Source organism: Cyanistes caeruleus, chromosome 1, assembly GCF_971803275.1.
Source record: "Cyanistes caeruleus chromosome 1, bCyaCae1.hap1.1, whole genome shotgun sequence".
NCBI lineage: Eukaryota > Metazoa > Chordata > Aves > Passeriformes > Paridae > Cyanistes > Cyanistes caeruleus.
The window spans coordinates 86,684,229-86,972,586 of NC_141701.1; the positions used below are offsets into that span (position 1 = coordinate 86,684,229).

The window sequence follows — 288,358 nt, forward strand, 5'->3', positions numbered from 1 at the left end:
TTGGGCAGGGACTTCTGCGACAAGTGCACTGCAGAGAAAGAGGAAGAATGATCAGCAAAGGCCGTGGTATAGACTGGAGTTATCAGAAAAATATTAACCCTGTAGAAAGTGGTCAGATCCTACTATTGCTTCTATGAACCCTTAGCCTGATTATTGCCATGTGGTACACTGTATTATTTCTTCCCAGTAGCTCTTGGAAAGCCCTTTATATATTCATGAATAGACATTAAAAAATAAAAAAAAGTAAGCCACTTTCTAGCCAACTTGATACATTCCAAAGGGCCAGGGCTCAACATGCCTGGAAATGTGAGTGCTTTGAAGATGCCTGAAGGTGAGCATGCTTGTGTGTGTGTGTAATGCATGTGTGTGGAGACCTTGAGGGCATTCTGGTTGATGGTGCCCAAGCATCTAAATGGAATTACTTGGAAGACCTTCAAAGGAAATACAAGTGCAGGGAAAGAGTTTTTGCAATGAAGAGGTGGCAAGAGGGAAGCACTGGTCCTTGGGTTTCTGGTGCTCTTGCCTTCACACCTCAATGCCTGTTTTTTGAGTTGTTTGGGATCTCAATAATGTACTCCAGTCTACTGAGTCAAACAGAGCTAGGCTCAGACCTCAAAACTATTACAGATCTTACCATCAAACTTCCATGGGACCAGTTTAACATTCAGGCTACAGGCTATGTAATGTACTTTGCCACAAAGTTGATTCATTTTCACATCAACAACCTGTATATGTGCTAATATTTCAAAAATCGGTGGCTCGGTTTAAAGGGAAAACTGTAGGCAATGCTTTAGGATCATTATCAGCTGAAGTGATTGACTCAGAGGTAGTAGGAAACCAACAAGGCTGTGCAAAACAAGCTTTTAACGAGGTAGAGTTGTGGCTAATTTTGAGTGAGAGGCATCAAAATACCACTGTATGTGCTTCTAGGGTGCTAAAAATTGTATTATTGTCTTGTTCCACATCACTCTGGGCCATTCTGGATCAGCCTCCAGTGTAGTGAGATGCCTAAGATGACTTACAAAAGTGTTGAGAGAGGAAACAGGTGAAAAGTGTTTTCAAGGCTGATGCAGTAGTAAAAATGTTGGTCTCTGGTGAAATGAGAAAACCTGGCTGGAGTATGGAGATGTTGATTTACTGTGCTTGTCACACAGAAATACTCAATTGATGTTCTTCTCAAGAGAAATTTCTGAGTCAGAGATGACACAGCAGTGGTGTGTTCAGCGTTTGCACTAGCATCAAAGTAAATTTATCAAAGACCCAGGACATAAGCATCCAACTTGGGCTAATTAAAAGTAGATCTCACTGTTGCAATCAAATACTATGTTTTAGTCAATAAAGAGCACAAAGCCAAACCAAGACCTGATGTAAGCCAGTCCAACCCTGACACCGCAGCTGCTTTAGATATTACTTTAACCTGCCTTTACAGCACAAAAAAAACATAGCTAATATTGATTCTTTTAAAAGCTGGCACATTATCAATGGTCCTGTATGTGTTCTGGTAAGACATGTCTCTTCCTGGGAGGGACCATGTGCTTTCACTGAAGTCAGCAGGAGCCAAGCACTTTTTACTCAGCACCTTTGAAAACCAGCCCTGTATCTCACTGCAAAGCAACCCTCACCGAAGGCAACCATCTGGGATGATTGCTGCTGGAGATGTTACATATGGAATAATTCCCATATCTATTTCTATGTTACATACATGACTTATAATAACCTTGAGTAATAATACCATGTTTCTGATTTATATCTATTTTTAAACCTATAGCCCATGTTGGCCTTTGAGGGGAAAAAATGTGACTTTTGGACCATCATATGATTTTTAATTTGACACCAAGTAAGAATTAGCTCATGCTCTGAAAGTTTGTTTATTCTTATAATTTTTCCCATTTTTTGTTTTTCTGCAAGTGCAAATTTTTATTGTTTTTTTAAAAAAGACAACAATGGTTGCTTTGAGGATCACTTTCTGGCGTTTGTGGCTCAGCATTGGTCCATGGCTTTTATAAATACTTGCAAATAGTATGAACCCATCCCAGTTGTAAAAAAGGACACAAAACAGAGAACAGACTTGCACAAGGATGTCCAAAAATCAGATGCAGAGCTACTTCATCCTGAATCTCCTTCCAGCTCTATCTTGTTGACATCATTGCCTCCCTTGGAAAATGACTGATCTTCAGAAATGTTTCCCCCCTTCTCTGGCTTCAGGAATGAGTTAATTCCTATGGAGCTATGGTCCTTGTTCAGGTTCTCTGATTTTATTCCCATTATTCCCCTTGATTCTGCAGTTAAGTTTTGGAAATCTCCTAAAGTAAATATATAAGACAACAAGAGAAGCAACAACCAGACATCTGAAGATCTACCTGATCTTCTCTGTGTTAATTTTTATATTTTCTGGTGTATTCTAGGAAGAGCTCCTGGAGCTGACTTCATTGCCCATGTCCTTTACCAGGAACTTATTAGGGTGGATCGCAATAGTAAATAGACCTACTGTAACTCAGCCAGATGTCAACAACACAGCTCAAAATTAATAAAGCACGAAAAATAAAAAAGGAGGAGGAAAAACACCCTTCTCTTATCTGGTGTTTCCTCAGGTGTATTATTTTATTTTCAAGGGATGGAGAGGTGAAGAAAAAAGTCAAAACTGTCTCCCCTTACTGAGGACTGTGATGGGACCAAGCATGGGATACTCCCACTCTCAAGCTGCTAGCACAGACAGCCTGCCCCAAGCATCTGTTGCCACAGATGTTTCAAAAGAGGGGATCCCACCACATGTGCAATGACCACAGATACCCTGAATCTTGGCCAGGAGTTTTGCCTTCCCCCCTTCAGCTCTATGACATCCCCTGCTTTTGCTCTTTTGTGGGCTCTGCGATGTGTCTCCAGTTTCTGCCCTAAATTCAGCCAAGCCAAGGAAGCACAGAAAGGGCTGGGATAAGGGGTAAAGGAGCACCTTGACCCAAGCTTGTCCTGCTCTTCCCACCCACTGGCTCTTCAAGCCCTACTCAGAAAGCAGGTTTACTCTTCCTTCACAGGCATTCTGCTGTATACCATGATTGCATCTTTCTGTAACATACAGGCTGGTGGGAAACCCAAAGTTGCCTGGAAAACTGAGATGCTCAGTTAACAGCCGGCTTTTGAGAGGAATCGTACTCCCTGCCACATTTAATGGATTCAGTGTGGGACCCTCATTAGCCTCTCCCACACCAATGAGTTGGCTACCCCTGCACCCACTGTGCCAGCAATCCATCTTCCAGAGCCACAAATAGCTGATAGCTCATCCCAAAGAGACCCACCAGCCCACCACCAGAGGAGTGCATTGCCAATGAAGGCACACACAGACAAAATAGTGATGGCCTTAAATCCATTACATTTTCCCACACTCCTGCAGGAATGACACTAGGATCCAACAGGCAGGGGCTGCATTCCTTTCTGCCCAACCTCACCATCCATCCTGGCCAAGGGAGACACTATTCCTGTGGAAAAAACTGTGTAATTGGTCTATACAGTGGTGATGACCACCCTGCAAAGGGGCTGACTTAGTAGCAGTCATTTATTCCTCTTTCTGAGCACTTGGCTTTGTCACCTGCAATTTGTCTTCTACATAGACCCAGGACTAGTAGGGTAAGGCACATGCCTAGAAAAGAAAAATTCCCAGAGCGTTCAGTGCTTGGACCTGTCTGGCCAGAGCTACCAATTGTGGACAAAGCAGACAGAACTGGGGGTAATGCAATGCTAAAATCTTGGAAAGCTTTAGCCTGAAGCTGTGGCCCACCATCATTATTAGTTTTAATTCATGCTTTGTTTCTAAGCATCTGTTTTCTAGGCACATGTTTTGTGCAAAAGAGACCCATAGGCTGAACAAGCTGTTGTGGATGAAAAGCACCCAAGAAGGGCTGTGAGCCATAAAGTCCCCTTCCTGCTGCAGGAGGAGATATTTGACCACTGCTTGTTTGAGCAGTTATATAAAAGAACCAAGATCCACTTGGTGACAGGAATTATAGAAATATAAAGAAAGTGGCATAATCAGTTTGCCTGCCGGCATGTCTGTGTTGTTCTAGATACAGCCTCTTCTGCCTCTCTCCGTCAACATTGTCCCTGGTTGTATTTGTTTCCTGCTACTCAATTTCTTAATACATAAAAATCATATGTAGAGTTTTTTTACTATCTTAAATTTCTACATCCCCTGTCTGAAGTCTTCTCTTTCTTCCCCTTTTCCTCAAAATGGTGGCTTTTGCCATTTGTTTAACCTCACACTTTCAATTGTAACCACAGTTGGATACAAGTTAATTCGCCGTTTGATGATGGCACTTCCCCAATGCTGAGTCTCTGAATGCAGAGGTATTTTTTTTTCTTAGGCACCAGTAATGCTGATGAGGTCAACAGAGCTTTGGGAATAGGTTTTATTGCTTAAAAGCTTTTCCAGAACTAGCTGATTGGAGCACAAAGTATTGCTTTATATTGCAAAAACTGCGGCTACCTAACTTAAACCAGTTGAAAGGCAGAAAATAAGTCATCAGCATGTTGCAGTGGGGTTTATAATGGCTCTGTGCAAAGCTTTTCTTAGTAAAGGGAAATGTCTTCTTACAAACTAAACTGTTTAGGCAGCAGAGGCTTTGGAACATCATCTTTATAACAGTCCCTAAATTAGCTCAAGTTGTTTGTTCTATAAAGGACAACAAACCCAACAAACTTTTAAGCAAACAGCAGGGCAAACTTTTCCAGCTGCAAAGGGGATTTGGAGGCAGCGTGCATCACTAGCGAAGTACACAGCATTTGGTTAAAAAGAGACAAGTTCCCAAAGCATGCATCTTGGTACAAGCACAGATACAGCTAGATCAGCATAAAGATACTTCTAGGGATCACACAGGGTTAGTGTGCCACTCTCAAGGGAGCACCACCAATTCCTGCTGAGACAAAACCAGACCTGGGGGAGACTAGAGAATTTTTTCCTTTACGTTGGATTACCAAGCATTCCTACCATTACTTCTGAAGGGGCACTTTTGTGCCTCCTGTTGGAGAGAGCAGTGGTGATGTGAGAACTTTTGTACCAGCACACCTCCACAGAGAAATCCTGAATGCTTCAACGCTCTCAGATCGCATTGCCCAGGCAGATCTTTGCCGTGCAGCTGTCACAGCTCTTGACCATCCTTCACATTTTCTGACCAGTAGCACGTTTTTGAAAAAATGGTTTACAGTGTTTTAGTTCATGTCACAGTGATCTAAGAGCACACATTGGATCAGCTCAGTTTTGTCTGAGTTGACTGAAGACTGAGGAGTGATTGAATTGAAGAGTGCAACAAAAGGCTCTCTAAGGGCTCACAGCCCTTCAGACCAGAGATGGAAAGTCTAATATAAGTCCTCCAAAATACAGCATAGCTATTTGGAACTCAGTGCCAGCAGCTTCACTCTTACTTCACAAACTTACTAATGCAAATATAGCTGAAGAACATTAAAATTGAGTTACAGCTCACTAGATTTACCCCTTACTTTGTGGGTTCTTTTCTATGCAGCTGTCTGAAGTTCACAGCAGCATTTCACTATTATTCTGGAGGTTATTTCCAAGCAGAAGAATTTTGTAATCAGATAAAACAACCTGAAGGGCACCATACAACCACAGAGATTCTGAGACATATTTACTTTGAAGAAAAGCAGCATGCAGATAACATTTAAGCACATCTCATAATCCTATGAATCTACATAGTGATGAAAAAGATCAGTTGGTTTTCAAATGTTAATGCCCTACTTACTGTTCACACACTGCTGTAGAAAGATGATCCGTGGTCTTTTCAAGGGCAGTCACACTTCTGTGACAGAATAAAGGTATTTCATGAAACAGTGCATGCAAAAGCACAAAATGTGTACAACCTTTATGGTACAGATCTTGCAACAAGGGCAGGTTTTGAATCTGTTTCAGCCACAGTTGAGTCCAGGTTTAACCTAATGAGCCTGGGTCCCAAGAAACCCACATTCTCCATGCACAGGTAGGCCAGTCACTCGTTAGCAGTGTCTTTTCAAAACTGCTGTGTTTAAATGTCACTTAAAGTGACATAATGTTGGGAGAAGTTCAGAGGAGAGAAAGAAGACTGGTTACAAGGATGGAAGAGTTTCCATGCACAAGATGGCTGAGGAAGGACTCCTAAATCTGAAGAAGATGTGATGTGTATGAAATGCAGTTCTATGAAGTCTGCGAGTCTATAGGTGGCATGCTGGAGAGGGAAGAAGGTGTTTCTGATTCTCCCAGTACCAGAGATACAGGAAGTCAAAGGGGGTCAGTGGGAGAATGAGATTCAAAATCAACACGAGCTGTTTGATTGTATCTGTTGATAGCATACCTGGGAATTGCCTTGGTAGATGCCAACATCTAACAAAGTTCTCAAAGATCACAAAAGAAAGAGCCACCAAAGCAACTAAACAGAGATTCTATGTTGCATTTTGCCCAACCAGGTTATTCCTGTTGCAAAAGCAAAATACTTGCATCTGCAACAGCACTCATTGCTACTATGGATGTTTCCCTCTCCTTCCATTAGGGTTGTCATGATGCATTTGGATTGCTCGAAGTTACAGGAAAATGTATTAAAATTAATACGTAAATTAAACTCTATGAACACACTAGGAAAGAAAACAGACACTTCAAACTTGCACAAACTAGTCTAACATGCCAATTCACTGTTTCATCACTTAATTCATGATGTTTCCAACTCACGGTTCTCTTATTCGTAATTCACAGCTCACCCAGCAATGAACAAAATAGTTACCTAGTAGACAGTGAGAGTGCTCATTCTTCCTCCCCCATCACTTTGTGGGTGTCCCGTTTCACACCTGGAGGCAAAAAAAGTCTCAGCAGTCTGCCTGCTGTTGGATCCACTTGAAAAGATTTTTGGGTAAGCTGATGTATTTATAACTTCCAGCTTGGAAGCTTGATCTACATAATTTCCGTAAGTTAGTGGATTCTGAGGAAACGGTCACACAATCAACAGCCAGGATTATGGCTGCAGGAGATGGCAAGCTGCAGGTGATAGCAGCTGCACAATGACCTCCTCCCCTCCCCATCAATCACATCCTGCCTATGTGTTGTGGCTTTAAGTGCTGCTTCCAGCACACGTCAGGGCCTTGTGTCCACTCTGTGGTGGCCAAAACCTGAGCTGGAGCTGCCTGAGTGTCTTCAAGGGGTTCCTTTGATTCCCAGACTAATCCTGTGAAGACCAGACAGGCACAACCCTGTTTGAGCTGGGCTGCAGGTGACTTATGGAAAAGGCTAAGCCAAACTTGGTCCTCCTCACAGGGCACACTCATCTCTCCCTTACTCATCCAGCTATCATGCCAGCTCCAATATACAAGACAATTCCTCTCCTTCCATCGACACTTACAGTATACTTTAGACGTTCCTCTTTCATAACAGGGATATTAACTATGGTTTTACCACTTCCTCTGATCTGGTTGTCTTCTGTTGCCTTCCTCTGTTGTGCCATCACTGAAATTCAGAAGTTAGCACCAGCAGCCACAGCCTTCTCCTTGGGAAAAAAAAGGACAAATATGAAAGCAATATGCTGAGAAAATGGCACAGCAGGAAGGAAAGTGCCCAGGAGGAAAAAGGGGCAGGGAGCCAGGTGTGTCATGGATTTGGGAGTGTTTATTGATTAGTTTCGGTTCAAACCAATTATCACTGATAATACCAGTCACTAGAAAAGTCAATGCTCAGTCACATTCTCTCATTTTGGTGCACAAATCAGATGCTGCCGTTGCTTGTGAAAAGTCACAAAGTCACAAAGCTTGGTGATAACCTAGCAGCACAGGTCCTGGGGCTTGTCAAGCTTTTAACCTGTAAGAGCAATTATCTAATGCCCTGGTATCTACTACTGGCTTTCTTTTAGTTTTCACTCTGTTTTATCCAATTGCACAGTGAAATGCTTGTTGTTATTATGTCCCTTTTGTAACTAGTAGAGAGCAAGAGCAGGTAGTTATTCCTTGTAGAATGAACTGTTTATGACCTCAAAATAAAATGCAGCATGAAGGTTCACTAGGATGGGATGGTAACAGGGGCCTTGACAGTGCAGGTGAAGGATGACGTGGGAGGTCTCAGGCTACAGATAGCTCACCAGTAGTAAATAACTGGTTGTCAAAGAGTGCAATATTAGGAGGTAGGTAAGAAAAATTCTAGATGTAAAAAAAGGAGACCAAACAAGTCTGAGTACCCAACACATGTAAAATACATCACACAGCAAATTAGGATCTACTGTGGAGCTGAATCAATAAAAAAAGAACAAGATGTGGAGCGTACAAGAAGTCTGTAAAAATGACCTCTGATGTACCATAGGGTGACAAGGAAGAAATTTTCTGCTGTGCTTATCCCAGCAAAGAGGAAGATAAACTCTCCCCAGTAAATCAAACTCTACTTTGTGGAGGACCTGGGACACTGGTGACTTGCTGTCACACACGCTCCCACCCAGACTGGAGACATGACAGGGGCAGAGAAGAGGTACATAAAAAAAAGCAGAGAAAGTGGAGTATGCTATAAAGTTTATGTGTACCAGTTTTACCTAATATAATTTGCACTATAAATGTTAGTATCATTGTAATAAAGATACAAGAACATAATTCCATCCCAGTTATTTCAGCTACTAATAATTCTCTGATTAAATTACCTTTAACAAGACTAACAATATATTCTTCCCAAGTCTGTGTAAGATGTGTTTCCTTTTGATCATAGCAACATTTGGAATGTGACAAGTTGATGGCAGTTGGAGCAACCTGCCCCACAGCTTGGATGTAACAAGTTGGTAACAAATGAGGTGTGTTTCAGGAGTGACTTTAGTTTGTATTTAGCATCCCTGAGCTGCTGGACTGTGAGAGCTGTGGAAGCAGAGGTTTGGTTCTGGACTATTTCCTCTGCAGTGCATCTCTGAGCTGGGATGGTTGAGGACCCAAGTTCAGCCCACTCAAAAAAGACAATGAAGAATTTGAACTCTAAAACTCTCTTCAGGTTCAGAACTCCTCCCGGTCTGAGGTTGCCAATATGTCTTCATTATTTATTGTTCACACCCTATGTGTACATAAAGTGCAAGCACAGCCCTCCCTGCTTCTCCAGTCAAGTTTTACCTGTGTTTCATGTGACAGCCCATGCACAGGCTGGCAAGTGGCTGAAATCCTAGAGGCCATCCTCATTTTGTCCTTAGGTTTCTGTGAGCATCTCGGTGCACAGTGAGCAGGCTGGTGGTGCCAAGGGCTGCTGACATCCCTGGTCTCTGTTCCCAGCCATCACTGAGCTTCAATATACCCCTCTATAAACTTGAAATAAAAATACTTCCTGTCTCTTGGCAAAGGTCATTCAGCTTAATGTGCGCTAGTAAAATGACTTGAAAGATTTAGCTGACAGAAGCACTCCTTAAAAATGTGACATAGGTAAGGTTTCATTAGGGGCAAATTGGTTCCTTAATGGTCTCTGACAAGTTAAAGCAAATTCCAGGGATTCTTTTTCCTGGCAGTAGCAATGTAAATCATCACCTTCTCCAATTCATTAGGTAGCCAGTTGTTGAAACAGAAGGAAAACCAAAGGAAAATTACCCTGTTTTTTTTTTTTTTATTTAAATAAATATAAGTTTTTCTCCTTAGCACCAAAAAAGATACTGTTATCAGCATGGCTCAGAAGTGCATTTTTTAATTTTTACAATGAAGATGCAGCAACTGATGTCTACAGTGCTGCTATGTAGAAGTAATTGATCAAAAAACAGAACACAACACACAAGTGCAATCAGACACGCTTTATTTTGAATTCTTATAACACTGTATTTGTAAAATGTCTGGAATAAAAAGCAGGTTTATATGCAAGAGCAGAAAATAGATATTTTTATTAGAAGATGTAGACCTTTGTAAGACTTCTTAATTTCCTAACAGAGATTGTCATGTTGCACTGACAACAAATTGTTCAGTCTCTTCTACCCCACAGGACTTGTATGGGAGACTTTGACATTGCAAAGTTTCTAATGTGGTCACATAAGATGTATATAATGAATGCAAAGGCAGAAAAACTGGATTTTCATCCAGCAAAGTAGAGTAACAGCATACCAACTGCATATGGGGTCTGATGAGGGTATGAAGTGAATACGTGTGAGTGCCTGCACATATGAAAGAGTAGGAGAAAAAGCATAGGGAAGCTGCAAGACAAAACAAGGGGCTGAGAATATTCTGGGGATAAAACATCCTGAGAGATGCTTCCAGCGAAGTGAGCTCTCCATGAAGGAGAACATTATTAATTGGAAGACAAAGCAGACCCTTTAGCTAGAAATACCTGTTTCTATTGCAGCCTGAATGATCTGCCATAACGTTGTGTAATTCAGTCTAAGAATTTATAACACTGGGTTCTTTATTTTTTTCCTTCCCTCTTCAGTGAAATACCAGGCCTTAATTAAAACTAAAGTTCAGATTACTCTGGCGAATGGAGTTTTCAAATTCCCTTGCAGCACTAGTGCAAAAGACCATAAATACAAGTGAACTACAGGAATAATATGACCTAGAATTGCCTTTAATTACATATATCTAATTTTAAATCATTCAGCATCCAGGTGCTTTTTAATGGTCTCCCCAGTCATACCAATTAGTTTCCTTTATCAATTTTTTTCAGCGAAAGGATGACCAAAATAACAATAAGCAGATTTAAACCTCTCCATCAGCCATGCCCTCCATGATATTTCAAAATACAGCTAAATGAGAGAAGAAGGTGCCTTGGTTCATGGTTTCTGAATCTGGACACTCAGCTCACCATACACATGCCTCAAAGCATCAGAATTCAGGCTTGCAATCATCTTTCGTAAGCCTGGTCGCATTGGGATAAATTTTACTTCCCAGGTCAATGTAGAGTTCATCGGGATTCTCCTGAATAAAAAAAAGAAACATTTCAATATTGCAGTCAGTGAGCCAGTGCTCTCAACCTGACACACAACTGGAGAAACTGAAGGTAGATAGTATAACATGGCTCAAATTTTTTATGTTTCACTCATTCTCATAAGCGTCATATAAATTACTCTCTCCATCTTCTATTCCTCTCATAACTGACCCTGTTAAAGCCTTTTCTAGCCTTTCCTCCAGGCTAATTTTAAATTTCCAGAATGAATCCATTTTCTTCTGCCTCCTGTCATTTCCTCTCATGATCACTTTCAGAATGACCTTCTTTATAGCTAACACATTTTTTTCTGCTTTATAATTCCATTTTTCCTGTTTATTATAGCCTATAGACTGGTGGTGATTCCTTAAATGGTTAAATAAGTCCAAGTGTCCAGGTCATTTCCCTGCAAACCCTATGAGATGTTGAACCCCTCTGTCACTTCTACCCTGAACCACCCTGCCACAGGGGTGGATAGCATCAGCAGATCTCCTCAGTGGCCCCTTCAGATGACTTCTTCATGCCCATACAAACAGGTCAAAATATTCTTGGGAGTCCTGCTGTTGTTGGTTACTCTTCTACATTTTGTATGACTCTTGATAACTCATATATAAAACAACAGTATTCTGCACTGTTCTTGATTTTCAATTTTTTTTGATAAAATTAAGATGCATGGAAAGCCTCAGGTATTGGGTTTCTGTGTTTCCTCAGTGCTTTCACAAGCTTCTGTGTGCAGATTTTGAAGCCTGATATTTATTGATTGATTGATTATGTTTGGTGGATGCTGAGATACAACTGCTCCAAAGGAAGCAATGGACAAAGTAGTGTAGTGGGGATCTATTTATGAAAATGAATGATTTTTTTCCTCAGCATTAAAAAAGAGTGTTCCAAGTTCACTGTTCTTATCTCATATGGTGTCCTGAAAACAACTGAACAAAGTGAGAGCAAAGCAAGCCTTAGTTCAGTCATTGTTTCAGATTCTCATCTGGTAGGATTTGGTTCTCAGGTGCCATGTCCTGTGCCAGGGTCAGGACAGAAATGTCTGCCCAGGCTTAGCACAAGCTGTCACTAGACAAGAAACCTTAATTAGCTCTAAATGAGCTAGCCTGGAATCCTCCCACCTGAGTATTTGTTTCAGTGCAAGTCTGCCCCTGGTAAAATGAGGTATTCCAGCTCCTTAGAGGGTAGCTCTACATGGCACTGCATTGCATTTCGCATATACATATAGAGGTACCCTGGGGTATGTACCCACTTTTAGGGAAAAAAAAAAGCAGAGAAAGATCATGTTTTTGATGTGAGCATGTGCAGACTGCTACCAGCAAGTATTTTCCCTCTTTTTATCTTTGTTATTAATGAGAGAGACTCTGTTCCCCATAGCTGGTTGGCTTGCATCCACCAGATGCCCACTGAAATGGAATCATGACAAACCAGTGACTTCAATTGCCGAAGAAAGTAAAATACCTTTTACAGTTTAGGGGAAGTATCTGCAAGAGATTATCTGAATGGAGAGTGAAGTTATTATATAAGTCTGCTGTGCAGACTACACTTCTTGAGCAGCTGTGGGGGGCCATATTCTCTGAGGATGAAGGTTTTTGGGCCACAGCTTCACAGTGCTCCAGTGAGAGAGGGCAGCACTACCATCACTACCATCTTTGTTTTATAGTGCTATCATCTCAGTACGTGTGTGTGTGTGTGTGTGTGTGTGTGTGTCTGTGTGCACCTGCAGGACGAGAACAACTGTGCTGTGAAACCAAACCTGCCCTTTCCTGTCTCTCTACTGTCCTGTTTTTAAAACAAGTTGCTTCTCACTACAAATGCTAATACTAGCTTAGCTTTGACATATAGAAACACCCAAAATTACTTACCTGCTGGTGTGAAAGTATGCTTGGCTATAATCCTTTTTAGCACTATCCATCACTGCCTGTTTAATTCTCATTTGTCATGCAAAGACTATGCCCTGTGTAAGAATTGCTGCTGCCAAAGGCTTTTCCATAACTCATGCTCCTCATCTGTCTGAGGCTAATAGCTAAATATCAATATCTTTATCTATATATAGACTTTATGAATGGTCAAGACTGAAGCCCCCAGGCCACTACATTACCAGAATAATGTTGTATCAGCTGGGTCACACATGACCTGTTTTGTGGAGCCTCTTAAGTTATACAGAAAAGCTACATGAAAAGTACACAGAGGCCAAAAACCTTATCCCAACATAGAACCCTAAACTATCCCACATGTAACAGTCCCTAGTAAATAGGGAAGTGTTGGAAGGGTGGGGAAAGCCTAGAATGTGTTTAATTCTCTTTGCAAATGGAGCAAACCACCCTGATCTGGTTTCCCTGGGAGAGAAGTCAGTGATGAATGATTCTTCATAATATGCTGAGCCATCACCACACTGGAGCCATTTATCACTTTGAATGCATGGAGACAAATGTGACTGTTATTTAAATAAACTACAACTGCCCCTTGCTCTGTCCTCTGTGTGTATCACCTGCATCCTACGTTCATCTCAGAGAAGTTAAATCTTAAAATGACTAAGCTGATCCACTTCCATTTTCAATGCTGCCAAGGGCATTACTGAAAAGGGGAAAACATGGTGACTCTAAGGAAAATGACGTGTGTTCCATGAGTCATTTTTCTCCCCTAACTCTTGTGCCTTTGATGCACCTGATCATTTCTGCATCCTTAAAGGTGAGGGCACTCCACAGCAGCTTTTGGATAGAAAAGGATGTAGAACAGGGGAGGCTGGCACAGCTGTGCAACTGTGAGGGCTATTGCCACAACTTGTGTAACTCTTGTGGACCGTGCTGAGTCATGCTCAGCAGCACCTGTGACATACCATGTGCACAAAGCAAACACAGTATGTTGCCCTTTCATGGTTATTTTTCAATCAGCTCCACTCTGGAGATTGGTTTTGATCTTTTTATCCCGCTCCCAGGTGCAGTCAGGCTCAGACCTCCCCTGCCGGCTGCAGAGGATGCTGACAATTTATGCAGCTGCTGAAGCACAGGCAATTTTTCAAACTCCTTTTACACACACCTGGGGACCATCAGCTCAGGTAATGATAGATACTAAGCCCAGATAGATAGATGCCCAGGACTAAGCAATAGCCTCAAAATTTTCCAAGTTTCTCCATTATATACCCTTGGCTAATGCTAAGCTCGTAACACTGAACTCAAATGGAAAGAGGATTTACAACTTGCTTAGCGTAGGGTTATCATGGTGTCAGTGTAAGGTGTGACTCTGAAAATAGTGGAGGTGGCTTTCCTTTTCCTTAGGTCTGGGAGCACCCTGTGCTGGGAACATGCCTGTGTGCCAGGGCAGCCCTGTGCAGTGGAGCTCCTGGGGGGAGCTGTGTGCTCACATACACGCTGCAGCTATGTCAGCAGGCTCTGCAAACAGCACACATTTTTGTGTCTTGACATGAGCTTGAAAAGATCATCTGAGGTACCTGAACGTCTTGTATAATCATGATTAACATGAGCAGAGAAAAGCCCTTTCCGAAAAACAGCGCAGGGGTCTATTTGCACATGCTGAGTGAGCGGCAGTAAACACTTCAAGTGCAGGATAAATCTTCCTCTCTGTGATAGCGACTTGTAGGTGCTATTGTCAAGTGCTAAAAATAATGTAATACAGTGAAAAAGTGAACCTGGGCTGCACTAGCTACTACCCACAAGCACTAACAATTCCTCCAACCCTGGGACTGAACAGATGAAATGCTCTCGCAATCTCTTTGGGTAGCCCAACTTCTACTGACTGTTGAGACCTATAGCTCCCCTGTGTATTGGATTTTAAAGTACAGAGAGAGTGTTTGAATTAAATTACTCAGCACAGCATTAGTTAAGTGTCTCTTGTGAGCTCCCTACTGTGAGCAAGCAGGGGACAAACTCCCAGCTGGTTGTTCTTTCTTCCTTACCCAAACTGCTTTTTTATTGTTCTCAGCACGCCAGGTCCCTCAAGGCGGAGCGTGACGTTCTCCAGGTTTTGTTTCAGAGGATTGGTGAATTCCACAATCACAGATGCTTCCTTACCAGCTACCAGCTCGCCTTTGGTCTGCAAGACAAGGAAAGGTCAATGCACCAGAAACCAGGAATAACAGATATACAGTAGTGGCAAGGTAGAAGAACACAGCACACAGCAAAACAGCACGAGGCAAAGGAAGCCTAATGAGAAGAAAATTGCTGGATGGCACATTTTTCCACCCATTGTATTTTTCCCTCAAACCACATGGCAGATCAAGAGGCAGACCCTCATTTCCATAGGAAACAAGAAATCTGCAAGTACAGTTCTGGATCTGAGAGCCTAACTGAGGGACAGTACAGCTGATGGGGCTTCTCTCCCAGACTCTGCCCCACTCCTCAGGCTCCCCACCAGCACTGAAGTGATCTGCTCAGGACATAAGCTCTAGAAGAGAATGGCAGGTCTTACTACATTGAATTGGAAACACCAGACTATGTGGTTTCACCCTCAAAATGGTCATGCCCATCTTCCCCTTGCTTTTGCATTCTCTTCTCGTGCTCTGAAGGGTTTCTAACGTTGAATATGTGCTCTGTGAAGGCCTGAAGGCCAGTTTTCCTCCAAACACTGTGCAAGCAAAAGAGCAATACATTTTGGACTGGAAAATAGTAAACTTCCAAACAAATGTGTTTTTAAACAACTGCTACATGCATGGGGATTTGGGGTTCCTTATTCCCCCGGAAATTCAGCATTTCTCACAGAATATCTGTACTTGTTTTGCTTGGGCAAGGGTTTTCAACTTATGGCTGGCAGATCTTCCAGCCCACTTCATGGGGCATCAACTGATTTAAAGGGCCTTGAGAAAGGTAACCAAGAGAAACAAGTATCCTGTCAATAAATTTAAAGTGGTGTTTTAAGGAAGCATGACATTTGCAAAAAGCTGCATAGACTCTGGTCTAAGGGATTACTCCATGCCAAAAAACAATAAAATGACTGGAGTACAGGAGATACAGCTAAGCTCTCAATGGCATTTGGCTATCTGAATGTGCCAAAGGACATCACTGGCATTTTCAGAACTCTTGGCTCAATTAGAGATCCTATACTTCTTATTTCAATTGGCCATTTAAGATCACTGGGTGTGATTCAAAATCATCCTGAAGTCCCACACTTGCAGCTGAGACCCTGATATGTGTTTGCTGGTCTAATTTTAGTAACCCGATCTCAAGCTTAGAATATGATGTAATTTCCTCAATTGTTGAGTTTGACAATCTCCTTAGACCAATAGAGAAAGATCAAAGGTGCATCTGAAGACATCATGGGAGACACATTTTTTCATTCTTCTCACTTTCACATTAAGAAATTTGGTCTGCCAGTCAAGTTCACTAAACAAACTTGACAAGAAAATGAAACAGATAAACTCCAAACAGAAAACAGAAATCATTACAGAATCAAAATAGAAAATCTCAAGTTTCTTTAGAACGCAATAAATCAAAATTTCCTCTATCAATACATGCTCACACACATGCTCACATCCCTCCCCCCTTTTAAAAAAATCCAGCTTTTAAAATTTCAGTGTATTTTCATACATCACAAAGAAGGAGAAAAGAGAGAAACTTAGTTTTACGTGAAAACATGGATTTTGGACAACAGCCTAGTCTATATGTTAAAAATCCTTTCTTCAGAAGAACGGGGAGGATAAACTATTTTGAACATCTGAGGTGATGTAGATGATGTTGTTTTTAAGTATTGAATTGAAATAATTCTTTACTTTTAAAATTTGGTTATTGAAGACAGGTATTTGAAGTAGAGTTTATTTGTTCTCCTCTCTGGAGGACAACTTTTACCTCCTCTCTGGAATGCTCAATAAACCAAAAATATTTTGTTTGGAAAGATAATTATCTGATCAGAACACCATGGTATTTCTAAAGACCACGAAACAGAGTATAATTTTTAGCAAACTTTGCTGTAGCCTTGATCCACATATCTAAAAAAGCTTCTTTTTTGCATAAGGCTGCAGTTGATACATAAATTATTATATGAAAACCTGAGCACTGGTTGAAATAAATATATAGAGGGGAAAAGTTGTATAAATTTAGATTTCTTTCAAGGTCCTGAATTTTACAGAGCTGTATTCATGCTTATATAAAGCTTCCTGAACACGTGTCCTGATTTTTTTTCCTAGTATTAGGAAAAAAGCAGATCCAAATTTCATAATTCAAAGCAGATGAAGACTTGGTGCTTTTGAAAACAACGCAATTTATTCGAATGCTTGGTTATGAATAGAGAAGTTTAAATCCCAGTTTAAGTGGCTCATTAAGTTAATTCCAAATAAGTTAAAATAGCTTGTCTTTGCCATTCAGCATGGACTTGTAGTATCACAAGCATTTCTTTTCTCCATTTTCATAGGTACCACATCCTTGTCTGCAGAAATGCTTCAACTTTCAGGGAACACCAGTGACAATACATTCAGAGTGGCAGCAAAGCACTGAAATCCCAAGACATTGTCCTGAATCAATGCTGCTCATTCAAGTTTGGAGAAACTTTCCACAGTACCTGCAGAAGCTCCTCCAGAAAAATCATTTCAATAGCAGTGTTCTTCATTCTTCAGCAAGAGGCCCCTGTGCTGTGTTGCTTTAAATGTAATAGACTTCTGAAGTGGTTAAAGAACTTGAGTGACGTGAGTGAGTAATCTCTCTTACCCTGTGAGCTTCTTCTGCTTTCTCAGATGTTTTCACCTCTTTCCCCCTCTGAGATAATTTCAGGTCTTCACTACCAGTGCTGCTGTCAGCCTCTCTCTTCAACGTAGGGACACTCCATATATACAGGTACTATATAATGTACCTACACACCCTCACACACTCCAGACAGCCACTGCTCTGTAAGGTCCATGTCAGATGCTCTAATGTGCATAAACACACACACACTCCTCCACCCCACAAGTCAATGCAACACCCTTGTAGAGAATACATCCCTTCCACCACAACCTTGAGCTACCTTGATCCGCAGGGTGGGAATTTCCAGCATTATCGCCTTCTGCACGGCCAGAATCTTCCCCGTTTCATTGATCCGCGCAGTCACAAAGAAATGAAAGGAGGCTTGCTCCAGCAGGTCACTCATGTACTCACTTGATTTGATCACAATGTCAAAAGAGCTGGCTGAGGAGAGACACAGGAAAGAAAAAAGGCATCTGAAGCAATCTAATCACCAGCTGCTCCTCCCATCATGGCCAGTGCCAATTACATGAGTGCCTTGGAAAAGAGGTGGCTTATGAGCCATAGAATGGCTTTGATTTTTTTTCCCCCAAACTAACTTAATTTCTTTACTACACCATTTCCCCTCTAATTTTTCCCTCTTTCCATTTAGGCTGTGAGCTTCCAGAGGCAAGGGCTGGGTTTGTGCACAGCCCCTGCCCAGTACCCTCATCAAGGTCCAAGTCACTGTTGATGGTTTCTGGTGCTACCAGAAAATAAATGAGAAGGAAGGATGGAAATACATATCTACTGGGAACAAAAGTCTAAACCAGCTTTTGAGTGACATTCCTGTAAATGTTTGCTCTTTCAATTTACTCCTGTTCTTTCTTTGCCTCTCTTCCTGGCACAGGGGTGCCACGAGAGCATCAGCTGGGGGCTGTAAGCATGTGCAGGCTACAAGGGAGATCACCTACTCTCCAGAACATGGCTGGATATCCGCCTTTCTTCTACACTGGACTTGCCTGCAAAATTTAGTAAGAATGTTTTCCTGCCACCACCATCCCCTCCAGAGGGCTTTCACGTGATTTCTGACAATAATTATTGGAGGGAACAAGTCCCTGTAGGCTAGACAGTTGACAAGCAGGGAATCATTAATTTTAACTATATTGAACTGCAATTCCCAGACCAACAATGGTGTGAGAATGTGATGCAGAGAATCAGACCTGCTAACTAACTGACCAGGCAAAATATATAGACCTGGAGCTCTTCTCTCTATAAACATTCATTATAACCCTGGTAAACACATCAAGATCTCCCATCTGTTACCTATGATGATTACTGTTATCTGTTATTTGTATTGTATTTGTGACATGACATACTCTGTAAACACTGAGATAATTGAACATGGGTAAATGACATTCACCCCTTTTCGCTCTTTTGATCCACTCACATCAAAACCAGTTCCTTGATTTGGTTTCAAAGCTATTCCCTTGGTGGCCACCTGACCTGGATTTACTAGGCCAGCCTTAAATTTACTTGATGTGCTCCTCCTGCTCCCTCCCTCTCACTCTATCTTGTGCAAAAGAATTTCCCATAATACCTTTAACTGTAAATTATGAATCAGGCAAGGTATTTCTCATCTGAGAAGTAAATAAGTAAATAAATTAGTTATAAACCTGGAGAAATTTACTTTACAATGGAAGAAAAGACAAACTTTTCTGTTTAAATTTAATCATTGCAGGGGAAAAAAAGAAGAATAGAGTTCCATTGCCTTAGCACTGGTTTTTCTGATAAGTTGTCAGTACCACTTACTGTAACTGGGAAAGCCAAGGGAGACACAACACTGAGTTGCCTTACAAGTTTTTCAAAAAAACAGAGAAAACTAAATATAACTCAGTATGTGCAAGAGCACCTTTGAAGGCACTGGAAGGTTTAAGCTATTCAAATCCTCAAAGATGTTTTCAACCCACACAATTTCTTTAATCATTATTCTGAGAATTATTCATTCATTTCCTGTTTGAAAACTTAGTTTGCCTCATGCTTTCAGTATTTTGGGCAGGAACAATGCCTTTAACACATCTGTTTAGCCTTGTAATTTTTTGTTGCACATATACATACACACATATTTACACACACACTTCTTGCCCTGAACAAAGCCTACAAATCCTGCTTGGGTGCCTTGGAAGGTACCTTCCCATTACATCCCTGACAGATTGTTCTCATGCACTTGCAGATAATCACACTACCTTCCTTCACACTGCCCACCTGCTCAGACACTATTTCTGATTCCACATGTACTTCTTCCCAAGGAAAAGGTGAAAGAATTCATGCTCAGATTTCATGTATCACCTTCAGAAATTCAGAAATGGTGTAATTTCTGAGGAGTTTTTTGTCCAGCTGCAGAACAGAGTGCCCCACTCTGTTGATGACCGTAGCTCAGATGTAAGCAAATTCCCACCTTGAAAAGTGGGAATAACTTTAAAAATCTCTCATTGGACAGAAGCAGTGACAGGGACATACTCTTGGTACACATACATAAAAATCCATGTTCTGTTCTTTCAGGTGCCTCTCCCCAGTCGGCACTCTCTCACCATTGCTCAATTCAGAGTTTTCAGCACTAGATCAAGAAGCCTTTTTCTTAGCTTTTACTTAACTTAGAAAAAAATGAATTATTGTTTAAACATCTATCCATTTAATTTCTTGCAGAGAGGGGCCAGGTGATCCTCAAAGCACTGCAGAAGCTGTATTTTAGGTAGTAATACCCTACACAGACCTTTGGTACAAGAGCAGACATAAACAAGTCCTGGAACCATTCACATATCACAGCCAGAAAATGTAGCAGGCACTTCTCCTACAAGATGACTGAATTGTCCCCCATCAAAGAAGCAGCACAGAATTTAGACCAAGACTATTGAAACTGATTTTTTTTACTGTAGCTATTCAACTCTCCAAAAGTTTTGCAGTATTTCAGATTATTTAGTAACTGATATAAGTCACTACAAACCCTCACTCTGTGTTTTGAGTGCATGTATTGGAACAACCTAATGTGCATTTCCAGGCCCCTTGCAAATGATCCACAGTTAGAAAGAATCAGCAAGCAGCTCTCAAGTCCTTTGGTGTCCCTGCCCAGCTGACAAATGTTCCTGCTCTATCATGGCACATTCTCATTACATATAAACTTTTTAGATCACTGTAAATACGAAATCCTGAACTGCACAGTCCTCCAAAGACAGATATTCACTTGAATCTGCTCAGAACTTGTCAGCTTCTACCAGGTAAGACAGAAAATGCACCTTTTTGTCTCTGTACATGACACCCTGTGGAACCAGAACTTCCCCTTCACTTGCTGAAATGCTGCTAGGAAAATTAAGGAATTCAAAGGAAAAACAATACCTTGCAGCTTAATACCTGTACTCCTTTGATTTCTTTTGTACTGAAGAAGAAAAATTAATTCCCAGACATGAAGCTTGGTGTAAAAGAGCATTATGCAGGAAGAAACAGCCTGAAGAAAACAGCCTCAACTTTAAATGAAGGGCCTGGTATCCAGCCCAGGGTAGGGAGTGGATCCTTCTGATACCCAATAGAATATCCTAGCCCTAGCTACTAGAATTGGCTCTATCCATGGTGACAGTAAATAACAGAAAACAGTTAATTTTCTAGCAGTTAATAACACAGAAAACAGCTGCGCAAGGCTTACATGAAGAGGGTTCCAGTTTTACACTGAAAGAGTGCTTCTTGAATTCACTTTTTGTGACTCCTGTATAGAACACTGTGTTGCCTGAAAGGTAGGTAGTTGCAGTGTAGGAGTTGCGACTTTTGTTCCTGAAAGTGATAGTGACTTTAAAGTCATGGCCAAGGACTGCCTTTTGTGCCTGGAAGTCCATGTCAACATCTGTCTGTGGCTGGTACGTGGTATCTTGGATACTTTGCTTTTTAACACCATACATCACAGCAGTCTCAAGAGCCAGTCTCTCCTCGTCTGAGCCTAGGAATGAATGAAAACCAGATTTAGAAAAGAAACAGAAGTGCAGCGTTAGCCCACCTACCAGTCATAAGTGTGTGCCTTCCACAGTTTGTAGTAGCTGAAATGAATGGATGATGACAGTGAACCCTCCTGGGGTGACACTGGCAGTGGGAGAACTTCACAGCTACCAAGGGAGCTGGTGTTAAAGCCATACCAGACAAACTGATGTAGCTGAATTCCTATCAATACAGCTTCATTGGTTTGCTCTCTGTGAACATCTCGCCTGAGTAAGAAATGTCTGAACATCCGTACAGAAAGCCTTGAATTGTTTTGAATGATTTGAGTTGCTCCATGACTAGCCTTTATTTTTACTACAACTTACTTAATCAAAAGCATTTTACAGTAGCAAAGTTTGTGTTTTGTTTATGCCTTATGATCAAAACACCTACAGTGTTTTTGAGATGGAGTTACATATACAGAATTCCAGAGGGCACTTTGGCAGCTTTTAATGAAGCTCCCTCAGTGGACAGATTGTCCAGGGCCTGACTGACATAAGTCTACATCCATATGGTTCCAGCTCATTCCAGTTTACCTTCTCGGAACTTGTACTCCTCAGTAATGTCCATCATTCCATCACCTCCAACTTCCTTGGTCACAATCAGCTGCCCAATACGAGTTGTGTCAACGTTTTCTACCACTTGAGTTCCATTTTTCTCCAGTCTTGTGTAAAAAATGTCACCATTCACCTATGGAATTGAATGAAAGAAGATTGAGATATATGGAGGTAGAGAGAGGAAGTCAGCCTGTCTCCCCCAAAATAATGACACATTGACTTATGTCCCACTAATTACTCATATCGACATTTCATGTTTAAAATCATGTCATATGCTGAGATGCATTTCACTATTCACAGCTCCAGAATGACAGAGAGTGTAAAGTTTACAAGGCTACAGAGAGGTCATTCAAATTTGGGGTGCACTACTACACATTTTTTGTACCAAGTAAATATTTAGAAATAAAGAGGTGAATGTTTAGTAGCTAAAATATCTTCATTCTTTTCTGTCCTATGCCATTCACAATTCAATTAGAGAGGAACTTGTTCTGAAGCATTTCAATTCTGGACATGCCTCCTCTGGTGATGCAAGAGGTTAAAACTCTAGACCAGGCCCTCTATCTCCTTATTGAGATATTTCCCTCTCAGATCTGTCATTCAAATCACCCATGTGAGATCTCCATGACCCGCAGCAGCCAAAAGGAATGTGGTGAGCAAAGAGAATGAGCGGCTAGAGCTAGTAACACATTCACCACTAGCTAGTGGTGAGCTAGTGACCCATTCAGCATAGCTGAATCTTGGAAGGAAAAATGACCACAACCTGAAGTTTCGATGAAGTCAGAGGAGATTTTTCTTATTATTACACTGGGGAGCAGAGATGAGAGAAATCTCTGTCATTCATTAGTGCCATATCACACCTGCTGGCATGTCAAAATATAATGATGAGATTGTTCTGTGACGTGAACTGTACATGAAGTAACTTCTCAATCCATAAATTGAAGTGGAGCCCTATCTTCTGTCTCACTGATATCATTCATTGCAGTAAAAATTTTCACATATATACCTCAGCATAGACAAAAGGAGCATCAAATTGGAAACAAACGTGACCATGTTTAATGGCTTGAACTGAGGCTGGACCACACCTGTACATACCTATGGAGAGAAGAGAGACAAAGTGAGAGACTAAATAAATTAAAAGCATGCAAAAATATTATGTTTTCTCAAAAAAAAAAGAATTCTTGGGGTTTGACAAAATCTCCTAATAGGTTACAGGAACTCCTGACCAAGAAACAAAAAGCTTAATTTTGTTACCAGCCCTGCAGATAACACAGACTCGAGTCTGAAACAGCCTGGTGGTTTGGTACCTTTAATGGCACTATAACATCCACTGCAAGTCTCAAGTGCTTGAAATACAGTTACAGCTGGTTTTGGTTAAAACAGATAATTTTGAGACAACTCAGGTACACCACAGGCTGACAAAGATCTCACTAAAAATTTAAGAAGATTGTATTTTAAGGGCTGGGAAATTAAGGACTGGAAAGAAAGCAATGACTCTTGCCTCTCCTTCCTACTGCCTGATCATGTAGCTTAGTTAGGGCTGCATAAAGTAAAGGAGAACCAATTTGATCAGGTGCCTGTATAGGTACTCCAAAACATGAGAAGCCATCTTTGGCAACAGGATCACATCTCTTGTGGATCAAGCAGGACTTTACTCATGCAGGATTTGGTGTCTCAGGGCATCATGAGCAGTGTTATAATAAGGATAGATTTATTTTAGAGTTCAAAACAAATCAGGAGAAGGCCCTAAGGTGAGGGTGGTTATTTGGGTCAAGAAGTTGTCACTGGCCATACGATGCCAGGTGGCACTGGCTCAGCTATCATCAACTCATTGTTTGAAACAGAGCTCCCAAACATTAGAAAGTGAGCTAAGGAGGACTTCAAGAAGTATTACCATCACTGGTTTCTTGAGGTGTCCCATCAACAACCTGCCATCCTCCAAAACCAATGGGAAGGTCAGGTCTGGTCATCCAAGCTTCATTCCAGCAATGATAATTCCTTTGACAAGAGATGGGGCCAGTATATTAAATTCTTGGAAAGAAACACACAGACCAAAACAAATCCTCTGTATTTATGTCCTGGCATTGCTTCAATAACACCATTTGCCAATTCAGGGATAAAAAAGTTTACTCTTCTAAGAGAACAGATTTTTAAGTCTATAAGTTTGGTACCTATCTGTTAAAACCCGAAAGCCACAATCCTTCATTGTAGTTTCTTGACTGAAAGTCAAGAAGCTTTTTGGATTTTTCTAATGTGTTCTGAGTGTAACTGTCTCAGAAAATATGCCAGTGTTTGGAGATTGTTGGGGTATGTGAAAAGCTACACAAACAAGAATCCCTTTCCAGCCAGACACCTCCACTTCAATCTGCCTGCTAAAGCAAACTTTGAATCTTCAAGCCAATGAAACATGGTCTGCTTTATAGTTATTCAGACTGAAGCTTTGGCATCTCTTGTGAAGAGATTTGGGATCAACTTTGCAATGTACAATGTGCAGTTTTGTTTTCGTGGCTCAAAACAAGCATGCTTTGCTGGCTTCCACGTTGATTGAGAAAAAGACCCTGCATTGCCTTTCTAAAACTATCTTCCCTGGGGATTCTTTGTAAGTTGTCCCCCATGTGTCATGCCAATGCATGGTGTCAGAGCTCCTAAAGCATACTTTTCATAAAACCCCCCTACAACCACTGTGGGGCAACTTACATCTTTAGGGACTAGGACAGTGACCCAAAAAATAAAATTCTGAGAGTAGTTCATCTAGGCTCTCAGGGTTAAAATGCTCTCACCTGGCTGGATGCTCAGGAGAATTAAAAAAACAGCACAGCACCATCACAGTCTGCCCTGGGCGTTTCAAAGATGAGAAGAAAAGATGGGCAGGTGTTGTAACTTCCTGCAATGCTACTGACACTCAAGGGAGAGTACCAGCAAGAAAAAAAGATAATCTGGAAAGAGGGTCTTTCAGTAAAGCCTGAAAAGTGTTTGAATATCATTACTGCAAAAAATAAAAGAAGGAAAGAGTAGAGAAAGGGGCAATTTTGCTTGCAAATTATACATATCCTACAGCAGATCTGAATAAAATTACATCTGTGTAGCTGCTGATATAGCCTCTAGTACACGCAATAATATTAGCAACCAAAACCAAAATGGGGATTGTTAAACTCTGACCATATTAATAATAGGTGAAAACTAGCTATGAAGCAGTCAGAAGGATCTGAAGCTTGTCTAACAAGACATTTCAAAGTGGAAATGAAAGCTTGGATCAGGGTAAAACTTGTCAGTTAGGAGAGTTAATGAAGCAGCACTACAGAAAAAGGAATTATTCAAGGAAAATGACGCACACTCAGAGAATTTTTTATGCTGCTGAGGGTAGTCAGTGCTGAATCATGCTCACGGAACTTTGCTGAGGGCTACCCGAGAATGGGGACACACTTCATGGAAGGTGGGTATTTGCAAACTGCTATGCCAACATATGAGAAAGACAATCCCTGCCCTGAAGCCTTCACTGGTTCACCTTGAATCAAAGTCAGATGTGTCACTGGCTTTACATTCTGCGAAAGAAGAACCTGAAGAGCAGGCAAAAGGAAAAGATGATAAAAAGAAGCTGGGAGAGGGGGTAACAGGGTGGAAAATGGCAGATCTACTTCAGTTCTTTAATCAGGTAACAAAGTTTTTCTATATTTTGTCCTGTATTTGTCTTAGGGACAGGACCTTTCTTTCTGGTTTCTATTGGTGTAGTGCTGGACACAACAGGATGGCAATTTCTTTAGGTCTGCTGCCATGCAAATAACAAATACACATAAGGATATAAAATCTGAGTGGACAGAAAGACACTGCTTATAGAGCAGTGAGCATTAAGGGAAGGAGGATGAGGGAAAAATTTGCCTTTCCAACGGTAGCAGAAACTTCCCTATACAAGTGAGCATAGCTGAGGAGCTGATTCCGTGGCCTTAATTTGTTGAACTGATTCTATAATTCTTGTATTCTGCAGCAAGCCTGAGACATTAAAGAAAGCAAGATTGGCAATAGAGATCAATGTAGTGACCATTAAATATTTACACAGATAATTACGGATAGACTAAACAAAGCAATGGGGAAATTAATAAAAAATGACCAGGTGGGTTTTATGCCTGGAAGACAATTCAAGAACGGTAGTTTGTATTGCTTATGGGACAGGCACATGCTGGAAGCAGCTGCTGCCCTTTTATGAGCTAACAAGTTCAGGCATTGAGGTCGACAGGGACTGCTAGGGTCAGCCACTGACAATATTGTTGAAAAATTAGAGCCAAGTGATCTGGGAGTAAACAGGAGAGCAGAGGTCTCAGAAGGGCATTCTCCACAGCCCGTGTCTCCTGGACATGGATGAACTCCCATGGGATTGGGTGACATCAAGCAAATTTCTGCTGAGATGCTGCTGGTGATCTGCTTGGACCTCACAGTAGGAGTGAGTCTTGATTCCCATCCAAGACAGATATTCTTTAAGTGTCTTTATATCATCATTAAGAAAGACAAGGAGAACAGACAGTACTGATGGTCCCAAATCCGGCCAGATTTATAAAAATAACTTTGTGCAAAGTCTGTGTAATTTTGTATATGTGTTTTGTTAGTGGTGGTGTTCTTTCCTATCCTGAGGGAGAAGACAATCTTTAATAAAAATAAATAAATGTCAGATAACATTCAGAGGGAGCCCCACACTCAGAGATTGATTGGACTAAAAATCCTGGCTCCAAGAATCCCTGAAGTCTGAGAGTATTTAAGACCTGAACACAGATCAGCTCCAGCAATACAAGGCTAGAGTACAATATAAATGATATATTAATAAAGAAAAAGAGCTTTGCTTCCAGTTTGCAAGAGATTATAAATAAAAGTGAGAAATGCATTTTAAAAAATCATTATAAATACCTTGAGCTTGTCCTCTTAAAAAAAGAAATAATAGAGACATTAAAAATAAAATCAGGGTTAAGACACAAGTCATTAGAAGTCAGCATGTGGGCTACCAAGGAGTGTTACAGAGTAATGAAAAGAAAGGACACAGAGGAGAAATGAAAAGAGGTGTATATATTAAGTCATGCCCAAAGGGTTATGTGCACCATGTACTAATAAATGCGCTGGGAGGATAAAAGGATGAACAAGGCAGTTAAAAAAGTTATTAAGTTAAGGAAAAGCAATGTAGGATGGAAGGGTGAAATGCTGGTGTAAAATTGCATATGGATTTCACTGGGACTAGGATGATTTTGGATGATCTGACCCTGTCCCAAAAGAATGCAGGAAAAAAGAGATTAAATTAAGAAGTCTTGTGAAACAGGTGGGAAAAATAGAGGTAGGGAAGTAAAAGGAAGTGTCATAAGTTGGTGGGATGTATTTCATAGATCAGGGTAGAAGAAGGAGAGAAGGAATGAGACAATGAAAATTGTAGAGCATAGCAATGATCCATTACTGGGTGTGTATAAATGGAGCACTGAGGCGCCCAGCCACTGGCTCTTGTTTCACATCTTTTATAGGCAGAGGAGGTTTCAGAAGACTTCTCCTTTACAGCTCTCTGTGCCATAAAAGGTCCAGCCCCACGAGACATGCTGAGGTCCTTCTGTCTCACAGACAACAAGCAAAACTGCCCAAGAATAACAGGAGGCAACAAGACAAATAGCAGGACCACAGCTCTGGATCACAGGAGAACGCACTTTAACATGTTTAAGGTTCTGCTTGGAAGAATCCCACTGGAGGCAGTTCTGAGTAGATGGATGCACAAGAGCTGGTTGTTTTTCAAGAGTCATCTCCTCCAGACTTAAGAATGGTCCATCCTTGAGTGCAGGAAATCAACCAAAAGTGGCACAAGTCCACAATTAAATGTAAAATAAAAAAAAAGGTGCTTGAGAAAGAGGGGAGTGTAGACAGGTGACCAGGACGAAAACAAAGTCACTGTCTGAGCATGCCGGCACAGGTATAGGAAAGCCAGAACAGAGCAAACCAAGTATGTCAAGGGATGTGAAGAGCTGCAACAAACACAAGCAGGTGTCAAAAGGAAGTCTACAGAATGTGGCTCTGCTGTTGAACACAGCAGGCAATCTGGTGACAAAGTATTAAGAGAAGGCATTCGATGTCTTCTTTACCCTGGTGTTTACTGCTATTATCTGCCCTCAGGAATCACAGCCCATGAGACCAGTGTGGAGATTTGGAATAATGAAAACTAGACAACTAACAAGATAGAGAATCATTAAACAAACTGAACACACACAAGTCCAATGGATCTGATGGAAAATATGAGGTAATCTCATAAAAAATGCTGAGGGAGCTTGCCAATGTCACTGTAAGACCACTCATATCTATCTTCAAAAGATCATGGTAATTGGAGGAAGTTCCCGTGGACTGGAGGAAATTAAATATTGTTCTATTCTTCAAGAGAGAGGAGTATCCAGGGAGAGACAGACTTGTCACTTCCCTTTGATCTCTAGGAAGGTACAGAGCAAGTTCTTCTGGAAAACATTTCCAAACATATGAAGGACTGGGTCATTGGCAGTAGTCAGCATGCATTTACAAGCAGCCAGCTGTGCCTGACAAACCTGAGAGCCTTTTCTGATGAAACAAGTGACTAAAAGGATAAAGGGGAGACCAGTGCATGGGGTTGGTCCTTTTGACTTTAGTGGCATCTCCCAGAACATTCTCACAGACAAAGCTTTGAAGTATAGACTAGACAAATGGACAGCATTTGATATATTGAAAGAAGATATATTGAAAACTGGCTGAATTGCTGGGATCAGAGGGTTGTAATCAGTAGTGAACGTCACCCCAGCTGGAGCTCAGTCATTAGTTGTGTACCCCAGGGGTCAATATCGGGTCTGACACTGTTGAACATCTTCATTAATGACCAGGATTATGAGACCCACTGTACCCTCAGCAAGTTTGCTGATAAAGAAAACTGGAAGGAATGGCTGATACAAGACTGTACACAAGGAGAAACTAGGGCAGCTGGGATTGTTTAGTCTGAAGATGGGAAGGCTGAGTAGGATCTTATCTGTGTGTATAAATTCCTGGTTAGGGAGTTAAGGGAAAGAAGACAGAGCCAGACTCTTCTCAGTAGCCCGAGGACAGGAAAACAATGGGCACATACTGAAACACAGAAAAATCTGTCTGAAGATCAGGAAGAACTTTTCTTACTGTGAAAATGGTTGAGCACTGTCACAAGTTCCCCAGAGAAGTTGTGGGTTGCTTATCCTTGGAGATACTCAAAGCCCAACTTGACACAGACCTGAGCAACCTGTTCTAGCTGGCAGTGCTTTGAGCAGGAGGGTTGGGTGACTTCCAAGGGTCCCTTCTAGTCTCAACTACTCTGTTTTGCTGTGACACAAGTGTCACATGTAAATGAACCTGCTTTCCCCTTAGATTTCCTCTTGATTATGGAAATCACATAAAAGATGTCACAGCAATAGGTTCAGTCTATTCCTCCACCACATAGTGGGTTTATTACAGTTTTAATACAAAGACTTCCAGAGATTAAGTTATTAATGAAACATACTGATGAGCTGCTATGCTAATGAGTTGGAGATATCATTGACACAAGTCTGGTATATTAACTTTGAATAGGACAAGTATCTCCTGGATATAGGAATGTAGAGGTCACATTCATTCCTTCACTCTGAGGAGGAGAGGCTTGAGGGCCAATATCCCACACAGAGCATATAATCAATATATGCTACACTTCTCCTGTCAGACAGAAGACAGAGAGAATGAAGAGCCAGTTAGAGGACTGCCTTCTTAAAAAGAATGTGTAAACTCCTCCTCTTAGCCCAGGGTGTTTTCTTTTTTATAAATCTGGTGATTGCATTTCAATATCTTTTATGATACCTTGACTTGTTTCTTTTTCACCTGAGTTGGGTTTATTTTGGAAAGCACCTCTTTGCAACAATGACTGTGTGCACACAATGTAAAACCAGTCTACAAATATGGAAACTGGGCACAAGCAGATCAAGAAGGGTGTTTTTCCATAGATATTGAGGTACCCCTTGGAGCCTGGCTCCAGAAGGATGGAAGTGCCCATCCTACCCCCTTGTTTTTATTTAGAAAAAGCTGGTCCCGAGGAGAACAAGCCCATTCCGGCTCTCCAGTGTGCTTAAATGAGCACTGTGTGGTAACATCAATATCAGGATTCCCCCAGACGTTGCTTGTTTACACAACAAAGCTTCATATTAGTCAGCCTACCAACAATTCATTCATTCTGTTTCACATAAGCCAGAAGTTTTCTTCAATGCACAGAGAAATAAACACAATACAGTCATTGCCATCATGTTTTTTTACTACTTTTATCATTGGCACATTAAAGTAATTTTCCAGGAGGACTCACCAGACAGAATCTTTTGTAAGTTTGGTGTCCACTTTTCCTTCATCATCCAAAAAGAAGTCCAAGCGTAAATTGGCATTGTTATCATGGGCAGAAGAATAGTTGGTAATGAGTCTTGCAGGTATCCCCAAGCATCTCAGAACTGTGGCAAAGACAGAAGTGTGATGAGAAGGACAAATATGATGACTGCATTCACGGGTGACAAGATGAGAGGACAGAAATATTAATAACTAGAATAAAATGGGAAAACTCAATCAAATCAACCCAAGTAATTCCTCCTATCTTTTTTTATATTACACATGCTAAATATTTCATTTGGTCCCAAAATTATGAGCATTAAAGACTAGTATTGATACAAGGGTTATAACTGAAGCAGCTGATTAACAATAGTTTTAAAGCAGCTTTGCATAGTGACCACATCACAGAATTTCAGGTCAAATCTGGGTGCAATGGGTAAGCTGCATGGCCAAATGTGATTTAAATGTGGTACAAAGATAAAGAAGTTCAAGCTTGCAAGAGATACATGATATATTAGGTGTCTTACTATCAGTGACTCAGGAGAATTATGAGACTATGCTAAAAAGAAAATGAATAGAAAATATCTCCATTTGATTGTCTTGGAGTTTTCCTGCTTGATGTCTGGTGCCAGAAGGGATCTGGAGAACAGAAAGAATAAAGAAGAAAGAATAAAGAATAAATGATTGCTATCAATGGGGAAAAGCTGCATTATTTGCAATTGAGATGACAAGGTTTGAAAATCTGAATAAAATGCATTACATAATTCATATTGCCTGCTAAGTAACAGCATTTTGGAGTCAACAGTCCCTTCCAATAGAAGACCTTAAAAGGAGAATAAAAAAAAAAAGTCCTAACTCTCACACCATCACAACAAAGCACTGATGACACTTCTTACCATTTGCTAAGTGGAAAATTTAAGAGATGTGGAAGAACTGTGGAAATGCTACAGCTATGTCCACAGTCTGCAAGAGTGCATCAGTAGGCTTCCGTGTTTGTTGTGTACCCTGGCAGATAAATAGGCATGAAGCACCTCCCCTGGCTAGGGGAACGGGTCTGTGGGGTGACACATCATCTCAGCTACTCCAGATGACATACTTTGTCTCAGCCAGAAAAAGTTCCGGGCTTTCAATTTAGCCACCAACATGGTTGTACAGAAAGCAGAGGGTGAGGGGTTTTTGGTAGTTGATGGGGTTTTATCGGGGGTTTTGTTTAAGTTTTGTTAGTTTGTTTCTTTTGGGTTTTTTTTTTAAATTATTTTATTGGGGGTTTTTTTGTTGGTTTTTTTGATTCGTTTTTGGTGGTTGTGATGGTGGTGGGGTTTTTGTGTTTTTTTGTGGTTTTTTTAAAGGGAAAAAATTTTATTAAAAATCTTATTTAAAAATAGTTTCAATGCTGCAGAGTTGAACAGCCCTGCTGCTACTGCTGGGTTTTGTATATTCATTACTGTCACTACTGTGACTCCCAATAAAGTGTAACACTGCACATTCATTTCAAGATCCTGGATGAAAAATTACCTGGATGCATCCAATACCATATGTACCTATTGATTAAACTTAATTCAAGTGCCCTCCCAGGCTTCCAGCACATGAGCCATCAGGGCTCATTGGAAATAATTTGTCTGACAATTTCAAGATTAATGACCATTTTTTGGAATGTTTTAGCATTTTTAACAGATGAGTATCTGGAGTGTACAATATAGTGACCTTGGAAAGCTGGACTGGTCACAGTGCTAAAACATTGACAGATGAGAGAGACTCAAAACCACTTCAAAACAGCCCTGGTAGTTTTGAGGTGATTGTTCGGACCTTCACCATCCCCTGTGCAGTGTCAGCAGCTGGATGTGTCAGCGGCTATCATCAGATCAGCCACTGGACAACATTTGCATTTCATAATGCTCAACAAACTTTATACTCGCAGTGTGAAGTGCCAGGCCCCTGACTTGACTCACTTAATCAGCACACCAAGCCTAGTTTTGCCCCAGATAAATACGCCTCTGCTGTATCGCCCCAGTTTCACAGTGGCCCGCAGGCAAATTATTGCATAGTGGTGATTCAGGGCAAATGTGGGGGGAAGGTGGGAGAACTGGGGGGTGTGTCTGCCTGTCTGTGATCAAGAGAAATCCAGATAAGGCAACAGAGCAGAGAAGACAAAGCGGCCCACGGAATCCACTGTGAGGAATTGCATCCACAAAAAACATCGGCATGAACTTTTCAAACCCATTGTGAGAGGCTCAACATAACCAGGCAATGTGCACTCACAGCCCAAAAAGCCAGGTGTATCCTGGGCTGCATCCAAAGCAGCGTGGCCAGCAGGCCAAGGGAGAGGTTTCTGTCACTCTGCAATGCTGAAACCCCCCCTGGAGAACTGCCTCCAGCTCTGAGGTCCCCAGCATAGGAAGGACATGGACCTGTTGGAGCAACTCCATAGGAGGCCACAAAGTGTGGTCCTGTGCATAAGCAAATGATGTTAGAAAGTGCTAGACAGTCAAAATATGGGACCAATCCAATGCTGCTTTCCCCACTGGTTTTTATGACCTGCAGCACTCTGCTTACTGCAACTGCTAGAACCCTAGTTAACCAAATGTGTTTAGACTTAACCTTGCAGTCAGTGCTAGACAATTCCTAAACTAGGCCATCATTTGTTTTCTCCATTCTTCTTGCTCATAAACGCCATACAAAATGTTAACAGTGCTCAGTTACCAGGTGCTGAGACAATGCACCTCAATTTTCCTGGGAACAATCCTCAGTAGGTGATATTTGGCTTTTCTGGAGCAGAAACACCATTGCATATCACATACTGGGTGGCAATTAATTTTTTGCGTCTAGACAACAAGCACTCTGTCTAAGAATTCTTGACAGAAGTTCAGTTGAGCTGAAGGACTCAACTTTCTTTCACACAAACTTACCCTCATGAGTCACTGAGGGCATTTCACTGAGCCAATAAATAGTTAACAGATTTGTGTGGAAGAGCAGCTGACCTGAAGGACACACCAGATGTTTATTTAAAAAACATCTATTTTAGCCATGTATTTTAAAGTATCTCTACTATTTATTCCTGAACAGCACAGAGCTAGGAGGTGTTTTAGTTAGTTTTACCCAAAAACTCTGTTAAGCAGGAGCCACATAGCAGCTTGCAGCTTTCCTCACTGATACCTACATGTGTTGAAGACACCAGCGAAGACCCAGCACTGGCCATATCGGACAGGCTGCTTAGAGCTGTAATACTCCAAGAGAATGTCCACACTTCCCGTCCAGGCTGAAGGTGGAACACCATAATCATAACTATTGGTCCAGGATCCAGCAATCACACCGTCATCATCCCTGGAGTTAATCTAAAATCAAAGGAAATGAGCATTAGAGATGTCAGAAACTGAATAATAGAAAGCTCTTTAACTCAGCAGACTGATAGGATGAGAAAGAGTGAATATAGCCAAGTTTAGGCTAGAAAGTAATACAGAAGTGTTTCATTATGAAAGTAGGGGATAAATAGGACAATCTTGCTAAGGGCCATGGATTCTCCATCACTGAACAATTCTGAACGAAGGTCAGACATTTAAAAATAAATCTGAAATTAAATCACCACACTGAGTATCGACGTTGACAGTTACTAAGTTTTATTAACATTAAACATGCTTATTGTTACATATTTTTAATAAATGCAATCAGTTATACACTGGTAAGCAAGCCTTGTATATATTAAGCTATATTCTTTCCATCATCTGTTTTCTGCTCATATCAGCCCAGAGTTTTAAATTAATTCATTCCTGATTTACAATGGATTGAGAGAAGAACCAGTCCACTGTTATTTTTAGAGTAGAAACTAATTTCTTTGGCCTGGCACACATGAAAACAAGAAGGAATTTGAATTTGCTGTGTAAGTTTTCCTCTGGTAAGATTACACAAAGCAAAGAGTTTTGCTGACTAATGGCTATACTGATAGGCATTAACGAGCAATACATCTCCTAGCTGCAATTTGAACCAAACCAGTTGAGGCTGTGCAAAAAGCTCATTCACTCTGTACCTTTTAATTATGCTAATGTGGAACAGCTACACACTAGCCAAATAAATCACAATTCTCATTTAAAAGCTTTTGGATGCATTAACTACTGTTTTATAATTAGAAAATCGACTTCCTGTGAACTCTAGGACTGAACAGAGATAAGTATTCAGAGTCATAACCAAAGGGTTAAGAGGTTGTGCCCATCTCATTGGTGTAGGAAACATGCCAAAAAAAGAATCACTTCAAGGACAGGACAACATGTTAATCTTCAGGCTCTACTCTGACTGTAATGAGTGGAAGAAGAGAGGGACTCTTCCTGCTCTGACATGCCAGAAAGCCTCAGAAGGATTCTAGCATGGGGGCATGTCCTCAGACTAGTTCAACTCTACCACATTTCAACTCGAGCAAGAATGAGGTTAAGTAATACAGGTGGAGTTTCAGCACCTCTTGCCCACTTCTTATTCAGGTCCAGATTTCAATGACCAAAGCCCCTACCCAGTTATGGCCCAATTCTGCAGATTAGCCCTAAAGTCTACTAAGTCCTGGGTTTCCAATGGTGAACTCATCCATTTCTCTAAAACCTTGAGTTGCTCAAAACCTAGCTAATATCCAAGCCCTATTTGGATTCATAAACTTTGTGCAATTCTGTCCTGAGGACTTCCACAGTCCTTACATGAGGGACTTTTACATCTACTAGTTCAGGGGTGAGGAAACAACATTTGATTCTTTCTTCTAGCCAAAGGTACAAAGCTGTATTTCTAATGTCTGGGGTGAAATATCTAACTAAAATGTTAAAAGACAAAGAGAAGTAGAAGTGTTCTCAATATTCCTTGCTGAAGCTGTTCTATATACCATGCAAGATTAAGAGGCTGGAGATCCCACTTCCATGTCTTCTAAGACAAAAAGCTCATTTTCTTAAAGCCTGGGCAAATACTATAGCAGGTGGGTTAAAGCATCATCTCCAGAAGCCATGTTTTGTCGACAGTCTATTTTAGTAGCTGGCTCAGGAGAATATCTAATTACTCTAGCTCAGTGACTAGAGTATTATTCTGGGAAGCAGAAACAACAGTTCAGACCTCTAACAAGGCAAAAGAGAGGACTCAGCCTCTGTTTTCCACAACCTGGATGAGTCTAGCACTTTGAATATTAGGGATGGGACTGCTCTTGCACCCATGGTATGATTCCTGGTGCCTGGCAACTGGAAAGAATGAAGGTCTGGATAGTCTTCTCAGTTATTTTAGGTATTTTCATTCTGAGTGGGGTATGTTTTGTGGTCCTCAGGTTACAGAGAACAGTTCCCACAGTGTTTTCATCTGGGGCCAAAGCAGCCCGCTTACATAACTGTTCTCAGCCTGATTAGGTCATCTGGGGCTTGGATCAGACACAACACACACCATTGCAGTGTTCTAAGACCCCACTGAGGTTAGAGCTGGAGTCCACATAAAGTCCCTCAGTTCCCCATCCAAAATTCCACCCATCAAGCCACTGTATTTTCCATAGCAGAAACAGCTTTCTCAATTACATTAGCTACTGGAAAATGAGCATATTGTCACATAAGGAATGTTTATGACTGGAGTGCAATGTCTAAAAGTGGCTTTCCCACCAGTGAGGCGCCATTCCCAGGAAAAGGCAGTGAGCCAACAGAAGCTGCTTGAACTTTAGTGCTGAACTTTTGTCCACAGAATGGACAATTGTCAGAATGGACAACTGATCTGTTGTGTGTTGTAGAGAGCACATCAGGACAAGAGGACCAGTTAAATCAGCCCAGCTTTGATTTATGAGTCCCTTCTGACACGTATTAGGCATCCATTACATACCACTGCTGAGGCAATACGGCAGATTTTGATTGGGTTTCCACGACCAGAGAGCTCCAGTTCTGCCTTGTCCATCAGGAACAGGCAAGCATCCAGAATGTTTTCTTCAAACTAGATAAAAAGAAAAAAAAAAAGGAACACAGGGGAAAAATTGACTCATTTTTTATTCTGGGAAGAACAGGCAAATCTATTTTTCCCTGTTGTTATAATTGTTGATCAGTTTCAAAATTAGCTGGTCACATCAGAGCTCTGTGTTTTAACAATAGAAATTTTCTTCTGGAATAATCCCCCATGTGTGGGAAAAAATAAATAAAAATGTGAGAGGCTGTGAGGGAAGAGAGTGTAATTTTCAATTCAGTCTCAGTCCAATTTCCAGAAGGTTGAAATGACAACACAGACTTTCTGACAGGACATGAAATCTTAAGTGCTAACAAATATATAATAGGAGGGTACTATAATAATAACTACAAGAAGCTTGTCTACTTGCAAAGGACTTTATGTCCTTCACAGATTCCAGACCTGCTAATTTCAGGACTTCTCTGACACAGCCGATGCATTGCTAGGAACCTGAACAATAAGTGGTTTGCCAGTGGTTATCTGAAGACACTTGTATTTCAAAGTTATTTTTAAAATATGCTTAAAAATCAACAAGCCAAAAGCTTATTATATAGATTAATCCTGGTCTACAAAATGTAGACATCAGAAATACCAAGTGACCTAAAGCAGTCTTCTTCAAAAATAGAGTGAAAAGGTACATTTTTTTCAATCTAGCATGAACAAGCACAAGAATGAATTGAGGGCAGAGGTGTCTAAATAGACCAGAAACCATTTGTCACAGAACTTGCCCTGCTATGTATTTCATTTTCCTTAGAAGAAACTGCATAGCAAAGGAAAATACCTCTGTCCCCTGGAAAATGGTAGGAGACAGGGAAATTCACAATAATAAAAGAAATACCTTCTAGATACACAAACTTATATTAACATTCAAGGCTGCGAAAGAAACTCCATGGTGTTAGTTTTTATGTTCTATGCTAGCATCCTGAAAGGTATTATTCATGCTAACAGGATTTTTGCTCTCATGCAGCTACTAGAGCTGGACTGATTTCCTAACTCTCTGCAGCCTGGCTTAAGGCTCCTAGGCAGATAAGGCCATCCTGAATTTTGCCTCCTGAAGTAAGTGAGCAAGTCTGGCAGTCTGGGGAGAGGAGAATGAAGAGTGAGGTCAGAGAGCTGAAAAGGAAGCCCCAAAGAGTAAAGACTGCTGCTGATAGAGCAGGTAAGATGGGAGGGATAGAAGTGACATCCTAGACAGCAGCTGAGCTCTGGCATAAGCCAAGAAAGGGGAAACACCATGGTCTTTCACCATCTTCAACCATTTCCTGGCCAATGGAAGTAATTTGCTTCTGCCTTGAGGGTACCACTGCCATATGGATCCTTTTCAGCAGACTTTGTCTGAGGCAGCACACCTCTCTCATTATCACCCACACTTGCACTGAATTACTTTCTCTGGAGCAGGTATTTGCTAATGATCACTTTATAGCCTGAGCAAAACTGAATTCATGGTGATTGGTAATAAGGAAATGGGGATCAGTGTTTCTCAGAGACCTATTAGTAGTATTTTGTCATTACTGGGAAGCTGAATAATTGCACATCCCAGCCCATTCCATTGGGATGTGATGCAAATAATGTTGGGTGAATGACTGTGCTGAGGAGAACCTCCTTCACAAGGAGAATCCTCACAACAGAAAATGTAAACTCTGGGCTCTCACAGCTGTCCTTCCTGGTTCAAATTCACTTTTCTTCTGGTCTGGCCCAACAATCTTTTACCAGGATCAAAATCTGCTATCTGCACTTCAATTAATCAGACCTGGGTTAGATCAATAAAAGGTTTACCCTGCAAATTAAACTTTTCTCATCTACAGTTTATGAGACACCGTCAATCTTGCCAGTATATACAGAAAGAATAAAGCAGAAATAAATAGCTACTAGAGTTGTTTCCTTCCACCTTAGCATTTACAGAGTGACATGAATGCTTGTGAAATAACTGGATTAACAGGGAAGAGAGGACAAGCTGCAAGGGCTAGCTGGCTTGCACAGTTGCAGTAGTGTAGGATGCAGAGTAGCCTTAACACTAAGTCCAGTTTTGCCCTTCTTGACTATTCAGGGATTTAAAAATATTAAATAAAACTAAATCAGTTTTCTACCCTCACTCTTGGCAAGAAAATCCTGTCTAGAGGGAAGTGGAATAGAAAAATTGCAGTTATAAGGCTGTACATGTCTGAAATATCAGAGGAACCAGAGAAGTAGTAGGCAGGGCAGCTAGGACAGGTGAGTGAACCTGATCCAGGCACAGTCCCTGTCTGTTCAATTTAAGCTCAAATGAAAATAAACCTATTTCAGGAATAAAGAACCTTGGTAAACCCACATGGGAAAAAAAGCAGATGGAAAATAAGGCACAAGAAAACACACAGATGAAGTGCATACAGATATGACTTGTGTTAGAGAGCAACACACAAAGCTGTCCTGGGCATCCTTCTGCATGCTAAACTCTTTCTAATAGATGAGCTTCCATTTAAACCAAAGTAAGAGAGGCTGTGTCACTTTTTGCACTGGTAGACTTAAGGCTGTGTTTCTCACAGTCAGTAGCAGGCAGAACTCATGTTGCCTGTGGTCTGGCCTGACCAAATGCATGTGCTGTAGAATTACATGGGCACAGTGGGTTTCCAAACTAAAGCAGGTCAATGTGTGGAAGAGAGAAATCACAATGGCAACAGAACTCTGCTCACCTGTGTTATTTGATTTTTCTCACAAAACTAAAAATCAACATGAAATGATCAATATAGCATACAACTTTGATATTTTTCTGCTAGAGAATTCCCATGTGCCTACATTTCTTCCAAAGCCAAATTTCCCCTGAATCCTCCACAGAATTTTCTGAGTGACTGACTTTTACAGTTTCTTAGGAGGGATCACAGTCATGTTACAAGGAACACCTCCATCCTCATTCATTGCAGCCATGTTTCCATTGTTCTGTTGTTTTCTCTTTCTCTGTCCATGTTTCTTGCCTTTTCCCCTCTTGTGTTGATACTTTTCATTAGACAGCAGCTTTCAGAACCATCTCCAACTAGTAACCCAGTTTTGAACTCTATGCTCCTTTTCAATTTACAACCTGAATTAAAGTTTCCAGCTGTCTTTGTCCCAAGCAAATTTTTAGCCTAAGAATGTTACCATGAACAAGTCTATCTGCATTTTTGTATATGACCATATACACTTCACCTCTCTGACTCTGTGTGGCCTTGTGCTTTTTACTTAGGTGTTGTAAAGGGCTATATATCATAAATATAAAAAGAATAATTGTATGATATATTCATAATATAGGCCTTTCTGCTAGTACTTCTACTCACTCACAGCAATGCTATTGTTCTTAACATCTAGGATTGCCAAAAATGTGTCTTTAATGGTTGGAAATGGACAGGGTAAGATCAGGAACATTCTGTCCTCCATTTCACTGAAAGTAAGGGAAGAAGAAGAATATTTCTCTTTTCCTTTGCAGATTGACATGTCTGTTAAACCCTACGGAATGATCAATTCCATTAAAGCTCTTGGCTTGGGCCTGCTGAGATGCATCTACCACACTCAGCTTTCACGTGGGCAACCAACAGCAAAAGGTGCACCACAGCACGGGGTGAAAATCAGGTCCTCTGATTTCAGCTGACAAAGGAATTTCCATTTCCAATGCACAAGAAAAAGGATTATGCAATGGCCCTAACCTCCCAGACAGAACTATTTCCTAGCAAAACCAAAAAAACAATGCAGTTTCTCAAGGGAGGCTGGTATTTGTGGCAGGAAGATGCCAGATTCCCAGAATATAAACACCTCAGGCCAAGCCAGCATAGGCCATTAATTTAGCATCTTAGGACATAAATCCAGCATCTGGTTTAAGCAGTATCTTCCACCTCCAGCTGCTTCTTCCCCTCTCTCCCTCCCCTTTACATCTGTCATGGAGTGAATCCCAAATCTAGGAACAGGGCAAGCCCAAGAAATTACCTAGGGGAGAAAAAAAAAAATCAAGGAGATGCTTATTCAGCTAGATCAGTTCTCTGTTCTGAGTCACTGCATGGCTGCACAAGTGCTTGCAGGGGGAAGGAAGGGCCTTTTTGGTCAGCTTACATGCAAGCCCAGCTTTGGCCTCAGGATCTGGTTATACATCTCTTATATCAGAGGCACCATCAGCTTATGGATTTTCTTCCCTGCTCCTCATTTATGGGTTGTTTTTGTCCCTGTCAGAAAACCAGTCAGACTCTGCAAACAACGGCACTGACGCGACCAAAGGAATGGTGCGGAGGCAGGAGTTCCCTAAGGCAGTGCTGCCGCAGGAAAAAAAGAATAAACTGTACCCTTAAATAAGGAAAAAAGAGAGATGTGAGTTCAAAGAGCTCTCCAGGGCAAGCACATTGGCAATCCATGCACCTCAAGCTTTGAGGTGGTATTTAGCTTAAGGAGGGAAAGCAAGATGTAAGGACACTTCTGTGAGACTGTGATAGGGAGGTGCCACAAAAACTGAATGGATCCATCACCACAATAGTAAGGAAATACCTTTCTAATTGTGCTGTTGTGAAAATCCAGGAGATGAGAGGAGCTTACCATGTCCAGTATCTGTCCATTGGAGCCCTTCTGAGTGACAGCTAGGGTTATAGATTTGCTATCATTTTGATTCTGCTTGGCAATGTCTTTTTCCCATTCTAACACAATAAATTAACTTTTCCATCCCATAGGGATTTTTAGGTTGGTTAGTTCTTATAAGAAGGCTGAGGTAAAATGGGAAAATAAAAAGTCTGAGACAAAGAGTAGTGGTTTTAAACTAAAAGAGGGTTGGTTTAGCTTACATATAAAGGAGTAGTTTTCTACAGTGATGGTGGTAAATTGCTGGAATAGGTTGCCCAGAGAAGCCGTGGATGGCCCATCCCTGGAACTGTTCCAGGCCAGGTTTGACAGGAATCTGAGTAGCTGGTCTAGTGGGAAGTGTCCATGTCCATGGTGGGATGATGGAACCAGATGATCTTTAAAAATCCCTTCTAACCCTAATTATTCTATGATTCTGTGTTATTGTAGGCACACCAATATCCCACTCCAACCTAGTGGAGGGTGTCTCCCCCAGACCGCAAGAAACCGTTGGAGACTGATGTTATCAAGTCCAGGCAGAAAAGGGAGAGATCCCCCCAGAATTTAAAATTTTGCCATTAAATACTAGTTTGTCATAGGAAACTTGTGACTATCTGACCCCCAAGAAGAACAGAATTATTTCCACCAAGTTGCTAAAGATAAAAAGAAAAGTCAAAAAGCAATACAACCTGTTGGCAAAAAATTAAAAAAAAAAACCAAACAAACAACTCTACTTTTCATAAATTGATTTGATCCTGAAGCAGCAATAATGCAGTAGCAGAAATACCTCTGCTCTGTGGAAACCTCAGCTAATGATTATAACTTCCAACAGGCAGCCTCTTAGTATCTGAAATATGCCCCTGAAACAAGGTCTTTAAATATCAGCTATTATAGCATTGCTTTTCTGGATTAGGCATATACCCACTTCATACAATTTTAAAATGATACTCCTTATCTTTCTGAAGGAGAAACCAATAATGCATTCCAGAGCCCACAGTCTCAACCACAGTCTGGTGTCAATTAAACTCATTTGCTGTCCTACTGGGAGCAGCCAGAGAAGATCTAAACAGCTCACCTGCCCGTAACTCCAGCTTCTTGACTTTACATCTTCGACGTTTCCATGGAATACAATACCAACATCATTCAGGACATATTCTTCTCTTTCTTTCTCATCATCCAGGTACACAGCATCCACTGCATTAGTTTACCAAAAATAAATATTAGTACAAGTGTACAATTTTAGCATATAATACATTCATCTTTGATGAAAAGTACCCCTCTTCAATCAAACAAAACATTACTTGCTTCAACACAGTACAGGAATGAGGGGGTAGTGATCCAGTTATGAATATGATACACAACCTAAAAACATGTAAGATGGAAAAGTGTTGGCAATTCTTGCCAGTTTTCTCAGGATCTGTAAAGTATGATTAAAATGTCACATCTTATCAAGAATTCTATGATTACTGTTTAAAAGTTGGACCACCATGATGCAATTCTGCATCTGTACAAACAGATCAAAGAACAATTTCAAACCTATTAATGTTAATGGAAAACAGCTCAGGTCAAGAGATCTAAAGAAAAATCTGTAGTCCATTAAAAAAATGGAATACAGTTTTTATAATGTATTAAGAGAAAGGTTTGATTGCCTTTTCTGTACAACATTAGTTATGACTGGAGTATCTCTTCCCTACATAGATTGACTCACCAGGTAATAATAAGAGAAATTCAAGTGTCTAAGTGAGAACTGGAAGCAATTGGATGAGATCTTTATATAAACATATACAAAGGGTACATCCTAGATTGGGCTTATGTCAAAAATCAAGAGTATATGCATGGGCACTTGACTTGCAAACAAGATTTACATATGTAAATAACTCATTATTAACAATCATAAGGAACCCTGAATGACATGAAACCATTCAGACATTCACAGGTAAGTATGAAGCAGGCAGTGATGCTGTGATGCTAGAGTAGCTGAAGATTTCTTTCCTGTGCCAATGCTTGTATTTTGAGACTAAAAGATACACGTTAACAATTAATAGGAATTAATTAATTCAGTTAATTAATAACAATTAAGGGAATTAATTAATTTGAGGAAATCAGTACTGTGGTTCCCAGATAGCAAATTAAAGGGAACTTCCAACAATTTGATATGAGCAAGTACAAAACTACACTGACTACTGACATTGTAGATTTCTTCAGTACCTCACTACAAATTACTAGAAGATCATTTAACTTTTAAAAGCCTATTGATTTGTTGTGTTTTGTTGAAATGCAAATCAGATTTGCATTTTCTTGTAAACCTCATCCTCAAAAGCCTCTTCATTTCTCCATGAAACTGCAATTTGCCAAAAATTAGCTAAAATCTAAGCCAAATTAAAAAAAAAAACCATCAGTGGCAAGATTCATATTGGCCTCAGCTAGGTGGAGGGCTTTGCCAATATAGACACCTGACCCTTCTGGAAGTTTTGTTTTCTCTCAAGATATTTTTATATTTCTATGTCTATATATACATAAGGGATTATGCCTAGATATCTAACATAATGACCTCCACATTGGTGTGCAAAGGATGATAGACAAGCAAGGGTTAAATACAAGAAGTCTGTATTGCATTTGGGGAGATCAATGCTTGTCATTATGCTTTTGTACAGGCTCTGATGACTAAATAGGACTTGGAGCAAGCAGAGGAACAGCAGGTTTCATGGAGTTTTACCTAAAGTAGACAGGTCTGAGACTCACTCTTGTATTTGGCAGGGTGGTATTGATCTGTCCTCTCAAGGCTGGACCATTAAGAATTTTATAAGCTTTTCACTACCCATGACCTAGTCAACCTCAACCTGCACCCATGCACATAGTGGATGATCATGGGTTTACTATATTTAGAGGCTATGAGGTGAAAGAGAGTGTTAGAGCTTGACAGTGAATGAAAAGGCTGCAGCCATTTATGCAGGCAGGGACTCTGATATTTATGAAACTGTATATAACATTATTTTTTTGTGGTCCAACAAGTTCTGTATAACATCCCACTAAAAATATGGCAGATGTTACACATCATGTAGGCTCTGTTTCACTAGGCTGGATTTTCCTGATTTGCTCATTGAACCATTATCTGCATTCTCTCACTGAGCTTTGGATTTTATTAAAGTCCATCCATACAAATAGTACAGAGAGTTCATTTAAAGAAGGAGAATTCACACCTTCTTCTGTGCAGTTACACATTCAGTGAAGTGTGTGCATATGCCTTCTTGACAGCTGTTGTTTTCTTTTGGGGATTAAAAATATCAACATTGATCTTGCTGGTATCAATTGAGATGCTTATGTTATTTTGAGACTGCATGATCTTTGCTAAATCAGATGAAAATTGATTAACTTCTCTGTCGATTATTTTAAATATTTGTGTTTTTGATAAGGTAAAAAGGTCTTTTGTGTTTTACAGGGAAGCCAGCTGCTTTGATTTCTGACAGCTTTCACTGCCCTTGAGACTGTTTAGAAGAAAATATGAGGCATTTGTGACTACTTTGATGCTAAGCATGCTCTACATAATGCAACTCCTAATTATTTTGTGCAAGTGGAGGTTCACATCTGACAAACAGAAGAATTCCACAGAAATGTGCTGGGTTTGTTTGTTCTTTTTCTCTAGCAGTTCAGAGGGGTTTTTACTCACTTCTTTTATCCTGGGAATTTACTAAGACACCAGCAATGCTACAAAGAAGCAAATTAGCTTCTATGCTACTCTGAAGCTGGTGAAAATACACTTCACCTGAAGACAGAACTGCAGGTGAGGAATCCCTTGCTAAAGACATGAGGTGTGCAGAGTAAACCTTTCTATTTGGGAAAGTGAGAGTGAAAGTGAACATGAGAGATCTCTACCCAGAATGGAGGGACCCCAACCCCAGCACATCAACCCTGTGGTGCTGGAAAAGCAATTTCTTCATGCAGAGAGTGACAGCTGAGCACAGCAGCACCAGCAGAGAGGTGGAAGTGGAAGCAGCAGGCTTGCCCTGAGCTCCCAGCCTCCCTTCAACGTGTTCCCACAGGAATCCAGGAATGTAAGGCTGAGCCTCACTGGAACCACAAAATCCCCAGGGCTCATGTTGGGAAGAGGACAGTGCTGTGACAAACCTCAAGCTTCAAGAGATAAATCAGTGTGCAGTTATCTACACAAAACACTCTACCCAGGATCAAGATCAGTGTGCTGCCTTGAATAGTGCTTGTACTTGCCTACATTAATGTAACAGAAGGATGAAGATCTGTGTGAATTTTGCCAATGTGAAATCTATGACAAAAGCAATAAAATTTAAAATCTACCTATAAAAGTAAGAAAATGTTTTCGGGCCAAATTTGGATGACTGGTAACGTGTGAGACAATTCCAGAGTCAACCATGTGTTACTAATCCTCCAACTGTATTAGAATATTTAAGCAGAAGAAATATGCAGCTGACTCAATAAAGTTGCAATATATTTAATTGCTTAAATGTAATCCACTTTGCACGAGGCTTGGGTGAGCAAAATGCACTCCTCAGCCCACAGGATCTGCATCTTACTCAGCTACAGTACGCACCTCCACCTGTGAGAGAGTCACAGAAGTCAGCACAAGGTCTTTTCCTGATTAGTACTTAATGTCCCCCAGCAGAAAGATGCAGGGACTCAGCACCTGCTTGGAAAGAGCTCACAGCTCCTTGGAAGGAGCTCACAGTATCCAGATCAAAGGAGCTCTTCTCCCCTTTCATGTAGTCTGATATTGCCAAGAGTTTAGTTAAATTCCAAGAAGTTATCCTTAACTACTTGCCATTTTTATCTTCTGTTCCAGAACTGAAGAGAGCTCTGCATGCCCAAAAGCACATCTGCTTTATCCAACTATGTCATCTGGCTGTAGAAAGGATGCTGCCTCTCCTCACAGACTTTACCTTGCTTATGAAGTAATGAAAATTTCAACTGAGTAAATGAAATCTCAATCCACTAGCTAGGTGAATTCCCAGATGTTTGGGGCTGGTGTACCTAATTTTGGAGAACCAGGCCCGGTGTCTAAAGTATTTTTGGTTATCAGTCTTATATGTAGCTAGAGGGATTAAAATATATAAAAGCATATGATGATTTTGGAAGGAAAGTACTCTGTAGCTTGACTGGTAAAGTATTCAAACTTCTTCTGAAGCAGCAGGGAAAAAAACCACACAATCCTGCCTGGGAAAATATGTCAAAACTGAACTATAGTGAGAAAAAGAGTAATAAGAAAGGGCACAAATGCCTCTGTATTAAAGAAAAGCTCATACTGACATATTGATGTTCCTCCAAAATGATGAGTCGGAAAGCTGCACCAGGCACTAGAGCCCGTACTCTGCTCCCTGCTATAACAATCCCCATTCATTCCTGGCATCAGTCTTCTCTCTTTTTAATGAGGCTTTTCACTCAGGCTTTTCTGCTTAGCTATTAACCCAGCAAACAAGTCTAGAAGATTTTCAAACTACTGTTTTCTCTGCATTTTAACTGCCTCAGTTTTTCTACCCTTTTGTCATTCCACTGAAAAATCTTTTCCAGCCAGGGAATAAAGCATGAAGAAACAGTCCTTGATTTTCTAACACAAGGAGAGGAGAGAAAGACAGGTATAGGAGCCAATTAGCCCAAACTACCTAGGAGTAAAAGAGGAACAAGAAATGAGGATATATCCAAATCCAAATGAAACAAGCAGGAAATTATAGTAGTCAGCAAGGGACAGGACCTGAAGCCATTGAGACACACCTGAAAATGTAAACTGCAGAGGAAAATGTGGTCCCCACATTGTTGCCTGCCAAGTTGCTTGCCCTGGATCTGGGGTCACACAGCATGTCCTTGCTGTCTTTTTTGCTTCCTAAGGCAGACTTTTCCCATCAGCCTTGTTGATGCCTGGCACTGGAGGCAGCTGCTACATGTCTTGTTCCCAGTGTGCTTACCCCCATGTTGTGGTTTTAATCTTTCTGGCTTTTGGACTCCTTCAGCTTAGGTGAGGGTGGGAGGGCACAGGAGAGCAAAGTGTCTGTATACCATGAATAATGGTGGATCAGTCTGCACATAGACTTGCTGGGCAAGGAGGTGTGAAGTTAGGATCAATTCTTCCTTTTTTCCCTCTGACTAACAACTCACCTCAGTTTGTGTGATCCCAACCACATCACACTTGAGTAGGCAATCCCCTACATCAGATCTTGTGTCCTAACCTGTGCAGCAACATTAGGACTGCATGCAGGCCTGGCTGGTTATCTGCTAATCATGAGGCAAACTGAGGCAATTTGAGAAGCTTTTCCTTAGGTTTACCCCTTTCCAAAGATATGCTGAGCCACTACATCACCGTGTTGGCTGTTAAAGCACCCAGGACTAAAACCAAGTAGTGCTCTACCTTTAGGGGGAGAATTGCACCTCCCTGGCTGAAGCTGTGAGTCTGATGATGCCAAAGCAAACCCTAAGAAGTTTTGTCTGCTCACAGTAGGTCATAGCTTTGGCAATGTTTCTTCTCTTTCTGTTGTACACCCTCCAGAACAAACTGTCACCACACTGCTCTGAGGTACCTCACGCTGCTTTCAGAAGTATCTCACAGTATGCCAGGGCCTTTGGCCCTGCCCTTGCCTCCTATTCCCACTTAACTAACTCCTCTTTATTCAGCATTAATCTCTATCTTCTTAAATAATGCATAAGCTAATCATTGCTTATATTCCCTCGGACTAGGGGCAAGTAATGAATCCAGCACTAATCATTCCATGTACTGACAGTAGTGCAGCTGAATAATGGGCTCTACTAGAAATGCTAAACTTACTTGTCACTTGGTAGGAGACCCCTTGTTTGGTACAGGATTATTTGATGCAAATATGTGGAAAAAAAAGGGAAGATGAAGAAAGGGTAGCAGGAGAATATTGAAGTTAGCTGGTGACCTAAATATACTGCAATGCATGTGACTTGGAGCCTTGCAAGTGGTGGAAGCAGAGACAGTGCTCCAGCCTGTCAGAATGCTGAGTCAAACCATTCTGGTCCTGCTTGCCCTCTCCTGAAAGCCAGACACAGAGTTCATTGGGTAAAATACAACCCTGACAGCATAAAGCCTGATTTCTTCCAAGGATCCTGGGAAATTTAAAAAAAAAAATAAAAAAAATTAAAATTGTTCTTCAACCCACTGTATTATAAAAAAAGGCTCATTTGCAAAATGTTTTGTTCCTCAGAGAGGGCACTGTTGCTAATTAGTCACTAATAAAGGGGAAGTTATAAGGGCAAATATCATGTAGCAGCAGGAAGGCACCACCAGTGACGCCACAGCAAGCTGACTGCACCTAACCTGTGCAGCAACAGCAGCTCCCATTGAATTCCCGCAACATTTTGACTGCAGATGTTCAGTCCCAAATGTGACAATTATTGATGTAAATAAGAGAGTATGTAAAGCCACCACATCCTGCCCCACACCAAATCCTGGAAAAAATATGCCTATAATGACTTGTTTAAGGCATGCACAGGCACACTGAAGACCCTCAGTGTTGCCTATTCAAGTCAAAGTAAACCCTTGGGGTATGTTTACTATGAGAAATGGAGCCTGAACTGGTAAACACAGGGTTGGCCTCATAAAACTGCAGAGTTTGGACAAAACAAAGGCATTGGTTTCCAGCATGAAGCCCTGCTCACACAGGCCTATTCCCCAGCCTGAAAGACTTGACTTTTGGCAGAGTTATTGTAAATTTTCCAGACCCTAACTGACATGTCTCCAACCTCCTTGGTACCATGTTCCTGTTCCTGGACCAACCCACCTAAAACCTGATGAGCCCAGCAGCACAAAGTGTAAGCCTTTGACCAGGTACTTACACTTGCACCAGGGATTGAACAAGATGTAAATGTCGGTCGCTGAATTCCTGCGTGTCCGAAGGATGCCGAAGGGAGTCAAGACAGCAACATACAAGCGAAACTTCCCAATGATACAGGTGGGGGAGGACATGATGGACAGTCGAATGGAGTTGTTTTCTCTGTGGATGATCTTGGCTCCCCACTGACCAGGTTTTAGCACATTGCCTACTAGGATTGGGATGTAGGTGCCTTTGTTTTGCTGTGGGTAGCGACCTGGAAAGAGAAGTGAAGAGGTTAACCTTGTTTTGACAGTTTTTTAATTTTCTAGCGGTCTTCTGCCATTCTGTCTTATTTTCAGTGGAGGTGGCAGGTTTTCATGGGCAAAAATAACCTACTCTCTCTGCCCCTCAAAGGGCCTGGTGACTTGACAGCACAGCCACGGAAGTATCTGCAACAGCTCCCTGCAGGAAGCCTGTGCCCACACCCCCACCCACCTCACTCCTGCAAGCTCCAGTCCCACTGGCTTGAGCACTGCCAGGAGCATAGATAGCCCTGCCTGCATGAGAAGGGGTTGTCCAGGCTTTTCTTGCTCAGCATTGTTTATCCTAGTGCAGCAAGCTGCACTCTGGCTTGCTCCTTGCCTTGGTGTCAACATCACCAGCTAGACTGCTGGTAAATCTAGGAGTTTAGGTAAGAGCCCCTCCCCACTTCAGATGCACCCACCACCCTTGTCACTAGCACACAAGTGCCCTCAGGGCTTTGGGGCTCTTCAGCAGAGCAGAACCCTGTTCTTGTCTGCACTACTGCACTGGCAAGCAGAGTCCAAGAACTCTTTTTATGAAGTCCACACAGATGGAGGAAATGCAAACGAGTCCACTTGCAGATAACCAGTGCTTGGTTCCTCCCAAGCATGCACTCCTTGGGGATGTGATGGGAACCAGTTGTGCATGCTCAGAATATAAACCAACACACTGGGGCTGAATCACCAAACTTTCTCTGCTAGAAATGGGTCCCAAAGTATGACACACCCCCAAAGTACCGCACGTGAGAGTCTGCCTCACAGTAAGACAAATCACACCCCAGAGGAGCTTATTTTACTCTGCCAACTCTAAAAGCAGCTAGACGGATAGGCTACATGTAAACACATACAGTGCCAGGATTCAAAGTTGTGTGAGGCTCCACCCCTTGAGACTGAGGTAGAGCCAAACTAAATCTGGAAGCCAACCAGAAGCACAGACAGAAGAGACACTTGTGAGAAGGATGAGTTCCTTATCTCATTCTCAAATCTACTCTTCATTTCATATTTTAGGCTGCAAGTCAGTCTCTCTCATTCAAAAATAGGGTAATGAAAAGCAATGATGGCAGACGGAGGGACAGACTTCTATATTTTTCATTCCTACTATTTAAGAACTTCAAAATTAAACTCATTTTCTTGCTTGCTTATTTTTATACTGCCGATGTAGAGATAATCGCAGATCTGAACACTGCTACAATTTGGGAAAGGACAACTCCAGCTTTGAATCTGAAACTTGCAAGCTGCCACGACATTTGTGTTTCTGAGAAATCTGGGGCTACGGTGCTTCATCCAAGAGATTATTCTGAGCACATGAATTTCCATTTTGCAGATATTCAGTGCACATAAATAGCCCACTTTGCCCTGCAGGCCAGGGATGCTGTAACCCATGAAACTCATTCAGATCAGTGAAGAACACAATGGAAGGAAAAGACCTACAGAAGAATAAAGGACTGGAATAAGAGAGCAAAATCAATAGAAAACACTAGAAGATAGAGCACTGGACACTTCAAATATAAACCATCAAAAGAAAGTCAGTGTAGAGAGAAGAGCCTATAGATGTAACAGATCTGGGAGCTGAACACATTCTTGTTCTTTGTAGTGCAACTGTGTATGACCCAGCTTGCCTCTACAGTTGATATTTTGCTTCTAGTTTTGACATAATCTTTTTCTAAAAAAAGCAGTCCACGCAAACAAAGCAGCAGAGCAAACCAAGTAGCTGAACTGATATCCCTGAAAACCGTTAACAAGTGCTACTTTTAAAAATACCTCCGAACCTCCTTCAGAAAGGTGGGAGGGGGAAAAGATTACTATTTTAACATGGGTAGGAACTGACATCTTTGTCTTTGCTGGAAGCTGAATGCTGGTGTAGGAGCCTACTGGGGACAGGAGAAGCTGTGCTCTGGCAGTGACTTTGCACCACCATGTCTGTGTATGCCACGTGTACATGGGGAGACTGCAGAATCTCTTCCCAGAAAATCTGCCTACAGGAAATAGACAGGATTTCAAAGAGGCCATGAAAACTTTTCAAGACATCCTTATGAGACCACTGCCACTGGCCCCTCAAGCAGGTTTGACAAGCCTCTGCTATTCTCCCTTTTTCTGAAAACTCAAAACCCCATTTTCCCTTCCCAACAAGCAAAGCCACAAGACACCCTAATACACCTTTTGCTCTACAAAGGAGCAAATGTAGTTGCTATTGAAGAATATGCAAGGTTCTTTCAGCCCAGAGCCCCACACAGCTGGCCCACAGAGTGAGAGGTCAGTGTATTATCTTGCTCATCCATGAGGAGAAGGTGCTCTGGGGCATCCTTGCAGATATAGCATTTTTCCAGGGACAGATGTCCTAGAAGCCAGGATACTTTGCAGGTGTTATAAATAGTAAATACAAGAGAACACTGTTTGCTTCTGACAGACAATCATGATTTGGTGCTTGCTAGTATTTCCATAAATCCCAAATGCACAAGGAAGTTTGGGAAGATGGGCAGAGCCCTCAAGATCACAGTGAGCAATTTCCAAAGTTTTCTTTGAAGAGGGGACAGGTTCCCTAATCTTCTGAAATAGAACCAAACCAAACCAAAAACCAAACAAAACAAAATGCAAATGGAAGAATTAGGGGTGCAAATGGAAGAGTAAGGTAATTGTTACTCCTGGAGTTTGTGGAGCTGAATTGTAAACACACATCTAGACATCTGACAGCATCAGCCACACTAGTCTCATACACACACATCTGTTGTCTTGATACTAGAGTGCTACAAAGCTGAGCTGCTTTGGCATTGCATGCTAAGGTTGCTGGCCAAATAATTCTTACATAAGCTCAGTAATACGTTTATCAGCTTTGTAGGGAAGTCCTATGAGGATGACTTGGCCTCTTGATCTTTATCTACATCTTGAGCACACATTTCTGACTGCAGTGGAAAAGTAGAGCCAACTTTGGCTCATAGTTGGGGTGTCTGCAATGCTGGCCCTTTCTCAGAAGGAGTAACATGCAGTGGTGATTTCATTCTCTGCCTGAGTAGCTAAGGTTCAATACTATCCAAAGACTCATTACCAAAAGCCTGTGAATGCCTGGCAGAGTGCTCTCTGAAGGGTCTCTGGTGCTAACCCAACCCACGGAGAGGCAGGAGGCAGTTTGAGTGCATGTCAGGACCGGGACATGTAGACAAGATAAACCCTTTTTATGCTGACAGGAGGGTGCTGACATTATGCCAGTAGCATTAGCTGGCTCAGGATCTCTCCGGCTCTGATTTGCTCCAGGAGTTGGCAGCCTGAACCATGCTCCACAGCCAGTTCTTTGTGGTTGCCTCACTCCTCAGTGCTCACGTTTGCTTTGGGTGTAGGAGGCTCTGGCCCTCACACGAGAATATTTCACAGCCAATTGCTCTGTGGCAGACAAAGTTGTTGTGTGACATCAGGCTGTTGGGATGTCCCTGTCTGCTCACTCTAAATGCACATGGAAATGGGAAAATACAGCCTGTAAACTCAGAAAGTCTGGAGATTCCTTCACTGGGTGAATTTTTTTTATAGGCCCCTTCAAAGATATCATGTATTGAATAGAAGCTGCTGACTGTCCTGCCTTTGAAGCAGGAGAGAACTCACAGTGCCCCCCTTTCTTAGGCCTCCAACCCTCTGCATTTCAGTGTTAGGTCCTGAGCCACAATACTGCCAGAAGACATCACTTTTTACAGAAACCTCCCTTGTACAGAACATTTAATGGCACAAACAAATCTATTTCCCCTGATGCACAGTGCACAGGCCTGCAATCCTTTGATACTTCTTTTTTATCCTTTCTTATTCCACCCTGGTTTCTGTAGCTAACCAAGCTGGGGTCCTAAAGCTTGTGGTCACTTCAATGGCAGCTCAGCTCTACTCTACACTTCTTGGGTGCTCCAGGCACCCAGGAAAAGAGGAGAAAAGTAGCTGCTGTCACTATAAAGGACTCATAAATAAAAAAAACATGCACAAAGATCTACATGGCAAAAGGCACCATGACCACAGTGTGTGTGGATGTGGGCATGCATGGGATGTCACAAATAGACACTTTACAGGGACAAAGAGCAAAGGGCAGTGTTTGTTAAAGCTTGGCAAAATCTATTTACGTAGCAGCAAAATAATGAGCTATCTAAAACAAGGAACTGTGGCCACAGACATGCATTCAAAGTGAGTTATTTTCAACATATGCCTTTCCTCCCTAGCATGTCAGCTCTGGGCCCACCAGGCACGGAGGCAAGCTGTGTTAAATTCTGGGTAAAATTGCCACACCAGAGAGGGATTTACAGCAACAGAGAGAGGGTGAGAGATAGGTACAGTGAGTTCAGCTGTCAAAATATGAGTGGTACTCCTCCAGTTATCCAATTCTGCTGCTGTCCTTTACATGTGACTAACAGGAACCAGGGCTTGCTTGGACTATTCTCCTCCTTCTCCTTCTCTATCCTGTCCCTGGAAGCTCCTGATTACATGTAGTGTAGTTTTCCCCTTGATCCCCAGTGGGCATGCACGCTCTGTGTGTGTGTGTGTGTGTGTGTGTGTGTGTGCATTAAACAGCTTCTAAATGCCATGGCTGAATTAGTGCTGTGCTGCTGGCACAGACATTGGAGGGACCAGCAGGTGCTCTTGGATAGGTCCTACACAACTGAGCTTTACTTCCAGCAGCAAGGAGGGAAAGTTTGGTAGCACAAATATTAAATATCTAGTGAGCTTCTCAAGACATTTCCTTCCTGATGGAAGTGGGATACCTCAGAAGAGAAGAAGGTGAACAAACTGCATCTCGGTAGTCTTTGTGTTTTTAGGAACCCTCCTTGGAAGATTGGCTTTTCAAGGAGTCAAGCGGTCGGTCTCCCTTTGGAGTATATATTATACACAGTAATTAACAATTTTCTTATAAGTTCACTTGTTTTATCTAGAGACACTCTTTCATATAAAGGATAAAAAATCTATTTCAACAGCATCCATGGAAGTATAATAATTGTGATATGTTGATAAATAACTTCAAGCTGGAAGTCATAGAGTGTAGCAGAGGTAAGCCTTCTGATAGCAAGCAGCCTTGGAGATGGGTGTTAGCATTTGGGATTTATGACATAAAACACAGAGTAAAACAAATTAGAAAGAAACAGGAGAGGTGCTCCAATAAAATTTCAAACAATCAAAAGAAGTAAGAAGAAGAAACAATTTTTTGTTAAAAGCAGTAGTCTCTAAATCCCTATCATCTCATCTGGGCTCCTCCCACCCTCAAATTCCACTGCCTTCGGAAGTGCTATATACAAACTTGGAAATGTAGTAAACACAAATATCTTGAAAGAAGTTTTGCTCATGGCTCCAGTAATGAATCCTCAACATCTGGCCACTCTGTCCCAGCAGTGAATGTTTCTAGTACTTTACAACTGTAAAACACACATCAGAGCCACACACCTTAGCTAGTAAAACAACTAAGAAATACAGCCAGATTTTATGTGCCACTTGATGCTGCAGCAGCAGTGCAAAAGTCTGCCTAATAAAGATTGCTTTGCATGAAATAGTGCATTCATAGACCACCTCAAGGGACTCCCTCCTCTCTGCTCCTCTGGGGCCCAGCTGGGAATTCCAGAGGGGAGCAAAAAACCATTGGGAAAAAACCCCAATGCTTTTTTTCAGAAAGTGGGGAGGTTTGTTTTTTGCTAAGAGCTGGCAAACAGGTCTCTTGTCTGCTGGGAGTCAGTCTCTAGGAAATATGTTCCACTGCTAATAAAGTATTTTTTCTGTCACAAAATGAGACTCCAGGTTTAGACCATCAGGTGTTTTTATATCTCTGCTCAATTTTTGTATTTCTTTGTGAAATGAGGATCTAATAAACTCACAGTGCTGAGTTACCTGCCAACACAATGTGTCCTCTAGACCAGTTAGTTCTCTTGATAATGCCAAAAAATTGTCACCCTGAGAATCAGACCTTTCAATATTGTTTTCATAATTTCTAGCCACTTTCCCAGGAAAGTAACTATAAACATAGGTGTTTATACATTCCATTAAAGAGAATACCTTTTGATAAATGTCTCTCACAGCCAGTGTGGTTGGGAAGGTGGTGACCTGACTATCCAATCCCTGGTCATTGTCAAAAATCTGTAAATACTAAAAAGACAAAATAAACTTTCTTCTTTCATCACACTTCAAGCTGTGTCTGTGTGAATCATTTCATGTCCGACAGTGACAAGAAATCTCCTAAAACATGAAGATCCAAAGTTTTCCAAAGAACAACTTTCACCCAGAGTCAGAACTCAACTCAACATCCCATCCCTAGTGCTGGGGGACATCTCATATTCCAGCACCTCTGTTGGCTACAGCCTGCCCTGCCCCAGAGTGGCTGAGGAGGACGGGTGACAGCAGAGGTAGCAATACTTCCCACTAAGGCAGAATTACTGCCTGACAAAACCATCAAAACCTCAATAACCCTGGAATCATTCCTGTCCCAACTCTGCTGTGAAAACAGGGAAAGGCCGTGGACGCTGTACATTATGAAGAGCTCCGGTGATTCTGGTGTGTGTATCCTGAACTGGACCTCTGACTATCTACTTGAACTCAGATATCCCTCTGACTATAAATGGGAATTTGGTGTCACCTAAATAAGCCATATGGGATCAGCTCTAACATCTTTACTCTCTTAGCTTCTTTGATGTGTTTATAACTATCCCTCTGGAACTGGCTTGGGAAGACTGTGGAAAAAGGAGCAGTAAGCCTCTGATCTCAGGCCAGAAGCCAATGATTTATAGAAGCCTGAGGAGAGCATATGGGCAGGTGCGTGGGTGCCCACACATGCACATGTGTGGAAAGGCGATATTAGCCTGGGGGACTGGAATTTATGGTCGTTCCAGAAGTGCATCAATGAATAAAACGTTCATAATAACATTTAGGGCTAGACCAATATATACAGATTTATGAAGCCATTTAAGGAAAACACAAATAGACATCAATTTATGAGGATGTGGGGAAATACATCATTAGAGTCAGGATGCACCATATAAACTCATCAACCCCTCAAGGATTTACAGCCACGTACTGGAAACTACTACTGAAATCAAGACTGAAGGCTGTATAAGCCCATCTCATCATACATCTGCTTTTCAGAGAAATCCCGGCCAGTGCAGCGGTGCCAGGGGAAACTTTGCAGCATTCACACCAAACTGGCTGTCCCAGGTGTGGGAACCATGCTCAGCCAGGCTAAACCTTGCATTGTGGAAAACAAAGAGGAGCACAAAGTATCTCCATCACTACAAAGACAGGAGTCAGGACAGATCAAGGTGGATGAAGGAGTCCATTGGCTCCTGTGGGTTCACTGAGGCTCCAAATCCAAGTGGGATTAATCCCACTGTGGGGAACAAGATGGAAGCACAGCATCAGCACTTCTCTTGTGGCTTTTACACTGCAACCCCAGACCAATAAAACGAGTATCATCCAAGTGGTGATGCTTACCTTTCCTCTTGTAAAAACCAGGAAGTAGAAAGAAATAAAGGAAATATGTGGTGACTGAGCAGCTCTCAAACCATATGTAATGTGGCAGGGCTGAGGTCCAGCACAAGAACTGGAATTACATCTAATTACTCTTTATAAGTGGATATTTTTCCATGTGTATTTTTTGGCACATTCATTGTGTTCCATACTTTGGCAGGCAACTATGGTCCTAATTTAATGAAGGATTATGTGCAAAACTGAATTATAATAATTTGCATGTTAGCATTTCAGTCAATTTCACCAGGGATGACTCTACAGAAAACAGTCTGTTAAAGTAAGAATGACTTGAGTCATAAAGAACTATCACAGAAAAATATCTGTAAAAGTGACTTTCTGACAGTGATTGAAGTGAATTATTTATATATTCACATATATATATATATCTACATATACACAAATATATTATATATATATTTACATATACATATTTTTGATTATGAAATTTAACCCATGAATTTTGTGAAAATGGTGTTTAAATGGACTGTGGATTCAAAAGGATTGTAATTAAAGATTGTTCTCTGAGTGTTTCAGATCTAGTTTCACATGACAGAAGAAGTATTTGTCCCAGGTACCCTTGATTCATTATCAATTAAAAGGATTAAGCAGTCTCTACTTGCTTTACTTGCTTCATTAATCATCCTTTTAATGATGCAAAGGAAGAAAAAATAGGAGTGAAAAAAAAAAGTGAAAGGAAAGTAAATTTTAGGGAATAACGGAAATAGAATAGTTCTGCGCACACCCACAGAATCAATCCATCACAATTGTCACATTTTTCAGGATCAAAATTAGTCTTTAATGGATAAAAATTCTGTGATGGATTAATGTCAACTCTGGGAACTTTCTCAGAGCTGGGAACTAATAACTTCTGAATAGTTTCATAGGCACTGTTGTATAAACAGCCCCCACTGCAGGCACAGCCCTGCAAAAGGAGACTTCAAGTTTTCCCAGCTCCAACTGTATTCTCTGGGAACCAAGGCCAGCCATCCTTATGGAGTAACTTTGTACCTTATGAGAATAGAACCTTGAACCACACAAAATATTCTGCAGTTCAGGACAGCCTGGTCCACATTGTTTGGGGAAACATCCATACTCTTGGAGATACTCAAAACCTATTCATAGGCAAAGACCCAGAGGTGCTGGAGAAGGTGGACCTGCTTTGACCACAGGCTAGAGATGAGAACTCCAGAGGCCACTCCAACCTAGGTTATTCTATTCAACAGTCCTGCTGCACCATTTGAAATCTACTGCTCAGGAGCACAGAGTGCTCCTTGTAAAGGTCATCTTACAGCAGCCTGCCAATATTTCTGTGTGTCCATCACTTTAATCTCCCAAACTCAGCACATTCCTAGGAGGCATACTCCTTTCAGCACAAAAAGGAGCTCAAGCTGCCCCTGCTGCAGGGCTGCTGTCTGAGACACTCCCTAGGGATAGCTTCTGCCTGACAGATTCACCTTCCCTGCCTTCAGTGCTCTTAAAGTCAGAGTCTGGTCTATGAGTGAGTGTCAGAGGAAGAAAAAAGAAAAAAGAAGAGAGTTCATCCCACTTTAAGACAGCAGGGTTAAACTCTTCTTGGAAGTGCCTGCTTCTCTCCATTGCCCACAGGCAGCCTGGGCAAGAGCTTTTGGACTGGGTTCTGCTGTTCAGGCAGTACGAGAGATGAGAACCAGCTCTTCAGGAAGAGAAACTAAAAAAAAAACTGGATGAAAATGGCCACATCTCCCTGTGACAAAAGGTTTGAGAGCACAGCACTGAGACATTCAGCAGCCAGTTGTCTTTCCTAAGTAAGAGAAATTTCCTTCCTCTTCTCAGCATTAAACATTGGCCTTGATACTAAAAGGAGAAGTAGCAAGAATCAAGTATTTAATTTCTGAATTTTTCTTCTCTGCTGTGGGCTGTTTTTGTTTTGCTTCCTGTTGCTAGCCTCTGAGAATCAAATATACAGCATTTTCACCACATGTTCACAAAGAGAAACATTTGCAAAGTGCTGAGTGTTGACCAGTTCCCAGAAGAGGAGCTTGAACACCTCCCAGTTGAATCTCTGTGAGCTAAAGTCCTTGCAACAAGAGGGCAGTGGTGGTCACAGAAGCAAAATAAAAACAGGGGAGGGCAACAGCATTGAACACTATCTTGTATCTGCAGCCAGTTGCCAGCCACCACACATGGACACTCATCCCATTTCACAGCAACAGTGAAGAAGAGGGAGGGGAATTCCACCACACACTCAGGGCTAGCTCCAAAGGAATCATTCAGAACTGTGTTTATTGCAGAGACTCCCCTGGCTCAGGCTTGTCTTAACCCCATTCCTGCCATGACTGAAGATGAGAGTATTGGATGGATGTGTTAGGAAAGAGCAACAGAGAAATAAATGAATGTGTTCTCTTAAGCAGATTGTGCAATGTCAAAAGAAGTGTTAATTTTCTTCTTCCAGTACAGAATATCTGATTAAAACAAATGCAAACTGCACCGAGTGCAATAAAAAACAAATGTTCCATTTTCCATGTCTTCTTGATACAGTTGTTTGTTTTAAACATATAAAGATTAAGGGAACAATCTTGAATTTAATTAAATCCCAAAAGAACTAATGATATTTATGCATATTACATTTTTAAAGGCACTTATGGCTGTTCAGCCAATCATTCACTGGACTGTCATAACATGCCTCCCAACCCTAATTTAAATTAGAAAGAAGAGACCCATGAAAAAAAAATGTGCAGACACTAACATTTTCACTGCACATATGTTTAAGAGATAAACGCCCATCGAGCTTTAGAAGGCAACAAATCTAATAAATGGCCACATCATCATAATTCAACAATCGAAAAGACTCAGTGTAACAAATTTCAGATCTGCACCTCACAGGGAAGTAAATTAAAACATCAATTATATCCTACTTTAAAGACTTTATGAGGGGAACATTGATGTCTTAACACAGAAACTCCCAGATCAATCTAAATGACGCTGGGTATTTCCCAGAGTTGTGCTGGAGGGATCAGAATTTGGTGGGGCCATCTTTGGAGCACAGCAGGAAACCCTTTTGCTTCTCTCCTTTTCTAGTGAGGTTATGCCCTTCCCTAGTCCCATGCCTTCAGTGACTCAACAGCTAACTTTGGACCTGGGTCTTTGATGAAGATTTCTCAGTGAGAGGAAAAGCTCTCTTTCTCTTCTGCCAATAAATCAAGAAAGTCTCTGATATTGTCCTGAGTAAGTCTCTCAGTACTGGTGAAGCCACACCTCAAATCCTGTGTTCACTTCTGGACCACTTACTACAACAAAGACATGGAGGTGCTGGAGAATGTCCAGAGAAGAGCAACAGAGCTGTTGAAGGGTCTGGAGCACAAGTCTCGTGAGGATCAGCTGAGGGAGCTGGGGACGTTTAGCCTGGAGAAAAGGCGGCTCAGGGGAGACCTTATCACTCTCTACAACTGCTTGAAAGGTGCTGTAGCAAGAAGGGGATTGGTCTCTTCTTCCAGGTGCAAGCAATAGAACAAGAGGAAATAGTCTGAAGTTGTACCAGGGGAGGTTTACACTGGATATTGGGAAAAATCTCTTCACTGAAAGGGTTGCCATGCATTGGAACAGGCTGTCTGGGGAAGTGGTGGAATCACCACCCCTACCTGGGTACATAATTTGGTAGTAAACATGGCAGTGCTAGGCTAACATGTATACTCAATGACCTCAGAGGTCATTTACAGCCTTAGTGATTCTATGCTTCTGTTTCTGGTCCAAAATTAGAGTCGTTGAACTTTATCTCTTGTTACTAAGTTATTTGCAAATGCAGGCTGAAAAGTTGCAAGATTCTTCTACCTGGTGTAACTTCACCTCTTTATGTAATCAATATTTTGCTATCTCAGATCATACAGTCACCTCTCCTGCCTCAAACAACAGACTCTTCCTCCCTACATCTCCTAAACACTAACAAAAGAGGTTTCCTGTTCCACCTACCTTTCAGCATTGCCATACAGCATTAACCAGATATAACTTTGAAAGCTCAAAAAGTACAGGTTCTTATGAAACAGAAATGCACAGATTTTGCTCCTTCTTCTCTCACATAAAATTCTGCTGGTTTTCTCAAGAAAGGATTCAAACCCTGTTTAGAAAAACATTTCCTTGCTGATGGTTAAGCCTGTTTTTATGGTTTATCAATCATAACAGGAAAAGACCCAGCCATTAAGTTCTGCTGTTTTCCTGTTTATGAGAGACAATTGCTTTGCTTATAAGACACAGCCTTTGCCAGGCACTCACCCATCAAAAACTCCAGCCAGAATTGGTCTGTCTCTGGCTTGTAGGGCCGGTTGAAGTCAATCTGGATTTGGAAAGCCTGTCCCCGACGCACTATCAGCTTGGGGTTGTAGTACTTGTCAGTGTGGTGCTCCTGCTTGTTGATCTCGTGAGGCTCCTTGAACATATAAATATCCACAACACGCAGGTAATCTGCAGAGACACGTAAATGAGCAGGAGGGGAAGGAGTCAGTGTGCTGAAATGTCATTATTGGTATCAACATCATTAGAGTCCCTGCCCTCCCCTTCTCCAGGGAAGGAACATCATGCTAGAGGAACATGCTGGATCTGTCTGGGGCTTACGTGCTCCTGGCTAAGAAAAGACTTATGGACAGACACTTCTCTGTCCACTTGCCATTTTCACAGAGGCTAAAGGGCTTCTATTGTGTGGTGGGGGCAACCACAGAAAGAGCACTAGGTGTTGGAAGTTCAGTGACCCCAAGGAGAGTGTGAACCCATGTTTCCAATGGCATCGGCTTTCTGCAAGTCTGGGTCTTGCTATCACAGGTTTACCAGAGCAATCTGTGGGACTTTGATGTTTGGGGCTTCTTGTCTCCCTTCTAGCAGCCCCCCATTTGTAAAATGCAAATTCAGAGGGGCTTTGTGACACTTAAATATGTTATTTTTCAAAATGCTACCAGTATTGAGAGCTGAAGAGCCTGAGAGGCAGTTAATGATCTTGCATTCAGCTGAGAGTTTGGATTGCCTGTGTTAGATAAGGTTTGGGTGTACTGCATGTGTTATGTCTCAGCTTCTCAGTACACCTCCACTGCTATTAGTGTCTTCTCATGAAAACTAAATATATCATCACAGCATATAATTACAGCATAGAGTTACAGGCAAGCAGTTACAGGCAAGCAGTAGGTATCTATAACATGCACAGGCAAAGCTTTGCTCCATTCAAATTCAGGCTGTCTAAAGGTTTATAGCAAACTAGAAGTTGTTTGTTCAGCAAATGACCAGTGTGGGGTGGCAGTGGGATAGCCACAGGCACTTGCAGTCACCATAAGCTACATGACTGTACCCACGCCATGAACCTGCACAATAGGAGTCTTCTCACACTGTGAGAAACCACATGAAAATGAACTGGACATTGTTCTTTTGCCTACAAGCTTAGGCAAATAATCATGAAACTTCTGCCAGGAGGAGCAGGACCATTACTGCTTACCACCAGGAAAGAGACAGCAGGGTAAAGCTAGGTTTGCAGCTCTCAGCTTGTCCTTCCAGGTGCTGACAGTTAGAAACAAGCTAATTCCTGAATTTTATACTTAGAGTGACAGAGCCAAACTCATGCCTGGCAAAAAGAGCTGCACATTTACAGCAGCTGGTGGAGCTGTGCGTACTTGTGATGGTGGCTAATTTGGCCTTCTACTAACCACACTGTGGGCAAGAATGATGTGCTCAGTGAGTGAGTTGGACATTCAAGTCACTGAGGGCTGAATGTGGCCCCTTTCACAGAAGCTCAGCACAATTGTTTAATTTGTCAGTTCTGGACAAGCAGCAGAGCACTGTAGGCAGCACCTTCCATGGATGGGAAGCATGGTGTTTCTCCTGCTCCAGCTGGGCTCTGGGCAACAGCTAATGGGAGACAGGGGAGTAAGTGCAATGGGAGTAGGTCCCACTCCTGCTTGCATCATCCCTCAGGTCCTTATCTGTGTCCTCTAGGAAACAGAAGGAAAAGAATATGCCTGAGGACACAGCATGATGAGGAACCTTTCATGGAAAAGCCCCGAATAGCTGAACCCAAAATCATCTGCCTCCTGCTAACCCTAACTTGCAGAAAGGCTAGAATACTCTGTTCAATCCTGAGTCAGGCTTAAAATCCCATGACAATGTTATTGTTATTCTCTGCTTAATTCACCAGCCTTCTGGAATAACTACTGTAAAAACCCACTGACTTTAGCACTGCTGAAGTTACAGAAATGTCTGTACGAAACATTTTCCTCAGAAATCAATCTCATTGCCCCTCTGTGAAGTAGGGCATGTCTCCACCTCCCTCATTGCAAAACTTACCAATGCTCTCTCAAAAATGCTGACAAAACTCACAATTAAATTACACGAGACAGGAATCTTCTGTACAGGGATAAAGCAGGGACAGGGGAGAATATCTCCCCTTATAGCTTTCAAACCCATCTGGCCTAAAAGCACTACATGTAAAAGCTGTGTATTTTGGGGTTCTGTGAGGAGTGAAGCTATCAATAAGAAACTGGCTCAGCTTCTCCCTCATTCCAAGGAGGCATAAAAACAGAGCTGAGGGTTTGTTTTATTTTCATCTCCTCTTTTGCAATAAAAAGCAATAGTGACCCCATCCTTCCTCTGCATGTTAGTCCCTTTAAGGAACTGCAAAGCCAATCCACCCTGGGCTTTCAGATCAGCATTTGCTTTATTTTATCACAGGACTTTGCATGGCTCCTGTCATAACACAGCCATACGCATCTGCAAAAAACATATTTCATTTTTGGTCTCAGTCTTAAAATGTACGTTAAGCTTGCCAGATGAAGATAACCTAGAGCTGAGCCTGTGCTAATTACAGTAATGGTAATTACAAAGAGCAAAACATGTGCAGGATAAAGGTATGTGACCAGCATCAGGATGTGATCCAAAGGAAAGCTCCAGGTGATGCTCATCTGTGAGGGACAGGTGGCCAATCGAGACCTCCTTTGAAGTCAGGTCCACTGGAGGGTTTGCCTGTAGCCTGTTGTTCAGTGCAAGCAGCTTTGCTGCACGAGAGGCAACAGTGTGATGCCTTCTTGAAGCTTGTGTAATGTTAAGCTCACAGGGAAATAAATGAGCACAAGGTTGAGCAGTTTTTCAAATAAAAAGAGTAGCCTTCAAACACCAGGTTTCCTCAGTCAACCAGAGAGGGAGGGCTTTGAATTACTACCAAAAATAGCGTGAGTTTCCAAATGAAGTGCCCATCACTCCGCTAGCAGGGGAAGCACAAATGCCTGGCGAGTCACCGGACTCTGCAAAGGAGGGTGGGATGACAGGGCTGTGTCCTCCCACCGAGCCCACTCACGACACACTGTGCTGAGATGAGCTGGCCAGGACGAGCAGGGGGGAGGAGGACACGGCACAGGGATGTTCCAGGGACACAAGCTTCTTGCTGCAGAAGCGCTCCGTCCCCCTCTCCTCCCGCAGGCGAGCCGGCTCCAGCAGCGGGCAGCCCACTGGCCGGGCTGGGGACGCAGCCGGCCCTGGCAGCAGCCCTGCTCGCCCCGGCTGTGATTCAGAGGAGTAGAAGTGGGTGTCAGCAGAGAGCTAGGCAAGCACAGGGTCTTACCTCATCCGAGAGTAGTAGCTAAAATAGGTCAAATGAATCACACCCTAAAAATGCCTGTTTCTCTCTGTTGGCTGTCAAGGGAAACGAGGGTGACTAGCTCAGCTGTAGACTCCTACACTGCACAGATCAAGGGCAGAATTCAGTTAAATTTAGGCATCTAAATGATGTGAGCCTGGTATGTAACTTATTATGGGCAGTTGATGGCTGGTTGCTGCAGTCAGTGGAGTGGAGAGAAGGGTCCAGACCACCATGGAACTGATTTCCAGTGATTCTCCAGACAACCTGTGCATCCACCTCCACTCACTGGATGGCTCTGTGCTGACTACAACCTGACACAGGTGAAGACTTAGGTGTTTAGATGTTTATATCAGATGTCCAAAGGCTAGAAAACACCTCCGTTGTAACAGCAGAGATAAAAGCATTTGCATGCATTTTTTCAGTGTGTTATGGAAACAAAATATGGGAACCACTGAAGAAAAATCTGGACAGCCTAGAAGTGTAGGGGTGTGCAGGAGAAGGTAAAGGTGTCACAAGCAGCTCTCTGCCAGGATGTGCTCACAGCTCTAGAGCCTCATTGCACTGCACTGCTCCTGCACTGTCCATGGACAATCATTTTATCCCTCAAGCACAACCCTGAGAGTCCTCTGGAGCAAGATCAGCTCCTGAATGTCCCATCATTGCTCCATGGGGCAATAAACCTTTAATGTGGTCTGACAGGTGACTTAAGCATCCTACCCCAAACAATATATCCAGTGACCACACTTGTATCAGCTGGTACCACAGGCTTAGATCACAGCTGATGTGCACCAAAACAGGAACGCTGCTACAGTCCTTCAGGGACCCTTCAGGTCACCCCTCAGGTCACCCCTTGCATATTTTTGCTACAAGCATTGGAGAGAACTGCACAGCAGAGCTGATCCAGCTATAGAAAAAGTGGGGTTTTTGTATATATTTATTTTTCAGCCATACCAGTCCCATAGCCAGGTTTACCCAATGGCCACACAAACCTTAAGGACATGTTGGGCCCCTGCCTCAACTCACTTGACCCGACATTCTTAAGTTTCCACTGCATTTCTGAAAAGCAGGAGGCTGCCACCCACAAGCACCACACTTCATTCAGAGCCTGATGTGAAACACATCAAAAAGCAACAGGAATCTTTCTCCTGGTACTGGTGGGCTTTAGCTACAGGCTGCATTCCTTCTAAGGTATCCCACACTCATACATCTCCAGTTTCTGTGAGCATATTGGGTTTGAAACAGTGTCTAGCTGTAACCTGCACAGCATTGCATTTGACAATTTAAACACACACACTTGCCCCAGAGCTACAGGGTTGTCAGAATAGGTTCAAGCACAATTTCTGCAGTCTTAACATGCTAGTTGGTTTGTTCAGGCATTTTTTTAAAAATAAATGCTTCTAAAAGAAATGTGTGTGTATTAAGATGGGGGTGGGGAGGGGAGGGTGATTAAGGCACATGATTAGGATTACAGAAATAATGCTTTGCAACTTGTCACTTAAAATCTCTTTGCCTGTTTCCCAATGTGTGAAATTCAGTAATTCTTGTCCACATTTATTTAGCACTCCTTCAACTCTGGATGAAAAGTCCCCTATGAGCATTAAGTAGTATTACATCCAGCTACCCTGAGCTGCCACATTCAACAAGTTCTGCTGTTCAATTAAAACAAACAAAAAATTTAACATCATTTCATTGATGAGTCATTCAGAAGTTAATCCTGTTTTCTTTTAAACCAGATCTTAGGTACTTTATATTTCAGGTTGACTCCAAAGAGCTGACACTGGGAACATACTTTGATTTGTCTATTCTCTACCATGATTTTATTTTGTTTCCCCAGCCAAATGATTAAAACATTTTTCACAGGAGAATAAATAATTATGTGGGTATTCCTTTTAGCCTCATTATTTTTTTGTGAGTGAGCTGAACATATATAGCAAAAGTTTTCCCTGCCAGACAACATTTTGCAGCAGTTGCACAGGCAGGTTAAGGCCATATAAATGAGATGGGCCTTTAAGAAAACAGACTCCTTCTGGCCCTTCACTCCAATGCTGCCACAGCCATGCCTGAAAACAGTAGGTTCTTAAAGTGACTGTGATTGTGATCAAGCTGCAAAAACCCATTCTTGCCTTTTTTTAACCAGTCCCACAGTTCAAGCTGATAACTGGTCACTCGGCTTCTTTAGTCCTCATTTTCCTTACCCATAACCCATGCTAACACTTCCATACACACAGGTGGTTTCAGTAAGTTTTGCCATGAGCAGCTAGAAAAACTGTCTGAATTGGAAAGATGTAAGGAAAAAGTGGTTTGGACTTAGTTCACAGACCTGTGCTAAGAGTATGGAAGATGCAAAAACAGATTTACAGCTTAATTTTACACTGTACCTCTAGGATTAAATCCTCTAGGTATCAATCCAAAAGCTTCCATCTCAGGAACCTCATTTTCTTCATCATTGGAGTAGTTTGGTGGGATGGCTCTTCTCCCATTCAGAGGAAGTTTATTCTCCTCGTTGATGCTCGTTGTTTCAGACATCCTGTACTAAAAACGTTGTAACAGCATGAAAGAAAGAGTGCAAGGAAAAAGCAAACATGAGCTAGCATGGCACGTGCAAGATGGGAAAAGCCAAAAGCAATGTGGGGTGCCAGCGAGCTACACATTTTTAGACTTACATAAATAAAACCTGAGAGGCAGAAAACATCAGTCTGATGATAAGTACAGCTCTCTAAGGATTAGAAGGCATTTTGTGTTCATCAAAACACATGAATAAGAGAAGAAGGAGGGGGTGGGAGAAGGAGAGGGATGTCTAACACAGAAGTATTTGCCTAGGAGAAGCAGGGCACTGAAAATATTGGGAAGTTTCAGGTAAAAGAACTGGAAAATCTTTCACTCTCTCATCCTCCATAAAAGCATTATTGAATTCAAAACAGCAAATTATATTTTCAGAAAGTGCATCACACACTACCTCTTCCTAATAAAAATGGCATTATAAGTCATACTGCAATCAAGCCAAATATTACAGCCTACAACAGTCTGTGGATGATAAGTGGAGAATTGTATTTTTGTCCCTATACACACAAACACCCAATATCTACAGGGCTAACTCCTGCACCCAGACAATCTGCTTTTGAGAAAAAAGAGGGGGAGGGGGGAAGAGAGAGGGGGGTAAAGGGGAAAAAAGGGAAAGAAAAAAGCACTTATCCACTTATTTCTCTCTCCCACTAATGTCCTTAAGGGAAATCTTAGATGTAGGCTGATCAGAGACTTCTTTTTGAGCTACTCAAAACTGCTTTCACATCTATTTCAGTGTAAGCATGTAGCAGTGAAAAAGCCATGCAACCCTTCTAAGAAAATATTAATGACTGAGAAGAAAACTTCCTCCCAAAGCCCCTGAAAACAGCAATTTAAAATGTAGCAATTATTTAATAGAAGTAAGCTCTAAAAGGAAGGGGTTTTTTTAGTTATCAAGGGTACCTTCTTTTCAAATATTCTTTTTTTTTTTTTTTCTTCTCCCTTGCAGAATTTCTGAAGTGCAATAGAAGCAATAGAAGCAGGGAAAAAGTTGAGGGCTTTTAAGTAGCCTCTGTATATCCTCCTCCTTCCTGTTGCAATAGGACAATGCTGAAAGGGTTGCCAAGCCCTCCCCACACCACCTCAGAGGATCTGCCACCACAGCTGGCATGTCTTTTCTTACCCCCTCCCTGCCTTTCTTACCCCAGCTCTTCTCACCAGGAGCATTTCAGAGTTTTTGTGCTAAGGAAACCACTTGGGCATTGAAGTTTCTGTTGTTTTTGAGACCAAGTAGGAGTGCTTATGGCACAAGAGAATATGAAATGGGAGACTGGAGGGGATTTTCTGAGGCAGATGGCCCAAAAAGCTATGCTTACCATGTTGCCAGTCTTTGATAGTGTGTCTGCCTCAGGAAGCCTGTGATGAAGCTTCAGATGCTGGTTTTCAAGAGTCCTCCCAGGCAGACACAGTGATGGTTCCCCTGCTTGGTCCTCACAGCAGTCCTTTTAGAGGACTGCAGGACACAGAACATGGAGAGCTCATTGGCAGCCCAGCTTTTTCTAGAGACCTTGTGCTGTCCAGGACAATGAAGGTGTTTTGCACCACACAGCTATATTTGTGTCAAATGACCTTCAGCTCTTGCCCATGATAAAGTGTGCATCACCTGACAGGTCTAGGGCTACACCTTGTGGGAGCTTTATAGCTTCATGTCAACTTTCTTTAGTTTCATCAAGCTCAAAGGTAACTAAAGGAGAATGTGTGACACCTCCTCTGTCAGACATAACTCCACAGGCCAGTGGAGCTGCATGGAGAAAAAGCAGTGGGCAGGGAAGAATTCAGGTCTGTGTTCTGCCAGCTGCTGAGGTAGAAACCACCTACTGAGAACTTGCATGGGCAGTGGTGAGAGCCCCTCTTATGCACATGGCACCCACCAAGGGCACTTGCCTCTGCTGCAGAGCAGATGAAGGAACAAGGAGACACATTGAAGACAACTCTAGTGTCTTCCAGGCAGCTATGACTTCCAGCCCCATAGCACCAGAGAAGTTTCAAACCTCCAACTGGCTAAACACCACTGAAATCAAGCCAGGGGGCAGAAAAGGAGAGAAGTGGGTCACATACCTGCAATGGGAAACAGCAAGTAAATCATCTGAAAGACAGGACCCCTATCCTACCTCCCTGGGGTTTTCCCAGCCACAGAAAGGTAGTTCCAGGACACATGCAGAGTGTGGGTCAGAGATCTGAGCTGGGCACCTGGGAGCAGCACGGATGCACCAGCATGGCATTGTAGGTGGGGTAAGGAGCTTGCTAGGGCTGATTGCCAAGGCACAGCATGGGGCTGCAGCAGTTTTAGGGGCAGCCTGGTTATCTGCACACAGGTATTGAACTATGCTTTCTCACAGCTGAAGGGTATGAGAAAACTGCTGAAGACTGTTTCTGGCTTGTAGCACAGAAAACCACCTGTCTGGGAGACTCCCCTTCTCCTGTCCTGCTCCACAAGGAGTGCAAGCACCCTGAGGGGACAGATCTGATCCCATCACATGCATCCTGAGGTGCAATTGCCATTGACTCACTTTTACACAGATGGGCCCTGTGGCAACCATCTGGAGGGCAAGCAGCACCCCTGGCACGCAGGAACACAATGAGCTTTCTGGGGGAGGAGGCTGGTTGCCAATTTTATTTTCTTTTTTTTTTTTTCCCTTTTTTTCCCCCCCGCTTGCATCCACATCTCTATGTGGTGTGTTGTGCTTTGTGCCTCTCTCTCCCACTTCCAGCCAGCACTTCAGTTCCCAAAATTGCAGCTGCTGCAATGATGTTACAAAAACTGATATAAATATTGCCTTGGTGCCATGCCTGCTGGAGGCCTGCAACACAAATAAGAAACACCGTCTCCCAAGGAAGTCATGTGCTTTCCCAAGTGGCTGCGGTGCTGTCAGAGCCAGGAGGAAAACTTTCCGTCAGAGCGAGGGCCGGAGCGAGCAGATGCAGCAGAACAGATCCCACTCCATCCATCGCGCCCCGACAGGCAGCGCTTGCAGATGTCTCCCCGCGCCCAGACACATCACCCGCGGGCTTTCGGCAGAAGCCACCGACCAAGCAGAAAGTGGGGAGGCCAAAATTTTTGGTGGCAGCGGCAGGAGTAGGACTTTGCATCCAGGGAGAGTAATGTTTTGCAGGCTGTGATTTATTTATTTCGTGGGGAGAGATGTAAATTCGTGCTTATGACAGCTCCAGATGGCAGGTATTTTCTCATTACCTTGACTTCTTAGCATTTGCTATCCCTTGCCTATTAGACTGTGCTGGCCTTAATTTAACTTCCGTGGATCCAAACTACTGACGTCAGGGCTGATGCAGGAGGGGTATGGAAAACACAAAACCCTGATTTTCCTGTAGGGCGTAATGTTTAATGAATGATGCACTGGGATGACCGGTGGAAGAATGCTCTCTTCTGCACAGCACCCTGTGGGGAGCTGTGAGCCCATATCCATTTCTCAGAGCAGCCTTCAGATGCTCTTGGCCTTTGCCAAAGACCTTTGCAGGCACAGGCACCCTTCCCACAGCAATAGCCTTTGGATGATGGACAGCCCATCCGCCCTAACCCCACAGAAAAGCCCTTACATGGCTGCAAAGCTTGCACCCTAAAGGGTTATCTAAAATGTACTTTCCTGTTGTTGCCAGAGCCAGGGTTGTTCTGTTCCAAGTCCTCTCATGCCAGATAAGAGTTTGTGGAGGGAGAAACACACAAGTCAGTAAAGCTTTACAGCCAGAGGAGAGGGTGTGCCAAGATCTGTCACAAGCAAACTGATCAACCAGGTGCTCACATAAATGTGTTGCTGTGCTGTGTGCCAGTGACTAGATGGGAGGGATGTTTTGCCTTCTGTAGCTACACCAAGCACACCTCAGGAGCAGCTGAGAATTGTAAAGCTCTCCAACAGGGTGGTTTCATTTCTTCTTCTTTTTTTAAACTATCACCCTCGTGCCATTTTCAGCATAGATGGATGTATGGATGCACTGGAACATTATATTACAGCATGTGCATAAGAGTACCTGCCAGGACATCATCCTCAAGAAACCAGACTCTCTCAGCTCAGGCCTTCTATACATAATAACACAACTGTGCCTCTCTCTTGTCATCTCACAGCTTTACTTAGGAACCTCCACTCTTTCTTAGACGTTCAGGTCTTGTCTTCCCCCTTCCTCTGCATCGGTACTTGTCTCCCAGGAATTCATGTTCCTCTTCCTGTGATGCTCTGTCTCACCAAGGCTGCAGGCAGAGTAGAGCAGATCCTAGAAGAAAAGAAATTAACTAATAAAAACTTATTTTTAAACAGAAGGAAATTTCAGAAATCTTCATTTGGTGTTCTTGTTGGCATATTTTGCTTTGGACTTTTTTAAAAAACAAGCCCAGTTAATATATCTGTCTGTGTGTAATAGCAGCTCTGGCTACCACACACGGAGAAATATATTTTAAGTTAATGCTGAAAACTCAGAAGGCCCAGCTCTGAAGTATGGTATGTGTACATGTCTGTATATGTGAAAGAGGGACAGAGGCAGAGAGAGATAAAATGGCAGCACTTCAGATGGTAGAACATTTGGAAGGGTATATAGGACCAGTGTTCAAAAGATATTGTAGCAAAAGTTTCTGTTGCAGGAATTAAAATACCATATACGTGTATATTCATACACATATTCTGCTAGGAAAACATGGCTTAGGAAATTTTACTCTTCTCTGGAAAATTGTTGTTCCAAACTGAAAGCCTAAATTCAAACTGTAGATCTTTACAAGCATCTACATCTGTGCTGGCCATCTTAGGCTCCCTTTATCCTCCGCACAGATCTAGTCTAGTGATTCATCTCCTCCTACAGCAGACATGTAAATAGGTCAGATGAATCATGGCCTAAAAGTGCCTGCTCCCTGTATTGACTGTAAAGGGAGCTTGGGGTGATGGGTTTTGCCATATGTGTCTACACTGCTGATGTCTGCAGTGAGGAGAGATATATCCTAGGCTAGGTATAGAAACAGAAAAACATTTTATTTTGGTTTTGAGGCCTGATTTTCAAGTGCTAAATTATTCTTTACTTTTATGGAAATACTGCTGCAAGTCACTATCAGTGATACACAGTGTATCATTCAATACATTTTGTTTTCTATCAGAATATGTGTCTGCCACTGCCAATTATATAAAATGTATTTCTTACAGTAAGTGTCAGATTACAGTAAAGTACATACAAGCTTGAGAAAACACATTAATCTTTTCATACTCATTTGTGAAGCTGGTCTGATTCTTCAAACAGAAATATAACCATACCATGTAGTAACTGCAACAAAATACAACAACAACAACAACAACAACAACAACAACAACAACAACAACAACAATAATAATAATAATAATAATAATAATTACTACTATTCTGAACATAGACCCCATGTTCCCACTCCTATTCTTATTCACATCTGCATCCAAAGAATTCTATTTGTTGGATACTAGGAGCTGCCCTAGTTTCTTATAGGAGGAGTAAGAGAGAAGCCAAGCAAGGGCAGAGACATCTGTCATAAGGGGCAATATTCACAGTCTCCAGCTAAATTTACTGGTTTATGTTTTGCTGAAGTTGAGGCCTTAAAATATGAAAGAACATCTCTCAGAAATGGGATTAGACAACTCTGCTAGCCAGCTGACCCAGAAGCTGATAAGGACACAAAGACTATGAACCTCAGATACTTATTTCAACCTCAAAGAAAAAGGGCAGGACATCCAAGCAAAGCCATAACTACCTAGAGACTTCCTGGAGTCTCTTAGACTAACTCCTAGAGAAGGAAAGCCCATTTTAGATAAAACATTTCTCTGAATATATTTTACTACAGGTGCCATAAGCCTGGGCCATGGAAAGTTTCCTCTCTAAAGCAATTGTTTCAGTCTTCTTAAGCCCACCTACCCGAATAAGCCCTTGGTTTGGGGATCAACCCTACTTGATCTGTCAGGCAATGAGACAGAGAAGAGATTGTAACTTGAAGAGCAGGGAAAACAGAGGGGAACAGAGTATGATTCCCATTCATAGACTATTTCCAGATATGCACTCCATTTGAAACAACCACTATATCCAGACACAAGCAGAATAAGCAATATATTCAGTCTGGTAGGACTTTGTCTATCATTTTTTCTATATACTCACAGGGCTGCTTGAATTTTTCCCAGTGCATCAGTCTCCTTATAGTGAAGGTTGATTCCACAGTACTGAAACTTTTTCAAGAAAATGACAATTGATTATGGTAATACAGTTAGCAAGAAGTTACCAAAACATGATTAGCTTTGATTTGCAAATTTGAGCTTTTAAGTTTAAAGCCAGCTGCAGTCCTCAGGTAGTGGGATGTCCATGGCAGAACAGGCTTGAAGATAACGTTAAAATTCCTGCAAAGACCCCACCTGACTTTAAGTAGCTGCAGCTTAGTTCTGAACCCTGGCTAGCTGCTGCAGAGCTGCAGTCCTCAGCTCCAGAGGGGCTCAGTTATCATGTACAGCATCAGATGAAAATGATGGTGTTGTGCCCAAACTACCATGGTTCCTGGACAGTATGGAATCATTTAGGACACATCAAAGGCAGAACCAACTAGCCAAGGAAAGCCCAAACCACCTACAAGCAAAAGTAAAGGGTGTGTACCCTGCATTTCTGAAGCACTTGCAGCAAAGACCTGGTACAAGACATTTGAGATGTCCCTACCTAAATCCAGTTGGACTAAGCAGGGTTTAGTAGGTCCAGGTCTACTTTGTGCACAGATTAATATCCTTGCTTTATTGCTCAGCTGAGAAGCATGTTCATGGAACACTGCATCTCAGCCAAGAAGATAGACCAGACCACAGCTCTTTTCTGTATCCAGGGGATGCTAATACACAACCCCAGCAATCCCAGCATGCTTAGTTCACAGTTGCTTCTAATTAATTTAGTAACATATGTGGACATGCAATATTTCAATCTCAATGTCTCAAATCTTTTCAACATTACTGACACACAGTGTTTCAAGTATGCTCAATTACAAGATTTCTGGGATTAAAAATCTCCTACATTTCATTACAAGATAAAACTTCCTGTTCCAGTTCAGAACAAAAATACATTTAAAAATGCCTGAATGTCTTGTAGAACAGCTTTTCTTCTTAATACAAACACAGATGTAGCGTGTAGGCCCATACACAACAAAATACTTATGCACATCTTAACTTCAGTCATGTAATTCCATCTTCAGGCATGTGCCTAAACCCTGTAATGGGCTGAACACAACCAAACCAAGGCTGTACAGAAACACTTAAACTGCCTGTTGATGTTGCATTTCTGCAACATGAAGTTGCAGTTTAACATGTTTCTACTGCAATTGCTTCTTGACCATCTCAAAGATGGTTGCCAGAGAGGGTTGTTGATTCATTTTCCAGTCCCAAGAATGACCTTTTCTCCATGTAAATGAGTTGAGTAATTGTTTATTCAAGAAAATGTGCAATCTTTTGAGAAATAGGTTCAAATGTGGATTGCAAAACATTGCAACTGGTTGGTTTGTTAATGGTGGATGTTCTGGAGGGAAAGGGAAATCAAAAGGATGAATCATTATCCAGATGAAGTTCAAAAGCAATTCAAAATTCATTTCGTAATCACAGATGTGTGCCAAATAAACCCATCCAGCACAAGCTGTAGGCTTCGATTTTTGTGAAATCTGCAAGTTCTTTTCTTTGCTATTCCCACTATAACCTTTGGAGTGTGGCTAAAAATAATAAATAAATTTAAAAGTTAGAAGAAATTATTACCTTCTAAATGCTCCATATACCTGTCTCTTTCCACAGTGTTGTGCTGCATCCACAAAAATTACTGCCAATGTGCACAGTGGAATGCAAATATTTTTCCCTTTGGGCTTGTAGTGAACTCATGGTTGGAATAAAGACAGAAGTTGGAGCATCAGGAGTGCAACTCCATGATGCACCCACAGCAAGGTCTTGGCCCCTCAGCTGAAGTGAAAACCCTGTGTTACAAATAACAGGCATGCATAGTATTTCTCTTACATGTCCAGACTCTATAAATCCTGTCAGGGCTGAACAAAGTCCAAGGTAAAACCAGTGGTCAACAGGTGCTTTCTCCATTTGAGGCTTATCCATCGTCTCCCACAGTTCCACCTCTGGTTGTGTGCCCCTAACAGATCAACCCTACAAAGTTGTAGTCATGCTGTTTAGGCTGTAAGCCTGCAAGAAGGAAAGTCAGGACCACACTCTGCAGGCAGATATCTTGTCTTTGATCCCTTGGTCTCTTTCTGGTCTCTGGCCCATCCCTCTCTCAGCTGTAATCTTCACAAATTTTTGCAGCTACCATAGGAATGGTATGATCTTTTACTCGTTTCCTTTCAAGCCCTTTTCTTCAACAGCCTTACACTGCTTTTGATTTGCTTTCGAGATATCAATGGTTGGTTACTGGAGGAGCATTTACTGCTTCACTAATAGATTGGAAACTCATCCAGAAAGCAGTAGTGCAAACAACACAGGAATTGATCTTTTATAGTAAATGATAATTTTTTTTTCAGAAAGACCCTTGGAATTCTTAATCTTCAGACTTGTAAAATATTATAGGTTGTTCAACTCATCCAAAAAGGCTGTAGTCAAGAAGTCTTCATCCAAGTCCATTGTTTGCCTGGGATTCCTCCTGAGACTCTGTAGTTCCTGTAACTTACACAAACAATTCCTTGGAGGGGTGAATGAAACATGGCATAAAAAGCATATTAAGAAACTGTAAGAAAAGTGGTGGTAAGGTTAGGTTGAAGTAGCAAATAAACTTTCCAGTAAGAGCATAAACATACTACAAAGACATCCACTGGAATACACAGATAGAAATGGGCTCTTTTAAAGTCCTGTCCCTTAAAATGGTCCACATCACCATCTTGCAGTCTGCTTTCCCACCTCTCCCTTGCAAGTCAGACAGCTAATCAATGAACAGAAAGAATATCATAACACCATTCTAGTCAAGGATAATGAGAATCAAGTAACTTGAACAAATGGGTTTAGAATGACCAATAAACTGAATTTCTTTACATTATACCACAATAAATTTTTACCAAGATCATGCATTCACTAAAAGCAAAGTTGATTTGTGGACCTCTGAAGGATAAATTTGGGACAAGTAAGCAAATTGGAATGACCTACTTGTTCAACTTTTCCCATTGGTAGGGACACTGTCTTACTAATACTTCTGTACCTGCTGACAGTCTGTGTTCAAATGTTGAATCTCTAGCTCACCGACACTACATTTTCTACTGCATTCAATGGCAAATATAATTTTATGTGCATTGGGATGTGCCCATTAGGACCATTAGGACATCCTTAAGAAATGTGGCTCAAAATAAAATACTTGATTTGTGGGTTTACAAATTATGAAAACCCTCAGAATATATAGAGAGGCCAGCGTTGCAAGTGTTATCTAATGAACATGACTCTAAGGTCGTGTTTATTCTCACAAATACCACAGCTTTTCACAAAGGCAACAGAAATATGCGTGCAAAGATTCAGCAATAACGCAAATTACGATCTAAACTCGCTGTAGCCATGATATCTTTTAGAATGAACTCCTATCAGAACTCCTCATCTTCACAGCTCTGAAGGCTGAAAACATTACACCTTCTCAAGACTTTAGCCATACCAAAAAAAGAAGTGCCATTTCACTGTAATAATGCTGTCTTAATTATGTACAATACTTAGCACTGGTTTTACACCAGATGAGTCATAGTAGAAGCTTGTGCTTTACTGTTTGACTAAATCCCACAGCACTTAGAACTCCTTGCAGTGAGTGCTTACCAGCTTGTGCTTAGCTCTCTTCTCAGCCCGTGTCTGCTGGATCCTTTGGGGAAGGTTGGTTTGAAGGGTGCTGCACTGGGATGAGCAGACACTGCGGTGGGAAATAAGGTCTCAGAGTCAGTAAGAACATGACAGAGAAATGTCTTGGAAGCTGCTCAGGTGTCTATGCTTCTCCAGTCATGTCCATTTTAATTAACTGGGATACTGAAAATGATAGAGCTGGGTTTCATTCCTTCTTTTTTAAAAGCAGTTTATCTTCTGAGTAGAAAGGTGTTCATTTTCAGTCATCTTGTGCAGTTTGTTGTAACAATTAAGATGATATCAAACAGGTAACTAAAACGCAGTTAATTATGGAATCTCTCTTCACTTATACCATCTACTGTTTTACTGCTAAAAATCATCCCACAGAAACAGATACCTATCATTTTATGAAACATTTTTACTACTGGGGTTTGCAATAAGATAGCATAGTCTGCTGGGCAATTCTTCATTTGTGCAGTTTTGGGATTTGATGAGATCAGTGAAATTTCCTGGTAAGCACAGGATCTTTTCCCAGGTCCTTCTAAATGCTGATGCCTTGGAGAATATTGGCTTTTCTCAAGTCAGTTGTTACTTTGACAGTTTCAGCTTTCTTCATCTGAAACATGAATAATATCCCCTTTGAGCCCTCATAAATGGTGCTGGAAGCTTCAAAGGAAAAATACTCTTAGATAGTTTTTTTTCGAAAAAAGTTAAAGAGCAGATGGACTTGTAGCTGAGTATACTGCAATCTTCATTCACAGTCAGCAGGAGAGGCAGGTTCCAGCCTCTTTGAATCTCTGTCTGGAAGACCACGTGGGAAATTCAATGTCAAACATTGTGAAAAATTGGTCCCATCTGCCATCCCTCCTTTACCCAATAGATGCACAGGATGCCTAAGTTCCTGGCTACCTCAGATCACTAGGATCACTGCTGAAGCCTCTCTCTATGCAAATGACAAATATTCTACCCATTAAACGCCCCTGTAATGAATGCCCTGCTATGGCAACTTCCAAGAGACTCTTGATTAATTGAAAGAAGAAAAACACTTCATGTTGAAGTAACAGCTGGTTATGGTACTTACCAGTATCAGCTGACAGTCTAAAGACATACACTTCACCAGGAAGCTTTCAATCCTACACATCATTTAAATAGAAGTTGTTTTTTTGCAAACTTGGTACCTCAAAACTGAAGTCTATTACATTTGGCTAGTTGGGTCCTTCTAGTAAACAGTCAGTGTTTTTTCAAAGCCTTACCAGAAGAAACACCAAGGAATGGTGTGCATGCCACACTATTGTGATGCATGCAAAAAGGATGCATCCAAGTGAAAGGACAAACAAATCTTTCTGCTAGCAAAAATATTTTGTTTCCATTTTAGCCAGGAATGCACTAAATAATGTATCATGCCTCAGCTACTTGAAAGGTCACCTTTTGGTCTATGAGCAGCTGCAGCAGCTGTGTTCCTTCAAGACCTTGCTCTGAGAACAGAACAAAGTGTGAGAGCTGACAACAAGCTTGGGGGATGCAGGTATGGCACAGGCTTCTGCAGCCCTCCCAGCAGCTACAGTTGAGAACCACTGCCAAATTTTCTTTCTCTCATTTTTTACTTCAATCTCAAATAACCTCCTTCCTTTCCCTCCCTTCCTAAGTAAATTAGTCATATGCAAAATATAAGAAAATTAACAGCCAACTCAGATTTTGACACCATGCAGAGACAAGTATCCATGGAGATTAGGGACCTCCTGTTCATCACTGATTTCCCATCACATTTGACAGGAAGGTACAACAAACAGAATAAACTAGTCCCCAGAAAGGCACTCTGTGAGACTGAGTTCAGCTTAGAGACTACCGAGTCTGTTACTTCAAAACTATAATGCAGCAAGCCAACTCCCAAACTATAATGCAGGCAAGACCCACAGCTGCTTTAGATATACCCCTCATATTTGAGACTTTCATCCCATAAAACTGGATGAAAGAAATTGGCAGCTTCTCGTATATTATCTCATTTTCAGGAACTCAGATATGAGTTTTGCAGCTGAGAATCACTTCAGCTTTCTAGACTGGAGTGTTGGTTATAACATACAGACCTTAGTTTGGAGACAGTGATTTTGAAGGGGAAAGGAAATCAGTGTCCATTATCATCCAGTTCAGAATCTGTCCTCCTAACAGGTAGGTCAGGGTGCTACAGAGGAGACATCCTGATCAAACCTGACTTTGACAGGATGGTAGGGGAAGCAACATGTCCTTCTGGTAGAATTTTCGCAGTTGTATTTTTCCATAGATCTAAGCCTGTTCCATTTCCTGAATGCCTAGATCAAAATTGCCTACAACCAGAATAGTTTTTGTTTCAAATTAAATCAAACAAGCAAGGAGAGAAATAACAAATACAGGGAAAAAAAACAAGAATGTAACTCACTCTAAGGGCTATCTTGCATTGATGCATAGCGTTCACTTCTAGACTACAGCCAGGGGAACACTTTATTTTTAAAGGTCACACACACAAAAACAAAATCATACCAGACATACATCTAACCATATGTATCACTCATCTTTCCTTACCCAGAAAAACAAGCAAATCTTAAAAAGAGATGTGAAAAAAATAAACACCAGCAAACCAAAACAAACCAACTAATGCACAAGCACTGAATTAAGTATTAGAATTCCAGTCCTTATGCATTCCTTAGCCCATTCAGATGTGCTTTCATGTCCTCCACTCACTCATATTTCAAGACTGCAGCAGACTTCCATGAAAACCCTCTGAGATCTGTGATTCCTGTCCTTGATCCTGGGTGATGATCAAGGACAGGAATCATTAATGCCAGCTGCTGCTGTTAGCTTTTCCCCACTTCAATGGCTCAGTGTCACCACCAACCAGCACAAAACCCATGCCATGTGGAAAGGCTCTGTGGTTGAGCAGGCTGCCAGCCTTGGAGCCACAGTGGGCATAGCAAGGTGGCAGCCATCAAAACTCAGAAAAGAAAGCAAGGGCCCATAGGGCTCTTCAAATGAGTTGGCAAGAAAAATTTTAAATTAAAAACCAAAAAAGCAGAATACTGCAGAGCAACCAAATTCACCATCAACCGCTCTTTACAAGCTGGAGGTAACATCATGAGTTTTCAGCCAGCCTGATCAAACTGAAACCTTCTGCTTGCTTGTGTGCCTCTGGCACTGGCACATGAGGGCCCTGAACAGCATATCCTGCAAGTCAGGAGAGAGCCCCATATGCTTCTGACAGCAGCCATTGGAACCATTTTCCAGCCACATTGCCATCAGGTATGGGTCATTACTGGAATTCGGTCTGCATTAACAGACTATAGAAACAATATACAAATCTAGACCCAGCAGATACTTCAAATGGGGCCAGGATACCATTGGCATCACTTAGATCATCTGGCCAAGCCCAAGCTGCACTGGCCTGCATTAAAAAAAAAGAGTAAAGAAAAGCAAGTCTGTTATCAGTATGTTTAAATTTGTTCAGTAGGAGCACACACCTCCTTTGCAAAACATCTGTGAATCTGGAAAGTAGAAAAGGCTAGACACAGACCAGTCAAGCACCATTTATTTAAAATGTGTGATGCCAAAAAGAACTGAGGATCCTTTCTAGCTAGAAATCAAGCCAGAGAGGATAGCAGCCCCCCCTGGACAGACAACAGTCCAGGATTTAATTCTGGACAGCTAAACAAGTGCTCATACTAATGGCAAGAGAATGGGAACACACAGCCTTTGCACTCTACACCTTTTCTTCCAGTGCTCAAAAGCCATGTGCTTTGGGCTTCCATGAGATGATTTTAGAGTCTTTAATGCAATATGAATGCACCAAAGAGCTTGACATCATTTCAACTCTTCTAAGTCACGTCCTTGGACTGCCTCTAAAAAAGCCATCCTATCTTCACTGACAGCGTGGGCAGCCTGGTAAGAGGAGGTTTCCATTGCAGACTCCTGCATAATGTGTTTCAAGTCAAGTAGTGACAATATTGCTCCTGCCCCCTCACCCTTCCACCCCTGTTCTTCCCCTCCTTGGCTAATAAGATGTTTTACTTTGGCAGAGCAAACTATGCCAAATAGGTACAAGCAACTACGAGACTGGAGTAAGAGTGCATCTGTATGAGCAAAACAGCCCTTTCTCAGCTTCACATTGGCTCAAGACCAAGTGAGCATCAATGTGCTCCATCCCATCTCCAGGCCACCACGGGCAGGAGACCCCAGCCCAGCAGCTGGACTGGAGTCCCCCACTGTTGCAGTGAGCACTACCCTTCACACTGTATCTGCTGGCCAATTAAGGTACAACCACAGTAATTTTTTGTCTCTTGAGCATATTTTCAGAGTTGTCCCCTTTGACTTAAGTATTTAATGGGTTGGAACCAAGTTAACACATTTGCACACCCTCCCAGACACAAAAACACACAGAGTTGCTAACATATCACTTTCCTTACAGTTCTGATAATCTGGGTAATTTATTCAGGTTGGCAAAGTTTGAGTGTTTTTCCATTTCCTCTGCAGAAGGGGAGCAATGTGATTGTTGCTGTGGTGATTCTTCCCTTAATATTTTTAGCCATAATCTGACTAAAAGTCATGACTGGCAGTGGAAAGTGTCATTTTTTTAAGGCACAATACCAAAACATTTGTGAAGAGCCTTTTATTTTTCACACTGAATATTATATATACATATATTTTTATTACATATATATATATATGTATTTTTACATATATATATATAGATATATATATTCATTGAAATTCACATTGATAAATGTAAATATGTAGACGCACCTTTATCTTAAACAGGCCTGAGTTTGGCCTTTCTTTTGTAAGCTCTGTTCTCCTCCATCCACTTGGGCTCAAGCTGCACGGTCAGAACCTTTGCTACCCTGGGTTACGTTTTCAGAAAGAGGCTAACTTACTGAAACATATCAATGCTGACATTAAGAGCAGTTACTTGTCTAATCCCCCAGGCATGGGGTTTAAAAATCTACCCCCTTCCCTGTTACTGAGGTTAATGACTTCCCTGCAGAAGGGGAGCAAAGTGATTTCATGTTTTTCCTTCATTGAAGAGGTTGCAGAGCCAGAATTCCTCTCTGTGCTGAGGGTACAGCAAATGTCAGCTCCCTACCTTCATCCATGAAGCTGTTGGCAGAGAAAACTGTGATGCACAGTGAGGAAAGGAGCACAAACCCGATGGAAACAGTGATGTTACTCTCATTTGTAGCATGGACTGTAGGCATTTATCCCTGCAGGGCTCTACCAAAGCAAGGATGGTAGCACCACCCCACCAAACCTAGAGCTCTGCTGTCACATGGCAGAGCACACAAAGAAGCTGAGTTGGAGGTCCAGCCCTCAGGTGTCCTTATGCTTGTGTCCTTCCCTTCATTCCAAATAGGAAACCTAAGAGGCCTGGGAATTAATGTCTTCTGAAAGTCACAAAAATTTCATTACACTGCTTTTCCATAACCTGTTTCACGGTGAGTGAAATGCTCAACATTGATTTAGTCCCATGGGATTAACCATGGAAAAGGATGCCATGAAGTATAGATGAAAATACAGCCAAGGGGGCAAATGGAAAGCTGCCCTCCCATTTAGCTGTGGTTTCCTGAAAATTATCATTTGGGATGAATTTTTGTTTGTCATTTAAAATCTAGGATTAATCATTCTGGAAGGCTGACAATTCTGTTTTTACACTTTGTACCTCTGGTGGGTGTTTTCCAGCATTTAAAGCAATTTCCAGATTATTATTTTTTTGAGGTGGGGAAAAAGAAGGGGCTGTTTATTTTCCAGTCAGGCCAAAAAAAATTTGACATTCCAAAAGATTATATAACTTTCATCATTGGAACTAAATATGTTTGGTGTATCTATACATATACATATCTATATATATACATGTATATTTGTATATATATGATTTGGATATTTGTTCCTGAAATGCACCAAACAGAAACCACCACAATACTTTTCTTCTACAATGGCATTGCAAATATACATGATGTGAAACCATATATTATCTTAATTTTAATGTGAAGAACTCCTAGTAGAGAAACTGCTTAATAAAGTGATTAATACATACTTAGTTACACACACACATTTACTATGAACTGCATTAAATATGACAGGATTATTATGCCCATGTCTCTTATTTCTCACTGCTCCTCTAGAAATTTCAAGACTTAGTGTTTCATCTGCAAGTTTTCAGTGAGCGCTAGAGATTCGTGCCTTCCAGAAAGGCAGCTCAATCCTCTGAGATCACTCACTGGATAGACTCTGGTAGATTCAGCAGCCTGTTGATGCAGCAGATTATGTCAGAGGTGCAAAACAACAACCAGTGCCTCACTGGTAGAATTAGGACACAGCTTTCTACCACCACTTCAGTATTTCCCCACCATCACCACCCTGAGCACTTGGACTCTGCCTTCCCACTGATGACCCTGAGGCAATGCATTGGACACAGATAACACACCTGTGGCCAGACTGCACCGGCACAATATTCTGGGGACACCCTGGATCCTCTGCAGTGGCTGAACAGTGACGCTGCACTTGTGCTCATGGGGGCAGTGCCAGCAGACCTCCCATGGCTGCAGCCAGCATGACACTGCTCCTCAGCAATTCCCTCACCAGACCACGCAGGACACGCCACACCTTGGGACATTAATCATGTGCTGGCATGGAAAGGGCAGGAAGTGAGAGCTGATCTGCCTTCACCTTGGCCCGTTTAATGCTCCGTCTCACACTGTGATGCCACCAGCACCTGAGCAATCTGCAGGTGTGCATGTTGTGTGTGTGTGTATTCTTGCCCACACTGTGCCTCGAGAATGAAAGAATTCAGAGATGACTGAATTCTGAAGAGATGGCTCTGGGGGCTGGGAATAAGCACACAGGGTCAGCTAAACCTCTTTTCTAGGTCATTTTATGAGATTTCACTACATAGACCCACTGTTATTTAAACCCAGTCCCACTGTTAGAGAAAAAGAGCCAAATAAAGCTGACTGTTGGAAAGAGCTCAGCCTGCTTAGAGCTACTTCGTCACTTTTCATTAGCTATAAATGCCAGGTCTTGTTTTCCATACTGACCCAAAGGTGCTGGATCCTGGCTCACTTTTCCTTAGCATACACCACACCTGACCTAAATGCAGTTTCATGAGACCAGACTGAACCTCCAAAGTCCTCTGCCACACTCGGCTTCATTTTTTCGCAGAGCCTTTGAATTAAGGCAACTTTCCACCACACATTAGAAGATTTCCTACCTGTTGTAAAGCAGCACTATTATGAGTGTGTACCACAACATAGCTTTTTACATGTGATTCCATACCAGGATTGCTGCCTTTTTTGCAGGGGACTGAGCTACAGCCCCTGTGGAAGCACTGAATGGTGCATTTGCAAGCAGAATGTAGGTTTCTGTGCTATTTCTGAAGCTCTGCAATTCACTTCCTGCCTTGCACGTGGACCAGGGTTTTGCTTAGATGCAAAGCTAAGATTGAGCTGTCAGTCACAATATACTTCTCCTTTTCTCCCCGTTTTAGAAAAGGGATTCATATCTGTAAAGGATGCGCTCAGTTCAAAACACTGTAGCCTTAACTACATTGGCTCTGGAGAAAAATATCAAAGAGAGATGAAGGTATGTGCCAGAATTAAGTCTGTGCTATAAAACAAGCCTAACTAATGTCTAAATTACAGTCTTGCTGAAGTACAAACAGCAGCCTCTTTTGCTGTGCAGGTAAAACCAAGCTGATTTTTTCAACAGTATATTTCCTAGCAATTTCAATGATTCTTGCTGACAGTTTAGTTTTAACGACCAAACCCTCAGACAATAACTCATGACCTAATTCTGAAGTCAAGACTTCAGTTCACAGACAATTTTCCCTGTACATCCCTCAGCAATTCTGGAGAGAAAGGATTCTAAAAGAAGCACAAAAGAGACAAGAGCAGTTAGCCAGACATTTAAACCAGATAAACCCAAGTAAGTACTAAAGAGATTCTCAGTGGCAGTTTTGGCAAACCCATGTCAAGGCAGGTAAGAAGTTGAAGAGTCTTAACTGGTTACTGCTTTGCCACCCAAAACCTGCTCACCTCCACACCATGTGAAATGAAGGAAGAAAATAATTCTCATTTAAAACCAAACAGTGTGCTCATCCCTCCTCCCTACCAAAAGATATTAAGATATTTACGTATCTTTAGTCAAAGCTGTATTATAAAAGACAGAAAGCACTCAGTTTTTAAATAAAGGAAAGAAACCCATACAAACAAACTTAAAAAGGCAGCAAGACCAGGATATTTACTGTCTCACCTGTCTACAAAGCTTAATTTTGAATTACCTCTGTGGCTTGCCTACTTAGCCTACACATTCAGATATTTAAATTATGATTAATTTTTCTAGCTCTTTAGAATATAAGCTTAATTCTAGTAATCGCAACTGCTCATGGTTATAGCTTGCTAAAGCTTATTTAAGTTTTGAGGTCCCAACTTCAAGCCTCCATCTCTGGGTATCTTTAAGGAGGGTTAGACATACCTCTGTCAGGGATGACGTTGATAAATTTGCACTTGCATTTAGAAGGAAATATGGTTTGATGATCTCTTAAGGTCATCTTTGGAACTAACTTTTCATGACAGAGTCGTATCATAACACAGCCTAATTGCACTAGTTCAAGAGAAAGTAACCCCATCACAATGGCTCTTCCAACTTCTCTTCTGTTTCTATTTTAATAAATCCTTTCCCTGTAGTGTAGTTTGGCTATAAGAAAAGTGGGAAGTATATCTTTGAGAAACTACCCCTAGGCCAGATGGACAGCTTTCCAATGACAGAGAACCATCAGCTTTATCTTTCTATTGTACCATCAGCTGTATGTGACATAAAAGCTAGGAAATTCAATACTGTGAGAAGAGAGGTAACAGAGAGTTTCTCACCAGGGTTTCACTGTCACAGACTCTGGCTTTCTCCACCAGCAGACTGCTCTGCAGGACAAATTTGATCTGGGCAGAAGACTGCATTTCTATCAAATTAGTTGCAGTACCTGAAGGTAAAGGTAACATTTGCTCCAGTACAAAATCTGTAATTGCTGTTTCCAGCCTCAGAGAGTCTTTGGACATTTGAGCCATTCCTGGAGACATGTGAGTGGTATCTGTGTTGTTGATATCTGCAATATCAGTGCTCCACATGCTGTGCCCACTTATCTACAAAAGGCTCCTGGGAACCTTCCTGTTGGGTTTGCTCCACTGTCAGAGTCTGGCCTAAAAGAATGAGAGCCTTGGCTCCCCAACATTTCTGACAGACTTTTTGAGGCAGATCCCATAAAAATTATGGAGCAGTTCACAACTCACATTTGCATATTTTTGAAGTGTAAAATGTCCCAGAAATTCCTGGTGTATTCTCCACAATTTCTACCTTCTGTGCTGTTTTTCTTTTTCTTCTTTTTTTTTTTTTTTGTATTTCCATTCACTCACCACTTCAGTAAAGATCAAAAGTCAGTATATTGTTCTGTTGTATAGATCAAATCCCTGTAGACTAATCTATGCAATGGCATACAGATCTACAGATATATTTTTGTGGAAAAAGTTAAAAAGCATTTAAATATTGTTCGGTATATTCTAACATTTTGCCTGTTCATTTTTAATTGCCTCTAGAGTGAAGCTTCATGGTTTTTATTTGAACACAAAGATTTCTTTTATGCCTGAGATTTAAATTAGTAGTGGGAAAAACAATTTCATAAAGAGGAAAGGAGAGGGGATCAACATATCACCTTCCATCAGAAAATAATACATCAAAAGTATGAGATTGCAGAGGGAGTGTGCCCTGAGCTGAGACGTCCAGTCTTCCCACCACTCAGTCATGGGATTTGGTGCAGACCCAAACCCACCAACCCCACATCAGGCTCCCGTTCAACTGCTCCCAGGGAGACTTTGGAAACCAGCACAGAAGCTTTAAACCTCCCATGCTCAAACTGAGTGTTCCTCTTTGCTTCTTTGTCAAAAAACATCTGAGAGGACTTCAGTGGCACTCCCTTACAGATCCTGTTTTCTAAGCAGGGCTGTGCAGTGTGGCAAGCCGTGGTAGCAGGCTACTGAAGCCCTTCAAGCGCCAGTGTTTGTCCCCAGAAAAGTGTCCAGGCATGAGAGCGGGAGGAGAGCACCTGGCCTGAGTGGAGCTACCAAAGTTTCAGCAAACACAGACTACACTGGAAGGGAACACTTGGTTTGTGGCCTGTCTGCCAGTAGTGGGAGAAGGAGCAGAGGCGTAAAGAAGGAGTTCCTCAGAGGAACAGAGTACAGAGGAAGAAGACCACTCAAAACCATGTGGATGTCAGGGAACCACCTGGACTCCTCTCTGTGTTTTGCAGCTGATCTCCAAATATTTAGTGGAATGCTACTCCTCGTGCAGCATCCCTACAGGGGAAACAGTAACACACAATTAGAAGTCTGTTTCATAATACTGTATTATTTACAAACACACTCACTTGAAAAGGATGAAAGCTGGTTTTAAGTGCTTTTGGTTTATATTTTAGTTCTCTAAAATTAACTCTGATAAACCTGACTGCTTCTGATGGCAAGATAAAACAGATTCAAAACCTTAATGTCTGCCTCTAAAATAAACCAAAACAAAAGTAGTCATCTGATTTCAATTCCCTCCTTTAAAATCCTCTGACTTTAATTGCCTTTGACTCCTCAAATAAAATGAAAGATTTGTTCCCCCTCATTGCCTGTACATAATCCAAGTACAGGCAGTACCGAAGACACTTCTCCAAATGCATATGACTATCTACAAAGTCTGATCTAGTGACTTCAGAAAGAGTTTTTCTAATGGTATGTGTGTGCTGTAATCTGCTAGGGGGAACAGCACATTTCTCTGCACTCTTGGTACAGCACTTCCATTACACAGCCCCAGACAGATACATGTGGTAGCACTGTGTCAAAGTCATGAATAACAGAGATATCAGAGATAGAAGTAATGGAGAGTAACAATTTCCATTTTCTGATCCTCTAGCAGATGTACTGTCAACACTGAGTTTTCCCTGGCAAGAGGAGATCCACAAGATCCTCTGCTGCTCTCCCACACACTTGTCCTTTGGAGCAGAGCATGATGGGAGGCAGCCCATAACAAACTCTCCTCCCCTTCTCCATCCAGCATAATTTTTAAAATTGGTCTGGTCTTCTTGTGCTTTATGCCAGTCTCCCTTGCAAAGGCTCGACGCCTTTCAAGAGAATCATTTGATCAAGGATTTGTCTATCTGTGCTGAGAAAACAATTGCCACAGTCCCTCAAGGAGTTCAGTTTTGATCAGGTGAGAGATACCAATGATGCTGCACTAACACACAGTCCTAACAGTCTTCCATAAAATCCCTGGTGTTGCCAGCACCATTGCCTGTTTTACACTACACCAGTTCTTAGGTACCACAACATTTCTCTGTTCGAAAATATTCTGTGATTTGTCTGGGTAAACTTTTTATGCAAGCACATGCCCCTGTCTATTGGTTTTGTTCCAGTGCAAGGTGTTAGTTTTTCCTAGCATGGCATTGGTCACACTACAAAATAAACTCACATATCCCACCCTAATGACTCAGTATTTTCATGCTTTTCAAAGTCATTGTCTCTGTAATGACATCCCTCCAAGGACCTGCTAATGGGTACTAGATTATGCATCACTTTCTAAACTGTACACCACAGTTAGGAAAAAACCCCAGACAATACAAATGAAGTGTCATTTTTGTGAATTGTATTTATAATACCTATAGAACCAACAAGTGGACTGCCAGTGTGATGTACTTGGATTCAGATGTCAACTTCTCATGGGATGAAGTACTTCCATTGAGTGCTGAAAACCATACCTGGTAACAGAAGAGCTCCTAACTGTATTCCAGTCTGACCAAGTATAAATGCTTTTCAAATGAGGGTTACCAGATTTGTCAAAGATATAAAGAAAGCCTGCATAATCCTAGAAGCTGGAACAGGGAACTTAATGGAGAATGTCAGCCTAACACCTAATGGACAATCTGTATACTATAAAGACAGAGAATGCTATGGCCCCACTGCAGAGCCTCCCATTTAACAAAACAGTTCTGGGAACTGCAGTCACATTCTCTGACTTGGCATGCCCAAACAGATTGGCACTTGACTCCCTCTAAATATTCAGAAAACTTGGGGGATCTCAATTACAACCCTCTACAATGCAAAGAAAAAAAAAAAAAAAAAAAAAAAAAAAGAAAGAAAGAAAGAAAAAAAGATACATCAAGTACATTTGGACTGGGATGAAATTTGTTTTGATAGGGAACAGATGATATTATGGTTCAGCTGCAAATAAAACCTAACTGCTCTTAACAACATCCTGCAAAGTTGCTAAGGACCTATACACAGACAGCAGGATCAATATAAGCTAAACTTGCATTTCACAGCTGAAATCAGAGCCACTTCATAGTGACAAAATAATAAAACAGCAAAAGAACAATGAGACACTCTGGCACATGTGTACATTTTCTAAAACCACATAATGAAGCTTTAGCAATGCAGAACTCAACCTCCCAGCTCAAAGTTTTATTGGCCATTATCTCACTGGATTTGGAACAGCAGTTCTGTATGCAGTAAAAGACATTCATTTTTCACAATGTTTCCCCACATAACTGACAAATTTATTACTGTTATAAAAAAGGACACTATTTTGAAATCCTCAGGGTGCTTGACTTGTAATGGTGCCAAACATGTTTCTCTTTTCATTAGCATTCAGGGAGCACTGAATATGCCCAAACCAACCTCATCTACTTTTCCCCCTCATGTTGATGCAACTGATACTAGATCTCCAGCCATCTCAGTTGTGGTCCAAGGTAATAGATTAGGACCAGAGTAATCAGATATACTGAGAGGCCATTTCCAAGTTAGACTGGAGACTGCTAGACATTCCCAGCATAGTGTCACACTGGCCTGTTTCAAAACGGTGTGGCTACCTCACAGAACAGAACAGGCAATGTTAGAAGAGACCACAGTGGGTCACCTGACAGTATTTCTCAGTTTGTAGGATGATTGCAAAAGCAGATATATTCAGAAATTGGATTAATAAAAAAAACCCAAAAACCTCACAGGTGTTATGTAAGCCTCTGGAGTGCATGAATTCTTCTGCAGGTTTGGCATACCTTCCACCTCCACAGGAGAAAAGTAAATGAAATGGCAGCACAACATGTTTTAGGTGGTGTCTGAAGAGATCACAGGCAAAAAAAAAAGGACAGTAATTAATAGGGATCAAGGTACTCAGCCAAATTTTGCTTCTCCCAGGGAGAACTCCTCTCCTCCCTTCATACTGCAACCTTGGTAAAGAAAGCAGGAACTCACAGCCCAGAAACCTCCTGCTGTCTCCCAAGACTGCTCAGCTCTTTGGTCCTCAGCCTAATGACCCAGATCTGAACACCACAATCATTCTGAAATTATCTGATATCTTGTCTCTCTCATCCATGAAGTCACTTTTGGGGCCTTATATGATACAAACTTTGTTCCCCTCAGCTGGACGTGACTAAATTTCCCTACTGGAAAGAGGCTTCTTCAGGAAGGCTGAACCCTTTACGTTCCATGACCTCATCACCCTGTCATCTGAGTCAGCACAGGGCTCTATCTCCTCTTTGCCCACAGCTCTCTCAGAAACACATCCTGGAGCTCACTACATCCAGCGATACCAGGGTGGTGGCTTTCACATAATCCCCTGCTATCCCCTTGCATCAGTTGGATCTCTGTGTCCTACAGGACAGCCAGGCTTCAGCAGTCAATGGTATCACAGCAGGTGCCACTAATTCAGTCACACCCACACATCACATCTTACATTAGAGACCCTGCAGTAAGGATTTGTCATCTTAATTTCCACTTGCCTTTTTCTCAGCCACCTTCACTGTAGCCCTCACTCTGGTTTTGCTTTCTTTGACATACTCAGACCTATCTCCAGTGGGCTCAGGTTAGATTCTTTTCCTCTCACCATGGATAGTTAGGAGTTTGATAGAGCCTAAATCAGCTCAGCTGTTTATGCTTTCTCTGCAGTAAACGGAGAGAGCTCCAGGGGGCTGTTCATCCCACTGTATTTAAGTACACCAGAAAGAGGGGGAACGCATCTCTTTACACAGAGCAGATCAGACAGCAGAAGCTTCACAACAACACAGCTACTGCAGTAGCTATGTTCAGCACAGTTCAGCACTGCAAACCTTAGAGCACAAGAACAATAGAGATCTGAAAACCAGAGAGGACTGACTAAGAGTTTCACTCCCATGGAAGCTCAGATGTCCTCTCTGTGCCATTATCACTTTCAAGCTGAGGGGTGGGGATGGTGTTTTCTGGTATTCCCAGGAGGTTGTGAAGATCTTAAGGTCATAATCAACACTGTTCTATGGGGCTGTGAAACACCATGCTCAGTGTTAGGTTATCATTTGGGTCAACAGCCACAAATGTTTCATTCAAACTTCTTTTCAGGCTCTGCATCAAGGTTAAATCTAGTTCTCGAGGATCCACATCAACCTCCATTTAAGGCAAGGAAAACAAAGGAAACTCTTCCTTTGAAACTACTAATGATTGAAGCCTTTTAATTCTTTTCCTGTTTGCCATTAATTTCTGCCCCCATGAGTCTCAGAGCTTGCTGCTTTATCTTCTAAGCCTTAGAAGCCTTGTTCTTCCCAAGGACACATTGGATTTATGAACATTTCTTTCTTTGTTCACCATGTCCTTCCTATTTTTTTTCAGAATAGGGAACTCATTACAGAATCAGTTCATTCTCTCTCCTTGCCAAGTGAACCTTGAGTATGGAAAGTGTTTTCTGTATGCAGGGAACCCTTTCTTGATAATTTTCCAAGTAATACAGAATGCCTGTTATGAAAAAGAAATCTCTGCATATTCTTACAAAAACATAACATTGATAAAAAGAGATAACTCTAGACTGATCCTCAGTTTCCATACCCAATCTTCAAAATTATTAAAGAAAATTATGTAGTATCTTCATTCAGTGAAAAGATTGTCTCCTTTGTAAATCAACAAATCCACTTTTTCTGAAGTCTGCTTTTCCCTGGCAGTCTCACACACACTTTCCTCCTTGCCTTGATTCTTCTGTCTCTGCTTATTATCATTAGGAGTCCTATTCTTACCAGGCATGAAACTGGAATCTTGAAGACTTTACTGGCCTAATCTCATTTTTCCCTTATGACTTTCCTTCGGAGTTCAACATAAGCAAAACACAGTCAAGTCAGAGGCTGTGTATCATTGCTGACAGTGAGTTCTACTTAAACACAAAAAAATCAATCTCTTCTCTAGTTCCACAAGTCTATCAGAATGGACATTTGTTCATTATAGGATATATCTTCATAACGGAGTTAAAAGTTATTTCAGGTCTCTTAATTCCCCTTGCCAATTTGTACAGGCAAACGTCATCCAAAATACTTTTTAAAATAATAGTAACAGTCCCCCAGGCAACACCCCCCTCCCACTGGGCAATCATGAAAAATAGTCTGTATAACAGACCAACTAAATGTGTGGTCAAACCATCCATGCTGGCAGGGAAAGTACTGAAATAATGAACCAACACCAGGCTGAGTTAGTATACGTGTTTGTTACCAAAATCACTCATAAAGTGAACAACAGAAAGGCACCTTGTGCACCTCACTGATGTGCTGTGGAAGGCAACAGCAAAGCAAAGGGCAGAGCCTGGTCACATGCATGGGAATAATGCATTCATTCCCATGGTCCCTAGGTCCCACTTGACCTAGAAGACTGAGGTATTTCCTACTGGAGTGTTGCCTGTGATCCACTGGGAGGGACAGACAGACAGAGATGGGACAGTCAGCAACCTCTGTGTTTAGTAGAAGACTCAAAAGAAGAACAGCTCTTAGTGAGGTCCTAATGTTCCCAGAAGTGGGAGAGAAAGTCAATCCATGGAGGAAAAAAAAAAAAAAAAAGAGAGACTAAGAAATTGATACATTTGCAATTTATCCCCTCTATCATAAGCTCAAACCTGTTTCAAGAGAAGTCAGTGACAATCAAGGATTTGGGTCCATTACAGTTTATAATTTTTAACAAATATTTGAAATATCAGCAAATGTGTAAGTTTCCAGTTCCTTTCAGCACACAAAGTCATGTGCTCTTTTACAATATAAATATTTTAGAACTGTTGACTCCTGCATCTTGTTCTTACCTTTACAGTCCTCAGAAGCTTTAACAATTGTTACCCATACTTAGTTAATTTATTTAAAATCTCATCATCTTGTCTGCACAACAAGGGCTTTTATATGGCTGAAGCCACAGACATTCCACAGGCATATCTGGGCTGCTCTTCAGAGCTTTAAGGAGAGCAAGGCACAACATAAGCAGCAGCCTACACCTGAGAGCTGTCCTCATCTTCCTGCTACACTGAGGTGTAGCAAAGCACATAATCCTCATAGAAAGAGTGTGAAAGATCCTCATATGACAAAGCCAGAAAAAGGAGATAAAAATCAGGACAAGAAGCAGAGTTCAAAGATTTCTTATTGTGTTTCCCTATTTGTATCTCCTCCTGAGTATTCTTGGACATGATGAGGAAGTGCAGGAAGGTTACTGCTTTCCTGACAAGCTGGACTCAAGCCTGGGTCCACATAATTCACAAGACCTGATACAGTCCAAAAAAATCTGCACAGTGAACAAAGTCTGGACACCTCATCTTGCACCCTCCTCCTGGAAGGAGCTCTCCTTCCAAGTCACAATATCAATATTAAATCAAAAGTTGCGAGAGAAGAATTTACGTGAGTGTGAAAGATCTGTAGACAGAAAAGTTGTGGAGGAAGTTAACAACCCTGGAAAAGAAGCAGCCTATATTAAATTAAATCTAAAAAAGGGAGCAAAAAGTATTGATCTGATCTTTACCAGAATAAAATATTAATCATAAGACCCTTCCCTTACACCAACCACAACCATTATAATGATAAAAAACCCAGGAAGATAATAAAGTCATCTCACAAAAGAAGAAAGAAAATAACCCAGGGAGATATAGAACACCATTTGTACCAAACGTGTTTTCTTAAAATATTTTGCCACAAATAAAAGCCTTAATAAAGTTTTGTTTGTTTGTTTGTTTTCCACTTACTAAAGTTTTATTTCCTTTTCTCAGGCAAATGTTTGTAAATCAGAGAGGAAAATGGCCAGTAACAATCCCTTGCAGATCTGCAGGAACCTTCTTGTTGCATATTGCAGGACTCTAGCTACTGTGTGCAAGAGATGTCCATTGGGATGGCTGGGATAATCACACAATAAATCATAGAGAATTCTACCAAATTTATCTCTCCCTCATCTTCGCCTGTGCTCTGTCTAGTCATCTGTCTCTCTGTGATCTACAGATTAACACATCCCAATTCTATGGGTAACTCCAATTAGCAGTAGGCCATGAATCAGCCTCTTCTTGTTTGCTCTGAGTGAGTTGCCTACCCTACAACCCAGGAGTCATGATTTTTTCATATTTTCTTCATCTCCCATCCTGCAAACACTGAAATAGGAGCTCTCAGACAAAGGATATGGGAAATATACAGTTTTTCTAGGAAGAAGCAAGAACTTAGTCAAAGCCCTGGAAAGTCCTGAGGTTTGCATTTAGTGACATGAGGTTATTTAATTTTTTCTGTGATTTTGGAGTTGCTTTATAATTCTAATTCTAAGAACTTCTAACTAAAGCATTTGTCTTCATGAGCAAATGAAAACAGTCCCAACATACTTTCCAAATCTGTCTAAAATAGTTCTCAGTTAGTTCTACTGAGTTCTGCTCTAGCAAAATCCACATAGCTTGTAAGCTGTACAAGTGGCACAGTCCAAAAAATGTGTATGATCCTAAGCCAAACACAGCCCATGAGTGACTGAGCCTGTTTCCATCCACACACAGGCACAGGACAAAAGTACTCCAGCATCAAGTCTCCTCCCATAAGGACTACATAAAAATGCAAGGCTGGTCACTAACACTCAGCTGCCATGTGCTGGTTTCTCTTTCAAGAATTCTCCCAAGAAATACCCATGTGATGGTGCTCAGGGTGCCTTAAGAGCTCAGGGAGCTCTGAGTAGAGCACCCAAAGAGAGACAGACACTTTCTTCACCTTATGGATACTACTATTTCACAAGTCTGTTCTGCCCATGTGAAAAAACCTCAGCTGCCGCATACCTTAATTGGAGCCATGGAGGAAAAAATAGAGGACTCAAGAGTTATGAGGTCACAGACAGACACTCTTCAGTGGCTTCTCACACAGCTGGCCTTTCAATAGGACTGCAATGCCCAGGAGAGACCTACAAATACAGTATCCAAAAGAGGATGGAAATGCTGCAGAGTATTTAGTGAGACACGAGGTCAGTAATGTCAGCATTTTTTAAGTAAAAAGGGTACTGAATGGAAGAACTTTAACCTTGCTACTCAGCCTATAAAGGAATTTAGGGAAGGATGGCAGAGTTTAAACAGTAAAAATGAAAAAAATCCCTCAGCACTTGCAGTTTGGAGAAACCAGTGGTAGCACAAACATGGGACAACTGAGAGATGCAGTTTTCTATAGCTCTTAAGGTAGATCAAATATTTTGGCTTACATTTTTCCTGAGCATTCACTTATACAAGTCCTCAGAGGCATTTCTGTGACTTTTTTTTCCCAAAAGAAAGCTGAGTAAGAATTTGGCCCAGGTGAATTTGCAATAAAGGAACCACAAAACCACAGAAGAAACTGCATTTGGAAGGATTTACAAGGATCCTTGAAACTGTTGCCAAGGTAAAAAAGAGCATTCAAATATACTTGATGAACATCAAATATATTTCCAGCTGTTGCCATTTCAGCATGATGTGGTCCAGCACTCCCAGAAGAGAAAAGTCCATGTATATTCATCCAGATCTGATTATCATACTCCAAGGGTGGGAGCTGGGCCAAATATGTCTCATAAGTAACATACTTTCTCTGACTATCCCTGCACTGGAAACATAAACTGCTTTATTTTTAAAAGAATTTTCATAAATATGAGACTGTCTTTATATCTTAAACTAGAAGTTAACTGTTTGTCAGACAGATAGATCTTGTTCTATACAGGGCTAAGGGAAACTTTCTGACAAGAGGGCATTTTCCTTCCTGCCAAATTATTTAGGAGTTCTTGTTGCTTTTCCTTAGGTCCTTTGAGGCACCATGACAACCCCAGTATGTCAAGGACAGGCAGAGGTCAGCATCAGAGTTCTTTCTTCTGGAAGGTGCTGAGTCATTTTGTTCAGAGAAGTGACATTGCTTCACTGACACCAGACCAGTAACAATAGTATTGAAATAATAACTTCATTTGGATCATCAGTTTTGAAGGGCTGAATTTTGCCTCTAAGTTGCATGGCTGCTTTTAGAGGAAGATTCTGCCTGGTGCTCTCTCCTTCTGATGCGAAGGAATCTGTGCCTCCTTGACCACATGAAGTGCTTGGTGCCATCAAATACGATGGAAGGTATCAGGGAGTAGGCTGTTTGAAAGATCAGGTTCTCCATAGATGAGCATGTCTCAAATGAAATTTTCTAGGTGAAAATTCTATTAGAACCTTCTGCTTTCTTCTTTCTACTGCAAGATTTATTGCTCAAGGGATCAACAAAATCCAGTCAGCAGACCTATTCCAAACCTGGTTAGCCACAGCAGTAACCATTGCAAAGCAGCTGAAATTTTCAGTGGAAATTTCTATCTAATTTCCAAAACCTCTGGAGGAAGCTACTGGCACATATTTATAATGTTAAGATTTGCCTTCAAATGATCTAGCTTCAGGTTTGTGAATTTTTTGCTTATGTCTTCAGATCTGGAGTTCTCACAGATCACCTTCATTAAAGGCAGGTTAGCCAGCTTGCCAAACCCAGAATTGAGAGCAGGCATCAATGATGACAGAACTCAACTGAATCTTGACCTCAGGGCACCAAATTTTTCTGGTACAGTTACAGATTTGTGAAATGCGCAGTTATGCAAAAGGTCTAAGAAGTCAGGGGAGGTTAAAGGAAAAGTCCAGAAATTTATCAACTCTGTGCCCTTGCTGAACAGGAATTGCATGCCATGTTGAACAAGAATTTTGACATTAGATAATATCTTGTGCAGCTAGGCTAGCAATTGCAACGTCTTCATCACCTATTGTGGGCTTTCTCATTTAGGATTTGGGGGAAGGAAATTGTGGCTAGGTGTGAGTGCACATTTCTGATGAAAGCAATGAGAAGACAGAGGGGATAATTTCCAAGAAAGTGAAAGAAATTGTTTATCTTTATTCACATTTAATTTTGTCTTCCAATAGCTACAGTTCTCTCTGCTTGTTTTTATTATTAGCAGACTACTGAAATATCACCACTTTGACATTCTCTTCAGAATGGAGAGGTGATGATGAATGTATTGGGCCTTTTGAATGGTTGTTATTCCAAGCTCCATTATCCATTTAGCTTTGAATATGTCTGCTTCCTGCATTTCCTTCTCACATGATTTTATAAATGTCTGCAAAATAAGTACTCTCACCTGTGTCGGAGACATATCAAGAAAGCAGTGGGTAAAGTCCAGAATGTTTCCTCAAGTTTTTGGGTATCTGAATGTCAGCTAAGAATAATAACAAAACTGGAAGTCACCTTCAAGTCGCCAAGCAGCTTAGACCCACGATTTTTTGTCCCTGTCATGGTACTCCATCACTGACAGGATGAGAAGTCCAACTCTATTCAGCTGCTGCTTTCATACGTTTGAGCATCTTGGTCTGCCTCTCCATACTTTTTCTATCCCTCCACAAGGACTCCCTCCCTGAACACTAGTTTGTTACATGAGTAGCATGATTTCTCTCACCAGTTGCAGCATTTTTCTGAATCCTCCATCAGCAGTGCCTAGCGAGCCCTAGAAGCTGCCATTCAGGCAAGGATACCTTTGAAGACTGTATCCCTTCAATTACACTATTTCAGAGCAGGCAGCGACGGTGCCCGATCATAGATCTCCCACATGCAGCGTGGTAGGTTAACTGACCTCAGCTGGTCTTTTTTTGGCTTCTAGTCAAACTCTGGCTCTTCTCATTTCAACTCTTTTGAGCTGCAACCACCTCAAAGGACACCTCGCTGGCAGAAAAGTTCTCTCCAGTTTACACCTGAAGTCTGGTTCTCTGTTTTCCATCACCATCTGAGGGCCTCTGAATCACTCTGTCTCCGCTGGAGGGTTGCAGACACGCCTGTGATTTTCCAACCGCAGGATGTTCTGTACAGAGAAATTTCAAAAGGCACGTAGAAATAAGAAAGTGCTGATTCACAGGTACTCTACAGCAGAAGTAGTGGGAGTATTTCCTCAGCACACTACTGGAAAGCCTCTCTTTCACTTCAGGATGAACATGTAATTTTAAATACCACGCTATGAGTCCATGTGTATGTCATAAATTCCTTACTGATCTCCAGGGCTGTGGCTATCTGATCCCCACTGTGCTACAAGCCACAGATTTTTCCCAGGTCTCATTAGTCTGTGGAAGTTCCTTTTTCCATCCCTGATGTCTGTGAGATCAAGCCTCAAACCAGGCTGTTTCAATAGACCCTCATCCTGAAGAGAAGGGCACTGGGGAAGCGGGCACACAGTTTTCATTGTAAAGAGCCTAATTCAGGACATTCCATGACCATACATCTAGTGTTATTGATATCTTGCTCTAAATTTGAAGTTAATGCATACAGAATGAATAAAAGCACTTAAAAAATATGAGCATTTGGCACTATCATATCTAAGCACTTCCATTCCCTCTACTTGAAAAACAATTTTTTCTTTTTCCAATAGATAAACAATATTTGGCTTCTCTTTTGAAATTCAGACAAAAGTATTAGAATTAATAGAATCCCCTGTGGAACTGATGTTGCAGTTCCTAAGAAACATGGGGTTTGGATTTCTGTTTTGTTTTGTTTTCTAATAAGATAAGGTACTACATAGGTAAGTTTTGGATAATAAGTAATTTTTTTCCAAAATAAATAGTTAATACATCAAGATTTGAGCAATTTATAATGATTGTGATGCCTTCTGAAGGCAACTGAATTTTGTATGTTAATCTCTAAGCAAAGTAACAGTAAAAACCCAAAGATAACATAAAATCCTTTTTACCTTTTCAACTGTTCAATTTCCCAGAAATACTGCCAAATTAGTGCTACCCAGTTCCTTAGAACTAGGCAAAACAAGCTTTTACAAAAATCTCAAGTATATAAAAATATTTCCTTTCACATTCTCACAAGCAGAACTTGAATAAATAAAGTGAAATAGTCCTTTTTAACAGTTCTTATTTTAATTAAGATCCTTACAATTGGCATCATTCCTTCAACTTGAAAAAAAAGCTTATTTTTCTATTTTTTATTTTCAAACATATATGTATGTATAAAGAGGAGTGAGAAGGGGAAAAAAATGCCAAGGGAAAATGTGATTTGAAAGAGTTTTCCATTTTTTTATAAGTATTTTTTTAAGAGAGAGGCAGTTTTTAACTGATTCTGTATACAAATACCTGAAGATATAGAAAGGACAAAATCTATAGTCCAACATGTCATGTGAAAGAGCATAAAATATTTTGACTTCACCCTGTCAAATGCTTTTTAAAATTCTTTGTAAGATTCCCCACGTAGGTCATTACTGAAAATGGGTCTTTAATGTAAGGTATGCTATGCCAAGCAAAAGTTCTACCCTGTATAAACAAGAATATCAAAAGCTATGGCAGACACACTGCTCAGCTTCAGCTGCAGCAGAGGGGTAAAGAGGGCTCTGACATGTGGCACTTCAGAGCTGAGAGTATGGATTGACATGAGGGAAAAGGGTGACATACCATATTAAGAAATGCATTTTAGGATAATGCCAGGAATGTGCCAAAACTAGAAGAGTGTAAGTTAAGAGAACAGAGCCACCAGGAGAGATAGCTGGTCAGAAGCCAGGTAGTGTGAGAGGTTAAGGAGAGGGATGTGGGAAGGTACCAGAGTTTTCCCCTGTGCTAGCTCCAGAAGCTCCTAAACATGACCTGACAGAGCTCAACCTTTAAGATAAGGCCTGCATCTGCTCTTGTAAGCAGAATGGCTTCTGAAAAAGGACCAATGTACCTTTTGAATCATATCAAGGTATGAAGCCTGCTGTGGCTTGGCAGCAGCTGTAGTTAGTGCTGCACAGTCACCACTCAAAATGGGTTTGAAGAGTGCAAAAGTGCCTTTGTTCTGGGTGCATACAACACCACCACTAATATATTTATTGAGCCAGTAATGGGGTGCTGCCCAAGGACACCTGACAAATGCTGCTTAAAAATTAACACTTTAGACATGAGTGTTTCCAAAGAATTCCAGAAAATCTAAGCCACCTCCTTTCAAACACCCACTTGTTTTCTTTCAGCTTTCAGAGCCAAACAACTTTTCTGCCTGTCTGAAATTCTATAAAAATGACTGTTGATCAGAAGAAGTTGGCAAAGGGCCGGGTGACCTTTTTTTAATGTATTCCAGCAAACCATCACACTAATTTTTCTCTAGCTGTGGAACACTAATATTAAGAAATGCATTCTCATATGTTGTGATGGTTGAATTTTTTGCCTCGTCTTTGAAGCCTGTTATTTTCTTCATTAACAGTCCAAGAGATGCAATTTCTTTATAGGCAACTATTTCCATTAATACAGTATCACTTGGTCAGCCAGAGACCTAGCCCTGCAAAGCTGGCCTTAACAAGCACCATTTGTATGAATAATCTGTAGTCTATTACTAACAGATCACAGTAACAAATTTACCCAGTGACTATTGCTCTAGTGTGTATTTACAAGAGATATGTGAAAGAGTACTCCAATTTGACTTATTACATAAACATATTTTCCTCATGTGAACCTCCAAGTATGATTGTTATGCCATTACAGCCAGCACTGTTCAAAAGAGATGTTTGAAGAAGCACTTCAGTGATCAGCATTGGGATTTCAGGCTGTTATTATCAAACTAAGAATTGACCTAGTGGTGCTTTCTAACCTAGTTACAACTTTCTGGAAAAATAATGAATACTTGATACAAGAAGTGGAAATCGAACGGGATACACTCAGACATTTCCAACATAAAATTGAAAAACTGCAGTAAATGTGTTTTAAATTTGTCTCCTCAGAGAAAATATCTCTACTTTAAATCAGCTCCTCTCAAAATGATTTATAACCTTCATCTTCAATGATACCAAGGTCTTTAAAAGATTTGAAACTTGGTGAATCATGGCTATTCCATGGGGTGATGCAGCATGATACTGCTTAAAGATGCACCCAAAACTCCCACAGTTTGCATTACTTGGAGATACACTGCCATGGTGGAAGAACAGCTTGAGCAGGACAGTAATTGTTTTGCTTCAGCATTGAGAAAATCCTAGGATTTTGAAGGTATGCTTTGAAATGAGTAAAGGCTCCTTGCTTCTAACTCCTTCCAAAAGCATGGCAATCCATCTTTGCATCTCTCATCCCTTGGAAGTGTACCTTGCATTCCAGTAACAGCCAGGACTCTTTACACAAGCTATTCTCATTAGAGATTACCAAGAAGCTCTTCACCACAGATTCTGCTGACCAAACTGGTCAACAAAAACTATTTCAGAGAAAAATGCCAATTCTGAAAAAAATCATCATCCTGGTTTCTCAGATAAGACTTCTTGACTACTGAAGCAGCAGTTATTTGATGATTTTCCAAGATCTCATCCCAAACACAAGAGAACAGCAGAACAGGAATGTTATCATGTGACTCCCTCATGCGTACTTTAGTCCAACAAGCCATTCTTTACCTGGGAAGCATAAGGGATGTTGGTTTCTCCTTTGCCAACATGAGAAGTATCACCATTGCAAGAGAACTGAAAAGTATCGTTGGAATGAAAAACGTGATTTTTATCCAGCCATAACATATTTAAATAGTCAATCAGTTTAATTACAGATATGCCTCAAATACAGTCAGTTTCTTATGTAAGGTTAAAGCAAAGACCTTGGAATACCTAACACGTGCCTCAGATTTCAAGAAAGTTTCATACTGAGGAAACTTTTATCTCTGACTCCTAGTAATTTGACACCTTGAGAATGAGACCTGGGTCTGTGACAGGCGTGAACCAGATGAGAGCTGGAAACAAAAGAAGGAGACCCTGATACAACTGAAGGACAGAAATCACACTTTTTATGACCTCTGTCATTTAGGCTTCATTTTAATAGGCTCTTCTTAAGCCTTTACGTTGTTGGCCAAACTTCAGTCTAACCCATGACTGAGGCTGAAATTGAGCCCTGAAAGTTCTGACTCCACTAACTAGGAATCTTCACATTATTACTGTCACTAATAGTGTCCTCCATTATGACAGCTATAAAATAATTTGCCCCCACTCAGCACTGTACCATTTTGGGAAAGAAGGCTGGGTAACCAAAACGGGAATTTGAACTTGACTTGAGGTTTACCATAATAGAGAAATTAGAAGACAGTATATGTTCCATAAAAGGAAATACCTCTCTTCATACATCTAGCATATCAACATATACCTCAGCAAAACTATGGATTCACATCAAGACCCAAACCATGTGATTAGAAAGACAGGCAGTATGCCTTTTTTTTTTTTTTTTTAATTCAGTTTTTTACTTGCAAAAATAGCGTAAAGTGTTTCTTTACAGAGAGACTGTATTGCAGAGAGACTGCAATAGTCTCACCGCTAAAAACCCCAGCACAGCAGATTAAAAGGAAAGCTGTGCAGAGGCAGCAATGTGTTGTACCACCCAGGGAGAGCTTGGGTACACATCAAATGATCCCGACCTTCAGCGTGTGGGTGTGCTGAGATTTTAAAGAGGTTCCCAGTCGAGGAGAAAGAGGAGTCTCCATTTAAGCTAAGTGCCACATTCCACATGTGTTAAGCAAGGTGAATTTCTGTATTTCAGGCAGTCTGCCTGAGATGCAGTTAAGGCATTCCAACAGATAAAATCCTCTCTGCATGCTGCATTAAAACACAGCTAGCTGAGAGACTGACCTCTGCTCTGCCCATTGTTATTGATATCAGTAGAATGCAGGACAGCAGGGAGATACAAGGTGGAAAAAAAAGGTAATGCAGGACACCAGGCACTGCTTGTTCACAGGGTAGCTGGAACAACAGTGCTGGAAGTAACTTATTACATAGAATCATAGAATATCAACCTATTTTGGCAAAAGCATGGTCTAGACAAGACAGCCTAGCACCCTTTCCAGCTGAATCTTAAATGTGGTCAATACTGGGGAATGTATCACTTTCCTGTGAAAGATAATTCCAAGGGCTGTCTGTCCTCATTGTGAAAAAATTTCCTCTTTTGTCCAGTTGGAATCTTCCAGAGAATAATTTGTACTCTTTGTGTTTTCCTTGTGACTTCTTTCAAATGGGAATATACAACTTCTTTGTAGCCACACTTGAAACACTAGAACATGGTGATGAGGTCTCCCTAAGCCTCTTTCCCCAAGGCTGAACAAATCCATCTCTCTCTCAGCCTTCCTTCATGTCAGGCTACCCAGGCCTTTGATCACCTTTGCAACCCTTCTCTGGACCCTCCCCAGCATGTGGAACACAATATTCCAGGTGCAGCCTGAGAAGTGCCATTTAGAGAGGGAAAATGACTTCTCCATCTCTGCTGGTGATGCCCTTGTTGGTGTAGCACAGCATCCTGCAGGCTTTCTCTGTTGCAGGAGCAAGACACTGATCAAGTTGAACAAGTACACACACTCAGATCAAGCTGCTTGTCCACCAGGACTCCCAGGTCCCTTACCACAGAGCTGCTCCCCAGATCATTCCCTCATTCATTTATTAGCCTCGGGTGTAAATGTTTCACAATGCTCTGGGAAGTCTGACTTTTACCGTACAGCCACAGCCATGCCAGCTTTCCTCCATGGCCTCCAGAGAGCCCCCACCTCCACCCACTGTGCAGCAGTTTGGATACAGTTTGTCTGCCTGCAAAAATGAAAGCTGATTTTCTCTTTGGTCTGGGAAGATGTGCACTGGGTGATTTTCCCAGCCTTGCTGCAGTGTGGTGTCTCAGCTGGCAGAGCAACATGTTGTCATAGGGCAGCAAGCCAGGTCTGAGAGTATCCATGTGCACCTCCCCTCCCATTTATTTTTTTGACCTTAGATCTGAGAGCCAGAAAGATGCTTGATGGGAATCTTCCCTTATCTCAGGACAGTGAGAAAGATAAGAGGAGTACGTGCTTTCAAACCTTCACTGGCATACAAGTAGGGATGTACAAGCCTATACATCTCTCAAAAGTATCAACTTCTTCTTTGTAAAACCAAACCAAATACCTTCTGAGGGCAAAATAAAGGCTAACTACTTCAGGAAGCTTAGCCAAATTGGACTGATGTTTCTGGGTAGCACAGGGTGTACTTGTGTGACTTTAAAATGAAACTGTTGATCTAAGGTAACAGAGTCTCAGGGTCATTTCCTGTAAGTATATGTATGATCCCCTAAGCAATAGTTCCACGATTAGGCAATATCAATGATTAAACCAATGCATCTGATCCAAAATACTAGAGAGAAAATATTTGTGGCCAAAACTTATCTGACACCCATAGACACTACAGGTCTGTTCAATGTCAGGCTTTTTGCACTAGTATGTCTTTGTGATCTGCCAACAGTCCTTCTCTTACCTGTGCCAGTACACACACAACTTCTGGGTTTTTCTTTACCTCAAAGGCTATAGATAGCAGCTGGTTTATTGGTAGAAAGATGTAGTTTTTCACAGGCAATGTTCAGGTGTGAATCACAAAGCTGAGCAACTTTATCACTCAGGCCTCCTCCCTGTTCCCATGGGGATGGCATGTTGAAGGGGCCTTGAAAATACAGAAGAAAGAGAGGAGGAAATTTCCCTCCCCTACTCCTGTAGCAACTCCACCAACTCCTCCATTTGTCTGAGGGATTTTCCCCTCCAACCCAGCACTCCAGCACTTTCAGCTCCATGTGCATGGAGGTCCCCACCCACCATGGAGATGAGTACTGTGCTAGCAAAAGGCTGTGTACTGCTTTCTGAAGCCACAAGCTGAGCATGGATCAGCACCTGAAAGCATCACCTCCTCCACCTGCTGCTGCAGCAGGTGACTGACACCAGGACACACTACTGTGTCACAGCTTTTGCAAGTGGGTGCAGAAAAACTGCCCAGAGAGGAAAACCCTGAACTTGGGGCACATGGAAAAATTGCACTTTTACACTCTAATAACAACGCACTAAAATCCTCCGAACTGAGGCACCTTGATGAACAGTAAATTGTTGGACTTTAACAACTCTAAAAAAGAAAAGCTATTTAAAACCTTAGTCTAAGTAGTTTTTAAGAGATGTGAAAATACAACACAGAAAAAACCCCAACCCAATTCAAAATTACATTTGTTGCTTTACATCTTCATTTAATACTTATTTGGAAACTTCCAAAAGTTTAGACTGTAATATGAATTTAAGCACCACTTAATGACTTGTCTCCAGCTGAATATATCTTCATTAGGCAAATGTGTCTTATTTTGTTCTGATTAAGCAACAGTAATTGTTCTTTGCCACTGTTATTTGAAACAACCCCTAGAATGGTCCCTAGAATGGTAAAGCAGTCATCCCAGCTAAACATATTCCCCTCAGAATGAACCCAGGAAGTTCAGACAGGGCTCCTTCTTTGAAGTCCACTAAGTGTTTCATCTGATTCTATGATTATTTATTAAAATCCCATATTGCCAATGATAACATCTTATGCCCAAATTAATGGCCAGAGATAAAGCAAAAGGAAATTCTTGAAACCTTTTATATTGTTCTTAGTGAAGACAATAGGGTAGATATTTTCAAGGCTGAGGAAGAGTTAATCCTCATAAATCCTATTAAAAGCAGTAGGCAAATCCCCAGGAGCTATTTGGAAATTTCAGCCCTGACTTGTTATCTTGCTGCTCTCACAGGGGACAAGCCACAGAGCATGAGGGATAGCTCACTGTCACAGACAGGCATTCTCACCAGCCAGGAGAACGCTGTTACTTGGCACAATGATATTACTCAACATGCAAATTAAATATGGGTAATATGCCACGGGATGAAGGCCCTGTAATAAACTGTCCACGGAAAGAAACACCCCCTGCTGTGTTTCCAGAGCATCATGTAATTTACAGTCACTGCTATGAGTTCTGCATGAGAATATTAATGACTGCATTTCTCAGCCAGAAATATTAAAATCATTATTACCATCTGAGACTGTAGATCACAGGCTGGAAAGAAAAGGGGTTAACTGAAAAGGACATTTCCTTGCTAGGAAAAAGAAACTAGGATCTTAATCCAGAATCTGTGTTACTAGCATACCCTAAAAGTAAGAACAGAAATAGCTGCTTAAGTAAGATAAACATGAGTTGACTCCTAGAACTACATTTTTTTCTTCTTTTCCTTAAGGTATATCTTTCAGATTCCCACAGGCAACTTCATCAACCTATACAAGGGGAGTTTGTGATTCTGTTCAGACATTTCTCTCAGTAAGAATAATATCACCTCACAATTCAGACCATCTTTACATGATCAGCTAGTGTGATAATGGCAATGAATTTGAGTGTTCTCAACAATAAAGTTCTGTGCCTCTACAGTGTCACAGTTGTGAAAGGTGACGATAAGATGTGCCTTCTGTGTGTCATGCAGCAACTCCATGCTGCTAATTAACTTGGCCACACACACCAAGTGTGTGAAGAAGGATACACACACAGTGAAGAAGGATAATTTACTTTAACATCTTAATTTCAGCTATGACCACACAGTCATCTTCTTAATTTCAGCTGTGACCACACAGTCATAAAATGGGAGTGCTAATCAGCCTGGCACAGCAGCAGACCTCCACTCTGGAAAAACTTTGCTATCTTGTTAAGTCAGACACCAGCTATACCATCAGAATTTGACATTTCCAACTACTTTAAAAAGAAAGGTGTTTTAAGGAGGTCTCTGTATTTTATTATGGATGCCAACACACTCATGTGGTGAGCTGGGAACCCAATAGGAAAAGGGAAATTTTAAGGTGATACAAACAAACAAACAAAAAACCCCTATGAAATAATTGTTGAATCTAAGATCTGGAACAGGGAAGTTTTATGAACATTTTCAACTGATATATCTACAAAAATACACATCAGCCATATGAAATTGAAATGGGAGGAGCATCCCTATCCCAAAGCTGTTTTACATTAGTTTGTTAATTTCTGTATTCTATCAGTAATGGACCAGACTGAGCCAAAAAATATGGGCCTCTCCTATGAAAAGATGCTAACAACTAGTCAGAGAATTCTGACCCCAGAGTAATCAGACATGAAAACAGGTATTTCTAGGAAAAGCTAGAAGTACAGAGTGAGCCTGGGGTCTTGTTTGACCAGGGTGATAAGCTGTTCTACTGAGGAAAAAACTGGTGGAAGCAGATGGCTGAGCACAGCTCAGTGAACTGCCAAGTGCATGCATGACCAAGGACAGTTTGTACAGTGTGATTCAACATGTTTTACCCAAACTATGATGGTCAAAACTGTCTCGTACAAAGATGATACTGGGATTTCCAGAATTGCAAGAAGCCACAACTAACAACATCGTACACATATTCTGAACATCAAAATCCTTTAATGGGAGAATGTGTCACGCTGTGTGGCTGACAGCAGCTTTGCAAGAGACACCCAGGCCACAAGGATAACTGAGAAAAGTTGAAGGGTACATGTACACAGGCTGGCACAGACTCAAACTTTTGACTGCCCATGCTCCGTGTTGGCTGGATTTGGAGCAGTGGGGAATTTGTGTAAATCCCAGAGTGTGGGTAGAGAAGGTGAGGCTGTTAGCCCTAATTTATATAGGCGTGACCTCAGACACTCTGCTTCATTCAACATTTTATTCTCTGACTGCAAAAAAATGCATTCAAAAAACAGGGAATGCTGTGGTCATCTGTCCTTTAACTAAATATATGGTCATAAATCATTCAGCAGTTGGAGATACTTGGTTCCTGATTCTTATGCATGTCAAAACCCTTTGTAGCATTCTTGCAAGGGCAAAGGAACTTTTCTGTTGCTGATGGCACAATAGGGACATCAAAAAGGGTCTGAGTATCAATAAAAAGTGAGTCTACAGCTTTTTAAGGTCAGACTTGATTCCTGACCTGTGGTGAAGCACTCATTTTTACTGTAGCAGTTAAAATATGAGAAAAAAAAATATAATAGGTGATGGTGGCGGTTCACAGCCATGCACTCAGAAGGCAGAGACACACTGAGGCAGAACTGTGAGCTGGGGCTCTGCAGTGGGTCAGCACATGTGCAAAAGACATACACTCAGTTTCTATATGGTCTGCAGACTCGTTGAAAGTATTTTGGCTTGTTGCTGCAATTTCTTGTTGCTCCAGACAGGAATCTTTGAAGAAGTCTGAAGTGCTCAAGTTGTTGAGGCAGGGGGTGGGTGGGTACAGCGGCCAGAACCGAAGAACCTGAAGGTAGGGTTCCATTAGCCAAGGAGTACATCCAAGCTAAAAAGCTAACAGCCCAGACTGAGAGAGGGCAGGGGAGGAGGTTTTTTTCTCTGAACTAAATAACAGAGTAGAAATCCTCAGTGACTTGCAGAAAGCCCATCTGCTTCAGTGGTAAAATCGAGATTCCCAACACTTGTAGTGGCTGAAGGCAGGAACAGGACATAATGAGCAAGAAATGAGAAAGTGTTTGAGAATTTTACCTCCAGCTGGCAGAATTTTGTGTTGCTGTTTTGAGGAGTCCTTTGTTGTTCTCCAATGGCATAAGGTACTGAACATCAAATATGTTTAAAAGGACAAAAATTCAGAAGTGCTCTACAGCTAAGGTTTATCACCCTTAATGTTCCTCTTTAAAGTGTCCCTGCAGTGCAGAAGGTGACTTTGTAAACACAGAGTTTCTGTGCGACATTCATTTTCCCTTTCACTTTCATGTCAGCTTCACTGCATTTTGCACAGCTACAATTTTAGGTAACCCTCAGCATGGCCATACCAGTGTGGCTTTAAAAAATACCACCTGGAATTATTTATTATTTTTTTTCTCAGAAGTATTTTTACCTTCTGTAGAGACCATTTCAATAGGGCAATTCCTAATTCTATATCTAGCAATTCAACTTATGTATGTATAAAAGGGCATGGACAGACAACAGTCAGCCAAGCAGAGCACAAGGCTAAAGAAACCCATCTGGAACAAATGCTTCAGGAAAAAGTAGTCTCCCCTGGTAATGACATTAACATGAACAGCCAAAGGGATATTTTGCCTAAACCTCAGGCTGTGAAATTTCATTTTGTTTTCACTCACCACTCTCATCACCTGTTTTCAAAGCCATGTGTTTGAAGTGAGTTACCTAACTCCACATCTGGGCTTACAAATAATTGGGATGAATGACAGAAGCATTTAACCCCTTCACATTTACAAAAGAATCCAGAGGGTTAGATACAACAAAAGCGGTAATGATAGACTCTTAGCAGAAATATTCAAAAGGGAGTTGAGGTACTTAATGACCATCTTTATTTTCTGTAAGTGCAGAGAATTTGCCTTAAGTAAAGCAGGCTCTTCAGAGAGCATAAGTTGAGCAATTGATATCACAGATGGTTCTTAACGTGTTGGTCCATAGCCTGAAAAATGCGGTTTGTATTTTTAAAACATGGCCGTATCTAATTAACTTGTTTAAATATTAGGCAGAATGGCAAATATGAGTTGGAAGTCACAGAAAGAATATGACAGGATGCAGACACAGGAGCCCGTGGTGGGAATGTACTACGAGCCAGCTCATACATTTTAGGATAAAAGTTAGTATTTCCCCAAACCAGAGTTTTCATTTAGCCCATTAAAAAGATACATAATACTACAAACTTCATAGGTAGATCTACAGCTGTGAGAAGGGATGAACTTGCATCAGATTTCTCACAAATAAATACATGTACAATAAATACATATGCACTGTTACATATTCACTTTTCACAGCTTAAAGTAGGAGGATGCTTTAAAAAATGCATTAAGCTTGACAGCTGGAAAAAAATTAATAATAATAAGGCTGATCTAACATTTCAGAGTACAGAAGATTTTATTTCAGCTTGAGAGAGCTATTGAACTTCTGCTGTGGAACATGAAGACCATCAATGCCAAGAAATGGAAAAGCTGGTAGACAAAAGTAGAGTGCGTTTGAAATGTTGCTAGAGTATTAAAATGTTAACTATAGTTGATCCACAGGCAAGGCTCAAATCTAGAAGTATGAGTTGTGTTGCAAGAACAGCATACTTTGTTTCAAACAGGGCTCAGTGTTATTGCTCTGTGTACTGGTAAATTAGTCATATTTCAGTATGAAAGAGTATGACAAAAAAAAAAGTTCTTGCAAAACTGAGGTTTTGTGTCTTGTCACTTACGAAATCAGAAGATTGCTCTCCCACCACTGTGAACTATGCCAGCCACATCACTCCTCATGCTTCCATGGGGTTTTACCCTCAAGGTCACAGGGGTGTTTTGCTCTATTGTGGGGCAATGCAGCCAGGTTTTGCTATTGCACAGTTAAGGACAGAACACAGAAATGTGCTGTGGCAGCGCATCACAAAAGAATTACTCATTCCCTGGGTTAAATACGAAAAGGTCTTTATCTCAGGAGTTAGGTCTACGAGGACCAAACACAGGGAAGAAGGTTATTGCCTTATTCCCCTGCAAAGCAGAGAATGTGTTTAGTAGATTTGTCTCACCCCTCATCTGCTTGTCACAAAAGTGGAGCACAAGCTAGTACCCTGCAAATCTTCTGATGTTCAAACTGGAGATAAGAGGATCAGAAGCCTGGCAGTCCAAATTCAGAGAGACAGAGCCTGAAAATGCATGCACACAGGCTTTACCTTAGGTGCTCTCATTTCCGAAGCAAAATTTTCAGTACTGCAGACACCAAACTCAAAACACACTTTGAAAACAATTCTAAATAGCAACATTACATCACTGCAGCTATTCCTGTGCTGTGAGATGCTAAAAAAGAAATGATTCAGAAATATCACTATCAAACCTGTTCATTAAAATGCCTTCTTCTTTCCTCACCATGTTGTCCCACTTGGAACTCATAAAAACAGCGAGGTTGACAGGATTAGGACGCTGCCTTGGGACATGACTATTCTGTTTGAGCAAACACCAAGCAGTGCTCCCTTTACCTCAAGCACAGATTCTTGGCATGTGTCTTAAGTACAAGTCAGCTGCTCTTCACTTCAGTATAGAGCAGGGGCAGAAGCACTGAAATGCAGCCATCCCATCTTCAAATTTCTGATCCATATCAAGACACAGGCTTCATCTTGCTACTGAGGCCTGCTGATTTCATGTGATACTGCAGCTGTACGTAGCCCAAAGATGTCTTGAACCCATCAGTCCACGTAAAGGAGGTGAGTTGTTCCTGTTTGCCTTCAGTTTCAGCACCAAAAGAAACCATGGGCAAATGCTAAAGGTATCCCATCTGACTTCTCACAAGGGTGTCCAAAACAGCGCAAGTGACCAAGTCCACTAGTGGGCTTTCAGGATTTTTCATCAGATTTGGGTCAGGGGGTGTGACTAGTTACTGAAGTTCCACAGGTAACAGCAAAATGTCACTATGTGAAAACTAAATTCTCTTCAATCATTTAATCACACCCTGACAGGGCCAGAAGAAGTGCTGCTGACTCCCAGGAATGGCCAAAGCTCAGAAACTTTGCTCCTGTTACCAGAGGCGATGGCTGTGGGTGTGCTTTGGGGGAACAGCATTCCCTAAGCTACTGATTCACTCCTCATTACCAGTCTGGATGGAGTCTGAATGGGTGAGGAAGCCACACCATTCACCAGGGAACTGTGTTCAATTGGAAAATTAGGTCTTATCTGTTTATGACTAGGAATGCAGACACTTTTTTTGGAAAGCAACTTCTGGTGGTGGGCAGACACTTTGCTGCAGTCACCTGCACGAACTGATTTAAAATAGTCCATGGGTTCCTTCCGGTGTCACTGTGATGCTTGGTGCCACGGTTTTAACAGGCCTTCAAGACACGACTTCTCTGCACGTCTGTGACACGCACACTCCAGTTCCACATATCTGTTTTCTTTCAGTTGCCATCAAACAGCCCTTCTCCACACCTCCAAAAAAATAAAAATAACAAAGCCAACCCCACTTATCTTAAATGGCAACTTCATGCAAGGTTTCAACCCAAGGTTATTTTTTTCTACCAGTTGTTTCTTTGAGAACAGATGGCGTTTGCAATGGTTGAGGATATATCCTATTTTTAAGTGTCATATGTTTTTACTCTTCTGCAGTGGACTCAGCAATCAGAGGAAAATGCCACAAGAGATGGGCTTTTTACATGATATACAAACCACGCTGTCTTATGCCACTCAGGAAATTATCTCCTATTGCAAGTGCCCAGCAGCCAGGGTGCCTGTATCCACCCTTCTGGTGCAACGTTTCCTGCCAGTAATGGATAGGGAACAACCTGCATCCGGCAGTGCCAACTCAGCAGAGCACCCAAATATTAACGCAATAAAACTGGCAGTGAGAAAATTTAAAGTTGCATACCATGTCATGATCTCTAGTACACGGTGTCCCAGGGAACAGTCCCGTCTTCCACCACAAAACTCGGTATGATGAGAATACCTCATTTGTTGCTTGATTTTCTTTTTCTGATTTTGCTTTTCTATTTTTTCTGCACATCATATTTTGACAAGGTAGCAGCTCCCCCAGAACAGGAGAAGCAATGAAAAATGGAGCCAAGATCTAGCATGCTATTTAGGTTTGTTGTTTCTTATACTGCAAATTCGTAGGATAAAGTCAGCCTGACTTTGCAAGAAACTGCAAGCTCAGTCTCCCTCTATTTTGATCCATCTGCACAAGAACCCACTCTTATAATGGAAAGCCACCTAAAAAAAAATCTGAGCTTAGGCTTTCAAAACCTGCCAAAGAGATTAGCCATGTTTTGGACTTTGCTAACATGGCTAAACAGCTTCTGGGTCAAACCTGGCTTCTACCCAGAGAGGACAGTTCATATCAATTTGCAAAGGCCTGGGTGTACCTGAAGTTAGTATTTGAAAGTAGCCACACAAACAGAGGAAAAATGCTGTTGTGAATGCTTAAAAAGCATTTTAAGGATTTAAGCACAGCCACAGTGACTCATTCACCAAGGAAACACAAAAGTTGACATCTATAAACATCTGACAAAGGCCTCTGGGATGCCACTGGTACCACAAGCACCTTCACTTTGGTTCATGCTCCTGAATAATTTCCATTTTGTTTCTCTGTCAGGCTGAGCACTGAAGCAGCAGCAGCTCAAAGGCGGTGCTGCCTAAGGCAGCTCTGGCTGCCTCCCTCTCCCACTGCCACCCCCTCGGGGCTCAGCAAGCCCTGCAAGGAGCTGCAAGGCAAAGGCTGGTGTCAGCGGCCTGAGGAAGCAATAGTCGATGGCACTGGGATGGATCCCCCTCAGGAAGACTGAAATTCAGGAGAAAGGAAAATTAAATCAATCTGGAATCAAACCTCTTGTGTGAATTCAAGCAGAAGAAGAATAAGGAAGGGGAACTTTCCACATGCATGCTTCACACCAAGTCAACAGGAGTCAGGAGTAGAGACTCACTGTATTCCACTAGTTCCAGGTATTCAACTAGGACACTGGAGACCAGTGCTTCCAATGAAACAGGAATAGGATTTGATCTTAAGAGAATTTCTCACCCACCAAACTATTTTGAAGTCAGAAGCTAGAGGACTCTCCTGGTTCCTCTTCTTCTAACAAATTGTGGGTGTCTGTTCCCTGGCTGCTGTGATACCAAGTTCTTCTCATTCTCTTTGGCCCCATGAATATGTGCTGTTTGCCAAAACCCCAAACTGATCTTCTGCTCTCCTTTCCTGTCACATGGAACAATGAGAGATTTTTAGATGCCTACAATGTTTGGAAAAACAGAATGGAAACATTTCTGAGAAATTTACTGTTTGCTTACTTCTGCATAGTTTTAAATCAACAACTTCTTGTAACAGAGAAGTCTCAGAAGGAAACAAAATAAGATGTATTCTAGAAAAAAATGAAGCTGCTTTTCCATAAATACCATAGGAAAAATAATAAAATCTCTTAGGTACCCTTCCAGCCAGTTTACTGAGTCCACTCCCTTAATGCCAAAGTTTAATGTCTCTGCCATTAGGCTGGGTCCTAAGAGTATGTCACAGAAAGTTTGAGTGAGAATGTACGAGACCTGCTGGTAGGATAAATGTCCTTCTGGTCTCATATACACTTATTTTCTTGCTATTTTTCTACAGCACTTTAAAAGCCAATCTTGCTAGACACGGATCTCCATACCAGTGCTATTTTGTAGCACATTGCTTTGAACTTATAAGGCTACTTTTCAAAGAAGGCGCTCAATCAAGTCAGTATTAAGAAATCGCAAAACCACAGAGACCAAAATCTGAACAAAACCTCCCATTTCAGGCAAGCTACAGAAGCTAGTTCCCTTCCTTCTGAAATGCCAAGAGTATGGTCCATAAGCATCAGTTCAAAGAAATAAAGCATTGCAAATTCTATCCCCAAAAAATCAGGAGATGCCTGTGAAAACCCTAATTCTTTCCCATGGATTGTATACTCCAGGATCCAGTTCAGTGTCCAGTTACACAGTGTTTTCCCACAGTTTCCAGCCTCCTACAGTGTATAGGATGAATTCAACTTTGGACACAAAGGGGGCATGTTAAAGCAGACTCTGGTCTGATAGGGCTTACAGTCACAGAAATCAGGAGATGTGTGGTGCTTCCCTTTAATGATAAACCTGGAGATAAGGTACCTATCCAAATGAAAGGTGTCATGGACTGCTTTCCTGCATACTCACACAGATCTGGAAGTTTCATAGGATAAAGCAAGAGGCCCTCTTGTTGCCCTAAATCACTTCCTGCTAGGTCATTAGGACAATGTGGAAGCAAAAAGGAAAAAAGACCTATGTGTTGAGTCCTGTATATGGGAACCTCTGGAGCTGTGACAGAAGTCCGCATGGAATTTATAGAAATGCTTCAGGTTTTGTGAAGAAACTTCTCTTGTGCAGGCCCAGAGGTCCTCACCATAAAATTGAACAGTATAGAGAGGGGCTGAAACTCAAAAGTACCCATGGTCAACATCAAAGAGGGGCACAGCTCAAACTCCTGACCTGGAAAAGAGCTGTAATTCCAACCATAAATTTGACAGAGATGGAGCACTTTCCCAAGTTGCCTTGAAAGGGTAGTCTTTGTAGTAGTGGCAATTCTGTGCCACTCTGAAAAAAAAAGATTTTACCCATCTCCAGGCACAGTTTTTCTACATCACAGAGTTGCCCAAAACTCCTTCTAATCCAGCATCCTCAATGTACTCGTGTTTCATTTTCCAGGTGTCCATTTTGGGACACTCGGTAACATCAGAATTCCTACCTCCCACTGAAGGTCAGTGTGAGCTGTGCTTTTAATGTGAACGCAAGAGAAAAAAATCAGAAGTACCTTGGTCCCCCATATCCTAGATACAGAATCAAACATCAGTGGGCACATCAGGCAGTAACAGCTGTAATATCTGCATCTCAATGGCTCACATACAAGGACACCTCACACCAGTGGAGAGCTAGCTGTGAGCAGAAATCCTCTTGTGTCTATGAACACCTTAAAAACTATGATCAGAGCACTTCCAGTCCCCTGAGGAAGGCCTGTATTCAGTGCAGGGTTCGGAGGATGTGTGTGAAGTGATGTGAAGGAGAATAAAAGGAAGTGAAAAAGCACAATCCACCCGGACTAAGGTGAGAAATCCAAAGACAGAAAACACAGTGTGACCACCTACATGAAGACTGGTTTAATGCAAACACACACACATAACAGAGGAAAAGGATGGGGGAACAAATCAGGGGTTTGGACAAATTAATTTAAACCAGGCACATCGAAACATTCAGCATTTGGTCTTAAGAAGACATATAAACATACACATGCCTATGCTGAAAACTGATTCAGACAACTCCTACCACTATCAAATAAAAAAATATATTTTTATGTTCACAAATTTTCAGCCAGGGCTACTCTAGCCTAAGCTCCTTTCCCCTGTGGACATAAGTCATACATAGTATACTTAAACAGCCCTAGGCAGTGAATTAAAAACACTGTTTTATTTACAATTCTGTAGCAAATGATTCACTGTAGATATACGTCAACCTTTCCATTAAATATTCATCATTTGGTGGTTTTCTCCTGCTGCCATAAGGCAATGCTGTGGCAGTACCAGGGCTTAGATACAGCAACAACTGCCTTAGGATTACTTAGTGTCCAACCCTGCAATAATGCAACCTATTTAGCAAGAACATAGATTTTGAAAATGACTTGATTTTCCCTTCAAGCAGCACTTTGACCTAAAATTCACCATCAGGTACCGAAGCCTCTTTGATGCTACAGTCATCTGGTTCTCTCCTGGGATTGGTCAAGTTCAGTGCGTGGATGGGCAGAGTTGTATGAAGTTCAACAAGGTGAAATACCCATTCCTGCATGTGGGTCACAACAATCCCATGCCATGCTACAGGCTTGGGGAATTAGTGGTTGGAAAGCTGCCCAAAGGAAAAGGACCTGGGGGTGCAGCTCAACAAGAAAGCCAATCCTGGCTTCCTGCCCTATGTGGCCAGGAAAAGACCAGGAAAATGTGGCCAGCAGAACCAGAGCAGTGATGATCCCTCTGTACTCAGCACTGGTGAGGCTGCACCTCGAATCCTGGGTTCAGTTTTGGGGCCCTCAGTGCAAGAATGACATTGAAGTGCTGCAGCATGTCCAGGGATAATCCCAAAATGTTTGTAGATAGTAACATATATTGCCTCAGTAACTACTGAAGTACCAGTAAGTGCACAATGCACACACATTTTATACAGTAACAATGGGAGATACTGCTTTTGTCCTTAACATGGAGCTAAATGTGTAGCTGGAAAGCCTAGAAACATTTCTGCCAAGTTTCAGATATTCTACATAGATATATTTTCCAAAGAGTATTTTGGTTGTTTTCCCTGTTGGTCTTGCTCAGTCATACACAAAACTAGGGAGTTTTATTTCAGTTGAAATATGAACAAGATCATATTTCAGGCACTTAAATACAAGTGACTGGAAGTAGTTGCCTCTGAAATCTCACCACAAATAGCCACAGAGCTCCACTGACCTGGATTTTCTCTTAGTTGATGTTATACTACATACATGGTTTATTACACAGAAGAAAATCAGGGAGCAGTTTACACTAATGTGTCTTGCTGAGCTGTTGGGACAGGTTACAAGAGGGCATGTGTTCAGCAGCCACACATCAGATGACTGACGAGAGCTCTCGGGGTCAGCCACACTGAACTAGCAATTTCCAGCTGTACAAAAATATCTGTTATAACAGATGCATAAGATGGATAAAGTCCGTGCTGGCTTTTAGAACAACAAAGGAGAAACTTTTACCTTTTATAACTACTAATTCACTTATAACTGTGTATTTGCCAGTCTCTGGTACCCTGCCACCACCTTTTGTCACTGTTAGATGACTGTTACGACATTATTTAGTGGAATCCAGGTTGAAAATGGTCAATATATTCCCCCATACAAATACTTCTATGAATGTGTTAGAAAGGGGAATGAAGGGCTTAGGAGTATCTCCATCTAAGCAAGCGCTACTTGGGATGTTTGTTCCAAGCCAGTGGGCAGCTCCTGCCCTGTGCCGCTGCATTCAGAAGTAATGGCATCCATCCTACAGCCAACTGCAAGATTATTTCTGGCTTTCCAACTCTCAAAGGAAATACTTTCCATTCTGCTCCTGAAACCAGTCAATAATGCAGTACACACAATTGCTTCTAATACAACTTCATGAAGAGCACGTATAGGCACTGGGTGAGGGTTACCAGAAAATGACCCCTTTTCAGCTGGAACACAACATTTTTTACCCAGAAAACTGTTTAGTTCTCTGCTGAGTACACTGCTGGGACTGTACTTCTGCTTCAGTAAGAATCCTTAGTGAAGAAAGAATTCATGAAATGAAATGATGCAAGTTGCATCTTTTAGAAAGCCACACTGGACTGATGTTTGTGTTGTGCAGAGGGTTCTGTATCCAGAGGTCTCCCTAATTCTAGTTTGCTGTGCAGCTCCAGCATTGTGGAATATCATGGAAGACACAACCATTTTGTAAAGGGGAGCCAAATAGTTCATAATCAAGATTTATCTGCATGGACAAAGAGGGTCAAAACCAAAAGGAGCCTGTCAGTCACAAACAACACAGAACATCAGGGTCTTGTCTCTGGGGGCCTGAACTTATAATGAAGGTGGTTTTTTTTTCTTCATGACATAAATTCTATGCACTGCAATAAAATTTACTTTACTTTTACTTTGAAACATAGCAAAAAAAAACCTGTTCAAACAACATCCTCTTCTGGAAAATATAACCACCCTGTGTTCACTGCAGAGCTGTCAGAACTCCAAACTCCATCATCACTTGCCACCATGGGAATACCAGGCACCCAATCAAAATCCAGCTGAGAAAACAGAGGAGGATGGGGAGCCAGGCTGCACCACAGACTGGTAGCAGGGACACAGCAGACACTCTACCCTTGCTCACACAGAGTACAAATCTTGCAGGATTTGAAAAAGCCACCACATTTTGTGCACGTTCACCAGGGAAAAGCATGCCCTTAAACCATGATGCAGCTCATGACAGGCAGCTCCTGCTGTTAGAAGGGAACTCGCCAGGCAGGGGCAGCCACCGCTGAAAGCAGCTGGCCCCAGTCTGCACACACTCACCCTGATCCCTGCCCTGGCTCTGCCAGCAAACCTGATTTCCCCAGGCACTGGCAGAGGCAGAGCAAGCGATGAAGACATGGCCATTTTGCTGTGCCCTTGGCAGGCTGCTGCTGCCCAAGGCAACAGCCCACATCACCTATGCTCCCAGCTGGCCCTGTTTTGAAGTCAGCTCTCTGTTATGTCTTCAAATGACTCTATTAACACCTCAAAATAAGTCATTTGGGCCCCACCTAAGGTTTGGAGAGATTTTTAACAGTTGCCTTGACTCATGGATCTGCAGACTAAACGCAAGTATCATCCAGGAACATTAAATCCCACACACAATTGTGACAACTTTGATATTATTGCTTAGAACAGTGCCCACTTGAGTCATGCTTTAATTCAGTCATTAGTATTTTCATGGAAAAAGGCATATTTCCCCCAACCCTGTTTCACAGAGGGGAAGGATTTATCGCACATAAAAATAAATTGCTATTTGCATGTCAGAAAATGGCTGCGGAAAACAGAAATACTTCAATTATTCGGAGCAGAGAATAAACAAAAGTGAATTTTTTCCAATTTTTAAAAATAAATAGGTTATCTGCAAGTGATAGCTCCATTCCCCCACCTCACAAAACAATTGCCATATCCTTTTTCTGTATGGAGTATAACTATCGAGTCTGACACATTGGTTTGATTACTGTGAGAATGAGCAAAGCAATGAGCTTTTACAGCCAAAGAGCCTTGAATTCAATCTAACCTGTAGAGAGATACTCCATCGTGTCTTTGAAAACTTGCCCAAAAAATAATTTTATTTAAAAAAAGGAGAAAAACAGTATTTCACACTTTTCACACTTTGATTTGAGAGGAAAAAGAGATATTCTCCCCTTTTAATCAGTGACCTGACTCTTCTCTTACACATTACCATGCCATCAGGGCAATTATCCTGGTAAATGTGACTTAATGCAACCTAAGACAACAGAGTGAGAAAGAAGCCCATAAATCTCACTGTTTAATTATTTACATAGCATTGCAGCCAGACATGCCTTTGGGTGGGGATGAGAGTGCTGCTCTGCAGCCTGTGTGCTCAGTTTGGGAACATGGGTCATTGTCTTGGCCTCTCTGTCTTCTCCACCACTTTTTCCCATATAAAGTGGGAGGAATAGTCCATCCTGCACCTACTGATGTTCCAGTGAAATTATTTCCCCATGGAATGAACAGGGTCCAGCCTTGACTTTATCACCACTGAGAAGAGCAACAGACTTCCCCCCCCCCCCCCCACTTCCCAGACAGAATGAGCTCACTGTGGATTTAGCTTGTTCTTTCTTATTCTGGCAGATTTTAATGAGGATGGGAAAAAATAGTGAGCACAGATAATCAAAATGGTGTTTTGTGCAGAAAGTTAGTTTGGTATAGTTTGATGGAGGGATAAAAGAGTAAACTCTGGATGGTGGAGTCTTCTGCTTCATCATCTATTTTTCTTAAGATAACAAACAGCTAGCCAAGTGAGTTAATAGATAGTGACAAGTAGTTTTCTGTGGTTTTAAAACAAAACACCAGTTACACAGAGTGTTTTCAGTTCTAGAGGCCAAAACCCATTCAATACCATTCACCTGGTAGCAAGTTGTTTGGGTGATGAGAAAACAAAGATATGGGAAAAAAGCAAAAATAAAAAGAAAAACAACACAGAAAAAAAATATAAAAAGAGAACCTAATGCGCTTTCTTCCCACCAGTGTGCTGCAAAATAGCTTAGACATTCAGTGTCCCCATAAAACAAATGGCCCTCTGAAGAACTGTAGCCTGATCTTCATCTCACCTGACCATCTTTGATTGGCAGGGCAGTAAAGGCTCGGGTCTCATAGATCAAAGCATAGGGCAGCAAGAAGGCCAGGCCATAGCTTTAATGGATACTGCCAAGAAGGTTCATTCTCATCACCATTTCTTTCCATTTGAACCCTTCTGCACTGACAGAGTGAAGACAGAGGAGATTTCAAACCAGTTACTGAAAAAAAAATCTCTTATGAAAGGCAGGAATTTCCCCCCCACTGGAGTGGCAGAGAGCACCCCATACTCCTAAACCAGCCCATTTTTCCCTTCACCTGAAATGATCCTAGTGAAAAAGCAGACACTGTGCTAGCAAAGGTTACAAGGCTGGTTCGTCCCTGTGATAGACAGAAGGAGGAACTGGTTGCACCACTGGAACATGCAAAATGACAGCAACCTAAAGCTGTATCCCAAAACAGAACATTGGGTATTTGGGGACTATTAATCTGAAGAGAACCAAGAAATTTCCCTAGATGCCCCTGCAGGAAGTTTATAGGGTCTCAGGTAAAACAGAGTTACTGTATTTAGAATGGTGAGACAAACATGCTGTTGAGCTGTGGGCACAGAGTGGGCACCCACAGTCTGGCTGTACAAACACATCTACACCTTTTACTCAGTAGATGTGAGGTTTGGAAAACTTGGCTGTAAAAAGCACAAAGTCATACCCAAGCACGCCCTGCTATTACAAGCTCCATGAAGCATTTCAAATGGAAGAACTAGTTCTGATTTGCTTTTCACAAGTAGATTGCAGCAGGTTATAGAGATGGTCTGAGAGGCCTCTGTGTCAGGCATTAGCTACTGCCACACAGCACGGCTGGTTTGTGGATCTCTCCTGTAGCCAGCGTTAGAGAACTCAAGACCCACAGCTCTATAACTCAATATGGGACTCACACCTTTCCAAAGTTCCAGAGGGGTTGTATCCAAAGGTCCAGGTCAGGATCCATCTCTAGTCCCTCATCCCCTCCTTCACACCTGTACAATGGGGGAGCAGTACAACTGTATCTAAACCAACATAAAGAGGGGTCAGAACACACAAAAAACCCCCTGCAGCATACGCAAGAAAGCTTTTTCTGGACAAGTGTAATGTAGACATATTCTTTTTAAACACACTACATCCAGCTCCAGCAGGACAAGGGCTACCAGCCCCTTGCACCCACTGAGGGTGCTGAGAGACAAAAGTCCTGCCCTTGTCGCTCACAGCCAAGCACCGGACAGCAATTATGGACTGCTGTGCCAGCACAAAATAGTAAGTACACATACAGCCACAGCTGCTGGGCTGAGTTGTGTGCAAGGCAGCTCATCGTTCATGAAAGCTTTCTCTGTCTCTACAATGCAACAGCAGGGTCTGATTTTGTCTTTGCATGTGTACACTTGTTGAACTTACAGAGAATGTGAAAACAAGAAACACAGCAAAAGGTGACTTTCTGTAAGTGGAAAGCTCTATCCAGAAACCTGGAGAGAGATTCTCATGACAACAGATCATGACTGTTTGCTTGTGCTGTTGTATTCCCACTGCATCATCATATGATCCCACCCCGCTGCATCCCAGTTGTGTGGTCACACTGTGACCAATAAAATAAGGCCTGTCAAGCCATTTCAGGTTCAGACTACCCTTATTATTCACCCCTGCGGATACTGTGCCTTTTAGATAGACGGGTGGTTTCACAGGAACTGCATGGGTTATCTTGCTATAGTGTAACCACAGTGCCAACCACAAAGAAAATATTTCCGCCCACATGAATGTTTAATACAAGCATTTTCTTCATGTAGAAGGAAGGATAGCAGGGACCCCTGTGAGACTATCTTGAACCACACCAACTACAGTAGTACCACTTCACTACAGTAAGCATTGTTCATAGCTGATATCTCTCAGAGGCAAGACTTATCAATGTAAGCTTTATAACCTCATTCGGGGTGAGTTTGCTAAAGTCAGAAATTAAATATAAAGACTCCTATTAGTGTGACCTCTCCACATCTTGGGTCAAATACCAGTGAAAAAAAAAAGCTCTCCCTATTCAGTCATAAATTATGTGCTTAATTATCCAAATGTCAAACTGTGCTTGCAAATAACTAGGAAGGTCAGATCAGAGTGAGAAAGACCTTTGAAAGCTGGTTTCAGCAGCCAGTCCTTTCCACAGCAGACGTGAGTACATCACAGTTAGAAATCACCAACATTTCTTGCAAGTTGCTTCTACAAGGGTCATGAGCAAGCAAAAGAACTGTTCTTCCTGCCCTTCCTGGAAACGTTAAGGAGCCTGGGATACCACCGTCTGTTCTATGAACTTGCAGGTAGACAGGATTTCATTTCCAGCAGTCTCCTGTGAGCATGTAACATACGGAGCAGGGGGTAATCAACTGGCTCTCATTGTGGAGAACTGTTCAGATTCCTCATGACTAACTACCTTTCACACTCAGGACAATTTCAAGGAGAATAAATCAAACAGGGTGTGGAACAGAGGATGGGTTAAGGCACTGAGTATTTTCTTTGAAGTATTAGTCACAGTAGGAAACTAATAAATCAATACTGGGTTGCAAAGGGCTCCACGCAGGGACCATGGGACAAATTATCATGGCTGCAAGAAGAGACATACTGAATGACATTCAGTAATGTTTCAAGGAAGGAAGAATTAGAGTTCAAGGGAGACTCACCCTGAATTTTACTCTTCATCGGGTTTTTTTTATTGACTGTAAACAGCCCAGGTCCATCTTTGCAGACTCAAAAGAATGCTGCAGACTTCAGCATGATTTGGATGGAGGCCAGGGTGCTTAAAGAACACATGAAACTTCAACAGACAAACACACACATTCCCTGACTTCTCATATTGGCATGATGTACCTGGAAGCAGCTCAGATGGAAACCACTGGCAAGATGCATTGGCCTTGGCAGCAGGCAGACAGCCATGGTCACCACCTAAGCCTGGGGAATCAGGACTGCTCCATACACAGGCACCCAGCACAGCTGAACCAAGGAGCATCTGGGCAAACAGTGGGGCAGAGATCAGGTGCACTGTCTGGCAGGGCTGCCAAAAAAGCCCCAGATCTTCCACACATAGACTGCACATTTGTTTTGCCAGGTATGGCAGACCTGAGCAAACACTATGAAGGCCATCAGGTAGTAAGAGGAAGGCTACAATATAAAGCTTCCCAATCCTGATCTCACTGGAAGATGCCAGCTTCCTTGGCCTGGGTAAAATCAAGCCAACAGGTTTTGCAGCAAACTGCGTTGCTTCTCCAGAAAACACAGAGGCAATTGTTTTTCCACACTGTTCTTACTCTCTTTTCCCATCTCAGGGAGGCAGCACTCCTGGTTGTTATTCTATCTGCATGAGTTTCTTCTGCTCTCTAGCAAAGTAGGTCACTGCATAATGTTCTCTACATCTCAAATCATCTGCTAATTTTCTGTATAACTCTCCTATTCTCTCCAGGCTGTTTTTTGCCCCACTGAACTCAAACCCCACCCTTTTTGAAAGCAAGAGTAGCAGCAGGCCCCAGATGTGCCAGCCCTTCAGCATTCATAAAGTAACCCTTGAGCTCTGCATGCCACCACACAGAGATGCAGAGGTTGCTTCTGCAGAGCAGAATTGGCACCCTGAACAGGACTGTGTCTGCGCCACTTCTCCTCCAGCTCGACTTATCGCCACACAGAAAGAGCAAATGAGGTCTCAGTGAACCCAAATCAAAACATCCCATTTCCCAGGTGCTTTAAGGCACCATATGATTGACTGAAGGGATTTCATTGTGGCTGAAAGGAAGAATAATATCCCTTCACCGAGGAAAAGGCACTACCTTCAATCATTTCATGTGTAAATAGTTGCTGCCTGGGCTTTCACTAAAGCTCCAAGCTCATTAGTGCTTAAATGCTAACTCATGAGAAAAGCCCAGAACACAGAAACATGGCAAGGAGACATCACAGCTTTAATCCTTCATTGGATTAGACTATTTAAATTTGATGAGACAGAAGGAAAAATAAAGGATGCACATGAAAAGACACCTGGTTATATCACCTCAGCAGTTCCGTAAGTGTCTTCTCTTGTACTATTTTCTTCCCTTTATTTTTTTAACATTTCTAGGGATCTCAAGTGAGTTCAAATGTCCTTTACTCTCACACACAAGAGGAGCTGCAAATATGTCACAAGAGTTACACCTTTGAAGAGCCAGGCACAAAAATCGGATTCTGCCGTAGCATTAAACATAAATTACCCAGCACAAACCCTGAGCTTTCACCTAGAGCTGGCACCTTGCTTTTCTTGTCTCCAAACCTGCAGGCACTGCTTGGATATGTTTTGTGAACCCCTATCATCCATTCCCCAGGAATATTAAAAAAAAAAAAACCTGACACAAAGGTTCATTTAACAATTGAACAGAGAGAAGGAACTGGGTGAGAACTGCTGGCGTCAGATATGGGCAAATGAGAAGCCAAAAGGGAAGTATTGTGCTTTGAGTGGCTGGGAGTGGTCAAAGAAAGTTGTGCAAGACTAGAAAGCAGGAAGAAACATGTGGTCTCTACATGACAATGTATTGGGAGAGGAAACAGATGATCGCCAAAGACACAAACATTTGTCAAACAGAACAACTTGAACTCCTCCTGAATTTTTTTTTTAATATATAACTTTTAATTTCCTCTCCCCACCATGAGTTGCTTTACTAGATCACTCAGTCCAAAACCAGACCCAAGTGCTTACACCTCACATTTATGTATGTGAACCTTTTCTCATAGATGTTGGGCATACGACTTTCCCTAAAGATAGGCAGTAGATATTCACTATTTGTAACCATTGCTTTTCCAATTAAACTGAATGTAAATGTTCATCTCTGAAAATTTAACCTAGAGGCTTTCATTCCACTCCCCACCAATAAAATGCATGCAGGGAAGAGGTTCTTCAGGGATGAGTACAACAGTGAGCTAAAAATTAGCAGGATTTATAACATCCTTCTTCTCTTTTTAATTAGGGAAAAATTAGAAGAAAGACACTGGAAGCAAAATCAATTTGCTGCTCTTGATCTGGCTTTTTGTTTAGTGACAATTTGACTCCTAGGACCAAATTATCTCTGGGGAAATAATTTCTCTTATTTGAAGGCAATTTCTCCAATAGACAGGATGCTTACTTTGCTTTCTTTCTTGTGTCTGTGTGCTTCCCTCCTTTTTTCTCTGAAATATCTTTAATTTCAGGGCGTTTCTCCATTGGCCCTTCAAACAAGATCTTCAAACTGAGGAGCATTTCCTCTATACAACAAAGTTTCTCTTCATACCTATAATTTTGAAGCAAATTAGAAATTACTTTATCAGCAAAACACCAGGGAAAAAGCATTTTAGATTATACAGCATTCCAATTAGAAGAGCGAGCAAGGGAGACACAGTGACTGATTTGAAGTCTATGTGACAGAAGAAGAATGACCTTTCATCAGACCCATAATTCATTATTATAGTTCCCCCCTCCCATCTGGAAGCCAGTCATATTGCTACAGATCCTGTACATCAGCACAACTATTTAAGTATTCTTAATCCAAATGATGATCGAAAAATCATCATTTATTTCTGGGTTTTTTCCTTTACCCTACAAGAGTTTAAACTTCATCTGAAGATTATGTCAAAATAAATTTTGAGGATTGTGGGTTTAGTTGAATCCAATCTGTTTGGAATTTATGTTCTCTTCTTGTTTTGTTTTCAGCCCTGGTACTCCTCTATAAGATTTGACACTGGGAACTAACTAACCAGGAAACAATTTTTGGGGTGTTTTTTTTTGGTTTTTTTGATATTTTTTTTTTTTTTTTTCCACGGGGGGTGGGCGTTGAGGATCTTAAAAGTCATGTAAGAAAGATGAAATGACCATCAAAAGTTCCCAAGGGGAAGACTGTAAATAGATCTTAATGCATCAGCTTTTTCCCACACATTCAAAACCCACATGAAAATGGGAACCCACGCAGTAAAAGCCCTTATGAGCCTGTGCACCACTTAAAAATTTAAACAGTCCTCTAATGGAAAAAGATAACCTATTAAAGACAAGAGCGCCCATTTAACAATGTAATATTCACACTGCTCTGACTGTTGCCCCTCTCTGTTTTCCTATTAAAGTCCTTTCTGCTTTTTTTTTTTTTTTGTGTAGCAACAACTGGGAAGCCTAACAAAGGTGTTGTTTCCCAGGAGATACCTCAGTTTCCTTGCTTGCTGTACTGAGGGAACTGGGAGACACACAGATGTGACTGCTAGGCCACAGGGATGGAGTGTTGACAGCCTGGCAAAAGTAACAGGAGCTGATCCACTGGCACTGCATTTCATAACTCTTCGGTCCTTTGTAATTTGCACACACTAATCCAACCTTCCACTTACAGTGTGGGCAGCTCTCTTCTTCAAATTTTTTTCTGATTGGCATCACCTCAACGTTAACCATGGACCAACCATTATAAAGAAACTTCTGGAAGGGCAAAATCCACACCTCTTTTTACCCCGAGGTAAATTCAGGGTAAATATCCTGAGGTATTTCCTGAAGGAATACAATCCACAGCAAGGGAATACACTGCTGCTAGAGAGTAGCTGCGGTAAGCGCAGCCCTCATTCTGGTGAAATGTGGCTTGAGAGACAGTGGGAACACTCATCCCAGATAAACATTCGGGAGAGGATTTCCATGTAAGCACATCCACCTTTTGTTCTGGAGGCAGGCTGAGAGGTCACATATGGTGAGTTATTGTGGCTCAAGTGATGAGTGACTCTTTTCTCCCAGGATAGAGACAAAGTTGTTTTAGTAAAAAGGTTTATGAGCTGCAGACTCAGCATGAGACAGCACAGCCAAAAGCAAGAGCAGGAGTACGGAGAACAAGAAGGAGGAGGATCTCACCCACTAAATAGATATAAGTTGTTTGTAAACTTGGACAAGACATGGAACTTCACCTTTGGCATCACATAGATGTTTTCTCCCATCACTACAAAGGCATCCAAGCAGAGTGGTGACGAAGGAAGGGTAAAAATTCTTTGGAGTACTCTGTCAGAAAAAGAGAAATGTGTATGAATAGAGTTGTCTAAACATTTTTGTGGAAGAAAATTGCAGGGTGACTACTTCAGTAAAGAGGATATTTTAATCCCTTTTTTTTTTTTTTTGTCTTTTTTAAAAAATCTGTTTACCATTAATCACAAACAAACATTTGGCACAAAGTATTGCCTTCTTAATGATTCAGTGCCTTGATTCTACCAGTGATAGGAAGTACTAAAATTCAGTGTTTACAGTCTGGCTAACAAGTTGTCAAAGAGTAGCTAGGAAAACTCCTAACCTTTCTAGGGGGGAATAGAAAAGAAAAACTGAAGGGGAGAGGGAAAAGGAAGAGAAAGGAATACATCATTATACAGCATGAAAATAGATCCAAAACCTCATTCTTTTTTAGTTCTTTGCAGGTTCCATTTCAAATAAAAGATGAGACTTTTAAAAAGCCTGAAAGAGCACAGCTTTGCACTTCTCATAAAGACTTCTAAAATACATTAACTTCTATGTGGCCCACAGCCTTTTCCTATGGGGGAGAAATGAAATGGCTGTTGTGTCAATAAACACTGCTCTCATAGGCAAAAATCTCCCCTTGTAACCAGGCACAGCTGGTTGTTTGCCCAGGAGCAGTGCCCCAGGCCTCCTCTTACCAGTGCCACTGGAGAGGCATTGACAACAAACAGCTGCTACCACCACACCAGTGAAGTCCTCAGCCCTCCAGTCTGGGAAACAGGCCTGTGAGGATAAAAATTGCATCATCCAACAGTATATGGCTCCCCATACTCAGCAATAAAAATCATCACAATAGCAGGTCAGAAACAGAGATGGGTAACCAAAAACCCTACACAGAAATTGCATTGTATGATTTCCTTCTCTCGAGGACCAAAGACAAGCTATGCACTCAAAGTGCCCATGGTGGCCTGCAGGTATTTATTATTTACAGCAGTCTCAGGAGGTCCACACTAAAAGCAGCCTGGGGAAGCAGGCTATGTTTTATCCACCACATGACCCACTTTCCAGCAGCTCTGTCAAGCACTTCTGTCACCAGCGACAGGGCTGACTAATGTTCAGTGAAGTAGGTGATGAGTTACGTGGAACTAGCTTCCAGAGGAAATTAATTTCCACTGAGAGGCTCTGGCTACTTGAACTTTGTTTCAAAAAGGCTATGCTTTATTGCAGTCTGAGTTAATGAAGAAGGGTAGCTGTCAGGCTGCTGCACTGTCGGTGTTATCTCCCAGCCACCTTTCTTGCAGCAGAAGCAGTGGAATGTGAACAACCACTGAAATGAGCTTCCATTTGCCCTCATTTTAATGTTTCCCTTCCTACTGCCACATCCACTGCTCTACTATTACCATGGGAAATAATCAAACCTACTTTTAATACAATGCTGTGCATATGGCGTCTCTGCCAAGACCATTCTCGAGCAGAGAAACAGATTGCAAAAAGTACCACATGCTCAGCCTTCTGCCTGGGAGCTTAGGTAGGAGATAACATCTATGTAATGCTCAGCACTCCTTAGGAGCACACAATCTCAAGAAAACCTTTTTTTCCTGCTTTTATTCTGACAGACCTACTACAGTGAATTTCCCTCCAGGGTTTCCATGTCTCTGCTCCATGCTTAACCTAGTCTTTTCATGCTGGAAGATTTTGGAGGCCCTCAGCTGAAACCTTAGTCCAGAGGGCAAGATAAAGATAGTATTAAGTACATCAATCTGAAGAATGTGTTCTCCATATTACATCAATACTACAAAATGTATCCTAAAATTTAGGATAAATTGCTTTGTGTACACCTGTGTACCTCAAACCCTGCATTCACGCCCAGGTAGGTTACTGCTTCTAATAGCAATTACCTCAAACATCTCAGTTACAACATCTATTGGCTCTCAACATGTTCAAAAGTATGACTTTCTACATTTCAGTCATGTGGGTTAATGTGGGGAAAATGCAAAAAGACTCTTTCACTGTGCAGTGGCTGTTATTCCACATGGTTAATCTGCACAGAAAATCAGGCACACACAGCTCTGCTCGGGATCCTTTGCATGAATATTGCTGGAAAACACTCTTTGGTGTGATCAGATCCTTCACAGTAGTTCTTCACCAAATGAGTTAAAAAACAGCACAAGAGTTAAAGCAGGTTTCACATGATGGCATTTTCTTGGGGTATTTTAAGTTGTTGTTTTTTTAAATGGAAAAAAATATTAAAGACTTGAGGAACTTGAAGGTGCTTTAGTTTACATTAGTTTATTTAGTTTACATCTCTTTGAGATGCCATGTGTTTGAAAAGAATCAGGTAAAAGCACATACAAACTATAAAAATAATTTTGAAAACTAATACTCAAAAATACCAGAAACTGAGACATGTTTAGGCATATGCCTAGTCACAGGCCAGAATAAAAGGACAAAAATCTCCCACCTGCCTTTTTGCTGGTCTAGGAAATGTGGATACAAGACTAACCACTTCTCAGTCTTTATCTGCCTTTACCTTCCTCTTTCATGGTGTTTTACATGTTTGGCTAGATACCATGAAGATGTCCCATTTACTTCATTATCTGAAAAGCTTCTCAATAGTGCAATGGCAGGGGTTTCTACAGTAAAACCCAAATGTGCAGCTGCTTTCCTTAACATTTCAAAATCCTCTTATCAGTCTTAAACTCAGGCATGTCTGGTCCATTGAAGCACATACCCAGCCTTCTCACCAGTATTCCCTAGCTCTTAGCATTCAAAATTGATCAGACTGCAGACAGTAGAAATAAAGCAGGTTTTTCAAATAATTATAAATTCTAAGAATTAATTCTATTAATTTGTCTTCAGATTTTCTTATGTTGATCATTTTTGCTTCTCAAACTTTTCTATGTGATCACCAACATCATTACCTTACTTTTTAAAATAAGACACATGAAGGTCACATGAAATAATATGATTCTAGAAGTCCATACTATATAATCAAAATAAATTTTTCATTTGTTAGCTTCACAAACTTTGTACACAATCTAGGGCAAAGAGTCTGGACTAGGCAAAGGCAGTCCTTGTTTATTGGAGGGACAAGAGGTAGCAGTGGGGTGAGAGATTGCTGCCCTCAGAAGCAGAGAAACCAGCAGGTATAAGAGTGGAACTGTGACTTCACGTTAGCAACCCATGGAGGTGCAGGGCATGAGCGGCACCTTTTGCAGCAGTGGCATGAGGTAAATAAACAATACACATGGTCCCTAAATTTCAATTGCAATGAAATTAAAAGCAAGAACCAGTTGCCTCCAAGTGAGGAACAAAAATTTGATTGTCCTCTTTGAGTCTAAATGGAACTGTGCACACTGACCTAAGCCTTGATGTCTTACAAAACACAGCAGATGCACACATAGTAAAACTCTACGACACAAAACTAACTTCAGACCTGGGGAAACCTCAGGGTAGTATTCTTCCAAGAATATATTTATGCCAAGTCATTTATTCCTGGTCTAAACTATTTTGGCTGCTAGAAAGCCAAAGGGCAGGGGAGAGCAAAACTTGTTTTATAAAACCAAGAGAAGTTTTCCTTTTCCTCTCCACTTCTAACTAGAAACATTTGACCAGTGCTCCTCAAAACAGGCTGTATTTGCTTCCAAGAAAAAAAAAATCAAGTTAGATTTTCACTGGCAGCATAAATGATCTCAGAAAACTATGTGAATGACAAAAACAAATTAAAAATGAGAAAAGACACAGAGGGCTAGAATAAAAATGCTTATGTGCTTCAGCCTTCAAAGTTTTTGCTTTCTTTCTGTGGGTACATCTCAATTTTCTCAGCATTCCACTGCAATTGCCATGAAGATGGGATCTGTTCTGTGAGAGAATGATGTCATGGTAAAAAAAGATTCCTAAGAATTTTATATCCGATGGGACAAGAGATGCTATCCTCCAGGTATAATGGGCACCAAGCTGTACTCCTGCTGCCTGCCTTGCTCATCTACGGAACAATGGTGGCAAGACAGCTCCAAAAAAACCCATGTGATTCCAGCTGGGCACTGTAACCAGATGGGATGCTACAACAAAACAGCAGCCCAGAGTAGAGGAGGAAATGAAAACCATACTGTTACCCTGGGCAGATCAGGGGGCCTTTTGTGACAGAAGGAGGTAGAAGCCCTCTGCGTGCAGGCATGTGCATAGCTATCAGAAGTGAATATGTCCTAAAAATGAATCCCCTGTCATAATGAAACAAAGCAGAAGTTCTCTTGTGTGTCTGTGTGCTTATTTCCATAATCTTAACCACATTCCTGTGCTGTGCATCAGCTCTGGTCTGCACAGTGGGGGCAGGTCACACAAATAAGATCCCTGACATTTTGCAGCTCCTTTTAAAAGTCTGCATCCATGCAGGGATCGTGACAGCTGCTGGACCGACAACCCCGAAGCAGCACGCTGCTGCAGGTTGGAGCAGCTGTGACACAGTGGGCAGTGCTGTGTGTCCCCTCTGCGACAGCCTGATGCAAAGGGACCACAGCAGGGGGGAGTCAGACTTAGAGCCAGTGCTTCAGCTTCTTTGCTGAAAGATGCCAAGTTTACAGTCATCAATTAATTTTATTCAGGGTCTCTCACCTGGGGAGGGGCAGGAGTCATCACCTCATGTCACCAGCTGGTGAGCAGGCACTGCAAATTTGTACCAACAGTCAAGAAGTGCAAAGGCAGATTCTGCTTTCCACTGCATGAGTAAAGGACATCTCTGATTTGCAAAGCAGCCTCTGCCTGTCCCTCCAATTCAAGTAGTTTGGAGGCTTTTTTCCCAAGGAGACAAATGTTTCATTTGCATTTCCCTTTCCCACGTCGGGTACTAGGAACAAATCGCTGATGGCAATCACACAGACTGTACATCACACAGCACTTCTGAAATCTCCTTTTGTGTGTTTCACAATAAAAATATTATGAAAATCCTCAGTGGCACAGGTCATCCTCCAAGTCACAGTATTTGCTAAGTGAAGAGAAACAGGCAAGGCCTAAGGTTGTGTCATCTGACTGCATGTTGGAAGCTTCCTCTGCATAGTACTTGGTAACACTCGAGTTCTTTTACGAAGTATTGAAACTGCAGCTTAAGTGAAACACATCTGCTAGCAAAGATATAAGCCATTTTTGAAAACTATATATTACTGATCTAGAATATACCACCACTGTACCCCTCCCCTTCTTTGAAAGGTGGATAAAGGAAAGGTCCAGACATCCAGATGTAGCTACATAGTGAAATCTTCATTTATCAGGTACCCATCTTCTATTGCTTGATCTGCCTCCCTCAGTCAGGACCTCATCTTCAAACACCTCCATGTCTGAAAGCCTGGATCCATCCCCAAACCTCTCTGCACCCAAATGCCTGGAGGACCCCAGCACTGCCACAGGTCTCACCCAAGGTGCTGCCTGCCCCTCTGAAAGCAGACAACAGTCACACTTTTCTCTCCCTCACAGAGGACAGGTCATATGCTGGGCAGAAGAGCTACATTCCAATGATTTGAATTCCTTGGAAGCCCAGAAGTAGCTTCTTGCCCAACTGGGGACTGGAGAGCATTAACAATAGGCACAGACTGTCATTTTCTTATTTTATATAAATGCACAGGTTTGAATCTTGCCATCTTTTCATTTGCTTTCAACTCAAAAATTATCCCACTACTTTGAAAGCTAACGGAGAAACACTGAAAGAGTGCAAATATCATACAAACCCTAACATCACTTGTGAGCAGCCAGTCGGAAAGAAATACGAATAAAAGAGATCTGGGCCTGGGAATCTGTGTCCTAGCAAGCTGTTTCCCAAAGGGCTCTTTGTATGCAAGTTTGAAAGGATGGGGCTGAAAATCAGTGTAGGCAAAGGAATCTTTTTGTCAGAATAGTCCTTCAGTTGTGGAGGATTAGGGATACACTTGTGTGACTTAATTTTCCTGAATACCATTTCACAGGAGGACAAGCACCCTGCATTTTTAAAGGAGATTTCATAGACTGTTGAGCTTAATATAATCTCCCACAAATCTTTATAGGGAGAGTTTTATTTAATACACTCTGTGATCTGTATAAACATCACCATGGTTTTAGGCTAACCAAACTCTGAGCTGATCTGGAAGTCGTGTGGGCGCTTTATTTGGTATACTAAAGTAGCACAGTTCAAAGTATGATTTTATTTGCGGTAGACTGCTAGGAATTAGAGATTAGTCATATAAGGATTTTAACAATTGTGTAGTTATGAGAGGTGGACTCAATGGCTTTTGTCTTGTAAAATGCCACCAAACTATCTTGTTACTTCAAATTACAAGATTAAGTAGTTAAATGCTTAAATCCCCAAAGAAAGACTTGAATTCCTGGGATGGGGATGGCAGGAGAAAAGCACAGAAGGAGAAAAGTCAAAAAGTATCTGCAAACAAAATTCCACACTATTCACTGTTCTTACAAGTAACTAGAAAAATGGCACTATAGCTTCCAAATGTAATTTGCTTTCATGACCCTGTGTCAGATTCATTCAGTTTACAAGTCAATTTCCTATTATTAATTGTCAGCCTTGAAAACTCCACTTGGGATCCACAAATCAAGTTGCATCTCTTCATGCCTCCTAAATCACCAGTAATGAAGATTCTGCCCTTTGTAATTTACCCATCAGTGCTTTGGAGATCCAAACTCAAATCCATCTTACTCCAGTAAGACTTACATCCAGTGCCTGCATGTGCTGGCTCTGGATTATTTCTAAGGAATCACTTCTGTTTCAACATGGAGAAGACTAAGACAGACATTTCCCAGATTGCCTCACTTTTTTTCCTCTACACCTGGCAAACAACCTCTATGGGTTTTATGCGTATTTCTGGGGTGCTCAGAATATTTGCAAAATATAGGTCTTTAAATACTGGAAAAGATAAACTAAGTGAGGGTGAGTTGTGATTATCTGTTGTGTTGCCCTAATGTATTTGTTGATGTTTTCAGTAGAACAGGCAGAGGAGAAAAACAAAAAAAGGATGGGGACAACTTGACCACTGTATAGCAGAGTTTCAGTATACCCTACATTCACTAGGTTTTATTTCATGTGCACACAGGAACACAGGTTTTTGAGACATCAAACTTCTGAACACTTTGCTACCAGTATTGACAGGGAGCACTTGTCCTATTAGAAGCCCATCCTTCTTCACTTTCTAGACCTGGCATTGATTTAATTTGTCTGATCATGCAGTTTATTTAAGTTTGTACTTTTAGGAAAGTGATAGTGCTTTAGATTAGGAAGTGTCACTTGCTAGATTCACATATGGCAATTGCATGGTGAGTTGAAAAAGAAGCAATCAAGGGCTGTGTGTGGGAGTTTCTGATTTGTGCCTTGGAATTACTGCCTCTCTGCCAGGTATAAAGGCAGAGACAGAACAAACCCTTCTAGCAAAAATATCACTATTTTTGACTTATCTCACATAACCAAGATCAGAGACCAATCATGATATCTTAGGTAACTCTAGACTCAGTGTATTAGGACCTGTGTTATTCTGCCTGCAGTCCAGTTTCTGGTAATCCTGCTGGCCTACAATGAATCTCCAGATGGGCAGAGGCAATATGAATGCATATTTACTCCCCCAAAGATCAAACCAACTCCAAAATCCATATAAGCTTAAATTTCTGTATCATATCACTTTGGAGGATGGAAAAATGCCAATGGTCCATGACTTCATCCATTCATCAAATTCTTAGGATGGTGGAGCCAGGAGAAAGAAAATCACCATGCAGACATTAAACAAATGCTATGGAAAGCTACTACCTGTTAAGAAAAGTTAGCTATATAAGACTTTAGCAAATATTAAATTTATTTTTTTTCTTTACTGAACCAAGAGTCTCCTTGCAAAACCACCTTCTCCTTAGTATACTGCTTGAAAGTGAACCACATACAGGATATTTAAATAGTTGCAGAACTAAGGCCTCATATATATTCTTACCATCTTGTCTGTCATTCATCTCATTTTTTTTCCCCCTGCTTTAATTTCCAATTTACAGGGCTCTAAAATAGCCACTGTACTTGACTAATTAGAGCAACACTTGTGTAACTTTCATCTCAGGAATTCCCAAAGCACCTGACTTAAAGAATGCAGGGGAAGTATGTCAGGGTAGGCACACCTCTGACACACTATGGCAGTTTTCATTTTCTCAGTCTTTTCAAACATGAATATGTTCTTCATAATATCAAAATCATGATGATGCTTGTCCTGTGTGATAAAACACACCTCAGCCAGTAGCATATTCTGTCTTTCTCCCTTGATATTCAAAGCTTATCTCAAGAATTTACACTGTGTAGAATGGCAGATTTGCAGTCACAGGAAGAGACATCTTAGTACCTACAACCCTAGTGGGTTGTCCAGTGATGCCACAACCACTCCTAGAAGCACAAAGGATAATAATATGTTATTCTTGCTTTGAGAGGAATAACCCAGCCTTACTTTCCCAATTTCCCTTAATCATTGATTAACAACCATCAAACGATCCATGTCCTTATTTTAACTATTTTTAAATATTTGGACTTGGGACTTGCCCATACACTGTGGAAGTGAGTTCCACTGCTTATCAGTCACTGAGAGAAGTCTTCTTCCTTGAAGACTTCCAAACCTACTCTGTCAGGGAATTTCACCAGGTATTCCAACACTGTAGCAGCCCTTAGCAATTCCTTGCTCACCTTCTCCATGCTATTCACAGCAGACCTCCATGGCAGGCCTTCACTGTCTCCTCACAGACTGGAGAATGTGACTTGCTCTCATGACATATAATCCACAACATCTATCATCCTTGCCCTTTCCTGAGCATCCTGTTTGAGATAGTGTGATCAGAACTGCGTAGATTTATGTAGGGACGTAATAATGTTAGATCTCTATTCCTTTTCTGATCATGTCTAGCCTTGTATCAGGAGGTCATGAGTAAACTGAAATGATGGGTTTTATAATACAGAGGCAGTATCTTCTGTGCCCCAGCTGAAACAGCTTTTGGTTCCAGGGGATGCAGGCTCTGATGAATGAGAGAATGCTACCAATAAAAGAAAATAAATAAATAAATAAATAATAAAATTTAGGTAGTCAGGTAGGAATTTATTTTAAAAGAGATGATAGTGAGATAATAAAACAGGAAAATGTATGCAAGCTTTCCTGACCCAGTGTTTTGGACGGGTGAAAAAAACCCGTATTTTATTTTCAAGCCATGGTTTGAAAAAACGTCACTGAGGAAACCACACCAGACATTTAGGATATGTCTATGCTGCACAATGTTAATTTACGTAGCTGTGCCCTGTGCTAATGCAGCTATATTGCTTACTGTACTTACAGCTAAATCGTTTAGGGCTCTCTCTGAAATCTCTTCACCAAATTGCATTGTACAGTGGGGAAATACTTCCTTTAGTCTTCACCACTGTAGGACACCTTGAGAAGCCAGGTATCATACTACTGTGTCCTTTACAAAAGTAGAGTAGTGGTAGTGCTACCCTTGCAGACTTAGCATATTAAACATACCTTGCAGAAAGACCCTGGCCAGGACAACCCACGTAGCTTAAATGTGCCTAGATGAACATCCCTACAAATTTCAACAGAAATGCTCTCAGGCACAAAGTCAAATCCAGGCATATGGGTCCTTTGCAGCAGTAGGGCCCAAGACCTGTAACCATCCCCACCAGCTCTATTAAAATCGACCCTTCAGCGGAACCTGTAGAAGACACTGAGCTATTGAGGTGGCAGTGCCACACACAAATGGGTGTTTCACCTTGGATACAGCACCTACCACACACTTAAATGCACCTTACTCTACACAGGCTCAAAACAGAACAGCTGGACTGTGTCTTGCTCAGTCAAAAATGTCCCTGGAAGAGGGAGACTTACTGCTTTAACTCTGATTTAGAGTTAAACCTCTTTCTGCCTGTAACAACATGACAATACAAAGTTGTGCCGAAGTTGGTACTCACTGAGGGCCAAGGTCTTTTTCCAGAGAGGAGTCCCATGCTGTTACAGCCTTGTTGCTGCTTTCACCTACAGCCCTTGGCCACACACAAGCCCATATGTACAGCCCCACTGCCTTGTGTACAGATGTCTGGTGTGCCCCCAAATCCACAGGGAACAAAAAATCCTCAGGCTGCCAAGCCCCCCACCCCGACATCACTCAGTGGTGCTTGGTGGGGGACAGACAGTTCCAAACATTTCCTTGTAGCTCTTCACTGAAACAGGCACCAAAGAATCTCAACTCCTGGACACCAGAGTAGCTATCTACAAGGGCTGGTCTGGGAGAAATGCAGTACTAAATTAGCAGTTACCCATGAAACATGCAACTGACATGATGTATTTTTGGCCTGATTCCTATCTCTCAGTACCCTTTAGTGAATTTTCTCCTCAGCTAATTTTAACCAGATTTGAAAGAAGGACTGGACTATCACAGATAATTATATTTTTATAAGTTTCAAGGATCTGACAGCTGGAGAGAGAATTAAGACCAAAATTAGTGCTTTCTATTAAGGGAAAGCAGGCAAAATTCAGCCGGTATATATTCTAGCAAGCCTGAGGCAGCCAATGAACCCGTACACGTTTGGCGGCAGAGTAGCATTGCTTGGCATTTTCTCTTGCCAGAGCTGTTAGTTTTCCAGTAGTGTATGGTTTAGGACACAAACTCTTAAGGGTCCGTGTTTAATTATTTCTGATATTGTCATAATAGTTTCTATAATTTTGTTGAGGTATTTGTAATAGCAGAGCATCAACTGAAATTAGGATGATTTGTGATGGAGTCAAAACTATCAATTATTGTAGGAAAAAAATGCAATTACAACACCACAGAAATTACTTTTATTCCTCTTGAAGAGTCTGTTGCTCAACTTTAATCTTGCCGTTACCAGAAAGTAAGATTGGGCTGTGAAATTTGTATTTATTAGAAAAGGAATTCCAAGCATGTCAGGCCAATCTTCTGTTATGTGTCAAATTAAGGGAAATAGTGTTTTGCCTCCAAATTAAAAAGAAAAACAATTCTTGAGGAATAAAAATGTCATTGTTCAAGGAAGAGTAATAAAGTATGAATGCCTTTCCTTCAGCTGACTCTCTTTGTAAATGAGCAAGAACACAGAGGTCAATAAATTGTCATTACCCGAGCTTCATAAATCCTCAGTGGTTGGATTTTACCACATAGTTTAAGTTGCAAGACTTATAAGAGGCCAAGATTCATTTGCAGTATTTATAGGCAAAGACGAGGTCTCCAAACTTGCGGTTGTTACCTGCACTGTCAACATGGAAAAAGCTGCTTGTCCTGGAAACTGCTGGTTCTAAAACACAGCTCTCTGCACATGAAACCATTAATAGGGACCTGTGGCCACTGAGTAGAATTAGGGGATTTACCTGTTCATTATCAAGATCATTTGCAAAAGACAACCTAATTTCTTACTGTCCTTTTGGCTAAAAGTTTGGTTAAAAGGGCCAGCACAGACACAAATAGCAAATATCCCTGAAACTTGAAGCATGACACAGAAAGGAAAAAGCAGGAAAGTTGATTAGAACAGGAGGTAAAATATGACCACGTATGCACAAAGTTGTACGACTCTTACAGGGAGCTACCCAAGGACTGCAGATGGGTTCCTCTCATAAGGATTCCATCCCTTCATTGAACAACATATTGAACTGTAAAGGATATATAGTAGCACAGTTTGGAAGGGGAAAAGCAGAAAAAACCCCCACAGGGTGTCTAGTGTACACTACAAAATTAAAAGACTGCTGAAAAGCACTTTCAGCCTTGTGGAAAACAAGTCTCAACTTACATGAATTGTCCTGTGACTAAAGTGTGAAGGAAATGTGTGTATTTAGGTACAATATCCTGAAGAAAATCTGCAAGTGTAGATTCAATTAACTATGAGTAAAATTTGGGCTTCTGGGTACCCTAACCACCTCAAATTTGAAGCTTGTGTTCCTTGCACACTTCATATAATTTTTACTCTTTCACTCCCTTTGAGTGAAGTAAGCTCAGTATGCCAGGCCCTGTATTACATGTTTCTCTCTGTAAGGATCCCAAAATACAAGCCATAGCTTGCCATCCTTCTCTAGCAGGACAAAGAGAGAGCCCTCTGAGGCAGTGTACAAATGTGAGAAAGCCACCATGACTGAGCTCTGAGCCAGACCAGAGGGGGACAAGGGACCATAGGAAAGCTGTTAATTAGGCACTGCTTCTACAAGGAATAGGCTGATGGAGGGCATCATTATCACAAGGAAACATGCATCACTTCAAACAAGCTGCTTCTTGTCCTTGCTTAGTTAACGAAGAAGCCATTTGAGTATGCCAGGTTAAGATTACTATTACACACTGCCACGGGAAGTCCTTGAAAGCAGCCTATGAACCTAACAACAGAGAGCATGTGATAGCATTCAGAGCACAGCTCTGACTGCTCCCATGTCTTTGTGCAGCTCTTGGTGACCTTGGATATTCTGAGCAGGGACACAGGAAGTCTATTAAGTAGGAATTATTAAATATTGATTTTATTTTTTTTCCTGGCATTGGGTGTCAAGATAAATGCCAGAAATCCATCTGTCCTGTTGAAACTGACCCAGAAAAGGTGCTTCATCAAGTTCAAGTCCATGGAAAAGGAAGCAGGGACAATGAAGCAAGAAATTTTCCATCATACCCTCATAGATCACTCATGAGAACTCAAGAAAGTGTCCTGGATATTGAGACCACAATATCTGGCAAGAAGGGACTTTGCAAGTGGTCAAGAACTTTGCTGATCCTACACTTTGCAGTTGTCTGTCTTCCCACAGAGTCTTGGCCATAATCTCTCAACCAGGAATTCCTCGGTCATACCCAGTAACCTGTGCCATCTTTCTGCTTAGCCTGCATACACTGCCATTTACCCAAGTTGCAGCTGCTTCTGCAAAGAAGACTCAAAAGTAATATGTATTTGCACCAGATCTCATCCAGAAATCCTTAACTGTCTTCACTAACAGCTTATAAAAGAGTACCCTTCAGCAACTGTATTTGTTATTCATACCAAATTAACAAAACCCCCGTGTTTCTTCCAGAGCTCAGCACTGGATTTTAAGGCCGGTGTGACTTTGTTCAGAACTGGAAGAGCTCCAGGGCTGAAGGCAAGGAGGGTGCCAGCACTAGTGATGGCATTGAAGCTCAGCTGCAACTCGAACTAGGATACAGTCTTTCTGGCACCTCCAGTGCCACCAGATCTACTTTACTAAGGGAAGGCTGGAGGACATCTTAATGACTTATTCAGGCCAGAGTCAGGTTGTTCTCTGCTGACAATGCAACATACTCCTTTGAACCAGAGCTTCAGCTTACCCGTGTTTTTCCAGAAAACTTGGAACAACTGACCTCTTTGGAAGAGTCATAGCCCAAGGGGGTTGTGAAGTTTTGTCCTTGAGGATTTAAGGACCTGACTGATTAAAATCGTTAGTAACCTGGTCTAATCTCACTGTCTATCCTACTTTCAGCAAGAGGTGGGACTACAGATTTCCCAAGTTCAGTTCCAACCTGAACTGTCCTATAATCCTGGAAAAACATAGAAGACTTGTGGATAAATAGTCTTCTGCAATGTTTTTTCTCACATAGAGTAAGAGATGACATTTTTTTCAAAACTTAACTTATAGAAAAAATCTTGATTGCCTTGTGTCTTGCTCATAGTTGCTGGTATGTAATAAACAACATTTGTTATTTAATGTTATCAAAGCATTGATCCTCATTTCAACCTCTTGAAACCTAAGCCAATGTCTCTGTTTCATTCTGAATATTGATACAGTGCTTATCTGCAGTCTGTTTAGGCCTGGTGGGCTGAAACTTTAGGGGGATAAAAGAGCAGAGAGGTCATCAACTACATCAGTTGGTTGAAAAGAGAAGAACCCTCTCTGAAAAATCCCCCTTAGCAACACTTGCCAGAGGAAGATGTTTTCCATGGGAATCTGTTGAGGAGCACAGGAAGATACCTGGAAAGCTCTTTTGCTGAAGTAAGCCTAGTTTTTTTGTGTGTCTTCATGTACATTTCAGTTTCTTCATAAAAGCAGATGTTTTCAGCCAGAGATGGGTCTAAAAGCCATTTTCACATACAGGAAGACAAAGGCAAAATCAAAGTTAATTGTGTATGGAGTGAGGGGTATCAGCCTGCAAAGCTGTGGAAAATTGATCATGGTATGGAGAGTCTTGAGGAAGTTTTGCTTCTGAAAGGGGTACAAAGATGCTTGGGAGTCTTTCTGGTGCCTTACAGAGGCAGTACGGATTGTATAAAACACTTGCTCAAACTCTTGCACAAAATCATGGAACCACAGGATAACAAGCACAAAAGAACCTCTGACAGTCATCTAATCCCACTTCCAAAGATGAGCTATCACAGTTTTTCTGAACTTCTTCCAGTGTTTGGCCATGCTACCTGTGAAAATTTTCTTCCTTACATCCAACTGTAATTTCTCACGCTGCGACTTGTTGCCTCTTGTCCTTCCTCTGCTACACCAAAATCCAAACTATATTGGATGGTTCTCACAGTCCAAGCTTCCTGAAGAGATGGACAAGCAAAGACATCAGCTGGCAGAACATACAGTAACCATGTCTGGTGACAAAAGTGACTAATGGGTGACACAGAGAGGTGCAGCATCTACTTTTTAAGTAAAAAAGTGAAATCTGCTATATTTACTCTTTCATGCAAAGTCTGAACTTACTTAACTCATGGCTGAAGTACTGTAAAATCATAGTGTGAAATACTGGGAAATGTCAGCTATGCTGCTGAGAAAACCTTCCCTGAACCAAAATTTAGACATTGCCTTAAATAGAAATTTCCATTGTAATTGCCCTCCCTTCACCAAGTTGCTCTAGAATGGCAAATCTTCTTTGTTCTCCTAGATCCTAATACAAGTTCATTAATTTGCTCTCCACTTTGGAAACTAACCAAGTGTTACTAAAAATGACCATTCAGGTACAATTTCTATCACTTGCATTTGTAGCAAGTCATGTTTTGCCCTATGACTATTCCTGTTTATTTCTGGGTTGACAGAAGTGGCAAATTCTGGCCCATAATAACTGTGTGCCTCAAAAATAGAGAATGGAAGAGAGACAGTGAGAAGAGATTAGAGTACCATGTATGCTCAGTAACCACCCACACATGCCTGCACCCCCACAGAGACAAAGTCTCACTCTACAAAAAGTTATTAATTGTATTTTAAAGATCGACAGGTTAATTGAGCTGTTTTGGAAAAACTGACTACAGAATCAGTTTCATTCTGTCATTACATTTTGTCAAATTAAAAATCCAAGTACATTCTTTTAAAATCTACTAGGAAGCCTAATAAAGACTATGATGGAGTCTAGGACACCCTCACATTCTTTTCCACACTGCCTGCTTTCATTGCATATCATGAATATTGGCATCGAGCTCCCATACATCTAACTTCCAGACATTACCCTCCTTTTACAAGCTGGCTTTCACTGAGTACTTTGTATTGAAGGGTATGAGCCTGAAAAAAACATGAAGAGATAAGTCAAGTTTAAAGAGAATAAAACACAAACAAAAAACCTTCCAAAACATACTCATAAAAAGTAGAAATGAAGCACAAAGGAGTTTAAAAGAGTCAAAAAGATTTCTTTTCCCAGACATATTAGTGAAGTGCCTGGAAGAATGGTGATTAAAGTTTGCAGTCACAAAAAGTACATCCCACCTAACCCTATTTTTTCAGTAAATGCCTTCACTGTGTTTGGGCCCTTTTGAGGGGGAAGGAACCAAAGGACAACTATGACATTGTACCTAGGAGAACCAGACATCTCTGGGGGCTCTTCCAAAACATGCAATAATAGAAGGCATACTGTATATGTATACCTACACAGGCAGATATGAATAGCACAGTGGTGGGTTGTCCCTGCTCTACAGACTTCCAGTCTCTACAGACTTCACAAAATCTTAAAAAGAAAAGAGAAAAAAAAAATTAAAGCAAAAAATCCTACAGATCATTAAAATTAAAGTTAGTTCTAGGTAGTTTGGTGCTGTGGGCTAGTTTATATACCAAGAGTACATAGTACACAGACCTCTTTGAATAGACAGTGTCACCAGCACAAAACTTGCTCAGTCTCAAAAATTTCCCACCTCTGTTCTGCACAGTGTATGTCAAGAGCTTCACACAAAGCAGAGCACTCAGGTTTGCAGGACCTGGCTGCTGGAGAGCAGCATTGGGTGGCCTGTTGCATAGGCACTGTGCCAGGCAAACTGCAATATTGACATATTAACATCAATATTGATATATTAAGATTGACAAGCTGAGATGAAAAAGTGAAAAGATGAGGAGTCTCATTTTTCACTCAGAGGAATTTTGGAGCTTGGTTCCAAACTACCAACTTTTCTCCTCTGCATATGTCAAGATGACCTCCTACTTCCCACACAGATACCAAATTTTGTCTATTCACAACTTCTCTCCTTCACTCTACCTCAGAAGCAGCAGGAAACTATCCAGCATTAAATAAAGAGCAGGCAGATTTTGCAGCCCATCCCTGGGGTCTGGGCACCAGAGAGCGGTTTCTGAGTGTAAAGGGATGGAGACAGCTTTCAGGTACACATGGCCTCCTTTCCCCCTGCTGTATCTGACATGGTCACAATAACCTTTGTTCCTTCAGGCCCCAGAGTTGCCACCAACAGCACCAAAGGAAAGGGCTGAAGAAGCATGGATAGTTACAGGGCCCTGTTGACTGGATTATTTTCTCACTAGTGAAACACTAGTGCTCCACAACCCTGGTTATCAGTGTGAGACTTCAATCACCATGAAAGCCACACAGTCCAGAAAATCCAGGAGTGCAATACTGTTTGACACTGGTGTAAGCACCACCATTACAGAGGACGCCCTCCCACTGGTTTTTCCTCAGTCAGCAGGTGAGGAGGGAGGCACTGCCACTAGCACATCTGTATCATGCAGCTGGGACATTCTGCTGCCACTCCACCATCAAGAGAGCAACATCCTCCCTCTCAGCTGCAGGGTAAACTACCTTTACAGACCTTGCTGTCAGCCTTGGTACTCTATCCCAGACTCTGATTTTTTCAGTGGGTTCAGCAATGAAACACCTAATGATGCCGGTGCCTGAATCATCTTTGGTTTCTGAGACAAATAGCTTGGGTATCCCTCTGCAGAACGATTGCTCCAGTCTCTTTGCAGTCTCAAGCAGGCATTAACACGGCCATGTGTCCCCTGCACACTGTGCCCTGCTTCCATTAGAATGCTTTGCAGCAAGATAAATTTGTCTCAGCACCTCCTCTGCTGCAAGTGCCTGCTCTTAAGAGGGAGTCTCTGATTCCAGCAGAGCCTCCCTCCCGGAGGTGTGGCACTGCGGGAAGGAAGACTGGGTATTGCACTTACAGTGAATGGGATTAGATGGCTGCTCTTGCTATTTCATCAAAAGACCCCCTTCCCCAGGCAACACTGATTCCACAGATATTTAAGCAGAATCAAGGTGAGATAAAGAGTATTGTATTAATACATATACGTATTCCTCCTTCTTCCAAACGTCAGCAGTTAGCATGCCTGATGAGAGATGCTGCAATGAAATGATTTCAGGTTGAGTGCATCACGTACTGACTCACTGCCATGAAGCTCTACACCAACAGAATTCCTGGTGAACAATGATGAAATATTCATCAGTTCATATTTGTAAATGGCCCAGCAGCATACTGAGTAAATGACCTCCGACGAAGCGCCTCACATTAAAATGGAACAGCAACCAGCTGAAATGAGTGAACTACAAACTATGCATGTGTTTTGTCAGCACAAACAAGCAGCAAACACAAACAGAAAGAAATCTAGTTGGACTCATCATCCTGACAGCGAGAAACAAATGAGAAGCCAGCCTGTTTGCTTCAGCAAGACCCACTGGTGGTACTCCTGTGGCAGGAGTGAGTAGGGCGACCTGGGCTAAGCATTACGTCCTGCCCTCTGTCATAAGCAGAAAGTGAACCAGGCAAGACAGAAGATTGAGCTGCTTGCTCTCCCCATGTGCTGGCCCAGATTGTTCATCACCTCAAGCACTGCTAGTCCTTAGGTGCAGGTCTCGGTCCCTAAAATGAAAAACACAAGCCTATACCCTCCAGAGGAACTGGGGAGCCTGCCCCCCTAAACAGATACGTGATGCTGGGCAGGAGCATCCCCACAGTTAGCATTTCTCGCCTTGCCTGCGTGCTTTGATGGGAGCCTCTGTAGAGAACAAGCCAGGTTTGCCGGGGGGGCGGGCAGGCTGTGGGAATGGGGGTGCTACCCAGCACTGCTCTTTGTCTGAGGTGCTGGTCACCAGTGCTGATTTAAGGAGCAGACGGGTGGATTTTCTGTCCTGCTTTCAGCAGTCATCATTATTCAGGATGCGTGTTTTCCAGGGAGGTTGCCAGAGCTGCACTGCACCGCTTGTGATGGTTAATCCTTGTACGGGAAAGCTCCACAATGGAAACTGTGAGGAGAATGCAAAATAAATTAGGAAAACCTAGCAAGCCATCATCAGTCTTTACAAAATGCAGAGACACCCAGGCCTGGCCTCCCCCAGACCTTTTCCAAGGTACTTTCTTGAAATTTAGTTTTAAAACCCATCTGTTGTTGCCCGAGGGAATCACAGAGAGGTGAGCTCCCACCGCCAGAGCCAAGTGGGCGATGTAGCCCTTTTTTTATCATTTATTTATTAATTAAACGCCCTGTGATAAGGCAGATCTACATTCAGGTCCACACACAGCTCTGCAGGCTCGGAGGGGCCTCGGCGGCCGGGAACTTGAACAAACAGCACCATCAGGTGGCTCTCCGGGAAATAGATGTGTGGAAGCACCCAGGACACCTCCAGGCGGACCTGGCCATCCCTCTGCTCTCCTCTTCCAGCCCTCCCAGCAAGGAGGGCCCACAGCCCCTCCCGGCAAAATCCAAGTCCAAAATGGTTAGAGAAAGCTCCAATGGCAGCAAGACATTTCCAGAAGGTGTTAAGGGAAAACTTTCGATCTGCTTCCCTTCCCCCTGACATGCAAGTCTTTTATGTCCTCTCCTTTCTATTGCTGTCAGCTGTGGGTATCCCAGCTCTAACTACAAGGCTTAATTGACCCCTTAAGAGGCCACCTGGCATCCAGAGCACTCGTCTGAGCATAGTACAAGGCTTAATTCCCTCCCTTAGCCTCTTCAATTTTTGAGGGTGCTAGCAAATCTATGTTTTCATCTTGAAAATGATTCTTGGTGTACAACCCCACTTTGGAGCACTGCTGGCATCCATCTCCCCCCACCTGCATAGGGAAGGAGGAGGATGCCTCGTTCAGCCTCAGGCAGGTACCCTTTCACCAAAGACTGCCTTAGACATAACTTGGTTTCTTCTCCTGGTGCTCACATATTTGGTCAGTGCAAAGTGGAAGCAGAATCTCTTTTCCACTAACTACCTAACCAGAGCAACTTCAATCTCCTGAGAGTCACAAAGCAGATATAACCCCAACACACATAAAGACAACAGATTCAGCTTCTAGAATCCAGACCTCAGCCATTTCACAAACTCTGCTCTCAGGCTCCTGCTTGTCACATTTACGTGTCCCCCTAAAGGGAGGAGAGTGCTGGATAAGACAATCTGAAGGAAAGCAAAATGCTGTTGCACCCATGGTGCTGCAGTGATTGCAGCCATACCCACTCTATTTCCATGATTACCAGAGGAGGGACCTATGCCATCAGTCTCAGTTGTTTTTCTCATACCTGGATCTTAAAATATTTTTCTTCAGGCTGTTCTCCACTTCAGTGAATAACAAGATATTTCCAGTCATCTCCTAGCAAAACTAAGGTAATTAAAATATAAATGCATATAAAGAATATGTTTAGTTGTCTGCATATTCATTTGCTTATACATACATGTCTTCTGTAAGTAAATATATGTATGCCTTACATTCATATAAGATGTAGAAAGCAACAGACACATCAGCACATACACATTCCCAGTCACATTCACAAACCTAAAGGAAAATTATTCAAGTGTGGTTCCTCAGTTCCTCAGTTCACAGTTAGTTTCAGCCTTGAGTGCCCACAGTTAGAGCTTACAGCAACAGCTCTGAAAATCAGGACCTTCCATTGTAATTTTTGTTCTTATGCATACAGAAGGACGGATTTACATATCTAATTTCAGGCTTCCAATTTTCAAAAATTTGTGGCCTGAAGAGACAATCCAGTGTTTCCAGTTATACTGCCCCCAGGGGCACTTCTGTGCAAAGCACATCATTCAGTCACCTTGAAGGGATGTCAAAGCATTGCAAGTTGTTGACAGCCCATCTCAAAAACCTATTCCTTCTGTAATAAAGAGACTTCCCAATTCCCAAATATGCTCAATGCAATAAAATTTTTGAACATCCCATCTAAAGTTGATAATAGAGCACCTATCACAAAAGACAAAAAAAGAAGAGGAAATGAGATTATATTTCCCATCATGGCATCTGCATTAAGTTCAATAGCTGCTTATTTCTACTATAATTGTGCCAAAGTCATTTTGAATTTCATTTTCTTTATGCACCTTGCTCTGAAGCTGAGATATTTTGGGAAAAACAATGCACAAGACAGTACTTAAATGCAACAGCAACATCTCACCAGTTGCTACTAATGATGTCAGAGGAGGTCAGGTGGGCACAGAAGTATGAATTGTCCCTACATTTGTACACTTTTTGAGTGGCTAAATAGCACTCAGGAGAACTGAGGTCTTTCTAGGACAGTAGGAACATGGAACACTAAGACAAAGGAATGTCTTTTTTCCTGCCACCTTAATTCTCTTTGCTTTCAAGCTCTTCCTCAGCCCTTGCCTTTAATTTTTCTGTAAAAGGAGAGCGCAGTGCTAGGGGAAGTCAGCTTGCAGCAGCATTGGATCATGGGAGAGTCTGCACAAGCCACCTCCAGGCACTTCTATAAGTACCTCTTTTCTACACTGGGCTGGCAGTTGTGCTGCTCTATTCTTGTAGAGCCATGGAGCAAGATGCTTGGGGTGGATTTGTTGGCAGATCAGTAGGGAATCATAATATTCCTGCCAAATTCATTTTCTCATGTGACCTGAGCTTGACTTAGAACATGGATTTCCTACAGAGACAAGTTTGAGCAGTGCCAGGAATTTGAAAGCCAGGTGGTCTGCAAAGCTTCTCCCCAGGCTCTGAGATCCTATTTCCTCGCGTCATTCTTTCCAGACAGCATGGAGTGCGGGCTGGGATGCTCACAGCAAACTGAGTCCTCAAAACCAATGCAATTGCTCCTTCCCACCACCATAATCCTCTGGAAGAGACTGTGACAGAAGTGGGAGGAAAGATGAGCACGTTTTCTGCTAGGAAACAGATTCAGACAGCCTTTGACCAAGAATGCTGGTGAAACTTTTCTCTGCCAGAGGAAACTCTAAAAAAAAAATTTCCACTTTTTCATTTCGGCAGCATCCGAATCTGGCTTAGCTAGTCCAAACTGTCATGTCCTTGCTAACTCAGAAAGCCTATATTTGCCTAATTGGAAGAGAAAGCTATCACGCAAAGGCACACAGGTTTTCCCAAAGAAAGCTATCCATAAGTTCACTGATCTCTTAGGACAAGAAGGTCCATATATTAATTTTAGATGTCTGGCAATCTGCATACTAGAAATACCATATGGCTCTGATCCATACTGACTTCTATTAAGGAAACAAAAGCTAGAATGAGCTGGAAAATCTCCCAGATGATGATCTCTGAAAACCCATTGAGAAAAAGCAGCCTACCCTAATATACTACTTTCCCCATCCCTAAGAAACTGTCATTAAAGAAAATACATTTGGCTTCCTGGACAGGCACAATATCAGTGTTAGCATTATAATGGGACATCAGACCAGGACCTGGACCAAATATCGCAGTCACAGAATGGTCAAGGCTGGAAAGCACCACTGGAGGTCATCTAGTCCAACCTGCCTGGTCAGGCACAACTCCATACAGCACATTACTCAGGATTCTGTCTAGATAGCTTTTGAGTATCTACAGAGAAAGAGACTCCTCAGCTTCTCTGACCAATCTGTTCTAGTGCCCAGTCACTCAAAAAGAAAAGATCTTACTCATGTTCAGATGAAACTTCCTGTACATCAGTTTCTGCCCATTGCCTCTGTCCTACTGCTTGGCACCACAGAGAGAAGCCACTTTTCTCACTGTTTTGTCTCAGCAGGAACCAGGAGTAATGCACAGATTACAGCTATCTGCTTCTGCAATTCTTAACCTTCTTGTACAGATACAGAAGAATTCCTGACACAGACCAGGGAGTCGCAGCCTCATCCTAAAATGGCTCCTCTCATTCTCTCTAGAAACATGACAGAAGTGGCAGTGGTCCACCACACATACAAGCCCATATCTATAATTGCTGCCTTGTTGGCAAATTCCCGTCACAGATTGCACTCAGTTCTATCCCACCCTCACATCAGATGCAATCCACACCAACCTGTGCCTGCTGGAGCGCCTGGCTGAGGTAGCAGGATGGAGAACAGCTCACTGCACTGGCACTCTTGGGAGACAGAGAACTCAGACTTCGGCAAGTCTGAACCCTGCACCTCAGATGAAGCCACTCCTGTATCACCTCTGTTTGCTGAGGGCCCAAGGAAAGGATGAATGTAGCATGTCCTTCTCCTCCACTCTCTCCCACTCCCCCACTCCTTTCTGTCCGCCTTAGATGCAGTTGCAGCAGCCAAGCTCTCCATGCACAATTACAAAAATTCTCAGCATGGAGGGAGTGATGTCTTCCATGGAAGCAGCACTTGAAACAGCACAAGTCACTGAGAAAACAACCTCCCTGTTGGCATTGTGCTGATGGCTAGGGAACACTCAGAAAACCTGTTTCTAGTCAGAGAACAGTAGGATAAACTCAGGAATAGCTTTGCTGAGAGCAACTGCAAACTCCCTTAGCACACTTCTGGAAGAATGTAGCTGGGAGAGTGTCTGCAGCAGCTATGAAATTCATTTGCATCAGACTCGCAACTTTTTGGCAGTAGGCTGACCAGTCTGAAATTCACTCCTTAAATCCATGAGAATCCAGTTTAAATTTAGTCTTTCTTCAGCTGTAGTTCCTCTGCCTCCTTTTTTAGTGTAAATTAATCCAACATCCCCGCCCATCAGTCAGAAAGGAGAGGAGAAACACAGGTTAGGGAATACTCAGGTACCAAAAGGGAACAAATGGCATAGTAGCTCAATGAAATCCCACAATACTGCCTAATTTAAACCCTGTTTTCTTGCTTGGAAGGGCTGAGCTGCTTGCTCACAATGCCTGTTCCTGGTAAAAGCATTCCACTTTCAATTGCTCTCTTTTATACAGTTCTCTCTCTGAACCAATGCTTCTTTACATACCTCCCAGCACATGATTATGAGACCATTTTTAAAGATTTCACATCAGGCCCCTATGGAAATCAATTGGATCTTTTTAGGAAAGGAATACTATAAGTGCCAGGTGATCCAGAAGCACAAGGGCAGCTATTTTGGACATTTATCCCTGCTTGCAGATGACTGTTCAATCCAAAACCCTGCTGAGTTGCCAGGTTCCCCACATAATACTTGTGCAACTACAAAATTCCACACCATTGCACTGTGTGCATTGGCTGTAGATACTTGATACCCATAGATACCACTTCCTGCCCTGTTGAGTCACCTGCAAACGAAATTTGTCTGTAGAGCCAGGAACTCTGCTCCTTAGATCAAACATTAACTAGTCCTTGGCTGAGGTCCCAGGGCATATTATGAAAGGAGTGTCTGAGCATTTCCTAGCAGGAAACTGATCTTATTCTACACAGTCACTTCCCCATGAACACAAAGGAAACTGCGTTAGCCAAGACAGAGAAACATTTCCACCAGGAACGGAGAAACATTTCCACCAGAGTTGCAAAAATGGACAGATACAACATGACTCAATGCAACTGTCCTGGTGTGCTGTTCCTTACTGCCCAACATGCACTGATCTGCATTGATCCAAAATTACACTCCAGCACCTCAGTGTTGGCAAACAAATTCAGTCTGCCCAGGAGGGCCGCTGGGTTTTAACAGAGGCCATTGATCCACTGTGATCCTGATTCAACACCAATTTAAATATATATTGCCTGGCTGAAGACCTGCTCACGAGCACTGCCATGAGGTAACACATGAGAGACTGACTTCTGACACCTGCCAAATTCGTGCTAAACCAAAGGCTGTTTTCATACCTAATTGAAGGTGCCTCCCCAAAGCCATGCACTGAGAGGCAGTTCATGGAATGGAGAATACAGCAGTATGAAACACCTTTTCTCATTCCTTTGAAGTTGAGGTTTCAAAGCTTCTCCCATTCCCATTTCAAAGCTTCATCTGAACAGGATGCTACCTCCAAAGCAGGTCAGAGCTTTTAGCCCAGGAGAAGTCCCCATGTTTTGAGCTCCAGCTCTCAAGACCCTTAACCTATACAGGCTATTCTGGAAGTGGAGCTTTCTTCTAACTGCAGGGTCTGGTGCTGAGAAAATTCCTCTTCTGGTAAGGCACTTTTCCACAACATTGTACCAGCACTTTCGTAAGAAGCTTTTAATTCAGTGAAGTGGTATTTTCTAAGGAGAACAGTATCCACTAGAAAATTCCCACCCACCTCAAAACCTAACTGCCGCAGCAATAATTCTGCACAGCTACTGAGACTGGTTGGTGGAACTGAGGAGAGGAGAGGCAGAAATAAATGAATACGTTTTTCTTTGCAGCAAAGCTGTTTTTGCCACTTTTATCCTGACTATGATTTTGGAGCCCACATGGACTCCAAGGCCAGAATTCCTTTTCGGCCTTAGACCATGTACATTTGCATCATGAATATGCGATGTAAACCCCAAATACATGTATGCATGTGTTGTTGTCTCTGCTCTGTGTTACTGAATCTGCTTTCCTCTTCCCCATTCCCTTATGTGAAGGTAGACACTGAGGACAAACTTGACTTGTTGTCAGGTTGACAAACATGACAACACTAGCCCAAGAATAACATCCCAAACTCTTAGTCAGTCTCACTTTTTGTGGACATATGTCACCTTAGGTGCATCACAAGCATGGCTGTCTTCTCTTCACCAGAACAAACTTATCCTACATTTCCTCCTTGCATGCAAACAAATGGTAGAGGGATGGTATATCAGACTCACCTCCCTGCTCCAGGATCAGAGAATGGTTTGGGGAAAGTTTAAAGACATCCAATCCAACCTCTTGCAATAACAGCTACATCTTCAACAGGATCAGGTTGCTCAGAGCCGGATCTAATCTGGCCTTGAATGTTTCCAGGCTCTTTGGGCAATCTGCTCCAGTGTTTCACCAACTTTATCATAAAAAACTTCTTCCTTACACTTAATCTAAATTTACTCTTAGAGTTTCAAAGCAATAATTCTTATCTTATTCCTAGAGACATAATTAAAAACCCTGCCCCCATATTTCTTGTAAGCCCTCTTTCACTATTGAAAGGCTGCAATAAGATGTCCCTGGAACTTTTTCTTCTCCAGGCTGAACAATCCTGTCAAAAAAACTCTGCCAGCCTTTCCTTACAGGAGTTCTATCCCTCTGATCATTTCCGTGACCCCTCCTCTGAACACAAGAAACATAGCTGCTTCATGACAGCAGCCTAATTTCACCATTTTTCCCATGTCCCCCCACCAGTTTACTCCAGGAAAGACGTTTTTAACGAGGGGGAAAGGCTTTGCACTGAACACATCTATTACAGATGCACAGCTTAAGGTGTGTATGTTGGTGCAAGCACACACCCTCTCCATTTTGCAGCAGATGAGCCAGGAAACTTTAGTCTGTCACACAGGCTGTAGACTCCAGATGGAGTCCTGAAAAGTTGTAACAACATACAAACTTAGTTTTCTGAACATTTAATATAAATGATAAAGAGAAGAAAGTTCTTTCCTTTTCTCCATGCTACTCACTACTCCCCTTTCCTTAAAGCTTTAATTTTAAAATGAGCTGTTAAAATTAAAAAGGTAGCTAACAGAGTAGTCTGCTACTATATAAGGTGTCAAAGTGAAATTAAAACCTGACCCATATAAAACCATGTAGACTTATGCGATATATTCCAAACAGGACCAGTGTTCCATGAAGAGCAGACAGTTCTAAAAAGCAGTTCAGCCTCAAGCAGCCACTAAGGGCTTGTGCTGAGAGCATGCCAGGACTCAGCAAAGCTCAGCTTTACAGTGGTTACAAATATCACAGAACATCAGCCCCATCTGCAAGTCCTGCTTGCATCAAATGTCACTTTGCAACACTCTCCACCCCTTGGTTTGGTCTTGGAGCACTTGAAAAGACAAGGGGTGATTGGAGTAGCCAGATTCCCACCCCAGATGCTGGATTGGCAGCTAAGGGCTGTGGATCTCAGAAACTTTGATTTTTGAATGGAAAATGGAATGGAAGGAAGAAGCTTTGAGGGCCTCAGGCTCCACTGGTCTCTGATCCTGGCAGGGCTTACCAGGTGCATGAGCCCCATCAGGCACGCTGCTGAGGGCATAGCACCTCAAACATCCCTAGAGCTGGAAATGTCAGAAAACAAAACTCACCTTCTCTCAGGTACAGCTGGAAAGGGGGTAAGGGGGTGACACATGAGCTTGTATTGCATTTCTGGGTCCTGTTCTTTTTGAACTAAAATATTAAATACACTATTACAGGCACAGTAGGAAAAATTTACTTTTATGGAGAGAAAAGGTATCACCTTTGAAAAGTCTTGTCTGTTTGCTGAGAAATTTTCACTCATTGTCTTTGACTAGAAGAAGATCCATGCTGAGACACATGAGGCAGAAAGCTTTTGTTCGGAATGAATTGCAAGAGAAAGAAAGATAAATCAGTGAAGCTTTTAATATAAAGTTTTCCCTTTGGCAACATTTCATTGTAAGATACAGGCATGTGAAGATGCCAAAGGCAGGAAAAAAGATTTGTGCTTGACAGAAAGAACTTGGACTTTGGTTAGGACTCACCTGATACTGGACTTGCTCAATAGAGAAAAAAAATCCTTAAATAAAACATGCATTTGAGAGGAAACCCCATTGCTTAGGTGAAGCACTATCCAGGTCTACATTTGATAAAGTTTTGCAAACACAAGTACTTGGCTGGGAGGATAGGAAATACAACACACCTATAACTATCTTGGCAAAAGTCACAATGTAGGTGCAGCTGTATGAGTGCAAACAAGAGGCCCCTCTAGACCACCAAACCCCATGACTAGCTAAGCCTCTGTGGGGAACACAGAGAGTAATTAAACAATTCAAGGGCAAGGATGCTGTGTAAGCACGAACCATCCGTCTGGGGGGGGAGGGATTTGCTATATTAGCAATCTTGTTTCAGACAACCCTTGCCTGAATTGGAATCCCAAGAAGTTACAGATGTTAATGTAATGTTATCTGCTTACCAGTGTACCTTGTATCTCTTTACTGTTCCCAATTACATTGCAGATAAAATCATCTTCTTGATAGGGAAGAGATTTTTTTTCACTCTTTAATATCAGATCAAGCTGAAGAGTCCTCTAGGTATATGAAGCCACTGCCCCTTTAGGTAAATAACTTTCTTTGCAGATATTTTGGAGCTGTTCATCTCCATGATCAAAACCTTCAGTCAGGCAGATAAATACACTTGTTGGCCAGATAAGCAATGTGCCAAAACAGAATTCCCTCTGCCAGAACTGATACCATTTCATTTAGCTGTAGTTTCTCATCCCACAGGCTTCGGCTGTTTGAAGGGAAAGTAGTTCTCAGAACATATGGAGTTGGTAATAAAGCTCTTTCTAGGAGATACAAGGATTACTCAGGGAATGAAATGGAGAAACAGTGTCTGCAGTACACGCTGTAAAACTTGAACCACTCCAAGTAAAATTCCCTTCCCACTGAGAAAGAACAACATGGTGGGACAAAGTGGAAGTGACAGCATGACTTTCCAAAACATTAGCTACATCATGGCTGTTTCCCCTCAGAACATTGGCTACCCAAAACCTGCTTGAGACACACATTCCAACCTCACACTCACAAAAAAAAAAATCTTGTGACTTGTCATTTTGAGTCAGTGTCAGGAACACTGCCAAAAAAAAAAAAAAGGATGAAAGAGCTGTCTTAAAAGAGCAAGACAGAGTCTATGCACCAGACGGGGAAACAGTGCCTGTGTATATCAGAGCTCCCAAGCTCAGCTACAAAGTCGTATTTGGTTTCTGCTAGATCTACCGCTGGCATCCTACTTCCAGTGAAGCAGGAAGACTTGTATCCCACAAGTCCAGTGTTGTTCCATGTTCCCAGGCTGTCTGCTTGTTCTTAGACCAAAATCTCTACAAGGCAAGGCAAACTTGACACTGAGACATCTGCAGAGAAGCTGCCTTCTGCCAAGAGGACTGCTTGGAGTCAGACTTCGAAAGACACAACCAATGGCAACACTGTTCCAATAAGGTGGAGCCGGAAGAGGGAAAGGCTGGTAAAGAAAAGCCCATTGTCCAGAAAAACCATTCTAGTCCAGATCAAAGTTCTGTTTAACTCAGCAACTTGTTCCCAGTGGGGTGGACAAGCAGGCATGCAGAGAAGAGTAAAATCAAGCCAAGCAAGTTTGCTTTCTCCCATGTATTTTTGCAACTTCCAATGGTTTTCATCTCAGGAGAAGTCCTGATCCTGATTTGGTTTGTTTATTGAGTGACCCCAGTGGGTCTCTCTTTGAAGCATTTATTGTATCTTTTCATTTCTTTGTTCATTGCTATTAAGCATTAGCCTAACATTTTAAGTGAAGGACCATGATGATGTCTTTCATAACAAAAAAAATATAAAAATATCTGGAAGTCATGTTCTCAAGGTCCTGATCTGAACTGCCTTGTGTTTTGTAATATATTGTTGTATACAATTTTCACTATCTTTGTAGAGCTTTGTGGGAAGAAACTTTTATTTTATGTGATTTTAGTTTAAATGTATTATAGTAGTCCTAGACATTATCTCTCCCTACTATTCCCCTTTCAATTGCTCTTGCTTCTGTTGACTATCTGCAGGGTACAACCCAAGTCCAGTCAAACCAGATCTGTAATTCAGATCTCATTATGTGACTCATATCTATTCCATGCCTAAGGACAGTTGTCTGGATTCTCACTCTGGCCCTGGACATAAAATTTGCCATTATGATAACATCCAAAAAATATGAACAAGCCTGAGCCTCATTATTTAAAGCAAGATCTCTTGGATTGCACTGAATTGGCTTTTAAATTTAATACATCGTGGTTGAAATCTTGGCTGCCTCTTTAATCTGTGGGATTACTTTTACTACCTTCATTGAGGCCAAGATATTGCCTGAAGAATAGCTCTACCATTTAGCATTATTTCATTATTATCTTACTAGGTCCTTTCCTGTTTACTAAACAACATAAGCTTTCCCCTGTTCAGCTTTACTCAGTGGCAGAGCAAATTATACTTGCAGCCTTCAGAGGAAGAAAGACTGAAATGGCCAAAGTGATCTTTTACCCAACTCTTTTGCTACAGAGCCAATTTCTCCTTGCCTTGAGCTCAGAGAAGACTATTGCAGACATTTGCTTTGGGGTTGAATTCAGCTTGTAGCATTTTTCCAGTTGGTGCTCTGTCCAGAAAAAGACCTTTTTGGCAACTGCAGTTTGAAATTCTACTCCAGCCCTGGATCTTAAACTGAATCAGAGAATTTTATTGGAGATGAATGAACTCTCCTTCCTTCCCTTACTGATCCGTCCGTGCCATCTGCACCAGCCACTAATTTCTGCATAAAGCACAGCTTTAAAAGAGCTAGTGCAAATAACAAATACACATTTTCACTAGAGGACCATTAAGTAACCAGGAAGACAGGAGGAAAAAAATTAAATCTAGGTTTGCCAGACTGGGTATACTGCTAAATTGCATATTCCAAAAAAAACACTGTACAAAATCAATGCAAATGAAGGATTTAGCATAGTCAAACAGAAAGAATTCATTCCCAAAAGTTTCAAGACTTGCTTATGTGGTGTCAGCTTTATCAGATGCACCTCCTTTCCCTCCAGACGACAGATTTGTTACTAGGAAAAACACAGAGACCAAACTGCTCATCTTCCAAAATTTGGGCTGACTTTGTGTGATTAAGATGGGGCAATTTGGATTACAACTTTTTTTCAGCCAGAAGGCTGCAGAATAAGCCTGTCTGAAGTCTTGTCCCAAATGCTTTGACTTCAAGAGCAGGAACTGGCAGCAACAGGAGAAATAAACACATTGCTGCATTGTTCCAGCAGGCACCAAGGCAGGACTGTGCCGGGCAGTGATTAGCTCATTTGTCATTAGTTGAACACCAAGCAGAAAGCAGAAGTACAAGGAAATAGCACCCTCCAATTCTGATTAGCCTCTTGTTTATACCACATTATGAGAAGCTGAGGCTGCACTGGCTCACTTACCCCTTTTGCAGGCACAAATGTTTTAAGTCCCGTGTCCCTTGGAGAAAGGAAGGAACACCTCCCTCCAGAGTGTTAGCAAGAGACAGAAGTGATCCTGCAAACTACCACCACCACCACCACCATGAAGACATCAAATGTTCTTCTTTTCATCTTAGTCCTGCTTTACATCAATGCCAGCACAGAATGGCCTACACACACAGTCTGCAAAGAGGACAACTTGGAAATACATTACAAAAGCTGTGGTGAGATTTTTTTTACATTTCCATTTGCCTTTTACCTGCTCAACAGAGTTGTTCTTATGCAGTGAGTGATGCTTATAAGCCAGGCAGTGAAAGGAAGGGTTACACTCCCAAACCTGCACTGGGTTTCACATCTGAAATATTTTTCATGTTTCAAGTATAGCTGGTTTTGGTTCACACACACAAAAATCTAACTGTATTTAGAAGATAATAAAGAGGAAATAATGTGACTAAATTCAGAATAATAAACGACTGTGAAAAACCCAGTTTAGCATGAAAGAGATGCCTAAGATTTTTATCTTGAAGTTATGATTAAAAAAAAAAAATAGGAAGACCCTAGGTCTTTAACTGTTTTACCGCTGGGATGAAACAGCTGATCTGCTGCTTTCCTAATGTGCGATGAGGCTGTGGTGATGTGCTTTCTGTCCTCCCACTTGGAATGACAAGGGACCCAGTGTGACAGTGGGAAGGATTCGTGTTCTCTGCCATTGCCACTGTGCTTAGCGAGACTTCAGCAACAGCCCTCACCAAAGGCATTTCCCAGGGATCACAGGGTTCTGTTTGTTCTTTAAATCTGTAGAGAAGAAAAGGAGCAAGCGACACTGGAATTGACTGAAAATGAATTCACTGAATGGTGCCTGCTTTCCACCTCTTGCTTTGCTGGCCGTGTGCCTCGCCTATTGTGCTGATATGCTTTACAACTGGGACAAAGGGAATTAGATTCACAGACGCCTCATTCATTTTCCGCACGTGATTTGAAAAGAGATTCATGGCAAATGAGCACCCTAGAGTTTGTTTTTCCAATTCATCCAGTTACAAAGGGTTTTCCCGGGGGCTTTTCCTCGCCTGTAGCTTTCATGCGTTTTTGCACACCCATTAAAATAAAGCCAGTGAGGGACAAGAGAAGTAAATAAATATTTGTAATGCTATTCTTTACTGGCCTGCTCCCAGGGGACTAAAGTCAGGCTTCACATTCTATAAATGGGTATAACGCATTAAGAAAATATTTAATTAGATATTGAATACAGACTTTGGTATTGCCTTCATTCTAGTAAGAATTTATTGCATAAGTGAATTCTGTTCCCTCAACAGGTCTCAGTCAGCATGAGATGCCTTGACACAGAGGCACAGGCTACAGACTGAGTGAATTCAAAGTATGATGAATTTGTCTGCTGGCATGTGCCAGTTAAATGTTGCTTCTTACTGTGCACATCACTGGCCTAGCTAACAATATGCATTTGTTTAGAGTCATTTGTTTCTGTCACTTCCTTTGGTTTGCCATGAACAGAAAGTTAAGAGGTATATTCACTCAGGGAGAATTCACAGTTTGAGAAGCACGAGCCAGAGATCATAAAGGTCAGGTCCCACCACTTAGAGTGGTCTTCTGTTCTCTGAGGCACAGATATGGGAGATGAAAAGATTACACAGATGTGGAAACAATGCAAGAATTAAAAAAGATTCCTTGTTTGAAGTCAGGTTACTTTCTCCCTTACTGCTCTGTCAGATTAAAGTTGAGGCAGCTCACAACTGCCATCACAATGTCCTGCCTTGCCTTTTTCCAGAGGCTACCATGTGTGTAGCATCAGCCCAGGATACACCATCTGCATTGCTGCTGATACAGTTCATAATCCGGCAGTTTGCACAAAGGAGGAGAATAAAGAGCCCCAAAATCTCTAGGTCAGGAGAACCGACCCAAGTACACTAGTCCACATCTGCTTCAGAGAAGACACTGTCCTTACTGAACTCACTGGCAAGCTCACAGTGGTGCACATGGTGCTGATCACCCTTTCAGGAGAAAGGGGAGCTTTGTCCCTACTGCATTTCACTGTAAACCATAACTAAATGGGCAGAACATAACTCCATTTTTCATCTGTGTCCTGCCAATTGTTCTCACCCAGGAGGGACACAGACTTGTTAGCATTTGACAAGACCCTTTCCCAAAAAACCTTCTCATTACAAATTTATAATGGCAGCAAATGCAGAGTTTATACTAGGCAACTGTCCATACTCTAGCTGTTTCAGAGGAATGATGCCCCATATATCCCTCCAGTCTGAGAAATCCCTTTGGTATTTTCTGCTCTACTGAAGATATCAGAGGATGTCCCATTTGGGTGATAACAGGAGCCACAGTGAGGTAACAAGTACAAAATCTTGGGTAAAGGATTGCCTGATGCTTTCAAGAGGGTGAGAATTTTACCTCTAATGCTGTTACTATAGACTCTAGGATGTTACCAGTGAATTAGGATTGAATCAAGTAAAATATAAGGTTGTTAAAAGAATTTTAACTAAGTACTTCACAACTTGCTTCTGGAGCTTAATGTCTTCTCTCAACAAATTACTAGAATTCAGTTTGAGCATTTAAAGAGGAGCCAAGTACCCATTTTTGCTTTGCTGTTTATCAGATCATCTCCTGTACCCAGGAGTAAGTTGCAATTCCTGGTCACAAGTAATTGTTCCTGCTGCATCCTGCACGTAAGATACAGGCATGCATCAGGCCCCCAGCCTCAGCCCATGCTCTGGATCCTATAAAAAGCATTTCCATTCCCACTTAGCCACATCAGACTAAATCTGTAACCAGGACTCCAAGTCATGCATCAAATGAAAGGGCTAGACAAGATCCTAGTGATCAGTATAATGTAACTGTAAAAAAGTAATCTAAAAGAAATCTGACAAAAATTCTCAGCAGCAAGTCCATGGTAAGAAAATGAAGCTGAGAGACAGGTGGTCTAAAAGTAGAGTAAACAGACACTGTGCTGCCTCCTCTATGTAACCGCAGGAGACATAACACCGAGACAGTCTATAAATAGCAAGACATTTCCTATTAGGGCTACTCTTTCTCCCAGAAACAAGTGACAAAAATGAAGGAAGATCTCAAATGACCACAAATCACTTTAGAAACCTGGGCAGAGATCCTGAGATAAAAGCAGCACAGGTTAATATCTCTGACTGAGAAAAGAGGACCGTAATTGGCAAGTCTATGCACAGACATGAAAAGAACCTGCTACGTAAATGGCCAATTTCTACCCCTTTTAATTTCACTGTAATAATGCTTTTGATCTTTCCAGCTACATTTTAAAAGGCAATTGTCTGGGAAGGGAAGGGCAGGTAGGCAACGGTAACAAAGTGCCCTGGGCAGATTCCAGTGTTATTTGAGTAACAGGCATCCACTTGGAAGTGCAAAGTGCAATGCAGTCAGAGACTACAGAACAAAACTCCCAAACACATCTACCAGCACCTGCTTCTAAATCATTCATGTAAAGCCTAATTGTCTTAATTAGCCATGAAAACATTCTTACTATGTAGTGTTCAAATGGGACCCCCTTTGTAGGGGAAAGCAGCTGATTGCTCCTGCAGACACATGAAAAATATTTTCCAACTATTTTTACAGCTCTTTCTTGAAATGTTAGGTGGGCCTGTATTAACACTTTAATGCTTCAGAATGCCTGCTTTTTTTTCAACCAACAAGCTTGGTGATTATTTAATTAAATTATTTAGATTAGGACTTGGGAGATTTCAGAGCTGCCCACTGCCTTAAACTGTAAGTTTCTTTACAGTGCAGAAACAAACACTGATAAGGCAGAAGGTTCTAAAAAAAGGGGATGGACACCATCAGCCATTAAGGACTTAATTTTCTGTGCACAGGAGTAAATAATGGGGAATTTCAGGGAGATCTTCAGAAGAGTCAAAGTAGTAGTATTCAAAGATGACATCTTCAGAAATAATCCCAAGACTATATAAAACACTGCTCAGACCACATGAGACTTTTAAATATAGACAAATATATTTTCCCAATTCATATCTGATTTTGGTTTTTTCCTTCTGTTTTTCATCTGAAGTAAGGTTAATAGCCATTAAAGTTTCAGGAGAAGGAACAAACAATCAGTATTCATTTCAACCTTCTGAATTAAATATGAAATTGGCTGCACCCTTCATAAGTTTTATGTCTGTATATCTACAAATTTTAAAATAATAAAAATATATAGAGATATGGGTAAACATTTGCTAGAATTCAAGTCTTCTGCTAGACAAAGAAGCAGGGAAATCTGGCCATCTAGAAAATTATTTTTAAGTGACAATGCCTCTTCCAAAAGAGAGGAAAGTCATGCTGAATTTATGTCCAAGGAGTTCCATGCTTGCTCACATAGTTCTATGTCACACTAGAAGCAGTGTCCTTTCTATAAACCTTTTTCCTGGCCTTCAGTGGCACAACAGGAGAGAGTAGCACTGCCCACTTCAGTACACACTTGCATTAAATTGCATTCATAGATAGAGAAACTCTCATTTGTACGGCTTTTCTTTAAATGTGTGAGCTCAGATTTGGATCTCTGTTAAAATGGCCCCTTGAACTCAACAGGGTGTAAAACCCACTCTGGTCAAATTGTGCACTATAGACAGGCTCCTGTTAAACCATGTATTGAGGGAACTCTTTAGTGCTTAACACAAGTGGAGACAGAGACCAATCAGCTCACAATTTCCTGATGATTTGTCTGTCCTTTCTGAAGAGTTTCAGGCTTACTAGAGTCCCCCTCACACACTCTTTATACTTTCTCCTACATATTGAGAGATGAAATATACTATTTTTCTTAAACTCCATTTGTTCCTTTTTAAAAAATGTACCTGTAACATGCAGTCCTGCTCAATCAGCAATACCAATTTGTAAACAGTACTGTTAAACTGGCATCACTGCAGCACTGATTTTACAGCACATCACCTTCTCTATATCAACCAATGTAACTAGTCCTTTTCCCTCCATGACCACACACTTATATTCTTTGCTTAAAGGATGTAAGTAATGTGATAGCTTCAGCTGGGAAAGAAGGTCTGCAAAAAAGTTCTCACTCATGCCTCTTCAGGGCAAAAATTCTTCTAGACACTTGGTAAAAATAGGTTATTTTTCCATTATTCTTTGGGTTTTTGGCAGGCAGATTGAGCCAGATGCTTCTCTTGGACTTATTTATTTATTTCCCTCAAACAGTCTCCAGCAATTGCTTCTGCTTCTAAATTATTTAAAGCCACATGATACCAACTCCCCTCTGATCTTTTGTTGCATAGATTGCTAATGGGCAAACAATCAAAGAACTTACGAATTCCACTTGAAAACTTTTTTTTTGTATGTTTACTCTGTCCAAGCCATCTTACTGTCATAGCTTTGCTGTTGTACTCATCTGGTATAACTTACTTATTCCAAGGGGAAGACCAGATGTGTACATGTGTATTTCTGGCACCGGATCCTAACAAACTGAAACTATCATCAGAATCAAGGTAGCATAGTTATGAGTGCACATGCAAATCTTCTTTTAAAATTCTGATCCCTCCATGAATTAAAACTATCCCATCTATTTTTTTCTCCACATCTCATTAGAGGATTTAAATTTTCTTTTTTCCCTATGAACTTTTGAGGTGATTCTGAACATCATTTTACCCTACTTTCTGCGGGGGGAGTACTTAGTAAGTTTTAAAATGTAAATGACATAGAGAAGCAGGAGACAATTTCATACCTCCAAGGTACTCTGGCAGAAACATTAGAACCAGCACCTAGACTTTAAATCTTTCAGTAAAATCAATATTAATGCTTTCAGTGAGATTAGTAGTGGAGAAAATTAACCTCAGCTGAACTTCCCCCACCAGGCTTTAAATTTTCCCCTCTAATTTAGTTCTCAGTGGTTTCCTCACAGAGCCAAATTCTTCACCAAATCAATTACAGTCCTGCACCATGGACTGCAAAAGAGGGTTGTTTATGTGTGACAGCCTCTCCTGCTTATCTCCAGCTGATAAATCCAAACTGTTTGGCATGTTTTTCGTCTATTCATTTTTGCCACATCATTGGTTGCTGTAGCCACTGAGTCACTAAGGTAAATGTGAGGATGAGTGGTAACAGTTCATCTCATCTAGAGCTGCCATCAAGGGCTCAAAATATCTCTGGACCCTACTATGTTTACAGTTTAGCAAAGAAAGTAGAGGCAGGAGATCAGATGCTCACAGCTATTTAATATCCATCAGAAAAACATCCAAAGTATTCTAAGAAATATTAACATCTCAAAATGAAAAAAACTACACCAGCATTATTGTGTGTTAGTGTCACTAAGCAAACTTTAAGGAGGCAACCTAAAACTAGGGAGAAACGGTGGCCATCAGGGACAAGATGTCCAAATGCCCTTTACAGATTCACCAGGTACGGAATCAAAACCCTTTGATCTATTCCAGATGCTGCTTTTAGACTCAGGAGAGCTTCTAGTTGCCAAAAGCTAGCATTTTGAAAACTTCCACAAATTAATTCAATGCTTCAGTTTTCTCTTCACCTGAAGATGGATGGTTCCTGCCAAATGATCCAGCAGTGATCAGGCAGGTGGGAACCCAGCTGGTTTCCCCAGCAGAGGAACCATTCCAACTGTAGCTGACTGCCATGCTCCTGTAGTGGATCTAAACCCATTCTGGGAAAATGGGAACATTTAGCCCATTTATATGCCGCTGATTACTGTTCTGAATAATTAGCAGTATAGCTGCCATCCCAGAGCATGGCATGTGTCTGACAGCGGGGCAGTTTCCAGCAACATTTGATTCTATTTCTGACACAAGTGAAAGTGTCTTGTGAATCCCCAGTCATTCTGGTAAGCACCGATGTCCAGAGATCTCACTCAAGTAGAGCAGTATGAAAAAATGATTTAAAAAGCCCCAAACAACAACAACAAAAACAAAAAAAAAAGCAAACAAATTATAAATAAATAAATAAATAAATAAATAAAAATAAAAAACCACACATTGAAGAGAGTAGAGACAGCTCTGATTAGGAATACAGGCATATGCTGTAAGCATCTTATTCATCCAGTGCATGGTGTTTTCTTACAAACAGAAGAACAAAGACTTTCGCTCTCTAATACAGTCCCTGCTGGGCCCAAATTAATGCAGTATTTTCTTGTTACACTGCTGTAGTTGAAGCCTGGGCTGTCTGCCCTTCTCTCTCAAGCTAACTGGGACAAATCAGGATTATCAAGTACAGATCTATATGTGCTGTGTCTCAAAGCCTGCTTCTTTCAGTCTTGTCCTCTTAAACAGGCTTGGATAAAGCTTTGTCATACCACACAAAGCACCCCCATTTCAAAATACCACCTCTGGCAAAAGCAAGGAAAGACTCCAAGAGCCTTCAGATACTGAGCCTCCCCCCAAGCCTCTGCCAATAGCTCTAACAAGCCTGCTCTCAGAAAAGGTGGTTCAGGCAGGAAAAGGCAGTGAGACTCAGGGCATGTCTTTGACAAGGCTGCTTTATGCATGCTAGTGACACCCCCATCCCCAAATACAGCCCTGCAGCTGCAGAGAGCCCCTCACACCTTCTGTCTTCACAGGGGCTTCCCTCCCCCTCATCACATCAGCCTGGTGCCAGAAAATCTCTTCCTCTCTTCTCCACCTGACATTTGGAGAAGCCTTCTCAGTTACTATTTCTCAATATTTGCACATTTGGACATCAGTTATACTCTGCAACGAGTTTTATTTGAAATAGAAAGTGACAAAATCTTTGTCTTTTATTTAAACTAATTTTTTAAGACAATGAAATCACCTTGCCCCACAACTAAGCACCAGCCAGTAACACCTGTGCCTTAATCTAACCAAGAAATACATAACTGCTCTATGCATTACTAGTGTTCAGTATTCTTGGGAGAGGACTGGAAATTATTTAACTTGCATAAACCTTCTTTGTTTTAAGTAAAATTTTAAGTTTATTTTGCTAGTATCCTGGGCTTTTTTAGTTTATAGATTACACTGAAACCAAACCTTTAGGCTTCCCTCTACAGCCATGTAAGTTTTATCAGAAAGGAAGCAGAGTTATTCACTCTATTGGACATCTCCAAAAGCTTTGGAGGTTTGGGTTTAAGCAACCTCAGAGACCACAGGTTGATAGCACTGTTTGCAGAGGGGAACTCCCACAGTCTGTAACCCCAGGGCATTAAGAATACATGAACTCTAATCTTCCCTATTCCTTCTCCTCTATGTTGCCTAAATAAGCCAGAAAAGTTCAGGTGATAAAACATGCAGTGACTTCTGCAAATGAGGCCAGAGCAACTGAATTGAACTAGGCCAGAGTTCCAGTCTGAATTAGGCAGAAGCCTGGAGCTGGTCACGGCAAAGGCAAATGTCTTGGGATGAAGCATTCTCATGACAAAGTAGACACAGCCGGTGTCAGTCTCACAATTTATTCTGCTCTCCTCTGAGGAGAGGGTCACTCTGCCCCTCCCAGACATGTCTGGATGTGGCAGTGGCATGCAGTGAAGGCAGGCCCAAAGGGAACTTCATTAAACTGAAGGTGTTCAGGGAAATGCAGATGCATAACCAGAGAGCTGCTAATTCACCTGATGCTTCCTCCTCAGTAGCTTATAAGTAGATTCCAGTGTCAAATATAACCTTGAGCATTCCGGTTAATTTATTTAAATAGACATTAAAGGGAAATTGTTGAATGAATACATAAAGTCTGAAATCCCAAACAGTTCCTCATTCTTTGCCTCTCCTTTCATCACCTTGACTGTTGTAAAGACTAATGATTTAATTTTATTAAGAGCTTTGAAGGTGAGGAGTATTGGGTAATTGCTAAATGTTTCTTCCTTGTGCTAATTTCCATCTCCTCTAGCACCAGCTTGTCCTTATATGACCCTAGCCAAGTGCAGCTGTGCCATTTCGTTCCATTCTGTGGCTTAACTGCTTCGAAAAGTATTATTTTGAAACACCTAAAGCTTACCAGTTTGGAGGGTCTTCTTACCACTCCAGAGATTACAGATGTGGACTTTTACAAGTGAAGCTCATCTGCTTGTTGCTGCTATTCATTCATACCACAGATTTTCACGCTCATATGGAAACAATGTGATTTTAGAGCAGATTCAGAAGAGAGGGAAGCCAGTACAGGATAGTTAAAAATGAGGAGGGGTGGGAGGGAGAGGGAAGAATGAAAGACAGAGGCTGTTGTACACCAGCGCAGCAAAATTCCTAGAACAGGTGCTTCCCATCTGGCCATGCAGTTTCTGTAATGCCCAGTTAGTCATCTAGCAGCTCAGGCTCTGAGGGACATTGCCACAGTGGGTTAGCACATTATCATTCCCAGCTGTCCACTTCATCCTGTGCCCTGGAGATCCCCTCCCAGGAGGCTGTAAAGGCAGCCCCAGCTCACAGCCCTGTGCCTTTGTGCACACCCATGTTCAGCAGGGGCAGGAGCCACTGGCCCCACAACTGCAGTAACCAGGGCACAAAAGGGAGTAGTTGTCACATCTGTTGTCCTTGTCACTGAGGTTACACTGCTGTAAGTATGTCTGAGCTAATTTACCTACAACCTTCTGCCAAGAACAAAAGCAGGGGAAAAAAAACTCTAGAAAAGAAAGTTCAGGAACTCATCTGAGCTTCTAGGCTGTACTACACACACCTGTTCAGTCTTCTAAGAAGAACCCAGCCAAACCCATCACTGTGAGAACCTCAAAATAGTAAGTCAAGCTGAAATCTTGCACTGCGGTGCCAGTGCACATGGAAAACCACATCCCAAGTCAATATAGGAACAATCTCCACCAAGAGTACTTGGTCATCTCCACCAGGGGTACTTGGGTAAGGGTGAAATGGGCAGTGGGATGCATAGGCTCAGCTGACACTAAGCCATGGTAAGGGGTGATTGGTAGCAAGATGTCAGGTACATCCCAAATTCACTTCTCACAAAGCAGGACTGTACTACAGAAGCCAGTCTTCAGCAAAAGCTGGATGTTCTGTGCTAAATACAATTGGGAGCTCAGCATCAGCTACAGCATCAGGTTCAAATAATAGGCCTGAAAGATCTTGGAGTGCATCGATTGTTTACAATCAATGTAAAGATAATTGTAAATACAATGTAAAGATAATGTAAATACAAAGACTTTACCATTTCCCAGAGCAGTTGCCCAAAATTCAGTACTGCCTAGAGAGAAACTTGAGTCAAAATTCTGCTTCCAGACACCTTTCCTGCTAGCTGTAAATATGTTGCAGCCCAAGTCCTTCTCACTAGATACACAAAAAATGCCCTTTTCCCCCTCAATAAGCAGATTTTCACTGATAAACCTCAATGTGTTTGCAAAATTTCCAACAACATTATGAGTGTTATATGGTGATATATCAAATCTGAACTGGAAAAGCAAAATTCTGCAACCAGTTAAAGAGTTTCTAGCCTTAATTATGGGAGAGGGAGCAGATTGAAGGGAGTAGGTGGAGGGAAGTCTGGGAACATACAGTACTGTGCACCATGAAGCATTGCAGGGAAGTGGAAGGCTGAAGGGCAGCCCCACATATTTTAGAGATCTAACAGTAAATGTTATTGCTCTGCACATGTGAAAGACATAACATGTATTTTTTTTTTCAGTCTAACCAGCTCGCTTCAGATTGAGGCAAACAAGGAAGAATAAGTATTAAACCTCCATAGGAGACACACAGTGACTCACAGTTGTACATCTGAGATGGAAAACAAAAACGGCAATTGCTTGGAATTGCCTCAGCCACAGAAGGGTCTCCTCACTAAGTCAAAAGGGGTATGGCCAATCCCTTAGTGCATAAAGCCCAGCTGAATTTACAGACTCTTTCACTAATCATGTGGCTAAACCCCACAAGTTTCATTAATTTCATTTTTGTAGCAACGTTTCTCCCTACATATTTGGGAATCCAGACTCCCTGGCACCACAGGTTTAATACAGCCATTCTTTCAATTTGTTTCAGCAAGAGGCCTCCATAAATGCCGCAGTATCTAAGACTGCAAAGTTGGATTGCTAAATCTGAGCAGGAATTTCCACAGGGAGGGTCAGAAAACTATTTGGGGTGCTTTTGGCAATGGAAAATTTTACATATTTCAGCAAGAGAATAACAACACAAAATCCAAGTGTTCCAATTCACATTTTCTGGAATTTCTCATGTGAGTGCTTCCACACTCTCTTCTCCTCTGAGGACCAGATATGACCTCCTGGATATGTCAGCAGCCTAAGCTGCATCACTAGCAGTGCAGTAAAAGACATCCATGGCTACAATGCACTATGAAATGTGTCATCTGTCAAAGGAGCTCAACCCTTAGAAATAAACAGACATCCAAACTGAAGTAACTAACCCTGAGATCAGGGTCACTGTAAGAAGCCCAAGCTTTCCAAAAAATCTTGGTTTAATGAACATACCCTTTCCACTCAGTTACTGATGAGAAATTTTAAAGTAAAAGTTCTAATCAGCCCTAACACCACAATTTAATTTGTTCATTAAAGTACAGCCTAGTCTCTTTGAAAAGAGAAGAGCATCATGTATGTTCTACTGCCATGTTTGAGTATAACTCCCACTTGAAATTGCAGAACCAACAATTTTACTAACTTGACAACCAGCACTATTTGTAGGCATCAATGCCCAAACTGCTCTGAATCTGAGCAGCTGTTTCCTGAACCTTATCATCACACCACACACAAAACAGAAGCAAGAGGGGATCTAGCAGAAGACCAGAGGAAAAGCGGAAGCCAAGGCCTGAGAGATGGTAGAAACCAGAGGGGAAGCAGGAGCAACAGTCCTAGAGAAAAGAGAAGTTTGACATGCTTTCCAGCTGGAGCAGGAAACTGCTCTCCTAACCGATTCCAACAGCTTCTGAAGCTGCAAAAACAAAGCTGGAACTGACAGGAATAAGAAAAAAGAGGAAAGACAACCCTCTGACGGTGGTCACATTTGATAAACAACTCCAGGCACTAACTTCTTGTCCCAAGCAGATTATGCAACTGCAGACTGCTTCAGTGGTGTGGACAAAATCCAGCACAGGGACACAGAGGTTTGAAAATACCACTGCTTTTTATCTCCCTCCTTTAAACAGTCATTTAAATTTACCAGAATTTAGGGCTTGGAAACTCCTGGTAGACCACACTGATAATCTGTGGGCTCACAAAGCCAGGCTTAGTTAAAGCCCTCCAGGTCTTCTCAACACTTTCATTCATTCTGTGATCTCCTCTAAGCAATCAGGTTTTGGTCACACAGGCTTGATGATTGCCAGCTGCTGCAGCTGTGGGGCACTGCTGCAAAAATAGGGTGAGACTATGGGGATGCTGGCTCAGCCTCACAGAGGACACTCGTGACTCAAATTTCACCACAGCATCAAAGGAAAACTCTCCCAACCTGTTATTTTCAACTCAGTGAGAATATTAGCTCAAGCAACAATAACTTAGAAATAGAATTCAGTTCCCAATTCTATATTTGTCACTACCAGATTTGTGTAAACCAAGGAGCCTATGGCTGCTTCTGCACATGCCACAGTTGCCTGTCTTCTTCCCACAGAGAATGATGTTAGATGTACAGGCTGGCTGGAAAGCCGTAATGAGGGACAAAACTATGCCTAAAGCAAGTTTGAGGCTCAAGGTATTTTTCCAAATTGGCCAAATCTTTCCCCTCCTGCTGCAACTTTGGAAAACAATTGCACATTCTATTGGTTGTGGCAGCTGAGCTGTCAGTGGTTGCTGCTGCCTGTCACCAGAGAGTGACATGTCAGCAAGCCTTCAGGCACAGCATTAAGTCTCATGGAGGCTAGCATGGAAGAAGGTGGAAATGGTAGGAAAACAATTATGTTTTTACAAGAGTTTTAGAGCTTTTTAAAGAGAAAGGGATACTTTAGGAACTGGAAATAATCACATTCATGACAATTATCATTCAATGGGCTCCCTTTGGCCCCACAGCTCTGCTAAAGTCTCCCAGAAAAAGAGAAATGTAGAATATTTTCTGGCTTAGAAATATCATTGGATGATGGACCCAGAAAAAATGCTGCAGTATCTCAGTTAATACAATTTTATTTTCAGTTTTGGACTTTCCATCCCATTCCAGAATTCAGTTTCCTAATCAGCTTCACCAAGCCATCTTGTGATACAAATTAATTAGTAAACATCTTCATAACCAATTGCTTATCAGTGCTGTGGAAGGAATGGCAATATACAGAGTCTGGGAAGATCAGTTCTTCTGAAGTGCTGAGACTTCACCTTGAATAAGTATTGGCTACCCACCATTGTGGGGAACTTGCTTTCTTTGAACTTGGTTAATTTTCCTACACAGTAGATTCTAGCCTCACACAGGTTTTCATCTGAGTGTGCTTCAGACTGAAGGGGCAGGAAGAACAGAAGTAGTTATTGAATGCAGGGTATGGGAGCTCTGAGCACTTCTTGGAGAACTTTTGAGGAATATGTAATTTGTTTTTTATAACACTTCTATATTTTATTTTCTTCTATGTAGTTGGTATCTCATTAAAGATACAACTTGTAACCCACTGCTTTGTGTCTTCAAACAGATCCCCAGCAAGATTTTGCTTTCAGCATTGACCATTGTGCTGATATTGCAACCCACACCTTTAACATCAGAGCTTCAATGGTCCTAAGTAAGTGAATTGCTGTTTTCTCACACCATACACAGGTAATTCATGTGTGAGTGCTGGTATTAAGCAAGTATTAAGCAAGGGTGACAATCTCCTATAAAATATGAATGGGCTTCATTTCTTAGAAATTTGAAATAATCTGTGCAGGGTTACATAAATGTCAGTTCTGTTGTCAGTTTGGCTTCAGACTACATATGTCACCCCAAATAGGTCATATGAGCCTTCAGCCACGATTCTGCTCCTACTCTTCATTTGTACACATGGAAAGTCAAGGGGGGGCTGCTCTAGAGATCATTATCTTCATAGTTAAGTCTTCTGGGGAGAGTCTTGTTGAATGAGACAGCTACAGCACCCACACTCTTGTGTCAGTACCTCACCAAATTTCCAAGGCTGTGACCCTTGCTGGAAGGGGAACTGAATGGGGCAAAGCAACATGGGGACACCCCTCTGTCCCTCCTGGGCATACAGAGAAGTGGCTTGGGAAAGTGCTTGGAAAAGGCAATAGTCACGCCACCAGTTTGCCACCTGTACTAGCTGAAATTTTATCCTTCAGCACTTGATTGATCAGCAATAAAAGGTTAAAACTGGATGCACAGTTTAATTTTAGGCATAGTTTGCTTTGTGATTCTTTCACAGGAAAGCCACCTCTTGCAAACCTGAGCCCCCAGCTTATCTAGATTCTGCACTACCAGAGTATAAATATGAAAGTGCTGCTGTATGCTCTTGGTGATGAAAATAAATTTGTGTGCCAAGTGTCCTTTAGCACCTGGGAATGCTTCCTTGCATGCAAAAGGTCTCCTTTCCTGTGAGACACACAGCCTATTTGTCCAGGAAGCATCAGTTTTCAGGTGCCTGCAAAGGTAAACAAGCCTGAAAAAAAAATCACACTACAGACATTTGCAAATACTTTTCCCTCAAGTCAGAGTACAGGACCTCTGTCTAAATCCAGCAGCCTCATTGGCTCTGCCTGTGTCAGCAAGCCAGGCATAAGCAGGCAATTTCCTAGCACTGCCAAGCTGCCACGCTGGTCCCGGGCACATGTTTGGCTGAGGCCAGTTACTGTTTTCCCAGGCAGCAGTTACAGGTCACAGGTTGCTCCCAGGGGCCCATTGGGTATGATCCCTCTGCTAAGAACACAAGAGAAGTTTAGATGTAAGGACATGAGATTTGCTATGCCATTTGACCTCAGAGTCAGAAAACAGTCATGGGCACAGTTTATTCAACAGTCAAGATAACTGTTGTTATGTCCCCTGTCATATGCTTTGAAGGGCCTAGAGACCTGCTCCTGAAGCACAGATTTCTATGTATCAGGAGTCCTTGGTGAAGACAAAACCTCTGATGGCTCAAACAGCAGGGAGGAAAAAACAGAATCTTCTTTAAAATAAAGTAATAAACCTGTTTATCCTTGCACTTTCTCTGAGCTCTCTTTCTGCTTTATGTGTAGGACACAGCATCAAGGAACTCTATGTCAAGCTGAACATGATCATAAATGGAAAGACTGTCTTAACCTACTCGGAGACGCTTTGTGGGCCGGGTCTTGCTAAACTTATTTTCTGTGGAATGAAGAAAGGAGGTAATTTAGGTAGCACTCTAAGTGTTTGATGGCTACTGAATACTCCAAGCAGGATGCACCCGCTGTGCTGTTGACTGCACCAATACATTGTAATGTTCTGTTTACTTCACCAGCATGTTAATGGGTGACAGGAACACAGTAGGACAGAGACATTTTAATTTAAGGGCCTGCTTTCCCCCCCAACCTGTTTGTTTGCTTTACTTTTAATCACAGAACATTGCACTCACATGGGATTTCGAGTCCATTAAAAATAACTGTGGTTATGTGACCCCCATCCACCAGCAGAGAGGTTCATAAGCCCTGTTTAGAGGCATGTCTTGTCACGTGGCAAGAAGTATGACAAAAATAAAGGCCAGTTCTGTAAAAGAAATGGCTGAGCAAACAAACAGCCGCTCAGAACATGCTCTTCACTATTAAGCAAGTCACACCTCCTGTCCTTAAAGGCAATTCTTAAATCACTTTATGAGGAAATATGCTTGAATAAGGATATTTGGAACGAGATATTATTTGCTACCATCTATGGTTTGCATCTTGTTTCTGTTCAATATGTGCCTATGCAGCAATCAGATGATTTCAGCTCATGCCAACCACACTACCAGCTGGTGAAGGCGTGCTCTAGTTGGTTTAGAGCTCTATTACTTACCCCCAGAAAACAGGCATCTTTGGGCCCAGGTGAGCCTGGGCACCCCAAAGCCCCTGCTGCCACAGCCCAGGTCAGGTAATGCCATGTTAGCTGTGACATGTCTGGAAGAGCTATGGTCATGCTTCTGGACTGCAGTAGCCATGTATCCAGTAATTTTTAAATCCCTCTTACATCATGGTAATTTATTTAGGCTGATTTTATTAAAAAATAGGTAGATCCACAGAGAAGTTTGAGTTGTCAGAGCACCAGTTAGTTACAGAAGCTCTGCTTTCCTTCCATTTACTTGCATCTTCAAGCTGATAACACTGCAATAACTCATGTGCAAGGGCCATGAGTTTAAAGACCATGCACAGCACTACCGCTAAGGCAGTCCTTGGAAAATTACTAAGGCATTTCACACTGCACAAAACTATCACAAAGAATAATAGAGAAATGCTGCGTGAGCAACCAATTATGTAAATCCTGTAAGCCAGATAGACAAAAAAATTAAATTCAGAAGTTTCTTCAATTGTGTATTGAATTACAAGAGAAGAAAACCCACCCACAGACCTACTGAAAAACTATCTTATTCTGATGAAGTGCTTAATAACATCCTTTAGTGAATACATTAAGGAGAAGCAGAGTCAGTCCTGAGCTGGGCACAAACTGCTATTCACACATTAAGCTACAAAGCCAAAACCTCCTGGGGCTTCCAAGTCTCTAAATCTTAAACTGACAGGCGATTGTTTCTGCTAATTGAAGTACATTATGACATAAACACATAGTTGCTTGTTTAAATAACACTATATATCTTCATTTAGAAGTATCCCTATTTTAGTGCAAAGACGTCTGCCATGTACTTTTTAATACACACCCTCTCATTCAGTAGCTGTTTTTATTTAGTAATTAAGTCACAGTGGGAAAGAAGTGAACTTTCTCATACAGGTTCAAACTGAAAATGGGGTATTTCTTAATTAGTTGACAGTTGAATCTACCTCATGTTTTAGGACGGAGAATTGAGGTGAAGACAAATTTAAGGCATTCAGGCATAATTTGCCATATTAGTACAGGTGCATATCTGACCTAATGCCTGTGCAGGAAGGACAACTTGTGAATGGCCAAGTATGCAGACTACGAAGACCCAGGAGGGCAGAGAGCCCTTCCAACTGAAGCTTTTCATAGAGAGCCTCTTTTTCCCTGTTGTATGGCAACATTTCCAACATCTGGCCAGACCTGACCTGAATTCAAATATAGTTTCACACAGAATTTGCTTGCCTTTCAGAAAGAAGCCAAAAATTGCCTGCCCCTCCCTCTCCCAAAATTAGACAGAACACCATCCTTCCATGGGTTTTGTTGATCCACTTACTTGTGGGGAAAAGCAGAGCAGAAGTTACAAGAAAAAGAGACTTTTAAGAGCCGGATGTGGCAAAGTCTTAGTTATTTGAGGGAAGTTTTCTTTTTTTCTTTATATTTGCTCTCCTATAATGCTGCATGTTTTTCATGACTGGAAATACTCTCTGTGCTGGAAAGACTTAATATAGCTGGAGAATTCATGTTCATCATAGTCATATAGTATTTACTATTTTAGTTAACCAAAGGTCACGTCTAGCACTGCTCACTTGGACTCATAAACAGGATTCCAAGATCTTTTTCTTTGAGCTATATGTCTGTTGTGAAGTTGTTAGCTCAAAGTTCGCACGGAAATTTGCCATTGTGTATTTAGGAACAATAGCAACAAAATTGCTAAATTCTTTGTGGTATAACATGAAGTCAGGCCTTCCTCTTTCTTAGTAGAAAGTGCTGGTTATTCCCCATTTCCTCCAAATAAAAGAGTTACATAAGATTTAACAGATTTCCCGATGCAATCACTAAAATCAGAGTGGAAGATCTACCAGGGTAATATTAAGCAATGTGCCAACCACAGCTTGCAGGCTTAAGCAAAGCTACCTGACAAAAAAATAGCTGCATCCTCTGCAAGTTTTTTTTGGGGTTCAACTGACAGAGGAACCATCAGAGCACTTGCACAATTCCTTCTGCACCCTCCCCAAACCATAGAGAAACCGCCAACTTGCTTCAGAGCTCCATTCTTTTACATTATTGTCCCTTTCAGTAGGTGTTACAATGAGCAAGTTTCTAAAATAGTATTTGTGAATAAAAGTAGAGAACATAACATGAATTAAAAGACTGGCTATCACACTGAGAATGTAGGTAGCTGTTTCTGAGAAAGCAACTATACCACAAAGCTAGGTCTTTGGGCCGACACACAATGCCATCTTGCTTAGCCCCTTCATCTCACCTTTTCTTCATCAGTAAAAAGAGCAATTCTTTCTCACCTGGCCATGTATTTACATAAGTTTTTTTCCCACTCAACTATATATCTATAGCTGGCAGTTATTCACATCGTTCCTACATCCATAGCACCCACAGAAGCTGTGTGTCAGTTGTATGGGTGCAAGATTGTGTCCTAAAAGAACTCCAACATGGAGCACTGAAGTTCTAAAAATATTTAAAACATAGAAAAAGGAAGAGGTGGGTGCAGATGTACAGGGCCTTTATATAGTACAAGAGTGTGAGAACACATAAAGATTTTCAGTGAAAGGAAGATTTGAGAAAGAGGAGTGAGAATTTCATTATAGGTGTTTAGTCAGGAAGGAGAGGCATCTTCATGACAAATGATAACTAGTAATTTGAAGTAATCCTCAGGAAGTTCTTACTAACACATTTGAAAGCTTTGCCTCAGACTCAGAAAAGCTACTAAAGGCATGCTCACTAGCAATGAAAAAGACTAAATCACTTTTGGTAGAAACAACAGTGAATAGCTTCTACAAAAATACAGTAGTATCACCTTGATTCAGTTGTACCTTAGAAATATTTTCTAGGCAGCTCTACCAAAATCCCTTTTGTTTATCTTTATAGATAAATCTATAAGGAAAAGGGCTGAAAGCACATCACTGATGACAGGATGCTTGACAGGTACCATAAATTACCAGCAGACCAAAAAAGAAAAAGGGGAATATTTCATTGGGAAAATGAATATGAGCATGGTTTATGCTCTTCCAAATGTGTGAGCATTTTCTGCAGCCACATTTGGGCTTTTCTCTAGGAAGACCACAGAATTCTTTCAATGAGATTGGCTCAGTGTTTGTGACAGTTACACTTACTGCAGCAGATGTGTTCATCCTCTTTCAATGGAGGAATGTAAAAATGTATGAATATGTGGAGAAAAAAAATCCATATTTAAAAATCCATAAGGATGCTGTGATAAACTGCAGTCCTTCAAGCTTTGGAGGATGTTTACACTTCTGGAATTATAGCAGAAATCCCCATGCAACTGGAACAGTGAATGGTCTTTGAAAAGTCTGATCCACTGAGGAGGTTTCCATGGTCCAAAGTGAATAAGAATGATAAAATTCATCAGATTTATGAATTCTTAGTATTTCCTGACAGGTCTCAACTGGCTGAAAATGAAGGCTGCCCCTGCTTTCCTATAAGGACATGCTTTCAAAGCAGCTAGTTTCCCCCTCCCCATTGAAGCAAGGAAGGTCACAGGAGTTTTCTGAAGGACTGGTTGCAGAACCACGGAATTGTTGAGGTTGGAAAGGACATTTGAAGATAATTTAATCCAGTTCCACCTACTTCAAACAGGGCCATCTGACAGCCAGTTGCCCAGGACCGTGGCCAGGGCAGGGTTTTTAGATATATCCAAGGATGGATGCTCTACAACCTCTCTGGACAACCTCTGCCAGTGCTCAGTCACCCTCACAGTAAAAAAATAAAATCTTTCCTGATGTTTCCTATGTTTTAGATTGTGCCCACTGCCTCTTTGCCCTGCCACTAGGCAGCAGTAGAGAGAGCCTGGCTCCATCTTCTTTTAAAACCCCACTTCAGGAATTTGTACATTTTGATGTGCTATCCCCTAATGTTTTTGTTCTCTAGGCTGGACAGTCCCAGCTCCTTCCGTCTCCTCCTTGGAGAGATGTTCTAGTCCCTTAATTATATCAGTGGCCTTTCACTGGACTCTCGCCAGTAGCTCTATATGATTCAGCTGTGAACCACTGCAAGACTCCTGGTTATAAAGAGCTAAATATGGGTAAAGCTGAAGCATAAAGCAGTAAATGTGGACCTCAAACTGGACAAGTAGCGCCTCCTGCTCTGCATTTGAAGGCTCCCCAAAGGATAATATAGCCCATGAAAGTGATTTATTTGATAACTGAGCAAAGGCATAGCTACAACACATCAGAGCAATCAAGGAAAACTTCTCAGAGTGGGCTGAGGCAGAGCCCTGAGACTGCATTCATCTAGTTACTTTATCACAGTGAAGTGTGTGGGGAAAAATAGCTTCTACCTACACTAGATGAGAGATTAGCATTGCCATCATTTCAGAAGCAAATTTATGGCCTGATGACACCTACTTCATTTTAAAATACAGGCTTTGCAGAGTCTGAATGCTGCATCTATGTTTTTAGATTCTGGATGGCTTTCTGAGAGCCTAGATGAGATCCTAACAAGCCACATGATCCAAGAGAAGCTTCTGTGTCCCTGTGCAGAAGGACTCTGGGTGATAGTTCACAGCCCAGTTTCCTCTCCACTCTCCTCTGCTATCATCCAAGATTGGCTAGGCTGTGAGTTGACTGAAGAAAAGGTAGTCCTACAAGGCTCTCCACCAAACAAAAGGACATACAAAGCACGAGTCCCATACACTGCATTGCCCACACCACCCTGAGGGGCAGCTCCCAATGTGCCTTAGATCACATTGACACACACAGCTCAAGTCCCAGGGGAGTCACCCATCACCTAAGTTATGCAGTCTTCAGTGCTTTTAATTCCCATTTAGAGTCTATTAAAGCTGTGAACCAAGAGGTGGGCTGTACTGTATTTTTAAAATTTTTGAGTCACCGCTCTCTGCAGTGGAGATGTGTCAGACTCCTGGGCTTTTGCTTCATGCTCAGAAGCGAGCAGTGATGGTGACTGCTCTCGGAAAACAACAAGACTTCTTGCTGTCCACGTGAATTAGCCAGGGATGCAGACAGGAATGAGTACAGTAAAATTGCGGTAGCATAGTTGATCAGGTTGAGATTGACAAGCCAAGACATTCTCTTCTCTGTTTTGGGATTAGGTTTTCCAGGGCAACACTGAGTTGTTTTGCATCTTCTCCACCTTCCAGGATCATCAGGGCATCACATTAAAAAAATTTCTCATTAATGCAAAGGTGTAGAACATTGGTGATATCTCAGGTTTCTCCTTTTCCTAGTTTATCTTATTGTCATAATTCTTTCATATAATTTTGTTACAAGACTAACATTTCATATCATGTGTGGGAAGAACTTTTGTGGAGACTGTTCTCCAAGTCCATGCATGGTGAGATGGACCATACAATCTAGAGAGGTTACAAATCTTTTATCCAACCTTTCACAAGAAACATTTAAACCAACAGTGAGACTAGACTAAAACAACTCTTTAGAAGTGACAAGCATCAAAATGCCAGCGCATACCCATATAAATATGATGAAACACTCACTCCTCTGTCACTGTCAAAGTAAGGAATATTTCATGACACCTACAAAAAAGAATCCTTAAACACTTCTTAGACTTTTCCATGACTTTTGTGGGGCAAGTTGTGCAAGAAATTCTGAAATACTGAAACATCTACAAGTTTTATTTTCAGTCAAGTCTGCACAGTTTGGCCCAGTAAGCTATGAAAAAGTAGGAGGAACTGCAGAACAGCTTGCTAATTCTCTCCATTAATGCCAAAGTTGCCCTTTCTTCAACAGCCAAGAGCAGGCATGCCTCGTACGGTTAGGAGATGAGGATTGGAAGGTGGAACTCCCAGGCTCTATTCCAGTCACCAACACACTTGTGATAACTTTAATTCCTCATGTAACTTCTTGACAAATGCTCCCTCAGCAGAGAGACAGACATGTACTTATTATTTTAAAGTCATTTTCAGCAAGCAGTCAGAAGTCCACACCTACACAAACACTCAGCTCAGATTGGTTTTTCTAAAAGTTACCAAAACAGTACAGTTCAACTACTGCAGCTGCAGGTGTTTAATAGATCATACTAAAGGACTTGAGTCTGGCAGTCTCCCCCTTCCCTTTCATTTTCAGGATGCGTGATGACATAGGAAAGCCCGCCTGGCTGTGCAAAGATGTGCCCCCCTTTTCCATTCACATGGGCTGCACGTGCTCCTTGAGCCCAAACTCTGCCTTGCTTTCCCCATAAGGCAGCATGTATCCTGATATTTCCCTCAAGAGGGCTGCTGCAGGACAATGTATGGAGAATTTTGCAGTTCCATAATACCTGTCACTGGAGGCTTTGAAATGCCATCACAAAAAAAGCATCTATGATCAGCTTTTTCCTTCATGTGCTGCATGTCTAACCATCCATCACCGTTGTTGCTTTCCAGAACATCTCGATTATGAGGGACCAGTCACACTGGGAATCAAAGAAATCCCTCAGGTAAGTTGGTCACAGCTGTTTTCCCAAGCAGAATGGCTTTCCGGATGAGGTATGGTCAGAGAACTACCAGCAATCACACCAGCACATTCCCTGCTTCCCCAGCTGGCACACTGGATCTGACAGTGTTTTATATGACTAATCCTTTTCAATATGAAATTAAGTTGCTTTGATTATAGTTACAGAGGCACTACTATCCAAATTTGTTTTCAGGATAGCAGATCTCCGTACCAGTATTAAGTCAGCCATGGAGTTCTTTAACAGGCTCCCCCTCTCTTACTCTTAAAATAGCAAGAAAAGAAGCAGTTCCAGGGGACTCCCAGGAGACCAAGGCTGCAATTTTGCTCAGTCCTTAGTGAACTGAACAATTTGGAGAAGCTCATTCATCCTCTCTGGCTATAAAGGCAATTTAGATAGCTATTGCAATTGAATGTGTTCCAGTGTACATACATGGTGTCAGGCAGAAAGACCAAGGTCTTCTAGGTGGCAACTGAAGGTAAAAGTTATTAGGCCAAGAACACTTTCTCTGGATTTATGGAGCCTTAAAATAAGAAAATAATCTCTTAGGAAGGTAAGAAAACAGGCAGTACTCTAGGCACTGCTCTGAATTTCCTGGTCATCCATTACAAATGCTTTTTACTACCTGCAGACAGCTAAGTCTCCTTCTAGAAGTTCAACCGAATCACACTGCAAAAAAAAAGATAGATCTCAAATTCTGAATACAGCTGTCTCTTAACTGGGCACAGCATGAAGATATATTTGATCAGCACATAACAAAGGATTTTTTAGAGACATACAACAAAGAGATAGGGTTAAGAGAAGAAGGCAAAGTCTTTGACTATCAAGGCATCATCTTGTTGACAATGTGGCAAAGAAAGGATCACAGTCACCACTGCAAAAGCATCGAGTTCAGATGGTCAGTCAAATACTCCTTAGATTTACTTGGAGGCACTCACTGATGAGCTCTCAGTTCATCAGCAGAAGACATAAAATGTATGTCAGAGGCTCAAAGATGAGGTCTGGATTCTGCTCAGCACTGGATTGCTCCAGGCAGGAAAAGAAAATAGGATGAGAACAGGGATACAGAACAAAGACATGAATCCCAAAGAACTGGGCTTGCCAAGACCTGCAGAGGTGATAACACGGATAGCTGGCTTCTGGGAGATTGAGCCTCTGTAAGTGCTATCATCTCATATGTCTCAATCTTCCTTTGGTGATAGCAGCAACTAGGACCCTCATTTTCCAAGGGTCTCACACAGGGAGCTGGATCCCCTTTATGCAGGCTGTTATCCCACCCTAAGCAGCCTGCTTCCCTAAAGGCTATATGTACAGAGGCCGTGTTGAGCATTGCCTTTTGATGTCTCACACAGGAGTGCCTGAGCTCACATCAATCTGCATCCTGCTCCAGGAGCAGTTTTACATAGTAAAGCCTCAGGACAAACTGAAGAATAGGTTTTTAAAACAAGAAGAAACCATAGAAACATGCACACAGACCAGTAATCCAGTGACCAGTGACCGGTTCTGGGCAAATTAGCTGAATTTTCAGCTAGTTTCTGGAGCTAGAAACTCCAAGACTGATCACAAGCCTCTTTCAATAACATTTTTCACCACAAGTAAAAAATTATCCTGAAGGAGAAAAACTAAATCTAATCACTAATAAGCAATGGAAATTAGTTATTAAGAAGATGCTTTTAGAGAGTTAACATGCTTGTGAGAAAAGGAATAAGAAGCCTATTTTGTTAATTAATCCATCAGGCAAATAACACCATCCTCCCATGCTGACAAAAAGGAATGATTCCATAGAGTGATCGTCTTCTGCTCATTGCAAAGAACAGCCTCATCTGAGAAGCCTGAGGGATGTTTGCACACTCCTCACAGGAATTACAACCAGGCTCTATTCTCAAGAGCATGTTGCCACTGGCCCTCTCTAAATTTAGATTTTACTCTTAACTTGAACTTCTCTGTGAGGACACAGGCCAGATAGTGCTTCAAAAATCCCATTGCAAAACGCAAATGCCAAAAAACCCGACTCATTCTAGCCATGTCTCCTACTCCACAATCATAAGGGCTCTGAGCAGGGCAAGAGCATTCTGTGGTTCAAAGCGAGGAGGTCACTGATGCCAACCTCTCCTATGCCACATTTTTCTCCACTCTGTGCTCCAGCAAAAAAACCCCAGAAATAATTACTGCAGTGCCAGCAATATACAGTGAATAAAATCTAGTTCACCTCTTCCAAAGCTGTTGAAGCTGCCTTGGTCACTTCCCTGTATAGTGCTTTTCCAAGTGTCTGAAGAGAGCCATTTTGACCAATACAAGACAGCCATGGCTTCTTTAAGGTTCAAATCTTTTTTGCACTGTAATGATATAAGTTCTCCCCAAAGCCTGAAATCATAATTTCAATTACACAATATGAAATTAGACTACTTCTTGTTTTATTATATAGGAACTCATTATAGATTGAGTCATCTATACACACACTTCCTCCAGTGTGCTCTGTTACAAAAATTCGTATCAGTAACAGTGAACAACAAGATCCATTCAAGAGAAGTGCCAGAGAACTGAGTGCCTCCTTTTCCAGTTAGTAAACAGCACAGACCATATTGTGCTTGCTTATAACAATCATGAGAATTTACACAGATTTCAAGGGATTTTATTTATGCAGCAAAACATTTAAGCCCCCTTGCACTGTTTAATTTTCAATTTGTGCTGTCAGCATTGATATCCCTGATGAGAGTTTTTTGGCAGAAAATATGGGCATGTCCTTTACCACCTCTGAAATATGTGGACCAGGAAGGTTTTGGAGGAACTTGATGGGAAAAGCATTATTCTGTTTCTAGAAAGAGGAGTCAGAAACTTAAGCAGTTATATAGTACTGATGGGCTAATCTCTTGCTTTGCATTTGTCTCATACAGGGAGATTACACTCTTTCAGCAAAGCTGACTAATCAAGATCACGTCACTGTCGCTTGTGCCGATTTTACTGTGAAAAATTATTTAGACTATTATTAGCAACAAACCAGTTTCATGAAAGCTACAGACTACCAAAACTATTCAAGTCAAGTAGGCTGCTTGCATGCTACAATGATTCTGAAGAAAATAATCCTCACATGGTGATTCTGAAGCTGTTCCTCTTTAGAATTCGCTATTTTCAAGAAGTTGCTAGATCCTCTAGTGGTAATTTTATCTCTAAACGCACACTGTAGCCTACTTTTTTCTTCTAATATATACAGCTGTAAGAAGTAAGTATCCAATACCAACACTCTCATCTTAGGATGAAAATAGCATGAGGCAGAACAGGCGAGAGCCTAAACACTTTTTTGCAGTAAGTTATGGAGGTATCCATTTCTAACACAGGCTAGAAGATGATTTTCACATATACCACATATTATGCAGTTACAGAACTCAACATCTTAAATCTTCTCTGGAGCCTGTCTGGAGATTCCACTAGCATAGCTTTTGTTATAACCACAGAACAAAAGCAAATAGGATGAACATGCCTTTTTTCCAGTGATCGATGCCCTGTCACTGGATTCATATCAGTCTAGTCTTCTGGACACTACCTGGAATTTTTTGTTCTGTAATGTCTTTTAAGTGATGTGTGAATCATTCTGTACCTAGGCTATGTGCTCTTCTTGCTTCTCAATAAATTCATAATGAAAGACTGTTTTTTTCTCATTTTTTGTCATGATTCTAGGACCTCTCCAAAGTTTAAGGGGGGAAGGGGAGGGAGATGATGAGAGAAACAAGTTCAAAGAGCACATTTTAAATACGAAGTATCAGTCATGTTTACACATATTTTATATTCGCAGAGGACAAACTGTTCCTTGCTTTGAAGCCCCAGGAGAAGTAACACAAATTATATTCCAAGTGCAGCACATCCCCATACCATCTCATTCCAGGAGCCTTTGTAGCTGGCATAACTGATGGGTAGATAGATAACCAAGCATAGGGCAGCACATGGAATTAGGATCTTGGGTTGGAGAGTGTAGAGACCTGTTTGGGATCCTGCCCTGGAGTAGGGTTGAGCTATGATTTGAAAAGGTATGGACAGGAATCGGAGACACAAGAGGCTCTTGGAGCTGAGCACAAGTTTACAAAGGCTGGTCACAAGCATTGGGCTGCATGCCTCTTGTTGGAGAGATTCAGCATGTACAGCTAGGACTCACATGTACAGCTGTGGCTCACATCTGGCCACCCAGGAGCTCTGACATATGACCTGCATCCTACACACCCACATTCTGCAACTCAAACGAATTCCTGAGCAGCCAAAAAATCCAGGGTGCACAGATGACCAACACCTCAGAGCAGCCAAGAGCTAGCAGCAAGGGAGAGTCTCTTGTTTTCTTCTTGTGCAGCAAAACTCTCACCTGCTATCCCAGCAATGGAGAGCAAGTCTGAGACCTGCTCATACAGGGTGGCTTACCGCAGCTGAATATGAACCAGCAAGCACACAAGATGGTATAGAGCACATAAAATACACTGTACTTTCAGCCCATTTCTATTACATCCTGGTTTGGAGAGGGGAAAAAAAGGAGAAAAGAGAAAAGGGAGAAAATGTGCATCACAGCTTTGACCACCACTCCCCAAATTAGGTTTCAAATGATGCTGATTTGGAAACAATTAACCCAAGACACCATCATCACTGCATTTCAGGTCCACATAAACAATTAAATAGTATCACTGTACAGACACAAGAACTTTTTTTTCCTCTTCACGTCAGCAGCTCTTCAAATTCATCTGATCCCCATGATTCCCATGAGATATCAGAAGAGCCATACCTTGAGGAGCAGCTAACAAAACTCCATTCAGCAGCAGCATTCAAGAAAGAATCCACTTGCCCAGCTCTGTTTCACTGCAATCACACATCAAAAACATGACTAAAACCCAAATTCCTGCCATCAAGCTTCTTGGTCTGTTATCTGACAGATTAAAAACATTATCAGCAGATTAAAAACAGACACAGCGCTAGTTCAAGCACTTGTATTTGAAGCTGATCCCATAATAGCCAAGATCCTCTTAGCCAAATTCACCAGGCTCCTTGTAGCCTTGGGCACATCTGAAGAGGCCCCCAGGCCCACCACAGCAAACAAGCTTTTGCCTCCACATAGTACAGAGGCTCCCACAAAGCATCTGTAGCAGAATCTGCTGTAAGAGGTCTCAGCTGACCAAAAAAATAGGATTTCAATCTCTAAGGCATCAGACTTCTTCCCCTTGAGATCTTCTGATTCTTCATTGTCCACCTCACACACAAACACTGTAGAGCCTCACCCCCAGCACCAGCTGAACAGCATTTGGCTTCCTATCACAAAAACTGCTTGCCCTTTTTCTATGAAAATTAAACAGAAAAACCACTATATCTTAAATCCACATTCTACCACTTAACCTGGAGCTTTCTCCCTAGCAGCAGAAAGGCATGTTTGTCGTATGACAGAGACAGGGAGATTTGTTGTCTAAAGATCATTCAGGGGTTGACAGCTCAAGATCTCTGCTGTCCTCTAAATTATAGAGGGCTTTACACCTTCAGCCTAAGAACTGCCTTGTTTTCTTCCTTGGAATTCCTGTTTCTAATCAGATACCATTTTGGCATGGTCAAGCAACAAAACCAGAGTTCATCTTCACTGATCCCAGCACAGCAAAAGAATCCCTTGCTGTCCCAGAAGATCTGTGGTACATTCACCCTGTAACACCTGAATTCCAGTATATCTGGCAGCTACTGCAGTTATCCTCCTGAAGGAGCCTCAAAAGGCTTAGTAAGGTCTCTGTAGCAACAACCAGGCTCTGAACACAGTTCAGCTGTGCACAGGAGAGAGCAATATCCCCCAGGTTTGTGCAGCCTGAGCAAGAAGGTGGTGGGGGTTTTGCTACAACAAAGATCTGCACATTTCCACACAGATCTCCTTGAAGTGAGGGGTATGAGGCACAAGTGAACCCCATAGTCAGATTCTGGGCCAGATTCTCAGCCCTTTCAGGCAAGATTGCCTGAATTGGAACTGTCTTTATGCCATTACTTCTGTTATATTGAAATATGCTATTCTTTCCATAAATATCCATTGCTTAAATTTCTCATATATCATCTCCTATGATCTCCAGTGCAGCCCTAAAATAATTCCAGTGTGGCTGCCTTTGTTATTTTAATGGTGTTCTGCAGCACAAGAAAAGAGAGTAGTGGGAGCAGGAGCATCTAAATGGTGTTATTCCAACCGAAATCAAGTTTTTGTTCCAAAAGACACGGGGGAAGTAAAGTATGAACTTATCTTTACCCTCAGTTCTCATGTAACGGACCACGATGAAGAATCCACCTGCAGCACGAACTCCAATCTCTTTCATGGATCATTCTGAAGTAACCTTCCTGGGACTGACAAACGCTTCAGCGAGACAAATGGGACAGAAGTCTGCTCCCTAGGAGCTCCCACAGGGCAAACACCGTGATCAGTGTGCTACAAATACACTCACTGATCAACTAAAGCTGAGATAAAACAGCTACTACAATGTTTCTACCAAGTCATGCACACCTCAGTCACAGGGACTTCTGTGTCCCAGCAGGCAAAGTCCCAGACTGCCAGACACAAACAGATCTCCCACCACTCCTTCATACCAGCACTTCATGGTGAAGGTCCACCCACAGATACAGCTGTCCCCCAAGCCTCCTTCCAGGGCTGTTAACTGCTGAGAGCCTCCTTTCTGTGCAGCAGTAGGATGGGGCATATGCTACAGGGATCAACCAGCTGAGAACAGGAAAACATTCCCAGACCTCACATATGGATGCAGGACCTTCCTCATGCAGTGCAAGAATGCTGACTGTGGCAGATATGAGGGCAGAAAGTCACACATTTCACCCTGGAAGAGCAAGGGGGAAGTCTTGCTTGAATTGCTCTGTCAGCCTTACAGATTGCTTCCGTTTCCCCTCAACATCCACACCTCCAGGAGGCCTCAAAAACAAGTACTCAGGCCTAACATTGGCTGGTCATGTGGAGTTCTTTAAAAATAAGAACTGTAAAAAAATCCAGGGTGTAAAAACTGTAAAAAAATATATTACGAAGCAATCCTTTGCAGTCCAACGCCCACAGGGTTAACTTCCTGCTGCCTGCTCTCTTCCCTTGCTGCTCAGCCCAGTCTCCCCTTGGAGGCAGGGACTCTCTCTGGTGCTTCTGCACTGCCCTGACCCAGGAAGGAGAGCTGTTCAAATCATGAGAGCTACATTCAAGCCCAGCTTCACTCTTGCCTCTCTAGTGCCTCTCTAATGCAAACACGTTATGAGTTTGCCTTAAAATGAATTTGAACTCAAGCATGCAGGTTTCTACAACAATCTCTCCAACAGAGTACAAAATAAATAAAAGAAATACAGAATGGACAAAACAGATAAAGAGGAAAAAAAAAAAACACGTAAAGCAAGTCAGAAGTAAAGTTGCCTTTGTTCTGCCCTTAACACAAAGTGAGATGCAAGATGTTTGCATAGAAAGATCCCATTCCTGAAGACTTAAAAACATTCTCCTCTGTTTCTCTCGTGAGGCTACTCTGGTTCTCACCCATGTACCTCCTTCCAGAAGCTCTTTATGTATTTCCCCAGCCAGTGAGACTGAACAAGAACACTACATTCACCAAGTGAGCCCCCCCCCCTTTAGACATCAACCATGGAGCCTGAAAGGATCAGAGGCGAGATGTTTGTTTCAGCCAAGAGACTCATTGCCAAAAGGGATTCAAGCAGCTCTTGTTGGAGGAGAAAGGGGAAACCCTGAACAAAGAAATCAGTCAGAGAAGAGGCTCCAGAAGGGAAGAGCCTGGGGCTCAAGGTGATTTCTGCCAGCGGGCTATTTTGTTGATAAGGATTACACAGCTACTCAGTGTGCCAGACATGAGCCTGCAAATGGTAAAGCATTCCCTGTTGGCCCTGTGATAATGCCTATACCATCTAGTTATACAATAAGCCTAAGGTTGTTTTTCCTAAACCAGGCAGTTGCTGGCAAAGCTAAAATAAGCTTCTGTTGTCTCACACTGCAGTAAAGCAGCCTCACACAATTTCCCTCTCCCTCCTGATACTCTCCTTCCACGCAGCTGCACAGATGATACTGAAGCCATCAATGCAAGATCAGGGCACTCCCAGTCCAAGCAGGGAACAACTTAAAAGAGGTTCAAACTCCAACTGCTTTGATCAGGGGAGTGGCTCCACCAGAGCCAAAATAAATGTTTGCTGATAATCCTGTGCCCTCTGTTTGCTTGTGTGGCTCCCATTTTATTAGCCTTCCTATGGTAAATTTTACAGCTGGAGTTAGGAGAGTGATAAAATGCACAGATTATGTTCTTCACTGTTGCTGGTCTGCTTCTCCCCATTTTAATGCAGCTTTACCTTGAAAAATAAACACTTTGATCCAGGATGCTCTCTTGCCCCTTGCAAACCTTCACCTCTTTCTACTCCTTGATAGTCATCAGTTCAGAGAACAACAGCCTGATCCAGGGTGGGAGGACAGCAAGTCACAATCAGATTTCCCTACTGAATGCTTGAGATGCTCTTTACAAGAGCACTCAAATCAGAGATCCTCCTCAATCAGTGCATCACTGACAATGATTTAACCCTCCCTCCCTGCAGTGCTCTGCCTGGGCTCCAACAGGACCCCTCAGATGCTGAAATACAAATAAATGCAGGATCCAGACCACAGAAACCTATTGGCGTCCTATGATTTGATTTCTCACACCAACATCACTGGAGCAGAAACTTCAGTGTCTACACAGTAACTTTTGATTCAGCCCCAAACCCAATACTATAACTTTCATCTCCTCTTTCTTGAAGTATTCAAGTTTTGCCCTAGTTATTTCTCATTCTGAAAGCCAAGAGAGAAGCCAGCAGAAGAACGGTACTTGCTTTGCCTTTATTTTTCCAAGTTCAAACTCCTCAGATTGAAAACTACATGAATCTGCATCACTTAGCTGGAGACACTTTTGTTCTATCTACATAAAAATCAAAGATAAACCAATTTATTAACTATGTCACAGCAAAAGCTGAAGAAGCTGTCAGTAGCTCTCTAGCCCCAACACAGAATTTCTATTGCTTGGCAGCAGGCTAAGAAATTACTGTTCAGTCTTTAATGTTGCATTTTATGAATGGAAAACAGTTTTGCCTCAGAGCTTGTATTTATTATTCACAGCTTGGTCTGTTCCCTAAAAACAGGAAAGCAACATCAAATTCAAGGCCTCCCTGGATTCCTAGGGAACTACAGACCCAGATCAAGAACACACAATATTTTTCCACTCCTAACTCTTTTGTCAGCATCTCCAAGGGTAAACACATAAGAAGAAGCATAAGAGCTCAGAAAAACATCAGTACCTTGTGGATGATGAGTACAAACAAACAGGCCTAGAGCCACTACTACAGTGGGCTTTGGTACTGCAATTGCATAAGGTGGGAAGCAAATAACAGTGCAGGATTCTTTCACCTCCAAGTCACTACTGCTTGCTCACACAATCCTCTTCTATAGTGTTGTCTACAATAGCAAACTGCTCCCACTGGCCAACAAAAAACAATATGAACAAAAACCCCAAGTACAGCCCAGCTAAGAAAAAGACTCAAGCAGAGTCTTGGGTTATCACCAGATTTAACCACATCAGATTATTCTGTAGGGGCGAAAGAAATTTTAAAAATATCAATCTCAGCCCAACTGTGGTAACAATTCAGGGAAATTTTTCTACGTTGGCTTGACTGAAAAACTCTCTGTGCAGAGATATAACTGATAGCAGCCTCAGTATTGGAGAGGTATTTTCTCTCCTAATTTTCTGGGGTTTACCTTCCCTTTAGGATGAAACCCCAAACACAGTTGAGACTGACCTATCAGACAAATATTAAATTTTGAAGACTTTCTGCTTGAAGTCAGGGGATGCAGACAGATAAAGCAAAGCACTTTTGTCTGGAAAGAGCAGTGGCTAAAGAATGTATTAAATGGAGGAACCCTTCAGACTCAGACAGGAACCACACAGCAGAGAGGACTGGTAAGACAAAGACTCACCACAAGCTATTTGAAAGGAAGTCCAAAACTATAAAGTTGTACCTTGACAATAAGGGGACTTCAGCAAAATTGGCTGAAGGAATTCCTGGTTCTGTCAAGACACTGGACTTGCACTGTAGTTTTATTTACTTATTTTAGGCTCAGAAAATTCTCTGGCCTGCCTCATACCACAAAACCTTCAGCTGGGCTGAAGGATTGAGGCCCCAGGGTGCAGCATTGCTCACATCAAAATCACTGCTAAGGTTTCTACATTGCCCCATGAGGCACTACCAAACTACCAGGTTTTTCCACCACAGTGATTTTAAGATGTTTCTGCCTCCTTCCTCAATAGTAACTACACCCACAGGAAACACCTGTAGAATAAGATGAAAGAGAGGAGGATGGGGAACACCATGAAATAGATATAAATCCAAAGAACTTGCCAAAGTGGTACATCAGAGGGAAGATTAGAAAGCCAGTCTGCTGTAGTACATAAGTGATTACATTTTGTACCATCTAGAGAAAATAAAACTCAACACCCATGCTGTTACTGGAACATCGGCAAAGACAAATTGTTTCCGTAGACAGGGAAATGCTGCCTGTACCTATAAGGTCCTGCACACCTCCAAGTGCTCTTGAGACCATGTTGAAGCAGCTGATGTGCCTCAGGAAGTGCACCCTGCTTATGAAGGCCTGCCCCAGCTGCACTGGGAGCTGCATTGGGAGCCATCACAAACGCAGCAGAGCATCAAGGCCCCTGGAGCTGTGCTCATGCCTGTGCCACCTCAGCTGTGCACTCTCTTCCCTCCCTTGCACCCACACAAGGTTCATTCTGCTCTGCTGCACACAAACCACACCAGCAGAAGGCTGCTTGCCTCTGCCTTGGGCTTTCTTCTTGGACTGGCTCTACTAGGGTCGTAGAAGTTCTGTAGCCGCAAGTGGGGAAACAAGGTGGGAGGTTAAGAGATGCTTAAACTGCTGCAGGACTGGTGCTCATTTGCAGGGCAGTCCCAAGTCCTGCTCAGCTTCATGGAAACTCCAGTGCAACACAGTAAAAATAATTTTGTGAACTCAGTCCTCCAGGGAAATCAAGGTGGCCTCCAAAGCTGAGACACTGTTCTACTGGCATCCCTAAGGACACCTTTTTCTGCAGTACTGAGCTACAGCTCCTCAGTCCTAGGCAAGTCCTAGCTCTCCAGCTGATCCCCTCCCCATCTCAAGGAGGAGCCGAGCCATGCCATTCCTCATGTCATCCTGGCTGAGGAGGTATTTGCAGCAGTCCCAGCAGGGCTGCCTGCCTACATCCATGCTGCCTTGTGTGGCAGTCCAGGTCCTGTGCTAATTGGCACTAACAGATCAGATGCCAAGAGGATGGGACACAGCCACCTCCTTAAATCAGGAAAATCTGGTCTGTTCTAAGGAGAAATCTTTACAAGAGTGCCATAGACAAGGTGATTTCATTTCAAAGTACCTTCTTACATTTTTTCCTTTAAATATTTAAGTATTAGTATTTGGACAATTAATCTGACCTTACCAAAGAGGACCTGTCCTGTCGCCCCCACCCCACTATGAATCAAAACATTTTATGTTCTGAGCTCCCCATCCCTGCAGGAGGAGGAGAGATCAGGGCGTCTTTTCATCCGATGCAATAAAAAAAACCCCAAACCAAAACAAACAAAAAACCCCAAACCAAACAAATTGAGGTGCTTGCATGAAGTGGAAAAAATCCCGTTTGGGCCAGCCTTTGCACACCAAAGGCCGTTCCCGGCTGCTGCACTGACCAGGCCTAAAGCTGCAGCTTGTTTTCCCCTTGGCAGCCCCGCAGCGTCCATCGCTCGGCGATAAATCCGTGTGCGGGACTCCAGGGCTGCTGCTGGTGACGAGGAGTGGGACACGTCAGCGGGAAGCTGGGACACCCTCCCCTGCCAGGGCCAGCCAGGAGGTGGCACTCTTAAACTGCTGAGCCTTCGCACTACGCTGGATTTTTGTCGGCTTTGGGGTTTTTTTCCGTTCCTACCTCCCCCCAGTAATCTTTTTTCCTGCCTTGAGGGTGGCGATACACTATAGCAAAAACTGGCCTGAAAACAAAAAAACACAAAACAAAAAACCAAAAAAAACCTGGTCGAACAGGCGATGGCTTTGCGATCTCACGATTGTTTTCCTCTCGCATGAAGGGCTGGCCGGCTGAGAGGAAGAGGTACACTCGGCATAGGTGATGTTTTACAACTTTCTCCCCTAGCAAGTGCCGGAACTGTTCTGGTTTAACCCTCTGACACCTTGACCCAGCCCATTCAAAGTCCCTTTTAAAATTTCTTTTAAGCGGCCTACACCCTCAACGCCCAGCAATGCAGAACACCTAGCGAGCCCTGACCCAGCAGGCAAACAACAAAAGCGCTTTATCTCGAGGGACGCCTTATCGCCCGGCTCCCGCTCCCTGAGCAAACAGCAGCGCTGCCCGGGACAGCCGGGCCCCTCTGCCCCGCACAGCCCGGGCTGCCGGACACTGAAACAGCACTGACCTGCCCCTCTCAGCAGTTTGTACCACGACTCGCTGAGCTGGGGGGTCAGGCTTTCCTCATAGGACTCAACAAGTCCCTAATCCCCAGGGAGGAGGCAGCGATGATGCCGCAAGGTTTTCCAGAATGCATGTCGGCACTTTCATGTCCCAGCAAGGCCCCACGAGAGTACGGCTTGTTCACTGAAGGGAGGTGACTGAACAAGCTGCTGCAGTTCACAGCAGTGCTTTGACTCTCTGTGAACATGTAATGAAGTTCCAAGTGGGAAAAACATTGTCAGAACATCCTGAAATTATCTCCACTCACACTTTGATAAGGCAGACACCAGCTTTCTTCATAGACACCCCTTCCCCATCAGCAACGCTCACTACAGAGCAAAGCCCCACCATCTAGGAATTATTGATATTCCTGCAACTGTTTCATCATCTGTTTTTAAGAGAAAGATGACATATATGTCATATATTTAAGAGAAAGAGAACATATACGCTGGATTTTTACTTCTCAAACTTGTTTAGCAGCAGTGGAGGCAACAGGTGGGAAGCAAGCAGCCAGCCGTGACCTGCTATCTCTCCCTAAGCTGCATCTGGCCATGGTTGAGGGAAATCAGTGGTCAGAGGCTCAGCATGGGAACTGCTCACCTACACCATTTCTACTTTCAGGGCTTCAGAGAGTTCACAAATGAGTGCTGCTCCCTTGAGGAAGGAGGTCCTCAACTGCTCAGCCTGCCTTTTTCAAGTAACAGCCCAGATGAGTCATAGCAAAGATTGCAGTGTCTGTGTCTTTTTTTAGTGAGTTAAAAGTTCTCATGGCCACGTTTTTCCTCCCTGAAACTTGGCCCTTCTCTACCACAACTGCAGAGACTACCAGCAAATCGGGCTTTGCGAGCCAGGCACTCCGGGACAGCAGTGCCCCAGTTGCTGGCTAGACAGGCCACAGGTTCTTCTTGCCACGTGAGAACCACACACCTCACCTTTCCTGAGCATCGCACGTCACACAGATGGAAGAGCCAACCTGTGTACGTGCAGACAGCTCAACACTTCTCAGAAACACTGCCTTTGTTGTAAGCACTCAGACAAGCCTGTGCCCACCCTGCTTTCCACTAAGGCCATCAGAAGGATGATGCTGAGATGGTGGTACCAGAGAAAATAATTTTCCAAGATTCCAATAATCCCAAGCTCCTGGGATTCATTATAGAAACTGCCCACAAGCACTGATTTTTTTCTGGAAACCAAGCCAATTGCCAGCTTTCCTGAGGGCCTGGCAGCCTCTCCTCTCCCACTGAGAGAACTCACACCTGGCCTCCTGATACAGAAAAGACCATCATGAAACACAGATGGGGCTGCAATGCCTCAGCTACAAGTGCACTGCCAGGACCAGCATTTAAGAGTAGCCCACTGCCTGCTTTGAAGGGCTCTCTAAACAGGTGACAAGGACCAAACCAGAAGCCTTAGAAATTGCCCAGAAACTGGGATCTTACTTGTCAGAGCACATCTATACATACAGCAACACAGTCCAAATGCCTTGAAAATAGAAAGTTTCCAGTTAGACAATCATCTTGATTTTTATCAAAGCCACTTTTCTAGGACTTTACCACATGAGGAGATATTTATCACTGATGTGTTAATGGCTTAAATATCATCTGTGTCCATAGTAAGATTATTTCAATCTACATTGACAAGACAAAATTTCCTCCTCAGAGATAGAACAACACTAACCCCAGCACAGCACTACTGTTACCCCTTCTGACCTCTGCAGCCAGCCAAAAATGCAGGGAGTGGTAAGTTTCCATTACAAGCAGATTTGGTAGCTGAATGGGGTGTTCCCTCCATTCCTTTGAAAGAATGCACAAATTCCTTTTGTCTTCCCCCCCAACGATGAACACAGGAGGGATCAAACAAGCAATGTATTTGCTCACATTCTCATGTCACCTTTTGAAATTCATTTGAACTCTGTTTAAAAGCCTCTTCAAACTTTGACAGTGGCCCTGGCTATTCCTGCTGCAGGACTCAAGGACACTGCCAACTGCAGGCCACTGACCCTTTCTGTGCCAGAAATTACTGCCCTGCAGACTGGACAGCTGAGCACAGCATATATTGCTCCCAAGCCACCTCCAGTAACAGGCTGGTGTGCTAGCAAACCTGACAATACCAGGCATTAATACATCTGCTCAGTTCCTGCAGCAGATACACAGCCCCTTCATTAACAGCTTCAGCTGCCAACACAAGTCAGCAGATTTTCTTTTCCTGAGAATCGCCCTCAGATCACTGGCTCTCACACCCTTGCAACCCCTGTCTGCAGCTGAGCTTCTCCCTCAGGCCAGCACGACCATCCCTGCTATCCCACAGCAAGCTGATGCTACTGGGGGGGGAAAAAAAAAAAAAAGAAGAGAGAGAAAAAGAAGGGAAAGACATAAACAGGCAAAAGGGTGAAAAGGGGGAGGGGGGGGGAAGGAAAAAAAAGAAAAATGGAGGAGGGGGGAAAGGAGTCACTGTCAGGGAGATGAAGGATACTGTGTTTGTGTCTCCTTAGGCATCTCATTTTCAGAGCCAGGAAGGAGGAGCGGAGGAAAGGGGAGACCTGGGAAGTGTGTTCAGTAGCAGCTAGCCATTAGGACAGACTTCCTTGGTCATTACAAGAACACTATCATTTTTCCTTCCTCAATCCTTTCAAACTTGAAAAGTCAATAGCCAGCTGAAGCCCCTGCTGCTCATCCTTTGTGAGGGAGGGGTTCCAGTATTTCCACCTTCAGGTAGCATTAGGGTCTTAACTCTTTTCTACTTCTGCTGCTAAAGGGAAGCAGTGTGTGCAGATTCTCCCTCCACCACCAGTTTCAGTGAGTCTGTTTAGTCTGTTTGCAGTTTGACCTCAGTGTATTTGTGTCTGCACCAGCCCTTGCTGAAATCAATAGAAAAGATCCCCAATTAAGGTGGGAATTAAATTCCTTCTCTTTCCAAGCAGCCTTGAAGTATTCCTTTCTGTTCTTTCACACTGCTGCATCCTTCATGCAGGAAGAGGGCTGAAATGGCCCCTTCTACTCACTTTCACCAAAGCAAAATTAGGGGAGGATGAGCCTAATCTGAAAATTGTACTCCAATCTGTGTTGTCCCAAATAAGGCCAAGAGATGTTTTCAAGAGGCTTAATTCTTTATTCTTTTCTTGGGATTTTAAAGCTGCTCACTTATATCTCATTATTAAATGGTTTAAATGGTATTAAAGGTTTCTGGTTTCTTACGGGGTAGCTGCTTGTGGTTTTAGAAATATTTGATTTTTTCCCATGAAGGGGAAAAATTAGGTGTGCTTCCTTCAGGTCAGGTATGGGATGGGATTCCCCCCACCCCCACCCCAGCTCTAGGAATACAAAATAAACATGGCCTTATCTGGTTTTGCAGAGATCAAGATGTTTTCAAGGCTGAGTACCATATGCTCTCATGACTTTTGTGAAAAAGAAGAGTACTCAATGCTTAGGAAAGCAATGCTTCTAAATACTCCTAAACACTCGGGCACTAAAAGTGCTTACCACATTAGTTTCACCATTATCATGATGCCTTTAAGGCTGGTCAAAACCTCTGTGTTAAGATATAATAATAATGACTTGCTTAGTACTTCTAACAAAAAAGAGAACTGCCTCTTCTTTTTTTCCTACATTGTAGTACTTCTTCAAAAAATCTTAATCATGCTTGCTCTCACACTACACTAACAGCTGACTCAGAAGACCCTGAACTATTCTGCCTGTTGATGGGCTCAGTAAAGGAAAAAGCAAACAGCTTTTGACTCTTTTATGAAGGTCTGGTAGATACCCAGATTATTGTCATTTTAAGTGCCAGTATTGCTAATAAAACCACAAAAGTGATAGGCCCATGAATACTCCCTTAAGTAATGTTCAATATTCCAGAGCCTGAAATCTATGACAGTGTAATTATTATCTCTGTTTTGTTTCCCAGGGAAGCTGAGGCCAGTAGCACAGCTGGGAATCTCCTACACTTCCAAATTGCCAGCCCAGCATCCCCCCTAGAAACTAACTGTCCCTTTCCTGTCTCTGACATGCCTCTGGATCCTCAAGCAAGAGGCTGCCCCAAGAGGAAGCAAGGAGCCAGCCCATGAGTCACCTGCTCCCAGACTAGTTTCAGCCATCTCTCTCCTCCAGCAGGGAGGGAGGGAGGGAGAGGGGCTGTGCCAGCTCCCCACCCGCACAGGCTGGGGCAGTGCGAGACCTCAAAGCTTTGTGAGTGCACAGGGCTGGTTTGGCTGCAGCTGGGATCAGCCACAGACACGGTGTCAGGGGGCTGTGCCAGCACACACCAGTGCCTTTCCCAACCCCTGCTGAAGCGGACAGCACCAGGTGTGCTGCTGAGCGAGACCGGGTGCGGCTCTCACCCATTACAGACAGTCTCCAGGATCCTTCACCTTGAGTCAGCTGCTGGCAGGGCTCCCAGAGAGGCAGTCTGCTTTGCATCTTCCATCCCAGAGCGGCCCTGGCAGTTGGGAGAAGATGGGCACACAGTGCTACACCTCTGTTGTAGGACAGCATTACAAATCCTTTTGGCTAATGTACACTTCTATAGGAGGGAATAAACAGCGTCTGGAAGCCACTGAATCAACACAAGGTTTAAACTGCTGGGATAAATGTGCACCAACCCATACGAGTGAACTGCTATGAGCTGACAAGCAGTTTTTATCTGGTCAGCACTGCACTCATCAATTAATTACAGACCAGCATATCCACACCATGGTTTCTCTGTGATTTAGTTAAGTCGATTTTCCAAAACACTTTTAACTAACCCAGTTAGTTTTAACAACCGAATATGTAGAAACATATTTCAGGATCAGGGACAGCAGAATACAGTCAGGACTCTCAGGCACACAGCGCACATAAATGTAACCCTTCCAAATGCATTACAGAAACTCACTGGGGCTGCTTACACTACCCATGCCCACCCCAACTCTCTTGCAGGGGCTGCTGCACTCCCCAGTGACGCTGGCAGAAAGACCCATGCCTGGGTCTTATTTGCCTCATGTTAGAAAGGGTAACATTAAGTCTAAACTGCTGAGGAAGGTTTGTGTTCAGCCCCCAGCCTGCAAAAGGAAGGTAACAAACAGCTGAGGAGCAGTAGCATCTTAAACAGCTGCAGCTGTTTCCCCAGTGAACGTGATTCAGAGCCACAGTGTTCAAGAGCTGAAGCTCAGAACATAGCAACGATTCTTGCAAAATATTTTGCTTCTTGTCTTTTTTTTTTTTTTTTCTTCTCCCCCACACAGTTTTTTAACCTCTTGGTGCCTATGCTGAGTTCCTCCCAAAAATAGGTTTCAGGGTGGAACATACTTGCCACTTGATCCATGGCTTGCTAAATTTAGCCAAACACAGACTGCCTGTATAAGATGGGTCTCTTGAAATGTCAGTAGCCACAAGTAAAGTTGCCAATGTCATCCAGGAAGTGGGAGACCACGGCAGTTATATATTTTACTTAAAATAATAATAAAAAGAAACTTTCATACTCTGTGGAGATGTAACCATAAATTTGATTCTAAAAAGTAGAGAGAGTAAAGAAAAGACAGACTTTAACAAAGCAGCACTTGAGCCAGAAGAAAACCTTTGTTTTAACATATGTAGAAAAGATTAACTCTTTGTATTTGACTAGAATCAGTAAAAGTTGAAAAAGAGAACAACCCAGCTCAATTGGCTTTTGGCATTACAAAGTTAAAGTAGAAAACACACTGATAGTGTGGAAGGAAGGAAGGAAGAAAGGACTTGGAAAGAAAAGAATACACCAACATAACACACAATTCCACCTTCTTAAGTGTTTGATGTCGACCTCTAACTTTGTAAATACATGACTTCTGAAAAAATATCAAATACCCAACTAGTCCTTCATTCAACAAGGCACTGTGATCCACAAAAACAGTTTTCCCAGGAGAAAAATGAGAAACTTTGAAAGGGTGATACCACAGGCTGCTAAAGAACCTTCCTTTTGCTGTCCCTAGGCAGTTTTAATCCCTATGCTCCTTGCAGCATCCCAAAGAGCCAAGTTCTGACACTCAGCATCAGCCTAGCTGTAAATATTCCTAAAGTAGCTTTAAATATATGTATATATATGTATATATATGTATAAAAGGACAGTTATCTATGAACTTAAGCCCATGTTTAAAGAATTAAAAATAAACAATATACTTCTTTAAAAATTATCTGGCAACAGTACCAGAGAAATTCCTGTACATGGAATATCAGATCGATTTATCTCTCTATGAAGGAGAAGGCAGGAACCTGAACTAGGAATAATGCTTCCAGCCTCCTCTTCTCCCACTTCCATCCTTCCTAAAGGGAAAGTAAGAGCTGCTAGTGAGGCCAAGTCAGTCAGGGTCAGACCTTAAGGTAAGTTCTGAATGAACTCCCTTAGCTCCATTTGCAAATTCCCCCCTGCATTCACAGCCCTGCCTAGGCTCTGTTAGGTCTTACATATTAGAAATTACCCAATTTGTAAATATCCCCTCTGTATCAGCATTTAAGACTGGTCACCTGCTACACGGTCAGGAACGTGAACCACTTGCTGCAGCTCAGCTCAGGATGAATCTAAACATGGGTGCAATTAAGGACTTGTTAGCATGAAAAATCATCATGGTTTGCACCCAAAGTATATAGAGAAGCTAAGCAAAAGCAGAGCTCAGCTGGCCCAGGGCTGCTGAGGTTCCCATCCCAGGATGTACAAACAAATGAGGGCCTAAAACATGGAGAAGGTTAGGAAGCATATCTGAATGTGGGGCTCTGAGATGAGGCTGGGGTATGGTACACCTGGGCTCAAGAAGTGTCTTGTTGTGTTGGCAGAAGTGATGTATCATGTGTCATCCAGTAAAATGTGATATTGCACTCTCCTGGCAAACAGACCCAGCCTTTAAGATGCCTTTGGGGAATAACCTGTTGCATCTTAAATTTAGCTAACTGTCTGGGCAACTATGGCAGAACTATTTTCAAGATGAAGATGCAGACATCTTATCTTCCCAGAGACTGAGGCAAAGGAATGAGAGATTAACTGTGAAAAATGTATGCATATGGAGAAGTGGAGCTGTTATTTAATATCATGAAACATTTTCCCATTTGAAGAGCTGACTCTTCAGATAGGTAAGCTTCTGGCTGTGATGGGATGGTTGTGGGAAGGGATAATGCAGGGTTTCAGACAGCTGTGGAACTGTCAGAAAGAAGAAACTGTTCACTATGCAACCAGTGGTAGAGATCCTGCAGTGTTTTGTCATCAGTATTTTGCAGAACTCTCCATAAACTGTTGACCTACTTGCCCAAAGTCACAGGTGATTATCTTCATATCCAATATAAATTTGTAAGATGTGGATGTCACTGATACTGAGACAGTGTAACTATCATCCTTTCTGGCATTCACTGATCAATAAAATAATCCTAACTATGTGCAGAGAATAATTATGGCAGGAAAAAGGGGAAGATGCATGATTAAAACTGGTGGGTGGAGCCAACAGCATCAAAATAGAGCTGATTCATCTTCCCCATATTTTATATTTCAAACTTAAGCTCTTTTTCTCCCTCCACTAAATATCTCTAGGGTCAGCTGAAGAGCCAGCAGGTATATAGTTTCACAGTCCCCAAGGCAGCAACATAAAACATTCACCTTTTTTTTCAGCTTGCTTAGAACTTTAGGAGTCCTGATGACTGTGGCACAAATCAGAAAACTCAACAGAGTTCCTTGGAGATGTTCACCAGCATAAATCTGCAAGCTAAAAGGGAAGCAGAGCCTTTATTCTTAAATAATTCTTATTTAATTCTAATATCTAGCAATCAGTTGGATGAAAATCTCTCTTTGTTTAACATTCAACAGCTGCTGTTCTATTAATGCCTCCATAAGCTACTAATCTGGGCTCCCCAAGGAGGACCTCCAGCAAGAAAACTCTGAAAGAAATATCAGATCTTAAAAACTGGGTCTTTTTTTTTTAAGAGGGGGGAGGGAGGAAAGGAGCAGAGTGTTCAGAAGCACTTTCCAAAGTTTTCAGAAGCTCTGCACACTTGCACACACTCTTTAGTTTCAGAGTTCCTAGCTGTCAGCTTCCACTTTTCACAGCCAACTGTAGCTATAAGCTCTGCAGGTGCATAAACCCCCCAACCAGCATGAGGAGGGCAAGCTCAGCAGGGCACAGTCTGAGCAGATACTGTCAGATTTGTCCACCTGCAAACTTCCAATCATAAGAAACAGACCTGAAGCATCACACTAGGCCGGAGCTCCTCTGGGTGCTAATAGTTTCAGAACCTGAGGCAAAGCCTTTGACTGCAAAAGCTCTTCCTGTTTGTGGTGTAAATGTCACTGTCTGTTAAGAAGAAAGAGAACTGCCCAAGCCATGGCAGCATCACTCAGGTTACACTACTGTCTTGGCCAGCAGTAGGGTAAAACAACCATCATTTAGTCCAGTGCAAATGTTATTCTCATTAAGCTTGTGCCAAGTGATTTGCTAGTTCAGCTAATCTGAATTGGCTGTGGGTACCCAAATGCCAAATAAGCACTTTCCCCTCTTTAATTATAGTCTTCATGTTTCATGATTTAGGTTGCTCCTGTCATTGTTTGCAAGGAGGATGGGGTTGCATAACAGTGTGTAACACGATACAGCTGCAGACAGGGCTGCTCAACCAGCACAAGCTCAAATACAGAACAGCTTCTTCTATTAACCAGTAGCTAAACAACAGCAGGGAAATCTCACCCATCCCTTTTCCACTGGTAGGGGAAAGGGAAGGCCTGTGGGCTGTCCCTTTAGTCTGTTTATGTCCAGCTCATTACAGCCACCAGCATATCAGTGAGATTCAACAAAATTCTCCCTGGTGAGTTCTGCCTAGAAGAAGAACCCAAACTGCTTCTGTGTGGAGAATTGCTTTTGGTGAGAGTTTTAACATATTTATTTGAAGAAAATGGGAAAGCCACCCCAACAATTTCACTTTTCACTCACCAAGTGTCAAAGCTAGTAGGTCTCGCTCAGGCAGAAATCCAACCTGTGTTAGCAGGACTGTTGGGTTTTGTTTTGTTTTGTTTCGTTTTTGTACAATGCCCATAGGATCCAGCCCAGCAACTCCTCAGGCATCATGTTGGGGTCCAGGATTAGTCTTAACTTGATCGGATCTTTGTAGTTTTGAGGGAAATTCTGCGGGAAGAAGGGACAGTATTAATTTACACTTTTCTGTGGCCTACAGGAGGATCTGAGATCAGAACCTGGGACCAAATTTTTACCTTGCATTCTTCAACACAGTCCCTCTGAAGTCACTGTGACCAGATAAGCTATGGAGCATAGCACAGCCTTATGTGGACGCTTGGATGAAGAGGCTTATTTTTAGCCCAAAGCTCTACCTTAAGGGTTGTCATTTTAACAATCCAGAATAGCCCTTGCTGGTACCTGAGAAAATAAATTACTTTAAAATCATACAACCACTTTAAAGCATTGCAGATGCATGTGAATGTTCATGTTAGTTTGTAAGGCATCTTGCATCCCAGTGTTTTAACAAAGGAAGCTGCACAGATGTTGCCATTTTTAAAATCAGTGCAATTTCTGAGGTAAAAACTACACTGCAACTTAGTGGTTTCACTGTTCTACCCAAAATAGAAATTTTAAGTATGTTCATTGTGATTCTGGAACATGAGGTGTAGGATCTGTTAAATTAAATGAACAGCTGCACATGCTCTTTGCTGTACAGACACAGACTGAGGAATTTAGAAGCTGATGAGTGCTACTAGATATAGAAAGACCACCTGAAAACCCCATGGATGCAAATGTTCAGCAACAGAGATGTGACCTAGAAATCCTTTTCACACATGGTTCCTAGTTCAGTGTGTTGCACTGACCTATAATGGCAGCTTAGAAAAAGCAACCTGTGTAACAGAGCAGTTTTTTAACTTGGTGCGTGCCCAAACCTGATCCAAGCACATCCCATAGCACTTTGGCTACCGAGTGCAGATTGCTATTAAACAGACTGCTGCCTACATTAGTCAGGAACATTGCTTACTAAGTATGTTCAGACTTCTGGTTGTCTTGCACCAGCCTATTATCTGATCTTAAAAAGCTACCCGGCATTCCCCTGCTGGTGAAGGCTTTGCAGATGGCTACGTGTCAGAACTGCAGCCATCTGCAGATCAGGTTGGTCTGCAGCTCATCATTCGCAGTTCAGGCAGCGAGAGAGGAGATGGAGAGCACAACAAAAGCATCCAAAACACGGCCGGCTAAACATGACTTCTATGCCAGTTCAATTTCCTTGGGACTTTCCCAGCATTCTTACCCCAACTGTTCACAGCAGTGTTAAGATTCAAGATTTCTTTTTCTGGCCCAGGCATCCGAAGAGTTCTTCAGCCTGGCTGCAAAACTATATAAACAAGGATGAAATTCTGGCCCATGTAAATCGTGGCAAAACTCCCACTGATTTGAATGAAGCCAGGCTTTCTCCCCACTACCCCCTTCCACATTTCAAAATGTATGAACAAAAATTTTAAATGTATTTTATAAACAGAGCACTAAAACTGTACTTTTCAGGCTGAATAGAAGAGGGAATATCAAAGATTGTAGCCTTGCTGTTTTCATTAAACTTTCACTGAGGCCAGTTAACTGTGGTGGAACAGCAGTTGTGATCCTGTGTTCTCACCGAGATTGTTATCAAAATTAGCAAAAGCAGTAAAGTTAAAAGAGAGAACAAAGCCAGGCCCCAGCTCCTGGAATTTTCTTCCAAGTGTTCTCAGAGTGCCTGTTTGTGTGCTTAACTGCAATTCATCTTTCATTCTCCCCTGTTGCTTATGGACTCCAGTCCTCAGTAGGATGCTAGATTCCTTGGCAAAGAGATGCAGGCTGTGTCGGTACCATTCTTCAAACTTCACTGATCATTAAGTCATCTGCAAAATTCCTTCCAGATATCTTACTGCTTCCCCAGTGCTGCTCCAATACATCAGTGTACCCCCAGACAGTCTTAAAGATTTTGGTTCTGGGGAAAAAAACAGGACTCCACAACAATCAATGAGCACCAGGCTTTTCAGGGAGCCTGTGTTGATTCAGGGAATGCTCCCAAGGGAACAACATGCTGTACCTTGCCCACTGATAAGCAGGAGCAAGCCATTCAGCAGGGAACTGCATGGTCCCACTTCCCAAGAAATGTAATCCCTCTAAGTCAACAAGGCAGGCAGGGCACCGATAATTTTCTCAGAACAGAGCAGACATTATTACAGGTCTGGTAGTGAGCAAGCAGAAGTTGACACTTTGTGTCTTCGTTACTACAGAAAAACTTTTCACAAACAGAGCTGTCTGAACTCTCTCCAACTGTTTGGGCAAGTCCAGAGGAGTGTCTTTCTGACCAGGTCTCCTGTAGTCTGCAGAAAGATGATGGAGTTCAAGGGCTGGGCCGTTACTATTCTTTGTCCACCGTCTAAATTGCATCTAAAGCCTTGCCTTAGGACAGGCAAGTACTTCCCTAACAGGAATCAAAGCAGGATGTGATGCGGCAAAAGCAAGGAGCAAATGATGGGCTTTGCACCGAGTACAGGGAAGAGACACACTAAACCATGACGAGTAGTGAAGAGATCTCACCACACTTTCTTTCCAGAGATTTTTCCCATGCTACAAAAACACTGGGTAAAGTCCTGAGCTAAGCAGATTTCTTTCACTGAGCGCACAAAACCCGTGCTGTCCCAAGACTCGCAGGGACCGACAGCCATTAGAGGGCAGCAGGTATCTAACACATGAATTGATGGATCCCTTTCCGATACAAGATGTCCCAGCCTGCAGAACTCACTAGGCAAAACAGACAAAAAGTATTTACTTTTTTAAAAAATCTCCTTAAAGAAGCACTGTCAGCCAAGCACCTTGCCACAGGCAGTACAGCCACACGCCATCCTATGCCAGGAATAAAAGTGTTGTAATGTCTCATCCTGAATGAGCCATCCACCATCCTACCCAGCTATTATCCTGGAGATACAAGAAAGAATTTCATTTCCGGCAAACATCCTGACTTAACAGCTGAATGGAAGTCTGGAGTGAAATATTCATCCCATGAGCTGCCCTCAGCTTCCAGCAATGAAAATAGAAAGGGGAGGAGGGGGAAAGCCCCGAAATGAAAGCCCCAAAATAGTTGAACTGGGATATTTGTGACTTGAGCTGGGATACTTGTGACTCTGACATTATTTATTTAGCAAGGAGCAATAAAAGATGACCCTGCCACATAGATGCAATTGTGCAATTGATTGCTTTATGTCACCTGGTCCTCAGGTGAGTGGCCTGGCCACTGAAGTCGGTCTGTGCTCAGAAGACTCTACAAGCAGAGCATCCTGAGAGCAAGCAGCACCATCTGCCTGGGGAGGAGAGAGGCAGGGCTCTGTCCCTTGCTGAGCACTCCTCAGCAGGAGGCACAGTTTCACTGGCAGCTCCTCTCCATCCCACTGATCCAAAGGTGAAGCCTCTCAGAAAGTAGACAACGTAGAGTGGAAATAAAACTGGCCTAGCAAGCCACAGCCACTCATTTCCCATCACTGAGAGAACTCACTCATCTGCTCACATTGCCAGCACCGAGGCAGCAAGGGCTAAAGCCCAAGTCAGAGACTTGAAGCACAACATGATGCCAGTAATTTCAAGTGACAGACACACCCAGAGAACTCCTTGGCTGTGAACTAACCCCAGCAGCCAGCCGCGCACAGGCACAAAATGTCTGCAGGCCCCTGGGGAGGCCCCAAGCTCCTGCAGCACCGCCCTGGGGAGCCGACCGCAGTCCTGGGCCCCAGCCCCACAGCCAGCAGCCAGCCAGGAACTGCTCCTTACATACCCCGGGATTACCCTGGTTGTAACAGGGGAAACTTCTCCCCTGGCTTCAAAACAAAATGGGTGCCCGGTCTCAGTAGTGTTCCTTGCTTCCCAGGCAGGCACACTGAGGCTGCTGTAAGCTGCGGGCTGGTGAGAGCCCTGCGGAGAGATCAGGACTGCCAGAAGGGCTAGCGAGGCTCATGAGGGACTGCCCACAACAGCTGCGCCAGCCCCAGGCTTCTCCCGGCAGGCAGGCAGGGCAGGGCTGTGGGGAGATGGAGATGGGTCCTGCTGCCACGTTGTTTGGGCCAGAGCTGATGGCTCTGGGGGCTGACGTGGGGTCTCGGCTGTGAGGGAGCCCTGGTCAGCCAGGCAGGAGCTCAGGGCTGGCGCTGCCCTCAGGGTCCGAGTGGAGCTTTGGAGCTGCTGGGCCTCCTGCCCAGCACGGCACAGAACAGGCTTGGGCAGACGTCTCCTGCGGGACCTGGCAAGCCCATGGCTGCTGTGCCCAGTCTGCTTGCACAGGCAGTGACAGCCATGCACCCTTCCCATGAGCTGCCCGAGCCCACTGCCCTCAGCCTGCCAGCAGCAATGCCTGACATCGACCTCACTTCCCATCTCAGTTTCTGCGTGCCAGGTTTATGATGGCCATTTGCTTTTGTGTCAGCATTGTCCTTTAACTGAAATAACTCCTCTTCCTCCTTAGCATTAACCTCCAGGATGTATTTATAGAGAGCGATCATATCCCTCTCTCAGCCTTTGTGGTGCAGGACTAAATAAGCCAAGCTCTTTCAGTCTACTTTTATAACCTCAGCTCTCCAACACCCTAATCCTCCCACTGCCTTTCTTTGCACCTGTTCCAGCATGAATCAATCTTTTTGAACATGAATGACCATAACTGCCCCTCATTGTGCACATGGCATGTCACATTGCTTTCTACAACAGAATTAGTATTTCCCTCTCTTGAGCACCAGAGCTCTGCATCAGGCAGCTGGAGACTTTGCCTGCTTTCCTTCCTCATGGATGCAGTCATCCTGAATAACAAACTAAATTCTGAGAAGAACACAATATGCTGGGGCAAAATACCACTGGGTAACAATGATACAGGGAAGCATATGATATAAACCCAGGAGCATCATATTTTAACAACTAGAAAAAAAGTATTTTGGAGGAATGCTGTGGACAAGATTTTTTATAAGTTCAGGAGGTGGAAAAATCCAAAACTCTTTTTCTGTGACAATCTCACACTTTAAAAACCTATCAAGCTTATATGGAACAAAACATTGTGAAAGGACTGTGTGGAACTGTGGACTGTCATAAAAACCATTCACAGGTGGTAAAAGTATCCTTACAACATAAGAACTAACCAAGTAAAATGTGTCCAATATAGAGCAAGTGATGGCCTCTGTCCCACATGTTTTTTGCAGTGTGTCTGACTGTCTGTATTACTGTTCCTGTGTGGCTGCTGTGCTCCTTTATCTTCCAGCATCCCCTTTGACACCCATGTCAATCAATCCCAGTATTTCTGTCTTTAATCCTTCTACACTCTGACTGGTGAGAGGAGACATTTTGATCTCTATATGTATGAATTCTGAAAATTCATTACTTAGAGCAACTCCAGGGCTTTTCTGTACTCCAGTCTCCTATGGTGACTAGCTAGGGATCCCAGTCAAAGCCCAGATACAACATACTGGAACCCATATCACATCTGACCACTTAGCTCTGTTCCTTTCTAAGCCTCCCAAACACCAGATGCCTGTACTGATAAAGGAGGATGACCGTTCCATGTGCTTTCAGCTGCTGTCTTTATGCCATCCATCAGGATGTTTTCAAAGTCACACAACACATGGACTCTGTTCTCCAGCAGTGCTGGGGAGGAAATAGGGCAAGGGAACTTCTGCCCAGCTTTCTGGACACCTCCCCACACCAGGAAATGGTCTTTAGTGCCATCAAAAGCATTTACAGGTAAAGCGAAAAGCCACAAATCTTCAGGCTCTTCAACTGAGTAATCAACCCTTGTGTTTCGCTTCTCCTATTGGTTTTCTGTGCTAGATGGGCCTCCTCCGTTTACAGAAGGTGACCCCAGGGAGAGGGTGCTGACCTCCCGAGGGGAAGCCGGTGTCCTGCCATGTGGCCATCCGTGCCCAACGCTCTGCTGCTGGGCACTAGGGGCCACTCTCTGAGCTGCTGAGCACAGCCAGCAGCTGTGTCTTGTCACTGTCCTCCCCTCCCACCCCTGCCTGCTGCCCTGCTCACTGGAGCTTAGCTGGGAATCGGAGGGGAGAGCTAAGAAGGGAGGCAGAAGCAACTGGCAGGCGTGAGGAGCCGGGCTGGTACTGGCTGGGAGCGATGGGAGGGGGGAAAGGAGGTGATATGAGCCTGGGAGAGGAAGAAGAAAAACATGCTGCTGCAAGTCCTTCCCCCGTGGAGTCTGAAGAGAAGAAGGCTGATTGCTGACAGAGAAGATTAGGAAGCCCTCCCTTGCTCATGCCAGCCCATCCCCTACGAAAAGCTACCACTTGGGTCCTGCCCTGGGACTTGGTGTCAGCGCACACTTGGACCAGAGCGTGGGAATAGAGGGACCTCCAGCTTGCTTGAAACAGATGGGGCATAAGCTTCATGCACCCAGGATTCCCCTTCCCCCAGATTCCAGCTGGAGGTAGCACCCCTTGGGCCTTGCATTGACCCACAGCTTCCTCGGTGAGGGGGGACCTGTAAGGCAGATAAGGGCAGAAGAAGAGGCGGTGCTGGGGGAGGCAGAGAGCAAGTGAGGCCAAGATGGACCCTTGCCCCTGGAGAATCCCAGCAGACAGTTCTGAGATGCTCTCCCCTTAATATAGCACCATCTGCCCATCTATTTTCTCCTCTGGCTCGCTCACAGGGATCTCCACATTGCAATCAGTGTGTCTGGCATACTTGAGCTAGCTGCAGCCCAGCGAGGTCAGGCAGAGAGCGATCGCAGCAGGGGCACAGCAGCCAGCCCTTCAGCCTTCTCACAAAGGCAGCCAGTTCTCCAGGTCCCTGAACTGGTTTTTGCTGAAGGCCATGCTGCTCCCTCTCCCCTGCTTTGACCTGTACTGACTAGATCAGCCAGCATGTGCTGCCTTGCAACGATTCCAGAGCAGCCTGGTCCCCGGGGACCATGTCTACATGCAGCAGGGGCTGGTATGCTGGATGAAGAATGAGAACAGGTACACCTGGGCACTGGTCTGAGAAACAGTTTGGCAGGTCTCATGATTTTGTCACAAGTCACGTTATTCCATATTTTTTGATCACACCTCAGAAACAAGAGCTTCATTCTTCAACACAAACCTGACCTTGCATAAGAAGCCAGTAGGAATACCACTTTTGTACTCGCTGCTTATTTGCTTCTCTGAGCCTTGCAATTTGGAAGGTAAATTCATTTTTCTCTGGTTCAGGATGGTGGTAGAAGAAATTTTAAGAGACAAGACATTTGTTCTCAAAGGATGTTCTTGCCTACATGTTTTTTCATCTTTTTTTGTGTTTTTTATCTTCACAGGCTTTGTGGTCTTTGATGCAGAACTAGGGCTTCAGGTGATTCCATTTTTCACAAAGTTTGGGTTGCCATGCAAATAAATAATTACAATCATTTATATGGCCGAGCAAAAGCCTTATTTTTTCTTTTCCCTGAAAAGGGTGTGACACAGGGACAGACTGGGCAAAGTTTGCAAAACATTTTATACTGTATGCTGATTGCTCCATCTTTTAAATCAAGTTAAGGCTCCAGAGAAGAGAGGGAATTTGCTGGGGAAGATCCAAGAAGGACCAATGACTCGCCCGGCACAGTAGACTCCTGTGCTTTCCCTGCAAAGATAGCACAATGTCCATCTACATACTCTGAAACCAAAGCCAATGATAAATTTCCTCCCCTATGAAGCAATACTACAGCACAAATCAAGATTAATTGACATCCTCGTGCCTTCCACAGCTGCACAAATGGTTGGTACAGCACAAGTGGGGCCTGTTCGCTAATCGTGAAGTATCTAAGAGCAGACCTTGGATTACTGTGGTCTATAGTAATATATCACTTTCCATAAAAAGAAAAGAACATTGTGCTCTCTTTCCCAACACTCTTTCACCCCAGCTCATCAGTTGCCCAGCAATCACTCTCCTCTCCCAACACTTGCATAGCAGACAGCGTGGCTTTTAATCCTGGAGAAGTTCTGTTGTGCTAAACTAAAGCAAAAGGAGCAGGGAGAAGCAGCTGGGTGCAGGGGGAGGAGTTTTTTTTTGACAAGAGCAAAAAGAATGCAGTACTAGGGGAGTTTCCAGGTTAACAGAAGTCTAAAGGCCACTCTGTCTTTCCTAATGGCTCCAAAGTGCTTAACTGCCACAGGGAGAGGGAGAATATCTGACGGAGGGAGCAGGCTCCTCTCTCTTCAGACTAGTTCCATCTCACTGCACAGTCAAAGTTGCTGTTGAGTTGTGCTCTGTTTCAGTTGCAGGAGCCTTCTAAGGCACATACGTTATGTTCTCTGTTGTGAAACCTATCATTTCGCAAACTGGCTGAAGTTTTCAATCATTTTGCAGAATGCCAGGAGATGTTAGGTATGCACATGAAATCCTCACCCTCTGGCTACTACTAACTCCCTAACTCAAAGAGAGATGCAAAACTGCTCTTATGTTCATTTCTACAACCAGGCAATCTTTTGTAATTACTTTTAAAGCCAGTCAGCAACACCCATCCCCTGACAAAGCTAACTAGTGTTTTCACAACTGAGCATTGTAACATCAGCATTATATTTCAGTTTTGCCAGTAACATTTGCCTCTGATTCCCAGTGCTCTGGGCCACCACAACTCCATCACCCAAGCCCACCACAACTCCATCACCCTCAACTGAATATTGATCAACTATCTGGGTTCAATAATAAGTTTCTTTCCATCAACCAAAGGAAGATAAAGAAATGGTCACAGCTAGAATTTTAAGTGGCCCAGCACTATATGCTATGGGAAATACATCAGTTCCCAGATCCAGAATGGTGACACCACTGTCTCAGTACACATTCTGCAGAGGAAGATCAGGGTCATATGCAAAAAGTCAGTCAACAATGAACACCATTAGGAAAAACAACATGCTGGATGTATAAACAGGAGAAAAACCCTCAGGACGAGTGAAGTAATCCATCCATCCATCCATCCAGGACTATTCAGGCTGGATCTGGACTGCTCTCTGGTTTTGGGAGACAATTCTTCCACACCAGCCAACTGGAAAAAGTCCAGAAGAGAGGTGTGAGATAGACAAGAGGCCTAGAAACCATGATCAGCGACAAAGGACCAGAAGAACTGTGTCTGTCTGAGAGCATCCCAGTCAATACAAATTGCATGCAAGCGCAGCTGCCCACAGACTAACCTGTTTCTGATAGCTGTAATAACTGTAGTGCACCAGGGTGCCCAGGATGCCAATTTTAGCAAAGCACTGCAACAGCAGTGCCAGGCAGCTTGCAAATGACTCCAACTTTCAATCACTTGGCATGTTGATGGAGAAGTGGAATAAGGCAGTGAGGTAAAATGTCTGCAATTCCTATTCCAAAAAGACTAAACTTTTAGTCATCTTGTGATAAAACATGTTGCAAAATAAAAAAAAAAAAAAAAAAACCTGCAGTCATTCCATGGAATTATTTTGCAGGATGAGTAACTCACATATGAAAATATTTTTTTAAATCATTCTAACCAATTGGGCCACACTGTCATAATACCTGAACAGCATGCAGTCTCAAGGCCCTACACAGACCACTAAGGGCTGCTCACTTCTTTTGAAAAAGGGCATAAGGCTCCAAAAATGGTTTACATTATTTGACCACAGAAACCACAGGAGTCTTTGGCTGAATCAGGACCCAAAACAAGATCTTATAAGTCCAAGGCCATAGCCCTGTCTGTGCATTCCCCATTTTTCATGCAGTTTTTGCTCTTGGTCATCCATTAGTACAATTAGAGCTATAACTATATATCGCCTAGCACAGCAAACTACCTGAATCCTATGGTAAGTAACACAGCTTATTCACCCAAACTTAGTCACTTTTGATATTGCAGGGAAATTCAGTTTCAGAATCCAGGCATGTGGCTGAAATCACCTCCTAACCTAGGCCCTGCAAGGCTGAAGTCACCCCCCACCCCATACACTCTGCATCAGATCAGGGAAAGCCTTTCTCTTCTGTTAGCAGATAGGCAGAAACTGAGCATGGAAATATCAATATCAATAAAAAAATACCAGTTATCACAATCCTTGTTGTACAGGACAGAGAAGGTCTGGCTGCTTTCTCTTAAAATCCTTGTTTGGCTGAAGGCCTGTGTGTACACAACTTTCATTTCCTCTCCTCCATCTTTGTTTTCACCTAAACTCACAGTTCCCTGGGAGAGGGCTGCCTGGCACTCCTTGTAGTTGTTTTATGATTACCACAAGCAGCCTTTCCTATATGAAAAGGATAGGACTGGAGTCAGACTTTTCCTAGCAGCTCTCCTCTGGTGCCAGCTGGACCCTCTGACCAGAACTGCTTCTCCATGGCTGCTGGCACTGCACTGCAGTGCGGCGGTACCCAGGTGTGGTGCATAAGGTGTCAGGGAGGTGCAGTGGCACAGTGCAGTGCCAGCAGCCATGGAGCTGCAGTGGCACAGTGCAGCAAGAGCTGCAAAACTCTGCAAAAAACTGGAAAGTCAGGTGACTGCCCTGGCAGCAAGTCCTCACCCCAGTGCTGTGCAGCCCTGGCTGTGCTGGCAGGTGAGCCTGTTCTGGGGAGGATGAAGTTAACTCCGCTCCCTCAGCACGGCCTGCGGCATAGATTAATTGCAGTGCAAACGCATCCCAAATTTCTAAGCCTGCTGGTCAGCCTCAGGACTCGGCACTGATGCATCCCCAGAGAAATCTGAAAAAATAACTGATTCCATAAAAGTAGCCTATCAGTGTTAACTTCTCAAAGGCTTTTTCCTCCAGTTTCCTCCATTTGCTGACAAATAGGAGGACTCTTCCCCCTCAGCTATTGCAATGGTCTTGTGCAGTCAGGACGTTCGGCTGCTGAGGCAGAGGTGTGGATTTATAGCACTGGCTTTTGCATAGTATAACGCAGAGCCTCAGGGATCAAGGGTTATGACATTTTTATGGCTTCTCTTCTCCTCCCTCATATGAATATGAAGCAACTGTAAGGAAAAACATCTGGTTTCACTTTTCTTTTCTCCACCACTGTTCCCATCTGACAAAACCTTAAAAACTTGCCAGTGTTCTAGCAAGCTGTGTGTGCCAGCAGCCTGCAAGGAGCCAAGGATTTTTTGGTGTCATCACAAGCAAGAGTACATTGGTCTGGAAGTACTGGCTCCATCATTGCTAGAAGGCAAGACTACCCAGATCTTGTCCCACTGGCAGATGCACTGGCAGCCCTCCTCCTCTGCTAGAACAGGCTGAAGGGTTGCTAAAAGACTGTCCCTCCATCTTGATCTCATTACAGGCAGCATCTCCAGGGGGAAATGTGGGCCACTGTGGAGAACACTGTGAGAGGAGCCAACCCCTGCTGAGGGCAGGGAAAATGACATGTTCTGCCTCACCTCACAGTCTTCAGAGGGATTCTTCTGGGGTAGAAAAAGAGTCTTGCTCTATTTCTGAGCAGTGGCATGCTGAGAAAGGCTTGTGCCTGGCTCTGTGCTCAGGGCTAGTCTGCACCAGAAAAGAAAGATGAGCCAAAAAATCCCAGAAGCTTCTAGGTCCAGGTGGGACCCACACTGTCGGTCAGGAGGATAAGAACAAAATACTACAAACTCTGAGGCCAGTCTGGCAAAGGTGGTCAATAGCTGGCCAATAGCCTGTTTCCACAGCTGGACATTAAGAAATAAAATCAGTTCCCTCATGTTATCTTATTTATCCAAAGAAAGAAAAAATTAAACTGTTTCCAGGAATCTGAAAGTATTTCTTCTTTATCTACAGGAAAGGAAGGCATCTCTGCAACAGGCAGTGTTGTAGCTCTGGGGAACCTCCAGAAAAAATCTCTTCTCAGGATGTGCCATCTTCGAACCCCCAGAGGAAACCAAGTGGACTGTTTGGACACATTTTACAAAAGTGGGGCAACTGCTGAGTGCTGGCCCCAGGGATGTGATGCTGAGTACTGCTGCCTTGGAGGCCATGAGATGTGAAGGTGCTTCACAGGGATGTAGTTGCAGGACTCTGTGGCAAACAGGGTCATATGTTAGGCATCCTAAGAGTGAAGCACCCAAATAAACAATACTGGTCTCCAAGTAAGGTCTCTGAGGGACAGGAACCAAAAGTGCTCATGGCAAAGGATATTGAACTTGAAGGCACACAAAGAAAATGTTCTGTGCTGTGGGCTGCAAGACAAGACCCACGGTATTGTTTTCCAGTTTCTTTCTCTCTTTTTGACTGTTCTTCTTGACTATGCCAATAAAAAAAACACCACTCCCTCCTCTTATTCTTTTTCTTTGTTTACTTAACTTCTTTTCCTCGTAGCAACTGCATAAAGTTGAAGCCATCTGATATTTTCAAGTAACCAAGACCATTATTCACTGAAGGCACTGGCCTGGATCCTAATTGCTGCTGGTTTCATACTCAACACAAACCTTGCAAACAGCTGTAAATATCTCTATACAGTACTCCTCTCATGTCAAGCTGACCCTAATTCTTACAAGTCCTCTGGGATGCAAATAAAAGTAGTGCCAGAGAAAATAGGTGTGCTAGGTACACTTTGGAAGGACAAACAGCAGCAAAAGAGGAGACATTGTAGAAATAGTGTTTTACATGCCTTTTCCAAGGCATGCAAAGGGGAAGCAGGTGAAAGGATTTGGTGGTGACTGGTATTTGCAGGCCACGTGACGGGATGAAGAGGCCTTACATCTGTGTGAAACTAGGACAATGAGGACTTTCTGGATCATGTCCCAGCACCCAGAGGATGTTTGAGAAGGAAGCTGGAGCATCCCCTTCCCACTTACTCTTCCAAGCCTTTGTTCCAGGCAAGCTATTATTCTGGCATTACCCAATTTCTTCATCTTCTTTCCCTCCATTCACACAAAAGGCCTGTGTTTCATGTGAACCTTTGTTTAAGGTTAAAGAGCATCATAACTGCCAGGTAGCAACATTGCATTACACGGGTGACAAGGTCAGGGTAAAATCCTTGCTAAGGAAGAGGAGAAGTCTGTGCTTTGCACCTCTCCTTGCCAGTCACTGAAAGGAGAAAAGGACAGCGCAGCAAAGCATGTGACAAAGTGCAAAATATGGTACTTTTGGTTAGGTTTTAGTCTGCTTCACTCTTCATTCCAGAGGAATGCCAAAAAGTAAATTAAAAAATCACAGTGCAATCATTTCACTACAAAAAAAAAAAAAAAAAAAAAGTCACTGAAGTATCTTTTGGGTTTCTTTTCCTTTCAAAATACAGTTCAACTCAGAGATGGGGGTGGGAGGAACATCCAGTCTTTTAGCTCCCCAAGAGTCACCTCACCTTTTATTGCCCCTATTCCTCACATCCTGCCCATCCCCTGTGTGATTTTATGCTGCCCTTCTGCTCTCTTTCCCATTTATCACATGGTATCTCCCTTTTCCACTCATTTCCTCCTCTTCTCTGATCCACTCATGCATTCCAGCTTCCCTCACTCATCCCAAAGTTTGTTGGAACATCAGTCCTCTGATGCCTTCAGCCCTTCATCCCACATGGCTGGCTGCATCCTGCAAAGGGGCTCCCCTCCTGACAGCAGGGCTGCAGGGGGCTAAATCCTCTGCTTCTCATGGCCAAGCAAGTTCCACCACAAAGAGCAGAAACTGTGAGGAGAAAACTGGGGGAGGCAAAGAAGGCACAGTGTGAAAGTCCACAGCTACATACCAGGAGATGGAAATCAGTACAGCTGGTACTGTGTGTTCAGCTCGCAGCCAAAGTCCTTTCTCTCAAGGTTGTGCTGACAGACTACAAAAACAAGGGCTGAAAGCACAGCATGAAAGTGAGTGATGGGGAACTTGCCCCAGCAGAAAGAATCTGTGAAGAGGAAGGTTTAACATGTTTGTTTGAATGTGAAGCCCTTGTCAGGAGATTGTCAGGAGGGGCCATGAAAGGTGTTCATCCAATGCACACCTAGTACTTCTTGGTGCACATGTGTGCACCAAGCCTTTCCACCTAAGTGCTCTCCTTAAGACTCAGCCCTTTCAGAGTGACATTTAAGAAGGACACACAGACCATCCCCCATCTGCTCCAAGACATGAGATATGCTGCAAATGAAAACATGTGGCAAGCAAATTTTTACCAGGAACAAATATTTGCCATCGTTCTGGATGGCTGCTATGCCACACTACATTCTTCCTGGCACATTAAAGTGGATAAATATTCTCGGAAAAGTAAGTAGATTTCTGCCATCAGAAAGGGCTCGCAAACACTTCAGGCCACTGCACCCTGGGTCTTCATTTCTTGTCAAGCCAGGGGTCTATGCACACAGCTGGTTTCTCTTAAGTCCTGGCGAGATGAAAGAGCCAGAGGGTCAGGTAAATACTAATTGTTAGAAAGATGTGGACACCCAGCACAGTGAAAACTGCACTAAGGGTTGCAGATACATGCCCTGTGCTAACCAGCCACCTCTTAAGATCTCTCAGGATTTCTACTGACATTTCATTTATTCTCTTGCTCAAGTGCCACGTCTACCTGGCAAACGAATTCCCTGTACTCCCTTATGCCAAGTTTCACTCCAGCATGTCAAAACCACTGCCCTACACTGCAGCATTCCTTTCCAAGTGAACTATTCCCCCCCTCCCTCCCACAGGTCCTGCTGATGGCAGCTCGAGGTTGTATAACTGCACGCTCCCTCCTTGATAATAGCGAGAACCAGGATTTCCTGGTATGTCAGAAATGGTTTTGCCACTCCTGCCTGTGTGAAAGGGGTGGGACAGGAGGCGAAGCAGCCATCGTGTGTTACAGCTCTGGGTCGTGTCTGTGCACCTTGACATCCCGCCAGGCTATAATAAGAGAGACCTGCAGGGAGCAACATATGTCAAAGTTGGTAATTTTCCTTCCTGCCTTCACTCCTCGAAACTGCCTCTACTGGATCAACGCCCTCCCAGTTCCTTCTTTGGACAGCCAACGAAGCATGCACACTGCAGGAGCAGCTGCCAGCTCTGCTGGAAAATGTACAGACCAAAAGATCACCTGTGAGTGCGCAGTCTTGGCGTGAGCTGTTCTGCACGTCTGCAGCTCAACAATGCTGCTGTGGCTTTGGGAGGCAACAGCAGCCGACCGCAGCGCCGGCCGGCCACTCACAATCCACAGCCAGAGGCGCCTCTGAAAACATGCTCCCTGCAGCAGGGAGACCTTGCAGAAGCCTCACAAACCTCCCCTCATTTTTAAGCTGAACCAGGTTAATAATCCTCTTCCTCTCCCTCCCCCAGCAATTTTTAGCTTCCCTGGACAGCCACAGTGTCAGTGCACATCTGGAAAGGGCATCGCTGGACCATTTGCAGTTGGATTGGAGCCAGATGCAGCAAAGATTTGAAAGGTCCCTTGCACTATCTTCCTTCAGATTTCCTTAGTGCTGAGTGACATCAAGACTGCTGGTGACTTCAAGTGGTGCCTACTCATGCTCCCTGCCAGGCCAGGCATTCAGCTGAGATGCAGCCCTGGCCCTGGGCAGCCAGGCTTGGAGAACCAAGTGGTTTGTGGGGCCCACAAAGTTGGCCTCCCTCCCAAGAAGAATCACTAAAATGTGCACAGAAAAAACCCCAAGTTTGCAGAGGTTTTGATAACTTGTATTGCAGCCAGGTTTTTAACTGCTTTTATGGACGTAATTCTGATGCTGCATTGTTTGATGCTGTCCCATCCCTCATCAGGGCCAATCTGGCTTAAGATTCTTTCTGAAGAAAAATTGTAAATTCACCTGACCAGTGATCTTTGAGCTCCCAGAATTGCCAAAGTAGTTCTGCTTTGCCTTTCCTCTTTTCTCCTGACTCCCTTCCCCCCAGCTACTTCACAGATGCATGTGGCCCACTTCACACTTTCTAAACCCCTACCTGAATATGGAATTTGCAAGCTGCTTATTTCTGTGACGTTTGTTTCAGGGAAAATGGGAGCATCAGTGTCATCACATTACCAAGCTCACCACATTTTCTGCATTGAATGCAGGCAGGCTGGCAGTACTCCTTGACACTGGGGCACTCCTTTGACAGGAGCAGGAAAGACCATGTACTCACACCAACTAATTCAGCTGATTTATTTTTAAATGCTGCAATAAGCCAGGAAACAAGTGAATGGAGAAGTGCAAACCCTCTGAGATCTAGAAGGCTCTCAGAGTTGCTTTATGGCTCTGCCTGCCTCTCAGTTGTCTCTGCCAGTGATTCAGAAAACCCTGTTTAATCAGATCCAGCTCCTGCCATCTGTTAAGTGAGACACTATAGGGACTGAGTATTGTAACAAAATGCATATCAGAATTGCCCTTGATTTAGCATACTTTGTGCAACATGTCCCGTTGCCCTCATTCACAGCAATCACAGAGAGGCTTTAAGGCTCCTTTTCTCTTTGGGGTGTAATGACTCACTGCAGTGGGTGAGCAGACCACACCGACCCTCTGCATCCCCCCAGCTCTGAGTCACAGGCTGGGATTAGAGGGACATTTTAGGATTACAGACAAGCACTCTCCCAGAGATATCCTTCTTTTCTGCCTTTGCCAGTACCTTGCTTAACAGAGGCTGTGTAGGCTCTCTGATGTGGCAGAAAGGATGGAAATTCAGGGAATTCCCGGACAGCTTGTGATTGTATAGCCGGGTGTCTGATCAAAGGTACATATCGATCAGCTTGGTCAGTGACACCCAGAACACATAAAAATGGGATCACATAAGTCCATCCATCCATCCATCCATCCATCCATCCATCCATCCATCCATCCATCCATCCTCGTGCCAGGAAGTCTCTTAACAGTGAAACAAAAGAGTGTATTAGCAGTTGGCAGAGATGGGTGTTTTGCAGGACACCTGGCACTTCTGAATGGCCCCTCCAGGTGGCATTGGGGCAGGGCCTTCATTTTACACACCTTTGAGATGATGTGCTTTGTGTTTTTTCAAGCAGTCACATGTCTCTTGTGGTGGGACAGCAACCTTATTTCTTGAAGACAACCCAGGAAGATGCCATGGGAGCAGAGCTGATTATCTCCTCCTGGTAAGGTAGTTTAGCTTGCCTCTCACAAAATCCCTGGCTTGGCAGTACCTGGCATTTTGGAAGAACATCTGCAGTGGCTGGAGGGGATGCATATCCCACTGTGCTTGGGAAACACCTTCCCACATGCTTCAGTGTGTCACTCAGGCTACTGCTGCTGAAATACCTGACCTGGTTCTACAGGTATGGATACAGACACGAACATCAACGTTTAGAGAGTGACTCAGAGAGTCAGGGACCTTAATGAAATGCATTAAAAAAAAAAAAAAAAAAGGAAGAAAATGAAAGAGGGAGAGCTGACATCAAAGTGAGCAACAGCGGACACAGGAATTGATGGATTTCACACTTGGTCGATTGTTGCAATTAATTACATAGAAGGAGCTGTGACAGTGTGTACCAAACTGCTCCCCACACACAGCTGGGAACTCCACAGTTAGTGAGGCCAAGGGAATCAGATGTTGCAGAGGATCCAGTTGCACCATCTATTTCCACATCTTGCTCAAGCTCCCCAGGTAAATGTCTGGATTTGGTTTCTGCGGTACCACACCATGTGCCCAAATTCGTCAGGACGGGCGTGTTTATGCCTGCTACCAGCCTGCTGGGTTTGCCTCCCCGCGGGGGAAGCAGGGAGGAAGCAGAGAAATTGTCGGGTTTGCATTTCACAACCGCCTGCATAATCCAGGTTGCTGTGCACATCCCGTGGCTCAGCCTTTCAGGCCCAGTGTGATGGGAAGCGGGAGGGAGTGTTTACACAGCTCTCTGGCCGCTCTGCAGTCGCTATAGCAACCCCAAGGGTCAGTTTATAGTAGGAGAGGAAGTTCACTTTTGGGGAGTTCAGCTTTCCAACACCAGCATCAAGCATGGCTGAAAAACAAAAGGCCAGGCAGTGGGAGGAAACACATTTAAAGGAGCTTCCTATGTGCAAAACCACCCGAGCTTTCTCAGTCACGGGGAGATGCTGCATTCCTTTCCTCTTGGTCAAAGGCACACTGGCATCCGGCTGATGCCTGAGCCAGAGGGGTACCTTCCCTCTCCCGCAGATGCCTGTGTGAGTTTGGGAGCAGGGCAGCTGTGGAGGAGTGCAATGTGGTGCCCCACTTTCAGAAACCCCCTGTGCTGGCAGCCCCAGGCCAAGAGCCGCAGCACTGATGTCCCAAGTGTACTCACTGCCGGCTCTGGCTCTGCAGAGGCTGCTGGTAGACCTTCATGGTGTCTCCCATGGCAGGAAGAAATAACAGGCACTGTCCTTTCTAGCCTGGATGTAAACCAGCAAATGTCTGTGCATGCAGACTTGGGGTTCTTTGAACTTACCATGCTGAGACTTAGTCTGTGTCAGTGCTGCCAGTGGCACTGTGATTAAATCTGAAAAAAATTACAGTCATCTCTGAGGTGATGCCTAGGGAAACACCCTCTTTCCAAACACTGCCATCTACCCCAGAAAGTTTTCTTGACCTATACAGCTCCTTGCTTGGTTGTACCTCATTACCAAAACGGCCTGAATACTGACCAAGAGCTAAAAGAGCATCTGTCAGCCACTGTTAAAACAGTGGGACAGTGTCAGAGTGCAGCCACCCTGGGGAGCTGTGTTTTCTCAGGGAAAGAGGTAATAAACACAGCATCCCCTCAGCCGCAAGGGAAAACATCCTGCAGCCTGAGTCACTCTCTCCCCCAGCAGCTCCCATCGCTTGATCTAAAGCAGCAGAAGAGAAAGAGTTCATTGCAGCATGGGGGGCAGGGGGCTACTTTAAAGAAAGGTCCAACCCTAGCTGAAGAAATCCAACACTAGATGGGAGAACAGGCCACAAATTTGCTGAGCTCCCAGCTGAGCTGCCCACTGTGCATCACACTCCAGGGTTTTAGAGCAGGGTTTCGGTTTACCTACCCTGCATGCTACCCCTCTGTGGTGGATATAAGGTTATAAAAGGACCCCTGCACTCAGCAGCTGCTGGAGAAGGAGCCCTGAGTAGTCTTGTGCTTGGTCAACAACTGGGTACATGCAATGGGTACTCCTGTGCCTCGTCTGGGCTGCAATGTGGAACATAGAGAGAGGAAAGCCTGGTGAATCCTAGGAAGGTGAACTGACTGCAGAGTGTCAGAGCGAGCATTCCAAGGCCTGCTTTCCCTTCTAACATGACAATTTACATCAGTGAAGTATCATTCCAATAAAGCTCCTTCTGTTCATGAAGATCTATCCACCAGTACTTGGCTGCTGGTTGACTGGGAGGTAAACAAGGTAATGGCAATGTTAATGGCTGTGCTGGAGCCTACTGTGCAGGCAGAGCTTGGGGCAGCTCGCATAGCTGCCCCAAGAATGGAGTTCAACAAAGAGGCAGCAAGCCATTGTTCAGGGGAAGAGAAAGGGGTAAAGTGAAGATATGGGAAGGAGAGACTACACAAGTCTGTGTGTGTAGGAAGATTGGGAATTGTGATACATTATGCCAGAGAAAATATGCAGAAAGACACAGCATCATGGAGAAACACAGGTTCCAAGGAGATGAGAGGAGAGAGTTACACCACGAGGCACTGTACAGGAGAAGGAAGGACCACATGGGTGGGAAGGAATGACCCATAGCTGAGGCCTTCAAAACCAAAGTGATAAGAGGAGAGAAAATATGATGAAAATGAGTGTGGATGCTGCAGGGATGGAAAGCCAATAGATGAGAAAGGTGGCTGAGTGAGGGGAAGGAATTCATCTGGCTATACAAAGATGTCAGATCCATTTGAGAAACAGATGTATTGAAGATGCAACTCATCCCAAAGCAGATGTCAACTACATCATACATCTACTTCTCTCTGAAAATGGGGAGCTACAGTAATGATTCCAGAAGAAGACATCTACCTCAAGCAGGTCAGATTTCAATGCCAGAAACTTTCCTGTCTAATAATCTGCTCTTTGGTGGCAAGCAAAAGGGCAGAGCTTTGGGATAAGGGCTGTGAGTGTGTGTGTGTTTGTTTGTGTGTGTGTGTGTGTGTGTGTGTGTGTGTGTGTGTGTGTGTGTGTGTGTGTGTGTTTGAGGGTGATCTCCTGGGAGATTTTCCCCAGGGCTGGGTGTTACCCCAGGAAACATGAGTAGGTTTCAGTGCTTCTTCACTGCTGAAGTCCTCTGCAGAGAGGATTTTCCCAAGGAACTCCACAGGTGGGTTTCACTTTTGCTGGCAACACCCATCTTGCACATTTAACCTCACAGGCTTTGAGTGGGGAATGCATATAAGGCCAGCAAGCAACAATATGTCCAGGAGTAATGAGCCAGCCTGCAAGACAAACCACAAGAGATGATGCAACAGCTTGTGCACTGGCATGGCCCCTCACCCTGCCAGTGGCTATGGCACAGCAAGGATGCCCACAGGATTAGACCTCTGGGTGTCCACAGCAAGCAAGCTTTGGCATCTTTCAAACAGGCTGCAGTTCAGGCCCTAGCTTGGGAAGCCTTTTCTCCATTGCCCTCTCCTTCCTGCCCAGCATGTGGATGAGTCAAAGCAACTTCTGATGTCTCACAGTCACCCAAGACCCACACAGCCTGCTGCTAGCCCTGGTTACAGGACAGACCTGCCTGATCTCCTTACAGTAATTAACAACAGCCCTTCGGATGGTTTAATGTCACCAGGAGTCTTTCTGCAAGCTCAGCTCACATCCTAGAACACTGCTTCCCACTCCTTTTTCCATGGCAGCAAGCAAAAAGGGTCCAGCCCTCTGCCCTGGGTTCCAACCTGCAGTACACCCAGCTCCCTGCATCTGCCTTTCTGTACAGCCCACACACAGCACCCAGGGACACTGCAATATCAGCTGAACTGGGCCACAGAGGATGGAAAAAGCAGCAGGTGACTGAGACACCAGCAGCATGCACAATAACGGCTCAAAACCTTGGCATGGCTCTTGGGAAATATTACTTGTGGGCAGAGGGGACAGGGAGGTGGAGGAAGTGTTGTCCGCATTCTTTTATTCATACTGTATGAAGAAAAATACCCTGAAACAATGCAGCTGGGATTGGCAGCAGTTGTGAGTCACTTGCCATAGAGGCAGAGGTCTGTGTGAAGCCCCAAGCAGGGCAGGAATTTAATCCAGCTCCCCAGATGCTGCATAAAGGTGTAAAAATGTGAGCTTTGGTACTGGCTCCCCATCTGCTTCAAGGTACATGTAACAACACAGTAAATACCATTTGCATGTATTTGCAGATTTACTGGTCAGATAAGTGGTAAGGATGGTATGAAGAAGGACTGCTTAAAAACAAGTAAGGTTAAAAAGAGGAGTCTTCATCTTTGTTGCTACCACTACTTTGTATGGAAATAATGCTTACATTCATTAGACTGCAAGTGGTCATCACAGAGGGTAAAAATAATTAGGGAGGAAATAAGAGGAAGGATGTTATTTAACACTGTAAGTGTTTCTGTATCCTCACCTGTGCCTGGATATTGCCACTGCATGCACCTCAAGGGGAGTTTATTCAAAGAGAAAGAAAAAATTAGAGAGAGGGGACAAAAATTGTATTGAAAGAGATTGAGAAGTCAAGTGGAAAAATCTTGTACCCCATAAAATCCTCTGGCTTGTTAGAAAATGTTTATCCCCCTGAAGTCTAAAGGAAATCAAAACTTCCAGTTCCACAAAAAAAGACCGGGAAAATATTTCTATTTTTCCACTCTCATCACTTCTGCCCCAGGGACAACCTCACCATTTAAAACTGATTTTCTAACCCTGCAGTGGTAACCTCCCCCAAAGTACACACGTCTTGCAATCAGCCTCGAAGCACAGCGGGACAAAGAAGCCACTTCACTTCTCCCACATTGCTGTCCCGCTCATTCTCCACTGAAGACAAAAGCCTGGGGGGATTATTTCTGTTTTCTCTGAGATGCTGGTCCTGGGGGGACAATCACGTCAACTTTCCACAAACATCTCAAGGCTAAGACAGCTTTTAGAAAGGGGATCAGGCATCGACAACACACGTGAATGAGGGACCTGACCTTTTGAAAGGATCAGGTCACCAGCAGGTCACCAGCATCGCAGTGGGAGGTGACATAGGTGAATCCTTGTGAAAGTGCAGCACCCTCAGCTCCTTCAGCTTACTCTAAAAGGTGGAGCTTCAAAATGAGTCGCGTTCTCTCCAAGTAGGAGATGGGGAAAGTCAAGTTTTAATGTCTTTGATGCAGGAGCCCAGACAGCAAGTCATGATGAGGACTGGTACTTGGCTTTTTTCTTAACACACGGTCAAGAGAAATGAAGTCATACACCAGGAGAGAGATTTATCTACACTAATAACTGCAATAATTCCTGCTCATTTTGTCTTCTTTTGCAAAAATACCCTGCATACAGAAAGGCTTATTTATGCAGTATGTCTGATAGATCCTACAATTTCAAAATGCTTTTCTCTTCATCTAGCCAAATCCTCAGAGAGGACATTTTTTGTTCCATCTTTTATATCACACTGGGGGCTCTAACTGCAGCCTGGCTCCGCGTGCCCCTTGAAGCTGTCACATTTCCACTTAGAAGAATAGCAGAGAAGCTCATCCCAGGCACATCTCTTATGGCTGAAGTGCTCTAGAGCAGAGGAGATGCTTTAACTTTTGCTTCTTTTTGCAGCTTTCTCCTTATGCTTGGCTTAGCCTGTTTTCAAAACAGACAAGACCACTTCCCTTCCTGTGTGGAGACAGTGCACCTTTCTCACTCTCATCTGCTGGCATGCTGTAGGTATACAGAAGTGTCCAGCTCTCTCCAGGAAAGAGGTTTAACAATCGTAAGATGTCCCTGTGGAAGATGCACCACTTTTCAAGCATGTCAATATTCATACAAAGCAGGAAAACCCTTACTAAAAGAGAAAAAAATCACTACATTTTTGTTCATTCTTCTTGAGGGTGTCCCTTCAACAGCACTCAACAGCTGTTAAATGGGATAATCTACCGATATCCTCATGTCACTAATTCAAATGCTAATAGCTCTCAGTGCATGAGAGGTTATTCAGCCATCCAGCACCCAAGGTACACTTTGCATAAGGAGGATGAAGGGATTAAAGTCCCTTCTTTGATTCTAGAAACATTGGAAATAAATGCTTTCAGATTAATTTGGAGAGGAGATGATGCCCAAGACAGCGTATTTGGTTTGTATGGCAAGGTTTTTGTAGTGGGGTGCTCTAAGGGTGGCCTCTGTAAGAAGTTGCCAGAAGTTTCCCCCATGTCCAATGGAGCCATTGCCAGCCAGACCTAAGATGAACCTGAAGCTGGCCAAAGCTGAGTCCATCACTGATGGTAGTAGCACCTCAGAGATAATTTGTTTAAGGAGAAAAAGTTGTCACACAAGAGCAACTGCAGCTGGAGAGAGGAGTGAGGATGTGTGAGAGAAACAGCCCTGCAGACACCAAGGTCAGTGAAGGAGAAGGGGGAGGAGGTGCTCCAGATGCCAGAGCAGAGATTCCCCTGCAGCCCATGGTGCAGCCCACAGTGAGGGCAGGCTGTGCCTCTGCAGCCCATGGAGGTCCACAGTGGAGCAGATACTTGCTCCATGCCGGAGCAGGTGGAGGACAGGAGACTGTGACCCCATGGGAAGCACATGCTGCAGCAGGCTCCTGGCAGGACCTGTGGCCCTGTGGAGAGAGGAGCCCACCCTGGAGCAGGTTTGCTGCCAGGACTTGTGACCCTGTGGGAGACCCACACTGGAGCAGGCTGTTCCTGAAGGACTGCACCCTGTGGAAGGGACCCACAGTGGGGAAATTCATAAAGAACTGCAGCCTGTGGGAAGCACCCACCTTGCAGAAATTCATGGGGGACTGTCTTCAATGGGAGAGACCCCTGGCTAGACCAGGAAAAGAATGTGAGGAGTCCCCTCCCTGAGGAGGAAGGAGCAGCAGAGACAACATGTGATGAACTGACTGCAGCTCCAGTTCCCTGTCCCCTCTGTAATGTAGCCCCAGTTCCCCATCCCATCCCTGTGCCCTCTGGGGAGCAGGTAGAGAATTTGGGAGTGAAGTTGAGTCCAGGAAGAATGGAGGAGTGGGGGAAAGGTGTTTTCAATATTTAGTTTTATTTCTCATATCATATTCTGATTTGATTGATAATAAATTAAAATTAAACTAATTCCCTCAAGTTGAGTCTGTTTTGCCCATGACTGTAATTGTTGAGTGATCTCTACTTGACCTGATCTCAGTTAAGGAGCCTTTTCTCTCTCCTGCCCAGCTGAGAAGTGATAGAGCAGGTTGGGTGGGAATCTTGCATCCAGACAGGGTCGAAGACAAGAAAACTAGGCAGGGAGGAGGCCAGCAGGAAGGATTTGCATGTTTTGATGCCACAGAGAGACTCCAACCCAGTGCTGAAAGACCCCGTGCCCAGCCCAGCCTGGGTGCCAGCTGACTGAGCCAGGGCTCAGTTTGATCTCAGAAAAGCACTGCTTGTGCAGTGGGAGTGCTCAGCAAGCACAGGTCATCATTCTGTTGTCATGGCTAAACTGCTGTCCCAGCAGTGTAATATTGGCTACCTGCACAGAAACAGAGGCACTTCATCCTAAGGCTCGGGGTCATTGGCACAGCTCTGCTCCTGGCCAGGTAATGCCAGGCTCAGCAACCCTCCAGCCATGCCGTGCAAAGTGCCAAGCTGTCAGTGCCCTGTGGGGTGGTGTTCCTTGCCTCTGTGACAGGAAAAAGGCTGCAAAAGGCAGCAGCAAAACCTTCAAAATCAACACCACTTTTATGGAGCAAACCTTGCAACTTGATCCTTTCAACTTTTGTGTGTGTGCATGTGTGTGTGTGTGTGTCTGTACAAAAGGCAGTTCAGTGCATTAATTTATATTTCACACATGCATTTCCCCAAAAATCTCCTGGTGTCTACAAAAGTATGTATTTTATTTTACATGGAAATAACCACAGATTGTATAATCACACTGTTAAACAGGTGTGTTAAAACCGTTACCTGTCAGTGGTGTCCATACAAAAGCAGAGCTGGAGTTAAGTGTAAAACTAATCTGTTATGAAACTGCTGGTAATACATGATCCATGGGAGGTGGGCCATCAGTGTTTGTCCTTCTGCACAGCATTGTGGTGATGACAAAGGAAAGAAACAATGGTGACTTTGACTTCTACTGTAGGGACTGTTTGATGTGCCTTACCTGTCCCTTCTGTTCTTCAAGGAGCATACCCAGATGCCTGGTGTCTTCTGTCTTGAAAGTGGCAAGTAGGAAGAGACAAGGAGAATTAACAGATCAATATAATACCCTCAAGGGTATTATATATAGATGGTGAGGAGGGAAAATGGCTGGAAAAAAAGGATAGATTCCTTTTTTTTTAACTTCCACAGTTCTCAGCAATGCTCCCCCGAAACACTTGTGACCATATTCTCCAAAGGGATCAATAATCTATGAACATGCACTTTTATCTGTTGAAAAAACTATTTTGATGTGAAATCAATGATGTGTTCCTTAAGTCCATGGAGGATGCTTTAAGGAATTTTACTGACCAATGCACTTTCTCAGCCTCATTATTCATCCTTAACTTTCTTCTTAATTCTGAAATTATCTTGTATTCAGTTCTACTGGTTTGATATCTCCAGTCTACTCAGTATGTTATTCCTAATGCTAGTTCCTCAGCATCTTCTCTGAAGAGTTACTTATGCACCAGAAACATTGCTCTCACTTCATGTTCCAAAAAAAAAGTGTATGTATCTGTTGCCATGGCAGTGGTATGGGTTCCAACCAACCATTTTAGCCACACTGACTTCAAAATGGTAACCAAGTTTGAGACTCTCTGGTTTCCTCCAAGGAAATACAGAACCAGTGCAGTCAGCCCAATAATGAGTGCTGGAACACATCTGCTCTTGTGGGCTTGCGAGTGACCACCAGGCAACCATGACTGGTTCCCTCCACGGGCCGCAGGGCTGACCCAGTTTCTCCTCAGAGCTGTCATGGCAACCTCCACGGTCGTGTTTGTCACTTTGCATGGAGAAACCTTCATTTTCTGGCTGCGGCAAAGCAACAACTCAATGCCAGTGGCAGTGCAAAGTGGGAGAGCAGCTCAGCCCTTCAGCCTAGGTCCTGATGCTGAACAAAACCCATGTCATGTGGTAGCAAAGAAGTTGAATACAGAAGGAAAAGCAACCTGTCTCTTACTCTTTTCCATTCTGGTGCCGCTCTGTTCCTCATCAGGAAGCACATTCAGGATGGTTTGGTAAAGAAATGAGGCACATGGAGCGATTCCATGTGTGCATACCATGAGGCAGAGCCTCCCCCTCTTCATTTGCAGTCCTCCCTGAACTCAGGGTCATTGCACACACAGACCTAACTCAGCAGAGGTTTAATATCCTCAGATCCACAAAATCCATGGGAAGAGTCCAAACAGGGAAGAGTGATCATGACTCCACACAGAGGAAGGCAACAGTGAGAGCTCAGTCTGTACTGGAGAGTTTGCATGAGCATGGCACAGGTCGACCGACACCTGCCTGGGCTGCTCCCAGGACCTCTGGTTTTGCATTTACCCATTCCCATTACCCAGCCATTCATTACTCTGAGAGAGAGCTGCCCACAGCAACAAAGAAATGTCAGCACTTTATACTAAAACCCAGTGAAAGTGGAGAGAAAATTGTCCTGAACCATGGGGCAGAAACCCAAAAATCCCTCCTGTGTGGTGGGGAGAAGGAAAAAGGAAAAAAAAAATTAAAATAAAAAAAAAAAAAAATAAGAAGAACTAGAAAAAAAAAAAAAAGGAGGAAAATGCCTGGGAGGTTTGATTTATAAAGGGAAGTGAGCTGTAAGATAATGTGCTTGGACTGGCCAAGCTGAGGCGGGTGCGAGAAAAGTGGGTGACAGCCAGCAAGCACCAGAAAAAGCCCAGGCAGTGGAGAGGGAAAAGCACAGCCTGCTCAGAGGGAGTGAGACGCACAGAAAGTGCATGCTAAGTAGGAGTGCCAGGATGACATTTGAAAAGGGGAAAATTTAGGCTGAGTGTCAGGAAAAGCTTCCTGACAGTGAGATGCATGCACTGGAGCCATCCCGCGGGAGAAGCCCTGGAAGCTTCATCACTTGGCTTGCAAGAGCTGAGCTGGAGGAAAGCTGCAAGTCCTGGAAAGGCCTTGCAGAAATCCAGAGCTTGCAGAAAGTAAAGAGCAAGGCTTGCTTTAATTATGGGAGGCCTGGCTTAGAGGTGAACTCCACAGCCATGAAGATGGTCCAGGATGAGGGGAACTCCCAGTAGGTGACTGGGAGGTAGCAGCTCCCAGGCACAAGCATCACTCTCCCCATGGGAGCTTTGAAACAAACGGGTGAGCAAGATAGGGAAACAGATAGGGAAATAAAAAAATCCCTTCTCCTTTAAGGCAACATTATCTCTCAGCAAAGAGTTACTCTGCTCTGGCCAAGGCACAGTCAGTCAGGGCTCAGGCTTCTGTTAGTCTGGGCCCCTGGGAAGGCCAGCTGCCAAAAAAAGAGGAAAATTTTGCTTTAGTCAGGGGGTAGGGCATGGGTGTATTGGGAGGAAAATGAGGGAGAGAGTGAGGGAACTTGCACAGGAGAGCAAAGGAGAGAGGGGGGACGTATGCATTCACTGTGTCTCTGGATGTGTAGCAAGGCAAGAAGCCCAGCAGAATGACTTGGGAGCGGGGGGAGAAGGTAATGGCTGCAGGCAGAAATCAATGCACAGAAACTCCAGCAATGATGCTGCTTCTCTCCTGTCAAGAAGCCTTGTCCAAAGAAATCCATGTTAAAAACAGTCAGGTCATGGACTCTGTCCCCAGAGCTCCCTGAGCCACCAGCCTTCCCCATCACAGGAGGAGGAGGAGGTGATTTCCCCTGTGAGGAGGCAAACAGAGTAACTTCTCCTTCAGGGGATTATCCCTGTGCCACATCCCTGGGCACACCACTGGGCCAGCTGTGCCCTGCCTTGCTGGGAGGAGCCTCTCCATCGTGGCACAAGACCTACAGCATACAGCTCCAGAGCTCACAAGCAGCCTGGTGTGTGCTGAACATCATCCCATCGATTCCAGTGGCATTACTGGGAGCTGAGATCACAATGTCACTTCCATAGCATGAAACTGAATTTGAAGCTCTTACCCCTTGTGAGCTCCTTCTACCCCCAAGGAAAGCACCTCTGTGCCAAAGGTAGCCACACATTCATGCAGAAGATAGTCAGGCATGGGCAGTTAAAGTGATAACTGAGCTCTGGCACAGCTGCCCTGGGAGTGCCATCCCTCTCCCATCCCAGCTTTTACTGCTGTGTTCCTTTATTCGGATACACCGCCCTCTCCATTTAAACAGCAAACCCAGCAGGGCAGGAAATGACAGCCCATGCTCTTGCCGAGCCAACAGAAACGGAGCTAAAGTGGAAAGCCTATTTTAAGAGTAAAGTACAATATAAAGAGGTTGCATTTATTTCCAGACCAGACATTACAAACTCAGGGAATTCAGAGTTAAAGTTATGCTTAAAATAAATTCAAACTTGTTGAAGTGTGGCAGTGTGCTACCAAGGCATACAAATAGCCTTAATTCTGCCCTGCAGTGACACACAGCCGTATGACTGTGATTAAAATGTTTTAGTACTTGTGCTCTTAAACTAGATTTCCCTGATAAATACAATTTTTTTTTTCCATATTCCCTTGCTTTTCACCTCCCCCAACAACCCTGTGCCCCAGATATAGCCACTAGCACAAATTTCACTGCCTACCAGGAAAAAAAAGAAGATATATATCACAGGTCCTTCACATCTGTAATGGGAGCCCCGGGCTAAGTGTTGTCTTGGAAATACCCTCCCTCCCACCGTCAGATCCGCAGCCACCCCTGCCCAAGGCTCTGGAGAGCACAACTGAAGTGTGCAGCAAGTGATCATTTAGCTGTGCTGAGGAGAAGGGAAGGGCTTTCCTCCCACCTTTGATACCACTGTAATCTACACTCATGTATTTATTTCACAAGCCCATTAAAACCTTGGGTTTAAAGTGCAGAGAAAGTAAAAGAGAGAGAAAGAAACATCATCTGGATAAACAATTATGGCTTTTTGTCAAGGATTCAGGAGATAATCTAGTCCAGATCTGTTCCACATTCACATTTACATGTGAAATTGTACTTACTGAGCTAGAAAAAGTCAGATTAGCATCAAGAGTCAGCTCTGCCCCTCAGCTACACATAGTGCAAACTCTGGAGTGAATGGGGGCTCCCAGGGTGTAAGAGAAGGCACAGTTTGGCCCCAAATACTTAAGGGCCATTTGGCTGAGATGCACATGAAAGTGGCTGCTCTGCACTTCAGCCCAGTTTGAAATGATTCTACAGAAGTCGTATTTACTTAAGAGAGTGGGTGGCCTGAATTGTCACGATGTGTTCAAATATTTGGCACTAAATCACAGCTGTCCACTTATTTGCACTTTTGCTGCTGGGCAGCAGGAACACCCCTGGAATTAGTCAGCATCAGACACATTAATGAGCTAACAGATATATTACGGTTTACAGTTTGGACTTCTTTTGTTCATGTAAATACACACCTCCTCTCCTCTTGTTTCCCAGAATGGCATATCTTCTTGAACATGTTGACTTTCCAAGCTTTATTTTATCTTGCCTTTATTAATGAGCTTGCAGGGTTTTCTGTTAGATGCAGAAAAGCACCTTGCCCCTAGAAGCCTTCCTGAGCATTACACGCAGTCTTGGAGAGACCCGGGAGTGTGAGGGGAAATGGTCCAGCCTCCGAGAGTTCCTCTTCACGAGCCAAAAGCCATCCTCTGCATGCAAAGATCCCAAGTAAATATGGAACCAATAACAACCAGGAGCAAAGACCTTTACATAAGGAAAATATTTACAAAGTCCATGTTACAAGTCACATCGTCTGGAGGAAAATGCTTGCACCTTTGCTCTGCAGAAAGCAAGTAATTTGTTGCACCAAAGGAAAGAAAATCTTGTTATCTGGGTTAACACTCCCATGATTGATTCATCCCACTTCTTTGCTGCCAGAAAACTTTTATAAATCACAGATATAGCATAGGTCATGATTTAATAACTTGCCAAGAAAATTTATCCTGTGCAAGAGGACTTCAGGTCCAGTGTCAATTCTTTGCAACTTGTATGCTTCATGGATGCTAACTGCAAACCCTAATCATTTTTATTAAACAAATCAACAGAATTTTTACCAGGGTAATGCTCTAGCATGGAATAAGTGGGAGCCAGGTTTTTGTGTGTGTGAATAAAATAGTTTTTCAGAAAAAAATGCTTATTTGCTGACACTGAAGTTTCTTGTGGGAATACATCACTTTTATAATTAAATTTTCATCTGGAAGATTTTTCAGGTCAAAAATGGAATTTCTGGTCAGAATCATAGCAGGGAGGAACACACAGGAAGCCAGGCTCTCAACTGAGCACAGCCAAGCCTCTTGCATCCCAAGCACTTGGCCTAATTATGGAGCCAGCAGCTCATCTGCCACATGGCTGCTTCTTACCTGGTCTTGACCATTTTTGGCCATACTTTTCCAGCACCATTTCCTGGCTCTCCTTCCAGCCTCTCTCAGAAGCAGGAGGTACAAAGCCATGGACTTTGGAAAAGTCCAGGAAAGCATCTGCTCACTGTACAACTGTATTTTCCGGGAAGCATCCCCAAATGGGCTCTTGTCTCCAGCCGGAGGAGCACAAAGGAGCAACCCCACTGCCAGCAGCCGCTCTCACCCACGCAACAGGATCTGGGAGAGGATGTCTGGCCATATCTGCCTTCCCCTCCATGTGAAGGAACACACCATATCAACAGAAAACACCTTTGGTAAGGGCATAAATGCACCTCCCTCCCTGGGAGGCTGCACGGTGTTATCTGCAGCAGTGGAAGGAAGCAGAAGAGCCGAGCTGCTGGCAAGCCTTCCTACCCTCACAGCCTGATTCACCAGAACAGCCCGGCTGCTTTTTGTCACCATAATGACCACACACCAGAGCTGCAAGCCTGGTTTCACCGCTCAGTTTGTGACACTCTTGTGCCCACGGAGTGGTACTGAATAGCTGGAGGGGGGTGGTGAGCCCCTCCACGAGCTCCTCTACATTGCATACCTCAGCCAGGGTGCTGCAGCAGAGGTTGAAACCGAGTTGTCACCAGCCCCACCGCACAGCCTTGTCCTCCGTTCACTTTCAGGAGGGCAAGTCAGAAGTGGTTCAGCTCAGCCACCACAGTCAAATGAGTCTGAAACACTGTTAGGAGGGATTAAAATCACATGTGAGTGTGTGTGTGTATGTGTGGTTTCACAACACCTCCCTCTCTCCACAGCCAGCCACACCAGTTTCCTCAAAGAAAAGCAGAACAGTAGAGCACAGACCCAAAGTTATGCCGTGATGCATTAAAGCCTTGTTTTCCCACTGCTTAAAGAACTGACCCAGCCCCCTCAAATGTTCCCAGCATACTTGAATTGTGAGTCAGAGACCACAATGGAGATACTTGCCTAGCTTGACAAAGTATCTCCTGCCAAACAGCAATCACTGATTTTTTGCTCTGTCACTCATGAGTCCTGTTCCTGCTGCTCTAACCACACAAAACACACTGCCTCATTGTGGAATTCAGAATTATTGTTTGGATGCTTACCTGTAGCATCTCCAACTTTTCATAATCCCCTTCATGAGGAGTGCTGCTAACAAACCAGATGGAAATTTGCAGGTATTGAAAGCTCATGTCTCTGTACCCACTGTGGAAGCAATAGAGGATGGAAAGAATAGCAATACTGAAAAGTGAGGCCAGGAAACACTTCATCTTTGCAGGCAGGGTCTAACATTTAAAAGGAATTATAATTCAAGAACAAGATTTCCACAGACTGGTCTGGCACCTCACTTAGCAAAACACCCCAAGGCTTAGGAGTTAATCTGTGATAGACCCTTCCTTGGGCTTCATTCGCCATGGCTAAAGCAATTGCCTGTCATGAGCTAGCATCCAGGGTGGCAAAATAAGTTTTTTACTCATTCAGTTGCCGTGGCAAAAGGCCTGCAGCACTGAGCAGGGCTCCATTTTCTTCCACACCCCTGCTCTGCCACATGTCATCCAAACAGCTCATACAGCCCTGCTCGGGGCAAAGATTATTATTTTACTCACTGTAGGTCACACTCATTTCCTATTTGTTAATTTTCCTACACAATCCTGAGTGCTAGAAACATTTTTTTTTAATTAACTTCACACACACCCCCCCCCCCCAGCCCCTTTTTCTTCCATCAAAAGGCACAATTCTCACACAATCCGAGCACTCTGTCAGAGAGGCACGAGGGCTTCAAGGAAATCCCCCAGTAACAGAGTGCAAGGCTTGATCTGCAGTGAGGAGAGCTGGCAGCCCTGCAGTGCACCTCAGCACGCCAGCTGTTGCTCCAGTGGTGGAGCCACACTGGGAGGAGTTCAAGGACCAGCAGCTGAGAAAAAGAGTCAGACACAACCAAACCCTCCAACGTTACTTGAGGTCGAGGTTGTGTGTGTGCACGTGTGTTCATTTGCTTTCTTTTTCTTTTTTTTTTTTTTTCTGCACCGCAATTAGAGTTAGAATTTCTTCAGAGGATTCATGCTTGTACTTGTACCAAGAAATCATTCCCATTATCTCCTTCATCGCCTGGGCTGCAGTGCAGAGAGCAGCAGCCTGCTGTTATCCATCCCTGCTGTCTGGGGTTTGGGACAGCTGGGCTGCAAGGCTGGAGAGATGGGGGAGTTTCCTGGCTCTGGGGTACACAAGGAGGAGGGAGATCATTTTGTGTGCTGCTAATCTGTCTCTGCAGGAGCGCTGGTTTTCGCCTCTGTAGCACCTGCCATGGGGGGCCTGGGGGTGGGACACAGGAGCAGGAAGAAAAATAACTTCAAGCAAGATTTACTCCCTTCCTTATTAGTTAGTGCTTGCCAAAAAAAGTTATGCAGAGGCAGGGGGTTGAATAGGCCTGAGTGGACTTCACATAACTGATGTAAACATTACACTCTGACATCTCTCTCCTTTCAGGAAGGGGGAATCTTTGACTGAAGCTGTTTCCAAAGCCCTAGACAGAAACCCAGGAGCTCTAGGATGTTCTTCCCAACTCCGCCTCAGGCTTGAAATTTCAGGACCATGATGTTTTGCTGACAAACCTGAGCCATACCAGTGACAGTTTCAAACCTCCCATCCCTCTCCCCCACCCCTCGAGCACAGCGTGCATTGCTCTGAGCTGTGCACATGTACTGACCTCTCCCAGCTTGGTCCTGGGGACAGAGTGATACACGGGCCAGACCTGCACTCCCTGAACTCCCCACAGGCTCTCATCTAGCACAGACACAGGCACTGGAACAAGGAAGAAAAAGAAGCTGTTTCACTGTGCAACTAATACAGATCTTAGTATGAATCTCATCTGAGCTGAAAGAAACACCCTGTTGTGTGGTCACAGTAGGTCAGACCAGCTAATGCAGGGGGATGCAGTGCATTTTTACACTATTTTACACTATTCTGGACAACAAGCTTTGGGAAGTGTTTCTGGAGGTTAAGCCAACCTCACAGTGCTGGCCCCAAAAATATTTAATGCATGCTCTTCTCAAAAAAGATGCTTTATGGGAGTCTGGATTGCAATCTGAATGCAAGCAGCTTCTTTCAGCTCTCCATAGAGAGCCTCTCCAGAGGCAGTGCAAGCAGATCAGGCAATTCAAGAGGCATAAGGTAGCCCTGGTAAAGTCTCAGCCCTCAGCTTGCTCCTTAAGCCAAAAATAAAGAACATGTCAGCAAAACCATTGCATGTTCACCTGGTAAGTTTCTAATGCCATTTGTCAGAGCAGTGGCTGCCACCAATGCACACCACAGCCCTCTCCCTGGTTTGTGCCACCACCAGCTGCTTCTTGCATTACAAAATCTGGAAGGGATGGCCCCTGAAACCAGAGAAGCAGCAAACAAGGACCACAGCAGAGCAGGACAGGCTGCTCACCAGAAGTCCCTCCAGCACCTAGGAGATGACAGATTTTCTGGGCACTCAGAAAGCTTACATAAGCACATGCATTTGCACAATGTGCAATGAACCACTGGCCCTGCTCTTTTGACAAGGGCATGTAGTGATGGGACAAGAGGTAATGCCTTTAAACTGAAAGTAGATTTAGATTAGATACTAGGAAGAAATTCTTTTCTGTGAGGATGGTGAGACACTGGAACAGGTTGTTCAGACAGGTTATAGATGCTCCATTCCTGGAAGTGTTCTAAGGCCAGGTTGGACAGGGCTTTGAGTAATCTGGTCCAGTGGAAGGTGTTTCTGCCCATGGCAGGGGGCTTGGAATTCAATCTTTAAGGTCCCTTCCAACACAAACCATTCTGTAATCCTATGACAGCACATGAGACTATGAGAGCACCATTTCCTCACATGTGACATTCAGACCTGAGAGGCCTAAAACAGGGGGTGCACCTCTCCCTTGCCCCTGCTAACTCACAGCAGTTGCAAGGGAAGCAGCAGCACATGTCCTCGCTCCAACCCACTGCTGGAATCACAAACAATCCGCCAAGCTGTTACACCCTTACAAAAGGGCTTGGCAGAGCAGCTTCCCAGCCAAGGCTAGGTTTGTATCAGGGGCTAAAGATCAAGCTGTATCTATCTCTGAACACACCTTTGTTAGTTTTGGCTGCACCTTTTCAGGTATCACCTGCCTCCCCAGGCAAACACGTTCCTATCCCGGGCGCCACAGGCCTGCTGCTCTTGTCCAACAGCTGCATCCACCTGCCAGGAATCTGTGCACCTACTGCATCCACATCAGCAGCCAGCAGCCAGGGAAGGAGAGCCCCAGCACTAATATGGCTGCAGCAAGGATGTTGCAGGGAGCAGAGAAAGGAGCTGGAAGCAGATTCATGGTCAGGCTGCTGCTTGGTTTTGCTGGAAACTGGAGTGGAAAACTGGCACCGGCATCCATCCACCCCAACAAACATTGCATTCATATGCAGAGCTGCAGAGCAAACGATCTGTCAGTTGTTCATCTGGAGAACAGGTTTCACCAGCCTGGATTAAATGATTATGTTGCCACAGCATGTGCTTCTGGCTGCTCTTGGAGATAAAGGAAGAAAGGCACAAGCAGCCTGACCCTAAAACCCAGCTCCCAACACCTTTATGCGTGGAGAAGGTTCAGACCAACACAGAGAATGGGAGATGGGGAGCAAGTGTGTTTAGAAGGATGAATTTTGGTGCTGATGCGCTGAAATTGCTAATGTGCAAGAAAACACCTCATTCGATTGAGAACAGAAGGTGCACACTTTACCTCCAATTACTGTCTCCAGATGTGCACCAGACTGGCTGTATTTCTGAGCCTGCTGCTCCTCGCTCCCACAAAGCTGCAGGCAGAGCGAGTGCAGTTGGAGGTCTAACAGCACATGTGCAGCTCCACCAGAGCCTGAGTCCTGCCTCCACAAAACCCCCGTTGAGTGACTCCCTTAGGATGTAATTGCAGTCGACTTCATTCCAGGCCATGAGCATATGTCTGGCTACGGACATTACTGCAAGCACACAAGGGGAAAAAAAAAAAAAAAAAAAAAAAGAAACATAAAGCAGAAAGTGAGAAAAAACACTGGTAATCCAAGCTCAGCTAGGATAATGGATGTTTTCCTCCATAGAAAAAGGTTACTTCGCTACCTTTGTCAGTCTGGCCAGCTTCCCTGCATTAGTCTTTTGCAAGGCAGAAGAGAAAGGCTGACACCAGCTTTGCAGACTCAAAACCAAAATATTGCACCAAACCCATGGGCCCCAGCAACAGCCCCTGAATCCCTCTGGAGCCCACAAGGGTAAAATGCAGAGCTAAACCAGCAGTCACAGACTTCAGAGAGCCCTGAAACCTTGTAGCAGGGAGCCCAAGGCATTTTTCCCACTCTGTGGCCTCTGATGGGTTCACCCTCATCAAAGTTCACCCCATGTCCCCGTCTCTCAGGGGATGATATATCTGTGGTGGGTGCAATGAAAGGTGCAGGGATGCAGTCACAGCACAGTGTGGGCAGTAGGGGCTGGAGCTACCACCCTCTGCCCCCACCATGTTTCACAAGATGAGCAGTAGCAGCAGCACTGTTGCTTTCATATTTGCCTTTTTTTTTTTTTCCCCTCAAAAAGTGGAAACCCATGCTCTGAGCAGTGGGAGCTGTTACAAACACTGCTCTGGGGAGAAGTCCCTACAAACAGCCTGCAGCAAGCACCCAGCACCCAACACTCCCAGCTCAAGCACCCGCAGGCTGGCAAATCCCTGAGCCATCCAAAGCAAGGTCTTATCAACGGGAAGTGCCAGCCAGGCCTAAGCAACACTGAGCTTCCCTCCCCACCTCCAGTGGCCATGAGAACACATAGGATTTGTCCATCTGGGATGGCTCCCAGTCAGGCATTTATGTTTATGGCTCATGGACAGGTTTTTAAAAATACATTCCAGTGCATGCACGGGTGTACTCCAAGATACACTTATATCCACAAGCACATGACCCAGGAGGTGGGTTAGAGCTGAAGTGACTCAGCCTCCCGGTTACAGGAACAAAATTAGCAACCACTCATAGACGCCTTATGTCTTAGATGGGGCTAGATGGCACTGTAAGTTAGTTAATGTCCCTTTGCCTCAGGAGATTTCACTTTGGCAATAAGATCAGTGGAAAACCAGGAAAGCTGGTGCTCCCTAGGGTGTATTTTCCAGAGCCGGGCTAGTAATTCACAACAACAGCCTGATTCAACACATTTTTAAGGTACCTAGTTAGGAGCTGTGTCCAATAATTTAGTCATTCTCTGGAATTTACTTTTTTATTTTTGAGAAAATAATTCTTGGCTTGACAGCATTTAAACATATGTTTTCTCCAAATACTTGGCCTACATTTTCCCTTCTTTAATTTATCCCATTTCTCCTCATTAACCCCTGCCCCCCCACCCCCGTTGTTCCCATGCTGGATCCCTCTACCTCTCCTGGGAGAAAAGTGATGAAATGACATTCGCCTCCCAGACCTCCTGGCACATCACCCCTTCTCTTCAGGATCAGCCCAGCGGGGCAAAGAGCCCTTTGGCCCGGAGCCCCTGAATCACTTAAGGATGCACAGCTGAAACGGAGCAAAGCGAAGTGGTGGAGGGAGGCGAGGACCGGCCTGGGAGGGATAGTGCCTGGCTGTATTCAGGTCAGAGCATTCCGGTCCCACGGCCTCGGGTGTCTGCCTGAGCTGGTTGGGAGACGAACGAGTAAGGATCTGCCCTGATCTCACACCCAGACCTTCCAGAGCCTCTGCACTCCGGCGAGCACGCTGCGGCTGATGGCACCGCGCCACCGCAAGGGAACGGTACCCACGTGGCTGGGGAGGAAGAGGGACGTGCAGTCCTGGTGCAGCACATCTGCCCCTGGGGCTGGGAAGAGGGCGGCCACCTCTTTAACAGAGACCCTATCCGTGCATCTAGCACTCTGATGGGTATCTCTCTCCCATCAGTTAACAAAGGGAGCAACCCTCTAGGGGAAAAAAAAAAAAAAAAAAAGCACATCAAACCCCCAAAACCCCCAAAACACTCTTCCCAGCACAGGATCCCATCAGCTTCCTGGTCGCCTGGGTCATTCATGCCTGTGAATCGTTTCCTCAAGTAACAGATTAGTCACGTACATTTGCAATGGCAGCGATTCTGCCACATAGCTGAGGAGCCGGGCAGGAGAACAGCAGCATGACAAAAAACAAGCAGAGAGGAGAAACAAAACTTTTCTTCCTTTTCTCCCACGGCCCTTTGGTTTTCAACAGCGTTTGCATGCATAAGCTGCTGAGCAGCTGCACCACGTGGCGGTGAAATCCAGGCGTTATCTGGCCAGAGACTTGGACAACTCCGTCTTTCCTTTTTCATCCCCGGGCTGGCAGAAGCATTGCCTAGCAGCCAGAACACTGACAGCTTCTCTAAGGTTGGGACCAAAAGCCTCCTGTAGCAGGAACAATGTTTGGCAGCTGGGAGAATAAGTTGAGCTCCCGTCTTCTGAGTGAGTGACAAATGCCAGAGCCCGGCAGGGCTGACATCGGCTCGGGGCTGCAAAGTGTCCCGCTCAGATGCAAGTCACTCGGAGAAGAAAACGAACAGGTAAAGGTCCCCAGAAGCTCCTGATTAGTATGCGGCTTACTGCAAACAGTTACTTTCTTCTTCCAATAACAGGCATGAAAAATCACGGTTGTCATTAGAGCAGCAGCGCATGGAGCTGTGAGCAGGTCAGGCTGCTCCTCTGTGCTGGGCATGCTGTGTCAAACTGCCCCTGTCCCGAAAACCTTCCAGCCACAAATGCCCTGGTAGGTAACAAAGAGGGAGATTCAAAGCAAGAACACCTGAGTGATCCAGTAACGGGAGAAAAAATGCAGGCTGTTTCGGGTCATCTGATTTGTGTGTACATTCCCAGACACTCAGTCTGTCCCTTGTAGTTCAGGGAAATGCTAAATGGGCAACATGGCCTGGAGAAACTGTAAGGAGGGGAAAAGCAGTTGAGTGCCTGGGGGAAAGCTGATGAGCTGGTTTTCAAGACAAGCGTTACTACTGCAGTAAGAGATAGGGACACATGTAGGCGTTCCCCGTCTTGGTAATAAATAACAGCTACAAAACTCTTATTAACCTCTGTAAAATACGTTGGCTCTGCCAGTCCATTCATCACAAATCTATCTGTTACTGTGGTACTCACTTCAGCTGTCCCAGATAAAGACAGAAAACACAGCAGGATGGCCACAGCATCCCACATCCCAGCCAAAGGAAGTCACAATTGCAAAGGATGCATCCTTGTTGTCATAAAAATGATGCTCCCCTCTTGTATCCTCTGCCTTTCTGCACTGAAAAAGGAGACTAAAATACAAGCATCACTTCCGAGACAGGAACTTCACCATAACACAAAATAAAGAAACTAAAAAAAAACTACCTCAGGAATCTTCTACCTTTCCCTCCTAGGAACAAGCAGCCCTGGGGCTTGGCCTGAGCATCTGGCCCAGTGAATTTACTTGCAGTCCGAAGAAAGCCTGGCTCCATTCATCAGCAGGGATGGGAAGCACCAAGTCTCTTCTCCTCTCACCATCCCACTTCCTGGAGGGGAATTTGGAAGCAAGTGGCCTGACAGTGTTGAGAGGAGTTCTGTCCCATGCGCTGCCAGGCTTCCCACGCTGTCCCATTTCAGAAGCAACATGGGGAGGAGGGGGAAATGCATAAATCAGAGCTCTGATACTTGGCACTACACCAGGACATAGATTAGACTACTCAATCATTTTAATTGCTACCCAACAGTAATAATCTGTTTAGGTGATTTACTCAAAAAACATGCATAGCACTTTGGTATGTTTATAATGCTAATTGGGAAGGTCTTGAACCAAACAACCACCCTGGGTAGCAAAGCTGTGTATTTGGGGAGATTTATTTGGTTAGCTGTTTTCAGAACTTCACTAGAATACTGTTTTTCTTAGCTTTTTTTGCTTCAACATATATATTTTTGTCTATTTACTTGTCAATCTCATGTATTTGGCAGACATAAAAAAATGCAGAGCAGTAGCCAAAATTACACACACTTCCTATGCAACACAGGGTTATTCTTCCATGTCTTGTTTCTGCCCTGCATATTTAATTTTGTACTCCTGTGAGGACTTAGGTGCTCAGGAAGAACCCCATTTTTAGAATTACCAGACCTAAGTAGCCACAGCTACATAAATGAGGAGTATGTCAAGACCTGAGAGGAGCCAATGGTTTTACTAGGTCATCAGTTAACCCACACAGCCAGGAGTGCAGGGTGTCAGTGAAGGAGATAATCCACCTCCAAGATAGATCCCAGCATGCCTCCATGGGAGTTTTGTGCTTCACAGAGGCACTTTGCTCTCCCTTAAGAAAGATGGCACATCAGAAAAAGTTTCTCCCACTTTACCTGCACTGTTAGCACCAGTGTTATTGCAGGTAGGTACTGGGAAGGATGTGTTGGGTATGCAGAAGCTGTTACCTACCATATACTGAGCAAAGCCACAGGGGAAAAAAAAAGGTACAGCCTCGGCTCTGGCTGTGTTTATCCTACATGTCAATGAACAATAAAAACAGGGCACTGAAAAATAAACCTCACTGCTTCAAAAAGCCCCCAGGAGAGTATCTTCAATGGTATCATATTTTTTCTGTTTCTTTCTGATCCTTTTTTTACTGTTGAAGTTGACATCTTTTTCCTCTTGCTGAACCAGCATTTCCTGACAGCAAACCGTAGTCAGAATTTTTCCATCCAGGCCTGAAGTGGATTTCAACATTTGGTGCTTGTGCATGCTCATAAAAAGAGGTTAATGTCAATCTCAGAAAATTATCTACATGACGTTCGAAAGAGTACCAAGTGAGGAACAGCACCTGCATTTGGGGAAGTCCAGACACTCTCTTGTTTCTTTGCCTGAGTTGGGGTCAGCTCTTCTCTGCTCTCTCACATTTGTAATGGTGATCCTCCTTTGCATGTTTACAGCTCAACCAGCCTGTCACTTGGGGAAAATAATCCTTCCATGGGGAACACTGTCTTTCGTGACACAGCACATCCCCTTTCAAACGCCCTGGGGACATTCTGATGGTTTTGAAACCAAACATCTTGGAAAAGTGCAGTGCTCTCCCAATAAACAGCAGCACAGTCGGGCCTCAGAAGGCAAACAAGCAAGGCAGGAGCTTGTGGGAGGAGATGGTAATAAATACAATAGTCAGCTTCTTAATCACCATCCCCAGTGCCTGATAACCATTACCTTGTTTCAGCTACCCTGTGCTTAACAGTGACAGGACAGCCCTCCACATTTGGAGGACTTTAGCCAGCAAAATCTCCTCAGGGATGAACAAGCACTGAGCTGTAAACACACCCAAGAACTTTTAAAGGTTCAAAAAAGAAAATCTATTGTGCTGTGAGAGTCATCAGGCACGAGGCAGCCTGGGTACAGCAGCCTCCAGTTGCGGCAGTTTCACTCAGCAACTCTGAGTCAAGGCTTTTTTTTGGAAACAGGGATGGACACCGTGAAAACCAGCCTGTCCTGGCTCAGAATTCCTGCCTGCAGGGCACTCAAGCCAAAGCTGTCTTAATATGCTTTTAAAAGCAGGCAAATGACAAGCAAGGCATCGTTTCTTTCAAAGCCTGGCACTCCTCCTCCACTGAGACATCTAGGGCTGCTATCGTCAGCTTAAGGGGCAATAACTTCACCAGGAGGCAAAGCTGGTTTATGAGGGGGAGGAGGAAGAGTTAAAGCAAACTCATCAACCCACCAGTGTCATCAACCAGCAGCTCTGAGCACACTCTCACGGGGAAGCAGCGGGGAGACACGACATCCCGGCAACATGTCCAAGAGAGGATGTGTCCTAAAGGACACAGCTGATTCATCATCCCGCTTAGGAATCTCGGGCAGTTTCAGCTGCAGAGGCCTGACCTGCTTGGCAGCCAGCCGGCCGGCATCAGCTGCCTCCTGGAAAAGGGAAAGAAAAAATAAAAAGCTTTGAAACGACAGAGTGGGCAGAGGAATGGGGAGGAGGGGAAAGGAGGGAGTGTGGGGTGGAAGAGGTGGCCTTGCAGGCTCTGGTTGAGTAAGAGGCTAATTCCCCCCCCCACTCCCCGACCACGACTCCCATCTAATTACCCTGTTTCCTCTGAGCTGATTGGAAAGTGGCCTTGTGTCTGGAAAAGGCAGTAAGCATCTTACATGCATCTGTTCCACCTAATCCCTAATAACTAGTGCCTGTGTGTTCCGGGAGAGGAGGAGGAGGAGGTGGGGGAGGATGGGCAGGGAAGGGCTGGGAAGGGTTTCCCATGTAGGCCGCTGTGTGGCAGAGGGCAGGGCGGCCTTGTGGCCTGGGCTGGGGGCTTTCAGGGAACTAACACTGTTCCTCTTCCACCTCTTTCACAATCTGGAGGCCCTTTCCTCCTTCCCCTTGCAATAGTAACATATCTTATTTACAAAAAAAAAAAAAAGAAAAAAAAAAAGAGGGCTGTGGCTGGGAATAAGGACACATTTTGCTGAGCCTTGCTGCAGTTGGGATCTGTTTAAGCCACTCGTTTTCCCCTTGCCCTAATCCTGCATTATCCTTTAGGCATGACGTTCAATTCCTGAAGGGGGGTGGGAAGTGCTCTCCAGGGCCCTGCCTGGTTTGCCCAGGAATTTGGATTGCACTTTTTATGTGCAGCTCCGGGAAGGGGCAGAGGGACAATTATGCAGCCGTTTAGTAGCCAGGCAGGCACATTTTCAGCGAGCTCTTCCTAGTGGGAGCTGATTCAACTCGAGGAGAGCACAGGGATAAACATCTCCATTTGCCAGTAAAAGGATTGTCACATCTGGAATTTACACGAGTTACGAGGAGCCAGGAGCCACTATTTCGTTTCACTTGCTTGGTGCCATAAAACGTGTTAGCACTTTAAAAGTGTTGCGGGGCAGATGGATGCAGGCCCGACGACGACTCCCACAGCCCTGCCATGCCCCTGCCCTCCCCTGCCACCATCGGGGGACTCAGACCAGACTCAGCCCTGCATCTTGCTCAACGCTCTCAACTTTGCTCCAACCCCTGGGAAGGGAGGCTTTTGGCTTCCAGCACTGCCAGCTGGCCTCTCTTCTCCACGTTATAGTCCCAGGAGGCTGGGAGAGGGACCCACTGTGCCCTCCGCACACCTCACAGGGAGTGCCAGCCTTCCCCTCAGGCTCAACCCACATGGAGGAGGACTCAGTAACTGGTCGCTTTAAACCAGTTTCAAAAAGGTTGGCTGTGCCTCTGTGGGCTGTTTATTTTCCAAGAGCTTTCCACATTTATCCAGCCAGTTTTCCACTGTTTTGCTTTTGGATTTTTGCAGTTGCAAGCTCTGAGCGCTCCTCCTTGCAAGAGCCTCCACGCTCATCCCTCAGCACTCTAATGGTGCCAGAGGTGGTAATGGGCTCCATGGGCTGACTTCCCAGAGGAAGCCCCTGTCCTTACCCCAGAAAAACACTGGGAAGAATCCTGAAAAGAGCGGTGGGATATAGGCATCCACAGTCTGGACCCATCCCATCCAGTAACAGTAGACATAAAAATTAGGGGGAATAAGACGAAGTCAATGGCCTTTTGACCTTTGGCACTTCACATCTGCACGCAGGCCGTAAGGGTGGGCAAGGCAAAAGCCTACAGTCCATATTTCCCAGTTTGTTTTTTCTCTCACTTTGTCTCATGGAGCAGTGGTTACCCAAGAAACCTCCTGCCTGCTGATTTTTGTTAGGGAGCGAGCCACACTGGGTGGAAAAACCAGAACAAGCACAAAAGTCATCTCTTGGCCCACTGTGCTGTTTGTGAAACACCGTGCAGAGAGGTAAAGGCCTTCAGGTTACTGTGTGGAAACCCAGCTGTGATTTACACCTCCTCTTCATCCTCCCTCCAAGGGACAAGGGGCTGCCTTGGGGACGCTCACTTCACCCAGCATCACTGCTCACTTTGTTGCTTGCTGGCAGGGCACAATCCTGGCTTTTGTGAGTCATCCACCCAGCCCACACAGTACGGGATCCACAGCCTGGAGTCCCACCAGTGCTCACACAAACCTGTCGGGGAGCAAACCTCATGCCAGGGACAGCTGCCCTGCAGTGGAATGCACAGCAGTAGCCCTGCAAGGGTGATGGGAGATGGAGTCGGCTGCCTTCTGCTTGAGCTCTCTCTCGTGACTGACCAGAAAAGTGAAGTGAAAGAGCGCAGCAGGAAGCTGCAAGGTCACACTTTGCTTCTTGTGTTGTCCAGATCCTTCTGCAGAGCCTTCCTATCCTCCAATGCCTAATTCATCCTATGTCGTTCTAACTAAACATAAAGCCCCTTGAGGTAAGATGGTGCAACTTTCCCATGAGTGCAGGCTCTGACACTGTAAGATTAGCAGCTGAAAGAAAAAAAACAAAAAAAAACCTTAAAAGTGTCTTCAAAACCTCCATCTTTAGGTAACAGATAAGTGGCATAAACACTCAAAGTAATGTGCCCACAACCACAGGCAGTTTTCTGTTAATTCAGGCTGAAGTACTCTGAAAAGGGAGGTCACCTTCCTCCCAAGCTGCACAGATGATTTCAGGGAGGAGCTGTGACCACAGGTGTCCCTGTAGCACAGACTTGCCTGAATGTGTGAGTGTTGGGATGGGATATAAACAGTAGCAAGTAGATGGTGTTTTAGGAAGAGAAAATATCAAATTTATGGCCAGAGGTTGTACTTACAGTTAAAACTGCAGCCTCACCACCTACCCCTCAATATTCCTACCAGCCATGCCACAATGGCTCCAGCCCTCTGAACACCTTTTCCACAGCCTGGTCATTGCACCCTCAGGGAAAAAACATCCAAACAGGCCAACCTGTTCCTCAGAGGACACACTAACATCAACTCTGCTCCCCAGCTACACCTCCAAATAACAGGAGCTGCAGAGGGGGAAGAAGGAAGAAAATATGTCTTGAATAGATCTCCTCTATTAAAGAGCCAGCACAGGAGGAGATTTACTTGCACTATAGTACCAAATACTGCCAGAACTTACCTAGCATTTATCTGCAGAGCTGGGAGGAGAGCAGGGAGGTACAGCCACCTAGGCTTCCCTCAGTTAGTGCCTGTAGCAAGAGCAAGTGCTCGCAGTTCAAGAGCTGTGTCTGATGGTTCTGCGCTGTACATAGAAGTGTCAATCAGTTCTTCAATAGCTTGCATTCTTTGAGATCCCTTTGAAAGCCTATTTAAGGGTATCTAAAACAACATAGGTGTTTGCATGACAAATTCCACATGCTGCATACACAGATGTGGTTTTCAAAAGTGCTAAAGGAATAAATTCACTGAATCCTGCTTCATGTTCTGCATATGGCACCATGCTCCCAGCCTAGAAGGAAATAAAACAATCACTACATTGTATGATATGGGTTAGAATGAAGTGGCTGTTTTCTACTCTGCTTTTGCTAAGCTGCTGTCTTTCCAGGATGAAACCTTCATATTTGGGAATACTGGGCAGATTTTTTCTAACACCTGTTCTCTGGAGAAAGTCTGTAGCTTCTCAAAGATGGGCCGTGGATACAGCATCTTCCTGGTCACAACCCACTGAAGGGCATTTGTTATCACCCATCCCAGCTGAGCTAATTAATCCTTAATAGTAATGGCTTACTTTAATTGTCTGAACTCTGTTAAGGCAGGACCTAGTGCTCTTAACTCCTCTAATTCTAGGAGCTGGATTTTCAGCTCGCTTTACGGTTTGTTTTTTCTCTTTCACTCTTGCACTGTCTTTGCACTAAATCACATACCACAGACCACACCTTGGGAAAACCCATATCTTTAGGCCCCTGTCCTAGCCTAGGAAAAGGCTGATTTTACATGAAAGATGACCTTACTTTGAAGGTGTCCCTTCCACCCAAAGTGTCTATGAGATAAAGGCATTATACCGCTTGAGTGGGGATAAGCGGAGTCGAAGCTGCGCGAAGCTGGGCTGAGCCAGAGCATGGCCAGGGCACTTGGCTCCCCTTGGAAGAGCCTGGAGATGCCTGGCTGGGAGCTAATGTCTGTCCATCTCCTTTGGGGCTGTTGATACTCAGCATTGAGCATAAAATAATGTCACATTAATGGGCTTGGGGACAGAGTGACCGCTCCTGAAAGTCTGAGCCAAAAGTGCTCACCCAGGGCTAAGTAGCAAGTGAACTGGCAGAAGAACAAGCCTTCATTCTCCTTGATGGGTCTCTTCTTTACACAGGGTCCATGGTAAAAACTTATCTGCTGCAACTTTATAAAACAATTATACCATTAGATTTCAGAAAGCACCTGCAGAATCCAGTTAACTTACCACACCAAAAAACAAACAAAAAACCAAGGTACTTCAGATGGAAAGATAAAATTATGACATTGTTTTCAAGGGTGAAGCCTTTATGGTTTATAATTAAATATAACCCTCTATTTGCGCTATTAACCAAACTTTAATGGAAATCCTCGAGAACTTTACTTAATACTCTTTGATGGTAAAATGTAAATAAGGCATTTTTAAAGCAGGTAACAAACTTCTTTTGCAAACAACAGAAGGCATTTTGCCCACACCACAACTGTTACAGCTGATCCAACTGAGGGGCCAGGAAGACACAAACTGTACACTTTTCCCTTTCTATAGGAACTGGTGTAAATCAGGAACAGTTCAACTGGTCATTAAGCATAAGAGAAACACAGGGGTTTGCTGTGGCTGTAGCACATTCAGCTATGGCTTTATATTTAAATATCTTTACAATATCTTTCGCATTGGTGCTTGGGGACTCCCAGACAGTCAGAGATGCAATTAGATAAAAGAGGCTATTTGACTTTTCATCCTTATTCCTTCCTGCCTTGCTTTTGTGGGTTTAAAGCACAATCTTTCGACTAATTAAACACATTTGAATATTCTGTTGCATGTGCAATGAATGTAAAATTAGACTCAAGAGAAAGATTATGTGCTTTCGAGCTGACACTAACACTTCAGCATAAAGGTACCCCAGGCACCACTAAATGTAACCTATGAGCTCCTGCTAATAGCACGCTGCCTCTGATCTCCAAAGGATTATCTTACTCTGGAGCTCTTATAGGAGCTGTATACTGAAAGGGGCCTGAAACAGATACCCTGTAATTTACATCTCTGCTTAGTGCCTCAGTGAGGAAAGGCAGCCTTTGCTCCAAATTGTGTTTCTTTCCTACTCTGCTTTTCAGGTCTGAAGTTAAGGCACATGATCTTCAGGGTGCAGAATGCTTTAAGGAAACTCTGGGTGGTTTCAGGGAAGAACATGTCATTTTTTTCCCGTACTTTTTTCTTTTTTTTTATTCATGTTCAGTACCACTTTTTTCCTCTATTAACACAGAGAAACCTCTTAAATAAATTATACTAGACTAAAATCCCATCTCTCTGCTCCAAAATTAAAGATGTCTGCTGCTTTATTCTCACCAAGCACTACCTCCTAGTGCTATTATTTACTGTATCTCATAAATATCAGGGTCCATTTCCTTTTCTCTACTTGGCATTTTTCCCATCAATTTTACGCTGCTGCGTTTTGTTTTTGTTGTTGTTTTTTAACAGAGGTTACCCTCCCAGCCACCACATGATAGTGATATTTTTTCTTTCCCTTTTTGTGGTCGGACGAGCTCAGACAACTAGATAAATATTGTGGGGAGCTGACCCTTAAATACCAGGTTTGCCTGTATTTTTTCACAGAGATCCTTATTTCCTTAAGTTGTAGGTGGTCTCCCTAAGACAGCAGGGAGACAAACCTGGTGTAATGAAAGGAGGGGAAAAAGAAGAAGTAGAAAAATCCCCTTAGGATGTTTCCTGTGGTAAAAGAGAGTAAAAAATATTTTCAGAAACAGTAATTAATATTTTAGGGCAGCTCCAGAAAAATTCAAATCCAAATCTTCTGTGGGGTTCAGTGAACTCTGTAAATGGTATGTTTCCTCCAAAACCCCAAGCCAGGCAACTTGACCCTGATTTTGGAGTGAGTAATGGGGATCTGGCATTTCTGTACCCCTTGGCAGTTGTGAAGAGGATTGTGTGCGTTTTTTTAAGATGTCTGTTTTTTCAGAGTAAAGTTTGCTTAAAAAAACAGTGGGCTAGCTACTGAAAGTCAGTCCATATCAATTATTGTCAGCCACAGATCCAGATGAGGGGCAAAGCTCCTTTACCAGCAGTATGGCTTTAGTGTAAGCAAGCTGCAAATGTCTTCTTATCCGAAAAAGTAAATGATACTTGGACAGGCCAGGAGATAACAACAGGCATGCAGCCTCAATGTCAGCAATACCTGTGACATTGTTAGCATTACCCTTGGGTTAGCATGGCAAATCACACTGTGCCATTGCAGTTTGGTCCCTTTTCCCTAGGGTCAACCCCTCTAAAAAATTTCCTTCAGCAGGAGGCTGGCTTACATTTTGTTGTTGTTGTTGTTGTTTACACTGTCAATAGGACATGTCCTCTGCTGGCACTGAGGAGAAATGTGCCAGAGAAGATGTAGGACCTGTGTCAGTGTACTTGATCCCTGGATTTCATCACACATAACATGCTTCACTGCAACTGCTTTGCTTTACCCCTTGCTCAACAAGAAAGAGGTACCCAGACTTCAGAGCTTTGTATCTGTGCCCAAACTTCAAGGCTGACATACCTCACATCGAGAATGAAGTGCAAAATCTTCTTTACTGTTCCAAAAGCATGCAGTTTGGAAAGTTTAGGGATGAAGCAGGTGCTCAGCTAGGGAGAACTGTGTGCTGGTCCCAGTTTATCTTGGCCAGCTCCAAACAAAGCTGCTCCTCTCCCTGGGCCATAGGTAGTCAGGTTGGCCCCACTGACACCTTTCTGCAGCCCACCCCCAGCCATGGTGGAGCTGCTCCATGCCACTCATTGTTCTCTGCTTGTGAGGCTTTCAGGGTTGCAGGTTCTTGACACAGGGCATCTCCTGAGACCCTTCTTCACTTTCCTCAAAGCCCTTTTCTATTGGGAAGGAAACCCCAAAGTATCTGCCTACTCACATGGAAACATACCATGTATCTCAACTGGAGCTGCTGAGCCAGATTGCTAAACTTAATTACCAGTTCCAAGGGCTGAGACAGTGAATGACAGGTCAATTCATGCAGTGAGCTAGCAAAGATTGCTGATAAATGCTTTCTAATTGAAAAGATGATAAAACAACTATTAGTCACTGAGGAGCTTGAAGAATGAGTTAGTCCTGGGGTTTTTTACACTATGAAGAGCAAGAAGTGCTAATCTCATCAGCACTCTGTTGTCATTTCCTACCAGCCTAGTCACTCAAAAGGTCCAGGAGGGATCATGAGTGACATTGCAGAGGAGTGACCAGTTACTGCTCCCCCAGTCCTGTTAAGGAGATTGAATAGAAATAGTCATTACCAACGTGGATAGAGTCTATTGTACTCTGGAGAACATCAGACATTTCTGTGAATCAGGGAAAAATCAAAGGATTTTGAACAAACAAAAATAACCTCTTGCACACAGCTCTCTTGGGACATCAGCAGTGTTAACAACACGATGTATCCTTTGCAGAGCACTTTTCAGCCCGAAGTGTGAGATGGAGGCTGCAGCATTAGAGGTCCAGGTACTCGAGGTGCCGCTCCAGCAGCAGCAATGATCTGCTGCATACAAGCAGTTTGAAACTCGGGAGGCTGAACTTTGCCCTAGAAAAACCTCTACACAGGCACATGTACCTGTTTGTCACTCAGGCATTAGGACAGTCACTCTGGCAGCAGGGCACAGCAGTCATACAGGATGAGAAATACTCTTAGGTTGTCACATCACGAAAAGCCAGCAGAGCTGCCCTGCAAAAGCCCTATGCCTAGACATGACCCAAAAGTTACCTTCTGCAGCATTAAGTGACACAACACTGGCTGCTGGGAAGGCAAGAAAACAGCCACCACCCATTAGCAGGAACCTCAGCTGCCTTGCTTCCATGCTGTGCAACCCTGGATTATTTTTTTTTTTGCTGCTGCTTCTCTTTCCTTTCCTCTTTTGCAGGTCTTTCTAGACCAGGAGATGTTCAGAGTGAGACTACCAGCGTACTTGCTCTGTGCCTAACACGAAGGGCTACAGCCCTAGCTTAAGCCTCTGGGTACTACTGTCACATAGATAATCATCCACGACACTTGCACACGCCACACTGCTGAAATGTAGCCATGTTAGAGGTGAGCTTGGGATGTGGCCAAGTGACACAAGCCACAGAACACGTATAAAGTGAGGTTTTGCCAAAGGCAAAAGGTCAAGGCATTTTTGCACCCTTAAGAAACAGACCTCACTTTTTGTGTTAGGACGTGCCTTACTTTCCCCTTTCTGCCTCACCAAAATCCACACAGAGTTCTTACTACATGGTATTTAATATCTGCAGTGTGAAGCCTGACATTTTCCAGGAGGTTGCAGCACTCCCAAAACTGTATTTTCCATGTTAACAGATTTGCTGTCTCTCCATCAAAATTTGGGTATATTCTTTCAACAAAGAAGCCCATTTTGCATGGAGAGGAGTGTGGCTGGCTGGTGCATCTGAGTAGATATTGACATGAGGGGAGAGAGACAATACTTACACTAACCAGTGTGTGAAAGTAGCCCAACGATGGCACGGTAACTATGCTTGTATTTATGGATTCAACTAGTTTGTAAAACTCTAAGACCCTGTTCTTTTAATTTCAGATCTCCAAACTCTTGAAAGTTCAGATCGGTCTCGATCAACTCATTTTTGTTGTGCTCAGTATGCTTTGCCTCAAGTCAAAAGCCCCTGGCGACAAACAGACACCTTCTTCACAGTCAGATGTGCAGGTAGGTATTTTGACAGAGCTGCATGATGCAAGTCAGATCAGCAGCTCTGCCAGTAAAATCTTAGAGATGTAACTTGCCAAGGAGGGACATGACAAAGCATTCTTCCAGCAACTGTGTCCAAAAGGTGTATCAACCAGGGGTATAGTGACTAAAATATTATATTAACATTTAAACCAAGAGCCTCATGTAGTGCCTGGCCATGAATGAAGGTCACCTTGGGCCACTCACTTTATACCACATCTCAGACCTGATCTCCATGTACTCTCCATGTTATAATTATGGATCAAATATAGTTATGCATATATAAGTATGCATCAAATATACATCAGTTTAGTTCATGCAGTCTCTAAGAGTACTGTCCCTTGTTGCACAGGAACCTATGTTGGTATAAAACTTCTCTTTACTGACTAAGTAAAATATATTCCTAGAATGTATTTATTTATGGAAATTTTCATATTTTTTTATTTATACTTATATAAATATTTTATCTTAGGGATACACTGTGCTGCTCCACATCCCTACAAACTACTATGTGCCCATTCTCAGTGTAAGATTTTCTACTGGTGTTTGGAAAAGCGTACCTGCTGAAGCCCAGTCTGTGGTTGTGTGAAGTAACCTTCAGTATAACTCCCAATAAAGGCTCCCCAGCCATTTTCACACATACTGTGGAATAAAAGAAACATATATCAATGCCACAAAAGCTTTTCTCCCTCACTCCATGTTTCATGTTTTCACCATCAGTGGACATCCTTTGGATCAAAGACTGCTGTTTGATCCCAGGAAAAGGTTAACAGTCTCAGCAGTGCTTATGCAGTTGCTCCAAATGGCCTACCTAGGGCTGCACTACAAATCAGATCAGGCAAATTATCCCTTTTTTTTTTTTTTTTTTTTATTTAGTAAAAAAATATTTAATTTTCAGGGTGTCTTTTTTTTCTTGAAACATTTTTTTTTAAGCCAGCTGCAGCTGCATCCTCCATCTCCTCAAGCCACAACCTGAATTAGCATCCATTTAAATTAATAAGACAGATATCCCAAGTTTTATGTTTCATGCTTACAGCCAAGGTGAGCAGATGTGATGCATGTTTACAAATGCAGAGACATTTTGGGAGTTGCCCTGTTTGATGTCTGGACTTGTTTTGTACACACTCCTCATATTGCTGCAAGTTCTTGGAGAAGGATCCTTCCATGGTGACTTTTTAAAATTAAATAAAATTAAGCCTCCTTTTGTTTAAGTCAACGGGAACTTGGCTTAAATTTTTTTTCTTTTTTTTTTTTTCCCCAGTTGCAAGATATCTCTTTAGCTTTTATCTAACTGTGTCATCAGTAATTAGGCATGTAAAGGAAATCAATCTCAACAGGGATGCAAGATGTAAAACCTGCCAGTAAGCAGTAGATAACAGTTCTTTTTAAACACAAACTCTTCAAAATTATGCTTATTAGTGGAATACAGTCTCTGAGTCAAACTCCCAGATAACCTAACAATAATTAATTTTGTTGAAAAGAATAAGCCTGAACTGTGGTGACCATAGGAATACAAACCACTAAGATAAAGCCTGGACAGAGTTCCTCTAGGCCGGGAAGTATGAACAGCAGTGTGACAATTGCTAGGAGGGAAAAATACCAACAAAACCCCAAAAAAACTCCTAACAGAAATTTAGGCCTGGGAAATGCATGTCAACCAGAAAGGAGCTCTGTTGCCATTAGCCTGGAGATTCATGGTGTCCTGACCAGGTGCAAACCACAAGGACTATTTTGAGGGAATTTGTTTCCTCCAATGGTTGTTTGCATCAATAAGTTTTTCTCTGATAGTTGCTGGACCTAAGATTTCCCACCTAAGGAAAACATGGCAAAGCATAGATATTTTGTGATCATACATGTGCTTCCATATCTCTGTACACACACAGCAATCACATGCAAACACTGAGAAAGTCAGATGTGGAGCTGAAGAGAGGTAGCATCCCTTCTCTGGTGAAATGTCTGCACATGTAACATCAGGTTCAAACACTGAGGTGATGTAAATTGGAAATGCTGTGTTTAAGTCAGTAGAGATAGGCCATTTGATGCTGATCAAAAATACCTTCTCTAAGTAGGTAGGCAGGCCATGCCCTCCTAAATATAAGCAGATCCACTGAGTCAGATGTAATTTATAAACAATCAAATTCAGTCTTTTTTATCCTTCCACCTGGAGCCGATTAATCCATAAAATTTGGGAAACAATGAAAACCCACTGCAGCGTACCATCAGATTTTGAAAAGTCCTGCATTCAACAGTCGGAGTTGGAGTTACTTGCAGGAGTTAGATTAACAATGTTGCTCTAGCAACACAGTTCTTGAGATGCAGTCAGCAAACCAAGACTACAAAAACAAAGAGCCCACAAATCAAGCTCACGAGGACAGGCAGCTAGTTTCATTGCTTCTGACAGCAAGGTAGTTTAAGCCCTGCTTTCATTTGGCCATGTGCGTCCTTAGTGATTTTGAAACTGGGAAGGACCTATTAGATATGTCGAATTGGGGTACTGCCAGTAGCTATTGCTTTCAAGACCTTTACACAGTGAGATGGGAAGAATGTGTCCATGAAATAGATACTGGAGCCTGTGTGTTTGTGCATGTGTGCGTCAACTTCAGAGGGAAAAAGGAATGAATGAGTTAGATCTGTAAACTTAGCTCCCTTTGGGAAAACTCCTCCTCCAGAAACCTTCTACTTTTTCAGAAAACACACATTCTTGTTATTCCAGCTCTCTCATATATTTTGTAATTCCAACATGCAGTGAGATCAGTGTCTACATTGGCATAAAGGACTTCTGCAATTATGGTATAAATGAGGAATAAAATATCAAGACTGCTGCACAGATACACAAACTGATGTATGGGAAGGTTTAACATGCTGCTTAACATTCACTAAGACTGCAGGTGTAGCCTGCAGATACATCTCTATCTTTGCTCTTATAGTTTTCACTTAATGACTTTATTTAGTCAAAATTCTTCTGTATCATAGAAAGAGGCACTTGGAAGAAACTTGGAAGTTGAAAGGACATCAGAACACTTTGCCTGTCTGTTTCCATCTTGCATCCATACCTTGTGATCTCAATTCCATCTCCAAGTTGGACTGAAGTGGAAGATAAACCAGGTGCCTCTCCAGAACATCACTCTGATAGGGAGACAAAGACATGTGTGGATAGAGACCAGCTCAGAGGAGACAAAGCTGACCACACTGCATTGCTTGCTGCACTCCATGACTCTGTGCCCCTTCCAAACTTGCCTTGTAGCAGGCTCCGTGAGCCCTTTTATCAGCCCTAACTCCCAGCAATTACCTGCCTTTGGGATTTTAGAGCTCCCCGCTCGTTCCATAGCTGGTAATGGAAGCAGACAGGCATCTGGAACAATTGGTAAGTCCCTATTGCCCTCCCATGGAGTGGAGCATGCCCTCCCATCCATTTGTTCTCTGGACCAGGAGTGTGGGAAGGGACAGGGGACCTACCCCACATGCAGCCATGGCAGCCGAGCTCAGCTGGGAGGAGGCGCCTGCAGCTCCCAAGTTCAACCCCTCCACATCCAGCAACTGGGATTTCTCAGATGAATGCTCCTGCCCTGGAACTCACTCCCCTTGGCAGCTGCTCAGACCTTGAGTCTAATAACCTTCAGGGCACCATACAAACTTCATTCATTTTGTTTAACCTTCGATTAACTGAGTTTCTCCTACAATCTTCTCTGAGATTGAGGCCTCCATGGCAAACAGGAGTGAGAAACAAACTTCTTAAGTTTTTCTGCTAAACACAGCAGGGCAACAAAGTAAATACAGTTACCCTATGCTATCTAGACTAAAAAACACTACTGAAATGTGTACAAGAAAACAACCTTAACATTGATAAACCTAAAACCACTGTTTGTAAAGAGTTGACTACCTCTGCTTGTCTCTTTGGTGAAGAAAACATTTCAGACACAGAGCAGGGATATAGCAAAGGGCCAAAATAAAATGCAGAATTAATATCATTTTTTCTTTAATTTGTAAAACACCTGCTATGGTACAGATGCAAGAAAAGTTTTTCTATTTCTTTCCTCTCTAAGCAATTGCTAGAGCTGCTGCAGAGACATTTTGCAATTGTGAATACAAAAGGAGCTGGTTTATCTGGCAGGCAAGCTGTGGTTCCCATGATGAAAGTCTGAGGATTCTGGTGCTGGCATACACATGCCAGCTACTCCCTCCTGTGATCCTCTGTGTGGCAGCTCACCCAGTCTCTCTTTTTTTATCCTGATTTTGTCATAAAGTTTCTGAACCCTTTGCTTGTGGCTTCAGATCATCTCCTACCTCAAGTGAAGGGACTGCCTCAGGGAAAGACAGCCTAACTAAAGAGTCATGTCCTAGTTGCCAGGATGAAGTAGGAGAGGGGAGACATTTAAGGATTTTCAAGTGTTCCCTGTAATTTGACAGTTATTAATCATGTTCCACCTCTCTTAGTGCCTCCAGCTCATTCATAACTTGGTTGTTCTGTACCTGCAGAACTCCAAGGGTTTCTATGGAGCTGCATAAGGTGAAAAAAACCTGAATTATTCCCAAAGCACTTCAAAATTAATTGGCTAGATTGTGGTGTTGTGGTTTGTTGAGCTTTTTCAAAAATCCTGACAATTTCTGTGGCTCAAAGCAGGGTAGAGCTGACTTTGAGAGTCAGTGTGGTTGGAGCACGTTGCATTTCCTTAAAGATAAGAGAGAGAATCATTTCACACTTTGCCTGGATTTGCAGTAACACTGGAGGTATGTGAATCATGGCGATAAATGTTGCAATGCACAGCAAACTCCTGATTCAAAGTCCTCCCTTTATGAAGCTTTCCTATCTCTAAGATAGTATGATGTAGCTCTTGGGTAGATCCCAGATGTAGGATCCCACTTCAGCACAAACCACACTGAGACCTTTGTGGCAGAGATGAGTGCTGTCTTCCTGGTCAGACAATGCAAACACAGCTCAAACATGCTCATCTCTTTGGGCTAGACCTGGTGAGACCTGGAAAAAGGAAGAAATGAGCACTACAGCTTTTTGTGTCTTAGCCACAGAAAAGGACAATCTGTGCACAGCTAACACCTATTAACCCAACCATTAATGGTCCATACACTGGGCTTTCAGCTCTGCATATTTTCAGTTTGATCCCTGGTGAGGCAACGTAGCATCCCCTACAGATATGGCTTCAGCATTTTGGGGGAACCAGACAAAACTCTGTGACTTCAAAATCTAGATCTACATGCATATTTTGTAGCTACTGCCCAGTTCTGCTTTGCATTAACAGTTTTGGAAAAAACCATTACAAGAAGAAGGGAAAATCAAAAGTTTCCTCCTCTGTTTGATGAAGATCTCACTTGGGAAATCACCTACCCCACTAGTCCTGCAAACAAGATGCCAGGCATAAATATTTCACCCAGCTGAAAGTAAATACAGATCTTTCTGCTAAGCCTGCAGCTCCACACAAACAGAAAAAGGCTTAAATGAAGGTGTGAGACCAAAAATTAACTTCAGCAGCATGAGTAGGCACAGTCCTGGGGAGCACAGGGAAGCAGAGGTGAAATCATTTAGCAAGCATACATGGTGGGAATTTGAGTGACTCACAGGAGCAGCAGCTTTCATTATTTCAAACCATTGAAAAACACCCTTGGTCCCCACACCAGGGTGTGGCTGCACATACTGAAGTTGTCTCAGGTTTCAAGTGGTGCAGGCATCCGTGGGGCATCTGGGTACCCCTGGGACTCCTCCCTGCCCCTTGATTCCCAGGCAGAGTGGCAGGATCTGCACATGCTTTGGAGGGCTGCCCACATTCCTGATGTTTCAGGCAATCTGTGTGGTGGGGGGAGGCAGTACCCTACCCGGGGGTATCTAGGGGGGCACCTCTCTAGGGGTACACTTGCAAGGGGATCAGCCTGTGTGTTGCTGTGAAGACAAAACTTTGATCTTCCATCATCTAAAAAAAGTCAATGGGTGGGAAAGATAGAGAGGGGAGAGGAGGTCACAGAGTGCATAACTACCCAGAGATATTGCCCACCACCTGGGAATTCCCTGAACATGGGAGAGGGCTTCCTTTGCCAGAAAGCTCAGACAGCTGTTTTCCCAAAGGGCTCTTTGGTGTTACAAGTATCTGCGCATAACAAGGAGCATCTTTTAGCCTGATCTGCTTTTTATTAAGGACTTAGCAAGCACTTTCTTAATTCATTTAGTGACATCTTTCCTTCATTTCCCAAAGCCAGTCACCCACTGAAATTACTGACCTTAGTAAACACAAAAAAAAGGAATACCACTCTTTTCATAGAAAAGCTTGGTATTAGTTCTCAGTAGCAACTGCAGAAACCTTATGGAAGAAGCCAATTAAGCAATAAAGCACAATAAAGTACAGCCTATTACACTAACATAATAATTCACACCTACAGTATTGCTACTAGAATCACACCTGCAGTGTTGCATAAAGCCAAAAGCCAGGAACTGTTAAAACAAGCTAGCCAGTTTATTATTACAATATAATTTCTGCCTGGGGATACACTGCAGAAAAGATAAAATATTGGTTTGCGTTCTTATTTGAGTGTGAACAAAAATCTGGATTTTAGAAGGGAAACGAACAAGTGGTTTAAGAGTAAAGTTCGATGGAGCTTGATTAATTTAAAACTATACAAAGCCAAATGCTGAAAACAAGCTAGGGGGGTCTGCAGCAAAAGAGGAAAGGAGTGGATGAGGTGACACCATGGCATCTCACATCTGCTCTGTGGCCTGCTATCATGGGGCAGGTATTTAGCTGACCTTAACTGAAGGACCTCATTGAAGCCAACAGAGCTATTGTGTACATAGAGCTAGCTGCTGGGATGGAAGTAATTTGATAGAAAAAAAAAAATTAAGTGCTTAGTCAAAGTATCTAACATGCTTTCCCTTTGAAACATCCCCCAGTGATAACTAGATAACTATCATAATTACACTTCCTTGCTCAGGTTGGTTACAGAGGAATTAGGCAGCCATCACCCATTCTTGTTCTGAAGAGTTTCATCTGTGTTAAAGGCATGGGACATGGCACTGCTCAGCTGTGTTAGCAGCAGGTCATCCCATCCTAAAGCACTCCCAAACAAGGAAGAAATAAAAAGATCCTGACAGTGGAGACCCCCTCTCTTATGGCACTCCCAAGATAGCTCAGAAAACAAAAGAAAGGCAGTGTTTTCTTACAGCTGGATGGGGCTGGATGTTCCCATTTCACTTGGTTATAACCCTGATTGGACCAATTCCAGGATATAAATGAGGGAGTGGTGGTCTAGGTGGTCTTGGGAAATACCTTTTCCATTTAAAATTGTGGCCGGCCAGAAAGCAGATGTAGCCTGCTCCTGCTCTAACACCTGGCAGGTTCTGGGGGCTCATGGGGGAGTTGAATGCTGGCATTCAGAATTAGTGCACCTGTAACAGTGCCTGAAGCTGCCCCTGGTACTACAGGCAAAATAAAGGCACTGCCCATTCCCACACACTGGCTAAGGAACCTACCCTGTACTGTGGGCTCCTTGGGCAGGCTGGGGCCCTGTGGGCTCCTTTGGCAAGATGGGGCCCTGACTAACAAGCCCCACAGCTTTTGTGTCTCCTCATGGCCCCAATGGCCTGAGGCTGGTCACCTCAGCCCTGCCTCCTCCAGCCTGGCCTCCCCAGCATCTGCTTTCCTGTCTGTCTGATGAGCTGCCACAGAAACAACCTTCCCTTCCCAGGGCTCCAACCTTGTCCCCAGGTGCCCCTGGGCAGCCACAGCTGTGCTGTATGGAGGCTGCAGCCACCTTCCCTGGTAACACTTTAACTCTAAGCAGCCAGGCAGGCGGGTGAAAGGTCACGGTGGTCCCCGTATCACCCCTGCTGACAGAGTCCATTTCCCTGGTGTGGCACACCAAGGCCCCACATGAAATCAGCCTCCTCAGACTGGATGGACAAGGGTGTCCATGTCCTGGCCTGCATTCTGGATCCCCAAGAGTACCTCTGGGACAACAGCCAGGCATGTGCTTGCCCAGTACCAGATGCAGAGGACTGGAGGGCACTTGACCTCAAGCCATGTCCCTGTGCCCTAGGTGGCCCCTCAGATCTCCAGACCATGCCAGTCTCCAGGAGTCCATGTGTGACAAAACCCAGGGATCCAGGCACTCCGTGAGGAGCTGAGCATAGAACATGGTCGAAACCCCATAAATTAAAGCCCACAGAGTTATTCAGGATTACCACTAATTAGTCAAACAAACTTTACCCTTCGTGATTTCCATGGAGACTCAGTGGCCCCAGTCTCCACTGCTTCTCTTCGGAGCTGAGAAGTTATCAGGGGCATTTCCCTCAAAATTGGGTTGAATTGCAACATTTTTCTGTGGCACTGTTTGCTTTGGTCTGAGGGTTTCTGTGTGAAAAATGAACAAACAAACAAAAAACCAACCCAAAACACAACAAACAAGTAAATAATTTCTAGGAACAAATTAATGTGTTTAGGGACCAAATTGGAAGGAAGGGGGTGAGGAAAAAAAACCAGTGAGGGACTTTAGAAATGCCTGGAACATACCCAGAGCTTGTCCTAAAGTGAAACAGGGTGAAAATGGGTCAGATCTTTTTCATTCAAATTTGTATTCTACCTGTTTAAGTGGCTCCTTGAAAACTTGTAACAGCCAAAAGGGTGTTTCACTGCTCTGAAGTAAAAGTAATCTGGTCTTCCTCTGCTTTTTTTGTGAAACATCCCTATACAAAGGTATGTGCTGTGCTCTGTTCAGCTCCCAAGCTGCACTACTGAACTACCACACATACAATTAATTCTAAAACCTAGGAATATAGGGAAAGAGGAGTGACACTCTGTACACTCCTTTTTTTTTTTTTTTTTAAGAAGCCATTTCTAAAGATGTGGCAAAGGGGGAAAGAAAGGCGCAGAAAGACACATTTTATATTAAAACCATATGTGGAAAGGGGGGAAAAAATTAGGCTTGTGCCAACCAGCATTGAGGAGAATTTTTTATGTTTCAGCTTTGGAGCTGAATCTGCAGCAGGCCGCACCACATGCTGATATCCGTCAGTGTAATGACTACGGCATCTTAGCGGCATAACACTCCTGCCAGCAGAGAGAAGGGAGTTGGTAAACTAAAATCAACCTCTTCTCTCCATCTATTACGGCATAACCTTTTGGACAGTTAGTGAAAACTGGTTCAAACTGTGCTGCCGTCCAAACTTCAGGCCCATTGAAAAGCCTGCCTTGGCTGCAGGCCAAAGTCCAGTGTTTTATTACCAGTCTCATGTCTTTCTCTCCCTTGCCTTCCATTATCCACTTATTTTCTTTAGCTTTTTATACAAAAAAAAAAAAAAAAAAAAAAGGAAAAGAAAAAGAAAAAAAAAAAGAAAATAAAAGAAAAAAGAAAAAAGTATCCTTATAGTACAACTATCTTAACAAATTCTGGTACATGTCATGGACCTCGTTAATTGATTCCACATCCAAAACTTGGGCTATTTTTGTTGTTCAAAGCTGTACATTGGCCAACATCCTCTGCATATAATTAACCCCCTATTTCCATGGAATCTCTGCATTAACTTATTACAGACTCGGCTGGTAATGAACTCCCGGGAGAAGTCCACACACAAACATTGGCCATTGGCTTCGCTGCCCACGTGGATTAAACAAAAATTAATCTCATCTATTTGGTTATTCACTTGGTGTCTTTAAATTGGAGGTGTTTTTCTGCTTCGTTTGATGCACACAAAGAAAGAGGGATCTGGCTACTGAACTTTATCCAGAAACATCCATGTGTGGAGCAGATTAATGGGAACTTTTCATACCCATAATAGCTTTACAGCAGCGAAGTAGAACACGCAGTTCTCCCTGGGTGACTATAATGCTCTGGGAGACAGGGAAAACAAATGTGGCTAGAAGATAGTAATGTTTTGCTCATCAAGTGCTGAGTAGTTTAGACATCATTAAAGTGACGTGTTTAGAACTGAACCTGGGAGGAAACTCACATTTTGTTAATGTGGGGCTTTTCTGTTTTGTTGTATTTTGTTTTTTGTGGTGCACTCAAACTTTTGGACACTGAAATAAAAAGAAGGATGTGACAGATAGAGATGTCCCAGAACAGCTGCTGGTATCAAGTGACCACATGTAAAATGGTAAAAGGGAATTGACAGGCAGACAGTAAGGAAAAGAAGTGGAAGCAGCAGGGATTATTGACTCTCCCTCTACCTGCGTCTTGCTGGAAATGGTGATTTCTAAATAAAGAGAGAAGAACAGATATTTTTATGTCACTTAACTGGTAGCAACCCTAGCTGAAATCCCAGAGAGCAAGGTCCTTCTCCAGGCTTTCCATTGACCAGAGCTCAGCCACCTTACTGCTGTGTGCCTCATTTTCCCCATGGGATAAGCCAGGGTAAGAATAGCAGTGTCCTCTGGAAAATGCTCTGAGAGCAACTAGGGAAGAAGACCTTAAGTGGATAATTCTAAATAAACTCACTTCTCCCCTGTCTCCTCTCCACCTCTCAAACTCTTCCTCAAAAAGAGGGTGGCTCTTGGGTTTTAGGGTTGCAGTCTTCAACAGCAATCATCGCTATGCCACGTGGGGATCTCTCTGGTCCATTGGGCTCACATGGAGGTGTCCTGAAGAGATGTCATGGGGATTAATGGGCTCTTCTCTCTGCCATGGACACAAAAGCTGCTTCTTGGCATTAACTGGCTTTGTCAGGTCAAAAGCATCAAGGTCATTCCATCTGTGCTAAGGAACTTCCTCAACCAGACCCTTACAAATTCACGCTCTGACTTTTGTGGACAGTACTAATCCCATTTCTTGCATGAGATCCAAATGTAGCAAACCTGCCTTTCCCGTAAATGCCCCTCCCTGCCTCTCATATGATTTTGGTTCTATTTAGAAAATACTCATTACTTGGAAAGGTATTTATGCAAATTTTCAGCTGAGGGCGTGCCATCTGCTGTGGAAACCCACAGTACTGCCTAAGTCACCTCCTTGTACAATATTCCTGCTGTTGTAGGACATTGTGGAAGATGAGCAGACCTGGCCCCATACTTCAGGGCCCTCGGGATTTCCCCTGGCCCAGAAAAGTGCTCTTCTTCCTGCAAGCCAGGGATGGAGCTCCTCTGAGACCAGCACCTCAGAAGTGGCCTGAGCAGACTGAAGGACCACCTGCAGCACAGCCCATTCCTCACAAGGGAGCTGCTAGCAGGATCAGTGCTGGACAAAACCCCTGCCTTTCTCTGCAATGCCATCCTTTTCAGCCCGAGATTTTCAGGCTCACCTGGTATTCACTCAGGTGATTAAAATTTCCTGGAAAAGGGGTGGCAATTTCCTGCCTAACAGCACCCAAGCCAGCTGGATTAAACTTCCCTGGCATTTGTCTACATGCATCAAAGCCTTGGGAAGCCATGCAGATGAGCAGGGGCAGATGGGCTTGGAGGAAAGTGTGCGTGGTGGCCCAGCTCCTTCTTGGAGACATCTCTCCCCTCCCACCCCCCACCTCTCCAGACAGCATCCCCCCAGGCAGCAGAACCGAGGCAGCAGCCAGCTGTTCCCCCCCACATCCCCAGCAGCTGCTGTCCCCCTGCCACCTCGACATCCCACCAGCCTGGTGACCTGCGTTGGTGGGAAAGCAGCCAGGGGTCACTGGTGTACAGCAAGAAGCAAAAATGACCAATGTGCCATCTCTGCAAGCAGCCTGGAGTCCCACAACACAGGAAGCACACAAGGGTGAAGCCCCTCAGGGAGGAGGGACTACCTGCCCTGCACCTCAGCCTTGCAGGAGGGAGCAGCAGGAGCTGTGTACCTTGTAAGACTTGTTTCAGATGCACCTGAACAGAAAGCATGATAAATTGCTGAAGGGCCTGGGAAAAGAGAGAGCATTCACATTCATGGCCTTAAGTGCTCTTCACCTGAAAAGCACCTGCTGAGTTGTTGCCATGATTCTCATGGCAATGCCTCCAGGGTGGTGTGTCCTGGGGTGACATTGCCATTCATCTGCAGTTTGAAAGATGAGCAACACGACTGTGACTGGGTTCTCCATGCCTTCTGTGGCGTTTTCAGGCTTGACAGAAAGTGGATAGGCTTTGCTCATCCAATGAAGGTCTCCAGCCACTTCTGACAGGCTGCCACAACCTACTGGCCAACATCTCCTGTCAAAAAAGAAGGAGAGCAGAAAGCAAAGGGTGTAAAGAAAATGGAAATCAGGCTTGAGGACAAATACCAAAGCCAGTGAGGATGTGGCTGAGACCCACCCACTTCTGCAAAGCAGCTTTGCAAGTTCTTTTGCCACCAATATTTAACCAGTCAACCAGTTCATCTAGTCAGCTACGTCAGCAAGCACCTCTCCTCCAACCACACCACTCTGGTCCTCCAAGCAGTTGCTGCTCAGGCACACCACTGGAAACACACTGCCTCAGGTACTGTAGCCTTGCAAAAGAGCAGCAAGGTGCAGGGGATCAACTAGCTGCAGGAGGCTGACACAAGTTCTCCAATACAGCTGCCCAGCTCGCCCTTTTCCAGGCACAGGGTGCCTTTTTCCAGGCACAGGGTGTCTCTGGCTAGATTACGGAAAGCAGAGCACAGCTATGACCAGTCCAGGGCACAGCAAGAAGAGGAAGCAAAGCAGAAGTGTCACGTATGCTTACTGCATCAAAACCAACATCTGAAGGACACTGCTGTCACTGACTGTATATAGATAATTTCTGTAGGCAAACACATCAGTTGCACGTGTCCAGGCCTGTGTTCATTACCAGCTTGGAGATGAAGTTGGTGGGATTCCTGCAGTGCTGAATTACTTGGCCCATTGCAAGCACATATTCTCACATACAAGTTTTTCACCAGAGTGCAAAAAAACATTGTGTAAGAATTCTGACTTTAAGATCAGGATTGCACCTAATTTAGCAGTCTTTCTTTCACAGTTCCCATGAAAACAACAGTGTGATTGCCCTTTATTCAACATTTACTAATGCTTCTAAAATACTGGGAAGAATTTTGCTAATCATCCATTTCCTTACACTTCACAAAGGAGCTGAAATAAACCCTTAAAAATTAAAAGACGTGCAACAACCAGCGGAGGTCTCTAAGCTGCACCAGTTAAGTAACCAGCCAGCAGATTACAGCACAAAAACCTTTTCAGAGGGAACTCGATAACGGAGCATCGCTGAGAACTCCATGAATGAAGATTGCTGAGGGATTGCCTCTGAGGGACGATTTTGCTGAAAGTCAATGGGACCCTAGGGGAGAGATTTAGGGAATTCACTTCTCATTCAGCCTGAAGTCTTCTCAAAGCTGCAACAATATCCAAAAGCCTCCTGCTCAAGCACCCAAAATTCAGACCACCCACAGCTTTCACACACATTCAGGCCCCCCAGGAGAGTCGAGGCTTGCCTAGTGGATCCAGAGTTTCCCACTTCTCTGCTTCTCATATTTCCTGACCCCATGGAAACTACCCCCAGCACAGGAGGGAGCTGCTTGTATTAGCCAGGAATGTAGCCTGGAGAGGAAGACGAGGAGAAAGCAACTCCTACTGCTCTTCAGCCAACCCAACCATCCTGCAAGCTTTGCAAGGCTCTGCAAGGAAGAGCATGAACCTTGGGGACCTGTGGTGAATGTGACTGCCAGGTGACATCTTCCCAGGAAACTGGCCAACCAATGGAGACAGTGACCAGACAGCACACTGGAAACCCTGGGATTTCAAATGCTTCCTTGAAGTTTAAAACTTGATGGACTCCATCACATGCTTCCCAATCAGACTTCCAATGATCACCATACGTTTTTTCTTTACTCTCTATGGTGCTCTGGACCAGCAATACCAATCTATCTGTAATCACAGAAAAAGAATGCTATAAAAAGTCCCAATAAGCTGTTGGGACACAGTAATTTCTATGAATTACATTTACTGTTTCAGTTCAGGAAAGAAAAAACAGGAAATTGATCTACAGTAAAAGCAGACAATGCTGTGTCAGGAAAGAGTAGAACTTCCCTATTTATCAAGCTGGGAAATGTTAGCTGGGGTTTTAAAACCCAACCTTTATGTGTCAAAAATGTAAAATTCACAGCAGAGCCAGGCTTCTGAAAGTTTATCTACACAGTTGTAAGCCTTGTATAGACATGAGGAAGTTCTACCAGCTCAACAAATAACATGATTTTCAGAGTGAGCTATTCAGGCCAGCTGTGTGAATGTGTATTTAATTTTTAGTTTATTTTGGGTTAGATTAAAATTGACTTCAATATCAATTATTCTGGTTTCAAACCAAGTTGTCTACTTTGTAACAATTTTAAACTTTGCTCACAGTTGTGGAAAGCAACTTTCCCACAGAGAAGAGGACAGGACAAGTTTTAATTTGCACCTTTGTTTATTTGCAAACTCCTGTGTGGAGCTAGTCTTATTTTAGAATAAAAGCACTCATGCAGGGGCTCAAGTAACAAGAGAGTTAGAGCCCATATAATTATTTCTGAATGTTTTGTGTGTATGCCACCTTTGTATCACAACACCCACGCTGTATGCCAGTTCTGATGTCATAGCATAACTCGTTGTAATAGATTATTGGGGGATTAAAACCAAAACAAACAGGTATTATAAGGAAAAAATATTGCCACATGAGGGCATGCTTCATCTCTTTCAAAGCTTGCCTTTTCCACTCAAATCTAAGGCAAGTTACATTTTAAGACCTAGTTTTAGAAAAAGGAAAACCCAGGTTTTATTTATGATTTGCTAGGTTTGTAACGTACCAATTAAGTGCAAAATTAGCACAAACTTTGAAAAGAAACATTCTTTGCTTCCATCCATGGTCACATTATTTTCCTGTGGTGACAGCAACATGCACTTTGGGCTTAAGGCAGTGGAGATGAGCCATCTCAATGCATAATACTCGTGTTCTGTACCACGTTGTGCAAAATAAGCACAGTGAAAATCCAAACACAAAGTTATGAAAGACATAAATTTCACCTTTTGCCCAATGGGAACAGCTTCCCAGCCAACCAGGCAAGTCAAGGCAAAGGGAGGCATCTCATAGTGTTCTCTTGCAAAAGAAGGGCAGGGTTGCCGGGTTCCCCGGGGTTTCCCAGCTCTAACACACCACTGGATCCTTCTCCTCCCAGAAAAGTCTGAGTCTGCACCCTCTTGACCGTGACATTGCTGCCAAACCTGCAGTCAACCTTCCTGGGGATTCCTCAAGTTGCATGGTCACCCCAACAAAGTGTTCCCTGCTAAGTCCCTCATTTAGGCAAAACTAGTATCATCAAGCTTCCAGAGCCTGCCAGGTCATTTGTGCCAACAGCCCAGAAATTAATTAGGTCTGCTGACTGTACTGATGGGCAGCAAGAGGTTAATCTGTCCACCTAAACAGCTGCACCAGAGCAGGAATCATCAAGGCCATAAGCGTTCTGTGGTCCTGAAAGGAGGATTCTGGACCCATGTTGGAGCACAGTGATTAATTAGGAGGCCACAGCATCCAAGTGTTTGAGTCACTACAAGTAATTTTTCTTCTAGTGAGTCAGAGTATCTGCACATTCTTGCTTCCTGGAGACTTGAGAACTTACATGTGCAACATCCCACTCTGGTATCATGTCTGTGTCATGGAAATGATTCCACAAAACATTAGGATTCTCCCAGCTAATTGTATTCTCTAGTCAATATTCAGTGATGCTCAACATGCTAAAGGATCTGGCTTGAGGTGATTTGTTAATATCAAATGGGAGGGTGTTTTCCCACATTCCAGAGGAGCAGGGTCACACACAAAGTTTCAAAGCCTACCACTCACCTGACCTGGGCTCTGCAATTCCTGCCAGAGGAGCACCAGATCCTGGAGCCTTCGTCCTTGGCTGATCCAGGGAACAAGGAAGCTGCAGAGGCTGTACCTCTCACAGCACATGGCTGCACAATTTGAGAAGTCTGAGCTTGTGCTGACTAAGATGTTCGCACTGACGATAAAAGCCAGCTCACAGGGGAAATCTTTCTTTGGTTTCTCCCTTTATCCAAGAGATGTAAATTCACTGTGTGTGTCTTTCACCACCGCACCCATGCTCCAAGATGACTTCATCTGGCCACGAAAAGACAGACGAAACACGAATGCTCCGATGCTTGTGAAGACAGGTGCAGTGAAAGCCTTAGGTGGAGCAGTAAGTAAGTTGAGAGACAGGCTTTTAATCCGATGAGATGGAAAATACTAAATTCCCACATATTTTTGTTGTTGTAAACATCTTTCTGTCGTAAAATTGAAAGATGCCAGGCTTTATGTTCTCACTGTAAAATATCACAGGACAATGCACTGTGGCATTAGATGGGAGCATCACGGGTATTCTGTGCTAATGGTGACTACGATTTTGCTCTTTCTTCTGTGATTGTACCAAAGGTAGTTTTGAATTTATGCCAGAGCACATAAATACCTGGACATTTACAATTGCACTATGCCCCTGGATGAGCAGACCTGAAGGAACAAGAACCCTGGATGTTCAGGCAGGGATCAAGTTTCTCCTTATCTCCTTTGCCAGGCCATGAACTACTTTTTTGTGCACCTCCTGGCTTCTCCACCAGCTTTTGCACCACAGCCTGAATCCAGCCATCCTCCCAGGCCACACCTGCTTCAGAGCCCTGCAGCTCCTGGTGGAGCTGCAGCCAGTCACCCCTGCCCACTGTTCTGCTGCTGCCCCTTCCTCAAGGACTTTGCACAGCCAGCTGGTCACCAGGACCCAGAAGGGCTGCACTATGAGTTGCTAATGTGTTGGAAAGAGCAGCTGGATCCCCCAGAAATAAAAGCAAGGGCAGGGATGTGATCAGGCTGTCCTGCTGAGTGCTGAGAGAGATGAGAGGTTTTCTGCTCACTTGCCTGGCCCCTGGTACGTACAGCAGCAACGTTATCTGCACCTCTGAGCATCCCAGGCTTGCCTGGCATTGGGAGATAAAATAATTCTATCCTATCTTTAAAGAGGGGCAGGATGCGTGAGAGGCGGCCTGTGGGCCTGTCTCAGAACTGGCAGGAAAAGGTCAGCAAGTGTGTAGGAGCAGGAGTGAGGGACACCTGAGTCACACAGGGCAAGGCCAGCCTGGCACAGGCACTCACCCAGCTGGGGCAGCGGGATGGCCCTCCCACAGCTTCCTCTGCTGAACAGTGCTCTTCATGCAGGAATGAACCCCAGCACCTGAGGAACAACCTTCCCATCAGGCAGGGAGGGAGGTGCAGAGAGCAGGGTGAAAGGGACTGTCAGTCTGAAGAGCACTCAGGGGAGAGATGTAAAAATGCTGGAGCTGAACCAAGTAAATAAAAAAAAGAACCAAGTGAAAATAAATAGAGCAAAGTAAAAAAACCCAAAAAACCATTAAAAATAAAGGGGAAATAGCCACTTTCTTACCGGCTCCTGCCTCAGCAGCACAGTCCTCTCCTAGCTCATGGAAGGACAAGAGTCAGTCTCACAGAGCTGTTTCCCTGGAGGAACATCACCCAGTGGATAGATCCCACAGCAGAAGTGTTCTGTGGACAGCAGAGGAACTGACCTTCACCCACAGTGGCCAAGAAGGCTGCCCCATAACCAGGTGGGTAACAAAGAGGTCTCCATTCTCCATGGGCTCCTTGGACTCATCTCAGCCTGACCCATACCACCATTTCAGAGGTGGCTCTGTCTGGGAATCAACAGGAAATCAACACCCCTGTCAAAGGCTGGAGCAGCTTGGAAACCACAGCAAGCTCCCTGGCAGAGCTAGTGCCACTACTGCTCCCAGGAAAACAGAGGAGGGGAAAACACTTCCTTTTCCAGTTCATGCCCTCCTGAATTAGGCAGAACAAGGACATTCAACATCACCTTCCCATCCAGGTTGCCTGTGCACATCCCTGTGGGGGAACTGCCACCCAGTACATAATCTTCAGGGAACATAAGAGGGCACTGGTGATGTCCTCTTTCCTACGTCCACGGCATTGGCTGCCTCACTAGCTTCGCAAAAACACACTGGTAGGACACATGGAGCAGGGGCAGCACATAAAAACTCCAACTCCTTGATTTCATCCGAGTTTTGGTGTTGTTTCTGGCCAGCCACCACTTCAGCAGGTGGCATTCTAGCCTGTGTGCCAGCATGTGCACTTGGAGGTCTCTGCCAAAACCTACCCTTTCTTCGCATCACTGCAAGCATGGCCTGCCTGGGAGGGTTCCCTGAGGGCAGAGGAGGAAGGGAAACAGCAACATTAGGCTTAAAAGGCAAAATCACAGCAGGGTGCAGGCACTGAGGTTCCTTTGGTGCCACTGAAAATCCCATCCAAAGTCCCAGCAAAGGCAGGTTATACAAGTTAAACCTGCCCACACACAGGCACCGCTGTCCCTGGGACTTTTGCCCCACTCACAACAATAAGTCTGTTTATAAAGCACCAGCTTCCTGTTCCAGCTTCACCACTTGTTCCAGCGTCAACAAGCCCCCACAGCTGCAAGGCTGCCCCTTGCCACCCATCCCATCCCCTGACAGGAGCCAGCAGGACAAACTCCTGCCCAACCCAAAGCATCTCCCGCTGCTCCACCGACCGTCCTCCCGCAGCATTTGTGGCGTTGGTGGCCCTTGGAAAGCCGCCAGGCTCCACGTGGCCAGGGCCGAGGTGCGAGCATGTTTTGCTTGCCTGATGGCTGGGAACCTGTGGCAGAGAGGCAGCCAACAGCTGGGCTGAGAAAGCTGCTGCTGCTGCTTGCCAAGTCTACATGGTCGCCATAAAAAAAATATTGCCAGGCTTTTCATGGAGTAAGAGCTAAGCACGAGCTCCCACTTCAGCCCAGAGACAACTGCTCCTGCTTCTCTCTCTGCGGAGGAGAATTCCTCTTTGACTGCACAACAGACATAAGGGAAACAGCACATGGCAGCAATCATGGGAGAGTGGCAAACAGCCATCCGAACTGGTGGTCACAAAGCTGTCCAGCAGCTGCAGAGAGAGAGGAGGGGGGAAAATGAGCCAGAGGGGGATGGAGTGGAGGAGGAGGGGAGGAAGCTTTAAACACAAGCAGATTAGAGGCAGCCCCTCAAATGAGACAAAACTCATTGAGATGTAGTTACAACTCCCTGTTTAGCAGGAGACATCCACAAATTTAAAAAAAGGAATAAAACCTGGACAACTAGGAAGTCGTAGTCAATCAGATTCATACATATTTAACAGGGACATTCATCTGAATAGAGGCCTGCCTGTAGCACGCTAGAAACAAGTCACACTGCCTGGGAGGCTCAAACAGAAAGCTTTGCTCCAGGCCAGCACGGGACAGAAAGACAGAGAATTGTTTGCTGTGCTCAGGGAAAAAGCAGCCCTGATGTGAACAGAGAAGATGAGGACACTGGTGAGGTGCAGGGGAAAGGTTATCTCCCATGCTGGTGAGATGCAGGGAAAGGGCATGCTCTCTGGACCCTGGCCCAGGAAGGACAGGCTAGACCATGCTCTGTTTCACAGCTGAAACCCGCCTCCTGGCACACACTCCAGGGCTGCTGCCTGTGGAGCCAGAGCAGCTGAGCTGCAGCCCAGGAGACAGCACAGCTGCTCAGGGGCAGCCCCAGGAAAAAGCTCTTGTTTTCTGCTCCAGAGCTCTTGCTATCAGTGCAGGAGCACAGCTTTGACAAGAAGCCCCAGAAAGCTTCTTGAAACATATGCTGGGATCATGACTGACGTTAGCAGGATGAGGGATGGAGGGATCACATCTCCTTTAGTCAGTCTAGCCTGGATGGCCCGGATCTAGGCACAGACTTGGGCTATAAACCTATTGCCACACATCCTGCTGAGCCCTTTCAGAACTACATTAATAGGAATTCAAGCCTAAGAGAACCATGCTGCATCAGACTACATTACTTCTGCTGCACCTCTGCCCGGGCACTGGCTGAACCAGTGCCCTTGCACAGGGCTCTACAGTGGCACGTCCTGTATCAGAGCTGCTTCATGGGCAGCCCTCAGCAACCTTGACATTTGATGTGAACCCGCTAGTATAAAAATGGGAAACCCAAACTGGGTGCTACTGGCTTGGCAAGTGTCATCAAACAGGGTTCCCCCTGCCTACTTTCCTCCACTGGCACCAAATGAAACACAAAAACTACTGTTACTAAGGCGAGTTCCCTCTGTCCAGCACAGCCTGTCGCAGGAGTTCTGCAACCCAGGCTGTGTCCTCGCTGACACCTGCTCAACCTCAGAAACCCTCCAGAGGTTTGCACAAGCACAGCTGGCTGAACTTTCCAGTGAGACACAGGAGCACAGGCACTCTCATCCCACAGGAATTGCTGCAGCCCTGTTTACATGGAGGCTGGTAGGTGGTGTTTCCAGAGAAGATTTCCCTCTCTCCTCGATGCTGCCTTGGGGCAGCAGCAATGGCCTCAGTCCACCCTGTCATCTGTGGCAAAAAGGCATCAGCCAGACAAGGAGAGGCTCTTATCAAAGAGATGGGAGGCAGGACATAGCTGAAGAAAAAATGGGGAGCGCACCTACAGCACATGACAGTAGTACATGATATGTTCCAGAGATATGGGAAAATGACGGTTATGAAAGAGACAAGAGGGGAAGGGAAAGAAAAAAAAGGCCTTTTGGCCCAAGTCCAGGGGGAAAGGTTCATTTCTGTCATCAGACTTAATGGTTCAGCCTGAGGAGAAATGCAAACGGCACCAGGTCCTCCCTTCCCAGAGAGGGAGAGCAGGGTCAAACGCAGCACCACCTTTCCTCTCCCCGCGCACGCCACCTGCCTCAGCCTGACCCGAGGCAGGAGCTGTCCTGAGCTGCCACTGCAGCCAGGCTTACAGAGAACAGCAGTGGCCTGGTGATCACTGCATCATGTAGGGAATCAGAAGTACTTTTGCCCCAGGCAATACAGTAAGCTCAGCAGGAACCAGTTTTCATGCATCAGATATATTACATGGATGCCACACATCCCATTTGGCAACTCCCTCACGTATTGCAAGCTTCTGGACAAAGGGACTCCAAACTCTCTGGATCTCACGCAGCACTCACTGGGCTTGAATTTAGACTTACATTCTTGGCCAGCAGCCCCCGAGCTCTGGGAAGGAATCCTTTTTCCCTCTCTCCTCCCTCCTTCCCACTCCTGCCCCCGGACGGAAGGCATATTGGATCGCTCCTCTTTGTGAGTAAGGGAGTGCTCTTCTTCTGAAATAACACCCTCTGCACAGGCAGCGCTGCTGGTCCTGTTCTCAATCCACCAGGAAAAGAAATCTCTGCTGGAATACTGTTCTGCTGGAATCAAAACACACCACAAAATCCAGCTGACTTTGAAAGGATTTTCCTTAAGAAGAAAATCAGGAAAACAAGGAGTTCCTGATAGAGTGCATTGAAACATTTTACAGTATGTTTAAATGCAGCATAGCTGCTTTTTTACTCCTATTTCAAAACTACTTTAATTGTAATTTTGTCTCCTTGTATTGCATTAGGTAAGCTGCAAAACTCAAACTAAATTTAAAAAAAAAGAAAAAAAAGAGTTGAAAGTAAGAAAACTGAAGATTTTAAAATTTGCCAAATCAAATTCTGAACAGTAAAAATCCTCTATGAAGCCAAACCTATATATCAATTTTCACCCTCTATATAAATATTAAACAGTATTTGAATACAGTTCTCAGTCTGTGAAATCCCCTGGTGTAATTAAGCCTTTAGTACTAGGAAGGATGATAAAACTGCTGTACAGTGTAAGAAGCTGCTATAAAAGTATTGTAGAGGGTTCTACAGCAAGTACAGCATCTAAATTTTTGAAAACATACATATATTCTTCCACCAATAAAAGTAGGCAGCTAGGAGGGAAGCTATCTATGCATCAGTATTTACAGGTTTAGGAATTATATAATCCTAAGTGACATTTCTCAGCATTCATCCTCCACACAACTTTTCAAAACAGGCAAACAACTTCAGCATCCTGTGTTTTCATGTGCATGTATGCAGTCCCATTGGTCTCACAGGTGTAAATTAGGTCAGGATTTGGCCCATGATATCCACAGCCCAAGAGAGCAACTGCAAATTCTTACAGGAGCAGGGGGCGGGAAAAGAGACAACAGCCCTAAAACAATTAGTGAGACTAGAGACAAAAGAAAAATAATTATGTTGACAAAAGCAATGCTATATGTTAGCTTGACCCTAAATAAAACCTTAGATACTGGCTAGTAAGTTCTCTGTTGAAATCACTGAACTGAACACTAAAAGCCAGTTTGGAGGGGTCAGCAGCTTCAAACCTACAGAAAGCAGCTTTACATACCAACCGCGGGCAGCAAGTAAAGATCACTGTGTTTAAGCAGAAATTGCAGGAAGTGTGTGGGTGGCAATAGCCATCCTCCACACTAGAGTTTAGTGGAGGACACTGTGACCATTCCTGTGGCTGGTCCAGAAAAATATCTATGCCGTGGCGAGATACATTGCCAAGATGCATCCCTGCTTTCCAAGGGCTCAGCAGCTGGACTTGGGATGAGCTTCTCAGATTTGCCAGGGCCTGAAACAAAATTAGACGAGCCAGAAATGAAAGGTGAGATCTTGGACCAAGTACAATAGATCTTGGATCCTGTACAAAAGTCACAGAGATCAGATGTCACCCAGTGATTAGGGGAAGTTGGGATAATATCAAAGTGAAGGTAGGCTAGCTACCTTAAGAAAAAGAAAACTCCTTCAATTATAGCCCAGATCTACAAGTCAGAAGATTTAGTTTATACTCTTGACAAAGCTGAAAGCTTCCTGTGATATCTTAAGCAAACCAGTTTGCTCCTCGATCCAGCAGGACAGTAATTTACATAGTCAAGAGCTTTCCACTAACTGAAGTGCATAGACTGCTTGCAGCTCCCAAGGAGAAAAGTGCTCTTACCTTAAAACACAGCAACAAAATCCTCCCATCATCCATCTGCTGAGCACAGTGGGAACACTCTCGGTGGGGAACCACACAGAGCCAGCCCCCACTGATGTAAAACATATTTTAGTGCTTGCTACTTGGTCCCAGCGTACTGCTTCCTATCCCTTATAACCATCTCTATCCCATCACATTCTTCATGGATGGAAACTATTCATATCACTAGACTAGAAATAGCCAAGTAAACAGGAAAAAAGCCCAGAAGGTTTGCCAGCAGGTGCTAAGGGAGGGGAGAAGGCGACGGTGATCAGCAGCTTTGGCAGCCGTGTAAATGGTACCAAGCATGGCAATTTAACCACCTCCCTGTCGAGACATTCAGTACCACAGGGATTCATATTTAGAGAAGGCTTTCCAACACACTGTTGGCTCTTATCTCAACCCAGCATTGTACATGCTATTCATCACAGGCCATGACACAAATTATATCAGCATCAGCAGCAACCAGAGTAGCAGAATATTCTGCAAGAAAAAAGACAACCAAAAAAAACCACCAATATTTACCATGAATAATGTCAGTTGTTCTACAGTTTCCAACTTCCAGTTAGGGTTATTTGTCTCTGAGGTAATGAAAGCACTTTGGGAATATCAGCTGGAAGGAGGACAGCATCCAGATGTATTTGACAGGAGTAAAAACCTATGTAAGCCCTACGTTTCTTGTCTAAAAGTCACCACCCCAGAATAGCTTGTGATCTAGTTATTTTTATTCAGAGAAGAGCCTGTGCCTTGAGTTTGGACCAGAGTCTAAATTCCGCTAGAGTTTCAGGTTTTTGCTGAAGCAGGATGCTCCATTCTGGCCCAGTTCGGAAACAGGATGACCAGTAAATTAAGGATCTCATTTAGAGCCAGGCTCAGACATTAGAGGTGGTCCATTTTTCCAGGTTTGTGTCATGAAATAAATGAACAGTTTTACATGAAAAGTAGGGTTTTTTCCTCAAGAAGGGAGAAATTTAGAGACTGTGTCCCCACTTACACATTTCAGAAAGGCCGCAGGTTGTTTTGTGGATGCTGGGAAGACTTTTGAGTCTCACCAGTCCTCAGAGGTTACCATTTGATAAAGGAGAGTACATTTCACTAGCTGAAAATCATAGTGGTGAGTACTAACAGCTCTCTCTCTGTTCAAGCACTATCAGCACACACACACATTTACAATTAGGCCACAGGCAGTATTATAGATTGCTCTGTCTGTGCATGCACCAAGGATTCTTTGGCAGTTTTCTATATTTTAGGATGTGGAAACCCTGTAGGAATTACAGGATCTCTTAAAAACCACCTGCCCATTTTCTTCCTCCTTCCTCCCATTTATCAATGATCCCTTGAGTACAGGAGCTTTCTTCACTGCCCCAACTGGATATTCTTAAGGATTTTATTATAACTCGCTGGTTCAGCTTTAACCACAGTGGTAGTAATGTAATAATCAATATGAATTTCTTGTAAGTGCTCTGTTAGTAATCTGGGAAATAATGATCTCTTAGTTACCTGGGCTTGTACCCCACTGTGTACCCATCCTACAGCCTTTGCTTACACAGGAGGCTGACACAGTTCCAAATACACCATTTTAGTTGCTCGTGTAACAAATAAATACTTGACACGTATTTAACACACATGCTTGGCACAAATGTAGAAGTGCACGTGCACACAAAACAAGAGTAATATAGTCTATTCCAGCAGATGCATCCAGTACCACATGTAGGAGGCAATGCAGGAACTGTTTGTGTTCTGTGGGAAAGAAGTGAGCCACCTTATCTCCTCTCCTTCTTTTCTAAAACTCAGGGTAAAGCAGCGCTAGTAAAAGCTCTCTCTTAAACATAAGGAATGTCAGCTGCATTAACAAGCACCACCTTTGCCTGTGTTTAGAACTATCTGAAAAGCTTCACCTGACAGATTAGGAGGACCTTGGACAATCTTTTCTAAGAGCAGAGCAAGGGATATAGGTGCCACCAGCAGAAGATTGGTAGCAAGCATCTGGAATGGCTGTAAAATTTCCAACCAGCTCAGTGGTTTGAAAATAAATGCCATCCACAGCCTTATGGAACTGAGCTGGTACATCTTCAGACATCCCTCACATAAATCTCTTGTACACTCAAGAGATTTATGATAAACACTTGCTCTTCCCTTAACCTCCAAAACCTTTTCCACCTGCTGAATAACTCAAGAGTCTTTCCTCTCACCCAGCCTGTTCAATATCTATATAAAGCCTCTGGAGAAGATTCAGTGGCACCATAGACTGACTTGTCAGCAGTACACATATGACACCCATCTCTACATTATCTTCACCTCCCATGCAAATAACACTATTACTCAACTCTTCAAGGGTAGACTAAGATCAGCAAATGAATGAAGCTGGCAGAAGCTGAATTGTCACAAGAGCTTGGGCTGATGGTATAGGAAAGTATTTGACACTTTGATAATGTCCATTGCTGGCATTAAGACTAACTGAAGATTTAGTGTTAATCTGAATTCCATCTTCCTGAAAGCACCACAACTCTTGCTGCAAAAGCCTCTGTCCTCCAGCAAAACTTCCAATCAGATAACTGAAAAATTGGACTTGGCCTTTATGCTTGGTTCCTACAACCTAGTGGATTTAAAAATGACAACCCATGCAAGAATGCTTATGACCATTTACTCAGCAGCACAAGACCACCAAACAAGCTTAAGCTCTGTTCTTTGCTCTGCTGACTACTCAGTCACAGCTTAAATTCAAGGCTTTGCTCTTATTTTCAAAACCTTCATGACTTTAACAAAAATTGATTTAAGGGCATCCACACCTCTGTAAAGTGACACTGTTGAAACCTGACAGTTGCATTGCTCTGTAACACAATAAATACCCACTTTGGAGGGTGTGTGCACCAGGGACAGAGATTCCCTGCTGCCTAGGACACATCCTGCAAGAGACACCCATAAATGTCAGAAGGGCAGAACAAAAGAGAAACTCCAGTTTTTCAACCCAACCTTCATTTCCCTGTTCCAACTGTACCAAAACCATCAGCATGAACAAGAAGTCCATGACTGAGAGACTGGAGGAAGTCTGACTTCCAGGGGATTCCACTGGGAGTTCCCTGGTGTCTGATGAAAGGTGAGCTGAGCTGGTAGCATGTTGATGCTTCAGCACAAATAGGCTCTTCCATGTATTCATCTGCCCCCCTCTTTCAAAGTTACAGGAACTTCACTTTCAGATCTGTATTCTTTTGTCAACAGGCTCAAACTTTCAGGGAGATGAGAAGGCACATGGAATCACGTACACAGAGAGACTTAAACACATAGCATGAATTCACATGCTTTGTTTTACCAGGAAAGAGTTATTGGCAAAAGCACCCTATGTTAAAAAAAAAAAAGGAGAGGAAATGAGAAAGAGGAATGTCAAAGATGTCTTGTGTTCATTCTCATGAGCTCATAAAATGACTGGAAGCAGATAGATAAAGGTATACAGGAACATCTGAGGAGTCATTGCTTTCCAACACACCAGTAACAGCCAGCAACTCAGAACCTGGAGAGAGAATCGCACAAACATTTCCAAATGACACATGAGTCACTAATGATAATTAGAGCTGACAGAAATTTATTTCCTCCTAGAACAAACCCAAAGACTGCTCTTCAATTACATGAAATGCAAAACAAGGCAAAAAGTTGAGATACCACTGAAATGCACCTGAGTCTATGTCCATAACTCACTGCTGCACAGGGAGGGGACCTTGTTTTTAGGCTGCACTCCCATGTTACTTTTTCATTTCCAGACCACTGCTCAGTTGCAATGTGTCTAACTATGTTTAAACCACCTTCCAAGGGAAGCAAAGCGGAGGTGCCCCAATAGTGTGAACCAACCACACACGTATCTGCACACTGTTCAGAACAAATGCCCTGACGATGCAGAATTTTCGTGATGCATCTAGCATTCCATGAATCCTCCAGCTGGTCTTGCCTGGGAGGAAGAATGTGCACGTATGAGCAGGGATACCGTTCAGAGGCACTGAAACAGGTTCATAATAAGTCATCCTGTTCTCTTCAGCACAAATATGCCCATATCAGGCGTTTTTTTCTGATGACAACTGGCAGTAACTTTGTGCATTTCAAATGCCAGGCAGGCAACTTTTCAAATGGTTAAAAGGTGTGTGAAGGTTGAAGAGCTTGGAAGTCTTGCCAAAGCTGATAAAACTTCACTGAAATGTTAAACAACAGTTTCCATAAAATTTTCACTGCAACAACCAGTCGACTTGAAATCAGCCTAAATTTATTCAGACCTTTGGGCTAATCTGACAATAAATAAGTGGCCAAGCAAACCATCAGAATTGAAACTTGGAATCACCAAAGAGGCCCACGCCAAGCCTCTGCCTTGGTGGGGTTATATCTTGCCAGGCTCTTCCAGTGCTTGATTCCAGCAGCAACATTTGGGCTGGCACATCATAACAGAGAGACAGCATTTTTGAGTTACAACTGAGAAAACAAGCAAAAAAAATATAAAAACAAACATTATGCCAGTTTAATGATTTGGTAAGACAGCTAGCATTGTCATGGAAGTGTCCACATTTTAGCGCAAACCATCCTCCTCCCCATTCTCTCCCAAAACTCTTATCTTCTTTTCTTAAACTGACAAGTCAGAAAACAGCCAGAGTGCTGCCTCCTTCTGCCTTGTATCTTCTGCCACGCTTGCACATGTGCTTATCCAGTAACAGGCATCACTAGTGAAATGGGATTACGTTCCACTGGTGAAGCGCATGAGCACAGCCCTGGGTGGGGCTCCTGGAGGATCAGCTCTTACTAAGGTGTCCAATTTATAATCTAGCAGGGCGAAGAGCAACTGGCTCTCAGAATGAATAGCTCTTCTGTCTCGCCATCTCCTGAGGCTGGCCGCTGGGCCGGCCCGCCTCATCCTTTTTTTTTTTTTTTTTTTTTTTTTTTTTTTTTCCCCTCTCTCTGTCTCTCTGATGTTGTTACTCTTTTCACTATGTTCTTGCTGTTTCCCAGACTGGAAATATAAAGAGGAAGGAAGGCAAGAAGCATCCACCCGTATCTGGTCACACACTGCAAACTGCAGCAAGACGAGCAAACGCTCTGCTAGCCTAACAGGCTATAAACCCTTGCTATTTACTTATTCCAAGAAAGTTTCGTTTCAGCCTGCTCTGGCCTTTGTGCCCAGCGGTGTCTTTAACAGGGATGCTCGGCGCAGGGCGGCACGGCGGTGCCGGGGGTGATGCTCTCTGTCCCCGCTGCCCTGTCCCTGTCCCCTGCGGCCGCTCGGTGCCCGCGGCGCGGGGGCGGCCCGGGCGCGGCCCCGGCGGCGCGGAGGCGCGCACGGCGCAGCGCCCCCTGGCGGCGCGCGGGGGCGGCGCGGGCAGCACCTGCCGGGAGCGCCCGGGCGGCTCCGGCCGCCGATCCCGGCCCCGCTTCCAGCGGCAGTCCCTCACGGAGCCAGCGGTGGGACACCTCCTCCGCTGCAGAAACACCCCGCGGGAAGGCCTGGCGCGCCGCTTCTGCAAGGGCTGGTGCTGGCACACCCGAACATCTCTCTCTCTTTTCTCCGAAGCGGTTCTCTGGCCAAATACTCCCCCTGTCCCGGGAGGTTTGTCGCAGGGCCTCCCATCCCTCCAGGAGGCACGTTTAATAGATTTCCTTTCCATGGCGATGAACTTACCCAGCCCCTGACAAAGCACACATCTCCAGCGTGCTGCACTCAGGGAAGGGCTGCTCCTCGGGAGTGACTGCTCCTTGCTAGCCACTGTCCTCCTCGCTTTCTGTCTTTGTGCTTGCACTGTGTGGTGTAGAATGATTCTTTCCTCTTTGCAGCACTTAAACAAAAACGAAACAAAACCAAACAACAACCCTTAAATACTTTCTGGAAGTACCACCTGAAACTTTCCATCATTCCGTGCTTCCCCCCCTTGCCAAAGCAAAGTGAAAGGTGATAGCAGCAGCCACTTGATCAATCTCCGTCAGGGTCGGGGGCATCTGGCTCCCGTAAGATTTTTTATAGTAGGAATCTGTTTCCAGGACCATTGGCTCCTCTGCAGCAGGATGCTGTTTTTCAGATCTGATTTAAGCTGAACTCCAAAAGACCACAGAGAAAGAAGAAGCAGGGAGTGTGCGCCCAAATTCCTGGAAGAGACACCCGAGCTGTTCCTGTAGCCTCCTGCCACCACACTCCATCCTCCCCAGCCCCTACAGCTGGTCCCAGCAATTGCCAGCACTTCAGGCTCTGAAGGCACGGGAAGTGGCCCGCAGCTGGCCTGGGGAGCCTGCCTGGTTTGAGCAGTGTTTCCAATTAATAGCCTGCTCAGCAGCCACATCGTGTTCTGTGAGAAATGCTAAGTGTCACTAGCAGTCCCTTGGTCCAAAATGTTTGGGGAGCCACTGTTCTGTCCCTAGCCTCACAGGGACTTTGCATCTGGGAGGAATGCCTGGGATGGAGAACACAAAAGGACAAGCTGGACTGGAGCACCCATTATGCCATTGAAAAAAATGAAAATAAGATGTCAACAACTTCTATGGGCCTAATTGTTTCTTCTCAAACAGATTGTTAGCTTATGTGAATCGGGGTAGCTTTACTGAGTTAACCAAAGAATGGAAGGGGGGAGGGGGATAGCCTTGGGATCAGAAAGGCAGAACACGGGTCTTTATCCCCATCACTTCCTGGCTACTGAGTAACATTAACTTACTGCCACCGCACCCAACCACCCCCCAAGAGACAGCAGCAAGAGAAATGAAGAGACAGAGGGCAGTAAGACTGCGTAAGTTTCTGCTAACACCTCCTCACAAGGCCACCCGAAGGACCGGGCCTTGACTCTGCATCTCCTGCTCCTGCCCTTGCTGCTCAGCTCTACCATCAAACCTGAACCACACAAAACTAAACTGACTGCAAACCAGAAACCGTCATTTTCTGAGCTGGATTTCTCCCCTGAACTGGCCCACCTTACAGCCACATGCACTTTGGACCAGGTGTAAAGATCGTAACAAATGCTTTTTTCAGTATTTGAAGAGTACATCAGACTGCAGCCTGGTGAAACACTGGGAAATCCCACGGTGAGCCACAGACTAGGAAGCTGTACTTTAATTTCAGCAAAACAAAGTTCAGGCAGTGAGTGAGTGATGCAAACGCACCTAGTCAGATTTCTCCACTGGACCTTCAAGAGAAAAGAGGTAAAACATCAAGCACAAAGGGCAGCCTGACTTCTCCAAACACAAAATCAGGACAAGCCAAATCCTGTCCAATTGCACAACATTAAAGAGTGATTCTGTGCTCTCTTGCCTTGTGCTAAGGGAACAGCAATGTTCTGACCTGCAGTGATTTACGTGTAGCAAATTCGTGCCATAAACAAGTGAGAGGAACCAAAATCTCATGCCCTAATCCTTCAAAGCAAAACCAAATTCTTTATGGTCAGCAAGCCTGGTGATGAAGGAGGTAATGCTTATCCTTACTTGAATCCAATAAAAACATCCAAACAAGACAAACAATGCTCCAAGATCCTCTCTCCGCTACATTTGCAAATAATGTTAAAAAAAAGAATTAATCATTCCACATGCTTTAAAAAAATTAATTAATCTTGATGTATCCCCAGCTGGACAGGTGTTACTGCCTCCAGTGAACATATGAGCAAGCTGAGTAAGACAGACCTGGCCCTGTATTTTTAAGTAACATCTAATTTTCAGTGCACTTCTGGGTACAGGCAGTTTCTGTTAATTTTGGCTAGAGCTGTAAGTGATTAATACACATGTAAGACAGATTCTGGATATCTCAAGCTACAGGGCTAAAATTAAAGCCCATGCTTGAAAATGTGATCCTAAATGACTTGCTCTTGGCTGGGCAAGGCAGGGAATCTGCTGCAGGATCAGGAAAATAAGCCAAGTCTTTAGATTCCTTGGGGCTTGTCTCCACAAGAAACGTAGGTAAGAAACAAAATTGCAGCACGCCAGGAACATTCTCCTCAGGTGGACCCTTTGGTGTTCACTGCTTTCAAAGAGCAAATTTTAACCCTGACATAAATTCATCCCTTCCTCCACAAACACTGAGAGACACCCTTGTCGGTGCTTAGCACTGTCACTTGTTGCCACTTTCTAAACTGAGAGGTGCTCCTGGCAAGAGAAGGATGTGGTGGCTCCAAAGGTAGCAGTAAGAAAGCCACGGGTAAGGACTCACTTTGGTTTCAGCTTCCCCATGAAGATGTTTTGGTTTGCAATCAGCACTGAAGCAGCTTACCTGAGTTTCAAAGATGGGTGAGCTACCTCCCACTCAGCTCACTCAAGGTCCTGTGTACCCATTTTCAGCAGACATATGGATGATCTGAATAGCTGCCCACAGCTGGAGGACAATGCCAGCCCAAAGGAGGAGCTGTGTGGTTTCATGCTAGTACTAAGCAACAATTGTCTGCAATAAACCCTCTAAAGATAATTTAACAATGTCTGCACAGAGGACTTGGGCTACAGATGCATATCCTCCCAAGCTGAGGTGCTGCCTGAGAAGTCTATTGACCCAGCATCCCTTCAGGTCTGCTCTGCTCAGCTGTGCTTAAATGCTTCTCACAGTTTTTCAGGCTAAATGAGGTAGGTTAGAGGGGGCCCAGCATTTCAACATTACAAACTGCCACCAAATGACAGGAAGTGGTCAACCCACAGCTTATTCCCTGGATCTGAAGCAGCAGGAACCTCTGGCACCAAGGGAGAGCTAGAGACAGAAACTCCTGCCACAGCTTACATGAATGTCTGTGGCGTAAGTGCAGGGTAACAGTGTCCAAAAGTTCATCCTCTGGCTTGTCACATGCCAGCTTTCACATGGAAATGAGCCTGGTGCTAATGCATTAGGTCCTGGCTAACATTTAAAATGCTGTGGGCATAGCACTGCCATTATTTAAACTTTGAAATTGGTACGATATAGCTTAACTGGCAAAGATCAGTGTAGGCTAGGTCTGCCAAAACTGGTGGGTGCAAAGGAAGTGCCGCAGTGCCCTGTGCTGAGGATGGCAGCCAGCCACAGAGCAACCACCCTGTGGGTGCATGCACAACACAGGCAAGCCTGAGGTCACTTTATGGTTTTGGTGGACTTGAGAAGAAGAGGAGCACTTCAGGTTACAGACACACAGCCGTCCAGACTGTAGCAGGGCCCTTTGGTGTAGCTCCCCCTCATTCCCCACAAATCCAGAGAGAGATTGCTGTCCCGCAACACCAAGTCAACTGTTTGTGTAGCTGAGCTCCAAAGACTTCTTTTAAGGAGCTTTGGGTTAAAAAAGTCCCCACCATGCATTCTCCCTGAAATGCATGTCTTTTCTTTGAAGTGGATCATTTCACAGGACTGGCTTAAAGGGCAGCTAGACAAACAGCTGTATCAGCACAGCCGCTGAAGCAGTAACCTGGGGCAGCGGAGAAGGAGCCAGCCACAGCAGCCACCTCCCTCAGCTGACAGCTAAAGCTGGACACCTGTCTGTGACCCAGCTCTACCTATACTTTACAAAGTGTCTGTTTTGGTTTGGATTGGCTTTCTGGTGGGTATTTTTTTTCCTTACCTTTCCTAAGTAAATTAGACTTACGTAATTGTTCTTTCTGTCAGTTTCCCTGTAATCTGTTTCAAGTCTGCCGTCCCATTCTCAGTCAAATCTGAGAGCGTTTCAAACATAGCATCACCCTCTAAATCCATCAGTGTCTGGGTAGAGGCCCAAACTTGTGTCCTCTGCAAGGGGAAAAGCAGGCAAAACTCAGCTGCTACCCATTGCTGCTCTTCAGCTGACACACAGCTCTGTCCCGTGGCTTCAGAGGGACAGGGAGGGAGCTGAAGTGGTGAATTTAATGCTCATCATACAAGGCAAGGCTTTGTCACTGTAATTGCTCATGCACAGCCTGCCTTTATCCAGACTTTGAACCTTATGGCATGTAGACTTCAGTGTATACTCGTGTTTCAAAAGAAAGCATCCTGTCAGAAGTTCCTTCTCTGAGTCATTAAAACGTAGTTGGTACTTTTAAATCCATTCAGTGACTTCTGCATCGGGCTACTGTAAGATACATTGTCTTAACAACAAAAATCATACAGATATCCTTAGTGAAAAAAGGTGGTATTTACTTCTGTACAGGGGCTTATGTGTACCATTTGTGAAATACGATGACTGACACTGTATTTATACTGCTAAAATGCATTTTCTGGGGGGAGCTCAACACAGAGATTAATTTCACCTAACATGAGAGGGAAAAGGTAACTTGTCAACCAGATAGGTTATTCTCTGATCTATAAATCAGAGAGAATAACAATGCCTACTGTATTCCCGCCTGTTCCCACACACTCCTGCTTGTCATCGCAAGAGCTCTTTAGTGCCCTGAAATAAAGCTTGACAATAAAAACTAATTGAAAGTGTACTACAATCATTAACTTTTGGAGCTTCACAGTTTGCCCATCCTTAAATAACGCTGGTTATAAAATCCTGTTTGCACTACAATTCCTTGGCTCTGCGCCATGTAGCATGTAGAGAAATCAGCAATATGTGCAGCAGGGACTTCACTGGCTATAATATGAATGCACATAATAGACTTTCTTCTTCAGCTCAGCAGCAAAACACGGACTTCAGATCTAGAGACCAGTTATAGTCCCAGTGGTGTTTACTCCATGTAATTAGCAGTATCAAGTGTGTTGTCTTTTGGGTAGCCTGATTGTTTCCATATGCATGAGCACCTTCTGTGAACGAAGACAGGGCAAGAGGCAGACAGCACTTGAAGCACATAACGCTTGTGAGGCACACAGCGTTACGGGAAGCACATATGTTTTAAATACCTTATCTCTGCAATTAAGAAGAGTTTAGAAATTGGTCATATAAATCTTGGGAAATGGGGCCAGCAGAGAGAGAAAAAGACCTTCTTTCCAAGCAAGAACTTTGCCTGGGTAACTACTTGAACCCAGCTGCCGGAGATGGCGCAGACATCTCCCTGCTTGCTGATGGGAGAGCAGCATGAATCAGTAGCCCATGAATTGCTCCAGGAGGGAGAAGGCTGTTGATGCTGTGTTGGGGCCCGGAGGAAGATTGGGCTGGCATTCGAGGTGGGGCATGCCTGGGAATGCTGCACAACATTCATCTTAGGGGCAGGTACTTGCTGAACTTCAAATTACTGAGAGAGATGGCTGAGGCAGAGTGAGGCCTTGCCTTTGCCTTGCAAAGAGGTGCATTTTTTTTACCTCAAGCTAGTGTTTCTGACCTGTCCCAAGGTAAAAAAGCAGCGAAGCCAAGCAACTTCAGCCTCATTGCAAGGCAAACCAGGCAAGGTCAAGTGGGGGCTGCTGCTGGACTCGCCTACATCAGCAGCAGTTACAGCAGGGTTTAAAAAAAAAAAAACAAAAAATCAGGAAAAAAATCCTTGAGCGCAGGAAAGACAGGCCCTAATGTCTGTTTTGAAAAAAGAAGTACGAAATAGGGGTTGCTTGGGCTTATTTATCCCTTGTTCTCCCTCCCCCTTTTACACCCCCAACATTGCCACATCTATCAGGCTCTCTCACCCCAACCCTCAGGCTTTTGCCTCGTGGCCGGCAGCATGGCTGGAAGCTGCAGGGAAGTGGGGAGAGACAAGGAGAGCCATTTCAATTGCAGCCTAGCTCCTCCTGCTCCCTTCTGTCCTCAGGATCCTCCACACGCCTCTTGTTACAGCAGGGCCCCTCTGCACCTCACCCTTGGTGACGGTGTGCCTCGAGGCACGCCTTGCTGATTGGGAAAGGCTCTCCCGAGACATTCCCTCGCACACCTATTTTTATGGCTGCAGTAGTTGCCTGAATAAAAGTAACTGTCTTGGGCTTCGTGCTCCCTTGTGCCATCCCAGCATCCCAGGACAGCCTCCCCTCCACACTCTTCTGTGCCTCCCAAAGCCTCCTACGTGTCCATCTGCTTCATCACTTTGCTAACAAGATTTCAGTATCTGTTCTGTAGCAAACCACTCAATCTATAACTGGGATTCACCACAGGAGAGTGCTTGACCAGGTTATTACAACTACTTGGTTGTCACCTTTGCTGCTGCAGATATGGCAAAGATTTAATCTTAAAACTTGCCTTGCAGTACAGAAAATACATCCTTGCAAAACACCTTTAAATTTGAGCAAGTGCAGCTAGGCTTACTGGCTGTACCAACTTGCATCACACAATTTCACCTGCCTTTCTCTGCTACCTGTAGAGAATATCAAAAAAAGCTCCCCAAGCAAGCTTTTAAATTAATAAATCTACACTATAAAATACTACAACACAATATTACATGCAACAAATCCAGACAAAACGTGTCTTCTTGAAAATATCTTGCAGTTTGTGATTTGGATAGAATTCTGGAAGCCTAGTAAGAATAAAAATCTTTTATTGAAAAAAGGCATACTCTGCTCATGGTCATTAGTCAGCCTAGCAGCTTGTTTTAGTCGTGTCCTCTGACATTGGGAATAAGGATGCTACTATTTCAACAATAAGCTATCAAACTGTTTTGAAAATAGTCACTGCATTTTAATTTCTTGAAAAGCTCTGAAAAGGCGAAAAATGCATTTGCAGCACAGCTACTGCTGCTTATTCAGAAGTGTACATTATTTCAATCTCAAGATTTGTTTATCTCAGTGAAAAATGCTGCACTAAAAATTAGTTTAGTAGTTTTTATATCTATCACTGTTGACATTCTGCATTTATGATTTTCTCAGTGGTTCCTGCAAGGTTTTTTTCTATTTTTTTCTTTTCTCATTTCCAGTTAAACGTCTGCCACTGACAAAAGCACTTCATAGCATGCAGTCACTGTCATTCATGGTCATGGCAGATTCAGGGAAGCCCAGTGTAATCACTCACATTTTCAGGGAGTGAAATAATCTGTGTGCAATCTTGTGTCCTTGCAAACCTCCCTGCAGGTGTGTAACTCTTCCCTAGTGCAGAGGAAAGTTTAAAGATGCTTGAGGTAATGCTACCAGCTTAGTACTCGCAGCACACAGGACAGTGCATGGTATTTTAAAGCTTACATAAATAATAAATAAGTTTTGTGGCCTTTTTATGTGTAAAATGTTAGGTTAATTGAGAAGTATGAACATTCAGTTGTTCAAATTTAATAATTAAAAACACAAATGTACTTCATACTGAGTACCTAGACCTCTGCTACATGCACATTTACATAGAGAGAGAGTATCTGGAAAACCACTGTTTTCGCTGTGATGGAAATAATATGCTGTTTATGTGTCATGTTATTTTGAGTCATTATTAATCTATTACTCAGCCAGGTTTGTAAATGTGGTACAGCACTAAACATTTAGGGTGACACTGAAGATTCTGGCCCTGGACTCCGCAGATGTAAGCATATGTGTAACATGTGCTGAAGTGCTTACAGGAATGGAGCAGAAATATGTATCAAGCCCAAACTTGAAAACAGGTGGGTTTAAGTTATACAAGGACAAAGAACAGTGAACTAGTTTTTAAGCAGACGCTTCTAGCATTCAGAAATTAAATGGCTCTTTTTGTTCCCATCTCCACCACCCTAAAAAAGAGCCCCAAAAAAGGGGTTGAGAGAGAAACACATGAAATCTAAGTCATAACCTTAAAACTGAGGCTCCTTTTCACCATGGAGGAGGTGGGAAATCACTTTTTTTTTCCTTTTTTTTTCTTTTCTTTTTTTCTTTTTATTTGCCAAGGGCTGCCTGTCCAGCATCAGCCCAGGTCCCCAGCCGGCAGGTGTCTAAAACTGTGGGACAGGAGCATTTCCTTGGCACAAACCAGGGCACTCCTGCAGGCTGGGCTCCACAGGAAGGAGCTGGTCATAGCTGGTATTTTGCAATAACAGAACTGAAAAATAAACATTAAAAAAAAAAAAAAAAGAGAGAAAGAAAGAAAAAAAAAGCTTCTATTAGTGCATCTGGCGGCCACCACGGTGGGCTGGTGCGTGTGCCAGCAGCTGGGCTCCCCTGTGACCCCGGGAGTGCCCTCAGGCCCGGCACATCTGCATCCTCGGGGAGCTGCCCCTTCCAGGTCTCGGCGTGCAGGGAGCTCCCAAACCCAGCACCTGCCCAGGGACCCGGCGGTTCTGGGGACCACCGTCCTCCCTCCCTGCCTCAGGCGGGGCTGTGCACCCTGAAGGGAGCCAGGAAAGGCCGAGCCCGGGAGCCGGGGTGGCAGCCCCCGTCCCGGACCTCGTGAGCCCCTGCCCCATTCCAAAGGCGGGCAGCCCGGGGTGCCACCTGCCCCCGCCTTGCCTACACCCCCTGCCCAAACACCAGGGCCTTGCCACGGCCTGGAGAGGCCTCGGCTGCCCACAGCGCAAGGCCGGGGATGAGCGGGCAGCCCCGCTGGCGGGATGAGGTGGGGGCAGTGTAGGCCCCGGCGTGGGGCGAAATCCCTCTCAGCTGCCCCAGGGAAAGGGAGTGTCCCTGCCAGGGGAACAGACGGAGCGCCCTCCTCTTACTCACCTGCCTGCCCGCCACTTGGAGAGGCGGCGGGAGGTGTCGCAATTATCTGGGGAAAGGGACGAGCCCCAGGAGCCTGAGAGTGGGACAGGAATGGCGAGGTTACGTAAAGGAGGTGGGCGAGAAGGGGAGCGGGACAGTCAGGTGTGCGCATCCAGGCGAAGCCGGGGGCGAGGGGACGGCGGAAGGGATGCTGCCAGAGGAAGCCGAACACTCGTCCAAGAGCGGCCGGGAAAGCAGAGGGAAGGGGCACAGCCTCCCGCTGCAGCTGTTGCGGGTGCAGGCGTCGATGCGGGCCGTGGAAGGGCCGGACAAAGGGCAGGAGCAGCAGCGCCGCACAGCCAGGGGAACGAGAGGGAATTCCCTCCTTTCCCGGAGGTCCGCAGTCCCCTCCTCCCGTGCTGCTGGGGAAACC

At 43.4% G+C, this 288,358-nt stretch overlaps 3 protein-coding genes and 8 long non-coding RNA genes across 18 annotated transcripts in view; 4 read left to right on the top strand and 7 right to left on the bottom strand.

Moving 5' to 3' along the window:
- Nucleotides 1–9,743: 9,743 nt before the first annotated feature.
- On the bottom strand, nt 9,744–68,143 carry F13A1 (coagulation factor XIII A chain). Of its 3 annotated transcripts, none has more exons than XM_023919971.2 (15): nt 67,936–68,143; nt 66,436–66,589; nt 60,721–60,909; nt 48,729–48,980; nt 41,989–42,107; nt 36,255–36,362; nt 33,595–33,769; nt 30,424–30,562; nt 23,992–24,095; nt 23,104–23,192; nt 22,080–22,233; nt 21,221–21,508; nt 17,828–17,988; nt 14,793–14,929; nt 9,744–10,869 (listed from the first exon to the last, which is right to left on the bottom strand). In XM_023919971.2, the coding sequence occupies exons 1-15, from the start codon at nt 67,936–67,938 to the stop codon at nt 10,725–10,727; spliced, it is 2,217 nt and encodes a 738-aa protein (XP_023775739.2). In that variant the 5' UTR covers nt 67,939–68,143; the 3' UTR covers nt 9,744–10,724. The 3 variants fall into 3 exon arrangements, with proteins under 3 accessions (XP_023775739.2, XP_023775740.2, XP_086757239.1); XM_023919972.2 differs by lacking the exon at nt 67,936–68,143 and adding an exon at nt 67,523–67,654; XM_086901113.1 differs by lacking the exon at nt 67,936–68,143 and adding an exon at nt 67,523–67,605 and having other exon boundaries at nt 66,436–66,584.
- Nucleotides 68,144–69,203: 1,060 nt separating this feature from the next.
- On the bottom strand, nt 69,204–204,888 carry LOC111924039 (uncharacterized). Of its 4 annotated transcripts, none has more exons than XR_015290215.1 (12): nt 204,586–204,888; nt 201,026–201,188; nt 200,748–200,939; nt 199,427–199,532; nt 157,653–157,869; nt 126,694–126,784; nt 124,914–125,057; nt 96,822–97,535; nt 76,375–77,196; nt 74,347–75,252; nt 72,731–72,798; nt 69,204–70,843 (listed from the first exon to the last, which is right to left on the bottom strand). It is a non-coding gene; the product is annotated as an uncharacterized LOC111924039 (long non-coding RNA). The 4 variants fall into 4 exon arrangements; XR_015290214.1 differs by lacking the exon at nt 157,653–157,869 and adding an exon at nt 127,429–127,513 and having other exon boundaries at nt 74,347–75,313; nt 97,311–97,535; nt 204,586–204,879; XR_015290213.1 differs by lacking the exons at nt 157,653–157,869; nt 201,026–201,188 and adding an exon at nt 127,429–127,513 and having other exon boundaries at nt 74,347–75,246; nt 97,311–97,535; nt 204,586–204,882.
- Nucleotides 108,752–118,153, bottom strand: LOC147655700 (uncharacterized). Its single transcript, XR_015290237.1, has 3 exons — nt 118,004–118,153; nt 112,950–113,119; nt 108,752–112,708 (listed from the first exon to the last, which is right to left on the bottom strand). It is a non-coding gene; the product is annotated as an uncharacterized LOC147655700 (long non-coding RNA).
- Nucleotides 142,705–145,689, bottom strand: LOC147655701 (uncharacterized). The gene is made up of 3 exons (XR_015290232.1): nt 145,535–145,689; nt 144,879–145,147; nt 142,705–144,764 (listed from the first exon to the last, which is right to left on the bottom strand). It is a non-coding gene; the product is annotated as an uncharacterized LOC147655701 (long non-coding RNA).
- Nucleotides 156,926–182,970, top strand: LY86 (lymphocyte antigen 86). Its single transcript, XM_023919974.2, has 5 exons — nt 156,926–157,298; nt 170,575–170,661; nt 172,103–172,231; nt 179,260–179,312; nt 182,222–182,970. Exons 1-5 carry the CDS (start codon nt 157,178–157,180, stop codon nt 182,315–182,317), a joined length of 486 nt encoding a protein of 161 aa, XP_023775742.2. The 5' UTR covers nt 156,926–157,177; the 3' UTR covers nt 182,318–182,970.
- LOC111924031 (uncharacterized) lies at nt 204,878–212,991 on the top strand. The gene is made up of 2 exons (XR_002861418.2): nt 204,878–206,528; nt 212,495–212,991. It is a non-coding gene; the product is annotated as an uncharacterized LOC111924031 (long non-coding RNA).
- Nucleotides 212,992–229,005: 16,014 nt separating this feature from the next.
- Nucleotides 229,006–242,746, bottom strand: LOC111924033 (uncharacterized). 2 transcript variants are annotated; one of them, XR_015290207.1, is made up of 9 exons: nt 242,148–242,746; nt 241,780–241,976; nt 239,219–239,687; nt 238,173–239,003; nt 235,829–236,063; nt 233,794–233,888; nt 232,193–232,292; nt 231,667–231,804; nt 229,006–230,363 (listed from the first exon to the last, which is right to left on the bottom strand). It is a non-coding gene; the product is annotated as an uncharacterized LOC111924033 (long non-coding RNA). The 2 variants fall into 2 exon arrangements; XR_015290209.1 differs by lacking the exons at nt 238,173–239,003; nt 242,148–242,746.
- LOC111924034 (uncharacterized) lies at nt 242,093–254,758 on the top strand. Of its 2 annotated transcripts, none has more exons than XR_015290227.1 (3): nt 242,093–242,197; nt 250,653–250,778; nt 253,773–254,758. It is a non-coding gene; the product is annotated as an uncharacterized LOC111924034 (long non-coding RNA). The 2 variants fall into 2 exon arrangements; XR_015290228.1 differs by lacking the exons at nt 242,093–242,197; nt 253,773–254,758 and adding exons at nt 242,590–244,335; nt 251,272–251,478.
- On the bottom strand, nt 244,075–259,091 carry LOC147655702 (uncharacterized). Its single transcript, XR_015290217.1, has 5 exons — nt 259,007–259,091; nt 251,360–251,441; nt 246,142–246,244; nt 245,028–245,357; nt 244,075–244,914 (listed from the first exon to the last, which is right to left on the bottom strand). It is a non-coding gene; the product is annotated as an uncharacterized LOC147655702 (long non-coding RNA).
- An 18,693-nt stretch (nt 259,092–277,784) lies between these two features.
- LOC111924035 (uncharacterized) lies at nt 277,785–279,348 on the bottom strand. The gene is made up of 2 exons (XR_002861423.2): nt 279,208–279,348; nt 277,785–278,009 (listed from the first exon to the last, which is right to left on the bottom strand). It is a non-coding gene; the product is annotated as an uncharacterized LOC111924035 (long non-coding RNA).
- Nucleotides 279,349–287,589: 8,241 nt separating this feature from the next.
- The window catches only part of RREB1 (ras responsive element binding protein 1), a 138,270-nt gene continuing 137,501 nt past the window's right edge, over nt 287,590–288,358 (top strand). The window contains exon 1 of the mRNA XM_086901021.1: nt 287,590–287,839. The gene's annotated coding sequence lies outside the window, so the exon portion shown is untranslated. The remainder of the gene's footprint in view (nt 287,840–288,358) is intronic.

Bases quoted from the DNA above. Each gene is read 5' to 3' on its own strand.
- LY86 (XM_023919974.2), top strand. From the start codon at position 157,178: ATGAAGACATCAAATGTTCTTCTTTTCATCTTAGTCCTGCTTTACATC. The intron at 157,299-170,574 runs GTGAGATTTTTT...GTCTTCAAACAG, and splicing joins AATACATTACAAAAGCTGTG to ATCCCCAGCAAGATTTTGCT. The intron at 172,232-179,259 runs GTAATTTAGGTA...GTTGCTTTCCAG, and splicing joins CTGTGGAATGAAGAAAGGAG to AACATCTCGATTATGAGGGA.
- F13A1 (XM_023919971.2), bottom strand. The intron at 42,108-48,728 runs GTAAGTACCTGG...AAACTAATGCAG, and splicing joins GTTCAATCCCTGGTGCAAGT to TGGATGCTGTGTACCTGGAT. The intron at 23,193-23,991 runs GTAATACTTCTT...TTCTCTCCATAG, and splicing joins ACCTCAAGAAACCAGTGATG to GTATGTACAGGTGTGGTCCA.